The sequence below is a fragment of the Suncus etruscus genome, chromosome 9 (assembly GCF_024139225.1).
Source record: "Suncus etruscus isolate mSunEtr1 chromosome 9, mSunEtr1.pri.cur, whole genome shotgun sequence".
Lineage (NCBI taxonomy): Eukaryota > Metazoa > Chordata > Mammalia > Eulipotyphla > Soricidae > Suncus > Suncus etruscus.
Genome location: NC_064856.1, coordinates 92,926,968 through 93,215,325, shown reverse-complemented (window position 1 = coordinate 93,215,325; position 288,358 = coordinate 92,926,968). Strand labels below are relative to the sequence as shown.

Below are 288,358 nucleotides of genomic sequence, written 5' to 3'. Positions count from 1 at the left end.
TCCAAGCAGGAGGTATACAGAGCTCTGATTTCCTCTCTCTATCATTCAAGGTCAAAAAGTGGGATGGTGGTGTCCTAAGGCCTGTGGCGGGGGTGAGCCAAGTGGAAGCAGTGCGGAGGAGGCGGAGGTGGCAGCTAGACTAGGCGGGCGGGGCGGGGCGGCTGTCACGCGGGCGGCACGCGGCCCTGCGCCCAGGACACGTGAGGGGGCGTGGCGGGCGCCCAGGATCCCCACTCGCGGCTGCTTACGTACGAGTGAGGCCCCGCCCACTCCACGCCCCCGCTCGCTGGGTGCCCCCGCCCCCGCGCTGCTACTGCGCGCGCAGCCTCTGCCCAGAAAGCTCCCCATTAGGGAGGCGGCAGGCAAGGCCAGGGAGGGAGGAAGGAATTGGGGGGCGGAGGGTGGCCCAACCCCCACTTCTGCCCCTGGGAGTTCCCCCACTCCCACACCCTGGGACTTCTCCAGAATAGGAGTGAGGACAAGCCAGGGGTGCAGGTTACCAGGCTGGTTGGAGGAGAAGAGTGGGTGCAATCTGTTTTGAGGGGGACCCCCCCTTTCTCATCCACCCACGCGCGCGTGCTCTCTTTCTCAGCAATGATAATGTCCTGCCTGCTCTGCTGCTCCAGCTCCGCTCGTGACTCTGCTTCGTGCTGGCAGAATTCCGCAGCGTGCACAGGGGTGGGGGCTGGGGACTGGCTTCCAGTGTGGCCCCTTTGGGCAGGCCCACACCAGGGAGGGACCTCATTTATCTGTCCCCCCCACACCACCCCCAGATCTCTAACCAGGACATGCTCAAGCTGGGTCTTTGCAAGGACACAACTGGCCTTGTGTATCCTCAGGTGGCCTAGTAAGGTGCCCACTTTTTTGGGGTCTCCCCACCTCCAGAATCTACTGGCAGCAGAGTGGAAGTGAGGGGGGCAGTGGGGCTGCAGACTGTCCCCTTGATCCCCGGGGCTGTCAACCTTCTTGAAACGGATGCTCGGTGGAAAAACAAACAAGAATTGTGCAGGAGCCAGAGTTAAAAAACCCAGTTGGATTCAACTTACCATTTACATACTCTTCCATGTTCCCCACTAGCATGTGGGGCAACTCCTGGGGTACAAAGGATGTTTGGGTTCTGCTTAGTTCTGCAGAAGAAATCACTACTCCTGGTAAACCGGGTTCCAGGTTTCACTCAAGGCAATGGAGGATTGGGTTGGATGCACCAGAGATAAGGTGAAAAGATAAATAGTCAAAGCTAGAACACCTTAGTGGAAATCAGGTCCAAGAGCCTTCCCAGTGGGGGACCCCCTTACCTGTCAGACTTGCTCATCAGAGGTGGATGCAGGATGCTTGACTCTGAAAAAACTCTTCTAAGAGGTGATCACTGGGGCTGAAGTTTCAGCAGGAGAGGCGGTGGGCTCAGGCTTCTGAGTCAGATGTTGAGAATTCCAGTGGCCTGTGATAAAGTTCTTAACTTGCATAGACTTTTTTAATTGCCTTGGTGTTGGGGCCCCACCCAGTGGGCTTCAAGTGGTGATGAGGATCAACCTTGGATCAACCCTGTATGCAAAGCAAGTGCTTCAGCTCCCTGCTGTGCAAACAAAAGTCAGGTGGCAAAGGGAATGGTGGGGGAATGAGCAGAGTTTACTTTCCCCTTGGTCCTCCTGCAGAGAAAAAGGGCTAGATTCCTATCGCCGCCCCCAAGCCTGTTGGGCCTATTGCATGAGATTGCTTTTCCACATTAAGAACTTGAGGACACCTTTAGGTCCTGCAGTCTCAGAATTCCTTTTACTTGGAGGCCAACTTTATTTAGGTTTTGGGGCCACGCCCTACTGTGCTCAAGGCTTTCTCCTGGCTACTGTTCAGGGATCACTCCTGGCAGCTTGCAGGGACCATATGTGGTGCCTGGGATCATGCCCAGGTCGGTCAGTTGCAAGGCAAAAGCCCTACCGGCTGTGCTCTCCTTCTGCTCTCTGGATAGAGATTTTATACAGTTTAGCTGCAGCTTGTTAGAGTTAATTATGCCCCCTGATGTCACCTTGAAGCCGTGTGCAGATGGGCCAAAGGCTTCAGAAGAAGCCGTACTATTGGAAGAAGGCAGTGCAGAAATTTAAGATCTTGAATGTTTATTTTATTTTTTTGGGCCACACACGGCAGTGCTCAGGATCTACTCCTGGCTCTACGCTCAGAAATCACTCCCGGAGGGGCAGGAGAGATAGCATGGAGGTAGGGTGTTTGCCTTGCATGCAGAAGGACGATGGTTCGAATCCTGGCATCCCATATGGTTCCCCGAGCCTGCCAGGAGCAATTTCTGAGCATAGAGGCAGGAGTAACCCCTGATCGCTGCCGGGCGTGACCCAAAAACCAAGGGAAAAAAAAAGAAAGAAAGAAAAGAAATTATATCGCTCCTGGCAGGCTGGGGGGGGGGGGGAACCATAGGGGATGCCAGGATTTGAACCACCGTCCTTCTGCATGCAAGGCAAACGCCCTATAGCTGTGCTATCTCTCTGGCCCAAAATTCTTGAATTTTAATTCATTAATTCACTCATGATTTGCAAGAGGTTACTGTGTCCGGTGTTTTGTGCAAGGCATTGGGAAAAACTAATCAGACCCTCATGGGCTCTCCCATAGGGAAGTTTGGGGCCCATGGAGAGGATGATGAATGATGCTATCACAGGAGACATGGGTCAACTGGATTGACTGGTGAGATACAAGGAGAAAGTAAGAAGCAGCTGGACTGTCTTGGGGAGTTATGTGAGGAAACAGTCACCACTGACACCAACATCAATAGTAGCCAAGGCCAACCAGTTTTGCTTCATGCTTTCTTCATGATGGGCCCACAGGCCAAAGAGCAGCCCTATTTAGGATGCAGAACTTGGTTCTAGCTTTGGACAGTTGCCTCTTTGGGTCAAATGTTCAGTCCACTCATACATTGTTGGTCAGAACAAGCCATGTGATTAAGTCATATGATGTAAAGTGAGCTTTACAAGGAGTAGAAGAATGGACTTGCCCCCACAGGCCCAGCCAAAATGGGAGGGGTGCTGACTATTTTGATCAATAACATCATCTGCCACAGCCCTCCTCAGGAAAGTTGCAAAAGTGTGAAATTGTCAGTTGTGTGTTCCACAGTCCCCAGAGAGGGAGAGGGATTCCCATGCCTCCAATCCAGACAAGAGAGGGGTCTGGCAGCAATTCCATTGCAGGAAATAATCCACACACCATTGGGAAGGAATAACAGACCAGGAACTCACACTACATGCTGTTCTCCCACAAGTCACCCACTCTACCAAGTGGAACAATGAGCCAAGATGGCAGCTTCCCCTTCAGACCTCCAAAGCAGCCTTTATTGGGAAAACAAAGCTCACCCCCAAGGGTGGGGACAGGGCCAGATGAGAAAGCAATGGGGAAATATCTTTTTAACATGTAAACAAAAGGAAGCAATCAAGAGACATCTAATTAGAAAGCAATATGAGGACCCATCCAAAGGCCTCTTATAACATGGAGAGAAAAACCAGCTAGTACCAACACAAAAGGAGATTTGAGCTGGGACATGTGAGTAAAGGAGGCAGGCAAGTATAACTCTGAGATCTTATGGCCACGATTATGGCTGGGGCCTTCATGATGAGCCAGGCACCTCCCTCACCCCTAACTACACATGGTAAATGTTCTAAAGACCTTCTTGGGGCCAGAGAGATAGTACAGAATGGAAGGTGTTTGCCTTGCAGGGTACTCACCTGGGTTTGATCCCTGGCACCCTGCGCCTACTAGGAGTGATCCCAAAATTCAAAAATAAATGAAGTCCTTATCGCTTCCCTAAATTCTTTAGGGGGCTGATCCAATCCATTTCCTGGTTTGTCCCTAGGGGTGATGATAAGAATATTAACTGGCTATGTGTCTTTCCAAAGAAGACCTATGTTAATCTAAAAGATACTCTAGTTTGGGGCCGGAGAGATAGCATGAAGATAAGTAAGGCCTTTGCCTTTCATGCTGAAGGATGGTGGTTCAAATCTCGGCATCCCATATGGTCCCCTGTGCCTGCCAGGGGCGATTTCTGAGCATAGAGCCAGGAGTAACCCCTGAGTGCTGCTGGGTGTGACCCAAAAAACAAAAAAAAAAAAAAAAAAGATACGCTAGTTTCATAAGCACTACAGTGAGGATACTCTAGTTTAATAAACACTACAGTGAGATCCTCAATGCCTTAGATTCTAGACTGAGGTGGACCAGAAGCTATTTAGGGAAGATGCAGGCTAGGGTAAACATAGAAGATGTCAAGTCAGCTAACATTTCAGTCTGGGTTGAGGGACTATTGTAGGGAATGTGTCTGGAAAGTTCTGAAGGCTGTCTGGTCTTACTAGCCCAGTTAATTTTTCAACCTTGCTACTAAGCAAGAACAGGTGATTTTAATTGCTTCTATAAATTAATCCTTTCTTTTCTTCTCCATATGGCAACATGCGGTAAGGTAGTGCTACCCATCACTTTCCCTTGCTCTAGCCTCTTAAGTGGGAGTTTCAATAACTGAGATCAGTCTGTCAGTGTATGAAGATTAAAACCTGCTACTGGGGCCGGGAAGGTGGCGCTGGAGGTAAGGTCTGCCTTACAAGCGCTAGCCAAGGAACGGACCACGGTTCGATCCCCCGGCGTCCCATGTGGTCCCCCCAAGCCAGGGGCGATTTCTGAGCACATTGCCAGGAGTAACCCCTGAGCGTCAAAGGGCTGTGGCCCAAAAAAAAAAAAAAAAAAAAAAAAAAAAACCTGCTACCCAAGATAGATAGAGCAGGGGTTTCCTGGATGTATTGCCACTCTCATAAGTTGTATGTCCAGGGTGGTTACATGGATGGCAGGCAATTCTACTGAAAGTATGCAAGTGGCAAAATCCTAGCCTATCTGGTTTCAGTTGAGGTTAGTTTTATTTTATTTTATTTTACTTGGTTTTTGGGCTACATCCAGTAGCGCACTCAGCACTCAGAAATTACTCTTGGTAGGCTTGAGGGACCACATGGGATGCCAGGGATAGAACTGGAATCAGCTGCGTGCAAGGCAAATTCATCCTATCCACTGTACTATATAGCTTTGGTCTCAGGTTTGTTTTATTTTGTAGCTCACACAATTAAAAGGTCCACAGGGCAGCTATGCCATGATAGTCATGAGTTTCTGAAAGGGTCTGACTGGAGACTTCCAGTTCCTCTTGTCTCCAATTCCAGGCCTGCTTCCTTTTCACCAGCTGCATACTGAGAAGGACCTTTTCTGCTTGTAATGTGGTTGCAAAGCTTCCAGACTGATAACTTTCTGGGTTCCAGTCCATGAAGAAAGGGCATCTGGGGCCGGAGAGATAATATGGAGGTAAGGCATTTGCCTTGTATGCAGAAGGACAGTGGTTAGAATCCCGGCATCCCATATGGTCTTTCGAGCCTGCCAGGAGCAAGTTCTGAGCTTAGAGCCAGGAGTAACCCCTGAGTGCTGCCAGGTGTGACCCAAAAACAAAACAAAAACAAACAAACAAAAAAAAGAAAGGGCATCTACCTCTTACAGGATTCCTGGTATGGGTCTCTCCTTAATGAATGGTTCCTTCCAATATATGCCATTGACCAGGTCTAAGATGTGCACTGGGCTGGACTCCAACCTAGAGCACCAAAGTGCCATGGTGAGATGGTTTCTGAAGTCCTCTAAGGTGGTGAGGAAAGGAAAGAAGAAAGGAGGATGAGAGCCAGAGTCTGAAGCAGCCAGCTATTATCTAATAATGCTTTATGCTCCAAAGTCATTGGTTTATAGAACTTAGCATGATTTTTCTTTTGTGAGCCGGTGAGGTGATTGCTTTGGTTTACATTGAGTTTAGGCTAACAAAGTGGCCTGGGCTCAGTCCTGGCCTATTAGTTTATCTACCTGGTATAGCATCTTTCCCCTACTTCAGAGCATGTTGGGCTCCTTGAAAAAGCATAGGAACAGAGCAGTGGAAACACATATGCCTTGGTCTTGTTTGCTTTGGGTCATACCCAGTGATGCACTTGGCTTACTCCTGGTTTTGCTCTTGGGCTCCTGGGAACAAAGGGATGCCAGAGATTGAACTCTGGTAGGCCACATGCAAGGCAAGGGCCCACCTGGTGTACTATACTACTCCTGCCCTAATTTGAAGGTTCTTGAAGGAGTGTAGCAGCACAGTGTTCTGAGTATCATCTCTGCCACATTACTGTCCTTGTTCCACTTTTGGCTCTGCCACCTCACAGGTGGATCACCTGGGACTTATTTTATTCCTCTTGTCCCTGGTCTCTGGGTCTGTAAAATATGGCTAAACAAAGCTTACTCTCAGAGGATTCTCATAAGGGGTCAATAAGTTAATATGGGTGAAGTGCTCAGAACAGCGTCTGGCACGTACATGTTCAATAAATATTGGCTGTTACTATCTTTACTTGGAGATGTGCAGTTGTCCTCAAAGAACCTAAATTCCAGGCAGAATGACACTGGCTACTGGTGGGAGAACTGTCCTTGTCTTAGAGGGTGAGGAGACTTGAAGGGTTGCAAGAAAACCATGAGAGAATTTATAAGAAGAAGATTGGTTTAAAAAAATTTTTTTATTAAATCACTGAGATAGTTAAAAAGTTTGTTGATATTTGAGTTTCAGTCATGCAATGTTCTACCACCAATCTCTTCACCAGTGCTCATTTCCCATTACCAATTTTCTCCTGCTTCCCTCTTGTTTTCTCCAAGAAGAAAGATTTTAAAGACAAGGTTCTCCTGTCAATAAGAATTTAGTTGTAGTGAGGTCTCCATGCCATCAGGAGCTTCGAGACCATTCTATTTTGTTGTTATTATTGTTGTGGTTTTTGCATCACACCTGGCAGTGCTCAGGGGATACTCCTGGCTCCATGCTCAGAAATTACTCCTGGCAGGTACGGGGGACCATATGGGACGCTGGGATTCGAACTGATGACCTTCTGCATGAAAGGCAAATGACTTACCTCCATGCTATCTCTTCGGCCCTCGAGAGCATTCTAAATACCCATCTAGGATGAGGGTACAGAAAGTTCTCTTAGAATTTGAAGAATTAATTTGGCAAAATAGATTGTCCATGGGTGGCAAAGGTGCATTGCTTGGGTTGCAATGTTTTGTTGGCTTATGTATCTATGTCTTATATCCCAATAAGTTGCCTAGGAGATTTTTGCTAAGTCATGTAGCTTTTTTGGCTTTTTTGGTACAATTTTGGTGGAGTTGGAAGATCTGGCAAGAGGAGGCTCTCTCAAACTGACTCTCCATAATGAATCTGGTCTTTAAAGAGCACGGAGATGTGTGTTCTGTCTTCTATGGCCTAGCCAGGCTTCCTCCAAGTGCTTTTTGTATTTGCACCATAGCAGAGATTTGACTAGGGGTCAGGGGGCTGACTTGTAAAAGACCCCTCTAAGATGATGGCCTGACAAAGCAGGATGAAGTCCTTCTTATTCTTGAAAGGCTGTTACTGGTGTTTGGGGACATCTACCTGACCCCTAGCACAGCTCCATTCTTTAAATAAGCTCAACACACCTACTCTTTACTAAGCCCTGTGACTCATACTCTATACTCCAGAATGCTAAACTGGACTTCAAGGGGTTTAACTATTTTAAACACAGAAAGGCAAATGCTTGTTTCCTTTACTCATTCTTTCCTGTCTTATTCCACACCCAATGTGTGGGGGTTCCCTCTCCACAGAGCCATTCGGATTTCTGGCTATCCACTGGATGTCTCCAACTCAACTCAATTCTGATCCCAACTATGTAAGGTTAGCACAGTCCCCACAGATGAAGGGCTTAGTCCCCTCAGGCACCAAGGTCAGCTCCAGGTTAGTTCCTTTGTTCTTTTTTTTTGTTAATAATATCTTTATTTAAACACCATGATTACAAACATGACTGTAGTTGGGTTTCAGTCACAAAAAGAACACCCCCCTTCACCAGTGTAACATTCCCACCACCAATGCCCCCCATCTCCCTACTCCCACACCCTGTGCCTGTATACAAAACAGGCATTATACTTCATTAACATTGTCTTGGTAGTTGCTAGTGTATTATTTCTCTTACTGAACTTACCCCTCTTTGAGGTGAGCTTCATATCAGGAGCCAGTTCTTCTGGCCCTCATCTCTGGGCATTATTACAATAATGTCTTTTCTTTTTCTTAAAACCCATAAAGTGAGACTATTCTCTCTCTCTCTCTCTCTCTCTCTCTCTCTCTCTCTCTCTCTCTCTCTCTCTCTCTCTCTCTCTCTCTGTGTGTGTGTGTGTGTGTGTGTCTCTGACTTATTTCACTCAGCATAATAGTTCCTTTGTTCTAGCTAACCTTACAGCCAGAACTCAAGCTCCCATAACTCCCTCCGCAGCTTTGTTGCTCAACTGGTTCAGAGAACTCAGGAAAAGTTTGCTTACTGAACAACAGGTTTATTAGAGAAGGATCCACTCAGGGACAGTCAGATGGGAGAACTGCCTAAGTATCATGGGCAGGATGGGAATTAGAGACGCCTTCCCTGTTTCTCCATCTGTTCAGCTGCCTGGAAGCTTCCAGAACCCCCAGACTATTGCTTCTCAATGGAGGCTTTATTATGTATGTATGTATGTATGTATGTATGTATGTATGTGTATTCAAACATTGGCTTGAAGTGATTAACTCAACCTCCAACTCCTTTCCAATTTCCAGAGGTTTGGTCTGGGATTGAAAATTCCAACATTTGGATCACGGGTTTGGTTCCCCTGGCAACCAACCCCCTTCAAGGGACTTTGCTAAAGTCACCTCATTAACAAACTCAGGTGTTTGAAAGGAACTTGTGTTGAATAACAATAGGTGCTCCTGATTCCTCTTACTGGTAGGTAATTTCAAATCTTCTAGAAGCTTTGTTGTTAGAAGACCAACTATAATAATGTTTTCTTGTTCTATACATTTGAATCTTTTTGGTTGTAAAATGCACATAACAAAATCAATCATTTTACAGTGTACAAATCAGGACCAAAAAGAGTCCAGTAGATTGGAACCTATGCTTTACATGCAAGATACCCAAGTTTGATCCCCAAAACTGTATGATCTCTTGAGACCAGTAGTGACCCCCAAACATAAAACCAGGCATTGACCCTGAGCACCTTTGGGTATGGCCTAAAAACCCAAAAATAAAAGTAAAAAAGAAAATGCATAATTCAGATGCATTGAGAAAATCCACATTAGGCAAACATTACCACTGTTTTCAGAACTCCAAACATCTAATGTAACCATTCAACGATAACTGCCTATTGATAACTTCCTGTTTCTAGAAATTTGCCTATCCTAGGAATCACAGCATTTATTCTTTTATGTATGGTATTTTATTTAACACAATACCTTCAGAGTTTACAAATATTAGAGCATGTGTCAAAATTTCATTTTTTTTAAATTTCATTTTTTATGGTTGAATAGCATTCTACCATATATATACATTTTGTTTATCCAAATTTCTGTGGGTAGACACAAGGAATGCTTCCACCTTTTGGCAATTGTAAATAATACTGAATTGAGTATTTGGTGTACATATTTGTGGGAGTCCTTACTTTCTATTCTGTGGCCTCTGTGCATCAAAAACTGGTACTCTAACTGAGCAGAAGAGCAGGCTGGTCCCAGCACTGGAAGCTGGCACTGGATTTACATCTCAGGCATGTCTGTGGGGACCACTGAGGCCCTCCCTGGAATTAGAATACAGCAGTTTTCTTTGGAAAAGATTGAATAAAGGTCTATTATGTTTTGCATGCAAAGAGAATCTCTCCAATCAACTGGTGTTGGTGACATTCAGCCTGCCCATGTTTCCTTTTCTGTCTATTTGACACTCCTTCACCCAAGGGGCTTAGACAGTAAACAGAAACTCCTCTTCAGTGAAACCTTCATCCCTTCTTTTCTCCAGGTGCCTTTCTCCCCTTTGCCCAGATGTTGGCTTCTATGGTACTTCATTCCAGAATTGATTGACATTTGGTGAGCAAAGTGGTCCTGGCTGGTAGGTGAGACCCACTGCAGTGTCTCTGTCCTGTAGGTAGTTAGCACCTTGAGTTCAATTCTGTCTAAGCATTTCTCCAGTCAGCCTGCAGACCCACATACATCACAGTGGGGCCCTGGGGTTCAGCACACTCAACCCCAAGTGCTTTTTAAGAATGACACAGTTTGGAGACCACATATAGTTGTGATGGATAGTGTGCTGGTTCTACCCCCAGCACCCATTTGGTCTCCAGAGCTCTGCCAGGAATGATCCCTGAGTGCAGAGCCAGGAGTAAGCCCTGAGAACAGGAAATTTGACACACATACCCCCAAACCAAACATAGAATGGACAGTTTTGTTTTAATGGAATAGGAGGAATCTGTTCTTGGGAAACCCAGTCCACTTGGACCCACTAAACTTTGCTTTGGAAAAAAGGGGGCAGGGTGTGCTCCAAAGAGTTCTCTGCCCTCTCCTTGGAGCGGGTCTCACCTCCCTTGCTCGAAGAACAGGTACCAGGTCTAACTTAAATTCTCAAGAGCTTTGCCCTTTGCTTCCTGCCTACACAACCAAAGTGTCACCATGGCACCTAAATGGAACATGGAAGGTGCCTCCGGATGGGAGTGGGCTAGTGGGGTCTCTGCAGGAAGATTAGCAAGTGAAGGAGAGCAACACGCAGGTTTCCTATCTTGCCCTACAAGATAGGGCAAGTGGGGTTTGGGTGTGGGGAGAGGTTTCGCTCAGTTTTGCCCTGGAAATCTTTCTGGTGAAGGAAGAAGGCTCAGAGACAAAAGGCAGGGTGAAGTAGGGAGCTGGGATGAAGGCGGAGGACTCAGGCAGGGTAAAGTGAGCTCCAGAGGTTTGGTCCCAAACAGCATCAAGTCTTAACATCTAATTGTGGGTTTGGGGTGAGCAACAAGGGAGTATGGGAGTCTGCTTGCCCCCCCCCCATGGGCAACAGAGGGTTAACCCCTCAGGCACTCTAGGACGTCAATAGCAGCTCTGGTTGGGGCTCCAGAGAGATCTTTCAGTCCTGCTTATTTTTTCTCATGGCTCAGCTTTTATTTATTTCTTTTTAAATTGTGTTTGGATTTCCGAATGTTGTTTTTTCTCTCTTTGTAATGTTTAAGGTATTTAGAAGTAGGAAGAAAAATTTACCGTAGGGAAACGTTAGCCTGGACTGGAGGGGGGGGGTTGTTGGGAGGGACCAGAGCTTGGGAGTTTTCTCCTCCTTGGTTTACCCCTCCTGTCCCTACAGTGTTTCTACCTCTACAATGTCCTGACCCCAAGGATATCAGTGTGGGCAGATAGCCTCTGCTTTGGGGCATCAGCCACTCTCTGTTGAGTGAGGATAGCTCTGTGAGGACAGCTGATAGTCCTAGGGTGGCTCAGCCCCATCCTGTGTACTTCATAACACCCCTCTGGGCTGGAGGGGGGGGGGATCCCAAGAGCCAGTAATATCTACTTCTTTCCTCCCAACCAGACCTGGTGGGCAAGAGCAGGGAGCAGGGCAGATGGAGTTCAAAGAGAGGAGGCTTGACGAGGTGGAAGAGAGTGGATCCAGGAAGGCATGGATTATTCCACAACTTAGAGTTTCTTAGACTTTGTCAAAAAAGGACTGGAGAGATGGGACATCAGGTAAGCCACTTGCCTTGCATGTTGGCTTGCATGGTTGGCTAACCCCAGTTTGATCCCTGGCACTTCAGGTGGTCCCATGAGCCAATAATAATCCAATAATAAACTTTGTTGGAGTAGTTCATGTGACCTGCCAGGAATTATTCCTTAGTACAGAGCCAGGAGTAAGTCCTAAGCATCACACACACCCACACCCACACCCCCACACACCCAAACAAACTAACAAGAAACAAGAAGATAGGGATGGAGGGTCAGCAGGCACTTTGGTAGTGTGGAGTGAAGTATCTTTGTATATCAAATAACTTTGTACAATTGTTGTACTTGAACACAATTGTAACCATATTACCTAATTAAATTTCTTTTTTGTTTTTTTGGGCCACACCCAGTGGCACTCAGAAATCACTCCTGACAGGCTCTAAGGATCATATGGAATGCCGGGGATTGAACCCGGGTCATCTGTATGCAAGGCAAGCACTCTACCTGCTGTGCTATTGCTCTAGTCCCCATTATTAAAATTTTTTAATTGGCTGGAGAGATAACAAGCATAACTTACTTGCATGTGATTGATCCCAGTTCAATTCTTTTATTAAGGATTTTTTTGGGGGGTCTCTGGGTCACACTCGGCAGTGGTTATTCCTGGCTTTATGCTCAGAAATCGCTCCCAGCAGGCTCAGGGGACCATATGGGATGCCAGGATTAGAACCACAGTCTTTCTTTTTCTTTTCTTTTCTTTTCTTTTTTTTTTCTTTTTTTTTCTTTTTTTTTGTGGTTTTTGGGTCACACCCGGCAGTGCTCAGGGGTTATTCCTGGCTCCAGGCTCAGAAATTGCTCCTGGCAGGCACGGGGGACCATATGGGACCCTGGGATTCAAACCGATGACCTGCATGAAAGGCAAACACCTTACCTCCATGCTATCTCTCGGGGCCCAGAACCACAGTCTTTCTGCATGCAAGACAAACGCCCTACCTCCATGTTATCTCTCCAGCCCCTCCATTCTTTTTTTAAATGTTTTTAATTTTTGGGCCACACCCAGCTGTGCTCAGGGATTACTCCTGGCTCTGCACTCAGAAATTGATCCTGGATCAGGGGACCATTTGGAATGCCGGGAATTGAAACACTTGGATCTGTTCTGGGTCGGCAGTGTGCAAGGTAATTGCCCTACCACTGTGCTCTCACTTGGTCCTTCAGTTCAATTTTCAACTTCACATATGTTCCCCTAAACACCTCCGTGACTGAGCAGCCCAAACTGAGAGCAAGGCAAGCACTTTAATTTGTACCATCCTTCTGGTCCCCTTGTGGACATCTAATATGCTCATAAAGGGTAGAACATTAGAACAAGCTCTTTGAGGAAGTGACAATTAAGCTTAGCAGGCAACAACAGAGCAGGAAAGGGAAAAAGAACATTTTAAGTAGAGAAAAGAGTGAGTTCAAAGATTCTAAGGTTGGAAGAGTCTTACCAGTACTTGTTATTTACCAGTACCAACCATCCAAGTTGAGAGTTGGCCTTTAGTTCAGTGATGAAGAATTTGATGTTTGGAGCTGAGAGCAGAATGATCTGATGACACTGAAGTTTGTGGTGGTGCCATGGGGAGCTCCTCACACTCCCATGGGTGAGTGAAAGCCAGAACAAGCACTATTGCTATGGGAACTTCTGACTACCAGCCTCCCTAACAGCCTAGCAGTACTTTTCTTATCCAGAAAATCCTGAACCTAGTTTAGAAGCAACATGGCAATCAGATTCATGTGTGCAACCATTGGATGCCTAGTTCTGTAGTAAGCACTGCAGTATGTTAATTACTGACCTAAAACTCTCAGAATTAAGAAAGCAGTGGCTTTGATATGGGGACTTGGTTCTGACCAGTTAGACAGAATTTACAGGTAAGATGAAAGTGTTTGAAGGAAAAAGGTATGTTCATAGGAAAATTGATACATGAGTGACTGGAGAGATAGTACAATGGGTAGAGACCTTGCCTCGCACAAATCCAATCCAGGTTTAATCCCCAACATCTCATATAGCATATGGTCCCCTGAGTACCACCAGGAGTTATTCCTGAATGCAGAACCAGGAGTAATTCCTGATCATCACCAGGTGTAGACCAAAAAATAAATAAATAAATAAAAAAGAGACATTTATACATGATTACATGATCACATATTGTAGACATGTGTATACAAAATTGAGTGTGCATGTATTCTGAAACCTGTGACATGTATGCACATACATACCAGTGAGAGAGAATGAGAGATTCAGAGAGAGAATAGAAAATTAAAGATATTCACAAACTTCAAAAAGAATGAAGGAGTTTGTAGCTCACGGCTAGGAATTAAAAGAAAGTACCTTACCAGGCATAGGACATGCTACCATATTTGTTTACTAAGGCAATAACAATACTGCTGAGGGGCTGGGGGAAGAGACAGAACAGGGCTTAAGGTTGCTTGCCTAGCATATAGTCAATTCCAGTTTCAACCCCAACACCACTTATGGTCCTTGAGCATCACACAGGGAGCCAGAGTACATCTTAAGCACTATAGAGTATCACTCTACAACAAAATAATAATAATAATAATAATAATAATAATAATAATAATAATAATAATAATAATAATAAAAGCAGAGGAATAAAAAGGAAAAAAAGCAGAGGGCTGGAGAGATAGCATGGAGGTAAGGCATTTGCCTTGCATGCAGAAGGATGATGGTTCGAATCCCGGCATCCCATATGGTTCTCTGAGCCTGCCAGGAGTGATTTCTGAGCATAGAGCCAGGGGTAACCCCTGAGCGCTGCCGGGTGTGACCCAAAAACAAAAACAAAAAAAAGAGACCCACCTACTGGGTGACAAACCATAAAAAAATATTGTCCTACAGTTCTGGAGGGTGGAGTTCTCCAAGAGCGAGAATTAGACAGCTTGTCCTGTAGGTGACTCAGAGAGAGAGAGGCTTCATGCCAGACTGCACTGGGTTGGCATATGGTTGCTTTATACCTGTATCCCTTCATACTGTCCCCTTTTATGTGTCTGTGTGTGTTCAAATTTTCTTCTTATATAAAGATACCCAGCATACTGAATTGTTGCCCCACCTAAGGCCCTCACATTAACTTGATCACTTTGATATACCCTGTCTCTAAAGAAGATAAAATTTTTAAAATTTTGAGGCCATACTTGGCAGTGCTTAGGGATTACTCTTGGCTTTGTGCTCAGGAATCATTCCTGATGGGGTCCATATGGGTTGCTGGGGATTAAACAAGGGTTGACCATGTATGTGCTCCTGCAAGGTAAGTGTCCAACACACTGTGATTTCACTCCTATCCCAGAATGTCATCTCTTTTTTGTTTTTTTGTTTTTGTTTTTGAGCTATATCCAGAAACACTCAGAAGTTATCTGGCACTGTACACAGGGATCATTTCTGGTGCTCAGGGTAACCATATTAGGGTGTTGGGGGGGTCAAATTCAGATTAGTCATATGCAAGGTAAGCACCCTATCTGCTGTACTATCTCTCTGGCCCCAGAAGGTCACTTTTTGAGGAGACACAGTTGAATCTATTAAAAATTTTAATAGATTTTAAAAATTAAAGTTTTTGGATTTGTTTAGTAGGAAATTCTAATAATTAAGTTTATCTTGGGTTCTGAGTTCATGTTAAAACTAAGTTATAGGGATTGTTTAGCTTGTTATTTTAACCCCCATATACACCAGTAGTATCATATGGCATTGTTCCTGTTGCAAGTCAGCCCCTGATGAGGTTGACTGATGGAGAAATGGAGGATGAAGCCTTAATCCTCCAGCTCGACCACGCGTCTGTTATCCTGTTCAGCCAGCGGTTCTGAGGTGAATGCGGCAGGACGAAAGCCAACAGGCAGTCAGGCTTCCGAAGAAAACAGCTCTTTATTTCGTGAAGAGGCCGAAGCCAAAATGTTACACCCCACTCAGGAAGGGCACACACATCAGAAGTGTTGCACTCCTGAAAAAGAATTATTTGCCAAAAAGGCCCGCTTAGAGCAGTCAAATCAGTTGACCCTTTGCGTGGATTGTTTGGCCATAATTCTAAACGTGGCTGTAACTATCTCTTTATTTTTGACCATTATTAGAAATCAGGCCTCTATATTTCTTTCTAACAAAGAAGCACAGTACAAATCCCGCCTTTAAAAGTCTCCCACTGACCAGTTTTTTGTGATCTCTGCTACCTTGGCGCCAAGATCATGTTTTTCCCAAAATTTAGCTCATGAGTAAAGCAATTTTCAGTTTTCCCCCAAAACTCTAAAACATTTCTCTCTCTTCCCACTTCCCTGAAAATTACCTGGTTTCTCCTGCTTACCCAAAACAAAGCTAACCCACAACAAAACTTCTTTTCACCTTCAGTATCGGTTCTTTAATATGCAGATTTTAGCCATGGCCTTTCATTCTGTTTCCCTGACCATCTCCCACTTTCTTTGATCTCCAAAATTACACCCCACATTCCAGAGCTCAACCCTTAAAAGTTACCCAGCTCAAAAAATAAATTTGTCTTCGTCTTTCTAGACGCAAGTCCCCATACATTCTGTGTGGTCTCATTTATTTCAGATTTCATAATTCATATTTCATATTCATCTCTTCGTGCTCCCGCTTGACTCTCAGTGGGAAAATGAACTCACTAAAGTTATGCTTAGGGACTTTTTATCTCATTAGAATAAAGGGTCCACAGCACCAAAAGGCCTCAGAATAGGCCCCAGGAAAAAAGCCCCCTGCCTTCCACAGACCCTTGTTTTTATGCCCCAGAATCCCACCTAATGGTAGGATCAGGTACCACCCAATGGTGGGAGCAGAATCAGGTACCACCCTAGGGTGGGAGCAGAATGCCAGTCACACCCTAGGATAGGGCACAATCACTGATTAGGGTAGGGTCAGTAACATAATAATCCCATTAAAATGTTTACATACACAACAATTCCCCTGTTTGTTTTTAGTAAACAGACAAAAATATACAAAAGTAAGTAACATTGTCTACAATTATTAAAGGAAAAACTAGTCAATAATAAAAGAGCAGCGGGGCCGGAGAGATAGCAAGGAGGTAAGGCGTTTGCCTTTCATGCAGGAGGTCATCGGTTCAAATCCCGGCGCCCCATATGGTCCCCCATGCCTGCCAGGAGCAATTTCTGAGCCTGGAGCCAGGAATAACCCCTGAGCACTGCCAGGTGTGACCCAAAAACCACAAAACAAACAAACAAACAAAAAAAATAAATAAAAGAGCAGCTGTTTGCATAAGCGCATCACAGAAAAATGTAAAGAAAAACTTCTAAACTAAACACAGGGTGTCTAAAACCAGAAACATGTGTCAAAGAGTCAACTACAAGCTCCTGAGATGATAGATCTATGACGTACAAGATGAAGAATTCCAAGTAAATTCTTCCTTAGAGAAGCAGATGGAGAATCTGAAATTCAATGATCAAGGATCTAGTAGACGATGGGGAGCTCCCGGGGCAATCAGAAAGCCCAATTGTAATCTGTAGACATAGATCCTTCGAAAAGACGCCAGAAAGGTTGTGTAGCAGGCAAGAAGAAGCACCTTTTCTTTATTTGTTGTTGTTGTTGTTGTTTTTTGGTATTTGGTTTTTGGGTCACCCAGCAGCACTCAGGAGTTACTCCTGGCTCTATGCTCAGAAATCGCTCCTGGCAGATACCGGGATTCAAACCAATGACCTTCTGCATGAAAGGCAAATGCCTTATCTCCATGCTATCTCTCTGGACCCATTTTCCATTCAAGTCCAGGTAGACCAGAAAGCCCATCTTTGAGGGCATTGAATTAGGGCCTTATTTCATAGGAAGAAGCATATACCCCCTGCACAGTGGGGGGCCACTGCAATAATGATCAATAGGCATCTGAACTTAATCCAAGTTCTTAGTCCAGGCAGAAGTCCATATGAGGTCTGAAATTGATGTACCAAGTACGGCCGATTATTTATAGATGGGAGCTTAAGTCACAAACCAGGACAAAAATGTTTAAGGCAAAGAACCTCCCTGTGTAAATAAACAACTTGAGGGTCCATCCAAAATGGATAGAGCCTCCTTTTAAACCTAGTATTTTTGCCTATGATGCACCCACCCAAAAAACCCAGAAATATAATTTAGAAAACTATAGACAGCAATATCTAACCCACTAACCTAAAGTCAAGAAAGCAAAACCCTAATGTAATACAACATCAATTCCTAAGATTAAAAACTAAAATAGAAAAACCTTAATAACAATAGTCAAAAGAAGTGTAGTACCAAATAAAAATTCAAAGGATTACAATTATAAGAAAAAGACAAAAGGTGAAATTTCTACAGAGTCCAATACCAATCTGTAAAGATGAGGGATCTGGAACTCCGAAAAGACCGGCAAAAGACACTTAATGGGTCTAGAAAAGTGGGTTGAAGCCTGGTACAGAAGATAACATCAAGCTGAATGAAGAAGGAAGGCCAGTACAGTCATACATGTGTTGGGGCATCCCCAAGCGTTACATCATTGCCATCATGAGTTGGTTGGGCTTCTGCATTTCCTTTGGGATCGGTGCAATCTTGGGGTAGCCATTGTAGAAATGGTCAACAATAACACTGTGTATGTGGATGGAAAACCAGAAATTTAGATAGCACAGTTTAACTGGGATCCAGAGACTGTGGGTCTATCCATGGATTTTTTATCTGGGGTTACATTGTGACACAAATTCCAGGTGGCTTCATTTCCAACAAGTTTGCAGCAAACATGGTACAAAACGCCAACAGTCATGGATTTCTTCCTCAAGCCAAGATCAGGAAGCTTGTAGTTGTGGGTGAAGGAGATGATTTGCACATGTGAAGGGAATCCTGAAAATTAAATGTTAACGACTAGGAAGAGAGAAGGAAGGATAAGGAAGATTAAAATGAGGAAGATAAAGGAAACTATAATCAAAATATGCAAAACAGACAGACACAGAAGAAGACATACACATACAGACTTCACAAAAAATATGGCCATAACACTCACTCATACCAAAAATATTTGTTGAAAAGGATCCAAAATAGAACAAAAGAAAAAAAATTCAGTTGAATCAACTAAAAGCGCTTTAAAATGTAATAGCTGGCAACTGTTTAGATGAATCATTTCAAATTCAAAAAAAATTTTTTTAATGGCAGAGCAGAGCAGATCTGAAAGAGAATTTTATGCATAATACAAACATGGAAAACTCTACTATAAGTGTATAACAGTATATATACAAAGTTATTGTATAACAGTAACTCTATGATAGTTAATCATAGGCGAGAAGTACCGTGAAGAAAGTTCATCTAAAAAGTATCATTATGTCAGGGTCTTAAAACCTAAATTGAGGGAAATAAAGCAATGATGTTAAAATAAAAAGAGTGAAAGTTGTTAAATGAGTATACCTAGAAAGAAAACAACATTAATATGATGAGATATTTTTCTTTCAGGTGAATCTTGACTAAATTAAATTGTAAGATTTCATGATTAACTTGAGACCTAGAGCAATAATGAAATTAAGACATAAATCCACCATATAAGGAAACACATTGGGGTCCATGATTTTCAATCCTATTCATTGATCATGCCTGTGGAAAGAATCATAGAGCATTAATAGCAACCGATAAGGAAATGAAATGATTATCTGGTGTTCATTGTAGATCTTTAAGAAGTATAAAACAGAATGTATGCTGCTGTGGATTTCACCAATGTATTAGGGACTTTTTTAATCTTCTTGTCATCAAAATTGATCCAGTGTTGTCTTGCAGCAATTTTACAGTATGAAGTACAGTGTCCATAGTGAACTTTACCATAATGGTTTGACAGTGATGATAAGTTGTATTTTTTTGTTTTTGTTTTTTGTTTTTGGGCCACACCCGGTGGTGCTCAGGGGTTACTCCTGGCTGTCTGCTCAGAAATAGCTCCTGGCAGGCACAGGGGACCATATGGGACACCGGGATTCGAACCAACCGAACCAACCACCTTTGGTCCTGGATCGGCTGCTTGCAAGGCAAACGCCGCTGTGCTATCTCTCCGGGCCCAATAAGTTGTATTTCTTAATCTTGCTTTTATTCTCTGAAGTGAATTCTACTAAATTGAAGTCTTCTAAAGGAAAATCCACATAAGTGTGCAATTTTTTTATTTGTTTGCTATCAAAAGCAAAATGTTTCAAGTGTATTATTAGTACTGGTGGCAGTTTTCTTTTTCTTTTTTTCTTTTGTTTGGTTTTTGGGCCACACCAGGCAAACCTCAGGGTGTCCCTGGCTGTCTGCTCAGAAATAGCTCCTGGCAGGCACGGGGGAACCATGTGGGATACCGGAATTCGAACCAACCACCTTTGGTCCTGGATGGGCTGCTTGCAAGGCAAACACCGCTATGCTATCTCTCCAAGCCCTTCAGATACATTTTCTAATAGGTAAATTAACGTTGCTAATTCAACTTTTTGTGCAGATTTATATTTGGTATCTATGGTCATATTAATGTTGTCCCCGGTTATTCCTCCTTTTCCATTTTGGGATCCATCGATGTAAAAAACCTTGGCATTGGGAATAGGGGAATCCCGAACAATTGAAGAAATAACAAACTGAGTTTTCTTTAAAAATTCCCAAGTTTAAAAAAAAAATTCCCGGGCCGGGCGGTGGCGCTAAAGGTAAGGTGCCTGCCTTGCCTGCGCTAGCCTTGGACAGACCACGGTTCGATCCCCCGGTGTCCCATATGGTCCCCCAAGCCAGGAGCAACTTCTGAGCACATAGCCAGGAGTAACCCCTGAGCGTTACTGGGTGTGGCCCAAAAACCAAAAAAAAAAAAAAAAAAAAAAAATTCCCAAGTTTTTCCTGCTGGATAATGGGAGGATATTTCTCCTGTGAAATCTGAGAGGGCCCTTTGTAGAGATTCATTAAGAGGCTATATATATATATATATATATATATATATTTGGTTTTTGGGCCACACCCGGCGGTGCTCAGGGGCTACTCCTGGCTGTCTGCTCAGAAATAGCTCCTGGCAGGCATGGGGGACCATGTGGGACACCGGGATTCGAACCAACCACCTTAGGTCCTGGATCGGCTGCTTGCAAGGCAAACGCCGCTGTGCTATCTCTCCGGGCCCAAGAGGCAATATTGACTCAATTTTCTTTTTTGGTATTGGCAAAACTATTATATCTAGGTCAAAACCTAGTAAAGATATAGATTTGAGTCTTGCCTTGATAATAATCTCTGAAATCAGTTCCAGGTAGGGGACAACTGAGCGAGGCTGTTTGTTATGTAAATACATCCATTCCAAAGGTCCTGCCTGTTGCATGAAGGCCCCCTTGGGGTTTCTATAGTAGGGAAAATTAACAGAAATACCTTTTCTCCCAGGATGAACCTTAAGTGAAACTATTTTTGTATTTTTGCTCAAGAAGATGTCCAATTCATTTTTGGCAGCTGTTGTTAAGTTTCTCGGGCTATCTAAGATAGGGTCACCCTCCAAAGTTTTAAACAGATTAGATAACTCTGCATTCGGAATTCCTAGTGCAGGGCAGAGCCAATTTATGTTACCTAAAAGTCTCTGAAAATCATTAAGCGTTCTGAGGTTTTCTTTTTTGATAGAAATTTTTTGTGGACGTATTTATGTTTGGTCCAAAATAAAACCCAAATATTGATACGGTGGCATTGTCTGTATTTTTTTCTAAAGCTATTTTCAGTCCTGATGTTTGTAAATAATCAATAACATAAGAGTATAAGTCCTGTAAATCTGTTTCATTGTTCATTGTGAGCAAAATATCATCTGTATAATGAAATATCATGGCTTGAGGAAATTTTTCATGAGTAGGGCTCAAAACCTTATCTACAAAAAAACTGACACATTGTTGGGGAATTCAGCATGCCCTGGGGGAGAATGGTCCATTGGAAACACCTGCAGGGATGGTGTTATTGAGAGAAGGAAGTGAGAATGTAAAACTTGTTTTATCATCTGGGTGAATAGGAATATGGTAGAAGCAGTCTTTCAGATCAATTATAATTAGTGGCCATTCCATTGGAATAACTACAGGTGATGGTAAACCAGTTTGCAATTTGCCCATAGGTATCACGGATAAATTTACAGCTGTAAAATCCATCAAAAGTCTCTATTTACCAGATTTCTTTTTTATAGTGAATATAGGCAAATTCCATTGGAAAAAGATGGTTCAATATGTCCTAAACTTAGCTGATCCTCCACTAATTCTGTTAGCACTTTTAATTTATCAGCTTTAAGGGGCCACTGACCTGTACAAATTGGTTAATCAGATTTCCATTTTATTTTTATTGGTGCTGGGGTATTTATGGTAGTGGTCCCTACGAAAAATTTTGAGTTTTTAAATTGAGAGAAGGTTTGGCTCTTCTGGAGCTAATGGGATGTGGAATTCTGCCTTCCACTGTTGGTTTAGGTCACAGTCCCACAGGGATGGTGAAAATGGGCCCACGTGTGGTCTGATTATCGCTTTTTTATTTTCTGGGCCATAAAATACCAACAGACAGGAGCTCAGGCCTCCTACTCCTTCTAGCGAATATGGGATTTCCTGAAGAGGCCAATTTTCTGGCCATTCTTTATCAGAAATTATGGTAACCTGAGTACCCGTATCTATCATGCCATCAAAGGGTTGCCCTTCCAAGTGAAGTTTGATCATTGGGTTTTCATCTTTAAATTTGGTAACCAGAGCCACGATTGGGTTTTGAGCAGCACTTGGATCTGTGCTTCCAAAACCTCCAATTCTAATCTTATCTGAAGTCCCAAATTTGACATAAGGCACTATTACTATCTGGGCAATTGCTTCTCCTTTTCTAAAGGTCCATGTAACTGGTACAGTAATAACTACGATGATTTCTCCCATTGAATCTGAGTCAATGACACCAGTGGTTATTGATATACCCTTTATGTTGAGGGAACTTCTGCCAAGAATCAAACCCATTGTATCTGGGGGTGGCGGGCCCACAATGCCAGTTTCTAATATGTAAGGGTATGCTCCTGGGTAAATTGTAATGTCCTCTGGGCATAATATGTCTAATTTGGCACTCCCTGATGTAGCGTGAATTAATTCCCTAATTGTGATAAATTTCCTTGGGCTGGGCTCAGAAGAATTATTGTCTGTGGATTTTGCCCCTGATTTGGAAGGGCCTGGGTGGAGGCCTTGTGGTTGTTTCCCTGCATTATGTATGTATGTGTGTCCTTGAGGAGCTGAATTTAAAAAAAGAGGGCAATTCCTTTTGATATACCCCTGTTTTCCACAATGGTAGCAGACGATTTGCCTTCTGGGGATTGTGTTGAAACCTCTCCTTAAGTTATTATCAATGAGGTTTCTAGATCTGCAGTATTTCACCCAGTGGTGACCTTTTTTTGCATTTAGGGCAAAGACCTGGTTTTCAGGAAGTGTTTTGTCCCTGTGAGTAGAAAGGCATTGTCCCCTTCGTAACTGCGAAGGTTTGTACCGAGTCTAAGTGGGGTGGGGGTTCGGTTTCCCTATAGACATTCTGACAGGCATAAAGAAAATCATTCACATCTGCCTTTTCATTTAATGAATTCAATACTAATCTACAGGCCAAATTTGCATTATGATAAGCCAAAGATTTTACTAGGAAGTTTCTCATCTCCTCATTTTCAACTTGTAACTTCAGCACATCTTTAAGCTTACCCACAAACTCTACAAATGGCTCATAAGGGCCTTGGGTAATTTTTAAAAAGTTTCCTCTACCAATGCTTTTAGAATCAATTTTTTTCCCATGAAAACAATGCAATATCCCTAATTAAATTTAAGATTTATTTAGGTAAAGCCACTTTAGTCTGATTATTTGAAATTTTATTTTCTGCCATCAATAATTCATACGATAGAGTAACCCCTGCCACTTATTTTTTCGTACCATCCGGGCTATATAATTTGGCTTTTACACCTTCTGAATAAAACATTTCCCATTCCGTTCACTGTTTAGACGACAGGCATATATTAGTGATTGTTTTAAAATCATACAAAGTCCAAGATGAGTTATTACTTCAAAGTTTTAGTAACTTCACACTATATGGTGATGTTGGGCCATACTCTTTACATGCTTTTCTAAACCGATCTAATTCTTCCATCTGAAGGGGTACATAGTTAGAAACATTTACCCCATGTAAAAGGGATAAAGCTGGATAAACAAAATTACTCTAAATAGAGCACTGAGGCCATGCGTGTGGTTTATTGTCTGAATCTTCACTGTTGTGTGATTCAATTTTGTGAATAGAATCAGGCCTCACTTCTGGAGTTAGCACCGGAGGTTGATCATTATCTGAGCCACTACTGTCATGCAATTCGCTAGAATCAGGCTTAACTTTCCGAATTTTTTTTCTTCCAGGAAAAATTCCTATATTGGTGATGGTGGGGCTGGATTTGTCAGCCTGCACCTTGGTCTGAATTTTTGTCGGAAAGATTTCCTTATTATTTATACTGGTTTTAGCCTCGCCATTTCTACACTTTCTATTTCCTAAATAGCAGCCAATACCTATGCTCACAGTAAAAACGTGAGCCAACACAGTAATTCCACAAACTATGACAGATGGAGACAATGCAATTTTCATTTGAAATATAGACCACAACCATCCAACTGCAGTGACCTTAGATCCAAACCAATTAGTTTAAAACAAAATGGAGGGGCTGGAGAGATAGCATGGAGGTAAGGCATTTGCCTTTCATGCAGAAGTTATCAGTTTGAATCCCGGCATCCCATATGGTCCCCTCTGCCTGCCAGGAGCAATTTCTGAGCATGGAGCCAGGAGTAACCCCTGAGCACTGCCGGGTGTGACCCAAAAACCACACACACACACACACACAGACACACACAGACACACACACACACACACACACACACACACATGGAATAATCTACTTGTATAATAGAGAACCAATGTGTAAGCAAAATGGTGGCAGAAATCCACATGACTAACCACAGAAATCGTTTAATGGTCAGCAGAGAAAATTTCCAATAAAGTGTTTCACTTACAGTTATTGAGGGTCCAGGTTCAGCCTGTTTGGGTGCCATAATGTTGCAAGTCAGCCCCTGATGAGGTTGACTGATGAGGTCTTCCAGCCTGTCTATTACCTTGTTTAGCCGGCGGTTCTGAGGTGAATGTGGCAGGAAGAAAGCCAATAGGCAGTCAGTCTTCCAAAGAAAACAGCTCTTTATTCTGTGAAGAGGCCGAAGCCAAAAGGCCTCAGAATAGGCCCCAGGAAAAAAGCCCCCCACCTTCCACAGACCCTTGCTTTTATGCCCCAGAATCAGGTACCACCCAATGGTGGGAGCAGAATCAGGTACCACCCTAGGGTGGGAGCAGAATGCCAGGTCACACCCTAGGGTAGGGCACAATCACCGATCAGGGTAGGGTCAGTAACATAATAACCCCATTGAAATGTTTACATACACAACAGTTTCTTTTTGCATAGCACATTAAAATAGAGAAATCTTACCTAATCTTACCTAAAGAAGTTCTTACCTAATATGTATAGGAATTCATACATTTTTTATTTTTATTTATTTTTTTGAATTCATACATTTTATATTGCAGTGGGGCCTTTCACCTTGAACATTTGTCATAGTGACTTGACTTAGGCTTCAGTTAATTGGACATTGGCCATTCACCCCTGAACCTTGGATTCTATCTTTGGAACCAGCATGATTTTCTGTACCAGCAGCAGGAATCAGACTTCTTCTGGAGAAGGTCTTAATTCTGCCCTGGCACAAGCTTGTTCTAGAGTGAGTTAATATGTCACCCTGACAACTTGGAACCATTAACAACTTGCTTTCATGGCAGATTTCCCTGCATCGCCACCTAATAGTGAGATGAAACCAGAAGACAATCAGTGACACACATGGGATCTGTGCAAAACCCAAGATCTCTAATTACAGAAACTTAACTGTGGCAACCGTGATTGAGAACTTTTACTGGGACCATGAAGAAAGACTTGACGGTTAGACAACATAGTATCCCTGGAGCCTATGGTTGGTCTTTTGGCAGGATGCTTCATAGGTGAGACCTCCCTGTTTTTTAGGCCAAAGGTTTTTTCTTTCTATTTTCCCCAAATTTTGCTTCACCTATGCAAATAATTAAACAAAAATAAACAAAAAACCTGCCACACATATTCCACATTTTTTGTTTTCTCTTCTTTTTTAAATTTTTTTTTCATTTTGAGGGGCAGTGCTATAGCACAATGGTAGGGTGTTTGGTTTGCATGTGATCAAACCAGATGAACCTGGGTTCATCAATCCTTGGCTTCCCAAGGAGTAATTTCTGAGCACAGATCCAGGAGTAACTCCCGAGTGCATATGGGTGTGGCCCAAAAACCAAAAAATTTTTTATTTTTTTATGATTTAAATAGGGCTCTTGCCTTTTTCATATAAACTTGGGACATGGATTACTTTGTTTTATCTCATATTTTTGCATGTTTCTATAAAATTGAAAAGAAAGGATGGGATCTAGGGTTCTGGTTTCATTGGTGGAGGAAATAAAGGAAAGCACTAAATATCCAAGCCAAATTAAACAGCAATGGAATCAAGAGGCCTAAACTTAAACAATCTTAAACAAATCTTTAACAAACTTAAATGATCCTGTAATACTGGAGGCCCCAGGGCAGAGGGTGCTATATAAGATGCACTCTGGGATCATTGATTGAGGGAGGTTGACACTGGTGGCGGGAATAGCTCTGATTCAGTGTATATCTGAAATTCAGCTTAAAGGACTTTGCAGATCACAATGGTTTTATTTATTTATTTATTTATTTATTTATTTTTGTTTACCTTTTTGTTTTTGGGTCACACTCAGCGGCATTCAGGGGTTACTCCTGTCTCTAAGATCCTGGCAGGCTTGGGGGACCATATGGGATGTCGGGATTCTATTTGGGGTCTGTCCTGTGTTGGCCGCATGCAAGGCAAAATGCCTTACCACTGTGTTATCACTGTGGTCTCGATCACAATGGTTTTAATAGAATAAAAATATATAATTGGGGCAAAATAAACAAAGTAAGGGAATATATAGTATCTAAGAACAATAAATTCTTGGACTTTGCATACAGAACTGAAGCTCCAATAAGGGCAGAGAGAAGAAAAGAAAAGTTTACTCTAGAACAGGGGTCTTCAAACTTTTTAAAGTGGGGGCCGGATTACGGTCCCTTAGAGAGCTGGAGGGCCGGACTATATGAGCTACTAATTCCTACTCACACTGCACATATCTTATATAAATAAAATGAAAACCATTTATAAATAAACAGATGACACACCAGTATTTCAATGGGAACTGTGGGCCTGCTTTTGGCTAATGAGATGGTCAATGTCCGCTTCCATATTTGTCACTTCCAGCCATAACAAGTGATGCAAGTGGGCATCAGTTAATCTTGATCTGAGCCCTGTCAAGACTGAACCCTGAACAAAGAGCAAAGAATAAGCCCTAGCATTATGTGGTGTGGCCCAAATCCCCCTCACTCCACTCTACTTTTGTAGGGGAGTATACATAATTCAAAAGTGGCACAAAGAAAGGGTAGTTAGTACTATTTGAGAAAATCAGAACTCCCTTTATTTGAGGATATTATCTTCTTTGAGAAAATACATGAGCTGACTCTCCCAGGGTTGCAAAAGTAGACTAGGTAGAGAAAGAGAATTCCATGCTGAGGACAGTCCTTAAAGTGAGTGAATAAAAGTTTAGTGGGGGAGGAAAATGTAGTCCAGTGTAGTCTCATGGCCAGTAAGATGGATATAAAGTTAGAGAAGCAGACCATGTAGGCGATATGGGTCTAGAATCAGGAAATATGAACTTAATCTTGAAACCTGTGACATCTATATATGACATATGTGACATGTGTATGCCTGTGTGTATGTGCATGTAAGATATCCTCTAGGGCAATGTTTCCCAACTCTATTCCAACTGTGGCCCCATTCTGACCTTTTTTATTCTTTCCTGTGACCCCTATAGTAATTGTGGGACCCCTACTCTCATTATCAGGACCTCCCATTTAAGTAGTTTTACCTGCAGCCACTTTGGAATATCTTGAATTTCACAGAGGGACCCAAATCCTCCTCTGCTGAGAAATGCATATCTAGGGGATATAAGGAAGAGAGTACTATCTGACTAGGTTTAGCTTCTGTGTGGAGGATGATTGCTGGATCAGGAAGGAGACAGATTAGTGAGAGAAAGAAAAGCAGAAATGAGAAAGAATGAGGCCAGCAGACAAAATCAGAGCAGTAGAAAAGGAGAGGAGAAACCATTACACAGAAAATTGTGGGCAGACAATTTAGTTGTCAAGCACAAAGGGACAGGGATTTGAGATGATTCCTGACTAACTAGTTTGAGTAGCCAAGCAGACAATCGTGCCATTCCTAGGAAGGGATTTCAAAGGAAGAGTGATGAGTAAGGAAAGATTGGCTCTGTATTGGACATATTGAGACTGATCTCTATGGAACTACCAGGTGGAAATATGGAAGGGTGAAGTATTGCAATAATCTGAACAGCAGGGTAGAGATCTGAGTGTGACATAGGATATTAGGACATTAGTGTGATATTAGGACTCATGAGATATTGAAGTCATGAACTTGGATGAAGTTACCTATAGTGAATCATCAGAGTGGAAAAAAAACAGGGTTCAGGGACAAACCTGGTGGAAAATGACATATCACATATGACTGGGATGAGTTTTTGTCACAGGAGACTAAGCAAGGACACCCAGAGAGGAAGGGGCCATGACCATATTATTGGAAGAATCACACAGGAGAGTGTTTTGTCTCTAGAGCTAAGAGATGGGGTAAGGAGATGGATAAACCTCATCCTTTGAATTTGACTCTACCCATGGTCATGAGTTTCTTCACAGTTTTAGGGGAGAGAACATGACAATTCTCAAAAACAGAGTGATCTAAAGGCTAGAAAGTGAAGATGAGTAATGTGGAGGATTCTCTTAGAAAGTTTGGCAGTGAAAGGAAGGAGAAAAATAGATTCTAGCCAGAGGGAACAGAGGATTTGGAGTGGGTTGTTGTTTTCACTGTGAGAAAGATTTGGTGGTCTTTCTACAATGAATGAGCAGAATAAAAAGAGGGGAATTTAAGGATACATCCACTAGAGGAGAAGGAAGACTTCTAGAGATGAAAAGGAGGGCATCCAGTGCAGAGTTGCAGGGATTTTTTTCTGCAGGAAAGCTCTAGTGGAGGTGGTGTGGGATTCAGAAGCTCAGATGGATAGGCAGAGGGTGAGACATTCTTCAAGAATAGTGACTATGTTATTTGTGTTTTTCTTTCCTGAAATGTAAGAAGTGGTTCAGCTCTGGGGAGTGAGATGGGGAGGTGGTTGCATAGTAGAGATGAAAGTTTAAGTGGGGAGAAAAATGTGAAAAAGGAGGTGCATTAGTCAGAGTTCAGTGCCAGCTAATAAAATCATTCTGACTATTTTAAGCTGAAAGCAATTGAATGTCATGAATTAGGGGCCTAGTACATCATATGCAGGGCTGGATGGCCAGACTCTACATAGGACTCTAGGAATAAATCCAGGGCATCCCACCACCCTGGCAGAGAACTGGCATCTCAATCAAGAAACTGAGAAGCCAAAAAGTCATTGTGCAATGGTTGAATCTAGGAGGACTTCCCTTAGCTGTGTGTGAAATTGGGAGCAGAAATCTGGGAATAAGCTTCAGATACCAAGCTAATGTTCCAAACTCAGTCTCACTGAGTCATTCTCATTGGTAGAACATAAGTCACAGTATACACTCTAGCTACAAAGGAATCTGGAGAATTTTGAGTTTTTTAATCCCTACAGTTACAGAAATGTGCACTTTCATTATAACTCTTAAATGCTATTAAACTATCAAAACAACAGCAGGATGGGGCCAGAGAGATAGCACAACGGAAGGGCATTTGCCTTGCATGCAGCCATTCCAAGACAGACTGTAGTTCAAATCCTGGCATCCTATATAGTTCTCATACCTGCCTGTGTGATTTTTGAGCACAGAGCCAGGAGGAACCCAAGCACTGCCAGATGTGACCCAAAAACCAAAACCAACAACAACAACAACAACAAGAGCAGCATATTCTTACTTGTCTCTTGATATTAGCCATTGATCCATCCAACCATACAGCCATTTATTTATATATCCATTCAACTATCCACCCATCTATCCAATCACCCATCCATCCATTCATTCAACTATTTGTTTGCCCATTCATCTACCATCCATCTATCCAACCAACAAATCATCAATTCATCCTTCCAACCACCCATCTGATTATCTATTCCATTCATTCATCCATAAATGTATCCATTCAACTATTTTTTATTTTTAGGTAAAATTGTATTTCTACAAGTAATAGATTGGTCAAAGTAAATGGATAACAATGGTCTGTCATCCCTGAATGATAATCCAATAATTGAGTGATATTGCCAAGATCCTCCACTTTCATTCTGAATAGAAAAACAATCTTTCTATTGCTTTAGTCTGAGCACTAACATTTACAGTGATCTTTAACATATACATTTTCATTTCATTATCACATCATTTTGTGAGTTCGGCATATATAGGGATTACAATTTTCATTTTACGATGGACATAACAGCCTCAATTGGTATAGTGGCTTATAAATTTTAGTCATATTAATTGCAAGGGACATGGATGTCTACAGTTATTTACAGCCCATTCATGGGAATGAGTTTGTGCATTACATTAAATAGTAGTAACTGCACAATGAGCAACACAGGTTATAGATCAAGTCTGTTCAACGGGACAGTGTGCTCATCTATTTATACAGGAGTGTAAGCAATTACTGCAACTTTGCTGATCTCCCTTTTTGCCCTCAGCTTTACTGAGGTATAAGTGGCTAATAAGAATTGGATATATTTGGGGCCAGAGCGATAGCACAGTGACATTTGCCTTGCAAGCAGCTGACCCAGGACCTAAGGTGATTGGTTCGAATCCCGGCATCCCATATGGTCCCCCATGTCTGCCAGGAGCTATTTCTGAGCAGATAGGCAGGAGTAACCCCTGAGCACCGCCAGGTGTGGCCCAAAAACCAAAAATAAATAAATAAATAAATAAATAAATAAATAAATAAATAAATAAATAAATAAAATAAAAGAATTGGATATATTTAAGGTGACATTTTAATATATGTTACAGTGGGAAATGATTGCCACATTAACCTAATTAACAGATCCAACACTTCACACAGTTATAATTTTCTCGTGTGTGTGTGTGTGTGTGTGTGTGTGTGTGTGTGTGAACACTTACAATCTACTGTCAGTGAATTTCAAGTACACAGCACAAATTGGAAAGGCAATCATCAGTAGAACCTTAGATCTATTTTGCAGAACTGAAATTTTGTGTTCTTGGACCAGCGTTTTCTTGTTTCTTCTTCTCATTGACATTGGTTATTACCATTCTATTTCATACTACTTCGAGTGGGATTGGCTTCCTCCTGTAGGAGGGAAGTATCCTGCACTATCTGCTTCTTTTCTGGGTCTGGTCTATTTCAGTTAACCTACTGTTCTCCAAGTTCATTTACCTTATAACAAGTGGCAGATTAAGAAATTACAGGGAGGAGACCTGGAGAGATAGCACAGCGGCGTTTGCCTTGCAAGCAGCCAATCCAGGACCAAAGGTGGTTGGTTTGAATCCCGGTGTCCCATATGGTCCCCCGTGTCTGCCAGGAGCTATTTCTGAGCAGACATCAAGGAGTAACCCCTGAGCACCACCGGGTGTGACCCAGAAACCCCCCCAAAAAAAGTAGTTAAGAAATTACAGGGAGGGGCTGGAGAGATAGCATGGAAGTAGGACGTTTGCCTTTCATGCAGAAGGTCATTGGTTCGAATTCCGGCATCCCATATGGTTCCCCGAGCCTGCCAGGAGTGATTTCTGAGCATAGAGCCAGGAGTAGCCCCGAGTGCTGCTGGGTGTGACCCTCCCCCCCCAAAAAAAAGAGATTACAGGGAAGTCTGGAGAGATAGTACAGTGGGTAAGGCACTTGCGTTGCATGCGGTCAACCTGGGTTCAATTCCGTTATCCTATATGATCCACCAAGCACTGCCAGGAGTAACTGCTAAAAGGAGAGCAAGGAGTGATCCCTGAGCATTGTTGGGTATGGTCAAACAATAACAGGTTTTTTTAATTTTTTTTTTGTTGTTTTGGGGTCACACCAGACAGTGCTTAGGGGTTACTCCTGGTCCTATGCTCAGAAATCACTCCTGGCAGGCTCAGGGGACCATATGGGATGCTAGGATTTGAACCACCATCCTTCTGCATGCAAGGCAAACACCCTACCTCCATGCTATCTCTCCAGTCCCACAATTACATTTTTTTAAAAAATTTTGGTGTGTGTGTGTGTGTGTTTGTGGGGTTGGGAAATTGGGTATTGGGCCTTATTTGGCCTAAAAATCCCTGTATCAGGACTTATGACTAGCTCTGTGCTCTCTTGTGACACTCTCACATTGTTAAGGGAACCAAATGCATTACCTGAGATAAAATTGGAATTGGCCACATAACAAAACAAGCACCTTACCCACTGTACACTCTCCAGCCCCATGTTCTTTGGTATGATTTTGGCAGTGCTCAGGTACTACTCCTGGCTCTATGCTTAGTGACTGAAGTAGACTTCAGTCTTGGGGGGAGCATGGGGTACTGGGGACTAAGCCTGGGACTCCTGCATATAAAGTATGCATTCATATAAAGTATGCTGAGTTATCTTTTCAATACCTAGATTTTTTTAAAAAAATTGAATCATAAATCAACATTAAATTATTTCCACATCTTTACTATTGTACCATCTTTCTCCATCCATCTATTCATCCATTGTAGACATCAAAAGCTATATAGATAAGTTCAATAAGTAGACCAATTCTAGAACAGCAACCGTCACTAAAATCACAATCAGATTGCTCTTACATAATCTACTATTCTTCAAATACAAGGAGGTAAATTAAATGAGGGTATGCTAGGAATTACCAGTTAATTTTTTTTTGTAATTTCTGGTAAATTTCTGGTTTTCTGAATCTCAGATGAAAACAAATATCTTTCATTTGCATTGTCTGTCAATTTTCTTGGCTTAAATAGTTTCTCCAGGGTCAACTTCAACATAAGGTGATGCCACTGAAGATGACGTTGCAAAGCACTGTTAAAACTCTCATAGCAGGTTTCATGAATAAATGATCTAAATGTTCATGAGCCTGTACAAGCCAATTTCAGCATATCAGAAGGTTAGAAGCCTTGAGTTGAAGTGGTAGTTTTAATATCTATGACTCTGTATAAGGTAGCATTTGTCCTGAGTATTTTGTGATGGACAGACTTCTCCGGTTTTCACTTGGTCCTTTCTATTATGACGACTTTTACCTTAATCCCACATTGAGGTGAGAGAGTTTGTGTATTGCTGAGCATATATATTCCAACCATCTATTTAAGAGCTGGAGAAATTACCACAGGATAAGTATTAATCCATTTGGCCCAAATTCCAATTTTTCCATGACTCTAATTCTCACTCAACCCATGACCAGAAATTAGCATTAGCTTAGAGTCAGTAATAAGCCCTGAAAAGTCTACTATTACTCATTTCCTAGTGCACACTAACTCTACTAAATGATTGATTCCCTTGAGGGGAAACTGGAAGACTTGCAATATAAATGTGCAATGTCGTTTTGTCCAATTCAGGATTCTATGATCCTGAATTAAGTCTGAGATTTTAGTGAAAGCTTCACATACTCTGATGTCCCAAGTCTTTGTCAGTTCTCTCCATCTCTGAGGGAAAAAAATTTTTTTAAAATATCTACAGATCAAGTATGACTTTAATTTGATGCTTCATCTATCTTGGCTCTGGGAACACATGATCCATTACCCACCTCCAGAACCCCATGATTTGTCTATTTATTTGGCCTGTCCAGCTGCTCAGCTGCCTACTATGAACATTTTGTTTATGGTGAATGAGTGGTATTACACAGCCAATATTTGGAGCTCATTATGCCTATTTCAGTGGTACTTTGTTCCATCATCCTTTCCAGGATGGAGAGTACTGTCGCTGGGGCTCTGTGGAAGGGCTTCAGAGATGCCCTCACTGATGAGTTTCTGTCTTGGTGAAGGGAGAATCCTCAGGTCCCTCTGAATAAAGCCTGAATAAGTCAATATTATGAATTAGATCTGCTTCCATGTACCCACCTAAGTCTTTGGATTTTTCCTACATTATAGTAGGCATTTAAGGACATCTCAGTTCATTTGACTATCACTGACCCAGAGTTCAGTTGACCATCTGAATAGCTTTTTCTCCATCTTTTCTCTCCCCTGTTCCCCCATCTCCTCCCCCTCTTCCATCTCCATCTCCAACTTCTCATCTCTTCTACTTCCTCTACTCTCCTCCTCCTCCTTCTCCATCTGCTGCTCCTCTATCTCTTCTCCTTCTCGTCCTTCTTTTTCTTCTAATCTCTTCTCCTTCCTCCTCCTTATCCTCTTTTCCCTTTCTTCCTCCTCCATCTCCTTTTCTTTCTTTTTCTTTTCTTTTTTTTTGGGGGGGGGGGCGGGCCACACCTGGCGGTGCTCAGGGCTTACTCCTGGCTGTCTGCTCAGAAATAGCTCCTGGCAGGCACAGGGAACCATATGGGACACTGGGATTTGAACCAACCACCTTTGGTCCTGGATCGGCTGCTTGCAAGGCAAACACCGCTGTGCTATCTCTCCGGTCCCATCTCCTTCTTTTCTATCTCTTCTCCTCCTCCTCTTCATCTTCTCATCTCTTCTCCTTCCTCCGCCTTATCCTCTTTCCCCTTCTCTTCCTCTTCCTCCTCCTCTTTCTCCTTCTCATCAGTGTCTCAAGCAGGCCAACCTGCTTCAGAGTTCCTGGGAAGTACAGCAGCTGAAATTCCTTCCCCCTGCTCTAGTATGGTTCAAACCCAATCCCAGAAATATCCTCCAGGTTGTCTTGATTGAAGAAGCCCAGTGAAGCTCAACTGAGGAGAAATATTTCAGAACCTCCTGCATCTCAACTGTGTTTCAGGTTAATTTTTTTACCCTATTGCATCCGGTCATTGTCTTGCTGGTTAAAATGTGTTTTATCTGAATGGATCTTATTGTTTTGTTCTAAGCCCCACTGCAAACAGAAAATTTTGTATCTAAATTTAGTGGTTTACTATATTAGTTTGCACGATTCTGGGGAAATGTGTGTTAGAGTTTAGAAAGTTCTCAGCTATTCTAGTGAATGATTTCCAATTGCTATGAATAAAAGGTGATGGCTTGGGGGAAAGGAGGAAGTGAGGAAGGAAGCATGGAGAGCAGCTAAAAGGGAGACAGAGAGCTCCTGAGAGAAAAGAAAGAGGTAGAGAGCCAGAAGGAGAAGCTGCAGAGAGGAAGCTGCTTGAAATAAGTTGAGCAGAGAAACCATGTGAGGAAATGCATATGGCAGATAGGACCATAGAATAAATCAAGCTGTCTACGATGAAACTTTGACTGTGATTATTTCTCTGCCGTTTACCTGCAATCTTCAGATCCATTTGCTTAAGGGCCTAGAGGTGCCGTGCCAAGGAAGGTCTTACCCAGACACGTAGACATTAGACAGTAGATTATAAATTAAGTCAACACTTAATATATAAATTCTGCACATTTGGTCATTTTAACATCAATTAGAAACTTTATTACTAGTCCATTAAGAACATAGAAGTTGTATTTGACTCTGGAAGTGGGGGACAAATGAGGCTATGGTGGGAACTGGCCCTCATTCATTTTGGGCAATTTTTATGCAAGGCAGGCTATTTTTATTTGTGAAAGGTATTGAAATCACAACATTTCGGTATATATATATATATATATATATATATATATATATATATATATATATATATATATATACTCCTGGCTCTATGCTCAGAAATCACTTCTGGCAGGCTCAGGGGACCATAGAATGCTGGGATTCGAACTACCGTCCTTTTGCATACAAGGCAAACGCCCTACCTTCATGCTATCTCTCCGGCCCTGGGTCCTTATATTTAACTGAGTTTCCCATATTATAACCATCCTACTTTGTAGGACTTTTCTAATAATTTAATAACCATTGCCTAACTTTCACTTAAGATATAAAGTGAGGTGGGGCAAAGTGGGGCACCGTGGGGAGGGCATCTGCTTTGCATGCCACCAACCCAGGTTTGATCCCCAGCATCCAATATGGTCCCCCAAGTCTGCTAGGAGTAATTCCTGAGCACAGAGAACCACTTGAGCACTGCCAAATGTGGCCTAAAAACAAACAATGGAGAAAGAAAGAAAGAAAAAAGAAATAAGAAACAGTTAGTACAGCAGGGAGAATGCTTGCCTTGTCTGGGATCAATCCCAAGGACCACATATGGCCCCCAATACCCCCAGAGTGATTCCTGAGCACAGAGCTGGAAACAACCCCTGAGTGCCTCTGGGTATGCCCCCAGAAAATCAAACAAATGAAATAAGATGAGGCTGTGTGTTTAATCTATCTTGTAAACCAGTCACCTCCAGGCCAAGTGACTATTGTGAATTTTGGCTCTATCAGTTTACTAGTTATGAGTGATATTATTTTAGGGGAATCATCAGATGCTCTCTTAGGACATTTATAGGAAGTTTCTGATTTTCTGAATTTAAAATTCTTGGAATTATATATCTTAAGTTCCACTTAGGTGGGAGCAGAGAAACAGTACAGTGGATAAGGCATTTATTTTCCTCGCATGTGGCCCAATCCTTGGCACTGCATATGGTCTCTTGAGAATCTCCAGAAATGATCACTGAGTACAAATCCAGGACTAAGCCTAGAGCACAACCAGGTGTAGGGGTTCCTAAACCAAGGAATAAATAAATCAGTCAAATTCTTGTAGGCGATTTGGAGCACCTGTCATCTTAGTTATCCTTATATTTCTAATGATTGGCACACTACCTTCAATATACCTTCAATACCTACAAATATTTATTTGTAACACAAAGATCTTCATTGTTCGTTCGCTAAAAAACATTTCTTTAAAATTTTACTTTATTCCATGCGACTCTAGGTGGTAAACTTGGGCAGATATTACTTATGAAGAGTGAGGATAAATTTGGTGAGAAATTGACATGATTTAGGAAAGAAATTTTAAAATAGAGATGATTGCAGGCAAAGAAAACAGTCTTGTGGAAGGATAAAGACAAAGATGATGATGGCAGGGGCCAGAGATAATATAGGAATTAAGGCACTTACCTTGACAGTGGCTGACCCCAGTTAATATCTCAGCACCACCTGGTTTCCCAGCATTACTGAAAATGAATCTGGGCACAGAATTGGGAGTTGCACTGTTGGGTGTTTTCCCAAAGAAAATAAACCTTAAATAAGCATAAATGATGATGATGATGGCAGGTAAAACTTTCTCAGAGTTCAAGCACATATGACCTTAGTGAATGGCCTGGAGAGCTGAAGAAAAATAGCATGACATTCAAGAGCAAATTCCAGTGGAGAAATAGACCATGGAGAGAAAGAATGAATTACCTTATGGAAGAGAGGTACAAGGAATCTGAATTTTTAGGGGCAGCACTTCTGAGGGCTGACAAGGTCCTGCCTTGATGGAGCTTTGTCTCTGTTGGTGGAAGGGTGGCATGGAGGAATCATTCATTTATGCAGAGATGGTGCAAGTTGTTAAGTGCTGGGCCTGGTTGTGGTGTCTGTACAGATTGAAAACAGGCAAGGTGTGCAGATTGGCTCTATGAGGGAGCCAGATGTGTCCTTCAAGAGAAAAATTTGGCTTGGAGGGAGGTTTTTAGGGTGGTGGTGATATAAGTAAAAAAAAAAAAAGCTGGTTTCATCAGGAAATCATGATAGCAGAAGAGTCTGGAAGAAAGGCCTCCAATCTCACTAGCGTCCTGCACTGGTTTTGTGGGCAACCTGAGTTCCTGAGCCTCAGAGCCATTGATCTCACCAGGGGATTCAGTGAAGAAATCAGAAGGGGGGAACATTCAATGTTCAGAAGATGTTAGATCAATATTATTTGTCAAAGGAAGGACATGCAGGAAGAATGGAGGATGGAGAGGTGGTGGAGTTGATGGGAATGGAACTACTCTTCCTTACTCTTCCCTTTCCCCAGTCTTTTCCTCCCCCCCCATTCGATCTCTTTTCTCACACACAGAGATTTTTAAAAAATCATTCATATTCCATACAGTTCACCCATTGAAGTCATACATTTCAACAATTTTTAGTGTAGTCACATAGTTGTGCCACTACCACAATCAATAACAGAACACTTCCATCACCTCAAAGCATAGCCCCAAGACCCATGATTGCTAGTTCTAGGAAACCACCAATTCAACCCAATCCAATCCAATCTTTCTCACTCCCCAGTATTGACCTAAGAATAGTACTCCAATTTGGGCCACAGAGATAGCACAAGGGGTAGAGCGCCTGCCTTGCATGTAGTAGTGACTGGATGTCCTGGGTCATATTTTTATTTTGCAACCCCCCCAAAAAACAACAAAAATAGTACTCAATGCATGAAAAGCATACTGTCTCCTTAAATTAAAATAAAAAGTGTATTTGTTCTTTAGGCCACACCTGGTGGTACTCAGGATTCTGTGCTCAGGGATCATTCCTGGTGGTGCTAGTGGGGGGGGGTCATATGAAGTGCTGGAGGGTGGAACCTAGTTGGCCTTGTACAAGGCCAGCATCTTAACCTTTGTACTAACTCTTTGGTTCTAAATGTTTTTTCCAAATTCTAACTGGAACAGAATTTCAGTGGGTTTTGGGGGGGTGTGGGGGAGGCACATACCAACAATGCTTAGGGGTCACTTACTCCTGGATCTGCACTCAAGAATTGATCCTAGAGGTTGGCTACATGCAAGGCAAGCTCTTTACCTGCTGCACTATCTTTGCAACCCCAGTAGTTAGAGTAGTAGCAACTATGCGTGTGCATGGATATGTGTGTGTGCGTTGCATGTTTGTGTCAGGGGTAGGGGTAGTATTTAGAAGGATGGGATCATCTTTTCTCTAAATATAGTGTTAGTTCTTGTGTTTTCCTTTTAGAATATTCTTAGAAGGGAGAAGTCAAAAGCCAACCAGCTGGGGCCCGTGAGGTGGCACTAGAGGTAAGGTGTCTGCCTTGCAAGTGCTAGCCAAGGAGGGACTGCGGTTTGATCCCCCGGCGTCCCATATGGTCCCCCCAAGCCAGGGGCGATTTCTGAGCGCTTAGCCAAAAGTAATCCCTGAGCATCAAATGGGTGTGGCCCAAAAAACCAAAAAAAAAAAAAAAAAAAAGCCAACCAGCTGCAGAAGTAGAGAGAAGGCCAGTGAGTCACCCCATGACTGAAGCCCCACTTAGCATCGCACCCAGGAAGGGCTGAGGAAATTTTTCCTTGGGATTTCCCACTCAGTACAGACCAGCTAGCAGGAGGAATGGAGTAGCTTGGGAGGGATAGTACCAACTGTGCTCATCTGGAGGCAGCAGGGGGGAGTGCAGAAAGCAGCCCCAGGCTCTGCCCAGGACTGTTCAAAGAGAACCCATGAAACTTCACCTGTGCAGCCCCTCCAGCACCATGGGGGGCCAGGGCTCCTCAGCTGGCCATGGGTATCTGTCTCCCAAGATGACCTGGCCCTGCTGATCCCAGTTGGTCTTCATCCACTGAGGTCAGCCACGCCCCTTCTTCTTTTTCAGAAACTGCCTTTAGGGAATGCTCAGTGCTCGAGTGCCTGTTGGCAAGCTTGTAGTCACAAGTTCAGTCTCTGACACTCTGCCTAGCATGATTCTAGGGGTAATCTTTGGGGGGATATCCAGTAGTCACCCCTAGAAAGTACATGTGTGATTGCATCTGTGTGTGTGTGTGTGTGTGTGAGAGAGAGAGAGGAGAGAGAGAGAGAGAGAGAGAGACAGAGACAGAGAGAGAGACAGAGACAGAGACAGAGAGAGAGAGAGATCTCCTTCCAAAAAAAGGAGGAGGGGAAGATGAGGAAATTTAAAACAAAGACAGAAGGACTCAGGCCAGTGCTCACATTTGAAAAAAAAACTCTGATACTACATATTAATTATTGAGTCCTGGATGGTTGTGGATGGTGATGGATGAATGGCGAGGCCTTTCTCTGCCAGCCCGGGCTAAGCGCCTGCAACCCCCTCTAGCCAGTGGGCCTGCATGTTCATGGTGGTGTCGAGGAAATGATCCATAGGCAGTAGGGTTTCAGGAGACATTAAGCTTTATTAATAATAGGCCACATATATGGTTTCTATATGTTTTAACCAGCCTCTATAAGCCACCTGAACTTAAACCTGTTTCTAATAACTCTCCATTCTGCCAGCTCTTCCAGCGCTTCTTTCTGAATCTCCCTCAATCCCCTTTATACCCCTGAGACAACCCCTTTGTTACCTTCCAAAGACCCCTCCCAGAAATGAGCCAGTCTTATCATCAGGTAAGATTACACAGGAAGATGGGGTATGGGATGATACCTTTTGACATTAGAAAGTGGGGCCTTGGGCCTGGAGAGATAGCACAGTGGTGTTTGCCTTGCAAGCAGCTGATCCAGGACCTAAGGTGGTTGGTTCAAATCCCGGTGTCCCATATGGTCCCCCGTGCCTGCCAGGAGCTATTTCTGAGCAGACAGCCAGGAGTAACCCTTGAGTACCACCGGGTGTGGCCCAAAAACCAAAAAAAAAAAAAAAAAAAAAAAAAAAAGGAAAGAAAATGGGGCTTTAGAAAAAAGGGTCCATGACAGCAACCGAGGATTTTTTCAGGGGGCTTCCCCCCACTGTTCAGAAGATCTGGGGGCATGTCCCTGTTATTTTTGACTCACTGGGCTGATAGATGATAATATGGTATTGCTAAGATTATATAGTGCTGGGGATGACCAGGGTCACACACTTGTGTGTGTGTGTGTGTGTGTGTGTGTGTGTGTGTGTGTGTGTGTGTGTGTGACTTCAGGGGCACACCCAGTGGTTCTGGGAAGTCATTATTATTGAGAGTCAAACCATATTTGGGCAGGTGCACACTTATTCTGTACCACCACCCCAGACTTCTCTGGAGACTTGAATCACATCTTCATGTTTATAAGAAATCTTGTGCTTCTAGCAGTGATGTGAAGTTTCCATCTTAACATTGATCTGTTTATTTTTGTGGTTTGAGGACCACCAGGTTGATAAGTGGTGCTCAGGGGCGACCCCTGGTGGTGACTGGTGGGGACCCTTATGTGGTGCTGGGGAATTTAACCTCCCTCAGATAAACACCTTAGCCTACTCTCCAGCCGCCAACACCTATGTTTTTAAAATCCTAAGCTTTGAATCCTTTTAAAGAAAACCTTCGTGAAATACCATAAAAGATGGTAAAAGTGATGCTGGAGGTTCAGGGCAGAGCCAAAGCAGGCAAAAGCCGGAATTGGAGGTGACAAATCTGGCCTCTCACTCACAGGGTCTACATCCTGGTTCCTGCCTGCATCTCACTTCACAGGGCCCCAGATGCCCGTCCTGTGCTCGGTTTCCAGGGTTCACACACACACACACACACACACACACACACACACACACACACACACACACACGCTCGCACGCTCGCACCTCCACAGTGCCGGCTTGCTGAGTGAATGGAGCAATGAGTGAATGGATAGTACCTACTCCTCATTCTCTTAGTTCATTCATACATGGGTCAAAAATACAATGCTGGTCACCACCCACCTCAGCCCAAAACCACCTTATGAAGGTGATGTGAATTTATTTAGTTAATTTAGGTTTGGAGCCCACACCTGGCAGTGCTCAGGACCAATTTGGATAGAATCCCAGCTTCTGGCCCTTAACGCTTTCACTCTAACCCTTTGCACTGTCTCCTCAACCAAGGGAAAATCTTATTGTCATGGTTGTCTAATTGTTGCTGCAGTGCTTAGGAACATGTGGTTTAAGGGATGGGATTCAGGGCCTCATATGAGCTTATTTTCTGTCAATAATTCAGCTTTGAAATCTACTGATGGGGCGCAGAAGAGAAAGATGCAGCCATAATATTGTGTGTGTAAGTGGGTGAGTGGGTCAGGCTTTACTTTTTGACTGCAGTATTTCCCTGCACACACCCCAGATTTAACCCTATTTCTCACCTTCACTCTCTGCAAACTGGATTTCAACAAGCATAACTTGCAGGATGGTCGATTTTAGTGCAGTGGCTGAAAAAGAGGGACTGAGTGGGCTGTGGGTGAAAGGCTGAGGGATGGTCACCTCAATAGGGCTGCAGTTAGGCCTGGTCTCACTCCTGCAGCCTTCCTCTGCCTGTCAGCCAAAAGCTGGTTTAGATCTGAAAGAAATAAGCCCACAGCTTTGCCTCATTCGGTGAAAGAGGAGTGGAATGGGTGGGAAATCACAGGGCACTTAGGGAAGCCATCTCAGCTTCTGGACCCCTGGGCGGGTGACTCGGGAGACAATTCAAGCACTCCCCAGACTAGAGAGAGGATTCAAGGGCACAGGTTCTTCCGAAGTTGCAGGGCTGTGGGCAGTGTGAGGTTGGCATGGTGACCAGGCAGCCTGCCCCCCTCCTCTGCCTCTGGACGTGACAAAGAGGCCCTGGGGAGTAGAATGGGGTCCTGCTGGCTCCCCGGCTCAAGAGTGCTGGGGAGAGCGTGGGCCCTGGAGCCCAGGGGCCTGGCGCCAAACTCCAGTGCAGGAACAATGGAGCCGTTGCCCTGGCAACGGGGGGGGGGGTTCTTCAGGCCTCAGGCTGAGTCTGGGAAAAGGTGTCCTAAGAAAGGGAAGTAGGGTACAGAGGGATGCAGAACCCCTTTCCAGAGAGTGCTACAGGCGTCTCCCAGGACCCATTAGGCAGTGACCCCAAGGAAAGCGGGGAGCAGGGTGCACCCAGCAGAACCCCTCTACTCTATAATTGAAATAGAGATCTTTGGGATGGGGATCTTAGGCGGGTTGTGGGCTCCTGTGGCAGAGTCCATGCTGACAGTGACTAACGCGGCCCCACATGCCCACTAAATCCCACTGGGAGTAGGGGACGGCACCCCCAAGCATCCTCTGCAATGAGGCTGTTTCTTCTATTGCCTCCCCTCCCAACATACACACACACACACACACACATACACACACACAAAACATACTCACATACACACACCAACACACACACACACACACACACACACACACACACACACACACACACACACACACACACTCTCTTCTGAGGGCTGGTTTCAGGGTACAGGTTATGAGTTCACCAGAGACCTCCAGCTTGAATTTGTCTTGCTAAGTCAGGGTGGGTGGGGTGGCCAGTTAGAGACATGGTTCTCCCAGGCCTGGGGGAGGGGGGGGAAGGCCTTCTAGAAAGGCCTTTCAGAAAGTCCTCCTGGACTTCAGCTGCTGTGAGACCGGCTGATGGTTCCATATGGCTAAGTCTGGGTCCCTACTGCAGACAGGGGCCTGATGCTGCCTCAGCATGAGGGCATGGAGACTAGGTGTCTGGGGGGGGGGGGCTCCTATCAGGCACCTGCAGCTCCAACCCCACTGATTCTGCTGCCACAGCTACTGAGCTAGCCCCAGTACACCAGCATGCTCCCATTCACCCCCCAAAGTCCCCATTCTTATTAACCATCTGAGGAGCAGAATCTGCAGGACAGGGTTGAGGCTCGGGGTGGGAGGGCGAGAACCAGGGTCGCCTGTGAAAACACCCCTATGAGAAGAGGAGACTGTGGGGCCAGAGACATTATAACGAGAAGGCTCTTGCTTGCACCAGCTGCCCCTGGATTGATCCCCAGCAATATAAATGGTCCCCAAAATCTGGCCAGGAGGGATCCCTGAGCTCAGAGCCAGGAATCAACCCAGAGCACAGCTGGGTGTGAGCCCCAAAATGAGAGAATGAAAAGAAAAAGAGAAGCAGCAGGAGCATAGAAGCCCTGATAAAAGGCCTGAGAGCTAGGAGGATGTGGAGGGGCTCGGGCGCAGGGGACTAGCCTTGGGGGTGATGGGGCACCTGACACATACCTGGGCAGAAGCAGGTATGTGTGTGTGTTGGGGGGGGTTCCTGCTTCAGCAGGGGAGACCCCAAACTGGGCCGTGGCTTGGAGGCCCAGCCTTGCCCGGCCCTCCCCCCGCTGCTGGCTGCACCCACACCCTGCCGGAGCTTGCGTGGGTGGTGCGGGACGAAGGCGGGAGTCACGATCCCAGCCACACGCCGCGGCCTTTCGGAACAAATGGGCCCCCTGGTGGCCGCGAGTCCTCGTTGCAGCCCATCCCACCTCTATGCCCTTGGCCAGGATTTACTTCATCACAGGGCAGGTGGTGGCCCAGGGACTGACGGTCACTCAGGACCCCTGGCCGGTCTGGCCTGATTCTCCTTCTGTGCCCAGAGGAGAGGTCACAACTGGCACTCCCCCAACTCCAATCCCTCATTTTCAAGGCAGCAGCAAGTCTCTTTGCAGCTTCCCTAGCAAGAACTGGGCGGAAGTTGAGAATCAAGAGTCTGGGGAGAGGCATCTCCTAGGCTGTGCCTCTTTGCGGTGTGGGGGCACCAGCGGGATTTCACCTGCAGAGGGAAGATCAGAGCACCGACAAGGGCCAAAAGGTTGACATGTTATTAGAGAGAAAGAGAAAGAAGAGAAAGACGGAGACACAAACAGAGACACAGAGAGATTGTTAAGTGTATGTGATTGTGAGGGTATATGTGGCTGCGACTTTGTGTGGCTGTGTGAATGTATGACAGCATGATGTGTGTTTCTGTGTGTGTGTGAGAGAGAGAGAGGAGAGAGAGAGAGAGAGAGAGAGAGAGAGAGAGAGAGAGAGAGAGAGAGAGAGAGAGAGAGAGAGAGACTCTGTGACTGTGTCTATGTGCAGAAACTAAGAAATCCACACAGCTGCTCCCCAATGCCTTTGCAGGATTTTGTGTTCTCACAAAACACAAACATCTGGGGTCTTTGGATCAGCCTCGGGTTGGGGATGGTCTTAGTGTCTGAAATTATAAACAAATTATGGGCCGATGAGCATTTTTTTTTGTGTGTGTGGAGAGAAGGTCTGGAGCTTTTATAAGATGCTCAAAATATTTGAAAATCTTGGACCCGAGAGATAGTACGGTGGGTAGGATGCTCATCTGTATGTGGCCAGCTGTTTAATTATTAATTATTTAGACCTGGGGGTGCATGGTGGATGGATGGAGGATGGTGAGGCCTTTCTCGGCCCAGCTCCGGGCCTGCAACCCCTATGGCCTGGCAGGTCTGTAGGTATCAGGATGATGGTGAAGAAATGACCCACAGCAGTCAAATGAAGTTTCTGGAAACATCCAGCTTTATTACAAGGCCTTAACTGCTATGTGCATATTTCACATGACTTCTAAGCTAACCAGTCTCTTTCTTGCTCCTCTGCATCCATGCTGTCTCAGATCTCTCTCTTGCTGCATCCTCTTGCTGAGGCTGTTCCACTCCTACTCCCAGGCCACTCTAATTACCAACCAGAGACCCCTCCCAGCTGTGGGAGTGTCTGACCATCCAGGTAAGATTAGCATTTGGCCTTAGGGAGGGGTAACAGCCAACCTGAATCTATCCCTGGAAATATGGTTCCCCATCACCTCCTGGAGTGATCCCTGAGTGCAGAGCCAGGAGTAAAGCCCTGAATTAGGCCAGATGTGGCCCCAAAGCAAAGACTTAGAACTCAGAGTCACCTCAAAAGTAGAGGAGTCCAGAGCTTTCTTCCTCAAGGCTATATGTTGTCTCTTGATGACCATGGGTGGAGGAGGTGAGGGGTGGGAGTGGAATTGTTCCCCTGCCCAGGAATCAGGTTCCGGTTCCCAACCCACCCCTCCATCTCACTTCTGCCCCCAGAATGACCTGGTTCTATCACCCACCTTCATCACCAGCTCTGGCTCCACTGTCAGCTGTTTCCAAAAATGCCATCCACCTCAACAAGGCAGAGATTTGTCACCCTCCAGAGTATTCACGAGAACATGACAGCGCGCCTGCAGGAGTTCCCGAACCGTCCTTTAGAAGAATTAGTGTGAGGGTGTGGGTGTCTTTGAGGTGACGACATGGAAGCAGATCTGGGTGAGTTCACAAAGAAAAACCATCACAGACCAACCCGCAATGCCCAGAAGGTGAGCTTAAGGCTCAAAGAAAGGCAGAGACTAGACAAGCCACATGCATATGGATCCTTTCTAGAATGTTCTAGAGATAGCGACACTTGCCCTGAGTTTTCCATGAGTCAGACATAAAGGACTCACAGAGGAAACAGAACAACATTGAACCTGCTTTAGAACCATGTGGCAGGGGTCGGAGAGGTAGCACAGAGGTAGGGCATTTGCCTTATATGCAGCTGACCCAGGATGGACCCAGGATGGTTCGATTCCCTGCATCCCCTATGGTCCTCAGAGCCTGCCAGGAGCGATTTCTGAGCACAGAGCCAGGAGTAACCCCTGAGTGTAGCTGGGTGTGGCCCCAAAACATAAAAAAACAAAAACAAAAACCAAAAAAAAAAAAAACAAAAAAAACATATGGCAGATGTCTAACATGAATTGCTGGTTGGTTAGGGGGCCCCATTTACCTGAAGGTTTGCTCAAATGGCACCACCAATTCTGCCAGAACTGGAAGTGGAGAGGAGTGAGAGCATGAGGCAAAGGATGGCACTAAGCAGACTCATGAAGGCGGCCAAGAGCCCAGATCCTCTCCTGTATCCACACCCAGTGCCCTGGGAAGATGAAGCTCTGTTATCTCTGAGGCCATGTGGCCCTTCCTGGACCTCTAGACCAAGCAGAGACACATCAGGTGCTCATCACTAACCACAGGACCAGACTTGTTCTCAACTGCCTCCAGCATAGCTACCGAAGGACATGTTGGGCAGTCTGTTGGTCCCCAGAAGTCAAAAACAAATTTGCTAGAGGTCAACAAGTAGAGATGCCCAGACACAGAGGTCTGGCTTGGTTCTCAGGAGAACCTCCATCCCAGCCAACCTAGGATGAGCTTTCCCAAGGTCCCAAATGTCAGGTAAGAGGACAGATGAGTTGAGTTCAAGAGAAATCCTGATGCAGGATATCTGTTAAAACTGCAATTGGGGTCTGACTACAGAGTACAGCAGATAGTGTTCTTGCCTTGCAAGGAGCTACCCAAATTCAATCTCCCAATCTCAAATTGTCCCTGAGCAACATCAGGAGTGATCCCTGAGCCCAGAACCTCCAAAATAAACATACAAAATAACCCCCAAAAACTGGAATTGAACTCTGAACTGGGAAGATACTGAGAATTTCCTTTTGAGTGGAAGCAATTCCTCTGAGCCAGGAGAAAAGGACAAAGGGTTGAAGACCTAAACCAATCGATTTCCCTTGTGGGCTGTAAAGTTGGCTTTCCCTTTGCAAATCTGAGTTGAAATGAATGAACTTTATTTTTGTTTTTGAATGAACTTTCTGAACCACAACCCCGTGGTGCTTAAGGCTTTTTCCATCATGCTTAGAGGGCGCTCACAGTGGTGCCAGAGATTTAACTGGGGTGTCCTAAATGCCATCACTCAGATCCATGACCTCTGAACTTTGCCACTGTGGCACTAATATCTGATAAGCTAGTGGCCAAGTCTAGTGTGATAGAGGGAGGGGGTGCTACAACAAATGGGTGCAGTGGCCAATTTTAAATCATGTTTCAGTCTGGAGGACTCCTCAGGGGTGGTGTTTCTAGGAATAAGCCTTGGAGATGAAGATGTTGCCTTAAGGATAGGCAGAAGCAGGGGCCTGGAAGGTGGCGCTAGAGGTAAGGTGTCTGCCTTGCAAGCGCTGGTGTAGGACCATGGTTCGATCCCCCAGCGTCCCATATGGTCCCCACAAGCCAGGAGCGATTTCTGAGCGCATAGCCAGGAGTAACCTGTGAGCGTCAAACGGGTGTGGCCCAAAAACAAAAAACAAAACAAAAAAAGGATAGGCAGAAGGAGGGGCTCCAGGCAGTGGGAATATAAACACCAGGGGTTGTTAAACAGCTGGATAAGTTTCAGAGACTGAAAATTCCCAGGGCCCAGGGGAGGAAATATTTAAGATGGCACAGCCTCTTAGCTTCAATCAAACACTCAGTCTATTCAACTTCTTTGCTTGATTCCTTTGAGGTTTCTAAACACTCTTCAACTTACTGGCTTGGAGCCTAAGATCTGCCTTGGTCTGGCAGCTAGCTAGTATTTGGCTCCACCCACCCTGTCTGATCCCTAAGCCCCACACTGCCCATTTATCCATCCATTTATCCATTCACCCACCCATCCATCCATCCATCCATCCATCCATCCATCCATCCATCCATCCATCCATCCATCCATCTACTCAGCACTTTTCTTTGGACACTTTTTTTTTTTGGTTTTTGTTTTTTTTTGTTTTTTTTTTTTTTTTGGTTTTTGGGCCACACCCTGTGACGCTCAGGGGTTACTCCTGGCTATGCGCTCAGAACTTGCTCCTGGCTTCTTGGGGGACCATATGGGACGCCGGGGGATCGAACCGAGGTCCGTCCTAGGCTAGCGCAGGCAAGGCAGACACCTTACCTCCAGCGCCACCGCCCGGCCCTGTTTTTTTTTGGTTTTTGGGCCACACCCGGTAATGCTCAAGGGTTACTCCTGGCTATGCACTCAGAAGTTGCTCCTGGCTTGGGGGACCATATGGGATGCCGGGGGATCGAACCTCGGTCCGTCCAAGGCTAGCGCAGGCAAGGCAGACACCTTACCTCTAGCGCCACCGCCTGGCCCCTTCTTTGGACACTTACTGTTATGAAGGACTTGAAGATAATCAGGGAAAAAAACAGATCGTCTTCTAGATTGTAATCTGGTTTGGAGTGATAGCAAGTAATGTGTGTGTGTGTGTGTGTGTGTGTGTGTGTGTATACACACACATATATATATAATAGACTAGTTATAGAGGAATGATGGTTCAAAGGTCTGAAAAAGAGTTTGCATGTGGGAGGCTGAGATCAGTCTCCAAAGAGAGATTGGGCCCAACTCTGCCCCAAGCACTACCTAGGTGTGGTCCAAAAATTTAAAAAGTAAAATATCATGGAAAGAATTAAAGAAGGCAAATAAATTTTAGAAAATTGTGAAGGTAACTGTTACTTTTTTTTGTTTATTTGTTTTGTTTTAGGCAAATGCCTTACTTGCTATACTATGGCTTCAGTCCCAAGTAACTTATAATTTAAGATAGTGTGATGAGGTAGCCTGGCATAAAAGGTGAGCCAAATGAATAATTTGGGGGAAAGTGCTTCAGATGAAAAGAATGACAAATATAGGGGCCGGCGAAGTGGCGCTAGAGGTAAGGTGTCTGCCTTGCAAGCACTAGCCAAGGAAAGGACCACGGTTCGATCCCCCAGCGTCCCATATGGTCCCCCCAAGCCAGGGGCAATTTCTGAGTGCTTAGCCAGGAGAAACCCCTGAGCATCAAATGGGTGTGGCCCGAAAAAAAAAAAAAGACAAATATAGATGCCCTGTGGCAGAAACATGCTGCAAGTTTCAAAATGCAGCTAGAGTGAAGCAGAGTAAACAAGAGGAAGATACAAGTAATAGGAGACCAAGGCAGGTAGGTGAGCCAGACTGTTCTTCTCTTTGTAGGGCTTTATGTCACTGCATAAGTCACTGGCAGAGAAATCGTACCATTTGACTTGTGACCTAACTGGAGTTAGAATTGCTCTAAAATTCTTTTTTGGGGGGGTCCAAAAATAAAAGGAAAGAAATGAAATGGACTCAGGTGGGAAGACCAAAATTAGTCAAGAATTTGAGGGAAAAGAGAATGAATTTGGTTTTGTACAGACCATTATGAAAGAAAGAGAAGACTGTAGGATAAATCACTTTGGTGAAAGATATTGGGCCAGAGCGATAGCACAGTGGAGATTGAGTTTACCTTGCGTGTGGCTGACCTAGGTTCGGTTTCCGGCACCCCTTTTGGTCCTGAGTCTGCCAGGTATGAATGACTCCTGAGCACAGACAGAGCCAGGAGTAACCCCTGAGCACCATTGGGAGTAATGACTCTCAAGCCAAAAAATAAATAAAGTTTGAAAAAAAGATACTTACGTTGGAAATAAACATGGGGGGGTGGTTTCACAAGCATGGAAATAAATGATTGGATGAGATTATTAAGAACATAAGACAGGGCCCGGAGAGATAGCACAACAGCGTTTGCCTTGCAAACGGCTGATCCAGGACCAAAGGTGGTTGGTTCGAATCCCTGTGTCCCATATCGTCCCCCGTGCCTGCCAGGAGCTATTTCTGAGCAGACAGCCAGGAGTAACCCCTGAGCAATGCAGCCAGGAGTAACCTCTGAGCAATGCCGGGTGTGACCCAAAAACCAAAAAAAAAAAAAAAAAAAAAAAAGAACATAAGACAATACATAGAAGACATGAGAAGACTGAGAAGTGGATTTCTAATATTAACAAACAGCTCACATGCTCAACAAACAGGAGAAAACTTTCTTGTGAATAATAAAAAAAATAGAGCAGTAGGAAAAGTTGGGGATGCTGAAAATGTTCAAGCAGCTGAATAAAAGACTAGAGTTTATAAAAACAAGGAGAAGTAAGGAAATGAGCAAGTAGACAGGTGGCAAAAGAATCACATGGGGGTGAGGGGGTTGGAGAGAATGTACAGCAGGTAAGATGCCAGCCTTGCATGTAGCTGATCCAAGTTTGATCCCCAGCACTTTGTCTGGTCTTATGGATCTAAACACAGACGTAGTAATAAGACCTGAATATCACCGGGTGTAGCTCCATAATAAAAACAAGCAAATTACAACAACAACAAAAAATCACATAGGAAAATGTCTTGATAGAAGTAAAAATCTTCATGGATTGGCTTGACAATAGGACAAAGCCAAAGTGAGTTAGTGAACTGGAAGATTGGAAGACATGCACAACAGTGAGAAACAGAGAGAAGTGTGTCTCCTCCTGTGTTTCGATTAAATGTTGGTAGGAGGCAAAATCCTTGCCTTTGAGACCAGGAATCACTGAGTGGTTTGGATCCAGGACCTGAAATGGAACAGAACCTTTTTGGAAAGAGGTGGGAGAGAAGTCGAAGTGGACAAAAGGAATACTACACTGGGGCCGGAGCATTAGCGCAGCAATAGGGCGTTTGCCTTGTGCGTGGCTGACCCAGGATGACCTCAGTTTGATCCATGGCATCCCATATGGTCCCCCAAGCCAGGAGCGATTTCTGAGTGCATAGCCAGGAGTAACCCCCGAGCATCATCAGATGTGGCCCAAACACACACACACACACACACACACACACACACACACACACACACACACACACACACGCACGCACGCACGCACGCACGCCCACCAATCTGTCAATAATACTACTATTTGCATAGTGTGTGCCTGACTTCATCCGACTTGATTTTTTTACAGCTCCGGAGCTGGGGTTGGTTCAGGCAGGGTCCGGGAGGCTGGCCAGGACTCCTGTAGGGTAGGCGAGAGCAGTTTCTCTATGGGTTATGTCTGCCCTTGCCTTTTCAAAAGCCATTTCCAGTCCTCTTCTCCATGAGGTTTCTAGAACTTCCTTAGGCTTGGCTGTTCCCATTACTGATAAACTCAGTGGGCTCAGCAACTATTTCTTTTTTCTCTTCTCTCTTCTCCATTCCCCTTTCCTCCCCTTTCCCCCAGGTCTGTACACTGTAAGAACAGGGCATGGACATGAATTAGAGCTAAACATCCGATTGGAGACGAGATACACACGGTTCATCTCTATTCAGTGTGTGATGGGCTCCAGCGGGGCGATCAGTCACCGCTAGTGCGTGGACATGGCATATCGTGACAGATGAGCGATGCCTTTGAAATCCAGTGGAATTGGGGGCCGGGTAGGTGGCGCTGGAGGTAAGGTGCCTGCCTTGCAAGCGCTAGCCAAGGAAGGACCGCGGTTCGATCCCCCGGCGTCCCATATGGTCCCCCCAAGCCAGGGGCGATTTCTGAGCACATAGCCAGGAGTAACCCCTGAGCGTCAAACGGGTGTGGCCCAAAAACCAAAAAAAAAAAAAAAAAAAAAAAAAAAAAAAAAAAAAAAAAAAAAAGAAATCCAGTGGAATTAAATAGCCTAAGTAAAGGGCCTTCAGGTAGTGGGGGCAGCAAGATGTCCAGGCATGGGAACGGGGAAGATGGATGCATCTGGGGAAACACTAAATTAAAGTTTCAAGTGCAAGCTGGAGAGAGGTTCTCACTTCTCCCTGGGACAGAGGCCCAACTACTTAACTGTGCTTATGATTCTATGATCTTCCTCCCCGTACTCTCCTCTCCCACCACAGAGCATCAGCTTTGCCTGCTGGAGCCAGCACAGGGACCGGCAAAAGTGACTGTTACACGTGAACTAGAATGATAAGTGAGGGGCAGAAGATAAAACAGGAAGGCAGGAATGGCTAAGCCATGGAGGGTTCAGTTTACAATAGTGAGGACTGGGTTGGTTTGTTTTGTTTTGTTTTACGGCCACATCCAGCAGTGCTCAGGGCTTATTCCTGGCTCTGCACTCAGCAATCATTCCTAGTGGTCTCGTGAACAATATGAGGTGCTGAGGATCAAACCCAAGGAGGCCGGCTGCAGGCTAGGCAAGCACCTTCCATGCTACACTCACTCTCTGGCCCCCAGTACTGGGGATTAGAAGCCAGGACACCCACCTTGATGCTATCTCCCAGCACAGGGTTTCATATTTTATAGTGGCTGCAAGACTGGCACTTGTCAAAACTTAGTCCTGTATAAAAAAATTTCACCGTCAATCAAAAATTCTAATCCGGGCTGGAGAGATAGCATGGAGGTAAGGCGTTTGCCTTGCATGCAGAAGGATGGTGGTTCAAATCCCGGCATCCCATATGGTCCCCCGAGCCTTCCAGGAGCAATTTCTGAGCACAGAGCCAGGAGTAACCCCTGAGCGATGCTGAGTGTGACCCAAAAACAAACAAACAAAAAAAATCCTAATCCCTCCCAACTACCTTTTCACAACAACTACTTAAGTGTATCAGGAGAAACAGCTGGGAGTCCATAGGCCTCTCTTCAGACAGGCAGGCCTACAGCAGACAAGTCTATTCTCAGCAAACATCCTATGAAAGCAGGTGCTGAGTTGAACTCAAGGTTGCATCAGTGACAGAGCGAGTGGACAGGTAGGTCAAATGTTGGTCCTGCTTCTAAGAAACGACATTCTCTCAGCTAGTTTCCCCATACTCTAGGGACAGGGGTTCAGTATTTGTGATGTTCTAGAAAAGTCTCCAGTGGTCCTGACTTGAGCAGGAACAGGAATGTCCAATGTAAGGTTGGCCTGAGCTTCCATGGTGCCCATGTGCATGTGTTTAGGATTGGGGCTCACCTTAGAAGTGGGACTTGGTCACCTTAGTACATCCCTCCTCCTCACTTAGTTCTGGACCCTCTGAATGTACTTCTTTCCCCACTTTGCATCTCACACTACCGAGTTCATTGACTCATGTTCCTAGAAATGGGTGGTGCCTCCTTTCCTGGTGCTGGGATAAGGTGAAGGGAGAAGAGGCCCCAGCGCTGTAAGTATTAGACCCAGATAGTAAAGCTTCGGAGTTGTACACCTGGTTCTAAAGAGGAAAAAACAAAACAAAACATCCGTAAGACAGATTGACTTTGCTCATAAACGTTTATTTTTGTTCTAAGTATGTGCCCCTGAAGATTCCAAAATGCTTGGAATTTCTGATTCTCCTGGGACCAGAGGTAAAAGCATGGTACGGAAACAGTCCAGCCTGGGCCTCCCTCAATCTCCCCCGAGGAGCCAGGGAGAGAGGGAGTTAATACGCACCCCTTATTCCAAGAGAGATAACACAGAGAACGAAGAGTTAGGGAAACAGAGACTCCGTCTGCAGAGGGCTTCAAATATACATATTCTACATATATAAACCGGTTATGGAGGCTTTCCACATATTGGTAGCTTTGGGGTTTGTAATTAAAGTACAAATGATAATAGATGTTGTGCTGATGCCCCCGCTCAGCCCCCCTCCCTCCCCGACATAAAGAATGTGACAAAGGTCATGGGCCGGAGGTGTGTGGTGGTAAATACTGGGTTCGGGGCCCTTCCTCCCCCTGCAAACTATGTCTGAGAGCTTTTTAACCTAGTGACATGGAACGGGCGAGACTGTGCTGGCCCCGAGGTGGCATGGGCGGGTAGGGGAGGTGGTGAATCTTAGTGCCTGGCACCGGATAATGGGCTTTGGCCTTTCCATGGGACAACAGAGGTGACACAGGAAGCAGGGGGGGGGTTGCTGTGGGTTCAGGGCTCTCTGCGCTAAAGGAGGAGTCAGCTGGACCAAAGAGAGGTGCCCTAAAGGCATCGGGGTTCGGAGATTAGAATACAGCTCCAGAGGTCCTAGCTCGGTATTTACACGATCTCTTTAAGCAGCATTTCCCTTGGAGTCTTGGAGTCAATTTGTGTTTTTGAGGTTGACTGGGGGCGGGGAGAGGGGGCGAGGAGGAGAAACTTAAACAAAAACAGACCAATTCCCATGTACATAAAAGTCCTGTTACTCAGGCATCTTACAGACATCATTAAAGGGAGATACTGACAATGATTGATTTCTTTCCTTATTCTCTTTTTCTTTAAAGGACTTTGAGGAGAGAGAGAGAGAGAAATGAAGAGAGTGTGTGTGGAAGGTCTGCTAAAGAAAGAGAGAAAGAGAAAATGAGAGTGAATGAGAAAGAGAGAGTGAGTGAGAGAGAGATTGAGTGAGTGAGTTTGAGTATGGAGGGGCTGTTAAGGGGTGCGCCGGGCCTTCTTCAGCATTAAGTGACACTGGATGGTCTGAATTCGATTTTTGGCCGGGACAAACTCAGGCTGCAGCTTCAGTGTTGACTCGTACCACGTCAGTGCCTTTTCAAACTCTTCCTGTGATGGGCAAAGGGACAGAGTGAGAGGGAGAAGACCAGCAGGCCTCAACAGACATGGCTGCTTCTCCCTTCTAGACATGCTGGTGCAGTTCCATAGACTTTTGTCTGGAAAGCTCTGAGATCTGGGTGAGGGGAAACAGCTCCCTCTACTCACAAGGTGAGACCTCCCCAAGCACATGGGGGCCAGAGGGCAAGGAGAGACCAGCACCCCAGGAACAAGAGAACTACTTAAGGATGCCAACTTCCTGCCTGCAGGGCCCTGGGCGAGGTGCTCTGGGGAACCTGTCCTGCTTCCTTCCTGTCACCCAAACCCTCAGGATCCTCTAGAATTGCACCCCAGGCACACTCGTCAAAAGTTCCTGCATGCTTCTTTCTCCTGTGGATGGGGAGATGGAAGTGAACTCCTCCCTTCATCGGATTTATAAACTCGGAAAGTCTTTCTCCCCAGCATTTTAAAAACCACTGAGGAATGCTCGAGGCATTGTCCTTTCCTTATTCTGACTGAGACCGTCAATAGAGGGTTTGCAGTCACCAACCAGAGTATTCCTGCCAGCCCAACAGGGTGGCTGGGCCGGCTCCCTTGGTCCCAATCAGCAGAATCTCACACACTCATTCAGAAGGTCTGAAAATAGATTTGGGGTCTGAAGAGGCAGAGAGGAAAATCTGCACGTTCAGTAATAGCTGCTGGGCCAGATTCCATCTTCTTCTCCGGAGTCAACGATGACTCTACACTGGGGGACTCGCTTAGGGCTATTCCTTCAGTTCACTTTGATGAAGGGGGGCCCTGGGCACACTTGTAGGAAAGGTGACTAGTTTTAGATTAAATTGGATGGAGTCTCACAGTTAAATCGGGCTAAGGAATGCTTTGGGGTTCCAAAGTTTTCAGCCAGAAATATGTTCTGTATGGGGGGGGGGCTCTCTCATTCTCTGTAAGTGGTTCCCCATAAAATATACAGCTTTCTCATGAGTCAAGTGTGTACGGAGTTGGGGGGGGGAGTGCCCACGTACCCACCACTGGGTAGGTGTAGTACTGGAGGCAGGACATGGAGAAGGTGGGTCCCTGCTAAGGAACTTACAGTCTAGCAAAAGACAAACACTTAAACAGCAAGAGAAATGAGCCCGGTCTCCCCCAGCGTCCCTTTTGAGGGAGACAAGAGGGCAAGCATAGAAGTGCATGGGGCCATGTGGGCTCCTGAGGAAGGTTTGCTGGATGCAACAGGTGATGCTCCCAGAAAATCCCAAGTAAATCTTAGTGTCAAATCATGGTGGGGAATCATTGGGCTTGTGAATACAGACATAGCTGAATTTCATATTTTATGGGAAAAAATTATGCACCTCACAGGGATGGACAGGGGTCCAGTAGGAAAGGTGCCTGCCTCCAGCAGGAGGGTTGGCCCATCTGTGTTCAAAACCTGGTATGGCACCGGGTTCCCAGCGCACTGCCCGCCGCTCTACTGGGTGTGGCCCCCCCAACCCCGAACTAAACCAACAAATAAAAATAGCACTTGATCCATCAAAAGACCCTCAGAAGTGCTAGTACTTCTAGATGCGAGACCACCAGGGGCTGGGAGGACACAGTGGGTTCTGAAATTGAAGAGGTTCAAGGGAAAAGGCCCTCCCAAGATACTCTGGCTCACTTCATCCCTGCACCGGCTCTCCCAGTGCCAGCTGGCCCTGCCCTGTGTCAGTCTCACCATTGCTACATAGACGTTTCCAAGTGTGAAGTGGTTCACGGCAAAGTGGGGTGCGATCTCCACGGCCATGGTGGCCACGATGACTGCGTCGTTCCAGAGCTTGGCGTTGTGCAAGATATTGGCCAGGCTGATGAGGGGCACGTCCTAGGTGGGTGGGAAGAAAAACAGAACTGTTGTATGATTAGGAAGCCAGTGGGAACGGGGGCGAAGCCCAGGCTCTGTCCAAAGCACAGGACACTCTGGTTCAATCCCTGGCACCTCAGAATGCCGGAGTTGCTGGGAGCAGCCTCCTCAACACTGCCAGGTGTGGCCCAAATCACCCTGTCCCCATCACCTGCCCCGTCCACCATGCAGTTGGCGACCCACAAGAGGCACTGAGCTTGCTCCCAAGCATTATGCGAGGAAACAAAAGCAATCTGCTTTTGTGGGTGAGGCTGTGGGCTGGCATGGACTACTGTGCTGCCTGGCCTGCAGGAGTGCTGGGCCAGCCAGAGACCAGACTGGGCAGCGGAGCACCAGCTCTCGGAGTAAGGATGGCTGCACCCAAGGGCCCACCAAGATGCTGCCTGTACTCCCACCACACCTGACACCCAGGACCTTTGGGGTTTGTTTTCCATGCAATGAAGGCAGAAAGGACGCCCCAGCCCCTCTGGCTGGTAGCCCATAGTTAAGGAACTCTGGGCTTTTCTGGAGCTTCAGACCCAGGATCTATCGATCTATCACCCAGGCAATTCCCTGTCACTGGGGGTGGGATGTGATGTGATGTGATGGGGTGGGGAAATGGAGGGAGGGAAGGAGAGCAAGAGAGAGAGAAACCCCACGAAACCCCTCATCTTTGTTCAACACTGAGACCCAAAGAATGTGGGCCATCAGCTGAGGTCACATCACAGGCTACCAAGCCAGCAGAAGGCACAGTGGCAGTTCAGAGCCAGCTTGGTGAAATGGGAAAGGCCAGGGCCCCGCCCTTCAGTCTAGAAACTGCCTGTGGGCTGGGGAGACATGGACAGTGCATCAAGCACATGTGGGCACAAAAGGCCTTCCAAAGGATGGGGACTGGTAGGCTACTTGAGGCCTGACAGAAGCTGCAAGGCTGGCAGTGAGAGGGCTGTTCTGTGCAACATGAAAAACCTACAGTACAGCAGTAGAGGTTGTTGTGTATGTAAACATTTCAATGGGATTATTATGTTACTGACCCTACCCTGATCAGTGATTGTGCCCTACCCTAGGGTGTGACCTGGCATTCTGCTCCCACCCTAGGGTGGTACCTGATTCTGGGGGATAAAAGCAAGGGTCTGTGGAAGGTGAGGGGCTTTTTGGCTGGAACTGATACTGAGGTTTTTGGCTTCAGTCTTGTCCTCCGAATAAAGCTAATATTTTCACAAGCCTGACTGTCTGCTAGCAGTTTACCTGCCGCTTCACCTCAGAACTGCCGGCTGAACAGGGTGGCAGACACGTGCTCCGAGCTGGAGGGGAAAGATCTCATCCTCCATCCCTCCATCAGTCAACCTCTTCAGGGGCTGACTTGCAACAGAGGTTTGTTCAAGAAACTAAGAGCAGACCTTTGTGTTTGGGTCTGGAGCCTGGAGCTTGTGCTGGCCAGGGTGGCAGGCCTTCTGGCCCAGGGGGTCTGCAAAAGTAACTGTTGGCCCAGTGATTACTGTGTAAACTTTGGGGGTAGGTAGGAAGAGGGGGCTGTGACACCATCAGGTGTCCTCAAATATGATCTGCCTTGCAGTGATCCTAAAGACCTTCCCACACATGCAACCTTGCAGGGCAGGGAAGGTAAAATAATGGGTATAACTCCTAGGCTTGTGGGACACAGTTTTTTCCCTCAGACTTTTTGCCACTTGCTTTCTGGCCTGGCCTTGGGAAGGTGGGTTGAAACTTCAGAATAGACCATCGGGAAAGGTCAAAGGGCCAAGGGCATCTTACTCACCTTCATTTGATGCGGGGCATAGTGCAGAGCCTGGCGGAGGCAGTCAATGGCTTTCTTGCCCTGGCCTTTCACTCTCCAGTACAAGGCTGCCATGCTGGAAAGGACCCAGGATGTCTGGTTCTGCAAAGGAAAGGCCAGATGAGGATTCTATCTCTTAAATGAGTCACTCCTGAAGCAAGGTGCAAGGATCCGCACTGATGGTATGTCACCATGGGACAGGTGCTCTGCCTGCTATGAGGAAGGTGTCTTACCTTCCTGATAACCCAGGACCTACTAACCCATTACCACAGCCCTCTCTTTAGAGAGGGGAAATCAACGATTTGGAGAGTTCAGTGACTTGGTTGGCCTAGCTGAGTACTATACTGGCAGAACTGGATTTCATATCTGGCTCCTTCAAAATGACAACTGAGGACCTCAAAATAACAAGTTAGGGCCACAGAGGCAGAACAAAGTTTAAGATGCTTAACTTGCATGAATTCTATCCAGGTTCAATTCCTGGCACCCTGTATGTTTTTCCCCATCCCTGACAGGTATGATATGAGTATGGAACCAGGAATTAAGTTCTGGATATAGCTAAGTGCTCAAAAACAAAAACAGATGAAAAGTTACTCAGTTTCTGAACAGGCAACTCATTCACTAGTGTCAACAGGCAGAAACAAGACAAAGTTAGACAGCACAAAATCTCCCCACTCCATTTCTTATATGTGAGTAGAGACTAATCTGAGTTTCTTATACAACTTTCTAGAAATTCCTTTATACTAACAGACAGATGAGAAGATATTTTTATTTCTGCCCATTTATAAAACACGAGGGGACCCACTGCTGTACTGCTCTACACCTCCAGAGATCTTTGGATACATATTCCTGGAAAACCTCTATATTTACTCGAGCCATACATCATTTGTGGCTTAGTACTTCATTGAGTGGCTACAGCATTGTCCATTTCAGTAGGTCCTTATTCATACTTTCCTCCCCTCCAGTTCTTTTTATTTTTGGTTTTTCAGTGCTACATAGCTCCAGAGACCTGTAACTGCATTTGTGCATGATGGGGTGGGAAATGGGGCTCGAGGCATGGGCATTTTACTTCTAGAGGGTTTTTTTAAATTGTTTTTGGGCCATGCCCGGTGGTGCTTGGTGCTCTGGAATTACTCCTGGCCCTCCATGGGACCATATGGTATGCCACAGATTAAACCCAAGTTGGATGTGCGCAAGTTTCTACCCACTCACGTCCCTCACACTTATTTTGACAGATTTCACCACACTGTCCCTATACAACAGTCACAATAAAACCTGCTGCTGGAGGAAGAATGGGTGCCTTTCAAAGCAGCGTTGCCTTGGGTCTATACCCAAGGATTTTTGTCCCTTTGATGAGTGGAAAGATGGTATAATAGGTCCTGTAAGAAAATAGCTTTTTGGGGCAAGAGTGTAAGCATAGCGGGTAGGGCATTTGCCTGCACATGGCTGAATTTATTTCCCCCCATTGAAGCTGTAGTTAGGATGTGCTTGCTTAATTCAAGGCATTCCAAAAAGAATTCTATTTTTTCCTCCAGAACTTTTCCCCTTTCCCTTTGAGGTTGTCTTGACAACTGGGGGTGGTACACATTTTGATTGTGTTGCTTGCACACACTTGGCCTGGGAGGAGGGGACAGCCACCAGAGGTTATACTCTTGGTATGGCAGTGGGGAACTCAAATGCAGTGCCATGGGGATTTGCTAGGCTTGAGCGGTGATATTAAGGCTCAAACTCACAATCTCACTCCTGCAAGGCTAATGTTCACCCTCTCTGTAAGTTTTAAAGCTTTATTTTTCAAATCCAAATCTTTGGTTCAGTTGAATTATAACTTGGTGTTAAATGTGTGGCTTCAATTTTGTTTGTTTGTTTGTTTTGTTTTTGGGTCACACCCGGCAGCACTCAGCAGTTACTGCTGGCTCTATGCTCAGAAATCGCTCCTGGCAGGCTCGGGGGATGATATCAGATGCCGGGATTCGAACCACCATCCTTCTGCTTACAAGGCAAACGTCCAACCTCCATGCTATCTCTCCGGCCCCTTCAATTTTACTTTTTATGTAGATGGTCATTAAGTTGATATTTATTTTTATTAAAAACTTATATTACTTTGTCCAATTTTTGGGGGGAAGTTTTGGGTCAAACTCTGCAGAGCTCAGGGGTTACTCCTGGCTTTGTGCTCTGAAATTACTCCTCATAGACTTGGAGGACCATGTGGGATGCCGGAGATAGAACTGGGTTCAGCTGCACGCAAAGCAAAAACCCTACCTGCTGTGCTCTCACTGTGGTTTATGTCCAATAAACTTTAATGAAGAGTTCACCTCTTCTTCTTCTATTACAATACCCCCACCACAAGTCAAATTCTAACATGTTGTCTAGTTGAAATTTGGAGGGTCCCATCTGTTTCCCTTTGCCATGTTTGATGCTTTGTTCTCCCAGACATTACAGATGAGGCCATCAGAAAACTTATTCTGGTTCCTAGCTTCTTTCTTTAACTCAATTTTTGGGTAATTTCATCCTTCTGCACTGCCAGGGCAGAGTGTATTTATAGCTTGTTCTGTCACCTTGGTCCTCACCTTTGTTTTCATATTAGTTCTAAAGCTAAATATATCCATTGATCATTGACATTACTTTGGGTGATGCCTCAATCATCCTCTGATCAGTCACTTTTTTCACAGCTGTCACAAGGAGGGCCCATGAGAAGAGAATCATATTCCCAAGAATTGCTCTAATGGGTGGAGTTGTGTTCCTGTCAAACTCAGATCCCAAAGTGCCAACTCCAGTACTTCAGACTATATACAGAAGGTAGGGTCTTTGTTTTATTTTGGGGACACATCAGAGGTGTTCAGGGCTTACTACTGGCTCAGTAATTACTCCTGGTGGACTTGGAGGACCATATAGCGTGCTAGGACTGAATCCAGGTTGGCTGCATGCAAGGCTTTGCTCATGTACTATCTTTCTGGCCCTGGAGTTTGTATGGCTTTCCAACTTCTACCAGGAGTAAACCCTGAGAATAGCTGGGTATGGCTCAAAAATAAACAAACAAAAGGGCCTGAAGCCTGAGACTTTAGAGACACTGATAATTATTGTGATTATTATATATATACATATATATATATTTTAAAGATGGAAGGAACATTTCCTGTTTATATATTCTCTGTTGCATGGAACTTCTGCAGTCTAGATGAGAAATTTAGGCACAAGATGGCTCTGTCAATGTCAAACGTGAGAGATTGTCAAATTCTTTCCTAAATATCTAGTGACAATTTAAAGTCTCATCTGCAATATTTCAAAGTGCCTCCTGTTCTGCGTCTTTTTAATCCTTTTTATCAAATGGATGTGTGTGTGCGTGTGTATAAAAAATGTGACCTAGAAGTTGACATTTTTGACTATTAGTAAGATTGAGATGGTTTCTGGTGTTTATTAATTATACATATCTTTTTCCTGTAAAGTATCTGTTACTATCTCTGTGCAGTCTTCTATTTTATTATTTTTTTCATCAATCTATTTATCTGTTCTGCAGGCTAATTTGTGTAAATGTGTTGCACTCTTTTTTTTCTCTCATCTTGGCTTATTGCTCTTAAATGTCTTTAATTAAAAAGTAATGTAATTGAATTTAGGAGTGCTTTTTCAAAAAGCTTTTATCTTTTTTTAGAAACTTTGTGTAAGATCACTGCTTGGAGGATCATATGTGGTGCTAGGGATTGAACCTAGGTTGACAGTGAAAGTCAAGAGTCTTAACTTCTAAAGAAAAAAAAAAGTCTTAACTTCTGTGCTATCTATCCAGCCTATTTTTTTTTACATAAAAAAGACATCTTTTTTTGATAAATATTTGTTAATATGCGCATTTAAAAATTATTTTTTAAAATATTTTCTGCAGTTGCCTTGATAAAAATGCTATCATAAAAATTGTGTTGGCTGGGGCTGGAGCAATAGTACAGAGAGGGTAGAGTGCTTGCCTTGCATACATTGGTTTGATGACCTGGGTTTGATTCCTGGCACCCCAAATGGTCCCCCGAGCCTACCAGAAGTGATCCCTAAGCATAGAGCCAGGAGTAAACCCTGAGCAGTACCCCAAACAAAACAAAAATTGTATTTATTTCTTTAGTGCTTGCTACACAGATAACCACATCACCTCCAAATATTATTATTTTTTCTAATAAATGGTCCATTTCTCAGCAGTATTATGGACAGAACCCAAAGCCTTGCACATAGTATGTTGCAGGTACTTCCTTATTTTTTTTTTAAAATTAAAATTTTTTTTGCCATACCTGGCTGAACTCAGGGGTTACTCCTGGCTCGGCACTCAGAAATTACTCCTAGTAGGCTCAGTGGACCATATAGGATGCCGAAGACTGAACCTGGGTTAGCCACCAGCAAAGCAAATGCCCTACCCCCTGTACTATCACTATTGTACCCCCCCCTTTCATTATTTTTCTTCAATGACACTTGCTGGGACTGTCAATAGTTGAAAAGAAATAATGATAATGGAGATTCTTCCTCTCCATGCCTCTCCCCCCTTCCCCCATTGAAAAGAATGACAGAATATTTCCCCCATGGGGCTCAGGAGATAGTTCAAGTGTCAGAACATGTGCCTTATATATGAGACTCTGGATGTGATCCCTGGCACCATACAATCCCTCCCAGATCCCTTACTCCACTCAGTACTGGAAGTGGGACTCTGGTGACTTCAAGTACCACCAACCCCACACTGATGGTCAGGATTGGTATTTCCGTAGTGCAGAGACTATTGGACCCTATCGAATATTCCCCCCACTGGATCAGGGATGTGCAGCCTCAGTGGCAGAGTGTGTGCCTTGCATGAATGAGCACTGGGTTCCAGCCTCTAACTGCAAAACCAAAACCAAAATAAAAACGAGGTGGAGAGATGGAAGGGGACAACCTAGCTGATCCTGATTGGATCCTTGTCACCACATTTGGTTCCTGGTAAGACTAGGAGTGAGCCCTGGGCACAGCTGGGTAAAATGCCTCTTGTTCCTCTCTACCATTCAAATCACCTTAGTAAGAAATACCTTTGTGAAGGGTAGAGCAATATAGTACAGTGGAGAGGCTGCATGTAGCTGACCTGGATTCAATCCCCAGCAACCCATATGGTCCAGAGCCTCATCTGGAGTCATTCCTGAGCTCATAGGAGGACTAAGCCCTGAGTACTGATGCATGTGGCCCAAAACAAAAACCATTTAAAACAAAACAGATGGGGCCAGAGATAGCATGGAGGTAAGGCATTTGCCTTTCACGCATAAGGACAGTGGTTCGAATCCTGGCATCTCATATGGTCCCCCGTGCCTGCCAGGGGCGATTTCTGAGCATAGAGCCAGGAGTAACCCCTGAGCGCTGCCAGGTGTGACCCAAAAACCAAAAAAACAAACCAACAAAAAAACCAAAACAGATGTAAAAGAATTATCTTTGTGGAAGATATTCTGTTAATTCCTCCCATTAAAGAAGATTCTTTTCTATTTCTAAAACTTTTTTTTTGGGGGGGGGGTTTAGGCCACACCCGGTGTTGCTCAGGGGTTACTCCTGGCTGTCTGCTCAGAAATAGCTCCTGGCAGGCACGGGGGACCACATGGGACACCAGGATTCGAACCAACCACCTTTGGTTCTGGATCGGCTGCTTGCAAGGCAAACACCGCTGTGCTATCTCTCCGGGCCCTTCTAAAACTTCTATTTTTCATGCATAAATAGGAGCGGAGTGGGATCAAAGTTCTGAAATAATTTAATCTTCTTTCCCTTTCATTTGGTGAGTTAAATTTTAGGCTTTCTTACCTTTACTGATTTGGGATACACCTAAGTTGGTCGACATGTATCTTTGGGGGTCAAAAGTGCTGTTCAGAGCTGGGGGGGATAGCACAGGGGTTGAGGTAAATATAGGGTTGGCACCCCCACCTCACATGAGCTCCTAAGCATCTCAGAGGCCCAGAAGGCCCAAAGAGCCTCAGTAGCATCACATTTTCAAGCTTCCGCACTGAGCTGATGGTCAACCAGGCAACCCCGGACTTCCTGTAAATGGCCGGGGAGTACCCTCTACTCCCCTATATACATTGGAGTCGGCTACTCTTTTGCTCATGGTTTTGTTACTTGTGTGTAAGATTAATGTATAATCTCTGTTTTCTCATCATGCCCTTGTCAACTTTCACTTTCCAAGTTACATTAGCCTTAGGAATGAATAAAGAAGTCATTCTTTTTTCTATTGGCTGGAAGAGGCTGTTTGTACTGGCTCATGTATCTCTCCAAAGTTCGGTAGGATTCACTTGTAAAATCAATAGGCCTTGCTATAATCTTTGTGAGAACACATTTGTTTTAACTTACTGCTTCCATTTATTTGAAGTTTACAAGTCCTGAAATATCTTGTTCAATATATATATTTTTTTCCTGGAAACTGGTCTATTCCACCTCTTTGGAAATGTACTGGCATAGCAATGATGCTCTGTTTTCTTTCTAACAGAGCTGGAACTTTGCTGCTAATTACCCCAATACTGGAGATTTGTGTTTTTGCCTTCATTAATTTTTCTAGGTTTATTTTTATCAGTTGTTAGGTAAGGCGCTTGCCTTTCATGCAGGAGGTCATCGGTTCGAATCCTGGTGTCCCATATGGTCCCCCGTGCCTGCCAGGAGCAATTTCTGAGCCTGGAGCCAGGAATAACCCCTGAGCACTGCCGGGTGTGACCCAAAAACCACACACACACACACACACAAAAAAAAAAAAAAAAAAAAAAAAAAGACAATGAACAATATTTTTGAGCAACGTGACATAAATGGCATTTCTAGAATTTCTAATAATAGCAGAAAGTGTACAGCTTTCTGGTGCACGTGAAATAGTTCTCATGACAAGCCACGTAATAAGAGTCACAAATTAAGTATGAGAAGTTTCTTTTTTTTTTGTTTTTGTTTTTGTTTTTGGGCCACACCCGGCGGTGCTCAGGGATTACTCCTGGCTGTCTGCTCAGAAATAGCTCCTGGCAGGCACGAGGGACCATATGGGACACCGGAATTCGAATCAGCCACCTTTGGTCCTGGATCGGCTGCTTGCAAGGCAAATGCCGCTGTGCTATCTCTCCGGGCCCAAGTATGAAAAGTTTCAAAGAATTCAAAGTATAGGGCGCCGAGAGATAGTACAACAGTTAATTTACTTGCCTTGCATGTAGCTGGCTCAGGCTCAATTTATGGCATCACATATGTTTCCTTGAGTTCTGTCAGGGGTGATCCCTCAGTATAGAGCCAGGAGTAAATTCTGATTACAGTCAGGTATGGCCCCAAACCCTTCCTGCCTCCCCAATAATCCAAAGTATGTTTGTTGGAATGAAATTAGAATCCATTTTAAGAAAAAGATCTAGAGAATACTCCAGTAATGGAGATCAAGTCACACACTTTAACTTATAGGTAAAAGAAAAAAAAATATGAGACCGAAGAGATAGCATGGAGGTAAGGTGTTTGCTTTTCATGCAGAAGGACAGTGGTTCGAATCCCAGCATCCCATATGGTCCCCTGTGCCTGCCAGGGGCGATTTCTGAGCATAGAGCCAGGAGTAAACCCTGAGCACTGCCAGGTGTGACCCAAAAACCAAAAAACAAACAAACAAACAAACAAAAAAAAACAACTGAGAAGGAAAACCACAAAATATTTTAAACTAAATAGAAATGAAACTACAACAAATTAAAACTGGCAGTAGAGGGTAGGGAAGATAGCACAGGAGGGAAGTATACTTGCACTGCATATGATGGACCCAAGGTTGAATCCCTGGTATGATTATGGTCCCCTGAGTACTCTCAGGGGTCTCTTATGAGTTCAGAGTCAAAAATAGCCTCTGAGTTCTGCTGGTGTGGCCCCAACCTCTACCTTGGAAGGTAGGTAGGAAGGTAGACAGGAAGGAAAGAAGAAACGAAGGAAGGTAGGTTGGATGGAAGGAAGGAAAGAAGGGAGGAAGGAAGAGGGGAGGGAGAGGGGGAAAAGAAGGGAGAGAGAGAGAAAGGGAGGGAGAGGGAAGGAGAGGGAGCGAGGGAGGAGAAAGAGGAGGAGGAAAGGAGAAGAAGAAAGGAAGAATGGGAAGAAGCAAGGGAGGGGGAAATTAAATCCTGAGTAAGATGACAGGAAATCATGAATAGCAAGACCTCAATGAAATGTTCAAATCATGAGAAAAATCAGTGGATCCCCAAACTCGGTCTTTGAGAACATCAGTAAAATAGGAAAACTTTTAATCTGATCAGGAAAACAAGAGAAAATATACCAAAAAGAATTATCATAATACTATGGGTCCTACAAACATTATAAAAATAATTAAAATTTTTCTGTCGATAAAAACATTTTAGACAAATTAAAGATGCAACAAACAAAGTGTACTCAAGGAGAAAAAGGTTAATCTGAATGATCACCTTTAAAGAAACAAATCTGAAAGAGATGAAATTTTATCTGTCCCTCTTTCATGTATACAACATCTGGCCCAGTGGCCTTACTGATGAATTCTACTGAACATTTAGGAAATAAATAATTTGATAATAAATTATCCATTAAAATATAGGAGAAGGGGCCGGAGAGATAGCATGGTGGTATGGTGTTTAACTTACATGCAGCCAACCCAGGACAGATGGTGGTTCAAATCCCACTATCCCATATGGTCCCCTGAGCCTGCCAGGGGCGATTTCTGAGCTTAGAGCCAAGAGTAACCACTGAGTGCTGCAGGGTGTGGCCCCCAAACAAAACAAAACAAAACAAAACATAAATAAAAAATAAAACATAGGTTACACAGGGGGACAAGTTACACTAGCAGTCTGGTGGGGGGGGCATATGAGGGAGATATGGGATGCATGCTGAGAACAGGGGTGGAGGGAGGATAACCCTGGTGGTAGGAATGACCCTGATTCATTGTTACTATGTACCTTAAACACTACTGTGAAAGATTCATAATTCACTTTGGTCACAATAAGAATTATTAAAAAACATAGGAGAATACTGGAGAGAGTACAACAGGTAAAGTACTTGTCTTGCACATGGCTGACCCTGGGCTCAATCCCTGGCATCACATATGGTCCCCCAATCCTGCCAGGAGTGATCCCTGAGCACAGAGCCAGAAATAAGATCTGAACACTGCTGGGTGTGCCCCAAATCAAACCTTCTAAAATAGTATGAGAAGGAACACTTCATAACACAATATCTAAGGCCATTATTATCTTGACTCTAAAACTAGACAAAGCTATTTCAAGAAAAAGATGTTACAGAACAATGTACCCTGGGAACACATATTTAAACAGACCAACTGGCTTGTTAATATTGAAAAGGTTTTTATGCCACTATAGTAACCAATTTCTTTCAGTAAATTACTTTTCACTCTATTATTTTAAGCTCATTTTATTGGGTATATATATATGAATGATAAAAAGTGATGAACCAAATGCAGTTGTTCTTTCTTAATAACTTTTTGGAGATTAATTTTTTTGGGAATTAACATAACTATGTTGACTTCCTTCTGTTAAGTGTGAACCTGATATTCCCTCCCCATTTTCCCTCACATCTGTTTTATGCTTTATTTATTTGAATTTTTATTATATTTTATGCTTTAATCGCTCTACCAATCCTGGTAGTATGTAGGGGACCTTGTGGTACTGGGGATCAAAGGAGGGCTCCAACATGCAAAGCCCGAGTTCTAATTCTTTGAGCGATATTTCTGGTTCCAGATTTTTTTTGGGGGGGGGGGTCACACTCAGCAGCTCTCGGGTTACTCCTGGCTCTCTGCTCAGAAGTTGCTCAGGGGACCATATGGGATGCTGGGATTCAAACCAGGGTCTGTCCTGTGTTTGTTCCGTGCAAGACAACTATCGCTTCACCCCCCCCCCCCCTCCGGTTTGGTTTTTATATGAGGCTAAGGCCAGAGTAATACCACAGCAGATAGGGTGTTTGCCTTGCACACAGTCGACATGGATTTGATCCACGGCATCCACATGGTCCCTTCTCTGCCAAACTTAAGTTATGAGCGCAGAGCCAGAATAATCTGAGTGCAGCTGGGTGTGGCCTAAAAACCAACCAACCAACCAACCAACCAACCAACCAACCAACCAACCAAGAGGTTTCTTTTAAAATTTTTCATTTTTGATATTGTGACTTTTATTTTTTGGTGAAGCAAGATAGTTTTTTATTGACATTTATTTAGAAAGGGGGGGGGGAGCCCGGAGAGATAGCACTGCGGCGTTTGCCTTGCAAGCAGCCGATCCAGGACCAAAGGTGATTGGTTCGAATCCTGGTGGCCCATATGGTCCCCCGTGCCTGCCAGGAGCTATTTCTGAGCAGACAGCCAGAAGTAACCCCTGAGCACCACCGGGTGTGGCCCCCCCAAAAAAAAAAACAAAAAAAAAAAAAAGAAAAAAAACAAAAAAAAGAAGGGGGGGGAGAGAGAGAAGTACGTGTTTGAGAGAGAACACAGGAGATCAAGTAAGCACAGAGATGAGTGAATGAGATACATGCTTGAGAGAGAACTCGGGCTGAAGGGCCTATTGTAACTCTGATTACAGACTGTTTTTAAAATCTTAAATCTTGGTTTCTATTTGTCCCAATTCTTGAACTCTGGATTTTTAAGAATTTTTTTGTCATTCTCTCATTTCTTATTTTTATCCTCATTGGTCTGGTATTTGTACATTATTTTTAACAGTTACCCTTAGACCACTACTCAGCATTTACCTTAATAAAGTCTTAAGCGATATATTAACCCATTCTTTCAGAATAATAAAAAGGCCTCTGACTATTCTAATTCTGATCATCCTGTTTTCAAGTGTGTATTCTGAGTAATGCTATATTTTAGTTTCGTTCTTTCTGCAGAGCTATTCAGAATTTTGTTTGCTGAGCAAATCCTCTCTGGCCTCAGACACTGCTTCCATTGTCCAGACAACCTCCCTTAGGGTGGTGTTCCTCATAGCAGACTTCTGATTTTGGTTTTTGTGTTTTTTTGGGGGGCCACACCAGGCCGAGCTCTGGGTTATTCCCTGGCTCTGCAGTTTGCAAGGCAAATGCCCTACCTGCCATATATCTATCACTCTGGCCCCTATAGCAATTCCCCCCCCCCCCAATACTTTCTTTTATTTTTTCTCTGTGGCAGGGCACCCAATTCCTGTTTGGCCTTGAAAGAGGATAGGGGAGGGCAGGTCATTTTAGTCACATCTCTTCTTCATGAGGCCAGATCTTTGTCTTAAATTTTCTTTTCTCACTCATTTCATTCACCCTGAGCACTTAAAAGTATTGGGACGAGCCAGTCCTTGACCACATGTGTTGGACCAATCAAATGGCTGTTGTGATCTTCATGAAGCTGGTTTCCAACAGACACTACCCAAAATTCTCTCATATGCTTTGGGGCCTCCATGTTGTAAATCCTATTTCTCTGCAAGCAGGCTTCTTTCGAGGTTCTCCTGGAAAAGCCTGTTTCTGCAAACCTTTCTGGTGAGAGGGCAAATTGTTCTTTTCCTTGCAGTCTTCGTGGTGGCTCCCCCTGGTGGTGTTCCAGCAAGGACACATTTTGCTGGAAAGCAGCTCTCCTACACCCCTGCAGCCCGGCAGCACCCTGTCTTGAGAAGCAGGGTCTTGAGCTCTCCAGTACCTCAGGGTTTGACCTTCTACATTCACCTTGAGGCTGGCTGGACCTACCACATGCACCTCTGGCTGATCCCACTGTTCCTTCTTCACTTCTCTACCCTCCACCATAAAACCACTTCCTTTCCATTCCATTTGCTTTTCTAAGGCGCTTCTATTTTCCTCACAGCCTCTTGACAAAAGAGATCGCTTTCTCTGTGCTTTCAGCGGAATAAATTGAAAAAGGAAACTTAAGTTTTGATATCCAAGAGAATGAGCAGAAACATATTGTATTAAGAAATCTGTTCATGGCTTGGTATTTCCAAAGTTCCCAAGGAAGGGTGAATATTTTATTTTCTGATGTTTCTTTATTAATGATTAGATGAATACAATTACTTGAACACCCCACCCCCCGAACATTCATTTTCATTCTTTTATGTCATTTTGGTTTTGGGGCCACATCAAATGAGGCTCAGACCATGTGAGATATGGGGATCAAACCCAGGTTGGCTGTGTGCAAGGCAAGCACCCAACCAGCTATACTATTGCTCTGGGGCCCCCATTCTCACTTGATCTTAGCCAAAAGGCTGAAGTGAAGCCTCATTCTCATCTAAATCTGAAGACTGCAGTTGAACTACTCCTGCTGGCTAAGAAACACAGTGGCAGCTTTTAGGGTCTTCTCTTTGGACCCAAGAGGTCTTTGAACTTTGGTGCCACTGGATTTTCATCTTGCAAATATTGAATATTTAATTTTAATTAATTAATTAATTTTGGGTTTTGGGCCACACCTGGTGGTGCTCAGGAGTTAATCCTGGCTCTGGACTCAGAAATCTCTTCTGGCAGGCTCAGGGGATCATATGAGATGTTGGGGATTGAACCCAGATCAATCCTGGGTCGGTTGCATGCTGCGTGCAAGGCAAAATGCCCTACCGCAGTGTTATCCCTCTGGATCCTTGAATATTTTATTTTTGGGCTTATACTTTGTGTTCCCAGAAGTTTTCAGGGGGAACTTATGGTGCCAGAGATGGAACCCTGGACTCCTGTATGCAGAGCTTACATTCAGCCTTTTCAAGTAGTTCTCCCATTCCATTTTGGATTTTAAAATATATCAAGAGGGGGATACTTGATGTTTCCTGAATCTTTCTGATTCACTTTGTTCCCTGTCTCTCTAACACTCCAAGAATTCATCAGTTGTGTCTAATCTATTATACTCATCCACTGGCCAAATATTTAAATTACTTCATGCTGGCACCAGGGCCACTGAACCACACCCAAAGCCTTTTGTGATGAAATATATATTTTTTAGTTAAGATATTTCTATTTTCCAACTTCACCTACGCACTTCTGACAGCCTATTTGCTCCACTTGAGATCACAGCTTTTAAATGTTTTATGATGAAAATTTCAAAAACAGTATAATGAACTTCCAGGAGCTCACATTCAGCCTCGACACTTATCAACTTATGGCCAATTCTGTTTCATCAAAACCTTCAGGCGTGCTCATTTGAAACAAATCCCAGACTCCATGTAATTGTTGCCAGTACATTTTCCAATGTTTTATATTTAAAAGAGGAAAAACTCACATTAAAACATAATCTTAATAACTTATGCCTAAAACACAGAACCATTCTCTTTAGTATTACCAATTATTCAGCTGATATTCCTGTTTTCCCAACTGTTTCATCAAAGTATTCTTTGCTGGTACAGTCTGAATCATAAACTAAATGATGTCCTTACATTGCAATTGGGCGATGCTTTCCTTCAGTATCTCTTGATCTTTATAATTAATCTCTATCTAAAATTTTAGTTTTGTTGTTTAGCCATGCTCGGCAGTGCTCAAGGTTTGCACCTGATGCTGTACTTAAGAATCACTCCTGGGAGTGTTTGAGGGGACCATATAGAATGGTAGGACTTGAATCAGGTTTGCACATGCAAAGCAAGCCTATTGTATTCTCTCGGCCTCTTTCATCTAAGATATTTTTATTCAACTTTTTGCTTTTTTGGGCCATACTCGGTGATGTTCAGGAGTTACTCCTGGCTATGCACTCAGAACTTGCTCCTGGCTTGGGGGATCATGCACTCAGAAATCACTCCTGGCTTTGGGGAATCATGTGTGACACCGGGGGATTGACACTGCGGTCTGTCCTAGTGCGTGCAAGGCAAACACCCTACTACTTGCGCCACCACTCTGGCTCCTTATTCAACTTTTTGTTATTGTGTTTACATTGGGGTATGAGACGGTGTCTGTCTTAGGAGTACCATTTCACACCTCTTTAGAATATTACATGTATTTGCCACAGTCCACGACCCCCACTCCAAGTTCTATCTTCCCTTTCTCCTCAGCTAATCTCAGCCCTGCCATCAGAGTCCAGGGTTTGTTTTCATTTGGCTTGTTCTGGCTCCTTGCCTTGTCTCTATATCCCAGCATGAGTGACATCATCTGGTATTTGTCTTCTCCTTCTATCTGACTGTGCTTAGCCTGACCCCCTGCAGTGCCATCCACTGTTGTGGGAAATGGCAAGAATTCATTTCTTTCTCATAGCCGAGTATCGCTACTGGGTATATATGCTACATCTTTATCCACTCATCTGTCCTTGGGCATTTGGGTTGTTTCCATAGCTGGGCTTAAGTTTACTGTTTGAGAAGGAACAGCGTTATTTATCCTGTAGTCTCCATGGACTGTACTCTGCTTATTACAGCCTCACACAGCTATTTTCCAAGTTCCTTTGTCCCTAGGATTTCCAATATGTTGACAGTGGAGGCTGGATAAGATACCAACTAGCTGGCTAGCTGAAAAGGCTTGGGGGCAGAACTAGGTCAGAGATGGTAATTGAAATTTCCCCCAACACACACACACACACACACACACACACACACACACACACACACACACACACACACACGGTCAGAGATGGTAATTGAAATTCCTCCCAACACACACACACACACACACACACACACACACACACACACACACACACACACACACACACACACACACACACACCTACCTGTGACAAGGAATATCACAAATTAGAGGCTCCAACATCACAGCATTGTAGCTCTAGCATTCCTTATTAGTCAGAATATTCCATTACAGAGACTTTTGCCCATTCTTTGTTTACTCCAAATTACATTTCACTCTCAGGAAGAAGGATTCAGGGGCTAGAGAGATAGTGGGTAGGGCACTAACTTTGCAAGAGGTTAACGGGTTTAACCCGACATCCCATATGGCCCCCTGAGCACAGAACCAAGAGTAAATCCTGAACATAACTGTGTGATCCCAAAGCAAAACACACACACACACACACACACACACATAAGGAAAGGACAGATTCATGCTTGCTACTTTTCTTAATAATACAACATATTCTGTCAAAAATAATATGACATTTTTTGGGGAGAAACTCATTTTTCCCTCCTCGCCCTCTTCTCTTCCTGGAGATGGCACACACTCGTGGTGCTGCCAGCACATATTTGGTTGCTGGAGTAGTGCAGAGGATGGCAGGCAGCTGGTGCTACCAGAATAGCACTGGGTATGTGGGTGGGGGTGATGTCAGGGATGGAACTTGTCTCTTCACACCTGCGAGGCAGGCACTCGTACTCTAACATAGCCCTGACTGGGTTCCCAAATGGAAAGACTTTAAAAAACAGGCCTTGCTTGAATAAAATTCTCAGAAAGGGACCAAGTGTTAGATGGAGTGCGATATACAAAAGATATTTCTTCCACTGCAGTGGTCTGTTTCTTGCACCACTTTTGACCTGTGGGTCGGTATTTCTATGAACCCACAACCTTTGCTGACACAACCTTTGCTGTCTCTTGGAGTCTTTGCTTTCCTGGATTTGTAAGAAGCTACTTCTCTCAGGAGTTTGGTTCTTTTTTGTAAGAAAATGGTACCCAAAGATGACAATGACACCAAGGAAGCTTTCTAGTATAGAATTAAACTTAAGCACAGCCTTTCATTGATGATAATCAGGAAATGTGAAGAATGCGATGATCAAATACACGAGGAATTCTTCCCAATAATTTTTACTTTTTTAGGTTTTTGGGCCACACCCGGTGGTGCTCAGGGTTAACTTCTGGCTTGTGCTCAAAAATAGCTCCTGGCAGGCTCGAAGGATCATATGGGATGCCGGAGATTGAACCTGGGTCCATCCTGGGTTGGCCACATGAAAGGCAAAAATCCTCTTGCTGTGCTATCTCTCCAGCCCTATTTCTTTCTTCCTTCCTTCCTTCTCTTTCTGTCTCTCTTTCTACCCTCCCTCCCTCCTTCCTTCCCTCTCTCTTTCTCTTCTTCCTTCCTTCCTTCCTTCCTTCCTTCCTTCCTTCCTTCCTTCCTTCCTTCCTTCCTTCCTTCCTTCCTTCCTTCCTTCCTTCCTTCCTTCCTTCCTTCCTTCCTTCCTTCCTCTTTCTTTCCTTCCTTTTCTTTTCTTTTTTTTTTTTTTTTGTTTTTTGGGTCACACCTGGCAGTGCTCAGGGGTTATTCCTGGCTCCAGGCTCAGAAATTGCTCCTGGCAGGCACAGGGGACCATATGGGGCGCCGGGATTCGAACCGATGACCTCCTGCATGAAAGGCAAATGCCTTACCTCCATGCTATCTCTCCGGCCCCTTCTTTTCTTTTCTTTTCTTTTCTTTTCTTTCACACCCAGCAGTGCTCAGGGGTTACTCCTGGCTCTACACTCAGAAATCCTCCTGGCAGGCACGGGGGACCATATGGGATGCTGGGATTTGAACCAATGATCTTCAGAATGAAAGGCAAATGCCTTACCTCCATGCTATCTCTCCGGCCACCATTTAGCCCTATTTCTAATATTTCCAATTCAAGGCTGCTCAACCTAAGCTCAGATATGTGCCTGAGATTCCTACCTGCAACCCCAGCACTCAACAGCTGCCACCAAATCATTTTCTAATATATATACCAGCAACCTCAGGAGAACTGTTATCAAAGCTGATGATGGAAAAACAACCTGCCCATCTTTAGGATGAATCTCAGAGATGTGGTCAGTGAACTGTCCTCAGCAGTTAACTTGTGATAGTTCCTCTTAGTGTGGCTAGACTTTCATTTTTTTGGGGTCACACTTGGCAGTGCTCAGGGGTTACTCCTGGCTCTGTGCTCAGAAATTGCTCCTGGTAGGCTTGGGGGACCAAATGGGATTCTGGGATTCGAACCAGGGTTTGTCCTGTGGTGGCCGCATGCAAGGCAAAAACCTTACCACTGTGCTATCTCTCCAGCCCAGTGGCTATACTTTCAATGTATACTCATCTTACTTTTCATTAGAACTGCCTGATTACATTAAAATCTTGCATTACGGGCACTGTGGTTTTCAATGCACAATACAGTCCTGCACTGTTCCCTCAAACTACAATGTCTACTTTCCTCTACCACTTTGAAATTATGCTACTGGTTACAGGTATATTTAGATTTTTCAATATTTCTTAAGGCTGATCACTTTATCCTGAGAATTACTGATTTTCATTTGTAGTAGTGCTTTTTGCCTTAACTTCCATATTGTCTGATATTAGTAAAGTTACATGAACTTTTTTCTTTGGATAAGTGCTTGCCTGATAAAACTTTTTTTCTTCTCAGTTTTAATTCCAACTAGCTCTTAGGTTAAAGACTGTTACTTGTAAACAACATATAATTGGGTTCAATATTTTAATCTGATCTGACTAACTGGAATAGTTGGTCCTGTTATCCTCACTGTGCTTGCTGACATGCAGGTGTCCCCTATTTTCTGAAAGTGGACGTATAAACATCATTGAACAAAGAACATGCTTTGTGTACCGTCATCCCTCTGTACCCACGGGGGACTGGCTGCAAGGTAAACTATCCAATTCTTCCCTAACTGAAGGTAATTGTCCATGCCTTCCCTAATTGAAGGAAACGTAAAGGAGATTTCTGCTTTTACAGAAAATCCTGCTGAATGGCAGGATTACTGCTTATTTCATGGTGAGCCTTTCATCAGAGGGCAGCCTGCACTCTGGGAGCAAGAGGTGCTGCCAAGCTCCTCCCCGCTAACCACTTCATCCAGGCTATGTACTTACAGAGCAGTCCTACTTTTATTTTATATGCGTTTGAGGTTGGATGCGTTACTTGGCATGATGCCGTAAGTTTTATTTTAGATAGAAACACTAAAAACAAAAACAAACTTTTTTTTGGTTTGTTTTTGGGTCACATCCTGCAGAACTCAGGGGCTACTTCTAGATCTGCAAGTCAGAAATCGCTCCTGGCAGGCTCAGGGGACCATATGGGATGCCAAGAATGGAATCACCATCCGTCCTGGGTTGATTGCATGCAAGGCAAATGCCCTACTGCTGAGCTATCTCTCCAGCCCTTATAAAAACCTTCTGATTCAAATCCATCATCTGTGCTTCTTTGCCTTACTATATGTATGATGTATTATATATTACACATTTTTATGTACACAAATATATAGTTATATATTTTCTATATAAGTGCTTTTGGGCAACATCTGATGGCGTTTAGGGCTTACTCTTGTCTCTGTTCAAGGGACCATAGTCGGTTGCTGGAATGGAACTGCGTTTTGGTCGCATGCAAGGCAAACTCCTTACTTCCTGAACTATATTTGGTTCTGCCTTACTTTATTTTGGCTCAGGAAAGGTTCCCTAGAAAGCCCTTACTTTCTGAATGGTGAAGATATTTGTCTTGGATTTATCGGTATTACCCAACTGTAGCTTTCTTTCTTCTTCTTCTTTTTTTTTTTTTTTGGTTTTTGGGCCACACCTGGCATTGCTCAGGGGTTACTCTGGCTGTCTGCTTAGAAATAGCTCCTGGCAGGCATGGGGGACCATATGGGACACCGGGATTCCAACCAACCACCTTTGGTCCTGGATCGGCTGCTTGCAAGGCAAATGCCACTGTACTATCTCTCCAACCACCTTTGGTCCTGGATCGGCTGCTTGCAAGGCAAATGCCACTGTACTATCTCTCCGGGCCCCAACTGTAGCTTTCAACAACTGTCATATTACCTTTTTTTTGTGGGGGGAGGAGGGTAGCACACACAGTGATGTTCAGGAGTTATTCTCTGCTCTGTAACTTAGCAATCACTCCTGGCAGTGCTGGGAGGGATCATAAGGGATGTGGGGATTGAGCCCAGGCTGTCTGCATACAAGGCAATGCTGCTTCATGAATATCCCATACCACCAAAGGGTGAATAATTCTCACCACTGTACCTCTCCTTCATTCCACAAACTTTTTAGTTTTTGGCTCTGTGCTCAGAAATTATTCCTGACAGGCTTGGGAGAGACCCAGGTCTGCCATGTTCAAGGCAAATGCCCTACCTGATGTGCTATCTCTCTGGCCCCCATGAACTTTCTTTATAATAGAGAGGAATGGGATCTTTTTAATTCTAGGTGTGGAGACATGACTGGTAATGCAAAGTCCCAGAAGCAGTTTAGGGAAAAAAAATTGACATTAGATCCACAACCAAAAAAATGGTGCGCTAAGTAAATACCTGGAGGAAATGATTTTCTAACAGAAGGAAATGCAGCAGGATTGGAAACAAGTTCTGATCACTTTCCTTCCTGCTTCATTCTTTGTTTAAGCCTCTCACCTACTTGTATAATCTAATATTCTTCAGCAGTTTGTTTTACAAACACACAGGCTTCTGTATGTCAGATCTCAATTTCACTGTGCAGAATTTTTCTTTAATAACACAGAGCATAAGCACAAGCATATGCTTAACAGAGCATAGCATATTTCATTGATAAAACCAAATGATATGCTTTCATATTAACAAAAGAATCCAAGAGGTTTAAAATTAAAACTTTTCTTAAAAGTACTCAGTTGGCTGAACAAGAAAAAACATCTAACCCCATCAAAAATGGGAAGAAGAAATGAACAAACATTTCCTTAAGAAATGCAGACGGCCAAAATGCATATGAAAAAAATGCTCCACCTCTAATCATCAGGAAGATGCAAATCAAAACAATGTGGTACCATCTCACGCCATAGAGACTGGCACACATCACAAAGAACAAGAACAACCAGTGCTGGTGTGGATGTGGGGAGAAAGGGACTCTCATTTACTGCTGGTTGGAATGCCATCTAGTCCAGCCTTTCTGGAAAACAATATATATATTCCTATTTTTTTTTTTTTTTTGGTTTTTGGGCCACACCCGGCGGTACTCAGGGGTTACTCCTGGCTGTCTGCTCAGAAATAGCTCCTGGCAGGCACGGGGGACCATATGGGACACCGGGATTTGAACCAACCACCTTTGGTCCTGAATCGGCTGCTTGCAAGGCAAACACCGCTGTGCTATCTCTCCGGGCCCGAAAAAAATATATATATTTCTTAAAAAACTGGACACTAAGGGGCTGGAGAGATATCATGGAGGTAGGGCATTTGCCTTGCACGCAGAAGGACAGTGGTTCAAACCCTGGCATCCAATATGGTCCCCTGAGCCTGCCAGGAGCAATCGATTTCTGAGTGTAGAGCCAGGAGTAACTCCTGAGCGCTGCCGGGTGTGACCCAAAAACCAAATACTAAACCAAACCAAAACAAACCAAACTAACAACCAAAAAACCCCCCAAAACAACACACACACACACACACACACATACACACAAACTGGACACTGAGGAGCTGGAATGGTGATGCAAGTGGTAGGTTGTCTGCCATGCATGTGCTAACCTAGGATGGACTGTGGTTTGATCCCCTGGCGTCCCATATGGTCACCCAAGTTGGGAGTGGTTTCTGAGTGCATAGACAGGAGTAACCCCTGAGCATCACCAGGTGTGATCTAAAAACCAAACCAAACCAAAACAACCAAAAAAACTAGACACTGAGCTTCCATATGATCAGCAATACCATTCCTAGGGATATCCCCTAGAAACTCAAAAACACAATACAAAAATTACCTCTGCACTCCTATGTTCATTGCACTATTTACAATAGCCAGAATCTGGAAGCAACCCAGGTGCCTGACAACAGACAAGTGGCTAAAGAAACAGTGGATGGTGTTTAAATAAAGAAAAATAGGGGCTGGCGAGGTGGTGCTAGAGGTAAGGTGTCTGCCTTGCAAGCGTTAGCCAAGGAAGGACCATGGTTCGATCCCCCATTGTCCCAAATGGTCCCGCCAAGCCAGGGGCAATTTCTGAGCGCTTAGCCAGCAGTAACCCATGAACATCAAACAAGTGTGGCCTGAAAAACAAACAAACAAACAAAAAGAAACAGTGGTATATCTACACAATGGAATACTATGCAGCCATTAGAAAAAAAACAAAGTCCTAGATTTTGCTTTTACATGGATGGCTATGGAGAGTATTATGCTGAGTGAAATAAGTCAGAGAAAAAAAGGGATAAACTTAGAATAATCTCTCATCATTGGGATATAAGGAAAATACAAAGACTACCCTGATAATATGCAAGAACAATAAAGGTGAAAATCAGGAGGACCATGTAGCTTGCCACAAAGAGCAGAGAGTGCAGTTAGAATAGAAAAGGTCTGACATGGAAAAGACATCCATGAAACCCCTTCATTTGCAGTAATGCAAACCACAATGTCACAAAAGAAAAGAGAAAGGAGGGGGGAATAATAAAATGTGGGAGAGGGTAGGTGCGAAGGAAGAGGACATCAGGGAGTGTGAGAAGAAAACTGTTGACATTGGTGGCAGGAAATGCACACTGGTGAAGGTTGGTATACATTGTATGACTGTAAGTCAATCATAAACAACTATCTGTGGAAAAAAACCTAAATTATGAACAACCTTGTAACTATGGTGTTTAAATAAAAAATACTCGGTTTTTTTTTCTAGAGCTGTACCTAAGCCATTAAGTATTAATTAAAATAAAAAGTCGTCAAATTAGCGTGGCAATAGAAATATCACAGAAAGAAATGTTAGAGTGCTACTTTTCTAATAGTCACTATATTTAAAACTTAATGTATACTCTTTTTTTTTTTGTTTTTGGGGCCACACCCGTTTGATGCTCAGGGGTTACTCCTGGCTAAGTGCTCAGAAATTGCCCCTGACTTGGGGGGACCATATGGGATGCCGAGGTATCGAACGATGGTCTTCCCTTGGCTAGCACCACCTCACTGGCCCCTAATGTGTACTCTTTATAAATATTGCAGCTCCACATTTAACAATGTTTCCATGAATCTATATAGCCACCTGTCACCTTTACACATACATACTTATTTGTGGATACAGAAAATATCTCTTTTAGCTTACATGAGATAAAAATTCTTATCAGAGAGGGCTGCTATCACTGTGATGGGGAAATAGGTTATGTCCATGTTCAGTTTCCATTACCAGGCAACAAAATAGCTATCATTTGAGAAACACTGCTGTTTTTCTCCAATATCAGAATATAGGGGGAGATGTTGAAAATAACCACCGGGACAAAGAGATCTGATAAATAGCAATTTTTTAAAACTGTTCTTGGACCACTCCTGTTGATGTTTAGGGTCTACTCCCGGTATAATGCTCCAGGCTCTGCCCCGGTGGTGTCTGGGGACCTGTAGGGTGAAGAGTCGAACTTTGCCTCTGGCATGCAAAACATATTAGTCCTTTGAGCTATTTCTTTGGTCTGAAAAGGGAGCATTTTATAGGTGGCTATTCAGACTCCTCCTCAGAGCAGGTTTCGATGCAGGAACTGTGTTCAGTTCTAGTTCATTTGAGAATGGTCTCATCTGTCCCTCAAATCCGAGTGACAGCAGAACAGGGTAAAGGATGCTAGGTTCGAGGTTTTCTTCCTTCAGTTCTTTAACTGTATCATTCATTCTATTCTCTTATCTGGAATTTTTTTTTTTTTTTGGCTACCACATCAATATAATTTTTTGTTTTTGGGTCACACTTGCCAGTGCTCAGAGGTTACTCCTGGCTCTACGCTCAAAAATTGTTCCTGGCAGGCTCAGGGGACCATATGGGATGCTGGGATTGAAACTACCGTCCTTCTGCATGCAAGGCAAATGCCCTACCTCCATGCTATCTCTTGGGCCCCAACACACAAATACAATTTTTATTGAAATATGGAATGTAAGCAGATGGTTTCAAGAAAACACTCTAACCTTATAAAACACTCTAACATTATTAAATAGTTTCTAAATAAATACTAAAGTGTGATCTTTAACCCCAGTTTGTGAGGGTCCCACATCTGTGACATGGCATGGCTCTGCACCTGGGGGAGGGGACAGCTTGCAAACCATGTTGGAAACAAGTCCCCCCCAAAAATGAACCTATTAACACACCCCACCCCAAAGATCCAAAACTGAAAAAAAAAAAAAGCAAATCCTAGCTTCCTTTGCTAGCTGAAGGTGAACATAATGGATTCCATGCTTTGACTCTGGCCTCAGGAACCCCGCTTCCTTCCCAAGTCCTTCCACATTATAATTCATCACTTGGGTGATGGAGGGGCCCCAGCAACTCCACCCAGCCGCTGCATGGGAGAAAGCCTTCTCATCTGGAGGGTTTCTTGTGAGAGATTTGACAATTTTATGGCATTTCCCATGTATTTGAGATTTAGTGTTTTAAATAGTCTCTCTTTGGTTCTTGCCATCTTGATTACCATGCATCTTGATATTGTTGCTTGAGTTTATTTTCCTAAATCTGTGCATAGGGCTCCCTGCTGAGACCAGGAAGTTCTCAGCTATTATCTCTCCCACTATCCTTTCTTCTTTCCCTTTTCTACTCCTCTTGAGATTCCTATGATGTAGAGATTTTAGTCTTCCAGAAACAGTCTTCTAAATCTTTTGTATTTTCTTCTATTCCTCCCCCCACCTCCTTTCTACTGCCTCTTTGTCAATGATGATGTCTTCTATTTTGTCTCCAAGGAAACCCAGATTCAGTTTTCAGCTTCCTCGATTCTGCTGCTGTAATTCATTACCATATTTCTTGGCTCCTTCAGTTTCCAATGGACTCAATTCTTGAATGTTTTGCCTTTTTTTTTGTTTTTTAAATCTGCTAGCTGAATGACTCTCTTCATCCATGCCCCCTTCATTTCAAAGACCATTGATGAGATTGTTATTCTAAGGTCATCCTCAGGCAAAATGAAGAATTCTGGTAAACTTGAGGACTTACCTAGTCTTCTGTCCTTATCTGCTAATGCAGTTGAATTTGTTTTCTGATTATTCCTAATGCTTCAACTGGGTGTGAGGGTAGAACTTCAAATTCTGATGGTCGTGCTGTTCACTGCAGTAGGCTGAAGGATGAAGCAACAAAGGGGTCTGGGATGTAGATGTGGTATGCAGTGGGGTCAACTCTGGAGGCTGGTGGATTCCAGGTGGAGGGAAATCTGCTTCAGGTTCCTGAAGGCCCTTGGGGTATCAGCCTGGAGGTTGAGTTTACTGGAAGTGCTGTTCTGGAGGTTCTTCTGCCATTTGTGATCACCTCGAATTTGGAGACTGAACATCTTGAAGCTTCTTTTCTGATCTGAAGTGCTAGTAAGAAGGCTCGAAACCTTAGACCGTTATGCATAAACTTCTAACTTCCCAAAAGTCATTCTCAATGACACAGACCACACTGACAACTGAATATGGACTGAATCCTAGTCCACCCAGCTATTCCATATTTCATGCAAAATATTTTTTCTTTTCTTTTTTTTGGTTTTTCGGGCCACACCCATTTGATGTTCTGGGGTTACTCCTGGCTAAGTGCTCAGAAATTGTCCCTGGCTTGGGGGGACCACATGGGACGTAGGGGGAACCGCAGTCCTTCCTTGGCTAGTGCTTGCAAGGCAGACACCTTACCTCTAGCGCCACCTCGCCGGCCCCTTTCTTTTGTTTTTCTAGCCACAACCTGTGGAGCTAACCTCTGTTGATGATGAGGGAGGGTTCATTCCCACAGACAGGTGTCAAGCCCTGGCTCCTGCAGGCACTTCAGTCCTTTGTGTCACATCTCCAGGCCCAAATGTTTCCTATTGTCTCTGTCCTCCTCAGACTCCCTTGAATTAGCTATTTTAAAATTCTGTTTTCCCTCAATTAGGTATTTTTTAAACTTTTTTTTTTAGATACCAGTTTAGTGATGGCATTGCTGACCCTAGACTAAATACATGAAGTAACTTTATGATCTTCCCAACAAAGTTAAAACCTAGCCTTCGCTCATGTGCTGTGTGCATATTGGTGGGAGATGAATATTGGGTCAATGTTTGGGCTACGGTCCCTGGGTGAGTGAATACCCAGAGATGAAGCTCCTATTGCCAAGCCCTGCTGAGGATAAAGTCAAGGAGACTGGGGAATTGTAGGGGATTGGGGAGGCTGAGGACCAGGCAGCAAGGCTGCAGCAGTGGGCTACCCTGGGGAACACTCACTCTTGTAGCTTCTCTGCAGCATGAGCACCTGCTGCCTTGACCTACTGTCAAGTTTTTGCACAAGCCGGACTCTTGAGAAGTGGCCTTCAGTGTCCCAGCACCAATTCCGATCACATCTTTGCTTTTGTATCATGGGGCCGGATCACACTCAATCAAGAACATTCAAGTCCCACTTAGTCGCAGCAACTGCTCCATACCTGGCCAGTGGTTTGGGGCCAGCCAGACGAGATGGCAAGGATAGCTGCTCAGGAAAGAGTAAGCCAGCAGCTCAGTGCCTCAGAGAGAGTCTAGCCAGTTGTAGTTCCTGGGGACTTCTCTCTAGCCCTCCTTTAGATGATAGTTCAGGGACAGAGCTGAACACACTTTGAGTGGGTGGGTGATACATTAGCCTGGTGACTCCACTCCTGGGTCTGTGCTCAGGGGACCATATGGGATGCCAGGGATTTAGTCAACTTTTGGCCACGTGCAAGGCAACACCGTATTGGCTGTGCTATCACTAGCCCTTTACTTTCTTTCTGCTGCCATTCACTCTTTCTTGTCTTGTTTCCATAAGGGACCTGAAAGAAATGTTCTTTTGAGACATTTTAGGGTAATGCTATTGTGAACATACATCACTGCAGTTTCAGATGGCCTAAAATCTTTACTTAACCTATATCTATATATAATGCATATGTAGTATATATACATGCTATAGGCAGTATAATTTATGCAGAAGTAGATATAATTACAAATTATATAAGTTAGTAAATATAATTTATAACACTATATACAGTATAATTTTTATAGAAATATGTAGTATAATTTAATAAATATAATTTATAACACACTATGTTCATCACAATTTTTTGTTTGTTTGTTTTAGAGGGGCCACACCTGGTGGTGTTCAAGGTTTATTTCTTGCTCTGCACTCAGAAATCACTCCTGGAAGACTCAGGGGACCATATGGGATGCTGGGGATTCCTGACCACTATACTATCACTGCAGCTTCTATATCATAATTTATATGTCAAGAAATGCTTGGGTTTGGCCTTTGCTGTGTGTGTGAGAGAGAATGAGAGAGAGAGAGAGAGAGAGAGAGAGAGAGAGAGAGAGAGAGAGAGAGAGAGAGAGAGAGAGAGAGAGAGAAGAGAAGAGAAGAGGAGGAGAGAGAGAGAGAGAGAAGAGGAGAGGACAGGAGAGAGAGAGGAGAGGACAGGAGAGAGAGGGGGGGACTAGAAACTGAACTCAGGGCCTCACTGATACAAGGCAGTGCTCTACCCATGAGCTACATCAATGGCTTGAAAATGCTTCAATCTTAGTAGTTCTGACTCCAAAAAGTGCTTTCAAGTTGTTTCCTGGTTACTTCCTTGCCCTGTAAAGCAACCATTCACTGATGCAGTACTATTACTCTAGTTGAGATGTGCCAGTCCAAGGATTTCATACAATTGGCATCAGATACCATGCTCACTATTTGTATTCAAATTCCTTTTTAAGCAAATTTCTTTATTATTAGTAATTTTGAGACTCAACAAAATGGATGTTGAATCTACTTGCTGAATAGTATCCACTGTATAAATATAACATTGCTTACAGATTCTTCTACTGATGGGTATATCATTATTTTTTTTGTTTTTGTTTTTGGTAGCTATTACTGTTGTGGGAAATAGGAAAGCTGAAAAAGACAGTTGTGAATATGTTTTTAAAACAGTATTTTGCAGACATATTTTCATGTTTCTTTGATATATATCTAGCAGCAGAATTACTGGGCCATATATCTTTATTCAACAGAATTCCAGTGCTTTCCAAAAGGAGTACCATTTTATAACCCTATGTTAGAGCACTGTAGAGGCATTCTGGATGCTGCACTTCATCTCTCACATTTGGCAACAGCACTTCCCTATTCTTTCTCTTGTACTGCTTCATGCCTCAAAAATTCTTTTCTTCTTTTTTTTTTTTTTTTTTTTTGGTTTTTGGGCCACACCCTGTGACGCTCAGGGGTTACTCCTGGCTATGCGCTCAGAAGTTGCTCCTGGCTACTTGGGGGACCATATGGGACGCCGGGGGATTGAACCGCGGTCCGTCCTAGGCTAGCGCAGGCAAGGCAGGCACCTTACCTCCAGCGCCACCGCCCGGCCCCATAAAATTCTTTTCTTCTGATAAAGGACACTCTATTGTCTTTAAAAAACCTGTACAGTATTTTGTCTCCATTTTGTACTTTCAACCCTTTATATATTAATATTTAAAATTTTTCTCTTATAAGGAGCATATTGTTAGGTTAATAATATTCAATCTACATTATACAGTTAAATCATACAATATTCTGTATTTAGCTACAGATATCCTTGGATTTAGATTTATTATTTTAATAGCTGTGCTCTAATTTTATATACCCTTACCTTTCCTGACTTTCTTTTGATTAATCGAATGTTTTACATTATTTCATTTTCTTTCCATTAAATTACACTTGAAAACCATTTTTAGTAGTTAGCCTAGAGCTGAAAACATACATTCTTACTTATTACAGCTCAAGGCAAATTACTTTTACTACTTTGCTGATATCAATTAAACCTTAAGACTTGTAACTCCATCTGCTTCCCTCCTATCATTTATGCTGTCATTATGAAGTTTGGTTCTATGTAAAGTGCAGTTCCTTGGGGATCAGCAGTTATTACTATGAGTAGTTACTCTTCATTCACATTTTCCTTCCCAGGGTTATTCATTTGCTCTTACTGTTCCTCTATCTGGGATAGAATTTTTTTTTAAAAAACTCATTTTTTGTGCTGGCGTGATAGTACCCAGGTAGGGCATTTGCATGACATGCAACCGACCAGGGCTAGCTCTGGTATGTAACATGGTCTCCTAAGCACTGCTAAGAGTGATCACTGAACACAGAGCCAAGAGTAAGCTGTGTGGGCCCGGAGAGATAGCACAGCGGCATTTACCTTGCAAGCAGCCGATCCAGGACCAAAGGTGGTCGGTTCGAATCCCGGTGTCCCATATGGTCCCCCATGCCTGCCAGGAGCTATTTCTGAGCAGACAGCCAGGAGTAACCCCTGAGCTTTGCCGGGTGTGGCCCCCCCCCCCCAAAAAAAAAGAGTAAGCCCTGAACATGACTGTTATGTCCCCTCCTCAAAAAACAAAACAAAACAAAAAACCCAAACAAAAGAAAACCTACTTATTTTTTCTTTATTGCAGACTACTGGTGTCAGATTTCCTAAACTATTACTTGTTTGAAGACATCTTTATTTCACCTTTAGCTTTTGAAGGGCACTTTTCGATTATTACTGCTAGAAATCTGTATTTTTTATTTTTTAATTCTTGGGGGATACATACCCAGTGATGCTTACTGGTGGACTTGGGGGAACTACTTGGAATGCTGGGGATCAAACCTGGGTTAGTTGCATGCAAGGCAAAAACCCTACCTGCTATACTATGGTTCCAGCCCATAGTTTGAAGTTTTCTTCCTCAAGCATGAAGCTGTCATTCCATTGCCTTTTTGCTTCTGGCACTTCTGTTGAGAAACTGTGGGTAGCGTGTAGATGGAAGATGGAACAGGGATGCTCTGCCACTACTAGAAGGGGAAGACACTTTTCCAGCATACTAATCGGAGTAGACTGTGACTCACTCTGACAATAGCTCAGGTAAAGGTGCTGCTGTCCAGTTTTACTCTGAGCTTTCCACACTGTGGACACTGTTGCTCTGAAATCTTCTTCGGGCAGTTTAAAAAGATTTGATGTAGTTGAGGATTTTCCTGGGCTTCCATCACCACCGTGCTGTGGCTGAATCTTCCCATTTCTTCAGTTCCCATTGCTAGTGGGTGAATGGGCATGGGCTGGCTTGGTGCTCCTTGCAGCACAGGCAAAAGAGGCTGGGCCTTGACTGCCTTCTTCCTTGCCATGTTATGAGCTCCTGTGTGGAAAGGATTAGTGGCTCTGCCAGAGGGTCTCTGTGGAAACGAGACTCCCACCTCTGACCCAGCTCTCCAAGTCAGCCCTGAGTGTTGAAACAAATTCATCCTTGGGACCCAGCCCCAGCTGAGTCTCCATAGGTCTGCAGTTGTGTGAATGATTCCCAGCGAGACCAGAAGAAATGCCCATTTGGGTCCAGCTCAGATTGCAGAATCTTGATCAACTGGTAGCTTTGTTTTAAGGCAGTGCTTAAATTTAGGGTGCTTTTTTAGGGAGAAGTAAATAACTAAACTATATATATAAAAAATATATATATATATGCTTAAATTTAGGGTGCTTTTTTAGGGAGAATAACTATATATATATATATAATATTAAGAACAGAGTATGGCCATGGCAGAGATGGAGAAAACCTGGCATTAGTTTGGAAAACAGATTATAAGCTTCCAGTCAAAGAGGAACACTGACACTATTAATGGATACTAGAAGAGTCCAAAGGAAATTGCCATTAGAGGCTGAAGAAACAGTAAAGCCAATGGTAAGATAGTATCTTGGAATGTAGGAAAAATACCTACGGAGTTGTGGATCTGGCACAGAAGACTTAAAGGAAGATGCAGAAATGGGTTTTCAAATATCATCAGGGAGAGAATTCCAAGGGCAGGATCACATGATTTGCATGCAGGAGGCCCAGATTTAATCCCTGGCACTCAAATTCCCTGAGCAACGGGCCCAAAGTAGCCCCTGACCACCATGGACTGCAGATCCCAAACCAAAAACTAAAACAACACAGAAAAATCACCTATAATCAGGCACTGAAAGAGAGAAAAGAGCTAAATAAGGAACTGTATATTTTCTTCCTTTCTTTCTTTTTGGTTTTTGGGTCACACCCAGCAGTGCTCAGGGGTTACTCCTGGCTCCACACTCAGAAATCGCTCCTGGCAGGCTCAGGGGACCATATGGGATGCTGGGATTCGAACCACCGTCGATCCAGAGTTGGCTGCTTGCAAGGCAAATGCCCTACCACTATGCTATCTCTCTGGCCCCGAACTGTGTGTTTTCTAAACAGAATTTTAAATTCTAAAATCTAAGATTCTAAATTCTAAAAACAGAATTTAGAAAAAGTAACTTTCACTGGGGACTTGTGTGCTAAAAGAAAACTTTCTTAGTTATCTGCTCCTCCAATAAGAAGTTTGAGATCTGAAAGTGTAAAAGAAAACCAATAATAGGAAACAAACCCAAAACAAACAAAGTGCTTATTAGGGTAAGGCTCAGTGATGCGCCTTCTGCTGTACTTATAGGCACAGGCTATGTACTGGATCCCCTAAGCCAGACCAGATGCTGACTGTGATCTTGGCAGCACAGCTGAGTATGGGACTCCAAAGGCAACTTCGATTTGTGTTAACAGCACAGCTGGGTATGTGACCCAAGAAGAATGCCACAACTGAATGTGTGCGTTTGCGCCTTCCTCTGCTTCCTCTGCCCTGTCACTGCTAAAACAACAACCACAATAGCAACATAGATGTGTGTGTGTGTTGTGTGTGTGTGTATGAGAGAGAGAGAGAGAGAGAGAGAGAGAGAGAGAGAGAGAGAGAGAGAGAGAGAGAGAGAGAGAGAGAATGAGTGTAACCAAATATAGGGATGCTATCAGTAAATCTAGGGCTTGATGAAAATCGAATCAAGATTATTGGGGCCAGAGAGACAGTGGTGGTGCCACATGGCTGGCCCTGCTCTGATCTCCAGCACCATAGAGTCCCCCAGCACTGTTGGGAGTGAGCCTGGAAGTAGTCCCTGAGCACAGGCCCTTTGTTGCTCTCATTTTGGAAGCCTGTTTGCAATTTCTAGCCGGGGAGCATAGCTAGACCTTTTAGACCCTTGTCTGGAGAATGGTCTGTCTCTATTGGGGATGGCCATCTTCTTTGATGAAATGTGTGGCTTTGGGAGGGATGTATATGGAGCTGTGAGGAAGGGGACACCTGCCTTGCCAGTCAGATCAGCTGAATCAACCCTGGTGATCAAGGGGGCATCAGATGTTGCAGCGGAATCACCCTCACATCCAAAGTTTATCTCACTCTGAAAAGAGTTAAGTCTAGACTGAGCTCACAGAGGCCCAGAGCACAGTCAAGGAATATTTGGGCTATTTTCCCATATGCAAAGCATTGGTGGGAGACCTGCAGTCTGATGAAGCAGCTTATATTATCAAAGTCTACTCTTTTTTGTTGTTGTTGGTTTTGCTTTCTGAGCCAAGCTGCACTTGAGACTAGGTGGTGCTAGGCAAATCAGGTCTCCAATCTGCTAGCTCCCTGGTCTAAAAATCTACACATTTTGGAAGGAAAAAAAAAAAAAAGTCCCAGGGCTGGAGAAAGGCAAGCAGCAGGAGGAGTTGATGGATCAGCTGCAGACAGGGAGTTTGCTCTTTCCCACCAGTCATATGGTGGATATGGGCCTGGCACCATCTTTCCTGGTAAGGAGCTGGCACCATCTTTTTGTGCCTGTGGGAGCCAGAGGAGTGATGCTCAGTTTACTGTTTGCCTTATAAGCTAAGATACTAAGCCACCTTCCATACACATAGGCCATTCTTCATGCAAAAGGAAAGAGTGTAGAGAAAAGAGCCAACCACTGAGAAACAGATCTGTGAACCAAAACAGTCAAGAACAGTCAACCCTGGGGCTGGGTATAGTACCATACGGCCAGATGGGTCCCAGGCAGCGATCACTGTCCTGGCAGCAATCACTGAATGCCGTCTACTTCCTGACTTAAATAGATGGGATGATCCCGTTCCCACCAGATGGTCCTGCTCATACTGCACATCAAACTGATTCTCTCCATCACCAGATCCTATCACCTAGTAGTACAGACACATGGAGAATCTCAACCAGAGAGTAACTGCATTTAAAAACTCTTGCTCTTGGGCCCGGAGAGATAGCACAGCGGCGTTTGCCTTGCAAGCAGCCAATCCAGGACCAAAGATGGTTGGTTCGAATCCCGGTGTCCCATATGGTCCCCTGTGCCTGCCAGGAGCTATTTCTGAGCAGACAGCCAGGAGTAACCCCTGAGCACCGCTGGGTGTGGCCCAAAAACCAAACCAAACCAAACCAAACAAAACAAAAACAACTCTTGCTCTTTACAGAAATATAGACAGGCCAAATAGGATCTCTACATACAAATACAGAGATGTTCAACTCTACCTTCTCCAGGCTATTTAAAAACAAAGGGTGAAAGTTCTATTCATGAAATGTTCTGTTTCATGATTAAAAGCAACACTATTCCTGATATAGCTCCTATGAAAAATACCAACTGTATTTTCTTTTTTTTGGTTTTTGGGCCATACTGGCGGTGCTCAGGGGTTACTCCTGGCTGTCTGCTCAGAAATAGCTCCTGGCAGGCACGGGGGACCATATGGGACACCGGGATTCGAACCAACCACCTTAGGTCCTGGATCGGCTGCTTGCAAAGCAAACACCGCTGTGCTATATCTCCGGGCCCACCAACTGTATTTTCAACCTGTAAGAATACCTGACCTACTCTGTGGACCAAGACCCTATGGCTCCAAGGACCATGTGCAGCCATTCTGGGAATAAGTGGGCTTAATTTTAGAGAGATTCAAGGAAAAAGGCAAAACAAAAGTTAAATGCAATAATGGGAGAGATATTCCATGTAGAATTCCTTCCTTCACTCCCATTAGTTCCGAGGTTCTAAAGAACAGTAGAGCCACAAAATGGCATGATAGCATCCTCTATCCCCTGGCCGAGGGGCAAGGAGGGGCGTCATAGTCCGCAGTTTTCCCAGAGTGACTCACCTTTTCCAGAACTTTGGCAATCCGGGTACCAATCTGCTCAAGGGATTGCTGTGGATATTGGTCTTTGCCAAGATTTTGTAAGACCTGGTGTGGCAAGGAAGATGGTAGGTTAGAGGAATGAAATGAGTCAGGTCAACACGCCACTACTGTGGCTGAGCTGACATCACTCACTCTGCCTCCTGGCTCAGGCTTGTCTCTTGGGCTTGTCTGCTGGCAAGCATGTGGGGCAAGGCACATCTAGTGCCATTTTGCCATCTACCCTGTCCTCTCCCACTTAACAAAAGAATAGACATGAGAAAAACTCATTCACCACAATAACAGCAGAAAGTAAGAAGTTCAAAACCATCTGTCATCCAGCCAGAGTTAATAGCTTGATATAGAGCTTTCAGATATTTTCTATGTATCTGATCACAAAGCACCATAGACGGTCACCTGCATTTTCACCTAAAATATTCTAGAAAAACGTCTTCATGCCTATAATCTATGACTGGATATTTGTGACATGTTTTCCCAACTCTTCTAAGTATATTCTTTGATCCATAGATATGGAATCTTCCCTTTTTCCTTGTACCTAAGAAAACTGGCAGGAGGGCTAAAGAGCTGACATGACAGAATGAGCTCATGCTATGTACACTTGGGGCTCTAACCCTTGTACCACCAGTGACCCCCAAGCACTTTTCTCACAACTCTCTGACAGTAAGCAGACTCCTGCACACCTGCAGGAGGAAAAGAAAAGAAACCTTTTTTGGCCATCATTAAAAGCACAAGCTTAGGGCCTGGGAGAAATTATATTTGGTCAATAGCTACCTGGAGACCAAGGAAGCAAAAAAGAATGGAAAGAAAAGACCCTTCTTCTTCCCACAGGCTCTCTGCTGTCAGTCACATCCTAACCACAGGCTACACATATCACACACTCACCTCTGTTAACTGACTCTCTCCTGTGTAGTGCAGGCTGGCACGGTTGGAAACCCCGTGCAAATGGTCCAGGGTGTGCATGCTGGTGGGGAGATTCCCATTACACAGAGGCTCCACCGCGGGCTGCTGGATCGGTGTGGCAAAATCTATGTGTTCTGTGATGCTAAAATAACAACATGGAGGTGATCACGTCAGGCAGCTGGACGAGGCAGGGAGAGCACATTAGTGATGAGAAGCTTTTAACTTCCATATACTACTAGGATGGCCTGAATCCACAGAACCTCAGACTGTAGGGGCCTCACCTGTTGATGACATCATTCATCTCACAATGAGAGAATGCTAGCTCAGAAGTTCCTGTGTGCTAAAAGTAGTAGGAATAGTCCCCCATCCCCGTCCCACTTCCTATACAGGTCAGTACAGTGGTTCTTGCCCCACCCCCACACCCCAATTTTGTTCTCCATAAGAAGCTCAATGGATTTGGTACTCACTCAGGTCCTAAGAGTCAGGGAAGCCATACTTATCTTTTCCAGGGGGCCTCCAGGGCTACACCCAGCAATACTTAGGGCAAACCATGTGGTGTCAGAGGTTGAACTCATATTGGCTACATGCAGGGTACAGAATTTCTGACTCCTCTGTTATCTCTCTGACCCCAAACATATGTATTTGAAAACCAGCCTGGCAGCAAGAAGGATAAGACTGGGACTTGAGGGATCAGAGCAATAGCACAGCAGAAAGGATACTTGTCTTGCATGCAGCCAATCTGGGTTTGCTCTCCAGCATCCCATATGGTCCCTCAAACCCACCAGGTGTAATTCCTGAATGCAAAGCCAGGAATAACCCCTGAGCACTGTAAAGTGTGCCTTGTGCCCTAAAAATAGTATTGGGACTTGACTAAAAAGATTACTGAGATGGTTATAGGTTTACCAAATCCATTCTGTGCCTAGAATGTTAGATATGCCCTATATTGTTATAGGATGTTGGGGATTAAATCCAGGTCAGCTGTGTGTGAGGAAAGTGCCCCACTCTCAATACTACTGTTTTGGCCCTAAACATGTTTTCTTGAGAGTTTCTGAGTTTTCAAAATGTGGATGACAGGGGAACTGGCTCAAAGGGTTAGAGCATAGGCACTGCATGCAGAGGAGGCCTGAGTTTGATTCTCAGCATCCATGATCCCTTGAACACAACCAGAAGTAACTCCTGAGTATCACAAGGGTGGCCCTAAAATTAAAGTGTGGGTGAAGGCATGGACAAAGGGATCTCAGGACCATCTATGGCAGATCATCAACAGTCATTCTCCAAACCACCAACTCTAAGAGTGACAGATGCTCTTTTAGAAACCACTAATGCAGAAGGGCCCACGAGGCGAGCTGAGGCTTGGTGGTCTTACTGGTCTATAAGATTAGGCAGGAAGGAGAGAGTTAAGATACTCACTCAATGTTTTTTGAAGAAACTGCAAGCCAGGTGCTGACGATGGCCGTCAGCTCCACCCATCGAAGTTTGACACACTCATCTGGGCTGGGCCATCCCAGACTCTGGTAGTCACGCTTCTTTCCTGGGAGGAAACAATGACACCCATCAACAAAAATCGCTCGTGGCTTATGGAATGGCGTATTCAGAGGTGCATATCATTCTTTTTGTCTTTAGAAAGTTCAGAGAATAAGGTGCTGGAGTGATAATACAGTAGGTTGGATATTTGTTTTACATAGGGCCGACCCAGGTTTGATCCCTGAACCCCTCAGGAGTGATCCCTGACTGCAGAGCCAGGAGTAAGCCCTGAGCACAACTGGGTGTGGGCCCCCAACCCCCAACAGTCAAGAAAGTTTAAAGAATGAAAACTCTCCTGTGGGGCCAGAGAGATTATTTAGTGGGAAAAGTGCTTGCTTTGCATATGGCACACCTGAATTCAGTCCCTGGCTCTGTATATGATCCCCCAAATGCTTCTAGGAGTGATTCTGAGCCATATAGAGCCAAGAGGAAACCATGAACAATACTTTCAGGTGTGGCCTAAAAACCAAGTAACCAACCTCCAAACAAATACTGAACAACAATGTCAAACAAGCCATCATTCACAGCAATATTTGTTCATCTTGAAGGTGAGTAAGAAAAAGTAAACGGGTCCTTTATTGCATTTAAGACTGATTACTGTGACACAAAAGGTAAAAGTTGCTTTTCTTGGCAACGTTCTTGCTTGTACCCTTGGCAGACACAAAATAATTTACTATATATTGAGTGTTACAACTAAATGGAAATAGAATTATCAAAAATATTTCAGTATCATAAAATTATGAAATTTGTAATATTTTCATCATCTATTGTTATATACATTAAGTCACTGACTGAAGGTTTACTAAGCTATTTTTTGCTAGCTGAGCATTCTATTATTGGTTTTGTTTGTTGAGCTTAAGAAGCATTATTTTGCTTGTCTATTTATTTATTTATTTATTTATTTATTTATTTATTTATTTATTTATTTTTGGCCTCATTCAGCGGCACTCAGAGATTACTCCTGGCTCTGTCCCCGGAAATTGCTCCTGGCAGGTTTGGGGGATCATCTGGGATGCTAGGGATCGAACCTGGATCAGCTGCGTACAAGGCAAATGCCATACAGCGGTGCTATCTCTCTGGCTATCGTTTTATAAAATTTTAGTGAATCACTGTGAGGTACAGTACAAAGCTATTCATGATTAAATTTCAGTCAATATCCAATACTCATAACTATGCACATTTCCTCCAACCAATGTCTCCAGTTTGCTTCCCATCCTCCCCCTGCCTTGATGACAGACACTTCTCTTTCTCTATATCTCTCTCTCTTGGATGGCTTCTATGTACTTTCACTTCTAATTCTGTATGTTCCTAATGGGGTGTCATATGAGGAAATCAGAGTTGTCATGTGGTCGCATATGTAGCCATGTGTTCAGGAACTCTAGGACTGGTAGAGCTGAGCTTATGAGCTGACAGGGCTGCATTTGTGGACATGCCTCTGGCTGTTGGAATTCCAGAAGTATAGTGTGTGTGTGTGTGTGTGTGTGTGTGTGTGTGTGTGTGTTAGAGCTGTCCAACCCCACTCTGAGAAGACCCCAGAGTTATCAGCCCCCAAAATAGCATTCCTGCAGCTTTGGTTGGTTAGGTGTCTCCACAGAGAATAGTGGTGGAGCAATGAAGTTGGGCCACAGTGTGGAATTAACTATGAAGTGTGGGTACACTTGCTGGGGCTTTAGTAGGGCAGACTTGGCTTGACCCCCTCAAGGGTACCCTAGAGTTTTCAGCATGAGACTGATATACTCATGAATATTAGTGGCTTGGCTTACATGTCTTCCAAGAATAGTGAGTCTATGAAGATGGCCAAAGAGCTGACATGGCAGTGACTGTGGGATGTAACTGTGACTGCCAGGGCTTCTGGACAGAGGAGTTGGGGAAGGCTGCTAACCCTCACTCTGAGAAGATCCCAGAATTTTCAGCCCCCAAAAGTAGGTAGTGCTTTAGAGCAGGGCCTCTGAGCTTAGCTCTTCTAATGATGAACTACACATGACTCTACCATGTGTGGAAGAGAGAATAGCATGCCAATAGCATACCCCTACTTCCCTGGAGGTGGCAACCAGGTAAGTCTCCAAGTACTGTCAATGTTCCTGGGAGGGGAAGGCAAAAGTCACTATGTGGACAAACACTGCTACAGATGATGTGTAGGGGCCAAATGGGAATAATGAAAGTGCGTTATAGAGAACTTTCTCTGTGTTCTGGTCCTGTGCTAATTTAAACCCAGAGCCACAGGAGCCTGGTTTTATTGTGTGTTGCTGAGAGAGATGAAGTGTCCTACCCAGGATCCCCTGGCTAGCAAGTGGCAGTGGATATAGGCTTCCTGTGGACTTTAAATCATCATGACATCTCAAGGGATGAAGGGTTACTGAGAGGGGTCACTGACACCTTTTACTTAGATCAAATCCCAAGGAAAGCAATGAATTAAATCCTGAATGGGAAGAGTTCCCATTGAATTACAATAAAATTGACAGGAATGAGAAATCCTGGTTGATTTAGCCCCTGAGAAATCCCGGTTGACTTAGCCCCTCTTTCACTGCAGAAGTTTACCAAGAGTAGAAACCAAGGTATAGGCATGGCTTTAGACTTAGGTTTCACTAAAACAAAAGTTCAAACTAAACCTACTTTCCTTCCTTTTGTTTTTTTTGTTTTGTTTTGTTTTCTTTGGCCACACCCGGTGATGCTCAGGTGTTATTCCTGGCTCTGTGCTCAGAAATCACTCCTGGCAAGGCTCAGAGGACCATATGAAATGCCAGGAATCAAATCCGGGTCAGCTGCATGCAAGGCAAGCACCCTATGCCCTATACTTTTGCTCCACCCTCTTCTTTTATTTTCCTTTGGGGCCACACCTAGCAGTGCTCAGGATCATATAGGACCAAGGATTGAACCCAGGGCTCCTGCCTGCAAAACACTGACTCCAGCATTTAGAATTTCCCTGAACCAAGACTATTATGATTTTAACAAATAGTAAAGAACTAGTGTTAAGATTCACAATTTGATTTTGCAACCCCCTTTTTTCTTTCCTTCAAACAGAACCACATAACTTGAACCATCTTATTTGGCCTCACAAACTGAGGAAGAAATAATGGAGAGTACCAAGACCAAATAGTCGTATGAAAATTGAGTAGAAATAAAGAATGATCAGACTTAGATACCAAATCCAAGGCCAATGACAACAGAATCGATACCAATCTACAACAAGCTAGATACAGAGGGGACCACTTATACTAGGAGCCCAGGAGGCAAAGGAGGGGGATATGGGATGCATGCTGGGAACAAGGGTAGAGGGAGGACAACATTGGTGGTGGGAATGGCCCTGATTTAATGTCACTATGTACCTAAAATTTTACTGTGAATGATTTGTAATCCACTTTGGTCAAAATAAAAATTATTTAAAGAAAAGATTCATAATAAGGATTTTAGAAATTTATTAGAAAAGGTTATTGACCATTTATAGTAGATGCTAGGGAAAAAAAACTAGTAAAACATCAAAGAGGACTTCCTGACTTTGAGCTTACAGTCCAGTGTGGGAGGCAAACATAACAAAAATCATCACGTGGGGCCAGAGAGATAGTACAGTGGGTAGACCTGGGTTTGATCTTCAGCACCTTACATGGTCCCTGAGCACTGCCAGGAGTAATTCCTGAGCATTGCCAGGTGTGACCCCAAGACAAAAACAACAAAAATAAAATAAAAACCATGGTTATACAAGAAGGTAAGGACTCAAAAGCAGGTATAGGACAACTGTCTATGAGGAGGAAAGAACAACTCCATCTGCCTTGCACTAAGATTCTGGTGTGCAGACAACATACCATATATATGGAACATACTTTCAAACCACTAAAGCATCATAAAGGCATACAAGGCATAGGAACAGCATGTAAGAAGGCACAGAGGTAGACAAGGGGCAGTTTTTTTTTTTTTTTTTGTGGTTTTTGGGTCACACCCGGCAGTGCTCAGGGGTTATTCCTGGCTCCAGGCTCAGAAATTGCTCCTGGCAGGCACGGGGGACCATATGGGGCGCCGGGATTTCGAACCAACCACCTTTGGTCCTGGATAGGCTGCTTGCAAGGCAAACACTGCTGTGCTATCTCTCCGGGCTCTATTTAGAGCATTTTTAACACAAAATCCTCACAATGACCCAGAGAGGGGATGTGATTATCAGGCTTTTTTAGAGATAAGGAAAATGAAGAACAGGGAGGAAAATATGGTAGAATTGGTATCTGAACTGAGGAAGTCTGTCTCCCACTCATGTGCATATTAAATCTGCCTACTGAGACTACTAGAATATCGAAGTTCAAGATGAGAAGACTGAACCAAATAATAATTCATGGTGGGGGGGGGGGGGGAGAGAAGAAGAAGAAGGGGAGAGAGCACTAGAGAGAGAAAGAGAGAAAAAATCAAGTCAATGTCAAAAGAGCAGTTTTATCCTAGAGAAGGGTTTGTTACTCAGCGAGTTTCTCCTGTTATCATTTCTTGACACACGTTACATGCTGGGGTTTACCTTGTGGGCCAGGAGATGCTACCTTCGGGCCAGTGATCTCTAGGTTCCCTTGGTAGCGGTGTGTATTTTCGGCTTGATTTGATTCTACCTTTTCCCCAGGAGTTTTCTTGGGGTCTCCTTTGGGTTTCTTGGCACGTCTGACCTGGAATGTGATCTGGGAAAGAGAAAGTGGCAAGTGAGACCTCGTGACCAACTCTGCTTATGGCTTCAAGACTAACCAGTCCTCAAATCCTTGACCCTGGAATATAGAACCGAGAAGGCCAACTAGGGCAGGGAGTGTGGGGAATGAAGATGCAGAGTGGTGGAGACGTAAGGACACTGGTCAAGAGTCCTGGACACTTTGGTGGTGGAGAGGGGGAGGTAGCTAACAAACAAGAGCACTAACATGGCTTTATGTATGTGCCCAAACCATAATGATAAAAGTTTGCTAAATGAATGGAATGTGAGGTAGGAAGGAGTTTTGAGACATTGGTGGAGGAACGCACACACTGATGTTGGATATGGTGTTGCGACACTGTGTATGTGTATGCCTGAACCATTATTAGTAATTTCTTAATTAAAACAAATATTTTTTTCAAGGCTGGAGAAACAGTGCAGTGAATAAGTCACTGTCATCTGAGCCTGCTAAGTGTATAGCTGAGTGCATAGCTAAGAGTAAACCCTGAGCAGAACTGTGTGTACACATAAACAAAAAACAAAAAAACTCACACATAATCTAAAACCAAATAACAGTCCTTTTGGAATCAAAGAGCTATTACAGGGGTGCTTGCCTTGCACACTCTGACCTGGGTACAATTTCAAATATCACATATGGATCTCAGCATCGCCAGGAGTTAGCCCTGAGCATCTTCAAGTGTGATTCAAAAACCAAACCAAACCACCAACAACAACAATCAAAAAAAAAAAAAAAAAAGAAAGCAAAATGAAAAGAAAAAAAAATGAAAGGAAAAACTTTTTTTTTCATTCAGACATTGTGATTTATAATAGGGTTTCAGGCATATGATGGTCCCACCTCTAATACTACCCCATCATCCCCATTCCTATTCTAGTAACCAAGGTTCCCTCCCTGGTCCCCGACTTGGGTCTTATGTTTTCAATAGTGTTGTGTCTAGTGCTTTAGCTATACAGACTCCTCACCTACTCTACCACAGAGGCACTCATACTGGCCCTTGTCCCTATGTTACTCCCAGGCCTCCTCTGACTGCTTCCCTCCTCCATTTCTCTTTCCTTTGTATTTTTGTTTCTGAAAACTAGAGCCAACAACGAAGCCTTATTAATAAGAGTATTACAAAGCACAGCACCTAAATACTGTGAGAAAATCAAATAAAACAAACACAGTCCTGCCAGTGTTCCCAAGTTCTAGGGGAGATTTAGTTCCTACTGTCTAAATTAAACAAGACAACAACAACAACAACAAAAAACGATTAGTGAAATAAAACCACCACCATGAAGAGTGTGTAGAGGAAGCCAAAAATTAAGGACTCTGAGGAAGGCAGCTATACATCCATGAGTGTTAAGCGGGTTCACACCCCATTCTCATCCTCAGCCTCAAAGTGGAGGGAGTGATACCCAAGCAATAAGATCAGCCTCTTGCAGAGCAATTCCTACATAGAGGTGCGCCAAGGAATGGCGGGAAAGCTGAGGCTTGACCACCCTTTGTAAGAACTGAGCTGGCAAAACTCTCACCCATTCTGTGGCCTCGTCATCTTCACTTCTGCAGTCTCCGAAACAAGAGCTTTTGGCCACTCCATCCTGGGGGTTTTTCTTCAGTACCCGGATGCCCTGCAAGTCCAGACGTTTCCCCTTCATCTCCAGTGCTCCCCCAAAGCCTTCCAGAGGCCAGGCCTGCTGAAATTCATCCACCAAAGCCAGGATCTCTTCAGACATTTTTGTTTCATCTGAATTCTCCATCTCCTCTGAGCCATTGCTCTCTTCAACCACGGTACCTGAAATCCAAGTGTCAGTACTTCATTAAAAATGAGTACAACTCAATCAAGAATGTGCTTCCAACCTGTCCATGAGAAAAGTTTTGGTTCTGCTCGGAGCTCTTCTATAGACCACCTTTAGAGAAAATACCCTTTGGCAATCTCCGAAACTCATAATAAAGCATTCAAGTATCATCCTGGTCACCTAGTTTTAGTCTCAGCCGAGACTATGGCAGCCACTAGCAGGCAGTGGGGGCATGGATCATGCCATTCATGCTGGCGATAGCTATTTTGACAAGATATAAAACACAGATGCCACAGTGAAGTGCATTACATGTTACTTCATATGTAGGACCCTTCAAGCTTTATTCAAATAGTACATAAAATACCACTGTTGATGTCTTGATGGTACAGATTAAGTGGATAATAATCCACATAAATGAAATGAACACCATTATTACCGATTCCACCTGACACCTCCAAGTTTTGCTACTGGTTTACATCGGAAATAACATTATTCTAGTGTAATTGTTTTTCCTAAACTGGTTATGGTTATCAGGGTGCTAATGACTGCTGAGAACTGGGTGGGAGGGTGCCTGAATTGTAAATTGGAGGTCTCAAGTCACTGGATGCTCCCCCACAACTTGGCATCACATGCCCAGCACAAAGTCAGCAGGCTGTAACTGTGTGTGTGTGCATGTGTGTGTGCGTGTGTGTGTGTGTGTGTTTGAACATCACAACCAAATGTAACCAAACATCACAACACAAAGGGAGCAGAATATCTGTCTGTCACTCAGTTCTTATGGGAAAAAAAACAAAGTTTCTCAGAGCAACAACAACCAAACATTCTATCCCAACAATCAATAACATGCCTGTTACTACAGGGAAGTTTATAAAACCCTCTAAATTTTTCTCTATGCTTAAAATAATAAGAAGGTTAGGGAGAAATTAACCCAAGTTTCTGAATAAGATAATGTACTTAAAAAAACTCCCCCCAACTTCTTTTATAGGGGTCACACCTGTAGTGCTCAGGTAAGGATTTCTCCTAGCACTGGGATCAACCCTGAGAGGGCTTGGGGAGCTATGTGGGATACTGAGGATTGAACCTGGGCCAGCTGCATAGAAGGCAAGTTTTCCAATCCCTAAACTTAATATTAATTTTGAATTAATGACTGATTTTGTATTATATGTTGCCTGAAAAGCATCTAAGATATTTGTTGAAAGTTGAGTAAATACAAACACCAACATGAAATAAACTTCCTTTCGTCATATGGGGCTAGTGGGTACCCCGAGAGTTTGGGGCTCAAGGCTCACAAAATGCCAGACTACAAGATTATACTTAAGGCTTTCCTGATCATGTTCTATTAGTAATGCAGGCTTGGTCTATAATTCAGAACATGGTGATAGAAGACCAATGGTGAAAAGCTCATGTCTACACTGACCAGCTCTACAGCTGCTGCAAAGAGCCCATCTTTAAAATACAGTTTTACTCCTTTTGGTCAAGGTAAATTTGGGGCCAGAGATACTGTACAGTGGATAAAGCATTTGCTCTACATGCAGCTGACCCAGGTTCAATCCTGGTATCCCATATGGTATCCCCTCCCTTCCCCAAATACTGTCAGGAGTGATTCCAAAGTGCAGAACCAGGAATAACCCCTGAGCATCACCAGGGATAGCCTCCTTAACAGAATATATCCACTACTATTCCTTTTCAAGTGGGTTGTTTAGTTTTTTGAACCCATCTATCTGCTAGCTTCTATTTCTTCATAATAACAACAATTATTATTAATGGAGCACTAAAACAAGCATAAAGTATAGGGTTGCAAAAGTGTTTCCTTTAGGCTATCTAGATGAAAGTGGTTATTAACCAAATTATGAGGTCAGGAGTAGAAATGTCGGGTGACATTACTTGTGCTTGCTTTCTACTTCTAGCTTGACTTAGCACTATATTCTGGAAGGCCGATACTGTGCCTGACACAAGGCAGGGACACACAGCAAAAAGAATCAACAAATGGAAACTCATGAATGAAGACACTTGTTTAAAAGGATCTGTGCTGGTGATTTAGAACTTTTTTTGGAGGGAGTGGGGTGGTATACCCAGTGGTGCTTACTCCTGGCTCTTCACTCAGGCTTCATTTCACTCAGGGGATCCTACATTGTGCTAGGAATGAAACCCCAGTTGGCTGCATCTGAAGCAAATGCCTACCCACTGTACTGTCTCTTCAGCCCTGATTGAAAACTTTTGAGCTCTAGGATTTGTCAATTTAGCTGGCAATGTATAGTCAAACCATTCTGAATGGTAAACAACAGAAAAGCATCATGTATTTAGGAATTCAGCTTCTCAGTAGCTGGCCTGGGAAAGCAGCCAGACTGGGTTGCTTTAAGGAGCCCAAACAGCAGCTCAGTTAGAACTGCTGCCACCCGACTTCTTTCCAGGGCCTTGTCTCTAAGCATTCTTCATGCTCTTTTAGCTGCTTTCTCTTCCTTCATCTATGGTCACCAGGGGATTTCTTGCTCCTGGTTCTGAGATAAGAAATGGTATGGATAGATTAAGCCAAGACCGAAGATACCAGCTTAAGAAAAAGTGGCTTTTACCAAAGGGACATGATAGGTAACTAATCCTCCAATGTATAGGAAAGAGCTGCATATGACAGTGTGCTTGAAAGCCTCATTTCTTTTATATAGAACAACACATGTTCGTGTCATTTCCAAAGGCTGACACTTTCCTGGGCTCCTACTCTATGGAAATACATAATATTTATAACAGGTTTAGAAAAAGGGGCTTCCACTGATAAAAATGAGTAGCCAAATCAATGACATTGCAGTATTTTTGCTGCAGCCTCCCATTAGGCCTCCTCAGAGAGTTAGAGAACGGGAGTAACAGGGAATAAAGGGAGCCACAGGGAGCTCAGAAAGGAATGATGAGGTGGGAGAGAAGACACACACCTCCATTTATCTCCAGCCTACTAGGTGCCATCTCTATGCTCTAAGACACATAGGTGTGGGTAAGGAGATCATGAACTTGAGAATCTGATCCAGAGGAATCAAGACTACATACATGCTCACATATAAACAATGAGAACATTTAGGCTCTTTCTTCCCCTAGATGAAAAAAAAAAAAAAACAAACCTTTTAATACAATCACAAAGTACTACTTTTCAATTTTTTCAGTGCCAGGGATCCAACTCAGGGCTCTGCAAACATGCAGGGTAAATGCTCCATGATGGTGCTACAGCTCCAGTTTTACAAAACGCTTCTAGGGGAAGAATCCTTGAGCAGGATTCAGACAGAAGTGGGGAACCCTGTAGGACAGGGTAATATATTCTCACCACTCAAGTACACTGACCAGTCTGGGAATCATCAGGCAGGCAAAAGTAGAGGCACAACTGACTTCCAGTTAAACTAGAACAAGTGATGTTGGTGGGAGGTGTTAGTAAATAAATTACTTAAGGAGGGTGGTTATACAGAAGATATATGGTCAAGAAATGACTTTACTGGGGCTGGAGAGAGAGCACAGTGGGTACGGTGTTTGCTTTGCACATGGTTTTGACCCCTGACATTCCATATAGTCACCTGAACACCACTAGGAGTGATTCCTGAGTGCAGTCAGAAGTAAACCCTGAGCACTGATGGGTCTGACCCCCTCATCATGTTTCCCCCGAACAATGGACTGGACTGGAAACATAGCACAGGGGGTAAGGCACTTGCCTTTAGTGCTTCTTAGAGCAGTCAGGATTAAGCCCTGTATAGCCAAAATCATGTCCCCATCCAAAGACAAAAGCACCTTCTTATCAATAAGAACCTAAATCTCTCTAGATCTACAAGCAAAGGACTTCAATGTATAAAGAATCAGCTGTTCTAAATTGAGTCATACTTATGTCACCGACTGAAGCTCTTTAGCAAGGTACCTGACTTCTCTGTCAATTCATTCCTAACTTGGGCACAAATAATAGTGAGAATGTAGCTTAGTAGTAGAAAATCTTGGGGCCGGAGAGATAGCACAGCGGCGTTTGCCTTGTACGCAGCCGACCCAAGACCTAAGGTGGTTGGTTAGAATGCTGGCATCCCATAGGGTCCCTCGTGCCTGCCAGGAACTATTTTTGAGCAGATAGCCAGGAGTAACCCCTGAGCACAGCCGGGTGTGACTCAAAAACCAAAAAAGAAAGTAGCAGAAAATCTTACTGCATGTGTAAGGCTTTGGGCTTGATGACTGGTACTAAGAGAAGAAAAATAGCTTATCTTTGTTCATAGTGTCTATTTGATGTGGTTAACATGTACTTTTGTTTTTGGACCACATGGAGTGATACTCAGGGTTTACTCCTGGAGGGTAGGCTAAAACGTACTTCAAAAATTCCTACGCTCCCTGGTGGTCTAGTGGTTAGGATTCAGTGCTCTCTCTCAAAAATTCTTTTTAGGGGACAGAGTGATAGCACAGCCATCACAGCTTTTGCACTTGGCAGACCCTGGTTCAATCCCTGGCATCTCATATGGTCCTCCGAGCTGGTCAGGAGTAATTTCTAAGTGCAGAGGCAGGAGTAAGACCTGAATACCTGAATATCTGAATACTACTAGTGTGGCTCAAACAGTCAAAAATTCTTTTTGGGGGGCCAGAGAGATAGCATGGAGATAGGGCGTTTGCCTTGCATAAGGATGGTGGTTTGAATCCTGGCATCCCATGTGGTCTCCCGAGCCTGCCAGGAGCGATTTCTGAGTGCAGAGCCAGGAGTAACTCCTGAACGCTGCCAGGTGTGACCCAAAAACCAAAAACCAAAAAAAAAAAAAAAAAAAACAAACTTTTTGGGGGCTGGGACAATAGCACAGTTGGAGGGTGTTTGCCTTGTATGTGGCTGACCTGGGTTTGATCCCCAAATATGGTCCCCTGAGCCTCCCAGAACTGATTCCTGTACACAGAGCCAGGAGTAACCACTGGGCACTGCTGGGTGTGGCCCCAAAACCAAAATAAATGTTCTTTTTGTTGTTGAATTCCTTGAAATAAATTCTGTATGTCTTGCCAAGGAGGCAGATTAGTGGTAGAGCACACACATTGCATGAATGAGGCCAAGTTTGATCCCCAGCACTGAGGAAAAAAAAAGGAAGTAACATCTATTTTTGCCTTTTATTAAAATACTATTCAGGGGCCTGGAGAGATAGCACAGTGGCGTTTGCCTTGCAAGCAGCTGATCCAGGACCAAAGGTGGTTGGTTCGAATCCCGGTGTCCCATGTGGTCCCCCGTGCCTGCCAGGAGCTATTTCTGAGCAGACAGCCAGGAGTAACCCCTGAGCACCGCCGGGTGTAACCCAAAAGCAAAACAAAACAAAAAATACTATTCAGTAGTTAAAAATGGAGTTTTTCTGACTCTCATAGAAGCTTGCTGGTTTGCTGGTATGAACACACTAATTTATATCATGGCAATATCACAATTCTGACTTGTCAATATCCAGGGGAAGGAAGCTGTCCTAGAATTTAAACATAAAGTAAAGTTAGCACCCAGGAGCAATCTAGTTAAAAGTTAGTAAAGAGAACACAGAAGCCAGGAGAACAGAAAGCTGCAACCTGGGCAAGGGAGCAGAGCTCTGGTGCAAAGAGGGATGGGACTCTATGGAGAACAAGATCCAAAAGCCCTGAAGCACTAGGGGGCTGCTTGGTTTCCTGTAGATCCCTACTTAGAAAGGAGGCACGGGGCTTTATTCCAGTGACTTGATAGAAGTGTTCTGAATATTCTAAGTCTTTTTATAGGAGCATAAGAGCAGCTTTTAAGGAATCAAATGCTCCTGAACATTACTATCTCACTGGTGTAGGTCTTGTTTATCCTGCAGCTTCAGAATGGTCTGTTGGGTGTTAGTAGAAAGTACTGATAGTAGAAAAGGACATGAGGTTGAGAGGTGCCATGGGGAGCAGGCCCCCTAAACGTCACTCTCGTTTGGCTGTTAAATGGGAATTTGCTGCTTTAAAGGCCAACGAGAGAATTGATGAAACTCATTTTATAAACCATAGAAATTGAAGGCCACAACTTCTCAGGAATTCTAGCCTACTTCTCTTGGACAACTTCTTTTTTTTTCTTGGATAACTTCTTAAAAAATATATGCAATATCATTTAGAATTAAAAGACAAGATCCTGTGTGAATTCTACCCACAAAGGAAGGCAAATGGCACATCCCCTCACTTTAACACATACTTTTCATACATAGGAATTCAACATGACACAGGATATGATGTGATGTATGAACAGTTCAGTCTGACAGGAGAGATAACATCTAAGTATGAATCCTGTATTAAGTCTGTCTGCACGGACAGTAGAAACAACTTACTGCTTGGAAGCAACTCATATGTTTGGCATGGCAGCCGATACATCACAATTGAGGTAACCTTTGAGTTGGAGATTAGAGATGCTCAGGATTTGTCCATATAAAGCAACAGTTACACAGGGGGCCAATGACAGAGGTTCAAAGCATGAAGGAATTAGAGAGGGATCATGAAAGACCTGAATACCCTGCACTGTGGGGTCCTGGTGGGCAGTATAGCTGGTGATAGAATCACGGTCAAAATGCCTCTTGTAGGGGCTGGAGCAGTGGCACAAACGATAGGGCATCTATCTGCCTTGCATGCGCTAACCTAGGACAGACTGCAGTTTGACCCTCCGGCATCTCATATGGTCCCCCAAGCCAGGAGCGATTTCTGAACGCAAAGCCAGGAATAACCCCTGAGTGTTACCAGATGTGGCCCAAAAAGCAAAAAAAAAAAAAAAAAAGCCTCTTGCTCTACACTGACAGCTTTTTTTTTTTTTTTTTTTTGGTTTTTCGGGCCACACCCATTTGATGCTCAGGGTTACTCCTGGCTAAACACCCACTTGATGCTCAGGTTTACTCCTGGCTAAGCGCTCAGAAACCGCCCCTGGCTTGGGGGGACCATATGGGACGCCAGGGGATCGAACCGCGGTCCTTCCTTGGCTAGTGCTTGCAAGGCAGATACCTTACCTCTAGCGCCACCTTGCCGGCCCCATACATTGACAGCTTTTTAGAAGAAAGTTAGCCACCAACAATTTTAAATGCAGGAGCCTGACTCCACCATATATTATTATTTTATGATGATTACTATTATTTGTGGTTTTTGGGCACAGCCAGCAGTGCTCAGGGTTTACTTACTCCTGGCTCTGCACTCGGAGATTGCTCCTGGCAGGCTTGGAGGACCATATGAGATGCAGGGGATTAAACCTGGGATGGCCACATGCAAGGCAAGTACCCTACCCGCTGTGCTATCTCTCCAGCCCAAATGTGATTTTTTATTTATTTATTTATTTTTAATTTTTATTTATTTATTTTGTTTTTTGGGGGGGCCACACCCGTTTGATGTTCAGGGGTTACTCCTAGCTAAGTGCTCAGAAATTGCCCCTGGCTTGGGGGGACCATATGGGACGCTGGGGGATTGAACCGAGGTCCTTCCTTGGCTAGCGCTTGCAAGGCAGACACCTTATTTCTAGTGCCACCTCACCGGCCCCCAAATGTGATTTTTTTAAACAGTACTTTGGAAACACAAGAAATTCATAAAAGTAGTTGTCTTCTGCTTTTTTAATGTTTTTGTATGGAATGTTTCATGCATGAGTTGGAGTGAAAGATTAGGACTTGTGATAAAGTTCTACTACTGCAAGAGCTTAGACAGAGATGAAGAAAGTCTGAAATCAGGCCCTGGTAGGAGGAACAGATTCAGGAGGTTTAGGGTGAGTAGATGGAGCAGTAATCTGATGAATTGTGTTGTCAATGAGTGAGTAGAAATGTGAGACTTAGAAGTAGTTCAAGAAACAGAGAGGAATTGGGAATATGACAAATTGTGGAATTGGTGGAATATTCAGAGGGTGAAAATACACACACACAAATACACACACACGAGTTGCAAATTGGAAGGATTTGTGGAATATCCAGAGAGTGAAAATTCACACACTTCTCTTTCTCTCTCTCTGAATTTTCAAATTGGAAAGATTTGTGGAATATCCAGAGTGTGAAAACACATACACACGAATTACAGAGAATCTCCTAAATGAAAATAGATCTAAGTCACTAATATAGTCAATGGTATATTAAGAAAAGACCAAGGCAAGACTGGTGAGAATAAGATTGGTGAAAACAAATAATTTGCTAAGGATAAGTGAAGGGAATTGAGAAAGATATTCTGTGAACAGAAAAGAGCAAGTAATATCTCAAAAGCCAAGCAAAGGAGAATGGAGAATTTCAAGGAGAGAAAATTGTGTATTTCAAAGGCAGTATAAAGTGGTTAAAAAAAAAGATATTCATTTTGACAATTAAGAATTGATTATCTCCATAAGCACTATTCAGTATGATGTAACTGAAAATGTGGCATAAAATAAAAATTGTTTAAGAAAAGGCCCTGGGGGCCTGGAGAGATAGCACAGCGGTGTTTGCCTTGCAAGCAGCCGATCCAGGACCAAAGGTGGTTGGTTCGAATCCCGGTGTCCCATATGGTCCCCTGTGCCTGCCAGGAGCTATTTCTGAGAAGACAGCCAGGATTAACTCCTGAGCACCGCCGGGTGTGACCCAAAAACCAAAAAAAAAAAAAAAAGGGCCCGGAGAGATAGCACAGCGGTGTTTGCCTTGCAAACAGCCGACCCAGGACCAAAGGTGGCTGGTTTGAATCCCGGTGTCCCATATGGTCCCCCGTGCCTGCCAGGAGCTATTTCTGAGCAGACAGCCAGGAGTCACCCCTGAGCACCGCCGGGTGTGGCCCAAAAAAACAAAAAACAAAAAACAAAAAACAAAAAACAAAAAAGAAAAGGCCCTGGAAGGCATATCTATGATTTCCAAATCCTTGACTTTTATTGGGTTAATATAAACACCATTTCTCTTCCTTTACCCATGATTTCCTCAATAGGCTAAAGAATGACAGTGCAAAGATGAAGGACACAAAGGAATCAAACTGGTCCTAGGAACAGAACACATGGCAGTAGCGAAGAAAGAGGGAAGTGTGAAGAGCTTTTTCAAATTCTGGCTTGTCTTCTGCCTCATCCATTTGAAGTTCACTTCATGGCTCTTCAATATGATGTGTGATGACTAAAAGAAGGAAACAAACTCATGAAAGTAGAGAAAACCTAAGCTTGAAATTGGAGAGTTGATTTTACCCCAGAAGCACAGCTCAGGTCAAATCAACTTACTTTCAAGTCTAAGGGCATCTGAGTCCCTCCCTGCATTCTCAGCAGAGAGTACAGGCACCTCGTCTGTTCCTGCCCCAGACGGTTCTTCTTCAGCAGCATCCAGTGACTGTGAGTTGTCAAAATATTTCTGTGTGTCATGGCTGTGGTCCAGGGCTTTCACATGACAATGACCTCAATGACAAGAGACACAGATAGAACACATTAGAAACATCTCTCTCATGTATCCCAGAGCTTAAGGTTCCAACGACATAAAGAACAAAAAGGTGGCAGCATCAGTTCTCCAGCAGAATACCCCAATATTAGTGAGCGGGAGTGGCCCTAGCCAGATGCAAGATTTTACAGCGAAGTTCAAATTTCATCTACTGAGTTATTACAAGAACCAAATGTTTGGTTGGGGGAGGGAGGACACACACGACGACGACTCAAAAGACAAAGATCGAGGTCAGGGTCTCAATGCAATGGTAATGATTTGGTTGTTGAACTCTTGGTTTAAAGCAAAAAACATCACACAAAACAGAAGTTTTCCTTTTCATCTTACAAAGGTGAATGCAGGGCCCCAAATAATTCTGAGAAAACTCTGGATTAAATATAAGTAAATATAAGACAACACCTAGTAGTAAACATAAAACAACTTGGGAGGTAGTAAACATAAGACATACACAGGGTTTTGGGGCTACACTCAATGATAATGAGGGTTCTGCTTTCAGAACTTCTGGCTCTGCACTCAGAAATTGCTTCTGGCAGGCTCGGGAGACCATATTGGATGCCGGGGATTGAACCTGGGCCAGCCAAGTGAAAGGCAAATACCCTATCCATTGTGCTATCACTGTGGCCCCAATATAAAACATGTATGAGACAAATGTCATGCCAGAGATTTCAGAGACTAAACTCTGAGTAAGAAGCACTTAAAATTTCCAGAATAGGTTGGCAAAGGGGAAGAACTTCGAACATTCCTTTTTTTGAATGCCTTTGTAATTTTTCTTCAATTTATTCCTAAAATATATCCTGTGAAGTGTTGGTCACCATTATCATTTTTTCAGATATGAAAACTGATTCTTAGAGAAATCAAGTCACTTGCTTACGGCTAAATGGCAAGCAAGTGACATATCTGGAATTTGATTTGTTTTTGGTTTTGGGTCACAACTGTCGGTGTTCAGGGGTCACTCCTGGCTCTGCACTCAGAAATTGCTCCTGGCAGCCATGGGGGACCATATGAGATGCTGGGATCAAATCATCGTCCCTCCTGGATCAGCTGCATGCAAGGCAAATGCCCTACCACTGTGCTATCTCTCTGGCCCTAAGATCTGAGAGTTGAATCAGGTCGTTTTTTTTTTGGGGGGGGGGGCACATCCAGTGATGTTCAAGGGGTTACTGCTGGCTATGCACTCAGAAATCACTCCTGGTTTGGGGGACCATAAGGGATGCCGGGGGATCGAACTGCAGTCTGTCCTAGGTTAGATGCATGCAAGGCATGCCCTACAGTTTGTGCCACCGCTCCGCCCCCAGAAACAGGTCTGTCTTATTCAAAGTAAAGACTTGTGGCTTTCCACTAGCTGATCCTTTAACTTTCTAGGTCGAAAAAAAGATGTGGTGAATAAAATTAACAGGAATGGGACTTTTCATCTGTGTCCAGGGGCAGGTCTCTAACATAGGTTTAAGAGGAAGGAAGCCCCTGAACAATAGGAAGCTGTGGTCTATGACCAAATTCTATACAAGACCCCAAGATGCCAAAAGGCACCCCCACAGCACAGCTATGGGGAAGCTAAGCACAAGAATATTAAAATCAAAGAGAACAATGATAACAAGCAACCGACACAGTCAACCGACTAATATTCACTTGTGATGAAGAGCATCACGCATCTCAGAGACAATTCTTAATTGGGATATAATTAAGGCAGGATATTTAAAGCAGAGAAGAAATAATGACGACAAGGAAGCTGCTAATTTTAAAACATGTTTTTCCTGGGAAATATTTCCTGCGTTCAGCTTTGGTAAATTTGCCTCTGGAGTATTTTTCACCTTAACACTTTCCAGTTGAGTAAAACTCAATGTTAGAAAAGCCAAGGACAAACTTTGAATATCGAGCCCGTATTTCCTGGGGCTGACTTCCCCTTCCAGCCTTTGCATTGACTTTTCCCCCCCTCTTCAGATCTCTTCCTACTATAGGTATCTAATTTGGTTTCAATGGCTGCAATATATATATATATATACACATACATACATATGTATATGTATACATACACATATGTATATGCATATATATTTATACTCTACAGGTAATTTCTAAGATACAAAGCACATAAAATCACTAAGCTAAAATTAGTCCTCCTGCATTAGACCTCAAACCCAAACAACCTACTGTAGTGGTTTTGTGCATTCTAAGAATGTCCTGTCCAACAGGACTCACCTTGGTGTGGGACCAAAGAAGAAACCAGGAAAACAGAAGGGAAAAGAAGAGTAAGAACATTATGGGAAGGTATTGCTTGGAAGTTAGCAGAATAAAAACAATCAAATGAAAACTACATTTAAAGATGGGAACTGTGATTATTATTATTATTAGGGTGACAGTTAAAGACAAACTGGTTTAGAGTTCTTATATGACTTACATAAGTATATAGGACCTACATTATATTAAATTTTATATTAAATTAAATTATATTATATTATAGGACCTATGTATTATATATAACCTATATTATAAGTTAATAATAGAAAGCTCAATAACTTAATTTTGAAATCACTCTTTCCGGTTGTTGGAGGGAGAGCTGAAGTGCCTTAGAAGGAAAGTTTCTATTCTTTGGACGACAGCAGGTCTAATCCAGCTCAAAGGGGTAACTAAAAAAAGGGTGCCTACATGGAAAAATATTACTTGTCTTCCCAGTAGGGGTGGAAATGATGCTCTCATTAAGAAACTCAAGAAAACATCGGAGGAGAAATGGAAAGACACCTGAAAAGTAACAAGTCATCCTCCCTGCATAGAACTATTAGCTTTTGCTGACGCAATAACTGTGGCTTAACTTAACCTTGAAAGGGATGAGTTCTTTTTAAAGGAACACCATGATTTAAATGAAATGCTTTAGCTAACGAGGTCCCAGGTGAAAATGGAAACACTTTTCTGTACTTAATGCTTTACTCTTGCTTGCAAAGCATTTAGCATCTAATTCAAAATCCTGGCAGTTTGGTCTTTTTTAAATGGAAGAGGCAAGACACAGCCAACTAAGCAAGCACTCCAAGGAGGACACGTCTGCTTCTGGAACTGCTATGAAATCTTAAGACACAGCATCCTTTTATGTGCTTAGTATTGCCTGCATAAAGTGGGTTGTTAATATTAACCTATTCTTCAAGAGAGCTCTGGAAAAATACTAAAGATTTCATGGAGCTCATCAAAGCCCAAGTCTCTTCAGAGATAAAGGCACAATTTCTTCCACAACTACACGGGTTTTTCAGAGTAAACTTAAGTTCTTAAGAACTCCTATTACATTAAGGTTAAGGGCAACTCTTTGATCTTAACTGTGTTCACAAAGTTCTAAAAGAAGATCTACCTCTCTCTATTTTGTCGAGTTTAGAATTAATCAACTAAAGTTGACTAATTACTTATTTGTTAAAAATATTTTTTATTGTCTCAATCTCGGTAGGAGACTTCTGGTTGAGTAACAAGATTCTTTTGGGGGGGGTGGTCACACACGGCGGCACTCAGGGGTTACTGCTGGCTATGTGCTCAGAAATCGCTCCTGGCTCAGGAGATTATATGGGATGCCAAGGGATTGAACCCAGGTCTGTCCTGGGTCAGTCGCATGCAAGGCAAATGCCCTACCACTGTGCTATCGTTCCAACCCAGAGTAACACGATTCTTTAGAGTTGATTATGATCAAGTAATGCCACAAGTAAGTGATAAGACTGGAGCAATAGGGCTCATGCCTTGCAGGAGGCAGACCTAGGTTTATCTCATATGGTTCCCTGAGCACTGCCAGAATTAATTTCTCAGCGCAGAGCCAGGAGTAATCCCTGAGCATTGCTGACTGTGGCCCCAAACCAAAATCAAACAAAAATAAGTGGAGAGATGCCAGAACTTAGCAAGTCAAGCCTGTCACACAAGCCAGAGAAATTGGAAAATAGTCCTCAGGAAGTTATAACATCAGACTACAAACTGGAACCAGACTCAGTGAGTTTTCTGTGTAAGGGAGGGTATGTTGTTTGTTTGTTTTTTTTGCAGTAGTTGTGGATTAAAATATTTTTAATTGAGGGGCTGGAGTGGTGGCACAAGCAGTGGGGCATATTCCTTGCACACGCTAACCTAGGACGGACCTTGGTTCGATCCTTTGGTGTCCCTTATGGTCCCCCAAGCCAGGAGCGATTTCTGAGCGCATAACCAGGAGTAACCCCTGGCCCAAACCCCCCCCCCAAAAGTTTTGTTAATTGAATCATGGTGAGATAGTTATAAAGTTGTTCATGATTGCGTTTCAGTAATATAATATTCCAATACCCATCCCTTCACCAGTGCACATTTCCCTCCAGCAATGTCCTCAGTTTCCCTCTTGCCCCCTTCCTTCCAGTTTGCCTTTATGGCAGACCTCTTTCTCCTCTCTCTTCTCTCTGGTTTATAATACGATACTACTGTTACTGAAAGGGTACCATGCATATTACTTTAGGGTAAATTTTTTTTTGATGTTTGGGTAATACCCCGAGGCGCTCAGGGGTTACTACTGGCTCTGCACTCAGAAATCGCTCCTAGCAGGCTTGGGAGACCATATGGGATTCCAGGGATCAAACCCAGGTCTGTCCTGAATCATGTGCAAGACAAATGCCCTACTGCTGTGCTATCGCTCTGGTGTCATGGGTAAATTCTCTTTAACTAACTGTTTATGTTTCTCACCTTAAATTGAGTTTCATAATAGTATCATCTTCACTAGGTTCTTATGACTAAATGTAAAGAAGCAGGCCACTGTCCAGCACATGGTAAACTATTATTATTGTTGTTGTCTCCCTAAAAATTTGCAAAGGAGCAAATCATGCCAATACATCTTAGAATGTAAATTTTAGGGACTGGAGTCACAGCGCAGCAGTAGGCGTTTGCCTTGTATGCGGCTGACCCAGGACCAACTGTGGTTCGATCTTCTGGCATCTCATATGGTCCCCCAAGCCAGGAGCGATTTCTGAGCACATAGTCAGGAGTAACCCTGAGTGTCACCAGGTGTGGCACAAAATCCAAAAAAAAAAAAAAAAAAAAATCTCTTTTGGGAAGGCACTTAGCTTGATTCCACAGCTGCTGTCAGGTAAACAATGGCCAAGCTTCACAGAATAATCTTGGAAGAGATGAAAGCCAAGATGCTGAAACTCACAGGGAACACCAATGTTTGGGCCACTCTGAGGTGCCTTTGGGAGGAGGTCAAGTCAGGAACTGTCCCACTTCTACAGATCCTGGAGCTCCTGGAGCGCAAGGCTGCACATTTGGCTGCCCAACATCTCCAAATCCCTCAATACCATAAGGTGCCTATCAGATTACATAGGAACGTAGCATAGATGCCAACTAAGCTCAACAAACAAAGCAGTAACACAGAGGCTTAACTAGCAACAAATAGCTCAGTAAACCTCAGACAATGACTTTAAGGAAGCCACGGTGAGATACAAAAATTTTCACAAACTTTCTTTTACTGAAGTATTTTTCATAATTTCAGACATTTTGTTGTAACTAGTAATCTTGTTGCCTCTAAGGGGCAGGCTTGGAAAGTAGAGACAACAGTGTTGGGAAAGTCACACTACACTGGTGATGGTAACTGTTGTTGGAACATTGAATGCTGGTGATTATAAGTGACTTTGTAAATAAAGTTATAGAAAAGGTTCTTAGCTTGAGTCAATTCATATATGTTTCAATGGTACTTAGAAATCATCATAGTACTTGTATGAGCTCGTGTGTGTGTGTGTGTGTGTGTGTGTGTGTGTGTGTGTGTGTGTGTATGTTGTATAGGGAATACTAGATAGCAATGGGGTACTGGAGTGATAATGCAGTTAGAGTGTTTGCTAACTGAATCTGGGTTTGATCGCTGGCATCCCATTGGGTCCCCTGAGCACCTCCAGGGCTAATTCCTGAGTGAAGAGCCAGGAGTAACCCCTGAGTATTGTCAGGTGTGGGAGGAAAAAAAAAGCAGCAACGAACTCAGATTAAAGTACTGAACATATTTAAATCTTACATTATTTAACAGACTTACAAATTTAGCTCAATCTGTTCTGTGCTTGCTAAAGGACTTTTTTAGTTAAAAAATGTGAATTCACTGCTGTACAATAAGAGCTACACTGTACTAAGTTAAATCAACCTCATTACTTTGCTCTTTCACCAATACTGTTAGGTTATTATTTCTAATCCAGCTTCTTCCTCAAATCATTTCCCCCTCTAATCTACTCTATTTTCATAGGACAAAGTGAAATACTTCTTGTGTCATCTATTGTATAATGAAATTCTAAGATGAAAAGAATAATTAAACATTAACTTATTAATAATTAATTAAATTTTATTGATGAGTTTTTTTTGTTTTTTTGGGGGGGCCATACCTGATGACTCTGAGTTTACTCCTGACTATGCGCTCAGAAATCATTCCTGGCTTGGGGGACTATATGGGACGATGGAGATCAAATCCAGGTCCATCCTGGGTCAACCATGTACAAGTCAAATGCCCTACTGCTGTGCTATTGCTCTGGCCCCTAAAAGTTACATTCTAAGATGTAAAGAATAATTGAAATTGAAATAAAAATAAATATTTTAATTTTAGAAAAATAGTTTGTGTGAATAGTGGAATATTCGAAGGATACTTCTTTTTTTTATTTTTTTTTTTTGGTTTTGGTTTTTGGGCCACACCTGGCAGTGCTCAGAGGAACCGTAAGGGATGTTGGGAATCAAACTCGGGTTGGCTGCATGCAAGGCAAACACTCTACCTGATGTGCTAGCGTTCCAGTCCCAGGATAGTCCTTCTTATCCCTATTCTAATGGGATTACCAGTATTACACTCTAAAGTCTTCTTTCTTCTGCTTTTTACAGAAGTTCTAGGAAGAATCCTAATACTTTCAATTAAATATAAGGTACTGGCTGTAAACATGGCTGATCCCATCCTCCACTCAGGCATAAATGACCTTTTATTAACGTCCATCTCTTCATTTGCAGTGCTGGGGAGCAAAGCAAGGCCACTCACAAGCAAGGCCCAAGCCCTCTCCTGCCCACTTGGCCCTACTACACTTCTCTTCAACTACACTCATATCATGCAGCTTGGAAAACAGGTGGCTTCTTTGTTTTTGTTTATTGCTAACCTAAAAAAAGGGGGAAAGGGATTCTTTTAATGCCAGCTGTTTCATAATTTAATGTGGTGTCTCTAGCAAAATAAGGGCTTTTAGAAAAGGTGGTAAAAACAGCGTAGGGATTGACTCAAAGTTTTATCTTGTAGTTCCTCAACAATGCTATGTGGAATTACCTAAAGATACTGCCAGGGAGTTTGAACCAGGGGTAGCATGTGTGCTGTAGTTAGAGACATTCCAGGGACAGATTCCATTACGGTTTCCCTCTTAGAGGCTGTGCCAGAGTCCTGCTGACCTCAGTCATAAAGGAACATTTCATAGTGTGATTTTAAATCCTGGCTTAACCACAGTCTTATCAGAAGGAACCTGGGCAAATCAATGCACTTGTCTGAGTCTATGTTCTTTCCCCAAATAGAGAGATACACGTTTGTGTTAGGAGAGGATTCTCGGGAGTATCATAAGTGAAATTCAGGCCAACCCAACGGACAGAACTCCTTGAATCTGAGGATTGCTGAGATGGATTGAGAGACAGAGGGAGATGCTCTCCATGCCCTACCTGCTGAGGAAAGACAAGAGAATCACCTGGGCAAGAGAAATGGTTCCACAGACATGTGCTCATTCAGCAATTAGCATGGAATTAGAGATGGATTTCCTTGCAGGAGACTTTGGAGTAACGATTATGTACTGACTGACCTTAAAAGTGCAAAGTCAGGCAGGAAACAGACCATATAAAAGCCTGGAAATGAGCAATTGCAGAGTTTATCAGCAGTGCCTTCTTAGGTGGAAAACCAGAAGTTTGAAGAAGAAAGAAAAGTGATTTTCTGGGTCCCTTTCTCGGAGTGTTTTGGTGTTGAGTTCTTCATGGGAAACAGAACAGAGATGGAAAGATTCTACTCTGCCCGAGCTTTCAGAGTGGCATCAGGGTCTGATAACCTCCCACCCCAACTCCTTTCAGAGAAGAAAAAGGAAAACTGGCTCCAAGTTGGCCTCCTGGTCTCTGAAATAACTAGTGTACAGCTGAGAGACACAGTCACTATACATACTTTGTTTTCTGTTTTTTTTTTTCTTTTTTTTTTTTTTGGGGGGGGTGAGTTTTGGGCCAAACCCAGCGGCACTCAGGTCCTATTCGTAGCTCTGCGCTCAGAAATCTCTCATGGCAAGCTCGATAGACCATATGGGATGCCAGGGATTGAACCTGCGTCTGTCCTGGGCCAGCAGTGTGCAAGGTAAACACCATACCGCTGTGCTATTACTTCGGCTCCCCACTATACCTTCTGAGAAAGAAGTGATTCAGGGATAAAGCTTGGTTGCTCTCAACTATTCTCTCTTCCTCTAGAAAAGCCGAAGATCACATTTTTAAGATACACTCAGCTGTGCTTAGGGCTTATTCCTAGTTGGGTTGGGGTGCCATAAAAGGTGCAGGGGATTGAACCCAAGTCAGCCCTATCCATGGTGTTATTTCTCTGGCAAAATGCAATACCTTAATTATTCCACAACTGCTTAGGACTGGAGCCTACTGGTATTTCTTAAGACTTAGATTGCAGAGCATTAGGAGTTGTCCTTTTCCTTGGAATGACTAGTAGATTTGGCATTCAAATAATGACACTATAAGAGCTAATTTTCCTTCCTTTGTTATCAATCTGCATGGGAATCTCCATAACAAGTTCCAGAGAATGTTTAAATATTCTGCATATGGATGGCAAGCAGCAGTATTTACCCCATTAAAGATCAAAGGTGACCTCAGGAAGTGCAATGGAAACTTTCAGAGACAGCTGCTGCCTTTGATCTTGGTCTTATCAAGGCATCATGGCCAATTGATTCCCTTTTAATGGGCCTGGAGAAACCCAGTACAACTGCTTGATTTGGGTCTATGACAGGCCGGGGCCTGACAGTATCTTCTGACAGATACCCCAGTTCTGTCACCTGGCAAAGTTTCTGCTTTATTTCACTTAATGATTTTACACATTTCTAATTAACAAGTACATTTCTAAGAAAGTATTCCTATTTGTGTTCTTATTAACCTATTTTCTAAAGACTGATTCTTGGCATCATTATGCATTTGCTTTAAAGTTATTTTAGTCACTCAGTGGCAGGATGAAAAATGAATTATAGCTTAGAAACTATGCAAATGGCTCTAAAAATAATCTGGCTATATATAGAGTTCATCTCATACGTCGATTATCCTAAATATTCATCTTTTCAATGTAGCAAACTCATTTTACAAAAAATACTTTTTATGAAACGAAGAAGTCCCCGTGATGGCTGCCATTACTCCACAGGTACCACTACCATTATAATAATGTTTTCCATTATTTTGATTGTTATATTATATAGAATATCATATAGATTCAATTTAATAAATGAATGTATGTTTAAAAGAAATATACCACTTTTGAATGCCATACATTTAATTACTATATATTTCTCCAATGCTCATAATAAACCACAAACATAAATATGAAAATGCATTCTTCTAAGTACATGTATACTTTTTTGTTTTATGTGTCACACCCAGCAATGCTCAGGGGTTACTCCTGGTTCTGTATTCAGGAGCCACGACTGGTGGTCCCTTGGGGGCTGTATGGAATGCCAGGGATTGACCCTGGGTAAAGAGTTTGCAAGGCAAATGCCCTACTTACTGTACCATCTAGCCATTCCTGTTTTTAGAATAAAAAAAAAAAAGTGAAACACAAGTCCTGAATTCTACATCTTCCTCCAGTGCCATTCTATTTTCTGCTCCTCATTGTAGCAAAACTTCATAAAGACTTGCTGTCATCTCCAGTTCCTTTTTCACAACCAATTTCACTAACCTTTGAAAAAGGGTCAACCACCTCCATGTTCCTAACCCCCACTGGCTTATTATTCCCCATCCACATCCAGCTCAGGTTCTCAGAATACATTTACTCTGACGCATAACCACACACTGAAACACGTTCTTCACTTGGTTCCTGAAACATGGTATTTGTTATGTTTCTCTTTTACCTTACTGGAGAGACCTTTCATTGTTTTATTTCTTGACCTCCAAATGTTGCCTAGAGTGTCCCAGTAATTAATCAATTAATCATGGTTATTTTCCTTTGTACACTCACCACCAACGTAACTTCATGCTCATAATTTACAAACTCATCCGTCAGCAGGACTTCCCAGTTTTCACTCGATTGAGTCTCAAAATATAGGTCACCTGAGCTTTCTGTTTTGCCGGAGGGCTGTGGGGGGCACCTGGGGAATCAAAGCAAAGATTCCCACATACACTTCAGTTCCCTGCATCATCTCCCTGGCCCTATAAAAGTTAAACCCAACATATTCAGAAAAGACTTGAATGTTCCCTTAAACCCATTTATTAAATTTTACTATCTGGTTATTTAAAAACTGCATCAAGTCATACCTAGTACCTCGTTGCTGAGGACCCAGATTTAGGAGTCACCCTCTTCATTCCTTATTCTGACAGTAACAGTGGCTTCTTGGTTCTCTTTTGAAAAATATATCACAAACATGATGTTCCCTCTCACTTTCTCTCCTGCCCTCCACTTTCCCAGACCAAGATCATTTTTCATCTCTATATTTGCACAGCATCTTTAATTGTTTGTGTGTGTGCGTGCGTGCACACGCACATGTGTGTATTCTTCTCTGGGGCAACGTCCAGCTGTGGTCAGGGGCTACTCATGGCCGTGCTTTGGATACTGTGCGATTATGACTTGAACCTTGTCCATCACATGCAAAGCCTGTGCTCAGCCCACTGAGCCACATCTACTCCATCTTCTTCCTCTGTCCTTACCCATCACCATATTTTCAGTGGAGCCAGTAAGAGCTCTGTTAGAACAGGCCTCTAAGTTTCTTTCTGCTCAAAATATTCCATATTATACATGTGACTCATCTTAGGATGAAAGATTACAGGAGTATAAAGACCTTGGAGGTTGCAATGATGTGGTTTATTCCTCCTGCCCTTCAGCTCCGCTTACAGTTCCTTGTACCCTTAAAAATTCCAACACTTCCTTACTGTTCCAGAAATAAGCATTTAGGTGACTCTCTGCCTCCAGTGCTCTTACACTGCACATCTGCATGGCCCAACCCATCTCGCTTTCTTCATGAGTTTTCTCAGTGGGGCCACACTGAACCATTAATTTTATATCTTATTCCAAGCGCTAGGCCATTGGCCCTACTTCACCCCCTAGCCCTTAACTTCTTCTTGTGAAAGTTATCAAGCTACTCATAATAGATTGAGTTTCAAGCATACAATGTCCCAACATTTCCTTCCACCTATGTTTCCAGTTATACCCATCTCAATGGAGGCACCTCCTTTCAGCATTTTATCCCACCATCTCATACTGGATTTCTCTCTACCCCTCACCAGTAACTAACTTCCTACTAGAAACTAATTTTCATGCTCTTGGTTTCTATTGCCTTTGGGTACCCCTTAACTTCTAATGCAATGATTTTTTTCTTCTTCCGGTATGATTATTTCTGTCCTGTTTTCTTCTACTAGAACATAGTCCTACAATACCTAAAATGATGGTTGCTTTTTCTATTTGGTTTCCAGTTCTGAGAATAATTCTGGGCACAGAGTATATACTGATTGAATGAATGAATTCCTTGAATGAATTCCACATCAGATTCCTCTGGAAAAAAGGGGAAAAATATTCTTTTTTTTGTTTGTTTTTGGGCCACACCCTGCGATGCTCAGGGGTTACTCCTGGCTGTCTGCTCAGAAATAGCTCCTGGAAGGCACGGGGGACCATATGGGACACCGGGATTCGAACCAACCACCTTTGGTCCTGGATCAGCTGCTTGCAAGGCAAACGCCGCTGTGCTATCTCTCCGGGCCCGGGAAAAATATTCTACTGTATTCCTACGCTATATCCACTATCAAATTTCTTTTTTTTATAGAAAAATTATTCAGCTAGGTCAGTAACTAGTAATCTGTAATAACCAGAGGATAATTTGAAAAATGTCTTAGGCATAGCCAACAGATTTACTACCCAAAATAAAAAAATATATTTTCGGGCCGGGTAGGTGGCGCTGGAGGTAAGGTGTCTGCCTTGCAAGCGCTAGCCAAGGAAGGACCTCGGTTCGATCCCCCAGTGTCCCATATGGTCCCCCCAAGCCAGGGGTGATTTCTGAGCGCATAGCCAGGAGTAACCCCTGAGCGTCAAACGGGTGTGGCCCAAAAAAAAAAAAAACAAAAAAACGGGGCCGGGCGGTGGCGCTCGAGGTAAGGTACCTGCCTTACCTGCGCTAGCCTAGGAGACGGACCGCGGTTCGATCCCCCGGCATCCCATATGGTCCCCCAAGCCAGGAGCGACTTCTGAGCGCATAGCCAGGAGTAACCCCTGAGCGTCACCGGGTGTGGCCCAAAAACCAAAAAAAAAGAAAAAAAAATATTTTCTTCTTTTGGCTACATAGGACAAAAAGTTCATATTAAGGGGCTGGAGAGAGAGATGACAACAAGTGAGGTGCTTGCCTTGCACATGACGAAACTAGGTTCAAACCCAGTATCCATTTTGGGTTCTTAAAACACCACCAAGAATGAATACTGAGTGCAGATCCAAGAATAAACCCTGGGTGTGGCCCCAAAACAAACAAAAGTTCATAATAAAAACCAGGAATTATTTATGAATCATCTTTCAGAAATTGAATTTACAGCATCAGACTTTTTAATTGCCCTGAGTTCTTTTTTTTTTTTTTCTTTTTGGTTTTTGGGCCACTCCCAGCGGTGCTCAGGGCTTACTCCTGGCTATCTGCTCAGGAATAGCTCCCAGCAGGCACGGAGGACCACATGGGACTCCGGGATTTGAACCAACCACCTTTGGTCCTGGGACGGCTGCTTGCAAGGCAAACCCCACTGTGCTATCTCTCCGGCCCCTGCCCTGAGTTCTTATAAAAAACATTTTCTTTCTTAATAAATACTATTCTTTCATAAGCCCTAAAATCCATAATTCCAAAAGACAAGGGTTACCTCATGAGCTAACCATGACAAGTAAAATCTATAAACAAGGTGATATGACAATCCAAGGACAGAAAATGTGGGATTATAATGACATGCTAAATTGAAGGGACCATTTTAGGAATGCCTTTAGGACCTAGCATGACTAAAACAGTCTAGTCATTTATATGGAAGATATCTGGCTACTGCCACTTAAAGGAATGACAGAAAAAGTACAGCAGTGACCACACTTTGAGAAATGTCTTCAAGAATCTACCAACACAAATGCTTTCCATCATGGCAATATGACAGAATATGAACTCCTTGAGAACAAAGATACTATGGAGAAACCATTCTGTCCCTGGATGGTAGGACCTCAGATTTCAGGCTTGATGAAATCTTGCTTCTAAATGAAAGCAGAAAGGGCCTTTTTCCTACTCCCCCATACTCGTGAAAGGAGGGTTACCCAACCAATAATTGTTCAAGCTCTTAAGTACAGAAACTTAAAATCCAGACAAGTAACACATAGAGATGCCCTCTGCTTTGCAGGATATGCCATAGCTCAGGATTTTGAAGCTTGTAATAAATTCACTTAATCTTTAATCCCTTTCATGGAAATAAATGGCGGCAACTAATATATTACAAAGAGCTATACATATCTGGGACTTTAAAACTATATTTTAAAAATAGCAGGTAACTTCACTAACTCCTATGAAGAACGTGATAAAGATCCTTAATTGCCAGTAGCAGGTGCAAGACCGTCCACAGGAGGGCAGCAGAGAACAAGATAGTTTCCCCTTCAATTTCTGAACTCCATGTGCTGTTATTTAAACTGTATATACAACTGTGTATCTGCAGAAACCCAGAGTGAAGCAAAGAGACTAAAGAGGCAATGAAACAAGTTATAAAAGGATATACAATTTACATGCTACAACAGATATTAAAAATATCAAAACATCATAAAGACAACTAGAGATAATTCTGTGCTTTGGAAGAGATATCGTATATAGCATTTTGGAAAATCCACTTTTTTTCCTTTAGGTATGAAAACTTGCAAATACATGTTATTAGAAACTTCTATAAAATCCTAAAGCACAGGGGGCAGAGAGCTAGTTCATCGGGTATGGAATTTGTCTCGCACATGGCTAGCCTGTGTTTGGTACTTGAAACCCTGTGCATAGCCAAGTGTGATTCCCCCCAAAACAAAAATCCTAGTTACAGACAGATTTTAGAGTCAGGGGGCTGAAGTGGTGGCGCATCGGTAGGGTGTTTGCCTTGCATGCAGCTGACCAAGGATGGACACGATTCGATCTCCCAGTGTCCCATATGGTCCCCCAAGCCAGAAATGATTTCTGAGCGCATAGCCAGGAATAACCCCCGAGCGTCACTGGGTGTGGCCCAAAAACCAGATTTTAAAGTCTGAGTTATTTGTAATATTTGTTCATGATTTCCACTGGCCCACATTTAAAAAGACTTAAAAAATTTGTTTTTGGTTTTGGACCATATCTGTATGTGCTCTGGGTTTATTCTAGACTGTACTCAGAGACAATTCCTGGAGGTTTGGACAGAAATATAGAGTGCTGGGCATCAAAGCCAGGTCAGTCAACCGCAAGGCAAAACCTACTAAAAATGGCTCTGGCCACTGTTTATTATTATTATTATAAATATAAATTATTTTATTTAAAGACCAGGTATTCCATAGTTGACATAGAAGATCATAATACATTTGTTTCCAAATAAGTGGAAGAGAAAAAAAAATCTTTTTTGATTTTTAGGCCAGACCTAGTAGCGCTCAGGGGTTATTTCTGGCACAGCATTCAGAAATCACTCTTGGCAGGCTTGGGGGACCATATGGGATGCCAGCGATTGAACATAAGATGGTCTTGGGTTGGCCCTGGGTCAGCTGTATGCATCGTTGGGGCCTGAAAAAAAATTATTATAAAAGAAAAAAAGAAAGGAATGAAAGAAAAAAAGAAAAAAAAGGCAAAAAAAAAAAAAGAGTATGGCAATAAGAAAATTTGTGAAAATTATCTCGAAATTATCTCGAAAATTGTATCTTGAAATGAGCTTGTTAAGTCATTGTCAGAAGGTTCAGTAATTGATGTGCTTCTTGGGGAAGAAAGTATTAAAAAATTTAAAAAAATTAAAGTGGTCATGCTGCTGCATGTCTAGCCATGTCATCCAAGACTCCAAGCACCAATGTTGATACTGTGGCTTCTGCAGGGTGTGTTTTTGGTTCCACTTTGGAAGCTGCACACAGTGGGCAGAAAAAACACAGGCCAGGACCACTGTGCCGCCTTTCTAATTAGGCTTCTGTCTAGGTGTCCAGGGTTCAGAAATTTAGAAATTTAAAACTAAGCCAAAGTTATTAACCAAGACCAGACCAGAAATTCTGAATTCAATGCTGAACTATATTCAATGAATATCAATCATTACCACTGTTATCAGCATCCAAATTAATGAAACGTCTCAAACTAGTGAAGTTTGATAATATATCACTGGTCTTGTTTTTTCATATAAGAAAAATGATACCGAATAAACAATACTAAAATTCAAATAAAATTACCTGTCAGATATTGTAACAGAACATACATTGTTTCTGTAGCACAAAATATCTTTATTAGATTTTAAAATTTATAATTCTTTTACATTTATAAATTAGTAAAGTAGAAAGGTAAAAGTATTCACGGGGCCGGAGAGATAGCATGGGGGTAAGGTGTTTTTTGTATGCAGAAGGACAGTGGTTCGAATCCCAGCATTCCATATGGTCCCCCAAGCCTGCCAGGAGCGATTTCTAAGCATAGAGCCGGGAGTAATCCCTGAGTGCAGCCGAGTATGACCCAAAACAAATAAATAAACAAACAAACAAACAAACAGTATTCAAGAAGCAGCTTGTTATAATATATGCTTGAAAATCCCACTATTAAAATACTATTAATTAAAATTTTCCCACTTTTGATCATTATTGAAGCTTCATTCTCTGACACTTGTCCTTTGTTCAACTTAAATAAGGTGTTTTTTTATTCATTGTTGAATGAGAACTTACACTCAAAAGTTTAAGTTTACCAATCATAACTCATTTTTTTAAAAAGTGTTCCAGATACAGGTTTTATTTACTTGGTGTGGTAGGGCAGGAGTGCTGGACAGTGTACAGACAGTGTACACTCTGAGTCTGTGCTCTCCTGATGCACATGTGGTGTTGGGGATCAACCTAGAGTGGTGGCCGAAGTGGTTGCATGCAAAGGCAAGTGTCTCCTCTCCTGTGATATCTTACTGACCCCTAAATATGTTTCTATTAAATAATATCTAGTAAACACTCCCATTCAGTCCCATTTAAGTCATACCAAATTGCAAAATAGTTCCCTAACAAACCAGCAAAACAACTAGTGAAATTCAAAACAATAAAATAAAATAATCAAAATTGAAGCACTAATTAGCATCTCCTTTATGGACAACTCCACTCTCCAGAGTGGAAAACTAAAACTCCATCTATTAAGTTTTCCTTCTCTGAATCCTAAAAAAAACGATAGTGGCAAGATAAGATTACCTCTGAAAGAAAAGGATTTATTAAATGCTTTTAAAAGGGGAGAAAGATGATGCTGACCCAGAGTGCCACAGGAACATATCCATCTTGCGAACTGTAGCCAATAAAATGATTTCTAGATTAATGAGAGTTTGAAAATAACTGGTTAAAACAACTGCACTGACAAACTGTTTCAGCTACAAAGTCCTTACAAGCATGAAGATGTTGTGAGTACTGTGATTGTGTGTTTGTATATTGCATAAATTTTTATTCAAAGAATATATTACCTATGTAGCTATTTCAAGAAATGTAAAATGAAAAATCTGTATGGAAAACCCTGAGTCTATATAAAAAATCAATAAAATATTTGCTGATGCTAACATACTGCCTGTAGTTTTATTAACTTTAAATTCTGCCCAAGGCATTTTACTATATTACAGCTGCTACAAATATAGGAACTACCAGAGACCTTGAAGGAAAATACTTTGTTGAAGAGTAACAGTAGTTAGAAACATTTAAAAAACATTGTTTTAAAAAGGTTTCCCTAAGAGTACTTAACTATTTTTGATCTTTAACATTTTAAAATGAATAGCTTAACAAATGTATTAATAACAAAATTACGAAGGAGGAAGGGCAATAAGGGGAAATAAATAATTTAAATTCTTATCTAAAAAAATCAATAATTTCTTCTTCCTTTTTTCTTTTTTTTTTTTTTTTTTTGGTTTTTGGGCCACACCCGTTTGACGCTCAGGGGTTACTCCTGGCTATGTGCTCAGAAATCGCCCCTGGCTTGGGTGGACCATATGGGACAGCGGGGGATCGAACCGAGGTCCTTCCTTGGCTAGCGCTTGCAAGGCAGACACCTTACCTCCAGCGCCACCTACCCGGCCCCTTCCTTTTTTCTTATTTTTGGACTTTGGGTCAGACCCAGTGGTGCTCAGGATTTACTCTGGGCTCTTTGCTCAAGGATCATTATGGCCAGTGCTTCGGGGGAACTGAATTAATGCTAGCTGCAGGCAAGGCAAGTGCCTTACCAGCTGTAATAGCACTCCGTTCCTATGGATTTCTTGATTACATAAAAAAGAACATGTATTGTCTAAATATAAACTTTGGATAGTGTTGAGTCTGGTGACTTATGAAGCTTTCTTAATATGGCAACAATAAATATTTTAATATGGAAAAGATAGGCTGAAGGCACAGAGAAGAGAGTCATTATTCATAAGTGTTTGCCATTTCCCCCAAATCAACAATCTAGTTAAGTTCAGAGATAATGGGAGTAGATGCAACTGTTTAAGCTAAAAATAAAAATTTAAGGTTTCTTCTATAGGGGAGTTTGACTTTTTCAAGTTTCAGCTTTTCACAGCTAAAACTCAGTAAAACCATGAATAGGATAACTGAAAGAACAGTATAACTATGGAAAGAATAAATGTGCAAATACTGTCAAGAGAATTTAATTACTGAAATTAATGCAATACTACAAATAAATTATTAAATCTAGATAATGCTAAAAACATTTCTACTAGAAGGTAACAGTTTTTAGATGTTAGTAAGCTATATTAAACGGCATATTTTCTAAACTAGATAATTAGAATGTAAAAGTAGCTAAAAATTGATTTTTGTTTGTTTTGGGGCCACACCCAGCAGTGCTTAGGGCTTATTTCTGACTCTGTGCTCAGGGATTTTTTTTTTTTTTGGTTTTGGGGCCATACCGGGCAGCACTCAGTTCACTCCAGGCTCTGCTCTTAAAAATCATTCTTGGCAGGCTTGGGAGACCATATAGGATGCCAGGGATCAAACCTGGGTCTCTCCTGGGTGGGCTGTGTGCAAGGGAAACTTGCTACCACTATGCTATTATTCCGGTCACTGGGATGACATATGTGTGTGTGTGTGTGTGTGTGTGTGTGTGTGTGTGTGTGTGTGTGTGTGTGTGTGTGTGTTTGGGGGTGTGGAGTTACGTGAGTACTTGGCAGTGTACTCAGAATTACTCCCAGCAGTAATTGGGGAATCATATGGGATTCCGGGATTGAACCTGGGTCAGCAAGGTAAATACCTACCCTCTGTACTATTGCTTTGGCCCCTAATAATTTATTTTCATTACTGAATTTTTAAAACTATTATTGTATCAAATATCTATTCCTGGGATAATCTGACTATTAGATACAATTTTGAGTAAGATTGGTTCAAAGTTATTAAGTAATTCCCAGGGCCAGAGCAGTGGTACAGAGCAGTAAGATGTCAGCCTTGCCTACGCAAGCCTAGGATGGACCACGGTTCGATTCCCTGGTATCCCATATTGCCCCCCAAGCCAGGATCAATTTCTGAGCTCACTATGTGTGGCCCATAAAACCAAAAAAATAAAATAAAATAAAATAAAATAGGTACTTCCTTGATTCCTTGAAGTTTTGTTGAGAAAAAAAACAGAAAGTAACTGAATCTTGAAATGAATGACACAGAATAAGAATGAATTTCAGGAAACTAACAAGTGTATATATAAAGCCAGGGTCAAAGTGACTAGATTGGGGTTCCCAGCCAACCCCAGACCAACCTCCACCATTTCGAAAGGTCATCCAAGCACTGTGGGGGTTCATTCTTGAGCACAGAGCTGGAACAGCCCCTGAATACTGCTGGGTGTGGCTAGCCCAATAACATCAACAACAACAATAGTATTAGCAGTAGTAGTAAAAATAAAGCCAAAGAAAGGCATTTTAGAGAGAGGTTGTTCAATGTGCACCAAGCCCCTCTGTTTAGTAACAGAAAGAAATTGAGGTGAACGTGATAATAGCAAAAAAAAATGAGATAGTTAACTATAAGAAACTCACTGTAAAAGTAAAATTCTGTTTGTAATGCTGTGCTTAGGTAACCTATTAAAGTTCGAAGAACACAACATATTTTCTAGGTTAAATAAGATAATAAGGATCTATATTTTGTAAGCAATATGCACCTTGTAATAAGAATCTCATTTAATCCTGCACACAATAAGTGTATCAAGAAGTACTTATCCTATCTATTGTCTTTCATTTTATAGATCAGGACACAAGTTATTTTACTGGGATCAGAAAGACAGTAATGGCAGATATTGGGGCTCAAATATAATCCCTCTGATATCAGTTACCCATTGGCCTATACTATTTTGCTAAAACAGTGATTCATGTCCTCACCATTTATGCAAGAACTGTTACTTGGACTATGTTTCACACTGACCCACAACTGAACAGTGGATTTACACTGCTGAGAGAGATTTGCTTTTCCACTGAATACACTGTGAACTTAAGTTAAAAAATGTAAGTAAAAAAAAAAAATAAAAAAAAAAAGTAAGCAAAGCTCACTGCCTGCCACTTCATGAACATTGCAAGGCGGTTAAGCAATTCTGGTCAAACAGGTTCATGAGCCCCAAACTGCAGCCATGATTATTGGTGTCTTTCAGACAAGTCACTTAACCCAGCTGGTACCAGATTTCCTCCCTTTCATATCAGAGGTGAAGGAATACAATTGCTAGTGAGTGCCTGAACATTTCAATTTGATCTGTACTTCCAGGGCAAGCCACTATAAACCTCTCCAACAGTGAGGTCTGAGAATCCAACATCTTGGAAACAACCTTTCTCAGCACTCAAGTCAAACTCATTTTTTCTTTTTCTTGCAGCAAAAATTAAACCAAAAAAACAAATGAGGAAAAAAAAAAACCAAATCACAAAGCATTCTGGAATTCTTTTGTTTTTTTGGGTCACACCTGGCAGCGCTCAGGGATTTTCCCATGTCTGCATTCAGAAATCACTACTGGAAGCCTCAGGAGACCATATGGCATACCGGGGATCAAACCTGGGACCATTCCAGGTTAGCCATGTGCAAGGCAAACACCCTACTGCTTTACTATAGCTCTGGCCACATTCTGGAATTCTTTTTTTTTTTTTTTTGGTTTTTGAGTCACACCTGGCAGTGCTCAGGAGTTACTCCTGGCTGTAGGCTCAGAAATCGCTCCTGGCAGACTTGGGGGACCATATGGGATGCCGGAATTCGAACCAACGTCCTTCTGCATGCAAGGCAAATGCCCTACCTCCATGGTATCTCTACAATCCCACGTTCTGGAATTCTTAATTCTGACTGCAAATAACTTTACTTTTATGAGGATAACATGTGTACACACACTTGGCTGGGAGCAGAAGCAGAGAAAACCAAGAGCTATTACTTCATGTTCATGGAAACACAGGAGCTGCGGTTCAGTGAATGACCACTAGAAAATGACTTCAGATCTCAGTAGACAAGTTTACCTTCAGAGGGAGAAAAAATATCCTGTATCACTAAGATTCATCTTTATAAAGAGAGAGGGAGAGAGGGAAAACACAAACAGCAGGTACGCCTTGTCCACCCAGCCGATGATACTTTTTCAACCCAATTTCTGGAGCTGACTTTAAGTTTGATACCCAAAGACATATATAGAATAAGCAATGACATTTCTTCCCTACGGATCTTGAATTACCCACGTTCAGTTATAAAGTTGGGGGGAAGACGAAGTAAGTCTTTTCTGGGTTTTGTTGATCAGAGATGGAGGCTGGTGGAGCTGGGTTTTTTGCTTGCTGCTTACTTACCACTGCAAAGAGATGAGGTGGTATTGTAGAGAAAAGGGTAGAACTGCAGACAGCGGATCAACTTCAGGCTGCTTTCACACTCTGGGCACTTGGCTGTTAACTTCAAGGCCCGTCTAAAGGCCTCCAGTGCCCCACTGATATTCTTCAAAGCAAGGTAAGCATTTCCCAAGCTCAAAAAGGTCAGGGGCTGAAGGAAGAAGAAAAGTCAGCAAAATGTTAATGAATGAAGGCTTTCTCAGTTACAAAATTTTTACCACAGTATGTTTTTCTGGCTGTTTCTAGGGTACCCTGTCAAAGTTTTGGGCTACCTATTCATGTTCATTTACACCTGCCAATTCTATGATGATGCTATAGTTTTGGCACTAAGAAGTACCTGGGGCCCAGAAGTGCTAGTATCTTGCAATTTGGGGATGGAGATGGAGCATGTGGTACTGGGGATTGAACCAGAGGCCCTGCAGATACAAGGCATGTACCCTACCATTTGAGCCCCATTCCTGGTTAATACCAGTCACTTCTTACTATAATCATTTGGGGGGGGGTCATATACAGTTATGCTAAGGGCTTACTCCTGGCTATGTTCAGGGCTCACCAGTATTGATACTTGGGGTATGAGGTACTGGGGATTGAACCCAGGTCTGCCATGTACAAAGTAAGAGTCCTATCCATCCACTGTTCTATTGCTCTGATCCCAATATAAATTTAAGTATATATATATATTTTACCAAGCTTATAAAAAGGTCTTAAGTATAGCCATTAAGAATGGCAAAGTGGCTTGACTAAAAGCTTTCTATGTTCAAAGATCAGCTTTTTGAATTTCAGTAAACACTGGCAGTAAAAATATTTCAATTGCTCATGTCCAGTGAAAATACAAGTAAAGTGGTTATTGCAACATATACTAACTTTTACACTGTTTGGAATCTTGTCTAAAAATGTCATCAAAATAGTAATGCTGACTTTGTAATTCCACTACTAGAATACTTTCCAAATAAAATATCTAGAATGTAGAAAGGCATTACTGATAATAGCAAAGCATTATCAGCAACTTACCCATCCAACAGGGAAACATCAATTCATCAAACCTTTCTACAACTATTTAAATGAATGACTAAAAAAGTTATATAATAACAAACATTTTTGTTTTGTTTTGGTGAGATGGTGGGGTGTGGGGAATACTCCACAGTGCTGAGGGGCTATTTCTGGTTCTATGTTTAAGACTGGCCCTTAGCAGACCTCAAGGACCAATTTGCAGTACTGGAAATTTAAATGGGTGGTTGTGGGGGGTCAGCTACACGCTCTTTTCTTTCTCTTCTCTTCTTCCTTCCTTCCATCCTCCCTCCCTCCCTCCCTCCCTCCCTCCCTCCCTCCCTCCCTCCCTTCCTCCCTCCCTCCCTCCCTTCCTTCCTTCCTCCTTTTTCTTTCATACTCAGCAATGCTAAGGGGTTGCTCCTGTCCCTGCACTCAAAATTCGGCCCTGACAGACTCGGTACCGGCTGTCCTGTGTTGGCCGCTTGCAAGGCAAATGCCCTATGCTGTACTATCTCTCCAGACCTAACCCCTATCTTTTCTATTTGGCCCCAGTATTAAGCACTTTAAAATATTTGAGCATGGAACATTGCACAGTGGGGTGGGTGTTTGCCTTGCATAAAGCTGACCAGGGTTCAATCTCTGGCATATCACATGGTCTGAACATGCCAGGAGTGATTTCTGAGCACAGAGCCAGGAACAAACCCTGAGCACCACTGGGTATGGCCCAAACCAAAATTAAACAAATAAATAAAAAATATTCTGAGAATCAGTGCTTACTTCGGCAGCACACATACTAAAATTGGAACGATACAGAGAAGATTAGCATGGCCCCTTCGCAAGGATGACACGCAAATTAGTGAAGCGTTCCATATTTAAAAAAAAAAATTCTGAGGATCAGCAGCATAGCAAAGTGGCAACTCTGAAATATCTGCACAGATGTAAAGCTGATAAGGAAACACTCCCAAGTGTTGACAGACTTGAGTGGGGGTGCTGACAGAGTTATTTTTAGTGTATCTAGCCCAATTCACATTTACCATTTTATTCTTGCAATACCACAATCTTAAACAACTGCAATTTCAGAATAATTTTCTCATTTAGCAGGGTGCACTTTCGCCTTCAGAACACTGCCTGATGCCTTGACTCCTAGTGCAGAGTGATCCACAAGAACCTGGCTGGAGTGACCTATTCAGCTGGTGTCCACTTCCTCCCACCCCACAGGGAACACTTGTCCCCAACACTAAGGAGGGGGGCAACAAGTAACTAACTGTTGCAAATCTTTGGCAAACTGGCTGGTGGGGTAGTATAGACAATGTGACGTTCCATTTAAAATCTAATTGTGACTTAAAATTTCCAAGCAAACAGTTAAACAGACAATCTTTTATTTCATACTGGAAAACTTAGTTTTGGAGGAGACTGAGTTGAGGGTTAAGGTGCTTGCCTTGTATCCCATCAACAAATCCAGACACCCTGCATAATTCCCTGAACAACACCAGGGATTAAACTTGAGTAAAGAACCAGAAATAGCCTCAGAGCATCCTTGGTAAGGCCCCAACTATTGCCTCCTCCAAAAGAAATCATCCACATGCACCTCTTCTGAAGGTACCTTTGGACAGAAAATTTATAAACATGTACATTAGGGAGAGGAATGATCAAACCATATATTTATTATAGTTTTATTAAAAGGTGATTATAACATCATGAATTGCAACATCATCCTTATTTCAAAGATGTTTAAATATGTATTAAAAACAAATATGGACTCGTAGAAATTCTAATTTAAACTCGTGAACTACAGGCAGTGGTGTTTACATGGAGGGATTCAGGGCATATTAATCACGTATCTATTCTTTTTTTTTTTTTTTTTGGTTTTTGGGCCACACCCGGTAACGCTCAGGGGTTACTCCTGGCTATGCGCTCAGAAGTCGCTCCTGGCTTGGGGGACCATATGGGACGCCGGGGGATCGAACCGCGGTCCGTCTCCTAGGCTAGCGCAGGTAAGGCAGGCACCTTACCTCCAGCGCCACCGCCCGGCCCCACGTATCTATTCTTATCAAAACAACTTTTAAACCAGGGGCATTTTTCTGCCAAGGACCACTAGATATTAGCATTATCAGTTGTTGGCCATCCAATATAGGCAGAACATCCAAAGAAGCCAACATAGAGCAGACATGTCTTCCCCATCACGACCCAGGGCCAGACTATGGGATTTTACAGCCCTTACACAAGTCCCAGATAGGAAATGCCCTACCCATGCTGTAAATTATGTTCTGAGTGGTTTAGTATGAAGTTATCTTTGAATTTAAATTGTAAAAAAGTATAATATTAAGCAGCTTTCCTATTGTGATGAGTAAGAGATAGTACTGACATAAAAATAAAAGCCTGCATTCTGAATATTTTTAGCAGCTTCATATTCTTATTTGAAGTAATTTTCTAAAAAATGTAATTATAATTTTCATTCAAAATAAAAAAATCATCAAAAAATAAACCTTTTATTTTCTTAAAATATGCAAATTTCACTCTGAAAACAAAACATGAGAATGTCTTCACTTTCCCTAGAAAAATTCAAAACGAAGAGGCTGGAGAGATAGTAACGGTAGGAAGAATGAATGCTCTGCACATGGAAGGTGCATGGAAAGGTTTGATCCCCAAAACAACTCAATTCTCTGAGCATGAGAACTGCACAGAGGCAGGAGTATCCCTTGAAAACTACTGGGTGTGTCCCTTTCCCCATTCTAAAAGGGAAAACTATAAACTTTACTCTGAATTTAAGTGAGAGTATAGAGCCAGTTTATTCCACTCCAAAGAATCCCCATTGATTGTGACATCTCTGGATTACAAATATATTGACATTGGCTTTGGAGATATTAAGAAAACAGTTTATGAAGTCATTTACTAAGGACAAATCTTCATGTGAACTGGACTCCTCATACACTTTGTTCTATCATCCTTTCTCTTTTCTTCTCACTCCCCTGCCCACAATCTCAACTCAATGATTTCATTTTTGTTGTTGTTGTTTTGGCCACACCCAATGATGCTCAGGGGTTACTCCTGGCTATGCACTCAGAAATCGTCCCTGGCTTGGGGAACCATATGGGATGCCGGGAGATTGAACCTCGGTCCATTCTACACTAGCGAGGGCAAGGCAGACAGATGCCTTACTGCTTGTGCCACCACTTTAGCCACATCAAATCAATGATTTCAAATACTCATTACAGGCATGGAGCTGAATCCTCTTCTACAGTGTCTGGAGTTACAAATATACATACAATACAACTCCACCTCAGGGCCTGGGAATTTAGTTCAAGTTGTGGAACCTAGATCCAATATGTGGGAAACCCTAAATTCATCCCTTGTGCAACATGGTGCCCTGTGCACAGATATGGGGCTACAACGGGCTACAAGGGGCTATAGTTGAGCATTCTCAACTGTGGCTCTTATTAAAACAACCTTTTTTTTAAGCCACCCCCTCTCACCTCTGAGCTATTGACGGTCAAGGCCTGAAGCAGTAGTTTAGTGGCATCGAGATGCAGGCCATAGTGAATCAGAAGATTGGCCAAGTTGACAAGAGGAACGTCCTGATACTGAAGTGGAGCCAAGTTCAAAGCTCTCTGAAGACACGCAAGGGCAAAGGTGCTATTTCCCACCGCTCTCCAGTAGAGTCCAGCCTCATTGAGTATCAGCCAGATGGGAGCATTTGGCTGAAGCAAAAAAATAATAAATAAAATCCCAATACTTCAGTTAATGTGAGAATCGGTATGCTGAGCCTAAATAAATATATATATTTTAAAACATCTAACTATGATTACTAAACTTAAAAGTTCAGATGTCTGACAAGAATGACTTACCTTGTTAATAGCATGAAATAGGAAAGACCCAATTTCTTCTTCTGGGATAGTACTGTTATTAATACGGGCAAGCAAAATCTGCAAACATCAAAATGAAGATGGACTCAATTGAAAAATAACAAGGAAGAGAAATGTGAAAATATAAATACATGCAGTAGTTTAGCTCCACCAGAACAGCTAATTTGACTAGATATGTATTACAGTGAGGCCACCTACATACCAGCTAAAATTCTGTCATAAAGTCTTTTATTCAAAAAGTTCAGACAAGGATAGCCCCATACACAATCAGGCCACCTACCAAACCCAACTAAAGAAATCCAAGAACCTAGAACCCAATCAGAAATAACTCAGGAAGGGCTGCTTGAGCAATATAGTATAACAGGTAGGGCATTTGCCTTGAATGTAGCCAATTCAGGTTTACTCCCTGGCATACCATAAAGTCACCTGAGCATTGCCAAGAGTAATTCCTGAGTGCAGAGCCAGGAGAGAGCCTTAAACACTATCAAATGGGACCCAGAAAAAACAAATCCAACAACAGAAAATATACCCCTCCCCATCAAAAACACAAACAAAGAAACAAATAAAACAACCCATAACTCAGAAGACAGCAGCATGTAAAACTGCTGCAATAAAACCTAATCACAGGAAAGCATTGAAAAAGCATTTCTCTTACTATAACAACTTGAAGGTAGGGTCCATATAGCTTTGCATTTTTTAAATATGCTTGGTATTTGGGGAATTTTTTCTTCCCTTAGTAGATGCCCTTTTTTGGTGCATGTGTGTGCTTTTGAGCCTCCCAAGCAGTGCTCAGGGAAGGAAATGGGGAAAAGGGCACTTCCAGAAATACTCAATAGGAGTTTAGTGCTCAAGAATGGAAAGCAACTAGGGTTCTATTGCTTGCAAATAATTAGGGCCACCCCAGTATGCATGGGGCCTACAGAGCAACATCCAGCAATGCTAGAGGCAATACGGTGCCAGGAATAAAACCTGGGTTGGGCACAAGCAAGGCATACATCCTAGCCCCTGTACAATCTCCCTGGTACAGCCGATGTTTTCTGAATATTGAATGAATAGCAAAGGCTTAATAAGACTTTGAAATTAAGTTTAAAAGAGGTCATCGTGGGCCAGAGAGATAACATGGAGGTAAGGCGTTTGCTTTTCATGCAGAAGGTCGGTGGTTTGAATCCCGGCATTCCATATGGTCCCTGAGCCTGCCAGGGGCGACTTCTGAGCATAGAGCCAGGAGTAACCCTTGAGCGCTGCTAGGTGTGACTCAAAAACCAAAAAAACAAAACAAAAAAAAACAAAAAAAACCCAACAGAGGTCATCGTGATTATCCATTTTTCTTTGTAAAAAGTTACTTTTTTTTTTTTTTTGCTTTGCATCCATGGAGTAGTATCTACAATATACATAAGAAAATATTCCTAATGATACACGAACAACAAGAATTAAGGTAAACATAACAGAGATCATTCATAATGTCTGCAAAGTAGTTATCAAATCCAGATTTCTAAGGATTGTATGTAAGGCCACAACATAGCTGGTAAGAAAAGAGAATCTTTCCTCTGCCAACCCACTCAAACTTCCGAAAGCGCAGAGGAGGTGGCAATAATGGACTCTGGGGGTAAGCATGGCCAGGAAACACTAAAACCACTTTCCTGGCACTCCCCCTCGAGCACGGCTGACGTCTGAATGTCTTCACCAGCTCCCACAGCTTCATAAACGTCAAGCATGACAGCTGCTGGCTGTCCACGCTTCTGTTCCACCTAAGAGGCTTTGTGAAATCACCCGGTATGGACGGCAACGAACAGCAGCCTAAGGGAGCCTTACTTTTCGAGCATGGTCATCTGGCATTTTGGCTTTCAGATCCATGCGAACCTCTAATTCTTTGACTAAGTAGGACAGGGTGTGGCTTTTTCTGAAGTCAGTTATGGAACAGTCAGGGGTTTGGGCTTCTTCTTCGGAAGAATAATCGCCACTGTGGAGTTCGTGGATCCTGGCACAAGAAAAAGGAACAACATTCATATTTCCACAGTTTGGGTGACTTCAAGATAAAGACTTAACCTTTCAAGTCCAAGCCTGGTGCTGTCACTGATCGCCAACTGACAACCATGCAGAATCGAGTACTTTGCCAAATCCATCACCACTTGCCTGAGTCCTTTGTTTTCTGGAGGTAGAAAGTAGGTTGGCAATTCCCCACCGACGGGGACTCTAGGGTAGCTTTCTGTACAGTCTGTCCTTTTAGGCCACAGAATATGCTGTTTGTCCTATCAGAGGAAGAGAAAGTTCTTTGGAGTATATATTCAACATGGTAAGTGAACTTTTAAAAAACAAAAATCTACCCAGACAACAGGAGTAACCTTAAGATAAATGTAGAAGGCCGGTAGATAGCACAGGGGTAGGGCATTTGCCTTGCATGTGGCCGACCCAGGACGGACCTGGGTTTGATCTCGGGCATTACAGATGGTCCCTTGAACCTGCCAGGAGTGATTTCTTTTCTTTTCTTTTTTTTTTTTTTTGGTTTTTGGGCCACACCCGGCGGTGCTCAGGGGTTACTCCTGGCTGGCTGCTCAGAAATAGCTCCTGGCAGGCACGGGGGACCATATGGGACACCGGGATTCGAACCAACCACTTTTGGTCCTGGATCGGCTGCTTGGAAGGCAAACGCCACTGTGCTAACTCTCCGGGCCCACCAGGAGTGATTTCTGAGTGCAGAGCCAGGAGTAACTCCTGGGCACCACTGGGTGTGACCCAAAAACCAAAACCCCCCAAAACAAGAAAAATGTAGGAGCTGAAGAGTGGAGAGGCAGAACGGTAGTAGAGACTTATATCTCTAGCACCCCATATGGCCCCACGCAGGCACAGGCACGTATACACGCGGATTCTTTCTGTGGTATTTTAAAAAAAATATTCTCTTTCATTAGGGTTATTTGTCTAATAACTAGGAATTCTATCTGCTTTACCATAGGCTGGCTTAGGATGGAGCAGGCCTAAGCCAAGGCTGGGCTGGGCTTTGGGGAAGAAGCGTCGGTGAATCTTCTTTTTTTGTGCCACAAAAGAAACAAAAACCATGTGGCACCTGTTGCTGCTGGCCATCACCTGATGGTCATGAAGAAGACACTGTGAAAATAAAGAAAAGGTGAGAGGCGCACCTCTCACCCAAGGCAGTGGTAGAAGCTTATTGGCACTTCAAGGGTGACAGAAGTGCAGCAACTTTGTGCACCAAAAGCAAAAATATCAACACTACTGAAAACCATGAAATAAGCATCACTGGGTGCTGTTCCCACCCCCACAAAAAAAAACCAAGTTAACTTTTTTTTTTTTTTTGGCAGGCACGGGGGACCATATGGGACACCGGGATTCGAAACAACCACCTTAGGTCCTGGATCGGCTGCTTGCAAGGCAAACGCTACTGTGCTATCTCTCCTGGCCCAAGTTAACTATTTTTTAATTAAATCAATAGGACAGAGTGATAGTACAGTGGGTACGGTGCTTGCCTTGATGTGCCAACCTAGGTTTGACCACCTAGCAGCACATATGGACCCCAAGTCCCACCAGGAGTGATTCCTAAGCACAGAGCCAGGAGTAAGTCCTAAGCAATGCCAGGAGTGGCTCAAAAACAAAAACAAAACAAAAAACTCTAAGTAGCTACATCAGAATAAAAGCTTGATACAGGGGCTAGAGAGACGAAGAGTGGGTAGGGCACTTGCCTTGCACATAGCCAACCCAGGTTCAATCCCTGACTTCTCCTATAGTCCTCTAAGCACTACCAGGAGTAATTCTGAGTGCAGAGCCAGGAGTAAGTCCTGAACACTGCCCAAGTGTGACCTATTCAGTAAACAAAACAAAATAAAAGCCTGATTTACTGAAAATTTAATCACACAAAAAATGTAGTCTTTGGGGCCAGATGGACAGTACAGTAGGTGTAAGTAGCCTGGTGCTGAGGATATAAAATAAAAAATGCTATTTAAGTAAGTGAAATATCCACAAATATTCACTTATTTCAAGTTTAGAGACTTATTATGGCTGGTAACTCTACTCAGAGCTTAAGGCTCTAAATTGAAATCAGGATGTCTATTTGCTCCACTTGACTGGGGTAAAAATGAACTAAAGACAGACCCTGGGTCTTACTGAGTACCTTACAGAATGTCTTCTATTTAACAGAAATTTAATAAACATTTTCTGAAAGAAGGTGAACAGTGCCAGGAGTCAGATCCATCAGTGAGGCTGAAGACCACTTACTTTAAGAGCTCTTTAAGTGATAATGTCACTATCCTCGGCTCACTTACCCTGTAAGCATCAGAGTCCCGGCCCCAGATCCAGAGAATGGAATGGGCTACTGGGGAAGCCAAATCAATGATGTCACTCTGATTGGCCTGAACATCAAAATTCACAGACATCATACTGGAGGTTGACGAATCCTCACCAAACTAGAAAATAAAAGTTTCACATTACAAAAATAAAGAGTTATCCCAATATAGTAAAAAATCAAAAATAGTGACAGAAACTCAGAAAGTACACCAGTAATAAGACAATCTAATCTTTTAACTTTAAAAGTATACCCTGGCAGCATTTTCTTATGGACTATATGCTGTTGGCAACTGTCAATCGAACTGCCACTGGAGTATGAGAAAAAAAATCTAACTAGAAATGAAAGCACAATTCTATCTTCCATATTGATGAAGACTCAAACACAAATGAAAATACCTGTAAAACATTACCTTCCATTATGGACTGAGTATTTGCACTAAAATTGGACCTCAACAACAATATCCTTAAAAACCTTACATAACAACCAAACATTTTTGGGATTCAGTATATAAAGGATCCCAGGAAGAAAGCGATATCATCCGAAGGTATGTCAAAGTTGGTAAGAAATAGGAGAGACCAAGACACATACCTGAACATAGTCAACATTTTCAAAGATATCGCCTCGATGGTAGCGTACAGGCTGGTCCCACTGGCAATGTAAACTATGCTGGTGATTGACCAGGCGACATATCTGATGATTCCCTAGAGTCAAAAAGGGAGACAAGACTAATGAAAAATCGGCAATGCCAACAGGGTTTTCTGAGTTTAAGTCATTTAAGAGGTCAGAGAGAGAGCACAGTGAGTAGGGTGTTTGCCTTGCACACAGCCAACCCAAATTGAGCTGAGTTCGATCCCAAACATCTCATATGGTCCCGAGCCTGCCAGGAGTGATTTCTGAGTGCAGAGTAAGGAGTAACCCGAGTGCCACTGGGTGTGGCCCACACCAAAAAGAAAAGTCATTTAAGTTTATGTCCTTCAGAGGCTGGCAGCGTAGTTACACAGGGAGTATTTAGATAAGGGAATGCCTGCTAATGATTACAGCAGACTATTCTCAAGACTCCTAAAAGCTGAACAGGTAGCCCAATTAATTGGTTGGGAAGCTGTGCATTCAGGACACCCTGGATTGTTCTCTGGCACCAAACAATACCCCAAGCATGGCCAAGAGTGACCTTCAGCACAGAGCTGTAAGTATACTCTGAGTACCAATAATATATGGCCCACAAAGGAGCCACCATTTATAACAAAGGGAGACTAGATCATCAATTAGAAAGCTGCTGACAATGACATTCTTTGACAGTCAAGGTTGCACGAGTCATGAAAGCAAGGACCGGAGAAAAGGCATCATCTTTCCTGTTTTCATTTTATTTGTTTATTTTCTTTCTTTTTTTCTCTTTCTTTTCCCCCCTCCCCTCTGTCTTCATTTTATTAGAAACACACTTACCTAATTGTGCCTCTTTTGCCATTTGGGTCTCATGAATGATATTTCGTAAGATCTGCTCCTCCTGAATTAACTTGTGTTTTTCTAGGATCTCCTGTTGTCTCAGGTAGTGGTCATGCTGCTTCTGATACTCTTTCAACTCGTTCAGTGTTCGCTGGAGGGATCTTAATAGTTTTTAACACAAGGAGAAAGTTATAGTAGCTTTCAAATTAATTTGAAGAAAACCAGTCAAATGCATCTATTTTCCGGTTCTCAATAATAACTGCTTAATTTTTTTTCTTTTAACATATAACCACTGTACTACCACGTTCAAGAATAAAGAAGCTAAAAATGTATTGTTTTAGTAAAAGTTAAGAGCAAAAATATTATGGAAGATTCTCCCCTTAAATATGATTTTTTTTTTTTCGCTTTTCAGACATACCTCGCAGTGCTCAGGGGAATACATGAGATCCAGGTATAGAACTTAGGCCAGTCACATGCAAAGAAAGAACATAACTCATTGTACTAGTGTCCAGCCCCAACAATGACTCCCTTGACACTAAATGAAGTGCTGGACTTTTTGATGTCAACGATACGTAAATAACACCAAACCATACAATTTTACATATTTAACCACTTTACTTTCTTCTACAAAGTTGGCATTAGTTACTCTGCCAAAGTCTTTCTTTTGACTCTGCCTGAAGACAAGATTAAGAGTGAGGGACATGGGGCTAGTGAGATAGTAAAGCAGGTAAGGTGCCTGCCTTGATGTAACTGATCTGGGTTCAATCCATGGTCCACATATACCTGAGCAACATTAAGAATGAGTCCTGAGGGGCAGGCGAGATAGCACAGCGGTAGGGCGTTTGCCTTGCATTCAGCAAATCCAGGACGAACAGTGGTTCAAATTCTGGCATCCCATATGGTTCCCTGTGCCTGTCAGGGGCTATTTCTGAGCAAAGCCAGGAGTAACACTTGAGCATCACTGGGTTACTCCAAACCCCCATTCCAAGAAAATGTAAGCCCTGAGTGGAGAGGCAGGGCTAAGCTTTGAACACTGCTGGGTGTGACCACAAAATGAAAACGAACAAAAGAGTAAAAGTTAGAGTCACACTCTAACTCCTTGATTTATACAGGAAGGAAAATCCATATAGAAACTTGGCTTAGAAAGGAATGTTCTTGAAGCAATGGTACAGTGGGTCGGGCATTTGCCTTGCATGTGGCTGAGCTGGGTTTGATCACCAGCATCCCATATAGTTCCCCAAGCCTGCCAGGAATTAATTACTTCTGAGTGAGTGCAGAGCCAGAAGTAATACTTGAGCATCACTGGGTACGCTCTCAAAACAAGAAAACAATAAAAAAGGGAAAGGAATATTCTCTATCACCCAATTATAAATTTGCTTAATTTGATTACATTCAGTAGGTAACAAAAATCTTAATTATCTAGAATATAATGATTTAATCAAGGAAAAGTTACTGAATAGACTATATAAGAGAACCAGTTTTGTGATTAAGAACATATTGGATGAAGCTCAATCAGGCAAGTTTGAATCAGGTATAATAGAAATGAAGCATAAAAAATATGCAAGCTGCCATTAAGCTTACTGAGCTCTAAATCTCAATGTAAATCTTTAAGATTAAAAGAGACTTAAAACATTGAGACTAATCTCTAAGAGATTCACTTCTAAGCTATGTTTCTTTTTTTTTTTTTTTTTTTTTTTTTTTTGGTTTTTGGGCCACACCCAGTAACGCTCAGGGGTTACTCCTGGCTATGTGCTCAGAAGTTGCTCCTGGCTTGGGGGACCATATGGGACACCGGGGGATCGAACCGCGGTCCGTCCAAGGTTAGCGCAGCAAGGCAGGCACCTTACCTTTAGCGCCACCGCCCGGCCCCTAAGCTATGTTTCTTAAGTTATCTTATTACTTGCAATTACTTGTGTGTGTACAATAGAATACCATTACTTTAAACTTACAAAAATCTGATTTAACTGTAGGTCGAAAATGTCTCTCAATGGCACTTAATGGACAAAGTGACAAACTGACCCTGCGAGTCAAAAGGGAACCAGAGCAAAAACAGCATGTGTTGATGATCTCACATTGGCATCTTTTCCAGAAATAAAAATGCAAGCAGTGGAACTATATACAGAGTATTCGGCCATATCTCTCCTCCCTCTGGGTGACTTCATAAAAGTCAAATGAAATGGCAGCATCAACTGCAAACAACCCTTATTTCCTGGAATTTAGGTCACTAGAGATTCTTCTGTGACACCACTGACTGGGACTAAACCTCCTAGATTTGGAGAAAAAGGAGAAGACTAGTAGTAGTGAAGGGTCATTGTTGTAATTCTACTGAACAAATTAAAACTGCTATCATCCTACACAGATTAAATCTAAGGTCCCATGGTGCTAGCACTTCAATGAAAAGTTTTCACCCAATTACCTATGTTGAGCTTCTAATTTCTGCTCAAGTTTTTGCTGACACAAAACAGCATGCTTCCTCTTTATAGCTTGCTCAAATCCTGGTTTGGCTTGCAAAGCATGGTCATAACAGAGCACAGAGTGGTTATACTCCCCAAGCATCTGAAGAGACAAAAACAAGCACACATATATAGACACAAAGGGAAGAAAGACATTAGCCAGAGTCTGATTACATCTGCCCAAGTCCTTTATCTCACACCTAGGTCTCGCTGTGCGGTGAGCACTAGTTTAATAAGTGATCCATATCTCAACATAAAAGCATGCTATCAGATAGCTTAACTGGAAGATATTGCTGTCCTAAGAAGTGTACTATGTAGGAAATTCAATATTTCTCTCAAGTTAAATGTTTTACTTTGTCTTATTTTTTGTCAAAAAACTAGGTCAATTATTCACATTATTCTGTTGAGGGGTTTTCCCAACCTAATTTCTTCAATTCCACTCTTTTTTTTTTGAAACAAAAACTTTTTCCCCCAATAGAAGGAAAGATTTTTGAAAAACAAAGAGAGAGAAAGAAATAGGAAGGAAAACGGGCAGGGGAGAGAAACAGAATAACAGCAATCTGGCCTATGGAAACAAAACATTATACTCACTGCATATATATTCCCCAAAGTGTAATAGCTTGTGAAGAAGTCACTGTCATCCAGAGCTGCATGAACCACAACAGCAGCATCAGCAGAGAAATGCGCTCTATGCAGCACATTTGCTAAGTTTACCAGGGCAATGTCTTTATTGTGCCTAAAAGGAGAGACACAAATAAATGTGAAAGGAAGAAGCAAGTGCTCCAAGACACAATCTGAACAAGGGAAATTACTTTTGAAGTCACAAAATTTAGGAAAATTACCGAGTAGACTCCTAGAAAGAGAAAGAAAAAATCTCATTTTCACATTGCTGCTAGCACTTATTGAACCTGAGAGCTACAAGATTTGCAACAAAAATTCCATGTGGCACACTATATGAGGCATGCTTACAGCTCTCCCAGAGCGCCAGATGCCACTGCTGCCAGAAGTCACTGCTGCCACACCCACACCCTCCAGCTTCCAGCATATAAATGGCCTAGCTTCACAGCTTCATGACTACTCTGCAAAGAGATGCCAAGCCAATGAATTGTTCCTGTTCTACAGTTCCTGGAGTGCATGGCCACATAAGCCCACTAAGCTCAATAAGCTAAAGCAATAATAAAGGATACTTAACTAGAACCTAAACTCAGTAAATTCTCAATGACTTTGGAAACACCATTGTGAGATATAAGTATTTTCACAAATTTTCTTTTATGAAACTATTTTTTGATAATTTCATTTACTATTTTGTTGTAACAAGGCATATACATTACTTTGTGCTTGTTAAGGGGGCAGGTTTGGGGGGGTTGGGTGGGAAACTGAAAATTTTGTAGAGGGAAGGTCACAGTGGTAATGTGACTGATGCTGGAACATTGAATGCCTGAAACAACTGAATTATGAACAATTTTGTAAACCACAGTGTTTAAATAAAGTTAGGGAAAGAAAGCATTCTTGGCTTATATCTGCTTTAAAAATACTTAATTTAGGGGCCGGGAAGGTGGCGCTAGAGGTAAGGTGTCTGCCTTACAAGCGCTAGCGTAGGATGGACCGCGGTTCGATCCCCCGGTGTCCCATATGGTCCCCCCAAGCCAGGGGCGATTTCTGAGCGCATAGCTAGGAGTAACCCCTGAGCGTCAAACGGGTGTGGCCTAAAAACCAAAAAAACAAAACAAAACAAAAAAAAACTTAATTTAGGGGCCAGAGCGATAGCACACTGGTAAGGCGTTTGCCTTGCACACAGCCAACACAGGACAGACCCAATTTGAATCCTGGCATCCCATATGGTCCCCTGAGCCTTCCAGGAGTGACTTCTGAGCGCACAGCCAAGAGTAACTCCTAAGTGTCGCCGGGTGTGAGCACTCCAAATTTTTATTTATAATAATTTATCTAGCGAAGGTACTTGCATTCAAATTCCAAGAGGAGTGTCTGTGTTATGCAATTTTCTTTCCTTAATGAAAATTATAAGTACATGGTTGAATTACCACTTTGAATTCTTTGATATTTGTTATTTTTTAGATGGAAACAATTCCTTTGAATGGAATAAACAAGAAAGTAGAATGCAAAGCTTCTTCTTAAATTCTTCTTTAACAGTCCTGAGTCATGTGGAAAATTAGGGTGTCCAGAAGGAGAGGGGACTTACCTGGAAGAGAAGTGAAGTGCTCGCATGGCACACTCCACAACCTGGTATGGCTCATTCTTGATTCTCCAATAAAATGAAGCCATGTTATACAGAACCCAGGAGGAAGAGTTCTAGAGGTTTTAGCAGACAAAATGACAATCAAACACAGAGAAAGGCAGCATCTTTCTGTATATAAAAGTTGTGGGGCCCGGAGAGATAGCACAGCGGTGTTTGCCTTGCAAGCAGCTGATCCAGGACCTAAGGTGGTTGGTTCGAATCCCGGTGTCCCATATGGTCCCCTGTGCCTGCCAGGAGCTATTTCTGAGCAGCCAGTCAGGAGTAACCCCTGAGCACCGCTGGGTGTGGCCCAAAAACCAAAAAAAAAAAAAAAAAAAGTTGTGATAATAATAAATTTTACTTTATATGGCATAAAATATGCTTAGGAACTAGCATATGAGGCCAGAATGATATCTAACAGGCAGGATGCTTGCCTTGAATTTGGCCAACCCAGGTTTGATCCCTAGCATCCCATATGACTCCAAGTGATACAAGAAGTGATTCCTGAGTGCACAGACAGAAATAAGCCCCAAGCATCATCAAATGTGGCTCCAAACCCCAAAACAAAATAAAATCAAGAAAATCCCTAGCATCTTCTGGTACTCGTTTGACAATAGAGAAGCCCAAAATCTGTTTCTAAATTCCCATGTTACCAAGAACAGTATTTAAAAAATTCCTGGGTCTTCATATAAAATACCCTATCTCTTTATCACATTTTATTTGAAATGCTTAGGTATTTGAGCCTCACACAGCTGTGCTAAGAAGCTATTCTGAGCTCTGGTCTCTGGAGTGTCCCTTGGTCGTCCGTGGGGAACCATATTTAGTGCTAGATAAAACCAAATGGCAGCTTGCAAAACAAGTGTATTAATTCTATACTCTATTTCCCTGGCTCCTTTTCTTTTCTTTTCTTTTTTTTTTTTTAAAAAGTAGATGTCATCTTAAAAGGAGATCAAAAGATATTATTGTTATTGGTGATTCTTTCTCAATCAGAGAATGGTGATTATGCATTGTATAAATGTATGAAAGATACTAAAAATAGGTCAAAGATACTTTCTTTCTAGTAAAAACAATTTAGAAAGCAGCACTGCAGGGCCCTTGAGCACAGGTGGGTTTAACTCAAAAACAAAACAAAAAAACCTACCAACAAACAAGATATTCACATATGTACATCTCTAAATCCTATTTTATTTACATTACCTATAATTCTTTTTTATTTTTTTAAAGTACTATACTATTTGGGAGGGGTGCTTTTGGGCAACAACCAGGAATGCTCAGGGTCTATTCCTGGCTCAGTGCTTGGGAACCATGTGGTCTTGTTTTAACAGGGTTGGGCTTCATGCAGAGCATGTGCTTTACCATCCAACTTACCTTTCGGGTTTACATGAAGTGTTTACAGAAAACTTTCTGGCATGTCTTCCTGGTAAAGACTGGATTACTAATGCTGTTCCTGAGCTTTGAACAACTCAGTTTATAGTAACGTAATCATAATTTTAAATTGCTCTCATGACAGAGACAAACGAAGTAGGTATTTCTGAGAGAAAAAAATATCCTTTTTGGCAGCTAGAAAAAAGGTATTCTTGCGGGCTGGAGAGATAGCATGGAGGTAAGGTGTTTGCCTTTCATTCAGAAGGTCATTGGTTCAAATCCTGGCATCCCATATGGTCCCCCATGCCTGCCAGGAGCAATTTCTGAGTGTGGAGCCAGGAGTAACCCCTGAACGCTGCCGGGTGTGAACCCCCCCCCCCAAAAAAAAAAGGTATTCTTGCTTTGCATGCTCTTGACACATGTCTGATGCTGGGTTTGATCCTTGGCATCCTACCTGGTTCCCTGAGTCCACCAGGAGTGATTTCAGAGTGCAGAACCAGGAATAAGGCCCGAGTACTGCCAGGTGTGGCCCCAAAAGTAAACAAATAGAAAGATCTACTTTTCGGTGCTGGAGAGCTAACAGGGAGGTAAGGCATTTGCCTGGCATGCAGAAGGATGGCATCCCATATGGTCTCCCAGCCTGCCAGGAGCGATTTCTGAGTGTAGAACCAGGAATGATGCCTGAGTGCTGCTGGGTGTGACCCAAAAACCAAAAACCAACCCCCCCCCCCAAAAAATCTACTTTTCATACAGGTTTTGGCTCTTAGAGCATTTGGTGACTTACCTTCTGTAAACCTTCATGAATGAGGTGCCCTATATCATCTACACTCCTTCCTAATCGTTTAGATAAATATGTGAAGATTGGATCTTCTTTAGGCAATAAAGGTGCAGAAAGATTCACTCTTTCTTGTACGCCCTAAAGAGGAGGAAAACAAAGAAAACCCCGAAACAGAAAAAGAGCATCAGACAAAAAAAGAGTATAAGCAACTGGGTAACATTTGTTTTATATATTATACATTTAATTATTTACTTGAAATAATTCTGAAATAATTTTAATTCATAGTTGTTTGCAAATGTATAAAGCTGCAGGAGAGAGGGAAGTAACAAACCAAAAAAAAAATTAGAAATCATAAACTACAAAGAAAGCACAAATATACCTCAATTTGAAAAGAAAATAATGGCCACATGTATTTCCCAGGTAGTTTGGTCTGGGCTGATAACTCTGGCATTCTCAGGATGACTAGGGGCAGGAACCAGAGTAACCCAGCACCACACCCTCCGCCCTCAGATAGAAATAACCCAGCACTGCCACTCAACTCAAATAATATGAGCAGCTTGAACCTTCTCAGGTAGGACTGGACTATGGGGCTGAAAACTCTGGGGCTATTTTCAGAGTGGGGCTGCACTGAATCCCCTCACACCCACCCCACCACTAGTAAACTCATCAGTCTCTGCCCACACCTGCCATCTTGGCAGGAAAAAAAAAAGGCCCAGCTCCTCCAAGCTCCAAAAGAAAATAATGGCTACTGATACTTCGTAGGTATCTGGTTCAGGCTGATACCTCGGTGGATGGCATTCTCAGAATGGGTGGGGGCAGATACCCCTTTCTGTATGAATCACAGCAGCCACTGCCACACCCCATGCCCTCGGACAGTAACAGCCCCACTCCACAACCTAAGCTTATCACACTGTCAAGCCAACAAATTTATTTCAGACCAATAAATCCTGGACCATGCAGCCAACATTTCAACATTTTATGTAGTGTCAACACAGTAGTATCACAGGAAATCTGATAGGCAAGTTCCATAGAAATCTACCAAGCTCTAACACAGAAGCCATAGCCTGGTTAGTTCTTAGACACTGACTTTAGTAACACCATGGAGAGATCCAATAATCATTTCAAATTGACCCTTGTTGATCTAAGTTTTGATCATTCCATTTGCCTTTGTGTTGTAACATTGTTTGTGGAGGCAGGCTAGGGCAGTGGGTGGGAAATTGGGGACACTGGGGAAAAGGTCAGACTAGAGGTGGGACTGGTGCTTGAACATTTAATGCCTGAAACGACTGTATTATGGACAATTTGGTAAATCATGGTGTTATAACAAAAATTGAAGAAAAAGAAAGAAAAATACTTCAAAAAATTTTTTTACTTACTCTCAAGTGCTGAAAGGCATGTATACTATATGGTAGCTCTAGAATTTTAGTACAATCAGGTTGCTCAGGATCTAGAGGTACAGGAGATTCTGTGTCTATATAATCTTCAGGACTAAAAATGAGAAATGATGAATGAGTTAAAGATAAAGAAATGTCAACTATTTCCCTAAATGATCTCTGTTACAGAGCACTTCAACTTGACAACGAATATTGATCATATTTATACCTTTGTCAGATAGCTATTGCTAGAGTGAAAACTTTAGGGCATTTCTTATTCGTGCTAAGAAGAAAACGGTCATTAGGTCACCAAATGTTAAGATCTGGGCCTTCCCTCCCTAGTTGTTTTTATGCTGGGGCCACAATAGGTAGTGCTTGGGAGCTACTCCCACTATTCAAGGATCATTTCCACTGGTGTCAAAGATCATGTGGTGCCCAGAATCAAATCCTAGGTCATTCAAAGCCTACTCTCTAGCCCTTAGTGCTATTTTTCCTAGCCCAAGATCCGGACTCTGCAAAAGCTGATACTGTTAAATTCCTTATGGAAATGCTAAATCAATTTATATTTCTGTTAACAGTTTCTATAACTTAATCACTTAATGATTTAAAAATACTTTTACAATTAATATAGATGAAAATAATTCACATGTTTCAATTTGAGCATGACTCAGAAATATTTTTTTCTGCTTTTGGCCATTTGTTCTATTCACTATTCACTCTTTTTTTTTTTTGTTTTTTTTTTTTTGTTTTTTTTTTTTTGTTTTTTGGGTCATACACAGCAGTGCTCAGGGGTTACTCTTGGCTCTGTGCTTAGAAATCAGCTTTGTGGAGCCAGAGAGATAGCATGGAGGGAGGGTGTTTGTCTTGCATGCAGAAGGTCGGCGGTTCAAATCCCAGCATCCCATATGGTCCCCCGAGCCTGTCAGGAGCGATTTTTGAGCGTAGCATCAGGAGTAACCCCTGAGCGCTGCCAGGTGTGACCCAAAAACAAACAAAACAAAACAAAACAAATCAACTTTGTGCTCCGGGCAGGCACAAAGGACCATATGGGATACCGGGATTTGAACACAGTCAGTTCTGGATCAGTTGCATGCAAGGCAAACACCCTACTGCTGTGCTATCTCTCCAGCCCCAACTCTATTTACTATTAACTGTCCAATACTGATGGCTTAACAATACAGAGATCTAACAATCATTTCAAATGGTCCCTTGTTGAATCTAAGTTTTGATCATTCCATTTGCCTTTGTGTTGTAAAGAATATGAAATGAATTTCTTTGTGCCTACATGGAAGCCACCTAGGGTGGTGGGTGGGAAAGAAAACAGTCTGAGAACGCTTGCGTAACACCCAAAGATCACAGAAAAATTAAAACACAGAATCACACTTGGGGCCCCACTGAGAAAACTGTCCAGTGAGAAGCCAGCTGCCAGCTCCAAGAGGTGACCTCTGTAAAAGAGGCAGAAAGATAATGTGACTTGGGCTCGACTATGCTGAGTAAAAGGGTGAACCAAACACACACACACACACACACACACACACACAAACACACACACACAAAAGTGACTTGGGCTCGACTATGCTGAGTAAAAGGGTGAACCAAACACACACACACACACACACACACACACACACACACACACAAAAGCAGTCATGAGCAGAGTAACTGACCTTCAACAGGCCCAGCGCCCACCCACAACCACATCAGCCAGACTGCAGGAACAGAAGGAAAGCCAAGAGTCAAGAAGACACTCTGCAGGGAAGAAGGAAAGCTGGCGACACATTTACTGCTACTTGCTGTGCCCATGCTTTCCCCTTGTTTAAGTTTGATCTTAGCAAGAAACCAAGGACACTACCTAGGTTGGTGTGAACTTGGTTTGTTTTTATTTTTGTTTTTGGGCCACACCCAACAGCGCTCAGAGGTTACTCCAGGCTCTATGCTCAGAAATCGCCCCTGGCAGGCACAGGGGACCATATGGGATGCCGGGATTCGAACCACAGTCCTTCTGCATGAAAGGCAAGTGCCTTACCTCCATGCTATCTCTCTGGCCCCGGTGTGAACTTGGTAATGCAGATTCCATTATAGCTATCAGGGCTGCTTAAGGGAAACAATTACTATGAGCCACTCCTGCCCACAAGCCACAGTGGACGGCCACTGTCAGAGAGCAACTGTGAAATGTGGGACAGAGTGTTGGGCTCCTCCATCCCAAGATATGACTGACACAGAATGTTTGTGACCATGACTTCCCATCAATATTGTAGCTGCTCTCAGGTCAAGAATGACCACAGATTCCTCTGGGACATCTAGGCTTAGCTTTGAGCCAAAGACACTGAGTGGATTTAGTGTCCCATGAGAGCCCCCAATTGTTGCTCATAGAGCACCAAGTATGATGTAGAAACAACAGCATGCTGTCTGTGCTCAGGGAACTATGTATAATATTGATTTGGCCTTCCTGTATGCCCTGCCAGACCAAAAAAAAAAAAAAAAGTCTTGGAACAAAATGATAATATGGTGAGGAAGTGCTTGCCCAACCTCATGCAGTTGATGCAAATTTGATCCCTGACATCACACATGGTCCCCAGAAGCGATCCTTGAGTGCACAGCCAGGATAGAACTGCTGAGAATTGCTGGGTATGTTACAAAAAAAACAAAACAAAAAATAGGGGCCAGAGAGATAACACAGCAGTAAGGCATTTATTTGCCTTGCAAACGGCTGGCTGACCCTGATTTGATTCCTGGCATCCCACATGGTCCCCGAAGCCTGCCAGGAGTAATTTCTGAGCACAGAGCCAGGAGTAATCCCTGAGCACCGCCAGGTGTGACCCTCAAACCCCTCAAAATCACCAACCCCCCTGAAGACAATACAAACCCAAATTCACAAGTAACACTAAAAAACAGGCAGAACCCTTCCATGATACTGATTGGACAGGTGTTTAATGATTCAATTTCATTGGCAAAGAATACAAAAGCAGGCCCGCAGGGGGTCTCAAACTCAATTTACCTGGGGGCCGCAGGAGGCAAAGTCGGGGTGATCCTTGAGTGCAAAGTCAGTAGAAAGCCTTTAACATTGAGGGGTGTGACCCAAACAATTAAAACAAAACAAAAAAAGATTCCTCTAGGGCAGGGCCACAAAATGTTGTATGGAGGGCCGTTTGTGGCCCAAGGGCAGCGAGTTTGAGACCCTAGAGTGATAGTACCGTGAATTGGGGGCACTTACTTTGAACCTGGCCAATTCAGATTCTATCCCCAGCATTCCACATGTTTCCCTGAGCATCAACAGGAGTGATTCCTGAATGCAGAGTTATCCTTGAAAATCACCAGGTTTGAGTCCTCACTCCCCAAAAAGGCAGACACACCCTCACAACAACAACAAAGAAGACAATAGCAAAATTAAGCAAATGGGACATCTAACTGAAAAATGTCTGCACACTGCAAATGAAAATATAGCTACTGAATGGGAAAAAATATTTTCACATCATACATCTGACAATGGGCTAATATCCAAGATAATTAAAGCACTCAAAAAACACAGATTCCTTAATACAGATCAAGGAGCAAGCTCTAAGCACAATTGGGTGTGGCCCCACCCTCTTCACCCCCATTCTGAACTAGAACTCCCATCTGACTCAGCAATTTACTCTTTAGCTATTTATCTCCAAAACACATTAACTCAAAGAGAAACCTAGGCATCTATATTCATTGAGGTACTAATTGTAATGGATAATATCACACAACAGCCTAAGTGATTAATGACAGGTAAGTATAAGTAGGCATTAATGGCACATATGACCAATGAATTACTACACAACTTTAGCCTTTTGCTATAACATGGATAGAAGACAAATATGATGAGTAAAATAACTCGGGAGAAGTAGGATAAATGCAGCATGACTTTGGTAATAAGTGGAATATAAAAAAAAACCATAGAGAATGGCCAATGGCCAGTGACAAACCCTTGGACTCTGACAACAGGGCTGCAGTTATCAAGTAGGGTTGTGGAGTAGAGAGGGATAGATTAGATTACAAGTGACATTAAAGCAATGGTGAAACATTTTGGTGGATGGTGGAAGTGCAGAAAGACTATGCATTAAAAGTATATACGTTGATACTACTGTACATGTTATCCCAGTAATGATATGAAAAACAAAAATTAATTCTTCAATATTCAACGGCTATATTGCCCTTTTTTTTTTTTTTTTGGTCACACCAGGCAGCGCTCAGGGGCTACTCCTGGCTCTATGCTCAGAAATTGCTCCTGCCAGGCTTAGGGGTTGGGGGTGGGGGAACCATATGGAATGCCGGTATTCGAACCACCATCCTTCTACATGCAAGGCATACACCTTAACTCCATGCTATCTCTCCGGCCCCCTGCTATATTGTTTTTAAGAGCTTTGTAATTCTACACATAGTATACAATTAAGGAGGATTTTATTTTTGCTTTTAGTTTAGTTGTTGTTGGCTTTCAGAGTGTATCTGGCTGTGCTCAGGACTTATTCCTGGCTCTGTGCTCTGGGAATCACTCCTGGTCCACACTGCCTGGGGTGTCAGTGATTGAACTTGGGTCAATCACTAACAAGGCAAGTGGCCTGCCCACTATATTATCACTATGGCCTCTCCACATAGTATATATGTATATGTTATCACTAGACAATTACTTTGAAAACCCGGAGTTCATCTTTGGAAACAATGTCTTTACCTGATGTCTTTGCTCTCCAAAGTTATGTACGTGCCATCATACAGATCCAGGTCTCCTAAGGGCACCTTGGCTTTGATGCAGTCTGGATCCTCTTTATTATGTCTCTGTTCCAGTCCTGTATCTCTGTCCTCATTCTCTTCTATGTGAATCTTTTGAGCAACTAATTGCTTCTGTAAGAAAAGAAGAACATGTCTTTCTCCTAGTCTCTCTCCCTCTAGATACCTCAGATGATAAAAGAAAACTAGTGGAAGAATCCTCCATGACAGATGCCAAGGGTTCCAAATAGATCCTCAGCTAAGCTGGCAGATATAAGGACTCTCTGCTAAAGTGACCAGGTATAGCAAATAACATTTCATTTATAATACAGCACCAAGGGCTTCAATGCATAATAACTGGCTGACTCAAGACCACTACAACTTGCACCTCTCAAGTTCCTTTGCACAAAATCGCTACATAATTAACATCACCTCAAAGTGTCTGTCCCAATAATGGCTTAGTCCTTTAAGATATCTAGCATTTGAGAACTGTAACCTGAAACAGTCTCCCAGTAGAACTAAGTAACTGTGGGTTTCCCTCACCCATTTTATAACATCATTGCTACAGACTGGCTCACAGCTTATTAATTTTGGAGGACTCCCCTGAAGCAATCCATAGGAGATCCAAAGACAACACCATTGATAATACTCAGTCCACTAGATAGGATTCATAGAGTTCAAGGGAGTTGTGTTGGTCAAAGGCCAACAGGGTCCCCATCTGTGATGCTTGGGAGATACACTTGGTAATGCTTAAGGGGACATGCAATGTCATAGATGGAGCCCAGGATCCTGATACCCCTGTGATATTTCCTTGACTATTCATGTTTTTTTAAAAAAGGGACAATTATTGTATTATGATCAATTGTGTCAACAATACTACAGCTTTTAATGTTAAGGAAGTTGCATGAATTTTGTGGCTTTGGATTCCTTTGTGTAAGAAATATTATAATGTACTACTATCTGGGGGCTCGAAGGGACAAAGTAAATGTACATGTTTAAAAAAAAAAAGAAAACAGAGAAACAGAGTGAGAGAGAGATATACAAGATATACAAGAGTGAGACACTGGGGCCAGAGCAGTGGCACTAGAGGTAAGGCCTCTGCCTTGCCAGCGCTAGCCTAGGATGGAACACAGTTCGATCCCCTAGCTTCCCATAAGGTACCGCAAAGCCAGGAGTGATTTCAGAGTGCATAGCCAGGAGTAACCCCCGAGCAAAAAATGGGTGTGGTACAAAAACAAAAAGAAAAGCGAAGAGTAAGACACAGAGAGATAGAAGACATGAGCAATGTGCCTGCCACAGTGGCAGGTTGGGTTGATAGTGGGAGTGTAACTGGGGATATTGTTGGTATAAAATGTGTACTGGGGGAAGGTGATATATATTCTCTGAAGGAAGCTCAATCATATAACTAAGTTTTTTAATTATCTTTATTTAAAAACCATGATTACAAATATGATTATAGTTGTATGATTATAGTCATGTAAAGAACAACCCCCTTCACCAGTGCAACATTCCCACCACCAACTTCCCAGATCTCCCTCCTCCCCACCCACCCACACCTGTACTCAAGACAGGCTTTCTGGGCCCGGAGAGATAGCACAGCGGCGTTTGCCTTGCAAGCAGCCGATCCAGGACCTAAGGTGGTTGGTTCGAATCCTGGTGTCCCATATGGGTCCCTCGTGCCTGCCAGGAGCTATTTCTGAGCAGACAGCCAGGAGTAACCCCTGAGCACCACCGGGTGTGGCCCAAAACCCAAAAAAAAACCAAAACAAACAACCAAACAAACCCCCACCCCCCAAAAAAGACAGGCTTTCTACTCCCCTCATTCATTCATATTGTTATGATAGTTTTCAGTGTAGTTATTTCTCTAACTGCACTCATCACTCTATGTGGTGAGCTTCATGTCATGAGCTGCACCTACCAGCTCTCATCTCTCTTGTCTCTGAGATGTCTTTCTTTTTTTCTTAAAGCCCATAGATGAGTTAAACCATTCTGCATCTTTCTCTCTCCCTCTGACTTACTTCACTCAGCATAATAGATTCCATGTACATCCCTGTATAGGAAAATTTCATGACTTCATCTCTCCTGACAGCTGCATAGTATTCCATTGTGTATATGTACCACAATTTCTTTAGCCACTCATCTATTGAAGGGCATCTTGGTTGTTTCCAGAGTCTGGCTATTGTAAATAATGCTGCAATGAATATAGGTGTGAGGAAGGGATTTTTGTATTGTATTTTTGTGTTTCTTGGGTATATTCCTAGGAGTGGTATAGCTGGATCATATGGGAGCTCAATTTCCAGTTTGTGAAGAAATCTCCATATCGCTTTCCATAAAGGTTGGACTAGACGGCATTCCCACCAGCAGTGAAAAAGAGTTCCTTTCTCTCCACATCCCCGCCAGCACTGCTTATTTTCCTTCTTTGTGATGTGTGCCAATCTCAGTGGCGTGAGGTGGTACCTCATAGTAGTTTTGATTTGCATCTCCCTGACGATTAGTGATGTTGAGCATCTTTTCGTGTGCCTTTTGGCCATTTGCCTTTCTTCTTTTTCAAAGTGTCTGTTCATTTCTTCTCCCCATTTTTTGATGAGGTTAGATTTTTTTTTCTTGTATAGTTCTGTCAGTACCTTGTATATTTTGGATATTAGTCCTTTATCTGATGAGTATTGGGTGAATAATTTCTTCCATTCAGTGGGTGGCTTTTGTATTCTGGGCACTATCTCATTTGAGAGGCAGAAGCTTCTCAGCTTAATATAGTACCATCTTGATACTTCTTCCACTTGTTTGGAGAGTGCTGTTTCCTCCTTAAAGATGCTTTTAGTCTCAATGTCATAGAGTGTTTTTACCTACATGTTGTTCTATATACCTTATAGTTTCAGATCTGATATCAAGGTCTTTAATCCATTTGGATTTTACCTTTGTACATGGTGTTAGCTAGGGGTCTAGTTCGCTTTTTTGCAAGTGACTAACCAGTTGTGCCAACACTACTTGTTGAATAGGCTTTCCTTGCTCCATTTAGGATTTCTTGCTCCTTTATCAAAAACTAGGTGGTTATATGTCTGAGGAACATTCTCTGAGTACTCAAGCCTATTCCACTGATCTGAGGGTCTGTCTTTATTCCAATACCATGCTGTTTTTGTAACTATTGCTTTGTAATACAGCTTAAAATTGAGGAAAGTAATGCCTCCCATATTCCTTTTCCCAAGGAATGCTTCATATAACTAAGTTTTAACCACAAATATGTACCACAGAAAACATCAATTTGCAACCACCTTGCTTCCATAAAATCAATGAAATCAAATTGAATAAATAAAATGAGTTAAAAAAAAAAAGGGATGGGCCCGGAGAGATAGCACAGCGGCGTTTGCCTTTCAAGCAGCCGATCCAAGACGAAAGGTGGTTGGTTCGAATCCCGGTGTCCCATATGGTCCCCCGTGCCTGCCAGGAGCTATTTCTGAGCAGACAGCCAGGAGTAACCCCTGAGCAACGCTGGGTGTGGCCCCCCCAAAAAACAAACAACAACAACACCAAAAAAAAACAAAACACCAAAAAAAAAAAAAAAGGGACAAACATAGAGGCCAGGTATGTGGTTCAGTGGTAGGAGACTATGCCTAATGAGGCCCTAATATGTGTGAGACTTAAATTCACTGGAATTTCAAGTTCCCTGTTTTTTTTTTCCCAATATTTGTGATTTTTTTTTTATTGTTGTTAATGGAACCAGGTCATTTCCCTCTAGGATCTGTCATTCTCCGGGATTTTGCCCACTGAGGGTTTTAGGACTGGTTACTGACACTGTCAACAGAATCCAAGGTCCTAAATGTCTTTGTGTCAGGGGAATGTTCTTTCTTTCAAACACATAAAATATGTAACATGACAAAAAAAATCAATTATATCCAGAATAAAAGTATAGTGTGGTCTAATTATATCACTTTTCTGGAGGAATGGGGGGTCAGGACTATTTAAAAAGTGACAATATTCTATTTTCCTCCCTCAGTTTTGGGGTCACATCTGAGGATCTGGGGCTATTCTTAGCATGCAGCTTAAGGAACCATGTGGTGCCAGGGATTAAAAATCCAGATCCTGCATATAAAGCATATGTTTCAGCTCTCCAAGCTATTCCCCCAGGCCATGGTGGCCACGTTGGAGAGATTTTTACTGTTTGCCTATATATTTTCCACTGGATTTTATTCAGTTATTTGACCTTCTCTTGAACACTAGGAATGACTCTAAGTCTGCTTTAACTGATCATTGAAATGTCTTCCAACCCAACAACATACTGACAAAGATGTGATTCTTTTCTCATTACTCTTATTATTCCCAATATTTTTGAAATCTCAAATTAATTTCCTTTTTTATGTTTTTTTGTTTTGGGTCACACCCGATGGTATTCAGAGGTTACTTCTGGTAACTCAGGGGTCATTCCTGGCGGTGTTCAGGGGACCATATGAGATGCCGGGCATTGAACTTGGGTTGGTTTCATGCTAGGCAAATCTGCTATGCTATCACTCCAGTATGATCTCTTTTTTTTTTCTATAATGATAGTTCTATTAAATATTGGACTAATTTACACATCTTTTAAGAGGTGATTTTATGAGGGAAATAATGCCTAGTTTTAAAACTAGCTAATACTGGACTGGTGAAACAGTACAAATGTTAGGTACTTGCTTGCCTTACATAAAGCTGGACCTGGTTTGATCATCAGCACTGCATATGACTCCCCGGCACACCAGGAATAAACTCTAAAAGCAGAACCAGGAACAAGTCCTGAGCACCACTGAGTGTGGCTCCTTTCCCCCAAATAGCTGATATTCTTTGCTACTCAGCAAAATCAGCATATGGAAATGGTGATGGGAACAAAAAAGTCAGTGTTATTAGACTAAAAATTATTTCAAGTTTCAAGGTACAAAGTGATACATGTGCTTCACTTTAATCATAAGAACACATAATATCAAGACCTTCGTTTTTATCACATGGGAATGAGCAAAAATGATATTTTATAGGGTATTAAAACCAGTCTTCATTTTCATAATTTAGATATACTTTCCTTGCAATAATATAATTATCCTATGTATCTGACAGAAAAACTTGAAAGTGAAAATTTTGTTCAAGAATACAGTAAGTCGGGCCCGGAGAGATAGCACAGCGGCGTTTGCCTTGCAAGCAGCCGATCCAGAACCAAAGGTGGTTGGTTCGAATCCTGGTGTCCTATATGGTCCCCCGTGCCTGCCAGGAGCTATTTCTGAGCAGACAGCCAGGAGTAACCCCTGAGCACCGCCGGGTATGACCCAAAAACAAAAACAAAAGAATACAGTAAGTCAAAAATCATGCACAAATCCTGAGCTGGTATAGTCTTTTTTGTTTTGTTTTAGGGTCACACTCTGGGCTCTGTATTCAGGCATCACTCCAGGCAGCCTCAGGGAACCATATGGGATGTTAGGTCAGCAGCAAGCAACTCAAGTGCCCTACCTGCTGTGCTATCACTCTGGCTCTTTTTGTTTTGGTAATTTTGTTTTGTTTTGCTTGTAATCTCTCTTCCTTAAGTTACTCCAATGAAAGTCTTGTTGTCTTTGAATTCTTGTATCCTCATTCTCACTTCCATTTCCCTCTATTTGCAATGCCAGGGATTGAACTCAGGGCCTCAGACATGTGTTCTACTGCTGAACCACATCCTCAGCTTGGTAGCATTAAAAACAAATATGAACTCAAAACAGTGTACTTCTACAAGTTAGAGAATGAGTCATAAGAAATAACATTCTTTAATTTTCCTTTGAAGATAACAGTTCCTCACATGTCCAGTTGCCTCACCTCCAATTCTTTGAGGTAGTTAACTGTTGTTTCTTGTCTCATTAATATAACTAAGTCATGAGGATGCTTCAAGTTCATTGGTGAATCCACCTGCAAGCAAGCAATAGAGAAAACTCAGTTTCATGGCCATCTGTTAATCATTTCTTAGATTTCAACTATTTATTTTTACTTAAAGTTATATCAATTGGCAATATAATCAAGTACTAGGTACTCAGTAAAATTCAAGGGTCATTTCAAAAGTGATCATATGTTAAGTTTCAGCAAAGAGATGAACAGGTTCAAATAGCTCTTCCTGGAGCTCCAACTTGAAAGAACTGGCTTCTGATGTGGATGAAGGGGCTACAAGTTGACGGCTTCATGAGAAATATTTTATAACGAGTAACAAGATTAATCTTTTAAATATTGCACCACAAAGGGATTGCCTTGTGTTAATAATCTACTGAATATCTGCATAAATTTTAGAAGCAGTGAAAGAAACAATATAAAAATATCCATTTTTGAAGATGTAGAAACCGTAACTCAAAGATAAAATCATCTTGAGATATACTAATTAAAACTCGTGTTTAAAAAACAAAACTCATGGGGCCAGAGAGATAGCACAGTAGCGTTTGCCTTGCAAGCAGCCGACCCAGGGCCTAAGGTGGTAGGTTCGAATCCCCAGCGTGCGTCCCATATGGTCCCCCCCCCCCCCCCCCCCCCCCCCCGTGCCTGCCAGGGGCTATTTCTGAGAAGATAGCCAGGAGTAACCCCTGAGCACCACCGGGTGTGGCCCAAAAAACAAAAACAAAAAAAAACAAAAAAAAAACACCAAACAAACAAACAAAAAAAACCCAAAAAAACAAAACTTGTGTTTACTGAATATTAGGTTAAGATAGAAGAAAAAATAAGGATCAGGAGTGATAGCATATTGGGTAGGGCATTTGTCTTGCATGTGGCTGATTCAGGTTTGATCCCCAGCATCCCATATGGTCCCCTGGGCCTGCCAGGAGTAAATTCTGAACACAGAGCCAGGAGTAACCTGTAAGGACCACTGAGAATGGCCCCCAAAACACTACCCCCAGAATCCTTAGATGTTGGTGGCCAGCAATTTTTTTTTTATTTGGATGGTTATTTGACAACACATGACCAGAGAAACTGTCCACACTCTTTGATCCAGCTATATTAAACTCTAGGAAACTATGCCAACACACATTCTTAAGTAAACAAATATTATATATATGTATATATATATGAATATATATATGAATATTTATATATATATGAATATTCACCACAATATTTTTAGCTGCAAAAGAAAAGAGAAACAGCTACAATTTATAAGTATGGGAACAAGAAAATGTACTGTCCAATAGAATGATATTAAAAAATGATATCAAATATTATAGAAAGATTCACTATGTGTAATTAGCTAAAAAGAATAACAAGTATACTTGTACTATTTTACTATTTCTCTCTCTCTCTCTCTCTCTCTCTCTCTCTCTCTCTCTCTCTCTCTCATTTTTGGGCCACACCTGGTGATGCTCAGGGGTTACTCCTGGCTATGTGCTCAGAAATTGCTCCTGGCTTGGGGACCATATGGGATGCCTGGAGATTGAACTGTGGTCTGACATAGGCTAGCATGTGCAAGGCATCTAGATGCCTCTTTCCACCCTGCAACACCTCTCAGGTCCCTATACTTGTACTATTTTTTGTTGTTGTTGTTGTTTTTGGGACCACACCCATTTGATGCTCAGGGGTTCCTCCTGGCTAAGCACTCAGAAATTTCCCCTGGCTTGGGACGCCAGGGGATTGAACCGCGGTCTTTCCTTGGCTAGCGCTTGCAAGGCAGACACCTTACCTCTAGCGCCACCTCGCCGGCCCCTACTATTTAAAAAAAAAAAGTCACAGGTATGCATTTTGATAGATATATGCACATCTAAACATATACAAAACTAAGTTGGTTTGCAAAACTACAAAACTAAGTTGTAGTTTCTTTTGGGAAATGGGATTGAGAGGATATGTTATGCTTTTACTTTATATGATTGTATTTTTTTTCTTTATTTTCTTTGATGTGGCCCAAGAAGAAAAGATGGAAGGAAGGTGAGGAGAAGGTAAAAAATGAGGAGAGGGGAGAGAAGGAGAGATTAGGGGAGAGGAAGGAGGGAAAGGAGAAGGAAAGGGAGAGAAAGGGGAAAGAGGAGGGGAGAGCAAGAGAGGCGATGGGAGAAAAGAAAATTGGAGAGGGAAAGGGAGGAAGGGGGAGGGGAGAAATGAAAGGGGAGGGTAGGGGAGGAGAGGAGAGGGGAAGGCTGCGATCGTATTTTAAAATGGTCAATAATGCACAAGCACTGGCAATAAGGAAAAAAATTATCTTACATATACATGCACATGATTTCTGGCTCTCAGAAAAATCTCAGTGACCTGGTACCTAGGGATGATCATGATGAAACTCCTGCTACTCTGTAGTGCCCCACTCTCAAAATAGAGGTCAGCCCTTCAGGAAGTCCTACTGTGAGAAGAAACTCCTTTATAACTGCCAAGAAACTACCCAGTTCAATGAACTGATTTTAGAGCTAGTTTGGTTTGGGGAACGCAGTGGCGTAGGGTGAGTAGTTGTAGAGCTTAAATACAAGGTAGCTTTGCTCTTTATCACTTGGCAAATGTTTCAAAAAGGGCCATTTTAAAAAGAGGGCATAAGAACAACATGAATAAAGTCTGATGGTAGCTTTCATGGTAACACAGTAACAATAGGATAACAGCCCAGTGACTACAGGCAAAACTCACCAGTCTGCTTATTTGACACTGGCCTCAGAAACGCCAGGGGCAAAAGAAATGCTGAGTTGTGTCCACTTAGGCTTTCATGGCCACAAGTAACTGCGTAATTATCATTAGGTAGCTCTGGATAATTATCATCTCCTACAGTCTTGCTTTTAAGAAGAAATCCCTTTGCTGACCCCATTGGCTTTCTTGCCCTGTTGGAATTTAGAGTAAAGCTAGAGCCTGATGTGAAAATCACAGAAATGTAACAGTTAGTTACATTACCTGACAATCTGGGTTAAAAATACCTTCCATCAAACAATCAAAGTTATCAAAAGTCTATAAGCTAGATTTATCTCAAGAGGGCCGGAAAACTCTTGCTTCTCTTTTTATAGTATTCTAACATTTCCTCAGCCATACATATAAAGCCGGCACAGCAACTAGGAAATGAATAAGGAATGATTCCATCAACCTTATTTTACAATAGGGTTAGTTCTGGTATAATAAGAATTAAAAAAAATTTTTTGAATCCAGAGTATGGCATTTTCCTTACATGCCATCAACCCAGGTTCTATTCCTGAGACCTCCTCATAAGGTCCTTGAGCACAACAATGAGTGACCCCTGAGCAGAGCCAGGAGTAATCCATGACCAATACCAGGTGTCCCCCCCAAAAGATCCCCAAAAATTTAAGCTTAAGTAATTCCTCAAATAATAGTAGATGCAATAATACATTTATTTATACAACTCAAGGTTGAAATCTCTCATTCAAATAAAGCAAAATTTCTGTTTCAAAGATAGAAGACCCCCATTCCTGAAATGGTAGAAAGCAGGGTCTGTTCTATTAAAGAAACTAATTTAAACTTGAGAGGTATTCATTTTCAGCTAAGAAAATATTCCCTTTCTTAAGCTATATAGAATAAGGGAATGCAAAATGGTACTGCCTACATTTGTTTTCCTTTGTTTGGGGACCATACCTATTGTTGCTCAGACCTTACTTCCAGCTCTGTGCTCAAGGATAATTCCTGGAGGGGGAACCAAGTGACCATATGTGGTGCAAGGACCAAACCCAGGTTAGTCACATGCCTACTGTACTCTGGTCCCCCGCCTACATTTTTAGATCTCCATTTAAGCCCAAGAAAGTAGTTGATTTGAGGTGACAAATTAAATGGTTTTCAAAGCAACACAATTACAGTGGGAAGATAATTCACTTACCATATTCTGCATCTTTGCTTTTACAAGTTAGGTCAGAATAAACAATAGTGGCTTTGGCCTGGTTTATTAGAGCCAGTAGCTTTTGGGCAATTTAAAACTTTGTTCAGATTCCCAAAGGAAGTTATTTGATACAGGACTCGAAATATTTTTCAATTCTCCCATCCTCCCTTTTTGTTTTTGGGGAAGAGTATGGGGAAATGGAGACATTTCTTTTGGGGGTGCATGGGGGGTGGGACAGACTCAGCAATCACTCCTGGCGATGCTCAGGGCACTGTATCAGATGGCAGCAACTGAACTCAGGCTGGCAACGTGCAAGTCAAGTACCTTACCCACTGTACTGCTCTAGCCCTGACATTTCCATTCTTAAATACTTAAGCAGTCTGTTTACCTGATATTTGGAGGAAATTCAGCGAGAAGAATGAGACTACTGTTTGTATTACAGACATATTTAAAGTAAGCGCAATTTCAGTTTTATATTTAAACGGTACTAGATAACCAGTGCTTTATTATGTTTGCATAGCAAGGGTTTGGTCAACATTCAGTTGTGAGATACTACTTTTCATACTGAAACAGAGCCAGGACACTGAGGGGAGGTATAATGATGAGATTATCAGCACCCGAGATCTTGGCAGCAACGTGCTCTTTGTGATGTGGCAGCAAAGAACATGAGCTTCATCAGATGAAAAATGACTTCAGGAGCTCAGAGCCTGCAAGTTTTTGTTGAGGTACCTTCCAGCTGGTAAAATTTAAGACTTTGTGGCAAGTATCTTTGGCAAATGCCAATCAGCTTGAATCTCCCGCAAAACTTTCCTTCTGAGAAGATTATGAAAGGGGGTAGGTATGTGTGATAACTTTGTAAATATTACAGCAATCATTCAACCAGTAAAGATTTACACAAGAGCCTCAAAAGACTTCACAGCTTTTCCACAATGGACAAACTCCTACCTCTTCCATTATTACACAATAAATTATTACTATAATGACCCAAATGCTAAAAAAAAAAAAAAAAAGTGGGGAAAGAAAAGTGGAATTGCTGTCAGTTTGTTCTATTTTAAAAGGTGAGAAAGAATAAAGTCAAGGGGCTGGAGTGATCGTACTGTAGGTGAGATGAGGTTCTTGCCTTGCATCTGGCTGATCTGAGTTTAATTCTTGGCATCATAGATGGTTCTCTGTTATCCCACCAGGAGTGAGTATTCCCTGAGCACAGAGTGAGAAGCAAGCCCCAAACACAACAAACAAAACTGAAATCTATTTAGAGCAAAATGAATCCTGCAGGGAGAAATTAAGTATTCAGAATCAGCTGTAAGGCATTATAGAATGACTAATTCTCTAAGAGTTCAAGGTAGACAAAATTCCACTGCTGCCGTAGTCGTTTATCTAATAAAATGACAAGTCACGTAATAAAGCAATTTATTTTTCCTTTGAAATACATTATATAAGCACCTGTACTCATTCCATATGTAACCACAAAACTTTATTATTACTCATATCGAATTCATTCTCGTATTTACTGTTGTCTCTAATTCATCAAGATATTCATATTTATTTGTCTAATTTAGAGTCCCTTCTTTATTGCACTTGTTAAATTCACATGGTAATAGATAAAAATGTCAGTGCATGAGAATAATCACTTCGTCAGCCTAAAGGAAAAAGAGTTTTAAATTCTACAAAAACTAGTTTGAGTTAATCATTTTTCAAAGGTCCTTTATGATGTGAAACTAAATACTTCTATTTTAACATTCACTTCCAAAAATCATATGACTTCACACATAAGCTAATATTTTAATTTTTTTAAAAAATGGTGTCAAATGAGTATATGAATGCAGCACTAATGGAAAGCCTACTCTTCTCCCCAAAGCAGTTGGAAATTAATAAAATTTTCAATTATACCAAAGTCACGTGTAATCACATCCCCTTAAATCAGTACCTAGGGGCAGAAATGTAAAACACTCGGAATTTCAGAGTAACTTTTGAAACAAAGATGGAGAGATAGTTCAGAACTTGTCTTGCATGGTGGTAAAATTCAATCTCACATATTTACTGTTGTCTCTAATAAACCAAGATAGTCATATGTATTTGTCTAATTTATAGTCTCTTTTTTCTTGCATTTCTTAGATTCACATGGTAACAGATGAAAATGTCAGTGCATGAGAATAATCTTCAATGCTTCAATGATAAAGGATTATAAGCACCTCAAAGCTAACCAGCCATCAGGTGGTGGGTTTGAGCCCCCAAACATCACAAAAATAGAAATTCAATTTCTCACTAAATATTAAAACAACACAATGCGGACATGAACAAAATCTTCAAATCATCTAAAATTTCACCCCTAGCTGAAACTGTCCGAGTTATTGGATACTTAAATTTTAGTTATCCAGTGGCCACAATTCTCTTCTTAAGACAAATGCATTTGATTTGCTATATAGAAGCTTCACCACCATACGAAAGCTTCACCATAGGAAAGACATGATCAAAGGGAGCCCTTTCCCTGGTGATGGTGATTAATTCTATGATTATTTTTATGATTAGCCAGGTGGTCAGTTAGTACTAAGGACACTTTCATTTGAGCTTTGGGGTGGTCATTTTATATCCTCAAAAGAGTAGAGAATGGGGAATTAATAAAAAGTTAGAGAAATGGAGAGAATGGGAATATATGTAATATAGGAAAAGACCTACAAAAATTTAAAAAAATACTTAGAATTTGTCCAATGACCTGGGGCTGGAGAGATAGCATGGAGGTAAGGCGTTTGCCTTGCATGCAGAAGGACGGTGGTTCAAATCCTGGCATCCCATAGGTCCCCCGAGCCTGCCGAGGGCATTTCTGAGCATAGAGCCAGGAGTAGCCCCTGAGCGCTGCTGGGTGTGACCCAAAAACCAAAAAAATAAAAGACAAAAGAATTTGTCCAATGACCCAATGAAAGTTTCAATCCATAAAGTCTTCATATTCTTTCTAAGTTTTAATTAGTTTTCTTTTCCTTCTTCTTTTAAGGGGTGGAGTAAGGAGTAGGGGCCACACTTGGCAGTACCTGGGAATTACTTCCAGCGATGCTCAGGGGACCATGTGGCACCTCTTACCAAACCCAGCCTCTTGCATGCCAGCTTGCGCTTCAGCCTGTTGAGCATCTCTGGCCCTTAAACCTAATTTTCTCAAGGCCTCTACCTAGAATATCTTCTGACCCAGAAGGCTCAGTCAGTCCAGAGCATTTGTCTCTTTGCACATGTTAATTCCTCTCCTTGGAATGAATGCATTTGTAGTCTCATGCTTAAAGCCAAATGACTTGGCTCAAATGCTATTTCCTTTACGAAGTCATTCTTCTGTAGAACTCCCCCATGACTTGACATGTTTTCCTTTAAAGTATTTATTATATTACTTATTATTTGCAAGACTATCTCCAACGAGGGGAAAAACAATTTAAAAATTCTCCTCCAGTTCTTACTAGAATTTTTTAGTATATGTTGGGTTTGATACAGTTAACTTTTTTTTGGTGTGGGGAGAGGGGAATAGTTGGGTCACACCACGAGTGCTCCCATTGGAACTCCAGAGAACCTGGGATATTAGGAATCAAAACAGGTTTGGTTGCCTGCAAAGCAAACACCTCCCTTCTACCACCCTCCCCCCATCTCTCTGGTCCAGCTCACCTTTTGACAGTGGTGTCTTTGGATTTGATAGACACTTCATGGCAATCTCCTCAGGCACAGTCACTCACTGAAGACTAAGGGTGATGTGCAAATGTCACCAGCAGTTAATGAGGGGAAAATAAGTGTCTGGCAAGTCCATGACTTGTGGTGTGGCCTGGAGCAGGTTACCTACCCTGCCTGGGCCTATGTTAGATTGCTATGCAGTGGTTAAGTGGAGGACCATGGGAGTGGAGACAAAGAAGTGGAGCAGATCCTTCTCATCTTTAAAGTGTTCTGCAAGGCGCCGAAGCAATAGCACAGAGGTAGGGCATTTGCTTTGCACATGGCACAAACTCGGGTTCGATTCCTGGCATCCTATATGGTCCCCTGAGCCTGCCAGGAGTAATTTCTGAGTGCAGAGCCAGGAGAAACCCCTGAACACAGCTAGGTGTAGCCCTAAAACAAACAAAAGATGCTCTGCTGATGATGCCAAGGCCACTCAGGTTTTTGTTTCCCTGCAAGGTCTACTACTGGGGCTGGGTGAGTACGGGCAGGTGAGTGCCAGGTGACTGCTAATTATCCATCATTATAGTCCAACCTACTATGTTAACTTGTATGTTTCCCACTTCCACGGTAACAACCTGTGATGGGGCCAAATATGGTCAGAACCTCAGGTCCCAGGTCCTCCAAGTGTGTGGGAAAAAGAGTGGGAGGGAGAAGCAAAGGGGTGTGTGTGTGTGTGTGGTCTAAAGTCATGGAAAGGAGAAAAATAAAGTTCCCTTTGGCCCCCACTCCCTGTGTAGACAGAAGTGTCTCTGCTACTTTCTCTTTCCCTTTGAAATACACTATGCTTCATCCCAGCTGGTTGCCTGCTTCCTTCACTTGCCTCCTCTATCTTCGTAAATAGATGCTGGCTTTAATGATCATATGCACTCCATGAAATCCTTCTTGGGGAGACAGAAGAATTGGGGCAAAGAGTGTCCCTGCCTCTAAGGAGACCCAGCCCAAAGACTTCTAAAACTCCTCTTAATTTTTTTTTGTCTTTGGGCCATACCTGGTGGTGCTCAGGGATCACTCCTGGTAGTATTCAGGAGACCATGGGGGTGTTGGGGATCAAGCTTAGGTCAGTCACATACTAGGTAAGCTGTACGTACCTGACGTACTGGTCTTTCCAGTCCATCCTCTTAACTTTCTTTTCTTTTTCAGTAAAACAAAAATAGTTCTTATTGAGTTCTTACTTAGAAAGGTGTGAGGGCTTCCCACTCTGCCTTTGGACTAAGGCTTCCAGCAGCAACTACCATTATTCCCATTTGTTATGTACTGTGACCCTCTGATGTTATTTTTTAAGAAACCAAATTACCACTGAATGAAGGCTGCAAAACTCAAGAAGTTCGCATTATTTCAGAAGATCAAGTGACATTTTTCCCTTGGTGTCACTTCATGGACTAAGTAAAAGCTACTAACTGGTTATGAGGCCTGGAGGTTAACTAAACCTCCCTGGCCTTATTACTCTCCCCAGGTGTAATACAGAAACACTTCAAAGTAGAATGATATTGTAAGACACCAGCAATAGAATTTTAACTATGGAAATATTCCATGAAGTGGCAATATCTTACTGCTCTGCTAAATTTGTTCATTATAGAACAGATTTCTAATAAAGTATTTAGTTTTCAAATACGTGGTTTGTAGAGGTTATCCTTTGATTTTTGAGCAGGTGCTACACTTTTGGGGATATTTATTTGAAATGTTAAAACTCTGGTACCCAGTTGTCAATGTTCCATGATGTGCCTATTTTTAACCTTTGGGATTAATAAAGCCCAAGAGAAGAAGAGTTTATATTTACTACCTCTTACCTTAAAGCAATTGTTTTTGTTTTTGGAGCAATTAAAATCGTGGTTGGAAGGAGTTTTCTAAATGTCTTTTTTTATTTTTTTTGGGGGGGGGGGCCATATCCTGTGACATGCGCTCAGAAATAGCTACTGGCTTGGGGGACCACATGGGATGCCGAGGGATCAAACCACAGTTCGCCCTAGGATAATGCTGGCAAGGCAGAAGCCTTACAGCTTGCACCACCACTCTGGCCCCAAATGTCTTTTTTAAGCAGTGTTTCATTGCTAATAAAATTGATTCTAAGCATAAAAAGGAAAGAAAAGAAAAGGAAGGTGTGAGGGGAAGGCTGGTATGACAGTACATTAGGTAGGACAGTTGGTCTGCATATAGTCGATCCAGGTTCCATGTACGGTAAACAAATATCACTAAGAGTGATTTCTGAGTGCACAGCCCTGAGCAAGGCTGGTTGTCGGAACACCTTTATCTCTCCATAAAGTAAGATGTGAGAGGAGAGAAAGAAAGGAATGTTCATGAGAGAATAGGCTTTTCAGAATGGAAAAAGGCAAGCAGATACATGGAGACAAACAAGTGAGAAATATTCAAGGGCTTTAAGATATTCATGGGCTTAAAAAACTAGCTCCTAAAAACAAACAAACAAAAAAAAAAAAACACAAAAAAACTAGCTCCTGTCCTTGTAATTCTATTTTATCATATTTTTCTTGTTATGTTTGTCTTTAGGCCACACCCATTGATGCTCAGGGGTTACTCCTGGCTATGCTTTCAGAAATCCCTCCTGGCTTGGGGATACCATATGGGCATCCTCTGTCCTATGCTACTGCTTGCAAGGCAGACCTCTTACCTCTAGCACCACCACTCAGGCCCCTATCATCTTTTTCTTATCTATTTTTTGGTTGACCACTTGCAAGGCAGGGCCTAACCCACTGTACTATCTCTCCTGCCTGCATCCTCTTAATTCTCAAATCTTATCTTGATCAGAGATTTAAAATCAGCACAAAAGAAGCACATTTTGACCAGTCTAACTAACCCACACAATGGAAGTAATACAAATGCAGAAAATTATTCTACTTTTCTTTTGCTCACATAAATTTGCACTTGCTTCAGGCAGGTTCTATTTCCAAAACCGCAGTGTAAAACTTCTCTAGAACTATGATTTATCCAACTAAACCAAGACTCCAATTAGCAGTGGTGATTTATTTCTGAGCAGTCAAATTCCTCACAGGCAAGGTCAGTCCTGTATGACCTAATTCTTTCTGTTATAAGCCCTTACTTATTTCTAACAAAGTACCACTAAGAAATACTTTTAATGAATATCAGCTAAATATATATACACTACTGTAAAAATAAGGGCCAGGGAGATAGTGACAGCAATAAGGAGCTTGTCTTGCACAAGGGCTCCATACTGGATACCCCCTCTGCTCCCCTGAACAGAGACAGGAGTGCCTACTAAACAGCACCAGGACTAAGCCCTGAGCACCAACAAGGGGGACAACAAAACAAAACACAATGACAACGACAACTACAAAATGACCTGAAGTCTCAACTTCTGAGATATGTTTTTAGATATTTTCCATTTTAAGAATGGTAAATATTTTCAGAGAAAAGGAACCAGTACCTATTATTTTGTATCCCTCCCCCCTTTCACTTAGACAATCATCTTATTGTCTAACGCAAGGACCAAAACTACACGCTCTCCTTTGGGATACTGTACATACATGGAGAGGTGCCAGAGACCTGGCATTCTGTGATGATCTGTAATGGTACTGGGAGTCCTGAATAGTGTCACCAGGATTGCACTATGGCAAGCGCCCGAACTCACAGCTTCCCACTTGCAAGGCAGCTGCATCTGTCATCAAGCCTCCTCCATCTCTTCTCTTAAGGTTATCAGACTGTTTTCCAAGTACATAAGCCATCACACTTAATGGTTAAGGTTAAGATTATAATAAGCCACTTAACCAAATTCTGAATATTTAAAATCAGTTATTCTCTCTGTTTTAAAACAACTTGTGATACCCCCCAAGCCAGGGGTGATTTCTGAGCACATAGCTGGGAGTAACTCCTGACCACCAGGTGTGGCCCAAAAACCAAAAACAACAACTTGTGATAAATTCCTTAAACTTTACTTTTTATGGAGGAGGAGAAAAGAGAAAGGCATAACTAGGCCATTATTTCCTTTCTAATAGAATCCCTGGAATCAAAGGACTATATTTTCAAACTAATAGTTTTTGCTCATTTCTCTGAAGAATAGTTGAATCAGCTTAGATTCCTAAAAGTCCCTGAGTTTCCAGATACTCTTAGGACACAAGAATAAAGGTAAATACAGTTAAACTCTTCATTAGTTTTCTGTATTTTTCTTTCGAGGTCTTATGAGAAAAAAAAATCAGTCCGGGGCAGGAGAGATAGTGCAGCATAAGGTGTTTGCCTTGCAAGGCAACCGACCTGGGAGTGACTGGGTTTTATTCCATTTGGTCCCCCAGCCTACCAGGGGTGATTTCTGAGTGCAGCGCTAGGAGGGAATGCTGAGGGCCCCTGGGTGTGGCCCCCAAACCAACCAATCAATCAATTAATGAATAAAGTTTTTTTTTTTAAGAAAAGAAAAGAAATCATTCTATCAAATCCATCTGTTAGCTTTATAACATATTTTATAAATGGTGATTTTTGGTGATATTTTAAGATCTAAAATATTTTTGTTTTCTGGTCTACAGCGAACACATTAAATTTGTGATTCATTTTCTTTGTTGTTTTGTTTTGGTGCCAAATCAGCAGTGCTCAGGACTTACACTTGATGGGACTCTGGGGACCATATATGGTGCTGAGGATCAAATCCATGTTAGGAACATGCAAGGCAAGCACAATATCTACTGTAACTGTACCTGGCTGTTACCCCCCTCACCCCCAACTTCCTGTTCATCCCACCCAGATGGTCAGCCTCACCCACTCGAGGGCTGCTTAGCTTAGAAGCCACGTGGGACATGCACATGGTGATTAGGGCCTTCTAATAAAGCTGGAGTTCTCCTGAAACTGACTACCTGTGAAATCATTTCTCCCTGTTATCCTGCTACCTACAGACCCTCTGGCCTTAAGGGCTACAGACGCCGGGCCAACCCAAGAGAGGTCACCCCACACCACCACCAGGACTCATTAATTTATATTAATACAACATCTGGCTTGAAGCATTTCTTTTTACTTAATTATTTTTTATTTTGGGGCCACATTGGCAATGCTCAGGAATCACTCCTGACAAGCTCAGAGGACCATATTTGATGTAGGGGATCGAACCTGGGTCAACAATTAGTAAGGCAAGCAGCCTACCTGCTGTACTATCTCTCTGCCTCCATGCAACATGTTTTACAATATTAAAAATGAGTAAGTAAGCAGAAAAGTGCAAATTCTTAACAATGTTGTGAAGACTCAGTTTCCCTTGAAAAGAATGTCTCACAGTGACTGTGACTGTCCTAATTAATTTTTATTTATGTATTTATTTATTTATTTATCTTAGTTTGGGGGCCACACATGGTGACGCTCAGGGGTTACTCCTGGCTATGTGCTCAGAATCACTCCTGGCTTGGGGGACCATATGGGATGCTGGGGATCGAATTGCCATAGGTCCTAGGTTAACGCGCAAAGAAGATTCTTTACCGCTTGCACCACTGTACCATTCCATGACTGTCTTAATTTAAAAATGAAATACAAACAAGTCTTTTGCCAAAAGCACTTAATTTATGAGATCAATAAAACACTACTGTTATGAACTGGCAGGATCTAAAATGTTTTCTGTTACAGGTGATTTTATTTTTCTTGTTAGAATACTTTTACAGAGTTTTGGAGCCGGAGAAATAGCATGGAGGTAAGGTATGTGCCTCGCATGCAGAAGGACGGTGGTTCAAATCCCAGCATCCATATGGTCCCCTAAGTCTGCCAGAAGCAATTTCTAAGCATAGAGCCAGAAGTAATCCCTGAGAGCTGCTAGATATGACCCCAAAACAAGCAAACAAAAAACAACAACAGCAAAAATAATACTTTTACAAAGTTTTAATGAGAAATTAAAAACTAACTTAGGTGGGGCTAGGGTCCAGTGGGTTACAGTGAGGAGGGCACTTAATTAGCAACCAGGGTCAATCTGTGGCATACTACATGGTCCTCTGAATGCAGAGGCAGGAGTAACCCCTGAGCACTGCTATTGTGGCCTCAAAGCAAAAAAAACAAACAAACAACAACAACAACAAATCTAAGGGTTGGTTAGTACATCTAATAGGGCCCTCTCCTTGCACATGGAGACCCAGGTTCAATCTCTAATGCAGTGAGAAGGGAGCCTTCCTTCAATCCCCAGTACCCCTCTATGGTCCCTCAAGCCTACCAGGAATGATCTCTGAGTAAAGAGCCAGGAGGAAGCCCTGAGCACTGCTGGATGTGGCCTTAAAAAAACAAAACCAAACAAACAAGCTTTATGTCACAAAGAAATATACAAGTAATGTAATGAATAAAGAAAGTGGAAAAAAGAAAAGAAAATGATGCCTGCCAAGTCTTCCCAGGTAGTCTGATCCTGGATGAAAACTCTGGGGCCTTCTCACAACCAATGAGGGCAGATTCCTCTTTCTGCCTGAAGCCACAGCAGCCACTGCAACACCTGACATCCTCTGAGAGAAACAGCCCAGATCCAGGACTTAACCTTATCAAATAGTCTAGTCACCACATTTGTTTCAGATCTATAGATCCTGGGATGTGCAGTCATCAGTGCTGCACAAAATTTCAAAATTTCATAGTGGTGTGAGTCCAGTAAAATCACAGGAAAACTGATGGGAAAGTTACTTAGAAAACCATGAAGCTCAGAAAGCCTAAACAGTAGCACAGAAGGTTCAACTATCACCAACTATCACCAACCACAGACCAGACAACCTCAGACACTGACTTTAGTAACAGCATTGAGAGATATAACAATGATTTCAAATTGATACTTATTGGCAGAAGTTTTAATAATTCCATTTGCTTTTGTATTGTCACAAACAATATAAAGTAAATTTGTGCCTGAAAAAAGGTGGATGGGAAACTGGGGGACACTGGTGGAGGGAATATTGTACAGTGGTGAGGTTGGTGTTTGAACTAATACCTGAAACGACTAGATTATGAACACCTTGGTAAATCACAAGATTATAATAAAATTATTTTTTCTAACAGAAAACAATATACAATTTGACAGGGGAAGAAAATGAAAAGGAAAAGAATCACAGACATTCCACTGATACTTCCCAGGGAAATTCCATCAATTTTCTCATAGACTTTTCAAAAACAATGCAGATGGTCAGTTAGAGATATTTTACACGTAACTCAGAAGTGACTCTCATTCCAGGAGCAAATATTTACTGAACTGAGCTTGACCAAGATGTCTAAGCTCTAATCCCCAGAGTCCAAAGATGGTGGGTTACATGTCAAAAGGGAATTAAGGTAACTGATGGGAATTAAGGTTGCTATTTACATTCCATTAATGATCAAATATAACCTACTTTATTCAAAGTCTTTAAAGATCTTAAAAATGGGGCTGAAGTGACAGTACAGCAAGCAGGGTGTTTGCCTAGCATGCGGTCAACCCAGTTTAAATGTCCTGAACCTACCTGCCAGGAGTTATTCCTGAGTGCAGAGCCAGCCTTGGGCACTACTAGATGTGACCTCAAATTCATCAGTTTCTCTCTCTCTCTCTCTCTCTCTCTCTCTCTCTTTTGCTCTCTCAGTCTCTCTCTCTTTCTCTCTCTCTCTCTCTCTCTCTCTCTCTCTCTCTCTCTCGCTCGCTCTCTCAGTCTCTCTCTCTCAGCCTCTCTCTCTCTCTCTCTCTCTCTCTCTCTCTCTCTCTCTCTCTCTCTCAAGAGAGAACGGCAGGTAAGGTGCTTGCTTTGTACACATCTGACCCAAGTGGATCCCCAGCACTGCACAGGGTCCCCTGAGCCCCACCAAGAGTGATTTTGATCCTGGGAATCACTCCAAACCAGAGAGAAACCCTCAACACTACAAGGTGTGGCCCTAAAACAAAACCAACCAAAAAGTGGAATGGGAAAGTCAAAGAAAGATGACTGAGCTGGTGGGAGAGATTCTGTCACTGGTTTTGAGACAAAGCGAGAAGACTGAATCAAGAGCCAAGGAAAGGGGCAGTTTCTACAAACTGAGATGGGACAGGAAATGGACTTGGGTTAAGGTCGTGGCTTGGGGGACCATATGAGATGCGGGGGGGATCGAATCACAGTCTGTCCTAGGCTAGCTCAGGCAAGGCAGACTTCTTACCACTTGCACCACAGCTCCACCCCTTTTTTTAAAAGTGACAATATTATTATTATTATTATTATTTATTTTTGGGGGGGTTTAGGGGGGAGTCACACCTGGCACCGCTCAGGGGTTACTTCTGGCTCTATGCTCAGAAATCACTCCTGGCAAAGCAATATGGAGATTCCTCCAAAAACTGGAAATTGAGTTCCCATTTGATCCACTATACCACTCCTAGGGATATACCCTAATAACAAGAATACAATACAAAAATCCTTTCCTCATACCTATATTTATTGCAGCACTATTCACAATAGCCAGACTCTGGAAACAACCAAGATGCCCTTCAATAGATGAATGGCTAAAGAAACTGTGGTACATATACACAATAGAATATTATGCAGCCGTCAGAGAGATGAAATCATGAAATTTTCCTATACATGGATGTACATGGAATCTATTATGCTGAGTGAAATAAGTCAGAGGGAGAGAGTTAGATGCAGAATAGTCTCACTCATCTATGGGTTTTAAGAAAAATGAAATACATTTTTGCAACAATCCTCAGAGACAAAGAAAGGAGGGCTGGAACTTCCAGCTCACTTCATGAAGCTCACCACAAAGAGTGGTGAGTGCAGTTAGAGAAATAACTACACCGAGAACTACCATAATCATGTGAATGAATGAGGGAACTGGAAAGCCTGTCTAGAGTACAGATGGGGGTGAGGTGGAGGGAGATTTGGAACACTGGTAGTAGGAATGTTGCACTAATGATGGGGGTGTTCTTTACATGACTGAAACCTAATCACAAATCATGTTTGTAATCAAGGTGTTTAAATAAATATATTATTTAAAAAAAAAAAAGAAATTGCTCTTGGCAGACTCGGGGGACCATATGGGATGCCGGGATTCTAACCATCGTCCTTCTGCATGCAAGGCAAACACCTCACTTCCATGCTATCTCTCCGGCCCCGACAATATTATATCATCTAAACCCTGTAACCTCAAAATATATACTTATTATGAGGAGCCAAAGTCATAGTACAACAGGTAGGGTGCTTGCCTTGCTTGCACATGGCTGACCTCAGTTTGATTCCTGGCACACCCATGTATCTACAAGTTTCTCCAGGAGTGATTTTCTAGTACAGAGCCAGAAATAAGCCCTGAGCACTTCAGGCTGTACCCCACCCCCACCTACCCAAAAAAAGTGGGGAGGGACAGAACGTTTGATTTCTACTCTCTGCCATGTGAGAAGACAGCAAGATGTGGCTTAAAGAAAGAAGGAATCAATCCTTGCCAGAGCCCAAACAGCCTGCACTCTGACCCTGGACTTCAGCAGCAACTGGCAGGGAACAAACTCCTGCCCACTGCATAAGCCACAGGTTTATGGCATTTTGTTATGGCAGTCTAAGTTAAAATTTGGAATCAAATTCTTGGGAAAGAGGCATTAAAATTAAAATCAATGCAAATGACCACAGTAACTTCTTCCTTACCTAGGTAATGACAAACTCAACTGCCAGGAATATATTTGTTACTTTATGAGGGAAATTGCTGCTCTTAAAAAAAAAAGGGGGGGGGGGCCGGGCAGTGGCGCTAGAGGTAAGGTGCCTGCTTTGCCTGCGCTAGCCTAGGACGGACTGTGGTTCGATCCCCCGGTGTCCCATATGGTCCCCCAAGCCAGGAGCGACTTCTGAGCGCATAGCCAGGAGTAACCCCTGAGCGTCACAGGGTGTGGCCCAAAAAAAAAAGACAACTGAATAACTTGATTCAACTTGATTACTCATAAAAACATTAGTAGTATCAACTATTAGGGAAAAAAATCAGCTTGACTAATTTTGGGGGGACCACACCCAATCGTGTGTCAGGGATCACTCCTGGCAGGATTTAAGGGAGCAGAAGTGCTGGGGATCAAACCTGGGTCTGCCCCATACAAAGGATATGCCCTATGAGCTGTACTATTTCTCTGGCCCCTAACTACTTTTCTTTTATTACAATCTCACTGAGAATAAAAAAGCCAGGAATGACAATAGCATCATTTTTCTATGACGATAACAAAACCAAACAACTTTTTCATATTTCCACCAACAACCATTATTGCTTAGCTAAAGGAAATGAATGGGATTGTTTTGCAGTAGATATCCTTTTTATTTTTTAATTTAGTTTTTTTTTTTAGAAGGGAAGGGTGCATGCCCAGTGGTGCTCATGGGTTACTCCTCATTCTGCACCCAGAAAATACTCCAGGTGGGCTCAGAAGACCATAATAGATGCTGGGAATCAAATCCATGTTGGCATGCGCAAGACAAGTGCTTTACCCTCATCTATCTGGCCCTTATTTAATTTTTGTTGTTTGGGAGCTTACTCCTAGCTCTACACTCTGAGATCACTCCTGGTGGGACCTGGGGAACCATATGGAGTGCTGGGGATTGAACCCTGATCAGTTACATGGAAGACAAACGTACTAGTCCTTGTACTATCTCTCTGGGCCTTCACTAGACTTTCACTGGGATTATGAACAAAGGTTTTACCTATCTTAAATACTGATCGTACATAGTTCCAACTGATTTAAGTTTCCTGAAGCAATCTTCTGGAAGATAGTTATCTAAGGAAATTTAATCCAACATATTCTTCAAAACTGAAAATTCCATTCCAAAGAGTTCATTTTAGGAACATATGACTCAACATACTCATAGAAGAACACAAAGATACAAGTACTAGCACAATCACCATTATCATGAGAAAAACCTAAATATCCTTCACTAAGAACATACTTAATAAACTAGAGTTTCATCCAACTGAATGCCACACAGTTCTTTTACTGACTACTGTCCCCCTTCCCAGCCTCATCATCCAGTCTCTTAAGGGAAGAGGAGGGAGCTTATTTCTGACACCATTGAGAATTAAGTTCTATTTACTAAATAAAAATCTAATTGTGACACAAAATGTTTCCAGTTGTATGTTTTCAAGAAACTGACATGTCTGCAAAAGCAAAGAAACTTTCTTGGAACAGTTACACAAAGAATTCCAAATGATTGTTTCCAGGTACTTGGTACAAAACTTTCACTTTTCTTTGTATACCATTTAAATTTTTCTCTTTTTTGAGGTGGAAGAGCACTGCCTAGGAGGTGCTCAGGTGGCAATCCTTGGCCAAGTATAAGGTTATCTGTATCTTTAACTCAATTATAAAACTGAAAATGATTATTTAAAAAATTTTGATTTTGGTGACAATTATACCAGTGAAATCACAGAGGCATGTTTATGTTGGCAGCAATGTCTGACCCCACAGGACATAGAATCATCAAGTGAGAGCTGCTACTCCCCTGCCCCAGCCACCCCCCCCCCCCCCCGCCACCAGCCTTGGGCAAAGAACCGAATGAAGCAGTCAGCCGGAAGTTCTGCACCCAGATTTTCCTGGCTCTGGATGACATGACAAAATCAGTCAGAAGAAAGCAGTTGGTCTAGTGAAATACAGACCTTGCTTTCATTTTATAAGAAAAGTTGCCTGTGGATGTCTGGTATTAGAGTTCCTTCCACCAACGATGATGATGTCCCTGTGCAGATTCTGCTCAGGCAGAAGCTGTGTCTCCCCACAGTGGGGCTCACGCACCTCAGACTGAGAACATGTGGAGTAAATGAGGGAGGCTCACCAAGAGTGGCAATGGGCACACACACAAAAGGCACTTAGCAGATCTCCCTCAGATGGCAACGTTCCTGACTCCATTTGACTACTTTGGGCTTGTCTTACTCTCTGGAGTTTTTCCGGAGTTTTTCTAGAGATACGCCTATCTCAACTCTCCAACAAGCAGAGGGACTCGCCATTGTGGGGCCTAGAGGTGTCCCTCCTGCCAGCCACCTGACTTTAATTTAAAAATCATGGGGGCCGGAGAGATAGCATGGAGGTAAGGAAATTTGCCTTGCATGCAGAAGGACAGCGGTTCGAATCCCGGCAGCCCATATGGTCCTCCGAGCCTTCCAGGAGCGATTTTTGAGCATTGAGCCAGGAGTAATCCCTGAGCACTGCCAGGTGTAACTAAAAAAAACTCATTAACAAAACAAACAAACAAACAAATAATTAGCAAGGCTTTGGATGTGGTTCCGCTGCTAAGCACTTTCCTTGCATGCACCAGGCACTGGTTCCACAAAAACAAAATTAAACTAATAACCAACCAACTAAGGTCAGAGGACAAGTGATACTGAAAAGAGCCAATGTATAATGAGGCCTGAAGATATCATTCAGGGGTAAGGGATTTGCCCTGAATGTGGCCAATTTAGGTTCTCTCCCTAGCACTGCAAGTGTTCTCTGAGCACCACCAGGAATGAGACCTGAGCACAGAGTCAGGATTAGCCTTTCAACACCACTGGGTGTGGCCCCAAACACCTCTCTCTAAAATAAACACCACGAAAGAGGGCTCATGGCTCAGGGACAGATGTGACAGAAGGGAGCTCTTTCCCCAGCATAACCCTACCATGCCCAGGGGCACTGCCAATTTTGGTTCCACAGCATCACAATAAAAAGAAATATGGGCATTGCGGGGAAATGGCAGCCCAGCTAAACATGTGAACAGCACACCCTACTGAGGACACAATTGTCAGACACCAGCCATCATAAATAATAATTACAACAAAGGAAAGAGGATGTGGGGGAGAAAGGCACAATTAAAATAAAGACCCTCAGCCAGAGGGGTGGCGCACAGTAGTGCATTTGCCTTGCATGTGGCTGACCTAGGACGAACCACCATTCGATCCCCCGTGTCCCATATGGTCCCCCAAGCCAGAAGCGATTTCTGAGTGCATAGCCAGGAGTAACCCCTGAGCGTCAGGAGGTGTGGCCCAAATACCAAAAAAATAAAAATGAAATAAAATAAAATAAAGACCTTTGTTCAGGGCTGGAGCCATAGTACAGTGGGTAGGACACTTGCACATGACCAATCTGGGTACAATCCTGGGCATACCATATGTGATTCCTTAGTCAGGAATAACCCCTCCAACGACCCAAAATAAAGAGCCCAGGGGATGGTTCACATTGCCTTTACAACAAGTATAAGCCCAGCAGTCTGAGCCCAGCACTGCCAAAATCTACTGAGCTCCATGAAGTTAACACACACAGTCCCCCAAATATAAAAATTAAAGATCACTTTAGCAAAAGTGGCAGCAAGGAGAACAGTGAGAAAATTATTCTTCTTTTTTTTTGGTTTTTGGGTAACACCTGGCAGTGCTCAGGGGACCATATGGGATGCCGGGATTCCAACCACTCAGCTTCTGCATGCAAGGCAAACACCTTATCTCCATGTTATCTCTCTGGCCCGAGACTCACTTCTTTAGGTATGGGGTATGGTCCTATATGGGATCCAGTAACATTTTTTTGATTTGGGGCCACACCCAGCGGTGGTCAGGGATCATTCCTAGCAGGATTGTTTGCAGAGGGAGGAGAGGGGGGTGGGCTGGGGGTTAGTTAAACCTGGTTGGTCACAAAGCAACTCTGCGATTGGGGTCTGTAATTTTTTTGGGGGGTGGGGGGTTTGGACCATACCCAGTGGCATTCAGGGGTTACTCCTGGCTATGCGTTTAGAAATTGCTCCTGGCTTGGGGGACCATATAGGACGCCGGGGGATAGAACCGAGGTCTGTCCTAGATCAGGTGTGCAAGGCAAACGCCCTACTGCTTGCACCACTGCTCCGGCCCCAGGGTCTGTAACTTTTTAAAACTTGTTTCAAAATAAATTCCTCATTTTCAGTCAACATCTTACTTGTGTATATATTTAGTATACCTATATACTGGCCTGTGTAAAATTTCTTGGTGTAAGAGTCCATGGATGAAAAAGGTTTAGAAAGTCCTGGTGGAGATGAGGGCGATAAATGCAGAGGTTCTGGAAAAGGCTGGCTTACTTCACGATGTGTTGTGAAAGGAAAACTGCGAGGGTTTTAACAGACTGGGTAGGATTAGGGAGCTGAGACAGAGACAACAGTGGAATTCCAGACCTGAGGGATTCAGGTGGGGTGTGGGTGGAAGATGGGGAGACCTGGTCAGGACACAATGTGGATCAGAGGACAGCCTGGGGAGCAGAGTCTATGGGCATACAGGCTGGCAGTTGAAGCACACATGTGGAGAGGAATTCCATAGGATGGGAGGAAAGATCCCCAAGTATTTAAGACTCAGAAAGAAAAGATAAATCAGGGTTGGGGACCTGAAAGAGAAACTGAAATGTATACCCTGGCAGTGGGCTGCCACCTGCTGTAGGAACTCTACCCCCAGTTTCACAGGGTCCCCAAAGCAGTCAGGAGTGCAGTCCTCCCACCCCATCTCCAGCATAAACCAGGAAGTAGCCCAAGCACTGCCAGATGTAGCACCCCAACAAAACTAAAACAATTCAAAGTGGCCTGAGGGCTAATCAGTCCCAGGGTGCCAAGAAGTTAACCTGAAGACAGAGAACTGAGGGCTGGGTCTGGCAAAAAACGGGAAGTGTCTGGGTGTGGCAAGAGTTAAGGGAATGGCCAAGGAAACCTGTCTGGAGGGAGACAGAGTCAAGGAGCACAAAGCTGGGGTGCCTGCAATAAAAGAGCCTCACAAAAGGGACCCACTTTCCCCCTCACCCCAGCTGCTACTTGCTTTTGCCTCCATGAAACCATGGAGTTCAGGGGGCCCTGTTCTCTGCATGGCAGAGCACTAAACTGTTCCAAAATCTTCTTGGTGTTGGGGTAAATTCTGTTCACTTTCATGAGGGTTGCTCCAAAGCTCTGACAGCTGCCAACCTGGTGGTTTAGCAAAACTCCTCAACAACACAGCTGTCATCCCCTTGCAGTTCACCTCAGACCTTAGAGGCTTTTTTTTTTAAGGAGAGGATTTGGGACACAGAAGCCCTTAGGGCAGGGGTCTCAAACTCACGCAAAGTATTCGCGATTAGTAAGAAAAAAAAAATCGCATCAAACATTCGCATACCCCAAACAGTTTCGTTCAGGGTATGCGAATGTTTAATGTGATTATTTGTGATTTTTTTCTTACTAATGCGATTTTTTTATTGTGAATATTCAGTAAGCGAATAATCGAGAATACTTTGTGCCTAGCGCAGACGTCATTTCCGATGCTCCTGCCTGCAGTCCCTTGCATTATCGGAGGTCTAAGGAAGAGAAGGGAGAGAAGGGAGAAAAGTTTATTACAGAATTAGGTTTTGTCATACCTTCATCATGACTTCATCAAAGCCTGCAGTGAAGAGAAAGATTGATGACGAGCACAGACAATTTTGGGAAAAGTGGAAGACGCAGTATTTCTTTGTTGAACACAGGGGCATCCCCACATGTCTTATTTGCTCAGAGAAAGTTGCAATGCACAAGGAATACAACTTGAAATGCCATTATTCAACTAAACATGCTGAGGAATGTGCAAAATATCAAGGAAATGAGAGAGCCAAGCGGGTTGCCATACTTAAAGCATGTCTAATGAGGCAACAAGATTTTTTCAAGAAAGCAACCAAAGAGAATGTTGCATCAGTCGAAGCTAGTTCCATGGTTAGTGAGATGATTGCTAAGGCAGGGAAACCATTCACAGAAGGAGAGTTTGTTAAAAAATGCATGTTACAGGCTGCAAGTATTATTTGTCCAGAAACGAAAGGTCAATTTAGCAAAATCAGCCTTTCTGCCAACACTGTGGCAGAGCGCATTTCTGACATGTCAAGTGACATTTATCATCAACTGTGTGAGAAAGCCAAATGTTTTGATGCATACTCAGTTGCTCTTGATGAGGGCACAGATATAACAGACACTGTGCAGCTCACAATTTATGTCCATGGTGGTGTTGATTGCAATTTTGAATTGACAGAGGATCTGCTCACAATAATTCCAATGCATGGCCAGACCACCACTAATGAGATATTTCGGCATCTGTGTGATGCCATTGAGAATGCAGGTTTGCCATGGAAGAGGTTTGTTGGAATAATAACCAATGGAGCGGCATCGATGACAGGGAGGAAAAATGGACTGGTGGCACTTGTTCAAAAAAAAAACTGGAAGAGGAGGGTGTAGAGAAGGCCAGTGCTCTTCACTGCATTACCCATCAGCAGGCCCTTTGCAGTAAATGCCTGCCGTGTGACAATGTGATGTTTTGTTGTTGTGAAATGCATCAACCAAATCAGATCCAGGGACTTAAAGCACAGGAGGTTCCATACTTTTTTAGAGGAAATGGAGTCAGAATATGGAGATGTGCTCTATTTCACTGAGGTACGTTGGCTCAGCAGGGGAAATGTCCTGACAAGAGTTTTTTGAGTTGAGAGAAGAAGTGAAAGCCATCATGGAGAAGGATGGGAATGCTGTTTCTGAGTTGAGTGATCACAAATGGCTCATGGACTTAGCTTTTCTTGTTGACATCTCACATAAGCTAAATGTATTAAACAAGATGTTACAAGGCCCGGGGCAGCTTATCAGTGCTGCCTATGACAATGTGATAGCATTTTCCACAAAACTTGTGTTATGGAAATCCCAGCTCTCTCAGACAAACCTTTGCCATTTCCCAGCATGCAAGGAACTTGTGAGAAATATGTTGATGTTATTTTTAAGCTAGAGAAGGAATCTGATCACAGATTTGCAGACTTCAAAAAGCACAGAGCCACTTTCCAAATTTTTGTGGACCCCTTTTCCTTTGATGTGCAAGATGCCCCTCCTGTGCTTCAAATGGAGCTCACTGACCTGCAATGCAACTCTGATCTGAAAGCCAAGTTCAGGGAGATTAATGGGAAAGCAGACATGCATGGGCAATTTTTTGAGAGAATTCCCTGAGTTTTCCTGAATGTTCAAGCGCACCATGTGCCTTTTTGGGAACACATATTTGTGTGAAAAGTTATTCTCCACATTGAACTTCAATAAGTCAAAGTACTGGTCTAGACTTAATGATGATCTTCTTCAAGCCATACTGAGGATCTCAACTGTTTCCTCTCTAAAGCCAAATGTGGTTCAGATTTGTGAGAAGAAGCGCTGTCAAGTCTCTGGCAGCAAGGAATAGGCAAAAGATGCCATGTTCAGAAGAACTGTTCATGATCTTCACTCAATGTTCTATTCATGTTCAGAAGAAATAATTAAAACTGTTAATAATGACATTTGAGGACTTTTTTTTTGGTGAAATCCCTTATGCGGCCCTGCCTCACCCTGACTTTGCCTCCTGTGGCCCCCCCAGGTAAATTAAGTTTGAGACCCTTGCCTTAGGGGGCTATACCTGGCTTTGTGTTCAGGGGTTACTGTTGGTAGGGCTAAGGGGTGCCAAAGACCAAACTAGGTTTGGCTTTATGCTAGTCTTGTGTATTAACACCCTATCTCTACAATTTTCTTACCCTTATTATGCTTTTGTGATCACACCTGGCGATGCTCAGGGGTTGCTCCTGGTTCTGCACTTAGGACTCACTCCTGACGATGCCCGAGGGACTATACAAAATGATGACGAGGATTGAATGTGGGTTGACTGAGTGCCAGGCATGCGCCCTACCCACTGTATTATTGCTCCAGCCCTATAATTAGATTTCTGAACTCCCTGATAGGCGAATAGTAAAAGAATCTTTAATACAAGTAGGAAAATGCCCTGACATAGGCAGAAAAGGGAAAATGACATCAGACTGGGTCATAAACCATTTGAAGTGGCCAGTGGATCTTGTAAATGGAATAAAGAATGATACTGAGGTCTGGAATCTATCACCCTGGAGCAAACCTCAGAGCTACAGAGGCCTGGTAGGGGCCAGGTAGTAGCTTAATCGGCAACACTGATGGCTTTGCCTGCAGGAGTTGTGGGCTCTATCTCTAACATAGTAGGGTCAACCTCCGGCACTGCTGGAGGCCCAGGAGCCAAAAAGAAAAAGAGTAAAGAACAATATCTGAGTCACAGGGGGAAAATGTGAATATTTTTAACACATATCTCACATCTTAAATCCTAAGAAGAGATTACTTGGGAGTGCAAGAGAAGTTGGGAGGGCCAGGGAGATAGTACAGGGGTTAAGGTGCGTGCCTCCACTGTGACCAATCCCAGTTCAAATCCCAGCACCATATATGGTCTCTTGAGCATTGCCAAGAAGGATGCCTGAACGCAGAGCCAGGAGTAGGCCCTGAACACCACTTGGTATGGGCCCAAATGCACTCTATTTCCCGTGCCCCTCCAATCCCCCAAAAAAGAAGGCTGCAGGAAGAGTATTATTCAAACCATACTTGAATAATGAGTATTCAATGAATGAGCCAATTAGTGAACCAGCTGATTTAGAATCTCCCGAGGAGCAGATCTATGGACTGGGAACACCTGAGTGACAAATCACCTACCTGCCTGGCAAGTATAAGGCCAAGAGTTCCATTTCTGGCCCCAGTGTGACCCCTGCAGCTCTGTTATGTGGGATCCCCAAGGCACCACAATCAAGAATGGACTGCAACTAAGCCCACAACCCACGGTGTGCACCGAAGCCCAGAGCATGTGAGCATCACCACCAAAGTGGGTACAAACTCTCGTCGCCACAACTATCACAAACAACAATGAAGGGAAGAGAGGCAGGGGAAAGGAAAGAAAAATGAAAGAATCCTGGGGCTGGTCACTGGTCTCTGGACTTTAGTCTCCAAACTCAGACAATCCAACTGGTCTGGGAATCTGTATTTTTAGTTAGCATCTGCCACCTGGATTATTTATTTATATGCTAAGGAAAACTGGAAAACGAGAGAAATGGCATAGGAGTGGAGGTAAATGCCTTGCATGCAACTAATCCCGGTTTATTTAATCCCCAGAACCCCATGGCCCTCCAGTACCAGCAGGAGTGACCTCAAGCACAGAGCTGTGAGTGGTTTTTAAGCATCACCAAGTTTGGCCAAACCTTCCTCCCCTCCAAACATCACAAAAACACCCAAAAGAGATCACACTTAAATGGATGAGTACAAGAGTTTTGGAGAAAAAGTATAAGGTGCAGTTTGCTCACTGCCAAAAGAAAAAAGAAGAAATTTGTGTCATAGCAAACAAGAGTAACTAGAGTGACCATCAAAAGTACAGTTGATATTGTTCAAGGGCCAGAAAGATACTACAGTGCGTAGGGTGCTTGCCTTGCATGCAGCCAACCTAAGTTTGATCTATGGTATTCTATATAGTCCACTGAGCACCGACAGGAGTAATTCCTGAGTACAGAGCCAGGAGTAACCCCTGAGTATCGCCGGCCGTGGCACAAAAAACAAAACAAAAAAAAAAAATGCTGCTTCAATAAATAGCTGGGGAAAAATACAAAGTTCTTTGTCTTTTATACATTTCGTATTTTTCCAAGCTCCTCTACCATATAAACAAAGTTAATACCAAGGTAATTAATGAATAACAGTGGAAATACTTAAAACAAAGGGCCTAGCAACAATGGCTAGGATGAAATGCAAGGTTCAGCAGGTTGTCTAGCAAGTCATGTGACTTTTATCACAGCACTTTCAGTAAATCCCCGTAGGTAAAAATGTAGAAGCATGGCTCAGTGACCAGAAGACAGATTCCGTGTTGAAAAGCACTGAAATAAAGTCATCAGCTTCATAAATCATCACGAAGATGATCTCTCCCAGATGAACAATGTCACTTTACATCAGGCCAGAGTCAACTGCTCCTTCACGGAGAACCCCTTAATGGCCAGTAGACATGGAGCTTGCTGTTTGTCCAAATAAATCTCAGTGTTCTTCTTAGCTCATAGAGTTCTATTCAACAGCCCTTGGCCCAATGCCTCTAGTCTTTAGAGCATCATCAGTCTGCCAGAAATTTCATTTGTTCGGAGCAGGTGGAAGGAGTTATATTCCAAAGACATTGATTTCACAGCAAGCAAAGAAATTAAATCACTCTCAAATATTCACAACCTATCTGGAACCGTCTCTTGTCCCGATGACCCAAATATGAAGCTACCCACAAAAACATGTGCCTAGGTAAACCTAGGAAAAGAGGAGTAATTTATTTCGCTATTTCCCCTTTTTTTTGGGGGGGGGGCTACACCTGGTGAAGCTCAGGTGTTACTCCTGGCCTATGCCGCTCAGAAATTGTTCTGGCTTGGGGGAACCATATGGGGATACCGGGAGATGGAATCATGGTCCATCCTAGGTCAGCCGCATGCCAAGGCAAACGCCCTACAAATGCGCCACTGCTCTGGCTCCTTGACCTCTATAATCTGTCTGTGACTAGGATTTTTGTTTTGGTGGGAATCACACTTGCTATGCTAAGCAATTCACTACTGGCTCCTATGCACAGGTTTCAAGTACCAAATACAGGCTAGCCATGTGCGAGACAAATTCCATACCCGATGAACCATGGTCCATCCTACATTAGTGCATACAAGGCAAAAGCCCTACTGCTTGCACCACCACTCAGCCCCTTGCTATTCCCATTTTTCCTTTTATTTTTCTTTCACTGTTTATTTTTCTATCTGTGTCCTATGAGAATGGAAATAATGTACAAAATTCTTGCTTTTACAGGGCCATGTGTAGATACAGAGCTACTAACAGCTACTAATAAAAGCTATTTGTTAGTTGTGTGAGTCCAGGTATTTTCTGGATGATTTGTATCCTATATTCCTCAAAAGTTTCTTTCCAATCTAAATTCTAGAATTCTAATATTAAAAGAAGAGAAAACAATAGCCCAAAGGAATTAGCTTTGTAATGTTGTAACACAAATAATAGAGATAACACTATTTAAAATTTGAGACCCGAGGAAAGAGAATATCCAGAATTGAGTGCTATAGAAGCAGAACTTTTAGAGTCAAGAAGTTCTAGAGGGGGCCAAAGAGATAGCACAGCAGTAGGGCATTTGCCTTGCACACAGCCAATCCAGGACAGATGGTGGTTCAGAACAAGAAATGTGATTTTTGTTTTTTGTTTCTTGGTTTTTTTTTTTTTGGTTTTTGGGTCACACCCGGCAGTGCTCAGGGGTTACTCCTGGCTGTCTGCTCAGAAATAGCTCCTGACAGGCACGGGGGATCATATGGGACACCGGGATTCGAACCAAACACCTTTGGTCCTGGATCGGCTGCTTGCAAGGCAAATGCCGCTGTGCTAATCTCTCCGGGCCCAAGAAATGTGATTTTTGTCACAGAAATTATGTTAGTCTCCCATACCAGTTCATGAAAAGTTTATGTAAACTTTCAGTTCAAGTAACCCTACTAAGCTCTCCTGCTAAAAATAAAAATGTCATAGAAACCAAGAGGTCAACCAGGCCTGAGCCAAGTTCAATCTCAGCACCCTTTACATGATCCCCCAGAACCCACTGTGGGGTAATTACTGAGCATAGAACCAGGAATAAACCCCTAAGTACTACCAAGGTAAGGCCTGAAATCAAACAAAAATTGTGCCACACTAAGTAGTTAAGCTGTATGAAAGACATCAAGATGATGGTCGGAGAGATAGCATAGAGGTAAGGTGTTTGCCTTGCATGCAGAAGGACGGTGGTTCAAATCCCAATGGTTCCCCGAGCCTGCCAGGAGCGATTTCTGAGTGTAGAGTCAGGAGTAACCCTGACCACTGTCTGGTGTGTGACCCAAAAACCAAAAACCCAAAACCCAAAAAAAAAAAAAAAAAAAAAAAAGGAAAGACAACAAGATGAAATGAAAACCGCTATCTGGTGGGAAGCGTATTTTTCACAAAACAGTAAACAAATGATCCAATGACTAATAAACCTAGATCCCTCTAGAAACCAGGTCATACCAGCCTCCAACACATAATGAATGTAGGGTCTCTACCAGTCCCAGGTACAGGGTGGCAAAAGTGAGCCAAATGAAGGCCATAGTTGGGAGGAAAACAAGAGTAGAGGAGAGGGTTAGGAGGAGCCTCCTCTGAGATTTCTTTGAGATTTCCTTTTACTGCCCTTGGAGCGGTAAGGGTAGCTACGGAAAGCAGAGGGTATTTGAACACTTAGTAGGTTTGCTTCCAAGCATGGAAGGGAAAGGATGCAGAAGAGAACATTTCCCCCATGCTGCCCAAGACAAATGGACAGCCCCCTCCCCCATTGACAATTCTGACCGTGCAGAAATTCAGAAGATGCTACAGTAGCCAAGTCCAAACTCACTCTTTATTCATATGCAGTTGTTACTTCAGATCATCCAACCTTCCTTTTCCTAGCTTCTTATTTTATACATGTTGACACTAATTATTTCCCTTCTCAACTACAAATTTTTGTGTCAACGCAAAGTACTGGAAAATTTACTGAGAAAGACTATAAAAAATAAATCACAGGGCAGAGCAATAGTACAGTGGGTAGGGCATTGCTTTGAATGTGGCCCGACTGAGTTTGATCCTGGGCATCCCTGTGCACTTTCAGGAGTAATTCCTGAAAGAAGAACCAATAATAATCCCTGAGCATTGCTAGGTATGGCCCCCCCCCAAACAAATAAAAATAATTTATAAATAAATCACTCAGCAAGGAAATTATTGCTTTCTTGCTTTATTTTGGGGGCTACATGCAGGGATGCTCAGAATGCAACACTGGGACTCCTGACACTGCCTTGGGAATCAAGCAGTGCTGGAGATAGAAGTCCCCCCCTCCCCAAACACAGCTCTCCAATCAGTTGAGTCACCTCCCATGTACAGAAATCTTGCTTTCCTAACTTTAAGCATAACTACTCAGAGCAAGGGTGATGTGACAGAGATCCAGAAGTCTTCAGATCTCTCCCCAAAGTCAACTTTTCAAGGTCACACTTTAAAAGATACATAACCCATGGATGAAAAAAAAGGAATAGGTGGGGAAGAGTTGTGGGGTGAAAGGACTGGAGAGATGGCACAATGGGTAGAACAATAGCCTTGCACATGGTTGAATTGGGGTTGGATTCCTAGCACCCCATATAGTCACCCCAAAAAGGAGTGATTCTTGAGCACAGACAGAGTCAGGAGTTACCCAAGCATTGCCAGATGTGGTCCAAAAATGAAAAGCAATTAAACAAAAGGCAAATAACATTTAATGTTCTCACCACATGTTCAGTACATAAATAACACATTTGGAGGGGCTTCTTCCTCCACTGAGTATCAGGGCCCCCAAATGGAAGGAATCACTATGACAGAGAATAAAGAGCTCTGGCCAAAACCTAAACTGCAGAAGAGAGCCCTTGACTATAAAAGTGACTTTATTCCACGTCCACCAGACAATCCCCCCTACTTTAGGGAAGACCGTCAGCAGGAAATGAAAGAAAGGGAGAATCAAGCAGGGCTCACTCAAAATTTCCCCATCTTATAGCTGGGTTTTATACTGTTTTTCTAGGGCTTCTGAGAACGCATGGTCTGTGTTTTAAATTTCAGCTGTGAAGACGACTTTTTTTTTTTGTCCAATGTTAAGTCCAGTAAAGAGAAATAAAGTCCATGCACTAGGAACTCTCATTTCTCAGACTACTCACCAACACCAACGCTGATTTTTTTCAAACCTGAGTGCTCAACTCTCTCAACTCCGTTAGAGAGCAGATAAAAATCTACCATCCCAATGAATGCTGAGATTTCGAATCCCACTCTCCTACAAAAGTAAACTTCAGTTTGTCCTGCTGTTCCCAAAGGTCTGGTGTCAGCCACCATGGCTCACGTCGGTCAAGTCAATGAGGCTCTTCCACTAGCAGTAGGAACACTCGCTACATTTTCTGGCAGTATCTCCATAATTAATTTTCAGGACTATTTATCCAAATGGCTAGAAGTCACTGGGTTTAACGAGATCCCCCTGAGGCGTGTGAACACACACTAAAGTTTACTTTAGGATTCTCCTTGCTGCGGCGCGCCGACACGCGCAGCGCGCACTACACACACACACACACACACACACACACACACACACTACACAACAACACACACACACCACACAATATCATGAGGCAGCTCTCCCCAAATGGCAGACAATCTCATAACATTACATAAGAAAACAAGAAGCAGCTTCTCCTCCCTCTGGGGATCAGTCCAGGCATCTGCAGACGGAGAGAGAGGAAATGGCACATCCTGGTGGCCCAGGGCTGGGAGCACATAAACTAGGGGAAAAGCCACCTTGAGAAGATTGCAAAGCATTGGGGTAGTTGGGGGAGAGAGAAGCAAGTGGATCGGATAGAAAAAGCTGCAGACGGGGGTCACCAGAAGCAACCTGCAAACAAACATTCCTCCTAGCGGCAAGCAAAAGTAGCATCTCTGTCGCCTCTCTGGGTCTCCTGCACCCTACAACGTAACGGTGCAAGCTGAAAAGCTCTTCAACCGGGGCCAGAGTGCGCACAGGGATGGGGTGGGGGGGAGTGAAGCAGGAGCCATCAGTGACACCCACACCCCAACCCACACCCCCCAGCAAGCCTAGCCTCGAGGTGTCACCAAAACTGCCACCGCCCTGGGACTCAGCAAACACACCCCACACACACCCTGCATTCTGACATCCCTCAGGGGGACAGGGAGATCTGGTGACACACACCATCTTGGGACTTACCACACACACACACTTGCAATTCACACACACATGCATTTTGACACACTTCGGGGGGGACAGGGAGATCTGGTGATACACACACCACCTGGAACTGAGCAAACACACACACACACACACACACACACTTGCATTCTGACACCCCCTAAGGGAGACTGGCAGATCTGGTGATGCGTGGGTCGGGGGTGGGAAGGATGACTCTAAGGGTTTTAGTAAAGGTCCAAGCACTAGGGAAAAAAAGTCCCCAGGGCCTGAACCCCCACAGCAGGGCCACTGTGTCCCCCCCAAAGCGCGCACCTTGTGTCCCCCAGAGGTGCAAGGGGCAGGAGAACTTGCAAAGGAGGCAGTGAGGGTCAGGGGTGCTGCTGGAGGAGGAGCAAGGAGGGCGCCGGGTCGGGCTGCGGGGAGGCCCTCTGGGGCGCCAGCACGGACCCAACCCCGGGACCGTGGGCGAGCAAGGCCGGGCTGGGGCGGCGCGGGACCCCCGAGAGCCCCGAGCGAGCCCGGGAATTCCCACCCCGCGCGCCGGTCAAGGGGTGGTAAGGTGGCGAGGGTGCGCCCCACGGCGCCTACCTGCTGCTGGATCTGCCGTCCTCCGTGACGACCCAAGTGCGTGGTGGCGACGACCCCTCGAGCCGCCCACACCTCAGCACGGCGAAAGGCTGAAGGAGCCAGGCTGGGCCGGAGCCCGGCGGCAGCTCGCACCAGCGGCCGCGGACCTGACTGCCGCCGCCATCTTGGCCCCCCCAGCCGGGCCGGCCGCTGACCCGGAAGCGGAAGTGCGGCCTCCGGCGCCCGCCATCTTGGGAAGGTCGGCGCTGGAGGGGAGAGAGGGGAGGGAGGGGGAGGAGGAGCCGTGGGGCGCTCACTCACTCCTGCGGCCTTGCTTGGTGCCGCTTGGACTGCAAGCGCCTCCTGTCTCTTGGCTGCTATGCTCTGCTCCTGACTTCTTTTCTTTCTTTTCTTTTTTCTTTTCTTTCTTCTTTCTTTCCCTCTTTCTTCCTCTCTCCCATTCTCCCTTCCTTCCTTCCCTCCCTTTCTTTTCTTTTTCTTTCTTTCCTTCCTTTCTTCTTTCCTTCATTCTTCTTTCCTTTCTTTTCTTTTTCTTTCTCCCTTCCTTTCCTTCTTTCCTTCTTTCCTTTTTTCCTTTCTTCTTTTCTCCTTTCTTTCTTTCTTTCTTTCTTCTTTCTTTTCTTTCTTTCTTTCTTTCTTTCTTTCTTTCTTTCTTTCTTTCTTTCTTTCTTTCTTTCTTTCTTTCTTTCTTTCTTCTTTCCTTCATTCTTCTTTCTTTTTCTTTCTCCCTTCCTTTCCTTCTTTCCTTTTTTCTTTCTATCCTCTTTTCTCCTTCCTTTTCTTTCTTTCTTCTTTCTTTCTTTTTTCTTTCTTTCTTTATTTCTTTCTTTCTTTCTTTCTTTCTTTCTTTCTTCTTTCTTTCTTTCTTTCTTCTTTCTTTCTTCTTTCCTCTTCCTTTTTTCTTTCTTTCCTTCATTCTTCTTTCCTTTCTTTTTCTTTCTCCCTTCCTTTCCTTCTTTCTTTCTATCCACTTTTCTCCTTCCTTTTCTTTCTTTCTTTCTTTCTTTCTTTCTTTCTTCTTTCTTTCTTTCTTTCTTTCTTTCTTTCTTTCTTTCTTTCTTTCTTTCTTTCTTTCTTTCCTTCCTTCCTTCCTTCCTGTCTTTCTTTCTTTCTTCCCTTCCTTCCTTCCTCTTCCTTCTTTCCCCTCCCTCCCTCCCTCCCTCCCTTCCTCCCCTCCCTCCTCCCTTCTTCCTTCCCTCCTCCCTTCCTTCCTTCCTTCCTTCCTTCCTTCCTTCCTTCCTTCCTTCCTTCCTTCATTACTTCCTTCCTTACTTCTTTCAAAAACATTTTTTTTTATTTTAGATTTTGGGTTACACCCTGCCTCTGCACTCAGAAGTCACTCCTCGGCAGGCACAGGGGGACCATCTGGGATGCCAGGATTCGAATCACCACTGTCTGTTCGAATCAGTTGCGTGCAAGGCAAACGCCTTGCCGTTGTTCTATCTCTCCAGCCCCCTGCCTGCCTTTTATTTAGAGCAGATGCAGGTTGCTCTTGGGAATGGGTGTCGTTTGCCTGTTGCACAAATTGAGCTTGCAAGTTTTGGGGGGGGGGTTATTTTTTTGTTTTTATTTTGGAAGCCACACCTGAGGTGATTTAAGGCCCAGGGCTCATTCCTGACTGTTTGGAAAACATACGGGGTGCTGGGGGAAGCAAACCTCGGCTGGTCATATACAAGGCAAAACCCCTACCCGCTGTACTCTAGCTCCAGCCTTGTGTTTGTTTGTTTGTTTGTTTGTTTTTTTGGCTTGCACCCTCCTGGGGCTTTCATTTTAAAACTTAAAACAGTATTTATTGGACTGGAGAGGTAGCTAGCTCAGCAGTTGAGGCTGCAAGCTTCACTGGCAGGAGGCCTAGCACTGTGTGTGGCTTTCAAGTGCCAGAGGTAGTGACTCATAAGCTCTGAGCTGATATGGCCCCTAAGCACCTCATATGATAAGTAACTCATATAACATGAGTTATTATTTTTCATTGGTAGTCATTCTCCTGAGGTCATTAATCAGGTTGCTTCCAGCTGGGAGCTTGGCTGCATAAAGTCTCCAAAGGTCAAAGTGATTGAAAAAGGCTCAGGATTTGGGGCATGGAGGTGGTGGTGGGTGGTGTGGCTGGACCCTTAATTGGCCAGGGTAAAGTGTTCTTATTAGGTTACCAGAGCTTCAAAAGTGAAGTAGAAGCTGCTGGAGGGTCCAGGCCCAAACCCAGCCCTGGTCAAGGATCACTTAAATTTTATTGGTCAGAGAAAATAATCAGGCTTAGATTCAAGGACAGAGTCAGCTTTGATAAGTGAAGTAGCGTGTCCAAGCAAGAACGGAATGAGTAACCTGTCAGGAATTACATAGGAAACTTAAGAGGATTGGGATGGGGTGGGGGGAGTTGAGAGGAACACCCAAATGTGCTGAGTGCTTCACCTGGCAGTTCTCAGGGAGCCCTCTGGTATAGGATCCAGGAACCATATGGAGTATTGGGGATAAAACCTAGGTTGGAAACTTGTAAGATAAGTACTCCAGAAACCATAATGGAGTATTGGGGGATAGAACCTTGGTTGGCTGCTTGCAAGGTAACTACCCCCAATTTAGAGGTCCCAACTTAAGAGCATTTTTGAATTAATGAGTGAGATTGATTAGGTAAATTCTGTATGACCTGGATTTCCCCTGCATCTGGTACAAAGTGAAGAAGAGTACTTTCAGAGCAGAAGCCTTGCTTCCCTAGAGATTATTTTCACTTTCTAATTAGTTTGCCAAATAGGTCAGACAGTTTTAAAGCACTGGGACTACTGTGGATAAGACCAAGTGTCTTAACAGACTTATCAGCTGTTGATTTATCCAGCCCTTGCAGCTGTTTACATTCTTAGAGGACATCTATCAAATACTTGTGAATATTCTATAAGTAGCTAAAGGCCATTAACATTCCAGCCTGTTTGCTTCTTCATATGCCTATTTCAATATCCTGATTTTGGGGGGGGAGGTAATTTGGGTCACACCCGGCAGCACTCAGGGGTTACTCCTGGCTCTGTGCTCAGAAGTTGCTCCTGGCAGGCATGGGGGACCGTATGAGATGTCAGGGATCCATCCTGGGTCGGTAGCTTGCAAGGCAAACACCCTACCGCTTTTTTACCCCTCCGGCCCCAATATCCTGATTTTAACCTTAGTAGATTCAAGATTAGATATAGACAAAAATTTCACGAGTGTGGATTTTGTTATTGTTGCCTAATCTTTTTTATTTTAATTTTCTTAAATTTGGCTGAATTTTTTTGGGGGGATCACACCTCGCAGAGCTCAGGGGTAAGTTACTCCTGGCTCTATGCTCCAAAATCGCTCCTGCCAGGCTCGGGATGCTGGGATTCGAACCACTGTACTTCTGCATGCAAGGCAAACACCCAACTTCCATTCTATCTCTCCAACCCCTAGTTTTCTTAACACTGTGGTTACAAGGTTGTTTGTAAGTTTGTTTTTTTTTTTCACAGAAAAAGTTGTTCATGATTTGAGTTAGTCATATAATGTACAACTACCTTCACCAGTGCACATTACCCACCATCAATGTCCCGTTTTCCTCTCACCCACCCTGATGCCCTCATCCTTTTCTGTCTGTCTCCTCCTGCCCCTTCTTTCTCCTCTCTTTCGAGTTTGGACCTTTTGAGTTTATCAATCACTTCACAGCATGCTAGATTCTTTGCTCCTTTCCTATTTATCATTTTTTTTTTGTTTATCCTTTTTTGGCTTGGGGGCCATACCCATTGGTGCTCAGGGGTAAGTTACCCCTGGCTCTGCAGATGGGGTTCACTCCTTTGACTTCACAGACCATATGGGATGCTGGGGATTGAATCCAGGCCAGCCATGTGCAAGGCCAATTCCTTACCTGTTGTATCCTATGGCCTGCCCACTCTGCCTTCTTCCCTTTTTGCCTCTCTACTTTTTTTCCTTCTCACTCCTGATGGAACTCAGGAGACCATTTGTGTATAATGTAGTGATAGAGTGAACCTGAGTTAAGTACAAGTGTGCAAGGTAAGTACTGTACTTCATCTACTGTTCTATTTATACAAGGTCCCCCCCCCAAAAAAAGCTTCAGTGTCCTGAGACTTCACTTTATTTCTGAAATCAAGTTTTATCAGGCTCTGCACCACAGAGAACAAATATCCTTCTGCATCTCACAGCATGATAGTGGCAGGTTTTATATCTGTTGGGGAGTGGGGGAACATAAAAAGTGGGTATGACCATGATAGTACTTGAAAGTGCTTTAAAAAAATGACCCATCAATGATGGTGATGCTTAAGCAGTGAAATGTGGTTTCTTGTTCTTGTATAGATTTTCTCTAGAGCAGTCTTTCCTGGATGATATAAACCCCAGGGTGTGTGCAGAGCTAGTGCTAATTTCTGTGCAAGGTAAAGGCACTTTTTTTTTTTTTTGGGCCACACCCGGTGACGCTAGGGGTTACTCCTGGCTATGTGCTCAGAAATCGCTCCTGGCTTTGGGGGACCATATGGGACTCCGGGGATAGAACTCAGGTCTGTCCTGGGTCAGCTGCGTGCAAGGCAAACACCCTACTGATGCACTAAAGGACTTCTGTTGCTCAGAGTTGTTCAGTGGGGGCATTAGGGTATTTGTTTTTCCTGAGGAATGAATATTATCTGAACATAGAATTAGCATACTTTAAGTAATGTTTACTACTTACTCTACAAGACAAGCTTGGGAGCTTACTTGTGAGCAAACTGAAACATTTAACCTTTGTGGCACTTTATTTTGGGCCTCCTATGTGGTGTTCAAGGGATCTGGGAGCCACCTTTGAGAACCCAGGCCACCAAGCCTGCGGTTCAATTCTAGGGCCTAAGAATGAGGGGCTGACTGTTTGGGTCCTACTGGGAGGGTCAGTCATTTGTAAGTGTGGCACCTTTAAAGATGCTAGTTATCTGGACCACTTTGTGACATTTTCTGTATAACATTCTAGTATGGAGGAGACAGCAGAAATTATGTAGTATGCTAGAAGTTGGCCAATGCTTCAGAAAACAGTATGGCAAGGAGACTTGACAGAGAAGGTAAAAGAGGGTTTTTGCAGAAGATGGAGCTTACAGGTGTGTTAAGTGGCTAGCTACTTTTAGTATCTTTCTCTGAAGGGCAGGAGTGTGTGTGTGTGTGGGGGGGGGGGAGAGAGTAGCAGCTAAAATGAGAAGTCACTTCTTTTATATTTAACTTAATTCTTTTGTTTCTTGGGGGAGTGGGGTGGGTAGCACACCCAGCAGTAGTCAGGAATCACTCCTGGCTGGAATCCTGGCATGGTGTTGGGGATTGAACCCGTTGGCCATGTGCAAGGCAAACATCCCCGTACTCTACCACTAGCTCCAATTTTACTTTATTTTAAAATAAATCATTCAAGAGTTATATGTTAAAAAGCCCCTCTTTGCTGTTTTATCTGAAATAGGCTGTAGATAATTTAAGAGCTAGGAAATCATAAATTAGAGGTTACTGTCAAACTCCTCAGAATTACAGTGGTAGGACTGCATGGATCACCAAGGAAATGAGGTGTCTTGTCCTGATTCATGGCTTTAAAACTCCCACACAGACTGGAAGACAGTCTACTCTAGTGGGTAGCTTGTCTTGCACATGGCAGATCTTGGTTTGTTTGATCCCTGGCACTACCTATGATCCCCCGATCCCACTAGGAGTAATTCCTGAGCAACACTAGGCATGTTGCCTCTCTAAAATAAAAGCATTAAAATCATAAGTATATTAAAATAATAAATAATAGAACTCCTACCTAATCTTATCTTTGGTACCTTACCAGGAAGGGCTTTTTTTTTTTTTTTTTTTTTTTTTTAAATCAAGACTGGTAGTCAGATGATGAAGAAAACCCAATTTGCTCTACAAGGATAGGATTATTTATTTGACAGTGCTTGGCAAATATGCCTTGCTGTTATAAATGTAAATTCTCCCCATCAAGCAACATGTATTAGTTCCCAAGAATAAACCAAAATGGATGAGTGTGTAGCCTGAACTGCTTGATAGCCAAACAATGTCGTTTCTTTTATTTTAATTTTATTTTATTGAGAGAATTGTGATCATGTCATTTCTTTTAGGTGTCTAAACATAATGTCCCAATACTGTTTTTTTTGGGGGGGGGTTGGGGGTCACACCCGGCCAGTACTCAGGAATTACTCCTGGCTCTGTGCTCAGAAATCACTCCTGGCAGGCATGGGGGACCATATGGAATGCCCATATTCAAACCACCGTCCTTTCACATGCAAGGCAAAATGCCTTACCTCCATGCTATCTCTCCGGCCCCCAAAATGTCCCAATACTCTTAAAGCACTGCTCGACATATGAGCATCAAGCAACAATATCCAAGAACCTGAGGTTATCAGAATCATAACACATCAAGACACGTAACCAAAATTACAAAAGGAAATTTATTTCAAAAGCATATGGGAACCATTTACATTTGAACAAGATGATAAACAGGTATCTTGCAAAACAAAACAAAACAAATCCATGGTATGAGTTTTTTTCATTCGAGAACATTCAGCAAAAGTAACCTTCAGTTGTGCATTATTGCCTTAGGAAAGGGGATAGTGAGGTGGTGAAGGAACAGAGACAACTCAAGATCAAACTTGGAAAATGCAAAATCATTTCTGCTCACCTTTGAGTTTAAAATTAAGCTTGAAATTTAAAAAAATGACAAAGCTACTTAAGGTTCAAATTTATGAACATTAATTTATGAACAAATTTATTTAACTAGTCGTCATATTGTTTCTGTCTTTGAAATGGCTTTTATGCCACTGGCTGAACTGCCTAACTGCCTCCAAGGTCCAGACTATCTGGTCCAAGTTTTTCAAATGGCAGTTCTATGTTCCTATGTCTATTATGTGTCCAAGAGAGCTTAGGTTCAGCTCAGAGTCTTTTGGAATGTTTACACATTATTGCCACCACTCCAAGGAAAGCTGACCAACTTTTTTTGCTCACTTGTATCATTTTAGTCTTAAAAAAAAAAAATACCCCCCCAAACATGTGCAGTAATTCTAACAAAGGGGTTCTGCTCTTTTCCCCAATGCAGAGGTAATAGTAAGGAAGACACCTGTGTTACATTTACAAACTATTCCTCAAAAACAAAGTCAAAACTACTACAAAATGTCATCCAAGCATTGGATTTGAATAGCAAACATGGAGAGGAAAGATTAACTGAAAAGACAAAATATAAGAAACATTCAAATGCAGAGCAAAGAGCCTAAGCTACTAAAAAATGCCCATGACATGAACCACTCCACAAACCCCCCGTCTGTTGTTTTAACCTAAAGACTCTACTAGCTAACTTATACAATAATTCTGATTAATAACCTGAGAAGTTAAAAAATCTTGAAAGTGGCAAAAGCAAACCAAGAGAACATCCCTTTCTTATCGGTACACTGTGTCATCACCTTTCCCGAGTTGCCCTGGTTATTAAATCCTCAAAATTCTAAAGTATTCTATCTCATTTCCGTAGAAACCTATATGTACATCATATATTCAGTATTTTGGCTGTATTTCTCTGACAGAACTTTCAAACTTATCTTTGAAAATGCAGCCTTTTGTTTACCTTTAAATAACAATAATCATGTAAGTGCAACTGACTCAAAATTCCTCACTACTGGAAGGAAATCCTACTTAACAAGTTAATAATGGATTCAGCCTCAAAAGGATAATCACTGTGTCAAATTCCATTCCTGGAATTTAAGAAAATGATTTATGTTTTGTAGTCAAGTTTCACAGCATGCATATATACATACACACATATGTTTATGTATGCATGTCATACATACACATTTATATTTCAATAGTAAGATCCTATATTGAAAAGTTCTTATCACAACATATGGAGAAGAGTTAAGTAAGCAGTGCAAAGCAACTTACCTTCTCCTAAAAATGTAATGACATTTCTACATTTTAAGAGAGCTCTTGCTCTTCTGATAAACATGGGTAAGAATCTGCACCACTGCCAAGCAGCTTAAAAAAAGGGAAACAAAAATGAAAACCTTAAGATTGACCATTACTCTTCTCCATATGTTGGGTGAAAAGATGTAAGACAGAGGGGGTAAAAAAAAAAACCTCAATAACCTTTCAAAACAGATGATCAGTATCAGTTACCAGAAATGAACAGAACTGCATTACATTTCAATTCGAACAGCTCTCAACGAATTACCAAGATGTTTTAAAAAGATTCACAAGATGGAAGTCTGAATAATGATATTGCAAAAACAAGTCAAGATTGTGGACAAAGCATCCAAAAATATCGCTGTGGTTTTACCTCGGACACAACCATGGTCTGTTACAAAAGTAGATCATACATACAAAGGTATAAAGAACATTAAGTTTTTAGCTGAAGGCAGCAGTCTTTAAAGGGTCATCCCCGGCAATCCAATGAGTAGTAGAATTTAAGTATATTATTAAGCTCACAACAATGCTGAAGAATGTGATGGGCATCAGTAGAGTCTTCCTCGACTTCTGTTTCCTCGTGCTCCCCAACCTCGGCCACCTCTACTTCCCCTGAAGGCTCCTCTCTGCTCTAAGAGAAAGCGAACATGAGTTTAGGTCTTGCTCAGGGCTGCAGGGTAAACACAGGAGAAACACAGCTTGTAGCCCTGTGTGTGGCGGTAGGCTCAGTGAAACCAGCACCTGAGATTCTGCTCAACCACTAGAAAATTCAAATCTGCATCAAACTAGGGCAGGATAAATATGGTACGACACTATGTATAGGTGATGAAGCAGTCCAAATAGGAACTTAATAACACATCCTATTAAAGGTTCTTCAACAAGATCTTTTTAAAATTACTATTTGGGGGGGGGTCTATACCCAGCAGTGCCAGAGTTTACTTCTGGCTCTCACTCCCCTTCACCACTCCTGATGGGGTTCAGAAAGTTATATGGGGTGGAGGGGATTGAAGCAATGTGCAAGGAGAATGCTCTACCCACTACACTACCACTCTAGCCCCAATTTCTTCTTTTTAAAAACAAACAAACAACAAAAAAAGAAACTTCCTACTATGGACTGGTCTTCCTTGGCCCAAATTTCTTAATTACTTTGGTTTCTCTAAGCAATAATAATGATAAAAAATTTATACTTATTAAAAATTAACAAAGCCAGGGGCCGGAGAGATAGAATGGCATTTTGCCTTTCATGTAGGTCATTGGTTCTAATCCTGGCATTCCATATGGTCCCCTGTGCCTGCCAGGAGCGATTTCTGAGCGTGGAGCCAGGAGTAACCCCTGAGCACTGCTGGATGTGACCCAAAAACAAACAAACAAAAATAATTAACAAAGCCAATCTCCAAAAGTTAGTACCACATATATAAGATATTAAATATCAATTTGGAAATTTTGACTAGACTAAAAAAAAACATACATTTCAAAGGTAATTAATAGCAGGCCAAAGAACATAGTTAAACAGCCCATCCAGTTTGAATCTGAGAACCCAGGAGTATAAGCCCTGAGTACTTCTGGATGTGCCCCCAAACAAGACAAAACAAAAAAAAACATCCAAAAATCCCAAAGGAAATGAACAGGTAGTTTGTTTCCATCACGACGACAGAAGCACCTGGACTACAAATCGAAATCAAGACAGACTTTTTTCTGTATTAGCCATACAAGATGCCCTGAGAATTGTGGAAAAAGTGATATGTTAACATATAGCATCTGAATTGCTGATATTACTGGAAAAAAAAAATCAAGTCATTAGTGTCACATGCAGAATGAATCTTTGATTCACTGGTTAGTATCTTTCAGAGGGATCTTTCCAGTGAAGAGAACAAATAACCAGAAATATTGGACTTTTTATCATGCATAATGAGCCTCAAACTTCTCCTTTCAGAGATCAAATGTTTTCACTGAACTTTCAAACATCTTCATTATAGCAATCTTGTTAAGAGCAATAAAGAGAATCTTGTGTTGCTGTATCTAATCTACACTGGGAGGAGGTTTGAGTAATATTTCCAATTAGTCAGTATTGTAACTCATTGTTACAATTATGGTAGTAATATAGTTATTGCTTTATTTGGGTGATTCATGTCTTCTTTTCTCCCCTTCCGCCACCAAAGGAAAAGTAAATCAACTGCCAAAGAAGTACTCAGACCTCTCCTGGGGTTAGCCAACACAAGTATCTGTAACAGTATGGGATCAGATTCCAAGTCAGCACGCATGTCATGACACACTTTTTCTCAGATGATCAGTGAACAAACTATTTACATGAAAGAATCAAATTTTATCTAGTGAACACATTCAGAAAATCAGAGGCAGGGAGCTGGTATGATAGCGTAATGGGCAGGGTGTTTGTTTGCCTTGGATGTGGTCAGCCTAGGTCCAATCCCTGCCACACCGTATGATCCCTCAAGACCACTGGTAGTGATTGCTTAGCGCCGAGTCAGGACCCTGCTCTCACAATGACACCTGCAATGATCCCGCACGCATCCATCGAATGCTGGGACCTTTAGGCAGGCTGTGATCCAACTTCAATGAGACTTATCTATGCAAGTATGTACAGTTGCCCCCTATTGTGTTTATTATAAAACCTTCATTTCTCTGTTAATTTAACAACCTCCTAAATATCATTGTCTATAGATTAACAGGATTATTAAAATCTAACTTTTTTGATGACTGTTTTCTGATCAATTTTAATTTCTTACTTTGTTTTTGGGACATCTCTGGTGGGGACCATTTGGGAATCCAGGGATCAAACCAGGGTCAGTCATGTACGTGATTAATTTTAACATAAACCAGGTTACCTTCAGTTATACCCAAAGAACACATTAAATATACTATGTACAGATTATTACTTCCTGTGGGCATTATTATTTCCTCCTCTATGTAGGCCATTTCTTTAGTACAGTTACCACAATATATTCCATTTCGAGGCTTGGCTCATTTGGGAATCACTGTACCCTGCTGTGATCCTTTCAATAGTTTAAACACCACAATTTTAGTTAACTGCTATAGGGATAATAAAATACTGTAGTACAAGAAACAAAAGACAATTCACAGGTAAGTTTTTGCCCTTTATTAGGAAGTAGAGGAGAAAGGAGAAGGAACATCCCATGTGGGAAGGAATTCAGCTTAGGACTTAAGTTTGGCTCTGTGGATTTCTATCTCTTTATCACAAAGTACTCCTTTTCATCCCAACTATCCAAACTAATCATGAGACAACCACTGATAGGGAAGAATTCTAGTGAGAACTAAGAGTCATTTACTTGTCCGAGTGAAAAGTAGGATAGCGAAGGCAGAATCTGAGATACAGCTATGATTAGGTGCCTCACTATCATCACTGGAGTGACAGAAGACATGCTAGGTCCTTTCCACTGATTAAATGCTTTTACCAATGTTCCTTTTGATGTTCAGAAGAATTCTGTTAATCTCTGTGTTCAAAGAGGCTAAATAATGTTCACTTACAAATTCTTTTAAACCCAAGAATTTAGTAGTCTCTCCTATACTGAAATTGTCTCAACAAGTATGTATAGAAAAGCACATTTAACATCAAAAACTGTCCCTCTATAACAGGGGTGGCGAACACAGAGCCGCATGCGGCTCCCAGCCAAAATGAATGTGATCTTTGCCTCTTATCATTATTTGTATACTGTGGTTCTTTACCAAGTTTGGATTTTATTCTGCTGCTTCTGAGGAGGGACCTCTGAGGAGAGATCTCCGAGCGAGGAGTCTCGCCCCCAGGCTGCATCATCCCATCTCCCATCCCTCGGAAACAACTGCACGGGACCCGTGTGTCACATGTTGTGTCACATCCTGCCGTTAGTTCTTAGTGTGGAGGACGCAGCACACCCTCACCATCACCGAAGGATTTTTACCCTCACTCAAAATGGCAAAATGCAATATGTGTTTAATAGATTATTGTTAAAATTAGATGCTTTTGTGTGAGTGTTTGTCTATTTTGGCAGGTCACTGCGTGGTGTGGTTCTCTGACTCTCACAGTTTAAAATTTTGGCTCTTTGTGTCGAACTTGATTGCCACCCCTACTCTATAATGTGTTTGCTTAGCTATCAGCAGCATGTATCTACTATAAGAGGAATTTATCTTTATTTATATTTATAATTTATAAATATCACAATTATAGGAATTGGATCTACTTCTTTGAAAATAAAGATTATAGAATTATTTCCAGTCAGCAATTGACCAAACATTTGGTCAGTATTTGGGTGCTACTAATTTAACTTCGTATTAAGATTAAGAAAAATCAGTGTTATTTTTTGCCATGATTCTTTCAAAGGATTAATGAGGATACAAATCAATGAGAGAAAACTTCTCTTTAGTCTGGACATGTGGGGACTGTATTAGAAAGAAGCTCTCACGGTTATGAGTGCTGAAGATGATGGGAAAACTCTACTATAGGTGTGTGGGAGACCAGATTGCAAGCACAACCATTCATACCAGAGGATACTTGAACATTTGACTCCACTTCTAAGACTTCGCCTGTTTAACTTGAACAGATGATGGGAGGATGAGTACTAGGCTGGCTAACACCAGACAAGAAAAACAGAATAACTAAAGCTACATCAGGAAGCTCTGTCCACCCCCTCAGAGAGATCAGACTGTTTTGCTTTGAAGCTAGAACATGAAAAGCCAAGAAATGAATGGTTCTTGCCAACTTCCATATTCCTATTGGCTCCTCTGTATACAAAAGGTGCATTTTGCTTTTTGTTACAGTCTTTGTGCTGCATTATTCACTTGAGATCACAAATATGGGGGGAAGGAATGGAATAAGCTGTTGATAGCAGTTATTTTTTTTTCTTTTTTTTTTAGTTTTTGGGCCACACTAGCGGTGCTAAGGGGTTACTCCTGGCTGTCTGCTCAGAAATAGCTCCTGGTAGGCACGGCGGACCATATGGGACACCGGGATTCAAACCAACCACCTTTGGTCCTGGATCGGCTGCTTGCAAGGCAAATGCCGCTGTGCTATCTATCTCTCTGGGCCCAGCAGTTATTTTTCACAAGTGATCTCAAGACTTATTGATCCTGGTCAACCAAACAAACAAATGAAGCCCACAAGTTTACACACAACAGCTCTATTCCACAAACTAACTTAGAAAAAGACATGCCACTAAAATTAAAAATCAAATAGAGGGCCCGGAGAGATAGCACAGTGGTGTTTGCCTTGCAAGCAGCCGATCCAGGACCAAAGGTAGTTGGTTCAAATCCCGGTGTCCCATATGGTCCCCCGTGCCTGCCAGGAGCTATTTCTGAGCAGAGAGCCAGGAGTCACCCCTGAGCACCGCCGGGTGTGGCCCAAAAAAAAAAAAATCAAATAGAACACCATTTCTTCTTTTTTTTTTTTTTGTTTTTGTTTTTGTTTTTGGGCCACACCCGGTAACGCTCAGGGGTTACTCCTGGCTATGCGCTCAGAAGTTGCTCCTGGCTTGGGGGACCATATGGGACACCGGGGGATCGAACCTCGGTCCATCCAAGGCTAGCGCAGGCAAGGCAGGCACCTTACCTTTAGCGCCACCGTCCGGGCCCACCATTTCTTCTTAATCTCATATGGCTTATGCCCAAACGGAAACGCTCACCATAATTAAAGTTGCTTAGATTGCTGCTGTATTTTCCACTTGGAGGATTGTAAATCTGCCTGGCATCCCTTTTTGGTCCTCCTGGAGACTTCTTGGGTGGTGAACCTGAAGTTGTATCTTCACTGGCTCTCTTTTGCCTACAACAATAGGAAGAAAAAAATTAAAAAAAAAAAAAAAAAAAAAAAAAGCAGTCTAGCAAAAACTATAAACACATGTTTGTACACACCTGGTGGTGTACAGGGCTTACTCCTGGCTCTGCACTCAGGATTATACCTGGAGAACTTTGGTAATCTTATGGAGTACTGGGGATCAAACCCAGGTTGGACACATGCAAGGCAAGTGCCTTACCTGCTCTATTATCACTCCAGACCTTATATGACCACGTTTGTAATTGAGTATACTTATGAAACACAACCTAAAAACAAAATCTATCAGAAAAAAAATTCATTATGATGGCACCAAATTTGCTGCTTTTACAGACTTTGTCAGGCCATTAAAAAAGTTTCAAAATACCATGAAGTATGTGGCTTCAAAGAAGGCAAGTGATTCAATTTTTGTAAAACATGCCTAAAGAGTCTAGTTAAATCACAGGAGTACAAACAACCCTCAAAGTTCCAGGGATGTAATCTACCAGTTTATTTTGTAAATAACAGAATGAGAATTCGTATTTTAAGTATTCTGCAACAGTCATATTTGAACACTCACTAAGAATTACTGTAAAGGCTGGGAGTGGAAGAAAGAATCATGTAATAAGCTGAGAAATGGCTTAAGGGGTTAGAGTCCATGCTTATATTTCTCCCTCAGCACCACTGTAACTTCCAAACACCACCAAGTATAGCCCCAAATAGGAGAATCACTCAATACCACTTTTTACAGTAACTATGGCATCTCAATTGGAATTTTCCTATTTCTACATCACTGAAGTACTTAGAGCACACAATCCTTTTGAATGTTTCTTACCCCATCTCAACCTTCTGTACAGGTTTCCAGGACAGTGTTACCGTACTCTTATAAGAAGGAGGAATGTGGAAGAGATCCTGAAGAAAGAAAATAGAAAATTTCTAATGTATCTGGTGGTATGAGGGCAGGAAATAGGCACATCTTCTTAAAGTTTCTTACTTATTTAAATTTTTTATTATAACACTCTATTGGCCAACTTGTTCATAATACATCCAGGCTTTATATGTTCAAACACCAATCCCACCACCAATGTGACCTTTCCCTAACCAGTGTCCCCAGTCACCCACCCACCACCATAGCCTGTCCCCTCCTCACAGGCACAAATTTACTTCACATTCTTTTTTCAATATAAAGGCAAACGAAATTATCATACTTTAGAAAACTAAGGACTAATTAAAATGACTGTTGATTGAAATAACTGTTATATCTCACTATGGTATCTATAGATTTGCTGGGGCCGTGACTGATGGTAATTGAGCCTTCCCTATATTTTAGGCCAGTTTTAACCAATTTTAAAAGAAAAGTGTTATTTTATCCTTCCTGTTCTTGTACTGGTGACTAAAAAACTTAAAGCTACACCTCCATAAAAATAAACAGGAACAGATTTTCCTTACAAATTAAAACTACTTTATGATTCCTTTTTTTTTGGGGGGGGGAGGGGTCACATCCAGCTGCGCTCAGGCTCTATGCTCAGAAATCGCTCCTGGCAGGCTCAGGGGACCATATGGGATGCCGGGATTTGAACCACCATTCTTCTGCATGCAAAGCAAACACCCTACCTCCATGCTATCTCTCCAGCCCATACTTTATGATTTCTTTTTTTTTTTTTTTTTTTTTTTTGGCTTTTGGGCTACACCCGGTAACGCTCAGGGGTTACTCCTGGCTATGCGCTCAGAAGTCGCTCCTGGCTTGGGGGACCATATGGGACGCCGGGGGATCGAACCGCGGTCCGTCTCCTAGGCTAGCGCAGGTAAGGCAGGCACCTTACCTCCAGCGCCATCGCCCGGCCCCTACTTTATGATTTCTAAGTGCATAAAAGTTATAGTCAAGACCTGGATAACAGTTTTTCTAAATATTTACATTTAGGCAATAATGAAAAATTTCATACAACCTAAATTTCTAAATCCCACAGGAAATTATTATGTAGAATATAAATGTTTGCTGAATTTAAAAATTAAATTAAGCCTCAAAACATTTTCAAAAAATAAGTTTCTAAACATTTATTCTTAGCTATTAATCTACTATCTCATAGCACTTAAAATTGGCCACACCCTGCAGTCCTCAGTGGTTACTACTGGTTCTGCATTTAGGAATTACTCCTTAGTGGTGCCTGGAGAACCACATGGATGTTAGGATCGAACCTGGGTTAGCCAGGTACAAGGCAAACACTTGCTCTGGCCCCAACTTTGGGAACAGCATTTGCTTTGTATGTGGTCAACCTTGGTGTGTTCCCAAGTCTGCCAGGAGTCATTTTCTGAGTGCAAAGCCAGGAATTAACCCCTGAGTGCTGCTGAGTTTGGCAAAAAAAGAAAGAAAAAAAAAAAAAAAAAAGCCGCCAGCTATATAAACCTTAATCACAGTGTATTAACTAATTGCAAGGAATTAGCTCTCTGAATAAAAATGCTTAATTTAAGTCTTTTAGCTGGAGTGAAGCATATATTTTTAATTAAGAAAAGGACAATAGGGGCCCGGAGAGATAGCACAGCGGTGTTTGCCTTGCAAGCAGCCAATCCAGGACCTAAGGTGGTTGGTTCGAATCCCGGTGTCCCATATGGTCCCTGCCAGGAGCTATTTCTGAGCAGACAGCCAGGAGTAACCCCTGAGCATCACCGGGTGTGACCAAAAAAAAAAAAAAAAAAAAAAAAAAAAGAAAAGGACAATAGGGGGCCGGAGAGATAGCATGGAGGTAAGGTCTTTGCCTCTCATACTGAAGGATGTTGGTTTGAATCCCGGCATCCCATATGGTCCCCTGTGCCTGCCAGGGGCAATTTCTGAGCATAGAGCCAGGAGGAACCCCTGAGAGCTGCTGGGTGTGACCCAAAAACCAAAAACCAAAAAAAAAAAAAAAAAAAAAGTGCTTCACTTCCTGGCAGTCTACTTCTTTGGGCCCGGAGAGATAGCACAGTAGCGTTTGCCTTGCAAGCCGATCCAGGACCAAAGGTGGTTGGTTCGAATCCCGGTGTCCCATATGGTCCCCCGTGCCTGCCAGGAGCTATTTCTGAGCAGTCAGCCAGGAGTAACCCCTGAGCATCGCCGGGTGTGGCCCAAAAACAAAAACAAAAAAAAAAAAAAAAAGAAAAGGACAATAGAAAGAAGAAAGGGAAAAACAAGGAGCAGTGGCATTTGTGGAAGGAAGTGAATACTGGGGAAGGGATTGGTGTTCAAACACTGTATGCCTGAAACCCAATCATGAATAACTGCAATTCCACGATGACCAACTAAAACTAAAAAGATATAAATAAAAATTAAACCTGTTTATCTAAGTGATGATATGAAATTGAAGCATGTCTAGTTTGTGAATTCATTAAAATACAAGTGAAGGGGAGTTGTGGTAAATCAGTCTAGACAGGATGAAAGTAATAGTTACAAAGAAATTGTCAGTATGGATCAAAGAACACGTTTTTTCTAGTTTTCCTAAAACAAAGAACTGACCATATCACATACTCAAACCCATTTAAAAAGAAAGGATTTCAGAATATTTCAACGTCTTCTATGCACAGAAATAAAATATCACTTTGTCTTATATACCTTCCTATGACTTCTTAAACAGGAGACTTTTTTATTGCCACATACTATATCAAAGTATAATTAGAGTTTTCTTTTCTTTTTTTTTGGTTTTTCGGGCCACAACCATTTGAGGCTCAGGGGGTTACTCCTGGCTAAGCACTCAGAAATTGCCCCTGGCTTGGCGGGACCATATGGGATGCCAGGGGATCGAACTGAGGTCCTTCCTTGGCTAGCGCTTGCAAGGCCGACACCTTACCTCTAGCGCCACCTTACCTCTAGCGCCACCTCACTAGCCTCAAGTTTTGTTTTCTTTTATCTTGGGGGTGTAGAAAAAAAAAAATCAAACAGTACTTAGGGTTTACTTCTGGTTTTATGCTTGGAAATCACTCCTGGTGGTGCTTGGGGGCCATATGTGGTGAGGAGAATAGAACTAGGGTGGACTACATGTAAGGCCTTAACCCCTGTACTAGTTCTCTGGCCCAGAATCTGCTAAGTTTAAAATATCTCTGATAGGGATCAGAGATAGCATGGAGTTAAGGCATTTGTCTTGCATATAGAAGGATGGTGGCTCGAATCCCGGCATCCCATAAGGTCCCTCGAGCCTGCCAGGAGCGATTTCTGAGCATAGAGCCAGGAGTAACCCGAGTACTGCCGGGTGTGACTCAAAAACCAAAATAAAATAAAATAAAATATTCTAATAAAGGGATGCTGCTTTGCTCCCTGCCTGCTTTTCTGCATGAGGCAGCCAAGAAGACGACAGCAAATATAATCTTTTCAGGGTCCAACACCTGTGCATAGTAAAAACCACATTACAAGTGTGGCAATAGGGAAATATAGCAGGACAACCCCAGGTATAGAATATAGAATGAAGATGGCAGCTCTGATGACCCAAAAAGTACCAACCAGCTAGGTATCCTCTCAGATAAGGTGTTTAGAGGAGAAGTATGGAGGATGTTCGTAGAGTTCAAAGAAAGCACAGATCGAGTTGAATGGAACATAAATAAGAATCAAGAGGATATGATGATAGAAATCAGGAAACTTCAAACTGAAATAACATGGTAGATGAAATGAAAGCCTCAATGTTACTCTAGCAGAGTAACAGCAGCTGAGGACAGAATCAGTGAGCCGGAAGATGAGTCAGAACAACTCCATACAGTAGAAGAGATTGGAAAAGAACCTTAAAGCAAATGATCAGACAATGGATAAACTACTCAAAGAATGTGAACAGATGAAAATAGAACTCTGATAAACTCAACAGAAACAACATAGGAATCATTGGAGTCCCAGAGACCCAGGAAGAAAATAATAAGAGGAGTTGGAAGAAGAGTGAAAAGAGAAAGAGGAGGAAGAAGGGAAAAAGAAGGAGGAAGAAAAGGAAGAGGAGGAAGAGGAAGAAGAAAAATGAAAAGAGGAGGAGGAGGAGGCTAGGGATATCGTTCAATTTGTAGAGCAGATGACTTATAAGTGTCAATGCCTAGATCTGATCCCAGATGATCTAATGTTCATGCTCTAATATTGCCACAATATGTATGAATCTGTGTATATCTGTATGTATAAAAATATGTGCTATACTTTTGCATACTCACATCTATTATAGCAACTGTAAAAAAATAAAGTTTATAATAGCTGTACTATCAAACCATACCTTCAGTTGAGATATCTAATCTTACAAATTCACTGTTTGAAATTCTCATTTTGAAGTAAGAGGTGTATCAAATCTCAGTGTATTTTCATTTTCTTACCTCTTCTATTTCTAATTCTTTTTCACTCTTCCACTTGGTAAAAATAAGCCACTTATCCCTCCACAGACTTACCACTGCTTACTCTAAAAAACTACTCTTTCTAAAGTTATCAGAAAAGCAATTATTCCAAAAGATTTTCATCAACTCAATTTTAAGGCAGACCATCCATCAACTCTGTTAGGGTTAGGCTTTATTTTATGCTCCAAGTGTAATATCATTGCTCTCTCTCCTCCCAGCTACATTGTCACCTTGAAGTTAACAAATGATGGCTGCTTCCCTATGACTATTCGTGTTCTCTCAAGTTAGTCTGTCTTCTTGGGTTTTTTCCCTGGTGTGGGTGAATGGATATTTTGGGGTAAATAAAAATGAAAAAGGTATACAGACTACTAATCTCCAGCACTAAACTCCTTCCATTTATTTCACAGAAAAACTAACAGAAAAGACACCACTGGACCAGGTTATTTTCATGTAAAATGGAGGTTCTGTCTTAGTATAAGTAATGCAAGATTATAAAAATGACCAGTAACAGGAAGACCAGTGGAACTTAAGTCAGTAAATGTATCAAAGCTGAAATGTAGATCTGGCGCCTGGGAAGTGCTCAAAGCGCCAGGAGTGCTTGTCTGGCCCAAACCTAATCCCTGGCCACACAGAACTTTCCTGGCACTGTGTGGTGTACTTTTGATGAACCCAAGCAATGCAGATTTATATTTTACCTCCTCAAAATAAAATATAAATATTTTTAAAGGACAGATCTATAGAGAAAAGTTGCATGACTTCCTTTGTGCAGTACTTGCAACAACTTTAAGAATAATAGGGTCTGAAGAGGTAGTTGAGAGGGTAGGTAGGATTCCTGGGGTCGACCTGGGACCCTGGTAATCCCTGGAATCCCAAACGATCCCAAGTACCACCAGGAATAATTCCTCAGTACAGACAGAGCCAGGAATAAGCCCTTGGGCATTGCCATGTGTTGCAATGCCCTCTCCCCTAAGAAAAAAAACCAAATAAAGAAAACAATGTATGATTTCATAATAGCTTCAGAAATCATCAATGTTTTCAAAATAGAAAAAGGATCAACACTAGGGCAGAGAATTAATGTAGGGGTTAAGGTGCTTGCCTTGTTCCTGGTTGACCTCAGTTTGATCTCAGCACTACATATGTATTCCTGCAGTATCATTAGTTAGGAATCCTTGATCACAGCCAGGTGTGGCCCCAAAAAAACAACATCTGGACACAATTAAATTTCCCTTTTACTGTGTACTATTACAAATATAAAGGCACCTGGAAAACCTGTACTAAGTCTCTAAAATAGAGCTGGTGACACTGAGTGAAAAAGTAAGACTCACCTTGATTAAAACATTGATATTATTTGTTATTTTCAGTGCAACAACTTTAATCTTGTTCTGAAAAAAAGAAAACAAAAGTGTAAAATGCCAGTAACTTTTATGCTGCACATTCCTTCCTGATACAGAACTAGGATAATTACATTTCTCTTTCAGGATTATTTCTAATTTTGGGGGTGGGGGAGGGGATCAGGGACAAATTTGGGGCCACACTGCCGTGCTCACTCTTGGTGGGGCTCAGGGAACCTATGTGGTGCTGGAGATCAAACAGGTTGACCACATGTGAGATAAGTGCCATTCACTCCAACCTTTCAGGATCATTCCGATAGTTAATTTCTTGTTTACATTAATAAAACATGCTTGGGCCCGGAGAGATAGCACAGCGGCGTTTGCCTTGCAAGCAGCCGATCCAGGACCAAAGGTGGTTGGTTCGAATCCTGGCATCCCATATAGTCCCCCGTGCCTGCCAGGAGCTATTTCTGAGCAGACAGCCAGGAGTAACCCCTGAGCACCGCCGGGTGTAGCCCAAAAACCAAAAATAAAATAAAATAAAATAAAACATGCTTACTCCCTTTCTTAACTATCAAACAGATCAGATAGAAAACAATCTTTATGTTCCACCAATGGTGATAACTATAGTTCACCTAAAAAATGTGTATAGGGCAAGACAAGTACACCAAAAACTGCTTTAAAAGATATCAGTTTTTTTTTTTTTTTTTTTTTTTGGATATAGAACATTTCACGAATTTATGTGTCATCCTTGTGCAGGGACCATGCTAATTTTGTCTGTGTCATCCCAAGTTTAGTATATGTCCTGCTGAAGTGAGCATTAGAAATCAGTTTTAAGTTACAGAAAGACATAATTAAAACACTAACCAGAATGAGGAATTAGTGGTGTAATATCTGGAAAACCCTCAAATCCCAATATACAAGCAATTCGATCTTTATTTTTTTTAGTGTAAGCAAATATTCAGGCTTCAGAAAGAGGAAATGAAAATATCAAAGCTACCAATCACATATTTTAACAAAATATACCACTAGTGAAACGCTACTGAAAAAAATCTAAATTTGCTGAGTTCAGTCACTAAAAATATTCAAAATCCTTTAGAAATATTAATAACTTAGCCAATGACTAAGTATGTGGATAGCTACAGCATTTCAACAGAGACTTGTATCACTAGCTCAAAGCTGTTAGCTTTTTAGATATATGAAATTAGCCCAAATTTTAATAAATGACAGTTAGATCTGACTCAGTATTCTTACCTCTTCTGTTTTTAAGGCCTCCCCTGTTTTGCCCTGGAGTGCCAAGCGAAGTTGTCTAATGTAGACCTGTAGGCCTCGTGCAAAGTACTGCAGCCTATAGGAAAATATTTGTTAATTAGAAAATTATCAATTTTGCTTTAAACCCAAGACATTTTTTTTGGAGGAGGAGGGAGTTTCAGGCCAACACTGATGTGCTCCAGGGACCATGCAGTTGCATGAACTGTACAAAGAACAGTACAAAGAATGTACAAAGAACGCATCGAGCCTACAATGCACTTCAGCCTATAGTGAAGTGTCTTACAACTAAATGAAGTTTACCATTAAAGGATACTTTAGGAGAACATTCTAAAACCATTCAATCTATGATCACAAGAAATATACAACTAGGTGAAGTACAGCCATTTTCTTCAATGGAAAGTGTGAATAAATGCGGACTCCTAGTCAGGCTAAGATGTACAGTAAGTTCTGGGCTACATTAACCTGCAAGGCATGTGTCTAAATCAGAATAAAACATTCATCAGGAGAAGAAGGTAACCTGAGTTTTATTCTTCCAACTGAGGGTTAAAATGATGTTACCTCATCTTTATTGACTGAGAATTCATATAAAGCCCTTCCACCCTCTTTGTCAAGTGCAATCCAGGTAGTACTTGATGATAGGTGGCACCATTAACTTCTTTTTGCTGACTTCTTGGAACTCAATTTACCAGGAATCGGTTGTTTTCATTTGTAATTTGTTTCTTATTTATTTATTTATTTATTTTGGTTTTTGGGCCACACCCGGCAATGCTCAGGGGTTACTCCTGGCTGTCTGCTCAGAAATAGCTCCTGGCAGGCACGGGGACCACATGGGACACAGGGATTCGAACCAACCACCTTTGGTCCTGGATTGGCTGCTTGCAAGGCAAACACCACTGTGCTATCTCTCCGGGCCCGTAATTTATTTTTTATTTTTGGTTTTTGGGCCACACTCAGTGATGCTCAGGGGTTACTCCTGGCTATGCGCTCAGAAATCGCTTTTGACTTGGGGGACCACATGGAATGCTGGGGGATCAAACCATGGTCCGTCCTAGGCTAGCACAGGCAAGGCCACCGCTCCAGCCCCTGTAATTTCTTAAACAGCCATCTTTTGATGTAATTTTTCACTATCAAGTATTAAACCTTTGCCTTACCAGACTAGCAAATTCAAAGCCAAAGGATGAATACTTAATCTTTTCAACATAAAGTAACTTCATAAAAATAATTTTTTGTTGTTTTTTGGCTCACATCCAGTGATGCTCAGGGGTTACTTCTGGCTCTCTACTCAAGAATTATTCATTGTGGTGGGGGAATCATTTATGATGCTGGAGATGGACCTCAGGTTAGCTGCATGCAAGATTCAAGGTAACAATCCCCCTTGCCACTTCAATGATACATCACCTGATTTTGAAATCTTTGAGTTTTTCTGCATTGAGTTTGGCTGTTAAGAAATCTGGAAGTTTCCGTCCCAACTGGTGAAAGCTATACAACAAACACTCAACATAACTGAACTGCAGTTTGGGTTCCTCATTGCCAGCATTCTCCCCATTTTCAGCTTCTTCTGGAGGAAGAGGCATGTACTCCTAAGAAAATATAGAGTAGATATTTTCAAAAGCACAGACATTTGCAACCCACTCTTAGTATTCTAAGTATAACATATGTCTAAGTACACTATAGGGCACAATTCTAAGACATGAAGCATCAGGGCCAAAGCAATAGTACAGCAGGTAGGCTTTTTGCTTTGCACACAGCCAACGCAAGTTTGATCCCTGACATCCCATATGGTTCTCCAAGCTTGCCAGGAGTAATCGATGAGTTCAGTGCCAGGAGCAAATTGAGCACTGTCAGGTATGGCCAAAGAACAAAATCAAAAACAAAGACATTAAATACTACCAAGATCAGAAACTTAAGGTAAGGCTTCCTTTTTAATCTACTGGGATCAATTATCTGGCACACAACCCTCCTATTAACCTGAGTTACAGCTGCCATTGTTACAAAAAGTGTCAATAAACATTTACTAGCTGCCCACCTGAGTTCAATCCCCAACATTCCATATGATTCCCCACTGTAGGAGCAATCCCTGAGTACAGAACCAGTAGTAACTCCGAGGTATCCAAGTGTGGCTCAAAAACAAACTATAAAATGTTAATGAGCGAGAGAACTAGAATGCCTGTCTCGAATACGGGCAGGGGGTGGGGAAGGAGGGAGATGGGGGGCATTGGTGGTGGGAAGGTTGTACTGGTGAAGAGGGGGTGTTCCTTTTATGACTGAAACCCAACTACAATTGTGTATGTAATCATGGTGCTTAAATAAATAAACAAACAAATAAAGTTCTGACGGCTTAGGTAACTTTTCTGTTGAAAAGGGTCTGGATACAATCTGTGTTTGCTATCAAGTCTTAAATATGGATTAAATCCAAAACAACTGTTTTGTTCCCCTTCCCTTGCACTTACTGGATTCACATACACCAGGCCACAGGACTTGAATACTTGGTTGTGACCTGTTGGAACCTTTAAGTCTTGTTGTGCCACCTGGAATCCCAAACAGCATAGCTGCTGGGATCACCCCAAATATGTGGGTGTGGAGCCAAGCTCAATACAGGTCCTTACAGGCCTCAGGTTTATAAGGAATTCACTTGCTATCCCAGGTTCTGACTTTCAAAGTTATTTCAGGGCATCCCATTCTGGAAAGGCCTACACCTAGGGGAGGATGTGGAACTTCTTAACTCTACGGCATCCCTTCCCTTTTCTCATTAGAATTAGTAGCCTTTCTCAGTGAACTTTAGAAGACTGGTCCTGTGCATCCATCCAGGCTGTCTAATTGACTTTCCTGTGGCTATGAGGACTCTAAAGAACAAACACTCAATGACTCTTGAATATGACTCTTAGTTTGAAATTAACAACAAACACTTGACAATTCTGAGAATAATTTTTAGTAAATGAACTATTTATCAAGTGGCCATTTGCTCAAGCTACTACTTAGTAGCCTTAGGGAACTGTCTGTATGATGCCTAGGGCAAATTGAAACATATTTTAATAAAGGAATATCAGAATAACATAGAATATGCATTTCTTATATTTTATCAGTAACATAAAATGCCCAAGATGAAAACATTTGTTTAAAAAGTGGGGGAGGGTGGTAGAGAGTCAAGGTACATGCCTTATCATCAACTTTGTTTCTCATTCCCAGAATTGCATGTTTCCTCCAAACAACTACAAGGATCACCCCTGGTCACAGCACAAGGAACAGTCCCTGAGCATGGCTGGGGTTGGTCTAATAATCAAAAACTACAAAGACAAAGTCCTGGCCCAACAGACCTGGCTAAAAACACCTGCTTGAAACCTACTTTCCTATACTATAAAAAATTTAATACTATATAATTAAGACTTTATGTTGATGAGGTAAGGAGGAAAGAAAAAACAAATTTCTTACCAATAACTTATCAAAGAGTTTCCTTAAATTTGTTTCTAGTTTTTCCATGTCACCACAGAATGAGCTCATCTCGGCCAACAGTTTCAAAACCTAAAACAAACAATGCACAATTAGCAAAATCCCTTTAAATGAGCAAGGCCTATTAAAATAAAAACAATTCTAGAACTATCTATTTTTCAATTATGATTTTACAGAACCATGATTACACTAGAAGGAACAAATCAAAGATGCAGCACTACAATTTATAAGACCTGGCAAAATCACAGTCTAAGCATGTGGCAGGGCTAACTAAAAATCTAGAGTTCAAGGTCATAGATGAAAAAGAATCCACAGGGCACTTTCTGCTATAAGTTAGTAATGTACTGTGGGGATAGAGGGACAGTATGAGGATTAAGACACATGAGGCTAACCCTGGTTTAATTCCTGATGCCTCATGGTCCTGTGAGCATTGCTGAGTGTGAACCTGAAGGACCGTGAGCACTGTGGGTGGTCCTGGTAATCCCCCTGGAACCATGGGCATTAAGCAGCGTTGCTTCACTGGGCTTAGCTCTGAAATACCAATAGGACTGACTGGTTATCACTAGGAAAGGCCTGTTGGTCTTCTGAACATAGCTGGTAGGACACCCCCTGCCCCACTTCCTTCATTAAGGTACTATGAAGAGGCACAGAAGAAATTATTTAAAATGTTACTATTTAATAACATTTAGGATAGGCCTCATTGCCACTATTATACTACCCAATGCTAATACTAATTCAATGTTTTGGAAATTGACATGGCTCTTGAAATTAATTTTCTGTTTAACTCAATCCCAGTTTGATAAATCAAACCAAGACTATTAGAGCGAAGTAATCTGTGTGCTGTGAGACTTGACTCACTATGAGGGACAGGGAATAAACAATTCCAAGTTTCAGGTTGATTTAAGACCATTCAGTGCCTTTCACCATCAAGCTCTGTACCAAATGCTAGTGACAGAAATGAATCAAATTCAATGTGGGGAGGTATAGAAACATAAAGCAATGGATATGCTGCTAAAAATGTGTCTGTGTATCACATTTTTGGGGGGTGGGTAGGGCTTATTCTTGGCAGTGCTCAGGGAAGCACATGGGGTGTAGTGGATCGAAGCTGGGTCAGCTACATGAAAGGCAAGTACTGTCCCCACTGTTTTAAGTCTCTGGGCTCCTACATTTTATTCTATTTAAATCTGGCTCTGTTGCTTATGAATTAAGAGAGGCACTAGAATGAAATAACTAATTTAAAGGTACTGAGGCTCTAAAAGTAGACCATGTATAACCAAGAACTGTAAGCAGTGCTTTCTAACACAGCAAATATACACTGAATCCATAAAGCATTTCCACAGAATTAATCTTGGGATATATTGCTAACCAGTCATCACAAAGAATGGAGAGTACATTTCAGTACTACAAGCCAAAATTTTGCCTTACCTCCAACTGTATATCAAGGCCTTCCACTGGGGTAGTCAAGGAACTGAGGTTAGGAAGGACATGCTCACAGAAATAAGTCACAAACTTTGTGGAATGCACATTTTTCTGTAAAATTCAAAGAACACCGAGTTGTAAAAAGAAAAAAATTCTCAGGTATAATAGTAGAAGGTCATTTAACAAATACTGACCGAGTACCACAACAAATAGTACAATATAACCAAGTAGTGGCTACAAATCCAATAGGAACCCCAACAATAACCATAGACAATAGATACTTAGGTACAGAGTAATCTGGAACAGCAGGACACCTACGTATATTTGATCTCTGCCTTGATTCAAAGGTCATTTTTTGTTTGTTTTTGGACCACACCTGGTGGTGTTCAGAGTTTATGCTCTTAAGAATCACTCTTGTGGGGCTGGGAAGGTGGCGCTGGAGATAAGGTGTCTGCCTTGTAAGCGCTACCAAGGAACGGACCGCGGTTCGATCCCCCGGCGTCCCATATGGTCCCCCCAAGCCAGGGGCGATTTCTGAGCACATAGCCAGGAGTAACCCCTGAGCGTCAAACGGGTGTGGCCCAAAAACCAAAAAAAAAAAAAAAATCACTCTTGCTGGGCTACAGGAAGTTGATGATTGAACCCATCTTGGCTGTGTGAAAGGCCAAGTACCCTACCTGCTGTTCTATCTCTTAGGCTCTTCCTCAAAGGTCAAAATTTAGTGGAAATTATAGTATTGGCCTTTTTTTTTTTTGGGCTATACCCAGTGGTGCTCAGTGTTTTCACTCCTGGCTCTGCACTCAGGAATCACTCTTGGTGGTGATGAGGATTGAATCCAATTTGACCACTTGCAAGGCTAATAATTACACTTAGCATTGTAGTGACTCTCTTGCCCTAGAAGTTTACTATTAGTATTAAATATAAAACTACATTTCTTTTTTTTGGTTTTTGGGCCACACCCAGCAGTGCTCAGGGGTTACTCCTGGCTGTCTGCTCAGAAATAGCTCCTGGCAGGCACAAGGGACCATATGGGACACCGGGATTCGAACCAACCACCTTTGGTCCTAGATCGGCTGCTTGCAAGGCAAACGCCACTGTGCTATCTCTCCGGGCCCATATAAAACTACATTTCTTAAAAATAGATTCTTGAACTAGAGTGAGTACAAAGATGTAGGTGCTTGTACAAAATGTACAGATGTGGCTGCTATACTGGCTCAAAACTCAGTACCATATATGATTCCCCCAGTACCACCCTTAGTGGCCCTGAGTACAAAGCCAAGTGTGATAACAACCCTGCTGCCCCACCGCAGATTCTTTAAACTGTTTTCTTCAAACTATGCTATGTACAGCACTTAAGACTTAAGGCCAGAGGAGTACAAAGTCAGAAAAAAACTGAACATGTTTATCTACAACAAAAATCTTTCATAATTAAAGAAGACTGTATTGATAGCACAGCCGTAGGGCATTTGCCTTGCACTCAGCCAACACAGGACAGCCTCTAGTTCGATTCCCTGCTTCCCATATGGCCCTGTGCCTGGCAGGAGTTATTTCTGAGCACAGAGCTAGGAGTAACCCCTGAGCACTGCTGGGTTGACCCAAAAACAAGCAAAACAAAACAAAACAAACAAACAAAAGAAACAACCAAAAACGAAACAGAATAAAAGAAGAAAAAGTAAAGTTGAATTATTCAACCAAATATCTTAGTCAGTCTTAAAAAGCATTAACACAATATTCTAAAAACTGCTTCAATGGGAAGGGCACTTGCCTTGCATATGGTTAATTGGATTCAATTCCCAGTATCTACTATGGTTTCCTAAGTACCGCCCGGAATGATCCCTGAATGCACAGCCAGGAGTTAAGTCCTGAGACTCACCAGGTAAGACAACACCCCCACCCCAAAGAAATAAACCAACCATAGCTCACCCACCCCTTGGGTGATTCTCAAGATTTTAAAAGCAATTTCTCCCAGTTTCAGGTCAATGTTTCTCAACTTTGTACTGACAATGCCCCCTTCAGACCGCCTTTTCTTCTTGTGCACCCCTCCCCCCCATACTATGGTTCACGTTTGGTTGTGCTGTGGTCCATTGACATGCTTTTCACCTAGGAACCCCTTTAAATAACTTGAGGGCCTTTGGGACATAGCATGACCTCACCCCCTAGTTGAGAAAGAATCTCACATCTGTTCCCAGGGCATCAAAAAGTAAAAATCCTGGGGCCGGTGAGGTGGCACTAGAGGTAAGGTGTCTGCCTTGCAAGCGCTAGACAAGGAGGGACCACGGTTCGATCCCCCAGCGTCCCATATGGTCCCCCTAAGCCAGGAGCGATTTCTGAGCGCCTGGCCAGGAGTAACCCCTGAGTGTCAAACGGGTGTGGCCCAAAAACCAAAAAACTTAATCGTTTGCTTATTCCATGAGAAATATCTCAACCCTTCAAGATAATTACTATATGTAAGAAAACAAGCTAATGAAAATGCCAATTTAATCAAACACTGAACTTACAGAGAAAAGGGGGACTGCCTGCCGAGTGCACTGCAGGAGTCTGTCCACACAGTCAGGGTCCGAGGGATTAAAGGTTTGTTCCAGGTCAGCCTGCTCAGCCACCAACTCTACGAGTTGCTGCCTTCCACTTACTGTCTGTAAGCTTTTCAACCCAGACAGGATCTTCATGAAAAGCACAAATTCCTCACCAGTCACATCTTCTAGAACCTGGAGAGTGACAAGTAATCGAACAGGAAAGAAGAATCAATATACACCCAGCAGAGCAAACCCGTATTGGTTATTGGCTGGATGAATAATTCTGAAATACTCAAGAATACAACTGCAAACCATGCAGACCAACTGCAGAACACACACAAGACATTCTCATGAAAGATACTTGCATTCACTACAAGGGAGGTACATTTGGTTCTTGGAAACTTTAACCTCTCTGTGTAAAGCAAAGCTATGGGACACAAATAGAGCATATATAAGCCACCATACAAGTTCACAGGAAGGGCCCGAAGAGATAGCGCAGTGGTAGGGCATTTGCCTTGCATGTGGCCAACCCGTGATAGATCCGGGTTTGACCCCTTGCATCTCATCTGTCCCTCGAGCCTGCCAGGAATAATTTCTGAGGACAGAGTCAGGAATAATTCCTGAGCACCACCAGGTGTGCCCCCCAAACAAAACAAAACAAAACAATTTCAGAGGAAATCAGCTAAGGACAAATACTTAAGATTCTTTAGGAGGAGGCAGCAAAAAGATCTAATAAATTTGAGCTGGAGTGACAAAGCAGTAGCGAGTGCACTTGCCTTGCATGCAGCTCATCTGGGTTCGATCCCAGACATTCAGACAGTACAAGGACCAACCAGAGTAATTCCTGAATGAAGTAACCTCTGAGAATTGCCAGGTATGGTCCAAAAATGAAAAGCCAACAACAAAAAGGAATTCTCTTGTTCTTAACTGGGCATGGAGGTTGATGCAAATGACGGAGGGGAGATACAAAAAATAGTAAGTGCACAAAATTAAGATTTGTGTGGTCTCCCTGTTTTATTTGCAGTCTACTAGAGAACATTCTAAAATTGGGAAGGTGGAAATTAGAAAAAGTACCTTTGGGGAAATGATTTATAGTCTTGAAAAGCTGGAAAATATCATAAAGGATTTATTCATTTTTGAGGGAGTAAGGGAATTTGGCCACTCAGCAATACTCAAAGATCATCCCTGATGGTGCATAGGAGACCATCCATAGTACCAGGGAATGAACTAGATCTGCCGTATTTAAGGCAAATGCATTAATCCCTATACTTTCCGGATTCTCATGGAGTATTTCTTTTTATTAGGGGGGAGGGGAGTGGTGGAAGCTCATTGGTGCTCCGGGTTTATTCCTGGCTCTAAGCTCAGGGATCACTACAGGAGGAGCTCAGGGGACCGTCTATAGGGGGTACTGCAGATCAGATCCAGGTCAGCCACATGCAAGGCAAGTAGCTTACCCACTGTATAATCTCTCCAGAGATTTAAATCTAAATGAGATCACATCCATTTCAATTAACATTATAACTTGTAACAAGTAACTAAAATGCAATGTAAGAAAAAATTAAAGCCCTATGGTACATTTATGTTTTTTTTAATCATTTTGTACACAGGTGTGGTTTTAATGAATATTGTTCATTTCAGAAAATAAATGTCCTTCAGTTTCTATTAGAAAAGTCCTAGTAAACAAAGAACAAACTTGGTTTACCTTTTTAGATTCAGTTAGTATAAGTTCTTCTACTTCCTTTGTTAAGACTTCATCTGGTAAGGTTTTGAGTTTTGTAGAAAGGAATTTGATGGCTCGTTCTCTGACAATATCTTCTCCCTGAAGTATTTGGCTGAATAAGCCACCTAAAGTCCCTGAAAAAAAAAATCCCGGTGTATCGTTAGTCAACTCTGCTTGTTCAATTTATCTCCAGATTATTTGTCTCAAGTGAGTTAAAAACATGCCAATCTGAACTCACTGGTCTAAATGGGAGTTGTCGCGAACGCTCTTGGCCCCAGAGTATAGTGAGGAGAAAAAAAAGAAACTGAGTGGAAGAGGAGAAACACAAATATGAAAGGTTAGGGGCCAGGGGCAGGTGTGTTGGCAGTGTAAAAAAGGACAGAATTACAGGGCTGGAGCAGTGGCGCAAAGGGTTAGGCGTTGCTTTTCCCTCGCTAGCCTAGGACGAACCTCGGTTCGATCTCCCAGCGTCCCATATGGTCCCACAAGCCAGGAGCGATTTCTGAGCACATAGCCAGGTGTGGCCCAAAAATAAGCAAAAAAAGGGACAGAACTAAATAGTCAAGCTAAAGGCAACAACAATGAAATCAAGAGACCCAAACTTTAACAATCTCAACATAAAATGGGCCAGTTATACTGGCAGGCTGTGGAGGAAGGGAGGTGGTGGTGGTGGTGGATGCACTCGGTGGAGGGAGGTCAACACTGATGGTGGATTGACCCTAATTTATTGGATGTCTGAAACTTAACTATGAAGGACTTTGTAAATCACAATGGTTTCGATAAAATAAAATAAAAATGTACTTTATAAAAATATAAATAACATGCCAATCTGTATTAAATCAATATTTCTTTTTCTTTTTCTTTTTTTTTTTTTTTTTTTTTTTTTTGTTTTTTGGGCCACACCCGGCAGTGCTCAGGGGTTACTCCTGGCTGTCTGCTCAGAAATAGCTCCTGGCAGGCACGGGGGACCATACGGGACTCCGGGATTCGAACCAACCACATTTGGTCCTGGATCGGCTGCTTGCAAGGCAAACACCACTGTGCTATCTCTCCGGGCCCTAAATCAATATTTCTACAGCTCCAACCATATGAAAGGTTACATGCTTTGCTATGTAATCAGTTTACATGTGACTTTCCTTTCAAAGATGACCACTCTTCAATAACTAGTACCATGAACACTTTTGTTAGTAATACTAGCTAAACCCAGATACTATGTTGTTCGTTTTTAACATTGGGCCACACCCTTTGGTGCTCAGTAATCATGTAGTACTGGGCTCAAAACCAGGCCTCCTACATGCAAAGCATGCACTTTAAGCCAGCTAAACTAACCCTCCAGCTCTAAACCTCAGATATTTTGGAAGAAATATTTCTGTGTGGCAAAGAGTTTGGCCAACAGCTTTCTAATGGAAAAATTTAAAAATTCTCCAAAATTATTTGTTTTCTGAGTAAAAAAACACCTTGACCCAGCCTACTTATTTCACTGGCTAAATGCTAGACATAATCCCGTATCAGAACACCAAGCACAGCAGGTTTTAAGCTCTCAAACAATATGGAACAAGTAAGTGGTCTTACCTTTGGCATCCATCTTAAATATACTCAGTAGTGCATTGTTCACTAAGTTAAATTCTGCTGAGTCATCTATATAAGACAAAAATAGATTAGAGTATAAAATTTAAAATATTAACTTTCATACCAGATTCAACAGTTTCTCGCAAACTGCACAGAGAAGATATGTAAGTGAGGATTTCCCTATAACCCCCCCCTCTTTTTTAAGGGGGGAAGAGAGAGAGGGCCATACTAATAGTGCACAAGGCTCTGGCAGGACCCAGGAATCAATCCTAGAAGTGGTTGGGAGAACATCTGCAATGCCAATGCTGGAGACTGAACCAAGCTGGCAATGTGCAGAGCAAGCCCTATGACTCTCGGGCCTCAAATTTTCTTTATTAGAACCCAGTGTAGATGTTGCTTGTGAGGTTGGATTCTGGGCGAGTAGAGCTCTTACAACACAAGCCACTTGTGGGGAGGAAACTACTACTCAGATTATTTTAGGTGAGAATCAAATATTTATAATATGTCTCAAGTAACTAGTTTAGGTGAAAATAAGGTGTGAGTTCAATCAGCCAATCAGGTTAGGAGAAAATAGGGTGTGCACTCTGCGCATATAGAGGATTAAAACAAGGTATGTGCTGTTTTTAGGGGATTGGGAAAACATAGATGGTGTGTGCTCCATGTGTTTACTACACCTTGTATATCTGAAAGGGTTTTGTTTTGGTTTGGTTTTAGGGATGCACCAGGTTATGCTCAGGGGTTACTTCTAGCTCCGCACTCAGAAGTCACTCCTGGCAGTTCTTGAGAGACTGAGTGATTTTGAATTCAAGTCCAACATGTGCAAGAAGAGCTTAACACATAGTATTAGCTCTCTGCCCACTTCCTGAAAGGTTCTATATTAAAGTGTTTTAGTCAAAGGGGGAATCAGAGTACATCAAAATTTCCCAAAGGACCTCGTGAAGAACATAAAAAACTAAAACAATACCAGGAATTAGCCACAAACTGTTAAAAAAAAAATCATAATAAAATTATGCCAAAAAAGTCTCCCCCCCAACTGTACCCACATCATAGAGAAGTTATAGTTATAAAATACAATTTCTTACCTGTTTGCAAAAGCTGGGTTAGTATATCAGCTACTCGGGGAAGATTTTCTCCAGTGGCAAATTGAGGCAATTCCTTAATTGCCTGTCGTCGAATCTGGGTATGATTTCAAAGAAAAAAAAAAAGATAAATACTGGGTCTGGAGAGATAGCAAAGTGGTATCCTTTGTTTGCCTTGCTTGCAGAAGGATGGTGGTTCGAATCCCGGCATCCCATATAGTCCCCCGCGTCTGCCAGGAGAAATTTCTGAGCATGGAGTCAGGAGTAACCCCTGAGCGCTGCTGGGTGTGATCCAAAAACCAAAAACCAAAAACCAAAAAAAAAAAAAGCTGATCTAAAGAAACAATAATTAGGGACAAAAAAAAACTACAAAAATATAAAGCATGTGATTTCTTTTTTTTTTTCCCCACCGCACCCAAAAAGTATGTTATTTCTTTTTTTTCTTTGGTCATACCCAGCATAAGTCAGGGGTTACTCCTGGCTCTACACTCAGAAATCACTCCTGGTAAGCTCGGGGGGACCATATGGGATGCCAGGATTTGAACTACTGACCTTCTGCATGCAAGGCAAACACCCTACCTCCATACTCTCTCTCTGGCCCAAAGCATGTGATTTCTAACAATTATAGAAATACTTTGCTCTAATGTAAAAGACTTCATCTTCACAGAATATGGTGGAATTAAGTACAGTTATGTAACTGGCAGAGACAATTTTGAGATAATAAAAGTTTACATGCTGATCAGATGCAACTATACCTAACCACTTAACTGCAAATATGTGGTCTTGGGCTTATTTAACATAAAAATTTATAAAAGTTATAATCAGCACATTTTGCAGTAAGTACTGACATTTCACTGTTTTCATTTGATAGGCCAGGAGCTGAGAGTTCTTTGGAAACTGCATCATCAATCTGAAATGCTAATAGTTAATTTGATTCCAAGGAAAATGTTTTCTTATCAAGTAATCATACAGACAAAGTTATTTTTCTGCTATGCAAAAAACTGAGGGCTACTAAAATGGTGTATTTTGATATAAAACTAATAATAAGTATTTTATTTTGGGGACATACAATGTTAAGGGGTTACTCTTGGATGTGTTTAAAAGTCTCTCCTTGTTGTGCCTGTGGAAATGTGCTGGGAAATCAAAATGCGGTTGGTCTTGTGCAAGGCAAGCATCTTAATTTCTATACTATCTCTTCAACCTGAATATTTTTATTTAATTTTGACTATAGATTTTCCACATTTAAAAGTGCTGCAAGAGCTATGTGTTTTCTCAAATGTCATTTTATTTCTACACTAGCCACACTGCGATGTTTTACTATGCACTGATACAACTGGTACTTTAAGACTGTTAAGAATGAGCAGAAAAATGTGTGGAAAAAGTAAGAGAAATATATAAAAGCTTTTCCTAAGCTTTAATCGTAAACTTACCGATACATCTTCATCCTCACAGAGGTCTAGCTGTGCATTAATAGCAGAGTCAGCCAATTCTGGAAAATGCTTAAAGAATTTTGGAATAAACTGAGCTGCTAATCTTTTCTCCTTGGTACCACCTTTCACACCATCCAGTATTACTTGATAGGCATCTTTATGCTGAAAGAAAGAATACAACAGAAAATAAGTACAGCTTAGAAAGCCAGGAGTTGAAGCAAATTTGCTCAAGGGTGATCAACATCAGTAAAAGCCACAGTGGCTAATAAGTTAGGTGATTGCTGGAGCTTTGCTGCTTCAACTGAACCCACCTTTCTGCCATTTGTCCCTCACTGTCAAAGAATGGCACGCTGCAAAACTCTCAAAAGCACTGTACTACATTCCCTAAAAATATGTTCCTGGGATGTTTACCACATAATGAGGGAAGTGCAGTTAGGGCAGAGAAAGAACCACTATGACTATGACAGTTGAAATGACCACTCTGGGGGCCGGAGAGATAGCATGGAGGTAAGGCGCCTTTCATGCAGAAGGTCATTGGTTCGAATCCCGGCGTCCCATATGGTCCCCTGTGCCTGCCAGGAGCAATTTCTGAGCATGGAGCCAGGAATAACCCCTAAGCACTGCCGGGTGTGACCCAAAAACCACCAAAAAAAAAAAAAAAAGAAATGACCACTCTGGACAAGAACTGATACCCCCTTCAGTAATAATATTGCAAACTACAGTGTTTGAAGGAAGGGAGATGGAGAAGGGAGAGGTAGGGGGAGAAATAGAGGAGGGGAGAGAGGGAGAGGGAGAGAGAGGAGAGAAGGGAGAAAGAGAGAGAGAGAGAGAAAAGGAGAGGGGGGGGGGGGAAACTGGAACACTGTTGGTAGGAAATATGCAATGGAGCTAAAGCAATAGTAGTACAGAGAGTAGGGTACTTGTTTTGCACATGGCTAGTGCTAGTTCTATTCCCAACATCCCATGTGGTCACCCAAGTACAGTCAGTAATGATTCCTGAGTGCAGAGCCAGGAGTAACCCCCGAGCATCAACAGGTCTGACCCCAAAACAAAGTTAATGCCCTAAATCCCCAAACCATGCTGTAAGCTCATTGTCACACAAGTGACAAACAGACTTGTCAAAATGTCTAAGTTTCATCGTTTTTCTACATAGATAATACCATTATTAAGTACAAATAAAATAAAGTGAGGTACAAAATCATATAGGTACAACAGGATCTCAACAAAGGGCATTCATTTTTTTTTAAATAACCAAGTGTTCGGTGTATGGAAGTCTATAGCCACACTCGAGTCTTTCAAGATACAGGGTTTAATATGATTCACAATGACCCGATTACATTTAAAGTCTATATACTGGCAGCCCATCATAAAGATACTTCTACAAAAAAAAAAAAAAATTCTACCAACAATGATAGTACAATGGGGAAGGCAATATATGGCTGATCCAGGTTTGATCCTTGATACCAAGAGGTATCTCTGGTCCCCAGAGAACTGCCAGGAGAACCCTGAGCAGAACTAAGAGTCAACCTTGTGCACAGCAGGGTGTGGCCAGAACACACACACACACACAAAAAGACAGAAAAACAAAGAATCCACACTTGAAACAACTTATCCTTTAACTAAGGAGGGGGGAAATATGGAATAGAACAGAAGGTATTTATTATTAGCAATCTTTATTGAAATCCCTCTGAGGACTAACAGTCTATACATGGAGCCAGAGCTGGAGAGATAGCATGGAGGTAGGGCATTTGCCTTGCATGCAGAAGGACAGCGGTTCGAATTCCACCATCCCATATGTTCCCCAGAGCCTGCCAGGAGCAATTTCTGAGTGTAGAGCCAGGAGTAACCCCTGAGTGCTGCCGGGTGTGACCCCAAAAAACAAACAAACAAAACAAACAAAAAAAGAATTCTGTACATGCCTCAGCCAGGTGTCACCTGATCAATTTCTCAGATAAGAAAAACAACACTGGGGCTGGGGAGAGAGCTCAAGGGCTCATGATCTGCATGCGGGAGCCCCAGGTCCACTCCCTGTCACCCGCATGGCCCCTGGAGCACCCAAGCAGGATCAGACACTCCTGCCCCCCTCAGTACTGCAGGGTGTGGTCCCAAATAACAGCTGTAAGACAGTCTTAACACACAGAAGGGAAATAATTACCTAGAGTTACACAGCTGGCAGAGCCTGGCCCTGAACACAGTTCTGATGGCCCCTCACATCAGATCTGTGCAGAGCACACCTATGCCTGTAACAGTCACTGAGGTGATTCAATATTTGAAGGAAGAGAAAGAGAAAAGCCCAAGGGGACAAGGATGTGAAAAAGGGAGAGCAGTCTCAAGTGTTCCTGGAACCTCAAAACAGAAACCGCATCGAAGTCAGAACTGAACATAGACTCCCATGTGTGCCTTCCTATGACAGCAAACTGGAGACAGCAGCTATCATCTCCAAGAGATTGTCCACATGGAACACGAGTATTAGCTGATTTGAAAGCTAGAGTCTGCTAGCATTTAGGAAGGAGGAAAAAAAAAATCAATGATATAACAGGCAGCTCCCCCTGCCCTCCCCACCACAGGAACAGAAGATCCACTGTAGAATTTTAACCAGCCGCAGCAGCCAAGGCCAGGGGAGTGTGGATTGGAAACCAAGCAGAAAAGGAACGGGGAGTGGGGGTTGGAGGGTACATGGAGAAGAATAGACACTGAGCATCAGAATTACGACACTAGGCTCTATTTTCAAGCCCACAAACTGGGAAGCAAGTGACAGACCAGGAAGACCAAGCCGGAGCTCTGTGGTTGGGCAATAGCTGTTGCCACTGGCCATTTGGTTGAGGGTCATCATTCCTGGGACAGCCCCACCCATCTGAGGGTAACCTGCCGTGATAGACACTTGTTTAGCTCAGCCAGTGCTGACCCACCCCAGGTCACTGGCCTCGGCTGCTAGCAAGCAGGAGGTCCCGCCAGAGCACTCACTTCTAGGAAGGTATGGACATTTGCATCCAGAGGGCAAGTGCAGTGTCTGTCATAAAGGTACCAGGAGTTAAGTCTGGATCACCACAAAAGTTGAGGCTACTACCCCTTACCAAAGCCCTTGTGAACAATGGCAGATGGGTGGGTAACACAGTCTGCGGTTTCTGCCTACAAGGTACCCTCCCAGACCCTGTGCTAAGGCTCTGTGGGACACTAGGGATCTGAGAATATTCCATATTCATGAACTAAAAGGATTTTATACTGTAAAATGACCATCCTACTCAAAGCATTCAATATAATTCCTAGCAAAATTCCAAAGGCCTTCTTCAAGAACAGAATACAAATACTAAGGTATTTTGTTTGTTTGTTTGTTTTTGGGTCACACCCCGCAGTGCTCAGAAATCGAACTGGAAGTATGTCCTGGGTTGGCTATGTGCAAGGCAAAAGTCTTACCACTGTGCTATTGCTATGGCCCCCTACTAGTTATATTTTTTATGGAATGAAAAAATCTCCCCAAAAGTCAAAGCAATTCTGAAAATTTGGGAGGCATTGTAATTACTGACTAAACTATAATGTGATCTCAGTCAATAGTGTGAAAAAAGAATAAAATCAGACTTGCACACCAACCAATGAAATAAAAGTATGAGCCCAGAAGTAAACCCACAGATAGTTACTTTCTGGCAAAGGGGCTATGCACAAAGGACAGTATCCTTAAAAAAACAGTCAGCCCCATACAGAAAAAGGGAAATGGACTCGTACAATCATACAAATATATTAAAAATGGACTGATCTAAGACCTCTATATTAAACCCATATTCATAAAATAAGTAACACAGCCAGTATATCTCATTTTAAAGTATCACTGAAGGCAACTCAAAGGTGTCATTAATATTTGACTCTGTTGGCAAAAAAAAAACAACCCCCCCCCCCAAACTTTGGATGGAATTTGAACTAAAAGAACAGTTAAAATAAAGCCATCCTATCAGGGGCCAGAGTGGTAAGGTCTTGCATGCAAGAAGGACAGTGGTTGGAATCCCGGCATCCCATATGGTCCCCAGAGCCTGCCAGGGGTGATTTCTGAGCCTAGAGCCAGGAGTAACCCCTGAGCATTGCCGGGTGTGACCCATAAACAAAACAAAACAAAACGCCATCCTATCAAATTAGAGAAATACTGACACCACAATCATACATATGACTAAGTCATACATATGACTAAGATACATAAAGAACCCATTCTAGTTTGGTTCCCCAGGACTACATGTGATCCCTTGAGGGTCACCAGGAATGACTGCTGAGAATAAGGCCAGGAGTAAGGCCCTGAGCACAACTGAGCATGCCCCCCCCCCCCAATAAAAGGACTCAGAAAAACAGAAAAACAAACTCTTCAACAACTGGGGAGAGAAGCTGAACACACTCAAAGAAAGCATGCAAATGAGTGTTCCACAGCAACATTATTAGGACAATGCACATAAAAAAAAAAAAAAAAAGACAATGATTTATCACAACAAGAAAAACTGCTTTTGGGAGCTAACACTCATGGGTTACTCCTGGCTCTGTGCTCAGAAATCACTTCTGGCAGGCTCGGGGGACCATATGAGATGCCGAGATTGAACCTGTGTGGGCTGAGGCCAAGGCAAACACCCTTTAGTGCACTGGCCCTGAAAAATGGCTGTTTTAATCAGAACGCCTGGAAACAACCAGTGCTAAGATGATACTAAACAACCAGTGCTAATGATGAATAGGGACCGTTTATTCACTGTGGTGACTACTGTCTGGCTCAGCCCCTCAGGCAATCAGTACAGCAATTACTCAAAAGATTAAAAATAGCATGGGAAGGGCTGGAGCACAGATTTTGCAAGCAGGAGGCCTGGGTTCAATCCCTGGCACTACATGGTCCCCTCATGCACAGCCAGAAGTGACCCCTGTGTAGTGCTAGGAATGGTCCAAAAAATAATAAAACTCCTATATGACCCAGGGGCTTCGCTCCTTGGAATTCAACCAAGAATACTAAAACACAGACCACATGGCAATATTCAATGCAGCACCACTTAAAATAGCCAAGATCTGGAAACAACTTAAATGTCCAAGGCATGGTGAAAGTGGGTAAAAATATTTTGGATATATACACAGTGGAATACAAATTAACTCCAAGATGGAACCTGGACAGACATAGAGAGTATTATATTAAGCAAAATAATTCAAAGAGAGAAGGAAAAGTGCTGCTGTCATCCACAGGTGGTATATCAAGGAACAAATGATGGGCTGGAGAGATAGTATGGGGTTAAGGCACTTACCCTGCCAGTTGGCAGACCCGAGTTTGCTTCCCATCACAACATATGGCCCACCGGTAGGGATATCTAGATATAGAGCCAGGACTGAGCACCACTGGATAAGGCCCACAAACCCAACCTAACACCCATAGTGAATGGCCAAAGGCAACGGGGTAAAAACCCTGGGGGAGGGAGATGGGAAATGGCTCATAGGGCAGGAGGGGAGCACTGTATGCATGAGCCTCTGGCTTAACCCTGGCTCTGCAGGGTTCTCAGCAGCACTGCAGTGAGCCTCAAATATGGAACTGGTAGTAGCCCCCAAGGACTGCCAATTAGCCCAAATACAAGGCATCAGTTTTCTCAAACAATTTAATAGACTTTATCAACCTTTACAGTGGCAAAAAAAACCATTCTTCCTTGCCAGTTCTCTGAAGATTTGTCTTCATAGGGACAAGACCTAACGCTTTTCAAAGCTGGATATGAAAATATGATTATCCCCCTCCCCGTGACTTAGTGACAGGTGTATAACCAGTGTTCTGTAGGGCTGGTCAGGTAGCGCAATGTCTCAGGCCAGCAACCAGCCAGAAATTGTGCATTTCCCCCTTACCAAAACAAATACTTGTAGCACTACTTATTTTTCTCCCAACAAACTATTCCAGCTGGTAAAATAAACTGCTGGTCTTAATGAGAAGCTTCAGCCGTAAATGCATTTCTTTTTTTTTTTTTTTTTTTTTTTTGGTTTTTGGGCCACACCCGGTAACACTCAGGGGTTACTCCTGGCTATGCGCTCAGAAGTCGCTCCTGGCTTGGGGGACCATATGGGACGCCAGGGGATCGAACCGCGGTCCGTCTCCTAGGCTAGCGCAGGTAAGGCAGGCACCTTACCTCCAGCGCCACTGCCCGGCCCCCGTAAATGCATTTCTAAACCCGTGTATTGTACTTTTATTTTTTTTTATTTTATTTTAGTTTTTTTTTTTTTGGGGGGGGGGGTCACACCTGGCAGCATCCAGGCGTTACTCCTGACTCTGCACTCAGAAATCACTCCTGGCAGGCACGGGGGACCATCTGGGATGCCAGGATTTGACCCACTGTTCAGCTGCTTGCAAGGCAAACGCCCTACTGCTGTGCTGTCTCTTCAGCCCCATGTATTGTACTTTTAATATCTAAAAACAAACACTCAAAATCCTTAGGATACTTCAAACATCAATTATGGGGCTGGAGAGACTGGATAGTGAGTAGGATGTTCACCTTCCATGTACCCAACCAGGGTTGATACAAGCACTACTTAGGGTCCCACAAGCCAGATCACAAACAGTCCCTAAAACAAAGAACCAGGAGGAAGTTCTGAATACCACTGGGTATAACCCAAAATAAAAAAGAAAAGAAGAGAAAAAGAAAAATTCAATTTGTTTTCACAGTATTAACCTAAAACATTGTGACGAAACAATTAAATCCTACCATCCTACACAATTGGTTAGTGAACACTTCAGACAGCCACATAGGTGCATTCTCTAAGAACTAAAGCATTATTTGTTTTTGCTTTGGGGCCATATCTGGTAATTCTCAGGGGTTACTTTTGGCTCTGCACTCAAGGATCACTACTGACTGTGCCAGGGGATTATATGGAATGCTAGTAATCAAATTCAGGTCAGCCATTTGAAGACAAACACCTTACCTATTGTACTATTATCAGTAAAGTATCATTTTTAGAGGTCATATCAATAAATGCTTTTCAAGTATGTTGAAGTTCTGGATAATGAAAAAGGAACAGCTATGGAGCCAGAGCGATGGCATAGGTATTTTTTGCCTTACATGCAGCTGACCCAGGACGAATCGATCCCCCAGTGTCCCATGTGGTCCCCCATATGCGATTTCTGAGCGCATAGCCAAGAGTAACCCCTGAGCCTCACTGGGTGTGGCCCAGAATCCAAACCCCCCCCAAAAAAACCAGAAAAGTAACAGTTAATCAATACTATTTTTTTCTCTCAGATTCGATAAATCTAGCTTACATTTAAAATTTAGTATTTCTGTACAGTTTTGAGGTTTTCTGATGTTGACTGGGATGTGACTTTTGCTCCAGAGTGTTACTCCATGCAACGTGTCACTCATTCTATTCAACCCCTGCATAGTCAGTGTGCTCAGACAGGAGGGGAGAAATCAGAATTGAAACATTATACTGACAGTAATGCTGGACTGCCATAGGTCTTGAACTGGGTTAACTTTTTTTTTTTTTGGTTTTTGGGCCACACCCGTTTGACGCTCAGGGGTTACTCCTGGCTAAGTGCTCAGAAATCGCCCCTGGCTTGGGGGGTACCATATGGGACGCTGGGGCATCGAACCTACGCTAGCGCTTGCAAGGCACACACCTTACCTCTAGCGCCACCTTCCTGGCCCCCGGGTTAACTTTTTTAACTTATAACTTTGACTACATTATATAAAATTAAGTATGTTCATACTGAAATGAAGAAAACTCATGAAACTGAACTAAAACAAAGTCCAGGTAGAACACCATTTGCTCTGATGGCCAGAGAAGATTTCATAGTAGAGTGCCTGGAAGGGGGGTGGGGGGCAGGAAGGAAAAAAGAAAGATCCAGAGGCTCAGAAGCAGACCCTGTATTCTTTTTGTAACTGAAATCCAACTACAGTCTGTTTGTAATCACAGTGTTTAAATAAAGATATTATAAAAGAAAAAAAAAATAAAAAGGAAAAATTAATCACATAAAAAAAGAATATTATAAATCATTAAAATAAAAGACAAAGAAAAGGAAACACATTCTCCCCAAAAAAGTAAACCCTAGAAGCCACAAATGCAAAGACAACAGGGCTGAAGGTCTGAAGACAGTAAATCATACAATCTATCACCTGTAGTTTGCTACTGGAAAATACAGGCTCAATGTTAACTGGGTGTGAGTGTCAGTAGAAAACTCCCTTCTTCTCTTAAGAGCGAATGTGTGTCAACAGGTTCTGTGTTGTGTGTGTGTGTATATGTGTGTGTGTGTGTGTGTATGTTTTCAAATTCCTTCTCTGAATTTATTTCTTTAATCTGGTGCAAGAAATGTCTGCTTAAGGAGAAAAACAAAAAGTGAAAGGGTTTAACCTTCAATCCCAACACATGGTATCTAGAGCAAAAAGAAAAGTTCTTATGTGAAAGCAAGCCCCAATCTAAAATACTATAATGAATACTGATCTGCTTGGTGAGTTAGCTGGCAAAACCTGGAGGATGCATGAGAGCTCCACCTCTGAAAAGGGAAGAAAGGTCCCAACCATAGCAGAAAATGCACTTTTGGGCCTGGAGAGAGCACAGCGGCGTTTGCCTTGCAAGCAGCCAATCCAGGACCAAAGGTGGTTGGTTCGAATCCCGGTGTCCCATAGGGTCCCCCGTGCCTGCCAGGAGCTATTTCTGAGCAGACAGCCAGGAGTAACCCCTGAGCACCGCCGGGTGTGGCCCAAAAACCAAAAAAAAAAAAAAAAGAAAAGAAAATAAGAAAGAAAATGCACTTTCTGTGAAGTGAGATACTATCCTGAAATCCAACTTCTGGACTAGAAAGGCATGTAACACTTGTTTTATTTATTTTTTTTTTAGGGGGAGCCACACCCGGTGATGCTCAGGGGTTACTCCTGGCTATGCACTCAGAAATCGCTCCTGGCTTGTGGGACCATATGGGATGCTGGGGAATTCGAGCAGTTCGTCCTAGGCTAGTGTGCACAAGGCAGAGAGGCCTTGGGCCCTGTGCCACCTCTCCTGCCTCTTTCTTTTTCTTTAACAAAGTAGTTAGGTCTTTTCCTTATGTTTGTTTCTGCTTTTTGGAAGTTGAAATCCACCAGCAGTATCCTGAAATCAACTGCTTGTGGTGTTATTTTAGGCAGTGATTTGAGTAAGTCTGCATTAATGTCTAATTTTCCCTTTTGCCTGAGAAATTTTTTTCCAAGTTCTTTCCTTTATTTTCTGTTGCTTAGCTCCTGCTTTTCAGGGACCTCAAGTATACAAACCAATTATACTGATAGTAAATTATACAATATTTAAGACAAACTTCCTTCAACCCCCACATTCAGTTGAGACCCCTGCCTTAAGGGATCCCCTTACCACCAGTTTAAGAAGTTTAGAATCAAACCCTGGTACTATAGATGGTTTTCCTGAGCACTACCAGAAGTAGCCCTAGTGCCAAGGCAGGTATGATCTCCAAACAAAAGTCAAATCCCCCCCAATCAGCACTCGCACCTAAGTTTCACCTGCCTTTGGCATTCCTAGAATACAAGGTTAGAAGCTGCATAATTCATTTCATCAGGACGTGGGAATCTTTATGTCTTATAACATTGCCTGACGGCTGTCACTACAGCAGAGTCCCATCAAATCCAGATTAAAATTCTACAACTCTAGTGTTCAACAGTGTCTGGCAGATGGCAGGCATGGAAAAGTCTCTTTTTGGTCTTTCAGAAAATTCTGTCTACCAAGCAACCTTCCTCAATTAATAGTAGATTCTTTTCCCAGGAAGGGCATTTAAAATTAAAAAATCTCTTGGGGCAAAAGCTCTCGATCTAATCTGGCACTTATAATTAAAGATGGCTCAACTATTCACAGTGCACACTTAGGCACACAAATATGCGCCTCCAAACTCAGAGGGTTTCAACTTCCCTTAACATTCTCCAGGGAGGGGTCCATCAACCTTTGACCTCTTAGACCTCTTGAGAAAAGTGAGAGTGGGATACATGAGGCAGCCTGTGCAAAGGACACGGAGATCTTCCCCTGAAAGATTCAAGGCATATCCCTCCCCTGCATACCCGAGTCCAGACGATGGGCAAGCCTGGGCTTTATAGACAGAACAGGCCACAGAGAATGTACAGTGGGGCAGGCTCCATACCCTGAATCTCACATGGTCCCTAAAGCAGTGCCAGGAGTGATTCCTGAGTAGAGTTAGGAGTAAGTTCTTGAGCAATGCCAGGTGTGAGCCCCTCTCCCCAACCCCCCAAAGTTCCTAGCACTTTTCCACTGTCATTTCAACAACATACGGTGATGCTTCTTTCTAGGACCAAAGCTGATGGTGATGGAATCCAGTGCACCCCACTTTTCTGGATGGGCAAAAAGCCCCCTCATGACTAAACCCACACTCCACAGATCGTGATGTATTCTTTTTTAGGGGTGACATCAAACTTCCCTCCGAAGTGACAAGAGCGACTCAGTTGCTGCATTCCCAGCACTGGCTGTAGGTGCCTGGGAACAGACCCAAGTGCCAGGAGCAAGGGTCTCCCCCATTTCTATGCCTTGGCCAAAACCAAGGCTCTCTCCCGCCTCCCCATCACCAAACACTGGTGTCAACAGACAAAGCCATATCAAGTGGATCTACGTGGGGTGGGGTGGTGGTAGCTCAAGCCTCAGGGCATGGAACCTGCAACACAAGGACCCAGGGTTCCTATTCTAATAAAACACTAGGGGGAAAGATAGCACAGGGGAAGGGTGTTTGCTTTGCATGCGTTGCCCAACCCAAGACAGACCTAGGTTCCATTTCTGCCATCCCATATGGTCCCCTAAGTCTGCCAGGGGCGATTTCTGAGCCAGGAGTAACCCCCTGGGCGCTGCTGGGTGTGACCCAAACACAAAAAAAGGAAGGAAGGAAGGAAGGAAGGAAGGAAGGAAGGAAGGAAGGAAGGAAGGAAGGAAGGAAGGAAGGAAGGGAAAAGAAAGAAGGAAGGAAGGAAGACGAAAGGAAGGAAGGAAGGAAGGAAGGAAAAGAAAGAAAGAAGGAAGGAAGGAAAAGAAAGAGAAGAAAGGAAGGAAGGAAGGAAGGAAGGAAGGAAGGAAGGAAGGGAAAAAAGAAAGAAGGAAGGAAGGAAAAGAAAGAGAAGGAAGGAAGGAAGGAAGGAAGGAAGGAAGGAAGGAAGGAAGGAAGGAAGGAAAAGAAAACACTAGCACAAGAGCGCACCCCCAAATCATTGCAGCTCTCCAAGTTCAAAGGTGGGGAGTGGAAGGCAGGCCACGGACACTGCAGGGCCTATGGTCAGTGGGTACAAGAGTTTACCCGGTGGGTTCCATTCCCTCTTCTAGGGTGGGGAGGGAGAAAGGGAGGGCGGGAGGGAGGGAGAGGGAAGGAAGGAAGGAAGGAAGGAAGGAAGGAAGGAAGGAAGGAAGGAAGGAAGGAAGGAAGGAAGGGAAAAGAAAGAAGGAAGGAAGAAGGAAGGAAGGAAGGAAGGAAGGAAGGAAGGAAGGAAGGAAGGAAGGAAGGAAGGAAGGGAAAAGAAAGAAAGGAGGAAGGAAAAGAAAGAGAAGGAAGGAAGGAAGGGAAAAAGAAAGAAGGAAGGAAGGAAAAGAAAGAGAAGGAAGGAAGGAAGGAAGGAAGGAAGGAAGGAAGGAAGGAAGGAAGGAAGGAAAGAAAAGAAAACACTAGCACAAGAGCGCACCCCCAAATCATTGCAGCTCTCCAAGTTCAAAGGTGGGGAGTGGAAGGCAGGCCACGGACACTGCAGGGCCTAGGGTCAGTGGGTACAAGAGCTTACCCGGCGGGTTCCATTCCCTCTTCCAGGGTGGGAAAGATTCGTCTACTTACTGGGAGGCAGGGGCACTTGGGGAGGGGTGGGGGGGGAGAAACACCCCGGAACCCTGAGACAACTTGGAATAAATGAATGAATGAATGCAAGCAGGCATGCAGAGCATCAAATCACAGCCACCATTCATAGCGGGCGCGAGAAAAAAAAAAAATGGCAGGGCTGTCGAGGATCAACTTCTTCTCGGGTCTTCTAGATGCTCATGACAAGACGATCCGTTGTTCTTGACCTTTGGGGGGCGAGAGCCTCGCAAAGCACGTCCTGGGGGGGTGGTGGAGACGAACCCCACAATGGGGATGGGAGGCCTGTGGGGGGGTGGGGTGGAGGGGGAGCAGCAGAGAGACGCCACTGGGGAAGAAAACACTGTGGAGCAGAAGAAACAGGAGCAACGAGTGTGTGTGTGTTGGGGGGGGGGGTCCCCAAGGCCTCCCTGGGCAGCTACTCAAGTCCCGGGGGGCCGCTTCCTCCGAGAGGCCCGCCGGGCCCTGCAGGGCAATGCAGGCCGCTCGGGGCTTTGGGACGTACCTGGCCCACTTGCTCCGTGGCATCGGCCAGGATGCCGTAGTTGCGGTAAAGCTCCTCCACGGTCGGCATGGCGAGGCTGTGCAAGCCCCGAGCGTCGTCCAAGTCGCCGGGGCCGCCCCCGACGTCGTCGCCCGAGCGCTGTGCTCCCAGCCGCCCCCGGAAGCTTTCTGCCAGCAGCTGCCGCCCGCCAGTGGCGCCTCTTCGGTCCCCAGCGCGCGTCCGAGGCTCCGCCCCTTACGTCGACGTAAAAGACGCGCGCGTCAAGAGCGGCCTCGCACGTCCGGAAGCGCGCTTCTAGAGCAATACGTGGCGCCCTCTAAAGGTCGGAGGTGCGAAGAACGGCCAGCATCAACCTTAAGGTGTGCTCTAGGGCTGGAGATAGCATGGAAGTAGAGCATGCAGAAGGACGATGGTTCGAATCCCGGCATCCCATATGGTCCCCTGAGCCTGCCAGGAGTGATTTCTGAGCTTAGAGCCAGGAGGAACCCCTGAGCGCTCCCCGGTGTGACCAAAAACCAAAAAAAAAAAAAAAAAAAAAAAGGTGTGCTCTAGTTTAGACTAGATCACAAAAAGGTTGTTTTTTGTTTGTTTTGTTTTGTTTTGTTTTGTTTTGTTTTCTGTGAGAGCTCTTTCTGGGTTCAATCAATCCTTGGTCCCGGTTGGCTTCTTCTTCTTTCCCGGGTGTTCCTCCCACCCACCCCCTAGTATGATCTAGACTTCCAAGCACCGCAGGAAATGCTGTCCCGTTCCCCCCCCCCCCAATATGAAAGAGACAATAGGGTTTTATATTGTCTCCTGCTTTACTTTTTCTGGGTTTGGCTTTATTTATTGTTTCGGAGACATCTTCTTGAGGTGTCCTAGGGCTATTTTCACTCCTGCCTGAATTTTTTTTTAAACTTCTGTGCTTTTTTTTTCCTATAGAAGTTTTCCTTTATTTCAGATATAATTACTTTATTTAAGCTCTGTGATTACAGAATTGTTCATGATTAAGTTTCTGTCATACAATGTACACTACCCTTCAGTAGTACACTTTTTCTGCCACCAATGTCCCCAGTTTTTCTCCCAACCACTTACCTACCCACCACTCCTGTATTTGGGGCAGGCATTTTGCTTCTCTCTCTGTCTCCCTCTCTGTCTCTCTCTGTCTCTCACTCTCTCTGTCTCTCTGTCTCTCCCTCTCCTTTCTGACAGTATAGTTTACACTATAGAAGTGTTTAAAGGAAGGGCAAGATGTTTCATGTTCTCCATTCAACACTGGAGAGGTCTGCTGGGTTTTTTGTTTATTTCTTTGTTGGGTCACACCCAGAAGTGCTCAGGGATTACTTTTTTTTTTTTTTTTTTTTTGGATTTGGGGTCACACCTGGCAGCGCTCAGGGGTTACTCCTGGCTCTGCACTCAAAAATCGCTCCTGCTGGGCTCTGGGGACCATATAGGATGCCAGGAATTGAACCACTGTCTGTCCTGGGTTGACCACGTGCAAGGCAAACCTTCCAGAAAGGCAACTCTGCAGAGGGAAGGTCACAAGCCAGATTATTTAGAACTAGAAACAGGATGTCTTGACCTTTAAGTTGATTGACTTGTCTAGAGTGTTTCATCATGTCCTTTTATGTCTAGATGTCTAGTATATTGTGGTTTATAGAGCATTGGGGTCTACATCATTAGTGTTGGGATAGAAACTTAAATAGCAATTTACCTTTGTTAGCCTTAGGTTGACAAAATGGAGTCCCTTCTGCTCTAGGCTTCACATTTCCTCCTCCTCTCTTGGACCCGAGTCAAATCTTTGACTCTCCTTAAGGTCCCTTCATCCCCATTCCTATCTATTGGCACATACTGGGTCCTTAGCACAGTCATCTTAACTGTACTTATGCATGCTTGAATAAAATGAGTGAAGATCTTGTGGAGCATAATCAAAAACTCCAAACAAATCAAGTAAGTTAACATTTAGGAGAGGGATTCCCGGGGTGACAGTTTGACCCACAAACCCTTTATTCACACTCTAGGCAAGAGTCCAAGTATAGTCCACAAGCAAATGGAGGTGTTTATTCCAGCCAGTCATCTTGTGGTCACTGCTGTCAGCAGGAGTACCAACGATCTGCATTCTGCCCAAGTTCTGGAAGCTGAGTCAATTGAATCTGCAGGGGGGGGTCCTGTTGTGTATGTAAACATTTTATGTGATTATTATGTTACTGACCCTACCCTGATCGGTGATTGTGCCCTACCCTAGGGTGTGACCTGGCATTCTGCCCCCAACCTAGGGTGGTACCTGATTCTGCTTCCACCATTAGGTGGTATCTGATCCCATCATTGGGTGGTACCTGATTCTGGGGGATAAAAACAAGGGTCTGTGGAAGGCGAAAGGCTTTTTTGCTGGAACTTAGGCTGAGACTTTGGACTTCAATCTTGTCCACTGAATAAAGCTAATATTTCCACAAAAAAGGGGGGGATAAAAACAAGAGTCTGTGGAAGGCGAAAGGCTTTTGGCTGGAACTTATGCTGAGTCTTTGGACTTCAGTCTTGTCCACCGAATAAAGCTAATATTTCCACAAGCCTGACTGTCTGCGAGCTGTTTACCCGCCGTTTCACCTCAGAACCGTCGGCTGGACAGTGTGGCAGACGCGTGTTCCGAGCTGGAGGGGAAAGACCTCATCAGTCAACCTCTTCAGGGGCTGACTTGCAACAGGGTCCTTCTTGGGGTCCTTCTCATCTGGGTGGGTGATTCCCCACCTAGAGGAACAAGGCAGTTCCTGCGTCTTCTTCAATCCTGCAACTTTAACAGCTACTGGGGTGGGAAGAAAAAATAACATAGAGCCTTAGAATTTAGTTGCCTGAAGAGATGGGCTATGAGGGTTAATACCCTCCCTATATTGGGTCCAACAGAAATGCCTTCCATGCCTGGTGTTAGTTCTTTTACCCTTAACTTTACCAGAGGAAGCCAAAATCTTTGCTCTTTCTTTTTTTTTGGGGGGGGGGTATTTTGGGCCACACCCGTTTTGATGCTCAGGGGTTACTCCTGGCTAAGCGCTCAGAAATTGCCCCTGCCTTGGGGGGACCATATGGAACTTGGGGGGCTGAAACCGCAGTCCGTTCCTTGTAGCGCTTGCAAGGCAGACACCTTACCTCTAAGCATCACCTCACCGGCCCCAATCTTTGCTCTTTCATTCCTTCTACCACCCAGCCTCTTTAAATGTTTGTGTCCAGTTCATTCTTTCTACTTGCCCTGACTTCTGAGATAGACAGTTACAGTGTAATTTCCAATTGATGTCAATTTACTCAACTTTGTTGAGTTCACCTACCTCGAGGAGGTCTCTGCTCCAGGCTTCACAATATTCATTTGTTTATCTACTTCCTCAAATCATTAAATTTCTTTTCTTATAACACCATGACTTACCAAGTTGTCCAATGCATTTATTTTGGCATTAAATTTTCAAACACTAATTCCATCACTAGTGTGACCGTCTTTTCATCTATGTCCCTAATTTCACACCCACTAAGCTACCAGGATCAACCCATGCAAAGCATACACTCCAGTCCTATGAGACCCGCTCTCTTTGGTGCTTGGGCCACACACAGAATTTCTCAAGGACTACTCCAACTGAGCATTCAGGGATCACTATCAGTGGTGCTCAGGAAACAACTAGTATGGGAGATCAAACCCAGGCTTCCTTCAGGCAAAGCTTGCTCCAGCTGTTGAACCATTTTTCAGGAAACTTGTCTGGTACTCTTGGCACATGTAAATTGGTTCCTATTTTTTGTTATTACACAGATAAATGGGTGATTTATTTTAAACAACATTTACATGCAAGATCTGTGCTCCAGTTCTTTGGGTCATTTGCCTAGCCACAGTCAAGTAACATTAAGTTCCTTCATTGTTCCTTTCTGTATCATCCAGTTTTTTAATATAATTTTGTAGACTGGTACATATTTCCTCTCTTAGTATTTAATCCATGAATCAGGGTTATTTTTGCCAACCCTCCCCTTTATTCTTGCAAAGCAAAAACTAAGTCCCAGAAAGGAGAACTGATTGGCTCATTCCAGTCAAATGACTGTCCCAGGGCACATAGCTCAGTAGCAGAGCATTTGACTTGTAGTCTGTGGCCTTGGGTTTGATCCCTATCACTACTTGGTCCCCCCATATATAGCTAGAAGCCTTGAGTACTGCCAGGGTGGTGTTGATGGCCCAAGCTGAACTAAAGCAGCATTATATTGTCAGAGCTGAGCACTGAATCATCCAACTTGTAGATTGTGACTGGGAATGATCCCCAGGCTCTCTGAGCATAGATTGGGAAACTCATCTCCCAAACCCAAGAGAAAAACAAAGTCTTACAGAGTACTCACAGCTGCAGGGAATGTTGTAGGAGGCTGGGCCATAAAGAGAACCCTTTGGGATATAATTCAAGCATCATCTTGCCAATGGAAATGTTCAAAGGGTCTTGAAATTCCATTCTATCATGCTCAGTGACTGAGTGGAAATTGCGTTTTGGGTCTTCATTCAACAGGTATTTATTGACATTCTATTCTAGAATGTAACAGAGTCAAATAGGGGTGGTGGTGCAACAATAAACAAAATACACAAACAAAATGGAAATGATTTAGGGATCAGAGATAGTACAGTGGGTAGGATGCTTGCTTTGCACACTTCTCAGTATAGTTTTCACTCCAGATGATCCCTGATGATCTCTCCTGATCTCTCCAGATCACTCCAGATCACCCCTGGTGATCACTTCAGATGATCCCTGAGCTCTTCCAGGAATAATTCCTGAGTTTAGAGCTAGGAGGAAGCCCTGAGAACATTTGGGTATTGCCCAAACACCAAACAAGCAACCTCAAGACCACCACCACCACCACCACCACCACCACCACCACCACCACCACCACCACCACCACCACCACCACCACCACCACCATCCCACTACCACCCACCACCACCATTTAAAAAAAAAGAAATACAAAAACAGCCAAAAAGAGAAATATAGAGGAACCGGAGAGATAGCACAGTGGCGTTTGCCTTGTAAGCAGCCAATCCAGGACCAAAGGTGGTTGGTTCGAATCCCGGTGTCCCATATGGTCCCCCGTGCCTGCCAGGAGCTATTTCTGAGCAGACAGCCAGGAGTAACGCCGGGTGTGGCCCAAAACAAACAAACAAACAAACAAAAAAAGAGAAATATAGAAATGTGGTTTTATAGAGGGCTGGAAAGATAGCACAGCAGTAGAGTATTTGCCTTGCTTGCAACTGAACCAATATGGATGGTGGTTCGAATTCCAGCATCCCATATGATCCGTGTATCTGCCAGGATTGACTTTTGAGAGCAGAACCAGCAGAGCCAAAACCTGAGTGCAGCTGGATGTGACCCAAACAAACAAACAAACAAATAAGAAACAATAAATGTGGTTTAAAAATTTGAAATCATCACTAATGAAACCTTTGGACTCCATATAGGATCATATGGAGTAGTTGGGGACCAAACCTAGGTCTTCAGTGTGCAAGTCAAAAAATGTGAAATCATCACTAAGACCAGCCACCGCTGCTATGGACTAGCTGAACCAAGAACATGATCAGAATCAGCCTCCAGAAATTGAAAGAGACCAGGCTAGAGTTTACTCTTTTCCTGGAAATCTCCCAAAGGCTCCTCTTCCCCCCAACTTTATATTTTTCATTCTAACATTCTTTTTTCTTTCTGGCCTGCATGGCAGCTTGTATACACCACTAGCAGATGCTAAAACTGAAATTATTAATGTTCAATAAGTGCTATATAATTAATAATTGAGCTGGATGGGGCTGGATGGTGATGGATGCCATTCCGGGCCACGTGGCTTCACAACCCCATTCAGCCGGTAAGTCCCAGGCCCAGGTGAATGGCGTAAACAAACTCACAAGCAGGCAGACCTCAGGAAGCATTATCTTTATTCATGCCCTAGCCACCAAATGTGTGTGGCCTACTCATAACCTTTCAAGCATTCAGCCATTCTAGGCTTGCCCTGCATCTTATCCTCTTTCAGCCATCTTCCTCAAAGCGCCCAGAAGGGCCAAAAGGCAAAGACCCTTAATCCCCTGGCTTCCGGGTTTATCTACCTATTCCAAGACCCCTCCCAGGAATGGGCCGGGTCTTGCAGGTAAGGTCACACCTATTATCCGGTTCCCAAGACCCCTCCCAGAAATGGGTGTGTCTCAGATAGGTACCCTACAAGTAATTAAAACCCAAACCAAGGAATATGCAAATCAAACTTTTCTCATCAATGTTTATTAAAGAAATTGCTTAGAGATTAGGTTTACAATTGTATCTTTGAAATTTTCCTTCTTTTGCTTTTTTTGGTTTTGTTTTGCTTTGTTTTTGTGCCACACCTGGCAGCTCTCATGGGTTACTCCTGGCTCTGTGCTCAGAAGTCACTCCTGGCATGCTCAAGGGACCATATGGGATGCTGTAGATTAATCCAAGTTGGCCACATGGAAGGTAAACACCCTACCTGCTGTACTATCTCTCTGGCCCCTAAATTTTTCTTTTTCTTTTCTTTTCTATTTGTTTGGGTCACACCCACTAGTGTTCAGAATTTTCTTCTGACTCTTTACTTAGGGATCAATTCTGGGTGGTGCTTAGAGTGTAAGAAACAAGATTTTCGAGATCCTGGCTTCCGGCTCTCTCTCTCTATCCTCTCTTGAGCTGGAGGCTAGCTCTAGCCGGCATGGGGTTGGGGGAGACCCCATGTGGAAAGCCTTCTCCCTAACTTGGGTGCGCTGGGAGCCTTGATAGGCTCCCAGCCTTCCCCTCTTCTGCCCCCGGCCTCCAGGCCTTCTGGGGTGGCAGCCCAGGCGGCCAGAAATGGTCGGTCCTAACTTGGGGTGTGCTGAGATTTGCTCGGTTGCACTAAGTTTGTCACTGGCAATTTCTGACCACTCTGCATATGAAGAAACCGCGCGGGGGCGCGCACTGCTTGTATTAAGAGTATTCCTTATCTTCATGTTGTTTTGCGTATCCAGAATGTCCATTTTGTATTCTGCCCTTTTCCACACCCCTTCAAAGCTCATTTTTACTCCGTAACTCTCTCACCCAAACATCACTAACCCACATTACTCTTTTTAACTTCAGTATTGCACAATCCTAATCACAGTCCTAAGCCGTGCATTGTGTGTAACAACCCTGAACTGTTTCAAAAGACATAAAATGGACACGTATGTCTTTAGAATATTTTGTTTTTCCCTGACAACTATAAGTCTTACTAAATATTTTCTTATACAATGACGATTCTAACCACCTTTTATCTTCTCTTTATGAGCTGTTCAACAAGGAATTTTGGTGAAAGAGTCCCCCAGTTTAATGCTTATGATAGAACCATGTCATGGGGATTATTGGACTTGTTCTTATGTCCCCCATATGCAGCAATAACGCCACGTGGCATCGCTCCTTTTTTGCATAGGCACATTAAAATGAGAAAATACTATACATACAAATAAGATCCTATCTAATAGAGATTGGAATACACAAATCTTGTAGTGCAAAGGGACCTTACACCTGAACATTGACATAATGACCTGGCACAGGCCTCAGAAGAAAGGGTATTTTCCATTCACCCTTAACCAGGGAAGCCATCCATGAAACATCCAGGTTTGTCTATAACGTCACCTGGAAGCAATCCTCTACCACGGAAGACCCTACCACTGCTCAGACATCGACCTGCTCAAAGAGACTTCCCTTAACACTGAGAAGACTAACAACAACAACCTGCTTACAGGACAGGGCTTCCTGCATTGCCCTTTCATGGTGAGGTGAACGAGAAGACGCTCCACATCATGACTTCAATGTAGGATATGCAGATTCCAGGATCTTTAATACAAGAAACATGATACCAACAACAGAGACTGTGTGAAAAGTGTGTTGGCACTATGGACAATGTCATGGATTGGACAATAACTTGCCTGGAGCCTAGAGTTGGACTTATGCCAGGAAACTTAAGGGTTAGAATCTCTTTGTATTTAGGCCAAGGTTATTCCTTTCCATGCTTCTCATATTTTGGTGGGCCTATGCAAACCTCAATTGCCACTCTAACACCGTTTTTACTGTGCTCCTTTGACTCTAATCCTTAAAAAAACCCACTTAAAATTTGAGGTTAACTTAAGCTAATATGCATGTACATGGAAATGTAAAAAATACTATGCCTCTAATGTTTAAGGAGTTACGTAAGTTTTATGGCTTTAGATTGCCTTGTGTGGTGAAATATTATAATGTGTTACAATCTGGGGACTTGAGGGACAAAGTAATTGTACATGGATTCTGTTTTATCTATCTTAACGTTCTTTGGCTGAAAGTTCAAAGTTAAGATATAAGCAAGGGGACTTCTTCTGAGAATTATGTTATGGGTGATTATCCTTCCACTGTAACTTTACCTTGTCCTCTTTCTTTGCATCTTTGTTCTCATAATTCAAAATAAAAAAAAAAAGAAAAAAGATTTTCCTCTTGCCCCCCCACCCCAAGTCCATGATGAGAACGCTAGTCTAAGACAAGCCCAAACCCTAGTGAGATTGTACTTTTCCATTCCTAGCTGAAGACAGAGAAAGAGTTAACTCAGAAATAAAACCAAAGTTAGTGTGTCCTTCAACAAGGAAGTAGGTTTTGAGTGAGCTCGGAATGTTCAATCTGAGAAAGGCTCCCTTAACAACCAAAGTTTGAATCAGAATAACCCTTGACAGCTAGGGTCTGAATCTGAGTATCCCTGACAAACAGGGTTCGAATCAGAGTATCCCTAGATAACCAAGGTCTGAATCAGAATATCCCTAGACAACCAAGGTTTGAATCGAAGCAATCTAGACAACCAAAGTGGAGCCAAAAACAATCAGTGATTAAGACATCTATACAATGTAATGATTGTTCTGTTAAAGTTCTGTTAATGCTTGCCATTTCTATATAAACGACTTGAAGATTTGACTCAGGGTCCTTGCCAAAATTCTCTTATAGGATGCAGCTCAGACCTTGTATAACCAAACAAGCTCCCTTTTGCACCTTGCATTATCAGAGGTGGTCTCTGACTCTCAACGCCAGGTGTCAATTTGAACCCTAACAAGGGGACTATGTGTTTGGTGCTGGAGATTGAACCAGGTTGAATCCATGCAAAATGAGCACCTTTATACCTGAACTAATTTTCTGGGGTCATACAGTTTTGCTTGGGGGTACTTTCCATTGGCACCAGGGGCCACCAGGATCTACACCTCATGATACTGAGAAGGGCTATGTAAATGCCAAAGATAGAATTCAGAACCCATAATGCCAGGGATGTACTCTAGCCCTTTGAGATATCTCTCTGACTCCTTTTATTTTTATTTTACTAATTTACTTTATTTTTTATTATTCTTTTGTTTGGGGGCCCTATCTGGTAGTACTCAGGATTTATTCTCATCTCTGTCCTCAAAGATTACTCATTTCTGGTGGTGCTCAAGAATAAGGGTGCCAGGGATCAAACACAGGTTTCCTATGTACAAGGCATGTGTCCTACTCTCTGTATTGTTTCTCCAACCCCTGCATTTCTGTCTTTTTTTTTAAAAAAATTCCTTCTTCCTTATCTTCCCTCTCTTCAGCTCCCTAACCATCATGTGGCTTTTGTTCTAGTCAATTGTGATATTTGGGGTGCTGTGACTATCTTGGGATATCTATCTTGGAATATACTAATCAATAGATTTTGGAATTTTGAAATGAAGTTGAATTGTTGAGCTTTCTGTTAAATATATATTAAGAGACTTAAAGTATCAACCCAACTCCATTATGCTTTCCTTGCTTTGTACTTTGGATCTGTCTGAGTGATTATATTCTTTTTAGTTTGTTTTGTTTTGGGGCCACACCCAGTGGCTGGCACTCACGTTACTCCTGGCTCTGTGTTCAGAAGTCACTCTTGGCAGTCTAGGGGGACCATATGGGATGCTGGGGATCAAATCCAGCTTGGCTTCATGCAAGGCAAATGCCCTACCTGCTGTGCTGTATCTCTAGCCCCAGAGCAATTACATTCTGAGAGCTTTTGGTGGGACCTAATATTTGTCTTCCAAGAAGGCTTTTAAATTCCAGCAGGAAAAAAAGAGCATGACTCTCTTGAGAAAGAGAATGCTTAAGGACTGGCTGGGTCTTAATGGAACTAATGATGATAATGACAGCACATATCCATTGAGTGTTTACCATGTGCTTACTAGCATGTGTGTTACAGTAATAGCTCACCCTATGGGGTGGTAGCTTTCTGCCAGGCAGTTCCAAGTAGTTAAGCTTCAACTTTTTCATTGCAAGTGCATTTATTGGGTGGCTCCTTGGTCGTGAGGTCACTTTGCCATAGAGGATAAAATTGGACTGGAGAGATTGGTACAGCAGAGAAAGGAGTTTGCCTTTCATATGGTCCCCTGATCATCCCTGACCATATATATAAGAGAAAGCCCTGAATGATGACCCCAAACAAACTATATATGTATATAAATATAAACATATAGAAAAAGGATACACTGGGGCCAGTGAGGTGGCGCTAGAGGTAAGGTGTCTGCCTTGCAAGCGCTAGCCAAGGAAGGACTGCGGTTCGATCCCCTGGCGTCCTATATGGTCCCCCCAAGCTGGGGGCAATTTCTGAGTGCTTAGCCAGGAAAAACCCCTGAGCATCAAACGGCCCCCCAAAAAAAACAAAAACAAAAATGAAAACAAAAAAAGAAAAAAAAGAAAAAGGAAAGGATACATTCATAAGAAAAAATAGATTATCTTTCTGTTTCATCCATTAACATGCCTACTCTTGGGGGTCTGAGCAGTGGCGCAAGCAGAAGGCATCTACCTTGCATGCACTAGCCTGGGACAGACCGTGGTTCGATCCCCCACTGTCCCATATGGTCCCCCAAGCCAGGAGCAATTTCTTTTTCTTTCTTTTTTTTTTTTTTTTTGTGGTTTTTTGGGTCACACCCGGCAGTGCTCAGGGGTTATTTCTGGCTCCAGGCTCAGAAACTGCTCCTGGAAGGCACAGGGGACCATATGGGGCGCCGGGATTCGAACCGATGACCTCCTGCATGAAAGGCAGGAGCTCCATGCTATCTCTCCAAGCCTTAGCTCCATGCTATCTCTCCGGCCCCCGCCAGGAGCAATTTCTGAGTACGTAACCAGGAGTAACCCCTGAGCGTCACCGGTGTGGCTCAAAAACCAAAAAAAAAAAAAAAAAAAAAAAAACAAAAACAAAACAAAAAAAACCAAACAAACCAAAAAAAAAAAAAACAAAAAAAAACACCAAAAAAACAAAAAAAAAAAAAACAAAAACACATGTCTACTCCTGGCTCTAAGTTCGGGGATCACTCCTAGAAGGATTTAAAAGATAATATGTGATTCTGGGGGATTGAACTGGGTCAGTTTTGCCTACTGTACAATTTCCCCATCCCACCCTCTCTTTTTTTTTTTTTGTTTTTGGGCCACACCCATTAACGCTCAGAAGTTGCTCCTGGCTTGGGGGACCATACGGGACACCGGGGGATCGAACTGCGGTCCGTCCAAGGCTAGCGCAGGCAAGGCAGGCACCTTACCTCTTGAGCCACCGCCCGGCCCCCATCCCACCCTCTTTTAAAAGAAGAATCTGCAGGGGCCAGAGAGATAGCATGAACATAAGGCGTTTGTGTTTCATACAGAAGGTCAGTGGTTCAAATCCCCTGAGCCTGCCAGGAGCGATTTCTGAGCGTAGAGCCAGGAGTAGCCCCTGAAAGCCGCCGGGTGTGACCCAAAAACAAAAAACAAACAAGCAAACAAAAAAGAATATGCAAATAAGTCATTTCTAGATGGTTCCACAGACTTGAGAGTATGTTTTGCTCTCTGACCACCCCTGACTGTAAGAGCCTTGCAAGGAGTAGCTCCAAGAATGGTTGTGACCTAAAACATTAACCAAAAATGAGTAATCTTCTTTCTTTCTTTCTTTCTTTCTTTCTTTCTTTCTTTCTTTCTTTCTTTCTTGTTTCTTTCTTTCTTTCTTTCTTTTTTCTTTCTTTCTTTCTTTCTTTTCTTTCTTTCTTTTCTTTCTTTCTTTCTTTCTTTCTTTCTTTCTTTCTTTCTTTCTTTCCTTTCTTTCTTTCTCTTCTTTCTTTCTTTCTTCTTTCTTTCTTTCTTTCTTTTTCTTTCTCTCTCCTCTCTCTCTTCTCTCTTCTTTCCTTTCTTTCTTTCTTCTTTCTTTTCCTTTCTTTCTTTTCTTTCTTTCTTTCTCTTCTTTCTTTCTTTCTTTCTTTTTTCTTTCTATTCTTTCTTCCTTTCTTTCCTTCCTTCCTTCTTCCTTCCTCTCTCCTTCCTTCCTTCCTTCCTTCCTTCCTTCCTTCTTCCTTCCTTCCTTCCTTTCCTTCCTTCCCTCCCTCCCTCCCTCCCCTCCCTCCCCCTCCCTCCCTCCCTCCCTCCCTCCCTTCCCTTTCTTTCTTTCTTTCTTTCCTTTCTTTCTTTCTTTCTTTCTTTCTTTCTTTCTCTTTCCTTTCTTTCTTTTCTTCTTTCTTTCTTTCTTTCTTTCTTTCTTATTTTTTTTTCTTTTTGGTTTTGGGTCACACTCGGCACCGTTCAGGGGTTACTCCTGGCTCTATGCTCAGAAATTGCCCCTGGCAGGCTTAGGGGACCATATGGGATGTGGGGATTCAAACCAATGACCTTCTGCATGAAAGGCAAACGCCTTACCTCCATGCTATCTCTCCAGCCTCTTCTTTCTTTTATTTGAAATAGATCTCCATGAGTAGTTTAAAAATTTTAATTAAATAAATTCTTTACTTGAATCATCATGAGATACAGTTACAAAGTTGTTCATGATTGAGTTTGAGTCATACAATGTGCCAATACCATCTCTTCACCAGTGCACATTTCCCACTACCAATGTCCCCAGTTTCCCTTCCCACAGCCCTCCTCCCTGCCTGCCTTTACGGCAGACATTTTTCTTCTCTCTTTCTGTTTTAGTACCCCCCCCCCAATTTAGACACTATGATTTGCAATATTGTTGTTTCAGGAGTATCATGCCTTTTACTTCATCTCCTTAGCAACCAGTTTTTGTCCAGAGTGATCATTTCCAACTATTATTGTCGTGTTATTATGATTATTGTAGTAGTATTATTGTAGTATTATAGTAGTCCCTTCTCTACCCTCACTGCACTCCTCTGCTCTTTGGGAAAAATCTTCCTATCATGGACCAGTCTATTTGGTCCTCATCAACAAGAGTAATTTCTATATGAACATTTTGTGAAGATTTCAGAAAGTGGAAGAGAGTAATAAAGAAATAAAAAAGGAAGAGAGCACTTAGAATCTGATAGTTGTATTTAAGGAATCTGGGTTCATGTTTGAGTTATAGATAGTTGATATCACTATGTCACGTCTTGAAAAATATCTTTCCATATCGTGGGATGGTCCTTCCAGCCCTCATCTCTATTGTCTCTGTGTATTATTACAACAATAATAATGGTAATATATATAATGTATTTTTATTTAAGAGTGTTCTTGTACTGTATTTTTTTTTTTTTTGTGTTCCTAGGGTATATTCCTAGGAGTGGTATAGCTGGATCGTATGGGAGCTGAATTTCCAGTTTTTGGAGGAATCTCCATATTGCTTTCCATAAAGGTTGAACTAGATGGCATTCCCACCAGCAGTGGATCAGAGTTCCTTTCTCTCCACATCCCCGCCAACACTGCTTGTTCTCATTCTTTGTGATGTGTGCCAATCTCTGGGGTGTGAGGTGGTACCTCATAGTTGTTTTGATTTGCATCTCCCTGATGATTAGTGATGTGGAGCATTTTTTCATGTGTCTTTTGGCCATTTGTATTTCTTCTTTGTCAAAGTATCTGTCTATTTCTTCTCCCCATTTTTTTTGATGGGATTAGATGTTTTTTTTCTTGTAAATTCTGTCAGTGCCTTGTATATTTTAGAGATTAGCCCCTTGTCTGATGGGTATTGGGTGAATAGTTTCTCCCACTCAGTGGGGGGTGCTTGTATCCTGGGCACTATTTCTTTTCATTGCAGCACTATTTACCATAGCAAGACTCTGGAAACAGCCAAGATACTCTTCAACAGATGAATGGCTAAAAAAACTGTGTTACGGGCCCAGAGAGATAGCACAGCGGTGTTTGCCTTGCAAGCAGCTGATCCAGGACCAAAGGTGGTTGGTTCGAATCCCGGTGTCCCACATGGTCCCCCGTGCCTGCCAGGAGCTATTTCTGAGCAGACAGCCAGGAGTAACCCATGAGCACTGCCGGGTGTGGCCCAAAAACCAAAAAAAAAAAAAACCAAAAAAAAAACAAAAAAACTGTGTTACATATACACAATGGAATATTATGCAGCTGTCAGTAGAGATGAAGTCATGAAATTTTCCTATACATGGATGTACATGGAATCTATTATGCTAAGTGAAATAAGTCAGAGAGAGAGAAAGACGTAGAATGGTCTCACTCATCTATGGGTTTTAAGAAAAATGAAAGACATTCTTGCAATAATAACTTTCAGACAGAAAAGAGAAAAGAGCCTGAAGTTACAGCTCACCTCATGAAGCTCACCACAAACAGGGATGAGTTTAGTTAGAAAAATAACTAAGTTTTAAACTATCCTAATAATGAGAATGTACGAGGGAAATAGAAAGCCTGTTTAGAGTACAGGCGGGAGTTGGGTGGGGAGGAGGGAGATTTGGGACATTGGTGATGGGTGGTGTTCTTTACATGACTGAAACCCAAACACAATCATGTATGTAATAAAGTTGTTTATGCCTGGAGCCTAGACTTGGTCTTGTGCCAGGAAACTTCAGGGGTCTGGTCTCTTTGTACTTAGGCCAAGGTTATTTCTTTCCATGTCCCTCATATTTTGGTGGGCCTATGCAAACAACAATTGCCACTCTAACACCATTCTTACTGTGCTCCTTTGACTCTAATCCTTAAAAAGAACTCACTTAAAATTTGAGGTTAACTTAAGCTAATATGCATGTATATGGAAATGTAAGAAAATACTATGCCTGTAATGTTTAAGGAGTTACGTAAGTTTTATGGCTTTAGATTGCCTTGTGTACTGTTAAGAAATATTATAATGTGTTACAATCTGGGGACTTGAGGGACAAAGTAATTGTACATGGATTCTGTCTTATTTATCTTAATGTTCTTTGGCTGAAATTTCAAAGTTAAGATATCAGCAAGGGGACTTCTGAGAATTATGTTATGGGTGATTGTCCTTCCACTGTAACTTTACCTTGTCCTCTTTCTTTGCACCCTTGTTCTCATAATTAAAATAAAAATTAAAAAAAAAAGACGAAAAAAAAATAAAGTTGTTTAAATAAAAAAATAAAAAAAAAGAGAGTGTTCTTTGCCCTCCAACCACCTCTGACCCTAAGCGCTGTGCCAGTAGTAGCCCCCAAAACTGCTGATGTGACCCAAAACAATAACAAAAAAGATTAATTTCTTTTATTTTGAAATTGATCTCAATGAGTAGTTTTATTTTTAATCAAATAAATTCTTTACTTGAATTTACTTGAATGAGATACATAGACACAAAGTTATTATTGATTGAGTTTGAGTCATACAACGTTCCAATACCCATCCTTTCACCAGAGAATGATATGATGCTTACCACAAAAAATGGTGAGTGCAATCAGAGAAATAACTACACTAACAACTATCATGACAATGGTAGTGAGTGAGAGAAATAGAATGCTTGTCTTGAATACAGGCAGGGGGTGGAGGAAGAGAGAGATGGGGGCATTGGTAGTGGGAAGGTTGTTGGTGAAAGGGGATCTTCTTTTTTATAACTGAAACTTAACTACAAACATGTTTGTAATCATGGTGCTTAAACAAAGATATTATTAAAAGAAAATGGAAAAAATTAAATCATTGGGATACAGAATTTAAAAAACTTTCCTTTATAGAGCCTTGTAAATTGCTCTATAGAGTGTATAGAGCCCTTTAAGACCTTATAAAGTGACTTAAGTTCTGGAATTTGGCTCCAAATTTATTTTTTCGTTAAGGTGGGGTAAGAAAGGAAAAGGACCATATTGGGTGATGTTCAGGAGTTTTTTCCAGCTCAGAGCTCAGGAGATTCTGCAGTCCCGGGTGCCTGAAGCTAGATCTCCAGTTTGCAAACCCTGTATTCCATTCCATTGAGCTATCTCCCTTTTTAGCCATGCTTTAGATTTTTAACCAAAAGAAAAAAAAGATATAAAAAGAAAAAGAAAATAGATTTTTCAACCAACGTGGGAGTTTGTAAAACTTCAAGGAACCATTGAGCATTTCTTCCTAAGTGAAAGGAAATCCATTTTTTCCTGAGCGATGGCACTTTTTGCAAAAGGCAGAAAAGATGCATTTTATCCAGTAAAAGGTGCACTTTATCCAGTGCAAAATGCTTTATCAATATACTGGTGTACACTTGAGCATGAACAGTTTGTAAACAGTGATAAAGCTACAGCGTAGGCTGGCCTTGCTTGCTGTTCCCCAAGCCCACACCACTTTAGAAAAGATTGGCAACCCATTAGAGTTTTGGGGGTTGGAGAGCATGCAAGAAAGGGCTGCTGCTGCTGCTGAAATGGTGGGTGACTCAAAAAATCAACTCATGTTCCTGTACTTTCTGTCTGCCTGTGATACTGGGCTGAGTGCTGCTCCTCTCTTCCTCCTGCTCTGTATAGGTTTTTAATTCTGTGTCATATCAGTAAAATTAGGAGATCACATCATTTTTCCAGGTTCTCTGGTAGCAGTGTTAGAACTTGAACTCAAACACATATGACTTCAAAATCTAAAACTCTTGGATTCTAGGTCATTATGCCTTCTCCCCATTCTCTACTGTAACCATCACTTGAACCTGATGAGAGTAGTTTTCTCTTTGCTTAACCTCGTGAATAAAGAATAGATTCCCCATCTATCATACATTCCCTTTCTCATTCACAAATTCTCCCCCCAAATCACACATTCCCCTTCATGGGTTAAAGCATGCAGAGGGGCCAGAAAGACACTGCAGGAAATAAGGTGCTTGCTTGCCTTGTATGTGCTGGACTCTATTTAGAATCCATGGTCCTGAGGAGTGAGGGAGGGGTTGCTCAGGAATAGCCCCTGAGCACAGACACGTGCGGATTCTCCCATCAACTAATAAAAAATTTACTATGTGCAAAGTGATGTAGCTGGTATTGGCTTTATTGTGTTCAGAGGAAGTGAAGTAGCTGGGGGGGAAATGCTCCCAGAATTCATTTATGAACTCAACAATACTTTCATCTGTTTTTAAAAGTTACAAATGAAAAAGCACTATTGCCGAAGGAAACTTGAACTGCAAAGATATTACTTTTTTTTTAAATAATGTTTTTATTTAAACACTATGATTACGAACATGATTGTAGTTGGGTTTCAGTCATACACAGAACACCACCCTTCACCAATGAAACATTTCCACCACCAATGCCCCTGATCTCCCTCCTCCCTCACCCCCTACCTGTATTCGAGAATCCCTGGCATTCTACTTCTCTCACTCATTGTCATGGTAGTTGTTAGTGTAGTTATTTTTATTATTTTTTTATTTTTTGGTTTTTGGGTCACACCCGGCAGCGCTCAGGGGTTACTCCTGGCTCTATGCTCAGAAAATCGCTCCTGGCAGGCTGGAGGGGACCATATGGGATGCCGGGATTCAAACCACCTTCCTTCTGCATGCAAGGTAAACACCTTACCTCCATGCTATCTCTCTGGCCCGTGTAGTTATTTTTCTAACTGCACTCACTACTCTTTGTGGTGAGCTTCACATTGTGAGTCAATCCTTCTGGGCATTATAACAATAATGTCTATTATTTTTCTTAAAACCCATAGAGATTTTTCCGTGAGATTATTCCGTGTGTGTGTCTCTCTCTCCCTCTGGCTTATTTTACTCAGCATAACAGTTTCTATGTACATCCATGTATAGGAAAATTTCATAATTTCATCTCTCTGATAGCTGCATAATATTCCATTGTGTATATGTACCACAGTTTTTTCAGTCATTCATCAGTTGAAGGGCATCTTGGTTTTTCCCGAGTCTGGTAATAACATTCATAGCGCTGCAATGAATATAGGTGTGTTTTTGTGTTCCTATGATATATCCCTAAAAGTGGTATAGCTGGATCATATGGGAGCTCAATTTCCAGTTTTTGGGGGAATTTCCATATTGTTTTCCAAACAGGCTGGACTAGATGGCATTCCCACCAGCAATGAAAGAGTTCCTTTTTCTCCACATCCCCGCCAGCACTGATTGTTCTTGTTCTTTGTGATGTGTGCCATTCTCTATGGCATGAGATGGCACCTCATTGTTGTTTTGAGTTGCATCTTCCTGATGATTGTTGATGTGGAGCATTTTTTCATGAGCTTTTTGGTCATTTGTATGTCTTCTTCAGCAAAGAAATTTTAAACAATGCAAGAAAGAAAATAAAAGCCACCCATTGTTATTATGCTTCCAGAAATAACCTTGGTAACACTTTCTTTTTGTGTTTGCTGGAAACATCTTTTCCTATTTATGAAATACTTTAAAAAAATTTGTATTATTGGGATTGGAAAGATAGTGCAATGGGTAGGGCACTTGCCTTGCACATGGCCAACCTGTGTTCGATCCTCAGCATTCCATATGTCTCCTGAACTTCTCCAGGAGTAATTCCTAAGTGCTGAGTCAGAAGTAACCTGTAAGCATTGCTGGGTGTGTCCCCCCCCCCCCCCCATTTTCTGTATTATGGAGATATAATTTCTAAACTTGCTTTTTACCTAAATAAACCACAAACATTTTTCTAAATAACTTGGTATGCTTTATTGTATGATGCTTTATTGTTTTGGTGGGACCACACCTGTTGATGCTTTGGGTTTATTCCTGTCTCTGCGCTCAGGGATTAATCCTGATGGTGCTCTGAAGAATATATAGGATGCTGCAAACTGAACCCAGGCCAGCAGTATACAAGGCAAACACCCTGCCTGCTATATTATCCTTTCAGTTCCTAAAAATGATGTTTTAGCAGAGCTGCACTACTGTCTCATCATACCATACTTTTTAAACTTTTGTTTTTCTTTTTCATTTCCCTTAGGGGTCACACTTAATAGTACCCAGAGCTACTCCTGGCTCTGTGCTTGGGGCTGGCTACTTCTGCTCGTGCTTAGGGGAGAATCTGCTGCTGGGGATGGAAACCCACAGGTCTCCCACAGGCAAAGCATGTGTTCAATCCCTGGAGCTATCTCTCTGGACTATTATACCATAATTTATGGAATCATTCGGCTATTATTACGGTTTCTGTGTTCCCATTTTTCACTGCTAGGAATAGTGCTTGGCTCGCATCCTTGTACACAGATCTTGGATTACAGCACTGATCATTTTCTTTTTTTTTTTTTTTTTTTTTTTTTTTTTTTTTTTTTTTTTGGTTTTTGGGCCACACCCAGTAACGCTCAGGGGTTACTCCTGGCTACGCGCTCAGAAGTTGCTCCTGGCTTGGGGGACCATATGGGACACCGGGGGATCGAACCACGGTCCGTCCAAGGCTAGCGCAGGCAAGGCAGGCACCTTACCTTGAGCGCCACCGCCCGGCCCCTGCACTGATCATTTTCTCATGATAGATCACCACACATAGAATTCCTCCAGAGAACAGCTATTCCTATTTTTCAAGGTTAATGGGTCTTATTGCCAAAACATTCCTGAGAAAGTTTTTTTTTTTTTTTTTAAATCACTTTACAACCCTGTCAGTGTGTTTTCCTGGAAACAATTTCTTTTCTCCCATCTTCTTTTTTCTTTTTTTGGTTTTTGGGTCAAACCCAGTAGTGCTCAGGGGTTACTCCTGGCTCTATGCTCAGAAATAGCTCCTGGCAGGCTGGGGGGCCATATGGGATGCCAGGATTTGAACCACCGTCCTTCTGGAGGCAAGGCAAATGTCTTAACCTCCATGCTATCTCTTTGGCCCCTCTTTTTTCCCTCTTCCCTCTCCTTTTTCCCAAAGTGACAAGGTCTTGTGGTCCATCTTAGATAGTGGGGATCAGAAGGTAATTCAGGGAGCCGGAGGGATAGCATAGTGGCGTTTGCCTTGCAAGCAGCTGATCCAGGACCTAAGGTGGTTTGTTCGAATCCTGGCATCCCCTGTGGTTCTCCCTGTGCCTGCCAGGAGCTATTTCTGAGCAGATAGCCAGGAGTAACCCCTGAGCACTGCTGGGTATGACCCAAAAACTAAAAACCAAAAAAAAAAAAAAAAAAAAAAAAGAAAAAAAAAAGAAGGTAATTCAGAGGATCTTCTGAGAAAAAAAATTTTGGCCACACCCATTGATGCTCAGGGGTTACTCCTGGCTCTAAACTCAGGAATTGCTCCTGCAACACACACATAAGGAACCAAAAGGAAGGCTGGGGATAGAACCCAGGCTGTCCACATGCAAGGCAAGCGCACTACCCACTGTACTATTGATTTGGCCCAAGAAAGATATTTTTATTCCCAATAAAAAGAAGGCAACCTTTTTTCTCCCAGTCTTTCAACATGTTTCTTCTTTTGATCTTTGAATCATGTCTTATGGTGCTCAAGGATCACTCCTGGTGAACCTCAGGAGACCATATGGGGTACAGGGGAGTTACATGGAGGTACAGGGGTTAAGGCACTTGCCTTGCTTGCAGCTGACCCTGGTTTGATCCCTGACATCCATAGGGTCCCCTGAGCACCATTAGCAGTGCTTCCTGAATGTAAAGGCAGGAATAACCCCTGAACATCACTGAGTGTAGCCCCTAAACCACAAAAATGTGCTCTCCTGGGGATTACCTAACTCACTTGGTAAACTGCTTTGGTCAATACATTGCTTAGTAAGTGTTAGCTGCTCCAGAAGCTGGAGGCAGTGAGGTTGTTACTGGTGAGGCGAGACCTGTGAACACAGGGCTTGTCTGCAATTTCTCTTTTGTCCCCTTTGCCTCCCTCCAGTCCTGTGTGTGATGCCAGTTACTGGTTTACAATGGATCCAATTGAACTCTTAGCACAAATAGGAGCCAGTCTGGCGCTGGGATTTGGTTCAAAGGCAATGACTGCTTGCCTTGTATGTGGGACCACTAGATTCAACTCTCAGCACTGCAGGGGTCCCCTGAGCTCAAAAGGGAATGAGTGAGCCCTCCCCCAGCACCATGAAGGGAATAGCTCTAAATGCCAAGGGTCATGGTCGCAAATTTGAAACAACCACTACCAACATATGAAGGACACACACACACATCACACACAAATAGTATTAGTAAATAATTAAAAGTTCTTTTTTTTTTTTTTTTTTTTTTTGCGTTTTTTTTCTGGGTGTGGGGGGGGTCACACCCAGCGGTGTTCAGGGGTTACTCTTGACTCTGCACTCAGAAATTGCTCCTGGCAGGCTTGGGGGACCATATGGGATGCTGGGGATTGAACCCATGTTTGTCTTGGGTTAGCCACGTGCAAGGCAATTGCCCTACCAGCCTTAAAAGTTCTTTCTTTATTAAAGTCATAAATGCTGAGAGATTCGCAGAGTACAAGGAGATGTTACATTCCTATGCACAATTTCCATCTGATGTGGTTTTAACTTTCCATTCTTCCCTTTAAAATACCATCCTTGGGCTGGAGAGATAGTGCAATGGCAAGGGAGTTTGTCTTTCTTTTTTCCTTTTTTTTTGGGGGGGGGGGAGTCACATCCGGCAGCGCTCAGGGGTTACTCCTGGCTCTATGCTCAGAAATTGCTCCTGGCAGGCTCGGGGAACCATATGGGATGCTGAGATTCAAACCACTGTCCTTCTGCATGCAAGGCAAACACGCTACCTCCATGCTGTCTCTCTGGCCCAGGAGTTTGCCTTTCACTGGGAAGAACCAGGCTTCCATCCTGGGCATCCCAAAATGATCTCAGGATACTGCCAGGAGTGATTCCTGAAGTGTAGAGACAGGAGTAATGCCTGAGCTTCATTGGGTAGGACCCCAAAGTGAAAAATAAAATGATATTATTTATAATATCAAACCTTTAAAAATGTTACAAAATTATATTTTAGGCAGCATGGTTACAACAGTGTTAGCATTTATGGTTTTGATGAGCAAGTTACTGCCCTTTCACCACCACCAAACTGTCCCAAACTCTCCACACTGCTGACTAGCTAATTCCCCATTGTGTGTGTGTGTGTGTGTGTGTGTGTGTGTGTGTGTGTTGATGTTAAATACCCTGAGAAAATTGTTCCAGCCTCACAGTGGGAAGGTTCCAGCAGCCCCAATTGCCTGGTGGACCTGGAAGGTGTCAGCTTTTTAGTTCCAAATGGACAATGGAGCCTCCTGCCTTCCTGGCTCCAAGCAGTCTGAGTGAGATGAGTCTCAGCCCTGCTCTGGAAGGGGCCTTTCCTGACAGCTTAAATGGCTCTTCTGTCATTGGAGAGACCTGGTGTCCCCCTAAAAGCATGACTTCTGACCCACCCATCCACAGAGTGCCAGGAAATCTCAGATTTCCTGTCATTTTGACTAGGATTCCTAGAATTCTAAAAAAAAAAAAGGCCTTTAAAACAAAACCCCAACAACACACAAAGCCAACCCAACAAATTCAAAATTATTGCCTAAATAAAGGGGTCACTATGCAGATAATGAAGCCTGCCCTGTTATGCCTGGATTCTCCTTGGCAGACTACCTGTGGGACAGGAGCTGTCTGTATAGAAGTCCAGGCTCCACCTTCCAGCTTCTTAATAACTCTAGGACTTTGAGCAAATTGGCCTCCACTCTGATTAATTTGCTCCAATCTTAGCTTCCTTGGCTGTATATAGGTGTATATAGTAATTTTTACTTTTTGGACTTTTCTGAAGGTTGAGTGGCATAAGTATTTCTCATAGTGTCTGGTGTCTACTAGATAATCAAGTAAATAGGGGTAGTTGAAATAATTAGCTCAACCATCAATCAATTCCATAGTGGTCCTTGATTCCTTAGAATTTTAGATACTATATACACAATTTCCTGGAGTGGTCTCATCTCGGTGTCTCATGGTAGGCCATTAACATCTCAGCATACAACGTTGTCATTATTGATATAATTGTAAAAGAGGAAATAGTGAAGTGGAATGTGAAGTCTTTTTAAAAATGTAATCTTTTTTTTTCGGCCACACCCGTTGATGCTTAGGGGTTACTCTGGCTATGTGTTCAGAAATCGCTCCTGGCTTGGGGGGACCATATGGGATGCTGGGGGATTGAACCTCGGTCCATCCTAGGCTAGCACTTGCAAGGCAGACGCCTCACCTCTAGCACCACCACTCCGGCCCCTACACCATTTTTATTTCTAAATAAACAATACATTCCAAGGGGGAAGATAATATCAGTCTTTAGTTATTCTTGAAGAATGATATTATTACTCTACTATGTTTGAAAGGATGAAAGTTCAGATGTTATTTGTAAGGCAAGTGCTCTATCCACCCCTAAGGCTTATCTGGACCCTCCAAATACCAGTGCAGCTGGTAAGATAAAGAACTGGCTTTATAATCTCTCTATGGATGGTAAGAAAAAAGAAAGCAGGAACTGGGAGACTTCCTAGAAAGAATCATTATTTCAGTATTGCAGGACAAATGCCCAGGAAGCAGGTTTGAGAGAAGAAAATTCATTGGCAAAATTCTGCAGGACAACAAGTGTGGGGAGTGATGGAACAGGAATAGGAAAGGTGTGACCTGATCAAGATGCCAGGTCAGGGCCTCAGCCCCATGGGGAGCTCTAAGGCTGGTAAGCCCCTGCAGAGTTGACCTGAAGGAGGCAAGCAGGTGAGCTATTTTTGGGGGAGGGAGGCTTCTCCCTGCAGTGCTCAGGGGCTGCTTGCAGTGCTAGGGGGACTGGCTTTGATGAGTGGTAGATCTGGGTTTCTGGCCTGATCCCCTGCTTGGCTTTTCTGAGCATCCCCTTTCTCTTCTTCCAAAGGAGACATATGATTTCAACCCTCATGGACTCATGGACTATTATACTAAACTGGAGATGCCTAATGAGCTTGTCTTGCACATAACCAAGCCAGAGCCTAGAGCCTAGCTGGAATTGGTACACACACACACACACACACACACACACACACACACACACACACACACACACACACACACACACACAGAGAGAACATGACATTAACTACAGTTTGTAAACCACTAGATCTAGGGAATGCACTGAAAATATCATAGTTCTTTTATTCATTATTTATGATGCAGGGCTGTTGTGCAGTGTGAATAAGATTTCCCAGCCTATTGCCTGGAGCAGCATTGAAGCTGAACTCCATGAGGTGCCCCCCATATTCATCACAGGGTTCTAGGAGATAGCTCAATGCTTTGTTTGCAGGAGGCTCAGTTTCTGGAGCCAGGAGCAACCTCTGAGTGTCACTGGCTGTGGCCCAAAAACCAAACCAAACCAAACCAAAAAAAGAAGTGTAGTTTACAAAGTTATTGGTAGTAGAGATTTAGGCTATATATATATTTTTTTTTTTCCTTTTTTTTTTTTTTTGTGGGGAGTGTTTTGCCACACCCGGTGATGCTCAGGGGTTACTCGTGGCTATGCGCTCAGAAATCGCTCCTGGCTTGGGGAACCATATGGGATGCCTGGCATTGAACCATGGTCCATCCTAGGTCAGCGGGAGTAACCCCTGAGCGTCACTGGGTGTGGCCCCAAAACAAATAAACAAAAAAGTTAGGTGGGTTCAGCTTAGATGTCGTTTTCAGTGTTGTTGAATCTGTGCTTTAGATGTATAGCAGGGGTGGAGAACAAGTTCGACACAAAGAGCCAAAATTTTAAACTGTGAGAGTCAGAGAGCCACACCAAGCAGTGACCTGCCAAAACAGACAAACACTCACACAAAAGCATCTAATTTGAACAATAATCTATTAAACACATATTGCATTTTGCCATTTTGAGTGAGGGTAAAAACCCTGCAGTGATGGTGAGGGTGTGCTGCGTCCTCCACACTAAAAACTAATGGCAAGATGTGACCCAACATGTGACACACGGGTTGTTTCCCTCAGTTGTTTCCGAGGGATGGGAGACGGGATGCCGCAGCCTGGGGCCGGGACTACGCGCTCGGAGATCTCTCCTTGGAGATCCCTCCTCAGAAGCAGCAGAATAAAACCCAAACTTGACAAAGAGCCACAGCATACAAAATAATGAGAAGAGGCAAAGAGCCACATTCATTTTGGCCGGGAGCTGCATGCGGCTCGAGAGCCGCGTGTTCGCCACCCCTGATGTATAGTTACTGTTGAATTACTTGGATTACTGGGTCCTACTCTACTCAGTATTTTTTTATCCACCCTAGGGCATGATCTGGTTCTTGCTAATAAAAGACCGGGTTTCAGTAAGGCAGTGCATTCATTTTCTGTTTTCTTCTACTTAGCTGCTTTCCTTCTTAGGACTGGAAGGCTTGTATGGTGGGATTCCTGGCTTGAATGTTGGGAATTCCTGCACCAGTTTTTTTGTTTGTTTGTTTGTTTTGTTTTTTTGGGTCACAACCCGTGGCGCTCAGGGGTTACTCCTGGCTCTATGGTCAGAAACCGCTCCTGGCAGGCTTTGGGGGACCAGTATAGGATCTGGGATTTGAACCGTGCAAGGCAAACGCCTTACCTCCATGCTATCTCGTCTGGCCCCCTGAATCAGTTTTTGCAACCTTTCACTGTGTGGATTATTTACTTGCTTTTGACATTTGTTTCCAGACCCTTCTCTTCATGTTCTAGTTTTGGGAGCCTGAGGTTTTCATCACAGTTATAACACACTCCCACACCCCCAATATATTACTTGTTTTCTTCTTCTTCTTCTTCTTCTTCTTTCTTCTTCTTCTTCTTCTTCTTCTCTTCTTCTTCTTCTTCTTCTTCTTCTTCTTTTCTTCTTCTTCTTCTTCTTCTTCTTCTTCTTCTTCTTCTTCTTCTTCTTCTTCTTCTTCTTCTTCTTCTTCTTCTTCTTCTTCTTCTTCTTCTTCTTCTTCTTCTTCTTCTTCTTCTTGTTTTGTTTGTTTTTTCGGTCACACCCAGCTTCGCTCAGGGGTTCCTCCTGACTCTACGCTCAGAAATCGCTCCTGGCAGGCTTGGGGGACCATATGGGATGCCTAGGTTTGAACCACCATCCTTCTGCAGGCAAGGTAAATGCCCTACCTCCGTGCTATCTCTCCAAACCCCCAACCTACCTTGATTTCTTTTCTTCTCTATCCTTTTCCTTCCTATGCTCTGGGATCAAGGGTGGTCTAGGCATCTCCCTTTACTACATTACATTTCCTAATGCAATTATTTTATATACCACAGAGAAGAGAGATCATCCTGTATTTTATCTTTCTTCTTCAGGCTTGCTTCACTCAACATATCTTCCAGATCCAACTTGATTACAGCAAGTTGCATGATCTCATCATTCCTTGCAGCTTCATAGCATTGTGTGTATATATACATATATATGTATATGTATATGTATATATATATAACACATCGTCATAATCCATTCATCTGCCATTGGACACCTACATTGGTTCCATACTTTCATTATTGTACTCATTGCAGCAATGAATAATGATCTGTATGTATTTTTTGAATGAATTTTTTTTGGGGTTACACCTGTTTGATGCTCAGGGGTTACTCCTGGCTAAGCGCTCAGAAATTGCCCCTGGCTTGGGGGGACCATATGGGATGCCAGGGGATCGAACCATGGTCCTTCCTTGGCTAGTGCTTGCAAGGCAGACACCTTACCTCTAGTGCCATCTCACCGGCCCATTGAATAAATTTTTTTTAAGTCTTAGGAATACTCAAAAGTGGAATTACCGTGTAATATGACATATCCATTCTAAGTTTATTGAGAACTCTTCATACTATTTTCCAGAGTGGTTGAAACAGTCAACATTTCCACCAGCAGTGGATGGGTTCCTTCTACACCACATCCCTGCCAGCACAGATTATTTCTACTATTTTTGATCTGTGCCATTCTCACTGGTGTGAGATAATATCTCATTTGGACTGATTTGGATTTCCCTAATGATAACTGATGCTGAGCACTTTTTTTTTTGTGTCTATTGGCAATTCACATCACATGTCTTCCTCTGAGAAGAGTCTGTTTAAGGAAATTGATGGGAATTTTTAAGAAGGGATTATATTTGCAATTGATTGGTGCTAGAATATATGTTTAAAACTCAACTATCAATAACTATGTTAGTCATATACCCTAATAATGAATATAATTATTCTGTTTGTTTTGTTTTGGATCGATACCTAGCTGTGTTAAGTTATGCTCCTTGGCTTATAAAATGAGTAAAAGTAGAATTATTCATTCAATATTTTTTTAAATTTTTGTTTTGGGCTACATCCAATGATGCTCAGGGGTTACTCCTGGCTCTGTGCTCAGAAATTGCTCCTGGATTGGGGGACCATGTGGAATGTTGGGATCAAACCCAGGTCCATCCTGGGCCAGCCACGTGCAAGGCAAACTCCCTACTGCTGCACTATCACTCAGGCCCCTCAATATGTTATATATGTACAAATCTCAATAAAATAACATAACACACACACACACACACACACACACACACACACACACACACACACACACACACACACACCCACACACACACACACACACAGAGGATTCATTCTCAGAACCTGTTTGATGTGCTTGTTTTTATATTGAAAGCCACTAGATGGCGTTCACACTCCATGGTCCAGACTCAGGCTTATCAGTGGGGGCTTGGTACTGACTTGTTCCCTTCTCTTCTGCACCGTGTTAACAGTATTAATTGCTAATAGTTATCGAGACATTACTGTGTGTCTAGTAAATTACTACGCTAAGCGCTTTATATAAAGTATATCATTTAATCCTTGCCAGCATCCGTTCTAGGAGACATTCTTATCCTTGAAGTGAGAGTAGGTAACACGTCTTAGGAACAAAGCTTTGCTGGCCAGGACTTCAGACTCTGTTGTGACTTCTACCTTTTTAAATCGTCTCCCCTTTAGATAATGAGCCAATTGAGTAGGTTCTAGGAGCCAGGCTGGGTGCTAAATTGTCCTTAAAGTTTGCTTCACTTAAAAGTTCTGTAGTTTTCTCTGGCTGGAGAGATAGCATTGAGGTAGGGCGTTTGTCTTGCATGCAGAAGGTTTGATTCCCGGCATCCCATGTGGTCCCCCCCAATTTTTAGCCAGCCAGGAACAATTTCTGAGAGTAGAGCCAGGAGTAACCCTGAGTGCTGCTGGGTGTGACCCAAAAACAAAAAAAACAAACAAAAAAAAAGTTTTGTTTTTAGCACCTGGGGGTCATCATCTACATAAATAGTAATAAGTTAGCTCTGTTTTTTTAAATTTATTTATTTAAATATATTGCCTCTGGGCCTGAGCAATATTACAGAGGGTAGGGGCTAGGGGGCTTGCTCAGTCTTGCTCACTTTTTCAGAGAACCTGAATCTTCAGATCCCACAGTCAGATGGTACCTTGAGCAATGCAGGGTGTGGCTCAAAAACAAAACAAAACAATGCAATTGCCTCTGGCAAAAGATGCAAATGTTTACTTGGGGTTGTTTTTTGTTTTGAATTGGGAGTTCATTTAAAGCTGGGTCTAACTTGGATAACCCTTAAATCACCAGTGACAGAAATAGCAGCTCAGTCAGTGATCCTTCCAGAGAGCATTTCTTGTTTCTCCAAAGCAGCACAATATTAGCCTTTGAGTGATAGTAGATGCAGAAAGTCACAGTGTGTGTGTGAGCGAGAGAGAGAGAGAGAGAGAGAGAGAGAGAGAGAGAGAGAGAGAGAGAGAGAGAGAGAGAGAGAGAGAGAGAGACTAATGCTGTCATCACAGATTTATTTAATATTCTTTTGGGAGTTGGGGCTAGCTGCCACATATATGTAAGGCATATACTCTACCACTACCAACTTGGTTTGTTGTTGTTGTTTTATTTTTGTATTGGGTCACACTGGTGGCACTTGGGTTACTCCTAGCTCTGCACTCAGAAATTGCTCCTGTAAGGCTCGGGGACCATATGGGATGCAGGAAATAGAACCCAGAACTCTTCTGGATTGACAGCGTGCAAGGCAAATGCTTACCACTGTGCTATCATGTCGCCCCCCCCCCCTTTTAATTTTGGGTCACACCTGGATGTGCTCATGGCTTACTGTCACTGGCTCCGCTCATTCCCTGTGGGGCTCACTGGTGATTGAACCCAAGTGAGTTTCTATGAGGCAAGGGCCCACCCTATATACTATCACTCTGGCCCAAGAATAGCCATTTATTAAGTTTGTATTAAACTTAATAGGATTACAAACATTGATTACAGAGTTTAGAAATAATGGATCTAGGGGCTAGAGTGGTAGTACAATGGGTAGGATGTTTGCCTTGGTATTTTATATGGTGCTCTGAGCACAGTTAGACGTGATTCCTGGTGCAGAGCCAGGAGTTACCTCTGAATATTGGCAGTTTGTTTTGCAAAACAAAACAAAAAGAAATAATGGGACCCAGATCATTTCCAGGCAACCCAGGTAGCTGCCCTCAGTATCCAGGCCAAGGAATGATATGGGAGTCCAGGGAAAGTCACCCCCTCCGTTAGGTATATAAACCATTGCTGGGTGAAACAGCCAGTGATCTCTTTCTCACCTGTGCTCTCTTTCACCCTTCCATGACCAGCCCTGAATCTACCCTCCGAGTGTACACAGTGGTCCTTCGGAGCTCCTAGTAAGTGGGCATATCTCAGTCACAAGGGTAAATATGTGATGTGATTGAGGTGCCAGTTCACAATTCTTGTATTGGTGGGAAACGTGCATGTATCAGACCATCATATGTTCATCTCCTATGGAATGGAAACCAAAAACACAAATGAGATTGTTGGTTCATTGGAGTCAGTCAGTTCTTGGGTTCTGGAGATGTTTGGAGTTGAGTCCTACTTCGAAGAAGGCCCAAATTTAATGGGGTCTGAAGACTTCAGCTCACTTTTCCTCTGGGGGGAAACTTCTCTGAGCTTCTTCCCTCTTGCTGTAAGATTGCAGATGTGGGAGACCAGAGCAGAGAGTGTCTGCCTGCAGGAGACACAAGTTTAATCGCAACACCTCATGGTCCCCCAAAGCACCAGCATTGCAGATTGCAGATTGCAGAATGTTGACCACTGCATGGAAACCTAGATTTTGGGGAGTCATTTAAAAAACTCAGGTTGACTATACTTGGTCATGAGGGAGAACAATAAGATGGCGAGCAGCCTGAACTACTTCCTTGTTTTTGTGATCTCCACACATCACTGGAAAGGGAGAGGCTGGCTAAATCTGACTGGATCTGGCTGTGGAGCAGTTTCAGGCTTTGAAGACAAATAAATCCAGGTCATATATGGGTTCTGCCTAGCGAGAAATTTCAAATTTTCTAAGTTTCAGTTTTCTGCTCTACAAATTGGGGCCAAGCATGTTCTTTAACTTGATTTCTTCTCTCTCTCTCTCTCTCTCTTTGATTTTGTGTTTTCAGGTCACACTTAGTGGAGCTCTAGTGTCACTTTGCAGGGTATTATATATAGAACTAGATATTTGAACTGGGGCCAGCCACATGCAAAAAAAGAGTCTGGCCTCCTGGCCTCTTGAACCCGGACTTGAGAGTTTCTGTAAAGATTAAATAGAAAACAAATATCCCTGGATACATCTATAGGAACTCCATATTCAATATAAAAAAAGAAAAACCATCTGTGCAGGAAGAAATAGAGCCCAGGACTAACCCTGATGATTGGAAATGGGGGGGGGGGGGATTGAACGTGCATTATCCCAGAACTCCTTTCTTCACTTCTCAGCTTTGGGAAGAACTGGAGTCAAAGAAATAGTGGACAGTACTCTGCTCTTATTTTCCAATCCAGTAGGTGGAGCCATTCTCCATCTTTTTTTTTTTTTTTTTTTTTTAACCATCATGGGTAAATCCAAGATTGATCCCTGAGGCCTTGGACAGGCCTCACTGTGGGCAGGGCCTTTGGGAGTGGTTGAAACAATTCAGTCTGAGGGGACAGATGCATTAGGCTTCCCTCAGGCCCCAAACAGGCCTTCATCTCTACCCTTGAGGGATTTCTTTAGACTTTTAATGCTGCTCACCCCCAAAGAGCGAGCAGACACAAATTTATTAGAAAAGACCTCCTATTTTATTCCGTCAACAAGGATACATCATTTCACTGCATTCTTGAGAAATCACAGTCCTAAAACCAAGAAGTAAATTTCTTCATCTCTCAAGGGACTCACAGGATGCAGTTAACGGAAAAGAAATATCACTGCTGTTTGGAGAAAGAAAACTCATTTTTATTTTTCAGTTTTGTTGAGGGCTGCTTGGAGAAAGAGGCCCAAATAAAGAAGTAAAGAGTTCTGATTAGCTGTGCTGCCTCCCTCCTCCTGTCCCTAGCCTTTCCAGTCAGGCAGGTTACAACTGGTCTGTATTTAAAAGGGGGTGTTGGGGGGGGGAAGGTGAGCTAGTTTCTGGGTCAGAGAGGAAGCCAGCCAGAGATGAAGGCTTTTTTGTTGGCCTGTGTAGTTGGATCTTCTGCACCTCACAGACTCCTGAAAACTGCTAAGAGTGACAGCAACACAGAGCTGGGAGTAACCCCCTAGCACCACCTGGGAGGAAGGAAGGAAGGAAAGAAGGAAGAAAGAAGGAGGAAAAAGAAAGGGAGGAAGAAAGTAGAAGTAGAAGGGAGAGAGGAAGAGAGGGAGGAAGGAGGGAAGTTAGAAAGAGGAAGGAAGGAGAGGGAAAGGAGGAAGAAAGGCAAGAAGAAAGGAAGGAAGGAGGAAGGAAGCAATTCAGAGCTGGGCCAGGTTGCCAGTTGCTATGAGAGAGCAGTCTCTGCTCAGTGTGACTTTGACAGTCTCACTCCAGAAACAGATCCATGTCAGTGTGTGTGTGTGTGTGTGTGTGTGTGTGTGTGTGTGTGTGTGTATGTAGGGGGTGGGAGTTGGCAGGTAGACGAGGACTCTGTCATTCTTGGCATTACAGGAAAAATAAAACATTCTGTGGTACAAAATCATTGTGAAGGTAGAACGACTGTGAAGTTAACGTCTGGCTTCTAAGAAAAGGATCTTCACAGGGCCGGAGAGATAGCACAGTGGTAGGACTTTTACCTTGCATGAAGCTGACCCAGAATGGACCCGAATTTGATTGCCGGCATCCCATATTGTCCCCTGAGCCTGCCAGGAGTGATTTCTGAGTGCAGAGCTAGGAGTAACCCTTGAGCACTGCTAGGTGTGCCCCAAACAAAAACAAAAACAGAAGACAAAAAGAGGATTTCATAACATCAAGCTAAGGCTTTCATTCCCGGACACTAACCTCAAGTTTGGGTCCCGAGAGCAGAGCCTGGGGCAAAGAAAGGGGTAGGGAAACTGTAGCTGTGAGAACTGGTTGGAGGCTGGTCATAGGGAAGTGCTGAGGAGGACTGAGTGAGTCTAGCCTTGGTTAGTCACCTGATGACTGCAGTTAGCCATCCAGACAGCTTCAATAAGGCAGCTCAATAGATGAGGCTCACTTCTCCACAGCCGGGTATTGGTGGGAACTGTAGGCCAGCTGGGTGCCCTACCCTGGAAGGTGGTCCTGGGAGGGAACCGGCAGTGTTTACCAGTCACTATGAGGAGCTTGGTAGGAAATGATCCTGTGAGATCCTGGGTTCTGAACAAGGAGGGGCGCCATTTTGTAAGGACCACATATTAGGCTTTTTCAAGCCTATTTCCATTATTACCACCACAAACTACCTGGCCATACCTGGACAGGACACAGGGAGCATTACAAAGGTACCCTAGACACTAGCTAATCATTTTAAAGATTATCAAAAAGCTAGAACCTCTCTATATCCCTTCCCTTTATCATCCAATTCATAATCTTGGGTGGGATAACCTAGAGATAATCCTGACTAGTCAGTTTCTTTTCTTTTCTTTTTTTGGGGGGGATCACACCTGGCAACTCTCAGGGGTTACTCCTAGTTCTACGCTCAGAAATAGCTCCTTCAGGCTTGGGGGACCATATGGGATTTTAGGATTAGAACCACCATCCTTCTGCAAGGCAAACACCCTACCTCCATGCTATCTCTCTGGCCCCAGGAGAAACCCCTGGCTAGTCAGTTTGGAACTGTTGGTAATTGCATTAAAGTTTTGTTCAGGCTTACTCTAATTGTGTGCTCTTGTCCTGTCCTTAGACTCCAGACCCCCATGAGCACTGAGAGCTCACTGAGTTTGGGCACTGAGTATTTCTTGACTTTCTCTGGACTCACATCTCAGCTCAACTCTTGGATACTCCCTCAACTCTCAGATTCCTTTTCTCTGTTCTCAAAAGGGTCAAGCTCCTTGTTGTTGGAAAGAATAAGCGATCAACTCAGACAATAGAAGTATAAATAGCCTTTCAAGGAATCATGATCTGGGTAATTCTGACACAAGATTGCCAAGTGGTCCAAGGTAACAGACAGTTAAGTGCCTCGCAGAATATGTTGGGAGAAAATTGGGCAGGAGGACATGAGTGGGCAGAGGTTTCCCACTCAGTCATAGAGAGGACAAACCCTTGCCCCCTTTTTGGGAGGGAGAGGCCAAATTGGGGACGGTGCTATACTCAGTGGCTATGGTGATATTCCTGATGCCTAGTGGTACCCTGACATGTACACATGATCAGGTATGGCCTCAAACAGAAAACAAGAACACCAACCCCATCCAAGCAAGAAATAACTATAACGTCCCCCCATCAACTAAAACAACAAAATCACAGAAAGGAAGCCAGAGGCGAACGAGAGGATGAACTGGGAGAGTGCTGAAGCTTCTCTTTCCATTGAGAAACTTGAGTGAGATTCACCCAATCTTTCTTTTTCTCTTTTAAATAATGACTTTATTTAAACACTGTGATTACAAACATGATTGTAGTTGGGTTCTTTGTTCACCCAGTCTCTCAAAATGACTCCAAGCTGGAGAGAAGAGTGCAAGACTTGAGGCAGATCCGGGGTCCACCTCCCATTTCCCCATCTGGTCCTCTGAAGCTCCTCGTTGTCCAGGTGAAATAGAATTATTGGGCAAAGTAGTCACCTGAGTGAGCACTGCTTTAGTGGCTTTGCAGATACTTAATAGCTTTTTGTTTTTGTTTTGTTTGGGGGTCACAACTGGCTATGCTCAGAAGCTTCCACTCCTGAAAGAGAAAAAGGGGACCCTGGGCCTGGTTTCCATAAGAAAAAGGGGGTGGGGGCCAATGCCAGGTTAAAGGCAGAGAGTACTAAGCATTGCGCCCCTAGCTAGGACTTGACCTTGCGCTCTCTGGCTGCGTGTCTGGACCCCAGGCTCCTGCAGGGCTCTGCGCTCCATTGTCTGCAGCACCGCCTCCACCAGGAGCCTTTCTCCCGGGCTTCCCTAGGGGAAAATAGCAAGTTGGGGCTTCAGCAGAACCCCGGGCTCTAACTGCTCCTGAATGCGCCAGAATTAGAAAATGGCTTCCAATTGAAAACTTAATTTTCAATTAGGTATATTCAGGCAAGAGCGGGCGGGGCGCGGGGATGGCAGCTGGGTTGGTTCCTGCGCTCCAGGGGCCGACGCGCCGCCACCTCCTCCAGTCGGGCTTGAAGGGACCTGCCAGCAGGTGGCAGCACCGCGGCCCAGGCGGGGTTTGGGGTATCTTCTTAGGGCCACCTGATGAGCGAGTCAGCTTTCTGGGTGCCCTGTGCTTACTAATGATGGGTTAAAGAAATAATCTCAGGATGAATCTGAGTGGCAGACCTGGGTTTGATTCCCGGCCTCCCATATGGGCTCCTGAGCACTGCCAGGAGTACAGAGCCAGGAGTAAACCCTGAACATTGCTTAGTGTACGCCCCTCACCCCAATAAAAACACCCAGACAACTTTCTTTCTTTTTTTTTAGTGCAATTTATAAACTGATTAATAAATATAAATGGGATTTTCTCTTTTTCTCTCTTTTTTTAAATTTTTATTGTGGTAAAAGTGAATTACAAATCTTTCACAGTATTACGTAAGGCACATAGTGACAATGAATGAGGGGCATTCCCACCACCAGTGTTGTCCTCCCTCCATTCCTGTTCCCAGCATGCATCCCACATCTCCCTCCTTTACCCCCGTAATGCTAGTGGAACTGTTCCCCACTTGTACAGCTTGTTGTAGATTGGGTATCGATTCTGTTGTCATTGACTTTGGATTTGGTATTCAAGTTTGATCATTTTTTATTTCCACCAAATGAACATATGATTGTCTGGTCTTGGTATCTTTTGGTTTTTGGGTTACTTTCAGAGGCACTCAAGGGTTACTCCTGGCTCTGTGTTCAGAAATCTCTTCTGGCAGGCTCAAGGGACCATATGGGATGCTGGGGATCGAACCTGGGCCTGTCCCAAGTCAAGGCAAATGCTCTCTATCTTTCAGGTCCATCACCCCTGATGACTTTCTAAACACACCTACCCATTCAAGGTTAATCACAGGTTGGCATAGTGCCCCCAGACTTCATGATATACCAAGTTGGACTTGCTTGAAGGGAATGGGGTAGAGAGAATGAGGGATGGAGCAAAGGGCAAAGTGGGGGGTGTCAGGAGGTACTGGGGGTAGAAGGTGGCAGAGACGCCCATCTGGGATGGGGTGCCTTTATTTATCTTCATCTTCACACGCTTGGCATGTCCCCCTTTGTCTCAAGCCTTTCTGGGGTTTCGGGTTGTGCCAAACATACACCCTTGCTAAGTCCTTCCAAGTTGTACTAGCATTTAGCAACATGGGACTTAACCGTCCAGCGCCCTCCACCCTCAAGGTGTCACTGGACCCTCCTGAAGGCCAGAAACAGCGAAGGAGCTGCAGCAATAAAATGTGTATGCACCCCTAACTCCCCGTGGCACGCCTGTTCCTTGCATCTGAGTTCCAGCAGATGTTGGAAGCTGAGCCTTTCCATCTCTGTGGGGCTGAGGTTGCGAAAATGCCACTAGAATTTTCCTCCTTTCTTGACTCCAGTCCTAGCCCAGAATTCTCATATGACACCTGCTCCTTGCCTAGCTCCCTCCTAGGCTCATCTTTGCAGGCTTTTCTGGAAGCAACTAACATCTTCTGTTTGAACCCATCTCTGGGTTAGGAGCTCTCCCTCCCCAGGTGACTCTCCTATCCCCTAGGAGAAATGAGGGTCACACATGATTTCTCCAGGACTCTGGTCATGCCCACGAGTCTTTCTTGTTAACCCTCAGGGGTTACTTCTGACTCTGCGTTAAGAGATCACTCCTGGCAGGCAAGGGGGACCATATGGGATGCCGGGAATCGAACTTTGGGTTGGCTTGTGCAAGGCAAAAGCCCTACCACTGTGCTATCTCTCTGGCCGGCTCCAAGACCTGTAACCTTGACTGAAGAATAACCAAGCCGAGAGAGTGAGAACATTCCTGGCTCAAAATGCAATTATTAACTTTCAGACTCACAAAAGAAGTTGGGAAGAGGAATTTGGAAAAACAAATAAAATCTTACAGGACCTGAAGACAAACTCCAGTGACTCTTAGCTGAGAAATGACTGAAATAGAGAAATGTTGGATCTGGGTTCTGAAAGGCATTTGAGCAATCTTGCACCCAATCCTTTTGCTTTCTTTTCTTTTCTTTTTTATTTTTCTTTTCTTTTGGATTTTGGGTCACACCCAAACTCAGGGGTTACTCAGGGGCTATTCCTGGCTATGCACTCAGAAATCGCTTTTGGCTTGGGGGACCATATGGGACAGAGGAGATGGAACTCAGGTCTCTCCTGGGTCAGCCACGTGCAAGACAAACGCCCCACTGCTGCGCCCTCACTTTAACCCCTCTTTGCTTTTTAAATTAGGGAACCTTGAGAGGCCAAAGCACCCAGTAGTCAGCACTGGAGGAGTTAGGAGCCCAGCTTCTCTCTCTGTTTTCTTCACTTCACCACACAACTTTAGTTCTGGCTCTTTCCTTTGGGAAAGCAATGGAAGCCAGGGTCAGGGGTAATAGTACTTTGACTTTCCTTGCTTGTATTTGTAGCTGAACAGGAATAAGCCCAGAGTACTGCAGGGTATGGCCCAAAATCGAAAAATGAGGTTTTTGATGAGGGCACCCAAGCCTATCTTTTTATCAATGTTAGGTGGCCTGTTACTGCACAGAGTAGAGGATACAGAGAAGAAAATTTATTAAGACTAAGCACTGAGGGCTGAGGACCCCCAAGTCAATGTTAAAAAAGGTCAGCAGGTTGGTACTGGAGCAATAGGAAGATATAGGACCTACAGTGGGTAGGCCACTTGCCTTGCACTCAGCTGACCTCGGTTCAATCCCTTGCATCCCATTTGGTCCCCAGAGCACTGCCAGGATTCCTGAGTGCAGAGCTAGGAGTAATCTAAGCACTGCTCCGTGAGGCCCCTAAACAAATAAAAAAAGTCAGTATGTTGGGGTGAATCAGTCAGGGCTTGCTTGGAGAGAAATGTAACTTCTCAGGGCAGAATGATGTCACAGTGGTAGGGCATTTGCTTTGCACGTGGCTTACCCAAGACTCACCTGGGTTTTATTCCCGGCGTCCCATATGGTCCCCTGAGCCCGGAGTGATTTCTGAGCGAATAGCCAAGAGTAACCCCCGAGACTCACTGGTCTGGTCCCCAAACAAAAAACAAATAAACAAAAAGAAAGAAATACAACGTCTCAAATAAGAGAATTTATCAAAGAATTCACAGGAGGCTAGCTAAGCAGATGCTAGAAACTGGGAGGCAGGAAAAAGTAGGCAGAAGAGGGTTTGTATATCACTGGTCCTTCTTTTGACCCTCAAGCCTTATGGCTTGCACCACCTCTCCAGCCCCTGGGAATCACATTTGAATAATTTTGATTAATTCCACAAGAGTTTCCCAAATGTCTACTCTGTGCTTTCATCCATTTCCTTGCTATCTTAGTCCCATGAGGTGGAGAGGACACTGAAATAAACACACACACACACACACACACACACACACACACACACACACACACACACACACACACACATGTAGGATCATCAATGGTCAAAGGCAGCCACAAGAAGCGACACCTAGAGCCGGCTTCAGGCTCAGGAGAGAACGCTCTGGCTCCGCCTCGTGGCTTCGGGTGCTCTACACGATCAGAGAAACTTCTCTAGTCAGAAACTATAGAAAACATCCTTGAAAGTATAGTCTTGACACTGCAATATATTATAGGTGAGAAAACTAAGACTTGGGGGCCAGAAACATAGGATAAGGATTAAGGTGTTTGCAACCACCTGATTTATTTCCAGCATTACAAGACCCCTGACTCCTAAGCTTCAATACTTCAATTCTGCCAAGCAAAGCCACCAAAAGAAACTAACCAATCAATAACCAAAAAAAAAAAAAAAAAAAGGAACAAAATAAATAAACAAAAAAACTAAGAGTCAAATTAAGTATTGCTCAATTGTCAAAGTACCAAGGAGTAAGGTGGTTAAGCAAAAATTTTGAACTGGGCTTGCTCCCTGCTTCCTATGTTTTTCCTGCTTTCTAGAGAGTTCTATGCTCTTTAGAGGCTCTTTAAGATATATGCTGCCAGGCAGAGCAGGCTTTTTTGTTTGTTTTTTGGGTCACACCCAGCAGTGCTCAGGGTTTACTCTTGGCTCTGTGCTTGGAAATTGCTCCTGGCAGACATGGGGGACCATATGGGATGCCATATGGGATTCGAACCACTGTTAGTCTTGAGTAGGCTTCGTGCAAGGCAAAGGCCCTATCACTGTGCTATCTCTCCAGATCCCTGCAGAGCAGGTTTGAATGGAGAAGGAAGATAGAAAGTGCAGGACATTATCTCTCTCTTAAGGGTCTGAGGGCTAGGTATGTGTGTGGGGCGTAGTGGTGTCTGAAGAAAATGATGGGCAGATATGAGAGATGAATCCCAGAAAGTTCCAGTTTCCTCATCTTGACGGCTAGAGAGAAGATAGCATTTATTGAGCTAACTTTTTTTTTCATTTCTCTTTTGCATTTGTTTCTGGAAGGCTCTGGCAATGAGAGTGTTAAAAGTCTGTGTAGTCACAATTATGCCTTAACTACCAATTATGGGAAAACTCATCATTTTCCGGTAATGTAATTACATTAAGTAGCACCAGTCATGTCAGTGCAAAGATGGGGCAGCCCCTAATTAGCTACTGAACCCAGACACCTCAGCCAGCATCAGGGATAATTGGTGGAATGCAGTTTTATATTGCAGGGTTTGCCTGGGCTTTTCTGCAGGAGAGAAGCTTTGGATTGCTGATTCTTTCCTGTGTGGGTGATTCAGCTGTGTTTGTGCTCTGGAAGCAGATGAGATGTCAACAGACCCCATTTAGGTGTGACTGAAGATTTCTCTGTCCAGGAAGGATTTGGGGAGAAAGTTTCTCTTGTTGGGGGGTGGGCAGGAAGCATCTATCTTCTCTCATCTATCTTCTCTGCACTGAGGGACCAATCAGGAGAAGAGTGAACACACCAGAGGTGTCTTCTAGAGGCCCTGGGACTGTGTTGGCTACTTCCCATGTTTAATTATGAGTTCCCAGAGCAGTGCTAGAAAGAAAGTTGGCATGGACAGGAGCCTCCCCCAACCTCCTTTAGAGTCTTCTTAGGCTGGTGGAGCAATCAAATTAACATCAGACAGATTAATAGGGGGAAAGGAGCATATCTAATTATATACTTGTGGAACATCTACATGGCTGTAAATTCTAGAGCAAATGGAATGCTTCGAAGGTTCCAGTGCAAAGGAATGGCAGAGGAGCCTGGGACTGCAGTGTGTGTGTGTGTGTGTGTGTGTGTGTGTGTGTGTGTGTGTGTGTGTGTGTGTGTGCCAGGCTCTATTGATAAATCTTTCTGCTTGTTTATTATTTATTTATTTATTGGTTTCTTGGGCCACACCTGGTGATGCTCAGAGGTTACTTCTGGCTATGTACTCAGAAATCGCTCCTGGCTCAAGGGACCTTATGGGACACTGGAGATTGAACCCAGGTTTGTCCTGGGTCAGCTGCATGCAAAGCAAATGCCTTACCACTGTGCTATCACTCCAGCCTCTTGCTTGTTTATTTTTGATTTTGGTGCTAGGGATTTAACTCGGAGCCATCCACAAGCAGGATAAGCTGACTCTTTAGCAGTGAGATGTAGTCTCATTTTTTTTTTTTTTTTTGGCTACACCTGGTGATGCTCAGGGTTTTCTCCTGCTTTTCTGTGCTAGAACTGAGGAGAAAGCATTCAGGAAAATCTAGAATGTCAAAAGTGACCCAATGGGAATGACTACTGGCACAGGGAACGAAGTAACCGATGTCCAAATAAATCTTAAGGAATTTTTTTTGTTTTTGTTTTTGAATCACACCAGGTGCTACTCAGGAGTTACTTCTAGTTCTGTTCTTAGGTCACTCACTCATAGCAAGGCTCTGTGGACCATATGTGGTGCTGAGGATTGAACCCTATTATAGTGTTGAGCTAGACAAGCAGCCTACCTGTGTTATCAATCACTCTGGCCCTGAATTTTTAAGCTAATGCTTCTTGCATATTTTAATTTTTTGGAAAAATTATTATTTGAAAATTATTTTTGGGCCACCTTCAGTGTTACTGGGGTTTACTCCCTCCAGTGCTCAGGCGTTATTCCCAGTGGTGCTCTGAGGCTCATTTTGTGCCAGGGATTGAGCCCAGACTTCCCACATGCAAAGAAAGCATGCTCTTTGATAGAATGCTATGTGATAAAAATAGCCCTTTAATCTATTTCTGTGGTCCTGCATAACTGTTTTTTTTTTTTTATCAAATTCTGACTTTTGTTTTTCTATGAAATATCTCTAATTTTATTTTATTTTTAAATTTAAACACCATGATTACTATAGAATTAAATATAAAATATAAAGAGATCCATGCGTTGGGTGAGGCTGTCCCAGTCACTGTGTTTCTTTTTCTTTTTTCTTTTTGGTTTTTGGTTTTTGGGTCACACCCAGCAGTGCTCAGGGGTTACTCCTGGCTCCACATTCAGAAATCACTCCTGGCAGGCTCGGGGGGACCATATGGGATGCTGGGATTCGAACCAATGATCTTCTGCATGAAAGGCAAACACCTTACCTCCATGCTATCTCTCTGGTCTCTGGCACTGTATTTCTAATGCCTCAGGCAGATGGGTCTGCTGAAGAAGGGTAGTAGTGGAGAAATAATTCACAAGCAGTCAGTTAAAGTTTCATTGGAGTCAGCTTGCTTTTATTCCATCACCCTGTTTTCCATGTGCATTTCCTCACATGGCTTTTTGCTAAGCTTTTTTTGCTGCCCCTCTCTGCCTTTTGCTGCTTCTCTCTTGCCTCCCCTGAGACAGACTCTTCTAATCTTTATTTAAAACAACCTGCCTCATCTCAGGTGTTGGCCACCTGATCATCTAGATGGGATTAATATCTCAAAATAAAGTTTAAGTAAAAGGAATTTAGAGGGAAGGGTTACAGATTACAAAATTGTTCATAATATTGTTCCCCTCCCCTCCCCCAGATAAAGCGGTTCATGATTGAGTTACAGTCACACAAAATATACAACAACCTTCAGAAATGTGCATTTCTTGCCACCATTGTTGGTTCTTAACTGCTGATAAATCTAATTTGAAAGATTTAAATTTGCTTAAGAAGCATTTTTTGTTTTGTTTTGTTTTGTTTTTGGGCCACACCCGGCGGTGCTCAGGGGTTACTCCTGGCTGTCTGCTCAGAAACAGCTCCTGGCAGGCATGGGGGACCATATGGGATACCGGGATTCGAACCAACCACCTTTGGTCCTGGATCGGCTACTTGCAAGGCAAACGCCGCTGTGCTATCTCTCCAGGCCCAAGAAGCATTTTGTTGTTGTTGTTGTTGTTGCTCTTTTATTGAGAGTCAGACCTGGGGATGGCTAGAGCTATTCCTGTCTCTGTGCTTGGGATGGGGGGGGGGGGGGCGGGAATCATTTCCAATAGTGCTTGGACCACATGATCCCGAGACTCTAGCACAAGAAGAATGTACTTAGCCCATTGAGCTATCTCTCTAGTACATCTCTCATTCAAAGGTTACTCTCATATCTTTATTTAATCACCATGATTACAAACATATTTGTAATTGGGTTTCAGTTATAAAAAGGAACACCCCCCCTTTATCAGTACAAAAGGTTACTCATTTTAAAAATTCCACCCCTCTTTCCCCCTTTGGTGTATTTAAAATTTTGAGAGGAGAGGGAAAAAGGCTGGAGTCTTACACTGAGATGTGCAGGATCTATTCCTGGGTCTGTGCTTAGTATCATTCCCGGTGGTGCCAGGAGCCAAGTTGTACGAGTGTTTACATCAAGGTTAGTCATTAGCAAGGCAACCATCTTACTGGCCATGCTATTTTTCCAGCTTGATTTAACAGTACCTTTATTATTTTTTTGGTGGGTGTACTTTGGTCACATTTGACAGTGTTCAGGAGCTACTCCTGACTCTGTGCCCAGCAGTAAGCCCTGTTGGTGCTCAGGGGATCTTATGTGAAACTGAGTCACTGGAATCAGAGTCGACTGTAAGCAAGGCAAACACTTTACTTTTGTACCATCTCCCTGGTTCTAAGGACTGTCACTCTAAGTTTATATTGCATTAAGGTTCTTACAGAACAACTAAAAGTTGTACAAAAACATGAACAAAAATAAAAAATCTACAGCTGCTAGAGTTGGAGTATGCAAAAATGCAGGCAATTTTAAGAAGGATATCAAGATTTAGAAGAGAAAGGTATTTTTTTTTCTTTTTTGGTATTCCAAATAGGACACAAACTGTACCAGTCCATTTTAGAAGTTTGGATGCCAGATATAGAAGCGTCTTTAGCCTGCCAGTGAGCTAAAAATTCTTTATTTACAGATGAGGAAAAAAATCACAGTTAGACAAAGAAGAGAAGACATTTTCTTAGGATTTTAATTCTATTGTGAATTTGTTACATACACGTATAAAATTCTCATCTTTTAACTTTAGAACTGTTTGTGCCCTCAATATTAAAGACTTTGATTCAGGTGGGTTTTTTTTTTGAGTTATTTATATTTTCTTTTTTGTGGTAAAATCAGGAATCAAACTCGGAATCTCACACATGCAAGACAAATGTTCTACCAATGAGCTATAGCCCAGCATTAGGATTCTTCCAATAGTGTGTAGCACCAATCTTCAGTTACTCGTCCACAGACCAGTGTTGTTGGTTTACAAAAAGGTCGAAAACTATTGGTCTATTCCTAGGATATTATGACCAGTCTGTGGAGCAGTATTCAGGACAGGTGCTATAAATAAGTTGAAGAACATTGATATTATAGGCAGGGTTTGCCATTCTTCCATGATTTGTTTTTCTCTTGGGGCATCTACATTAGGAAACGCAGGAATTGTATTGCACAAAAGCACCCAGTGAATGAAACACTGAAATCTAATGTGGACAAAGTTCTGAACCAAGTCTAGGTGCTGCATGTAGGGATTTTTCCGAACTGGACACTTCTCTCAAGTGACCAAAAGGCACCATCCAGACTGATTGACACTTTTATTTCTTGGACAAATAAGTTTTTTTTTTTTTTTTTTTTTGTTTTTTTTTTTTTTTTTGGGTCACACCCGGCAGCACTCCAGGTTATTCCTGGCTCTATGTTCAGAAATTGCTCCTGGCAGGCTCAGGGGCCTATCTGGGATGTTGGAATTCAAACCACTGTCCTTCTGCATGCAAGGCAAAAGCCCTACCTCCATGATATCTCTCCAGCCCCAAATATGTTTGATTTAGCAAACCCAGTTTATTGCATCTTCTGGAACAAGGTTAGGAACTAGAGAGATAGTACTAATACAGTGGGTAAAATGCTTGCTTTGCACATTGACATGGTGTCAATTCCTGGTACTCAATAGAGTCACCTAATTCTGCCAGTAGTTATCCCTGAATGTAGAGCCAGGAGGAAGCCCTGAGTATGGCTGGGTAAGGCCCCCCAAAAAGGGGCACTTTAACAGTGCCATAGCATTGATTCTAGTAAAAGTTGAGTTTCAGGGCTATTTACACCTTCTTATCTGGTCTGGAATGCAGGCAGGGAAAGGTGAGGAGGGAGATCAGGGGCATCTGTGGTGGGAATGTTGCACTGGTGAAGGGGGTGGGGGTGTTCTGTTTATGACTGAAACCCAACTACAATTGTGATTGTAATTATGGTGCTTAAATAAAGATTTTAATGTAGATTTTTTATTTATTTATTTATTTTTTGTTTGTTTGTTTTTTTGGTTTTTTTTTTTTTTTTGGTTTTTTGGTTTTTCAGGCCACACCCGTTTGATGCTCAGGGGTTATTTCTGACTAAGCGCTCAGAAATTGCCCCTGGCTTGGGGGGACCATATGGGACGCCGGGGGATTGAACCGAGGTCCTTCCTTGGCTAGCACTTGCAAGGCAGACACCTTACCTCTAGCGCCACCTTGCCGGCCCCTTGTTTTGTTTTTTTGGGGGTCACACTTGGCAGCACTCAGGGGTTACTCCTGGCTCTATCCTCAGAAATCACTCCTGGCAGGCTTGGGGACCATATGGGATGCCAGGATTCAAACCACCAATTTTCTGCATTCAAGGCAAATGCCTTACTTCTATGCTATCTCTCCGGCCCCAAAGATTTTATTAAAAAAAAAAAAAGATACTGTTTAGTACTTTGATGGACTTATGTGAGGGGTTGTGTCTACAGCAGATCCTGTATAAGTTTGATTCAATGGTTAAAAATGACTGACTTTTTTTTCATGGACCAAAGTCATGCTTTATGGTCTCCTTCCCAACTTTTGGAACTAACAATTTCTCTGCCTTTTTAGCAACGTCCTTAGTTGGGATGAGCCTCCTTCCTCCCTGTTTCCTTTAAGTTCTCTACTCTGGGTTTGAGCAACTCATCTATTGGTTTATGTCTCACAACAATGGTTCAACTAAACACTTCACAACAGAGTTGGAAAATTTATTCCACTTTTTGGATCCTGACTTTTTTTTTTTTTTTTTTTAGTTTTTGGGTCACACCCGGCGTTGCTCAGGGGTGACTCCTGGCTGTCTGCTCAGAAATAGCTCCTGGCAGGCACGGGGGACCATATGGGACACCGGGATTCGAACCAACCACCTTTGGTCCTGGGTCGGCTGTTTGCAAGGCAAACACCACTGTGCTATCTCTCCGGGCCCTGGATCCTGACTTTTATATTTTGTAGGATGGATTAAACTACATCTCTTTAAAAAAATAGGTGCCACACCCAGCAGAACCGAGGAATTCTCAGGGACCATTGCAGGTTAAAGGGCCACAGGGCTACATCCTGTGGCACTCATGGGTGGGAATATGCAGTGCTGAGAGATCAAACTCAGGGCCTCTCATGTGCTAGGAGGTGCTTTCTTCCCAAACTCTGGGATTTAAAACATTTAAATTCGAGATACTAACAAGTGCTCTAAAATGTGGTATTTCTGCATTACCATTGCAGATTAAGTTGTAGGCAACAATTCCCCCCCCCCCCCATTTAACACACAAGCCATGGTTAGAAGCCCCTGAAGCACATTTCTTGGCTCCCATTGGCCCAATAAAAGGGAAATAGAGACCCTCAAACACTAAGGTTCTAGCATAGTAGGTCAATGTATTTCCTTCTCCCAACCCCTTCTGTGTATTTGGAAATATGTGATATTTGGAACTAATTTTCTTCTAAATATATTTATTTAGTGTATGATATTTAGTGTGTGATAGCCTTAGTAGGAGTTCACATGGTTGAAGCAAAAGGAAAGGGAAGGGCCCTTTCCCCTCTACTCCATCACTACCTTATGTCAGTGGCAGATAAGTTACTGTGATTAAACTGTTTCATGTCCTGATAACATCAATTAGCACAGAAACTTGCTCTCACTCTTCAATTGGTCTGTCATTGTTTGCCTCTTATTGGTCAGGAGGAAGTATGTCCTGATTTGCTCCACTGAAATGAAGGAACAAAAATTTTGTTTGATTCAAAGACTTGCACTTAGGAGCAGAAATTGCAGAAGTAGGTCAGAGCCATTAAGTAAGGGTTAGGCGGGCTGGGTTAGAGCTACTGAGGTCAGGGACTATGTTTCCATTCTACCTAATGCTCCCAGAGAAAAGACTGGAGGAAACGTTCATAAAAGAAATAGAGAAATGTTCTCCCCCAAACACAAGGGCAGGCAAGAGATAGAAGAGGGGTTAAGGAAGATGTCATAGATGAGACTAACCCCAGCCGGAAACCAGTATAGTATGATGCCCTGGTCATGGCTGGGTACAGAAAGTCCTTGAACACTTTCAAGATAGTCTGGCTAATCCCTGACACTGCAGGGTCTGAGCAACGCCATATTTTCCTGCCTCTGTTTGAGTCACTGAGAGGAGTACCTGGACCTCCTTAGCACTGCTTGGGAGATCTTTCCTGCCATTGCCCTTTTGTTCTTCCCAAGATATCACAGAAGGGAGGAGATAATTTCAAAAGGACACTGCAAGTTTTATGCAGTAATCTTTGTAGAGTCTCATCTTCACAATGAGCATGCCTTTGGCTATTTCCATTGTTTGAACTGGTGGAAAGCTAAGCAGGAAGTAAATGGGATTCACAATGAAGGTTAGAAATGAGGATTTAAAAAAAATGAGAATTTGGCTTTGTAGTGGAGTGGTTGAGTGCTGCTGAAGGATTTTCTTTGGGTTCTTGGGGGAAGGAGAAGCACTATTTACTCTGATGGTTTTCCCAGGAGGTATTGAAGGAAACAGTCGCATAACCATGGAGAATGGCCAATAGGAGGAGCAGATCCAGGGTCAGGGAAGTTTTGGGTGAAGAGGACTGGAAGAGTGGTGAAGGAACAGGGTAGTGTGCATGGGAGCCCAGGGAAGATAGGACCTTGTTTTGGAATATTTTTTGGGATAAAGGAGAGGTGGGATTAAGAAAGATGAAATTGAGATGCTATGAAAGGGCTAGGGGAAAGAGGGCTCAGCCAGAAGGGATGGTAAGGTTTGGATTATTTTTGTTCTAAATAGATGTGATGAAAGACAAGAGGAGAAACCATTAGAATAAGTGTGTGTGAGAGAAAGAGAGAGAAAATAAAAGGCAGAAGAAACAGAGAATCAAGCTAGCCAGAGACCCAGAGGGCGTCAAAGTTACTTCACTGGCCATAACAACAGAGTGATCTGACGGTGTTGTAGCAAGCAGTAAGTCAAGGAATAGCGCTCTGTCAAATAAACTCACAAGGAACTTTCCCTTGTCACCTGCCACTTGGATTTTGGGTCTTTGTACATTGTTTTCCCTCATCCTTCACCTCATCCTTCATCTTTTTCCTTTGGATACTTAGAACTCAGGATCCAGAGCAGTCAAAAAGAGATCCTGGAAAGAGATCAAAATGTGAGAAGCCAGGAATGAGGACTTAGATGTCAATGAAAAGACTGACAAATTAATTTTCTTGGATGCAGACAGGATGGTGGAGACTTAGAAAAACCATTGTTGTATGTCAAGTTGTCTGGGATCTTATTTAAAAAGTACAAAATCAGGGCTGGAGCACTAGTACAGTGAGTACTCGCACAAGTACATGTACTTGCCTTGCATGCTGCCTACCTGGATTTGATCATTGGCATCCCATAGAGTCCTTTGAGTCCACCAGGCATGGTTTCTGAGTGCAGAGCCAGGAGTACTACTGAGCACCATTGGATATGGTTCTCAAACAAAACAAACAGAAAATAAAAAGTCATTAGGATTTAGGCAGAAATTTCTACTTTTTGGGTGAAGGCTAGAATGGGGATTGTTCTGTTAAGTTTTTGGAGTTTGAGTTATTTCTCCTACTGTTTTTTTTTTTTTTTGGGGGTCACACTTGGCAGCACCCAGGGGTTACTCCTGGCTCTATGCTCAGAAATCACTTCTGGCAGGCTCGGGGGACCATTTGGGTTGCTGAGATTCGAACCACCAACCTTCTGCATGCAAGGAAAATGCCTTATCTCCATGCTATCTCTTTGGCCCCTCTCCTACTGTTCTTTACTGACTGTCCCCAATCACTTTTTTTTTTTTTTTTTTTGGTGATGTGCATACCAAGCTGTGCTCAGGATTCCCCATGGCTCTGTGCTCAGGGATCATTCCTAGTGAGTGCTGGGGACCATATGAGATGCTGGAGACTGAACCTGGGTCAGCTGCATGCAAGGCAAACACCCTACCTGCTGTACTATTTTTCCAGCTCTAGCTGCCCTCTTTGCCTTATAGGTTTTTTTTTTTTTTTGGTTTTTTTGGGCCATGTGAGGAGCCGGGAGAGTAGAACTCCCCCAGTGTTGCTATGCATTGCCTGCTTGCCTTCATGCCTGCCTGATTGTGAAGAATGGGAACCGAAACCAGAAAGTCTGCAAAGGACAGGCCAACAGGATATACGCAGCTCTAAAAAAATATGTCAGGGACAAACAGTTCTTGCCAGTTCTCACTGTGATCAAGAAATCATGGCCATGAAAAAGGAAATAGTGTCATACAGGTTTATGAGTACCAGTAACAAAACCTTTTACATCAGTAGCATAAAGAACAACATGTTACTTAAGAATTTAACTGTTGGTCTCTGGTAATCTGTAACTGTCATCTGAAAATGTGTACGTGACATCCGTGATTTGTGGTTTTTTCACTCAGCCCCACTAACTTCACCCGGCTCTACTGAGGGCTGTGAGCAAAAGACTAATCTGGCGAAATATGATTGGTGATAGCCATGCCTTTCCCTACCCCCGCTTCCCCATCGCTGAAAAGTATATAATCACATCCTGCCTGAAATAAAACTACTCTTGATTTCTCTTTTGATCTCATGAGTCATTACTAACTTTTGCCTCCACAGGTACTCAGAAGAGCACGAACCCTATCACGTTGTGTGGCTCTCCACAGGTTTCCTCACTGCTGGCCAGTGTAGGATAGGGCCCCCGATATAGGGGTCCCCTCTGGGGAGCCACATCTGGCGCCCAACGTGGTTTTCCTGCTCTTCTCCCTCGTCGCCGGTCCTTCCCGGGAATTCTCCGCGTCTCCCTTTTCTTTCCGTGAAGGGTGAGTTTCCCTTGCGCAGACGCGTTAAGAATTTCATGCATGCATCCCTCAGGGTGACTCTTCGTCTCCCTCCCAGGCGACCCCCGCCTTCTGGCCTCTCGTCCGTTGGGACCCCATATATCTTTCCTCTCCCTCCTCTTTCTTTTCGCTATGGGCTCTACACTCAGTACCGAGGAAAAATTCGTTCAATCCCTTCAGGATGAACTTATATCCAGGAAGGTTCATGTTTCTAAGGCAGACCTTTATCAATTTTTTAACATCCTTCATAAAGCTTCCCCTTGGTTTGTGTTTACCGCCCCTAAGATCGCCCGTTCCACTTGGTTGAAAATTGGGCAGGATTTGACGGATTTTTGTAACACACAAAATGATTCTGCTTTTAAGGACTGCATTCTTCAATATTGGAAACTCCTCGATGGCCTTATTACTGCAGCTCCTATCTCTTCCTCCTGCGCCGCTATCATCAAAGAGGGACAGGCTATCCTTACTAATGCTTCACGTTCTCATACTCCCTCCTCTCCCATGTCCCCCTCGCCTGAGACCTTTCGGCCCCCGCCATACGCCCCTGTTCCTGCAGATTCCTCTGCCTCGTCCTCTTTCGTTGCCATTACTCAGGCTCCTTCTCCCGACCACCTCTCTCCTGAAGACGCAGCCACGCTTGACGCAGCGGCTGCTGCTTACACTGCCCGCTCCCCGTCTGACCCCCCTGCTCCCTCCCACAGCTTTTCTCCTCCCTCCACTGCCTCACAGCTCCAGCACACCATTGATAAACTCTGCTCTTCTCTCAATCAAGTTCTCTCTAAGCTACAGTCCCCTAGTCCTCCTCAGGTTTACCCTGCCCTCCTTAAGCCTAAGGAG

General features: G+C 42.9%; 3 protein-coding genes and 3 non-coding genes across 7 annotated transcripts in view; 2 read left to right on the top strand and 4 right to left on the bottom strand.

The window, feature by feature from the left end:
* Positions 1–52,988: 52,988 nt before the first annotated feature.
* Positions 52,989–199,657, bottom strand: TTC17 (tetratricopeptide repeat domain 17). Its single transcript, XM_049780704.1, has 26 exons — positions 199,594–199,657; positions 191,722–191,966; positions 159,108–159,197; positions 153,271–153,440; positions 148,581–148,692; positions 147,211–147,342; positions 145,026–145,135; positions 143,420–143,564; positions 142,792–142,931; positions 140,376–140,536; positions 139,524–139,636; positions 138,913–139,053; positions 136,775–136,890; positions 136,454–136,619; positions 134,624–134,701; positions 134,252–134,476; positions 129,753–129,939; positions 108,446–108,616; positions 99,046–99,305; positions 97,360–97,513; positions 92,754–92,874; positions 91,326–91,485; positions 90,408–90,491; positions 57,879–57,998; positions 55,943–56,086; positions 52,989–54,246 (listed from the first exon to the last, which is right to left on the bottom strand). The coding sequence occupies exons 1-26, from the start codon at positions 199,655–199,657 to the stop codon at positions 54,115–54,117; spliced, it is 3,741 nt and encodes a 1,246-aa protein (XP_049636661.1). The 3' UTR covers positions 52,989–54,114.
* LOC126019727 (U6 spliceosomal RNA) lies at positions 131,548–131,654 on the top strand. The gene has a single exon (XR_007499353.1). It is a non-coding gene; the product is annotated as a U6 spliceosomal RNA (small nuclear RNA).
* API5 (apoptosis inhibitor 5) lies at positions 198,099–238,927 on the bottom strand. 2 transcript variants are annotated; one of them, XM_049779664.1, is made up of 14 exons: positions 238,765–238,927; positions 226,472–226,633; positions 225,045–225,138; positions 223,966–224,031; positions 222,376–222,527; positions 220,659–220,865; positions 218,167–218,271; positions 216,724–216,813; positions 214,693–214,874; positions 213,277–213,370; positions 212,017–212,073; positions 206,205–206,281; positions 205,245–205,381; positions 198,099–200,245 (listed from the first exon to the last, which is right to left on the bottom strand). In XM_049779664.1, exons 1-14 carry the CDS (start codon positions 238,831–238,833, stop codon positions 200,163–200,165), a joined length of 1,575 nt encoding a protein of 524 aa, XP_049635621.1. In that variant the 5' UTR covers positions 238,834–238,927; the 3' UTR covers positions 198,099–200,162. The 2 variants fall into 2 exon arrangements, with proteins under 2 accessions (XP_049635621.1, XP_049635623.1); XM_049779666.1 differs by having other exon boundaries at positions 198,099–200,240.
* Positions 212,737–212,841, bottom strand: LOC126019952 (U6 spliceosomal RNA). The gene has a single exon (XR_007499554.1). It is a non-coding gene; the product is annotated as a U6 spliceosomal RNA (small nuclear RNA).
* Positions 238,928–276,507: 37,580 nt separating the features above from the next.
* On the bottom strand, positions 276,508–276,720 carry LOC126019582 (small nucleolar RNA U3). The gene has a single exon (XR_007499225.1). It is a non-coding gene; the product is annotated as a small nucleolar RNA U3 (small nucleolar RNA).
* A 10,933-nt stretch (positions 276,721–287,653) lies between these two features.
* Positions 287,654–288,358, top strand: part of LOC126018594 (endogenous retrovirus group K member 113 Gag polyprotein-like) — a 2,073-nt gene continuing 1,368 nt past the window's right edge. Inside the window, exon 1 of the mRNA XM_049780703.1 lies at positions 287,654–288,358. This exon is cut by the window's right edge and continues 1,368 nt beyond it. Coding sequence (XP_049636660.1) covers positions 287,654–288,358 — 705 coding nt within the window.

Coding starts and splice junctions, on each gene's coding strand:
- TTC17 (XM_049780704.1), bottom strand. CDS start 199,657: ATGTTTATCAGAAGAGCAAGAGCTCTCTTAAAATGTAGAAATGTCATT. Junction 140,537..142,791: donor AAATTAGAAGCTCAACATAG/GTAATTGGGTGA, acceptor AAAACTATTAAG/ATCCCTCCAGCGAACACTGA. Junction 134,477..134,623: donor TATTTCATGCTATTAACAAG/GTAAGTCATTCT, acceptor TTTTTGCTTCAG/CCAAATGCTCCCATCTGGCT.
- API5 (XM_049779664.1), bottom strand. CDS start 238,833: ATGCCGACCGTGGAGGAGCTTTACCGCAACTACGGCATCCTGGCCGAT. Junction 222,528..223,965: donor ATTTAAGATGGATGCCAAAG/GTAAGACCACTT, acceptor TTTTTTTTTCAG/GGACTTTAGGTGGCTTATTC. Junction 216,814..218,166: donor GCCTTGATATACAGTTGGAG/GTAAGGCAAAAT, acceptor TGTTTGTTTTAG/GTTTTGAAACTGTTGGCCGA.